The sequence below is a fragment of the Lichenostomus cassidix genome, chromosome 2, assembly GCF_008360975.1.
Source record: "Lichenostomus cassidix isolate B80296 chromosome 2, HeHo_3.0, whole genome shotgun sequence".
In the NCBI taxonomy this organism is placed as follows: domain Eukaryota; kingdom Metazoa; phylum Chordata; class Aves; order Passeriformes; family Meliphagidae; genus Lichenostomus; species Lichenostomus cassidix.
In genome coordinates this window covers 116,858,737-117,117,927 of record NC_139482.1, presented here as the reverse complement: position 1 = coordinate 117,117,927, position 259,191 = coordinate 116,858,737, and the positions used below count along the sequence as shown (strand labels likewise).

The 259,191-nt window shown below is 38.6% G+C and overlaps 4 protein-coding genes, 2 long non-coding RNA genes and 8 other non-coding genes across 19 annotated transcripts in view; 9 read left to right on the top strand and 5 right to left on the bottom strand.

The window, feature by feature from the left end:
- The window catches only part of DNAJC5B (DnaJ heat shock protein family (Hsp40) member C5 beta), a 37,506-nt gene extending 30,230 nt beyond the window's left edge, over window positions 1-7,276 (bottom strand). The window contains exon 1 of the mRNA XM_085052940.1: window positions 7,153-7,276. Coding sequence (XP_084909066.1) covers window positions 7,153-7,259 — 107 coding nt within the window. The 5' untranslated portion in view covers window positions 7,260-7,276. The remainder of the gene's footprint in view (window positions 1-7,152) is intronic.
- On the top strand, window positions 361-449 carry TRNAY-GUA (transfer RNA tyrosine (anticodon GUA)). Its single transcript is given in 2 exon segments — window positions 361-397; window positions 414-449. It is a non-coding gene; the product is annotated as a tRNA-Tyr (tRNA).
- TRNAA-AGC (transfer RNA alanine (anticodon AGC)) lies at window positions 766-838 on the top strand. Its single transcript has one exon. It is a non-coding gene; the product is annotated as a tRNA-Ala (tRNA).
- Window positions 1,548-1,636, top strand: TRNAY-GUA (transfer RNA tyrosine (anticodon GUA)). The gene is given in 2 exon segments: window positions 1,548-1,584; window positions 1,601-1,636. It is a non-coding gene; the product is annotated as a tRNA-Tyr (tRNA).
- TRNAY-GUA (transfer RNA tyrosine (anticodon GUA)) lies at window positions 2,749-2,837 on the top strand. Its single transcript is given in 2 exon segments — window positions 2,749-2,785; window positions 2,802-2,837. It is a non-coding gene; the product is annotated as a tRNA-Tyr (tRNA).
- On the top strand, window positions 3,154-3,226 carry TRNAA-AGC (transfer RNA alanine (anticodon AGC)). The gene has a single exon. It is a non-coding gene; the product is annotated as a tRNA-Ala (tRNA).
- On the top strand, window positions 3,936-4,024 carry TRNAY-GUA (transfer RNA tyrosine (anticodon GUA)). The gene is given in 2 exon segments: window positions 3,936-3,972; window positions 3,989-4,024. It is a non-coding gene; the product is annotated as a tRNA-Tyr (tRNA).
- On the top strand, window positions 4,342-4,414 carry TRNAA-AGC (transfer RNA alanine (anticodon AGC)). The gene has a single exon. It is a non-coding gene; the product is annotated as a tRNA-Ala (tRNA).
- An 11,551-nt stretch (window positions 7,277-18,827) lies between the features above and the next one.
- LOC146442061 (uncharacterized) lies at window positions 18,828-29,080 on the bottom strand. The gene is made up of 5 exons (XR_014850133.1): window positions 27,966-29,080; window positions 26,986-27,101; window positions 21,474-21,519; window positions 20,653-20,736; window positions 18,828-19,144 (listed from the first exon to the last, which is right to left on the bottom strand). It is a non-coding gene; the product is annotated as an uncharacterized LOC146442061 (long non-coding RNA).
- On the top strand, window positions 29,069-105,591 carry PDE7A (phosphodiesterase 7A). 2 transcript variants are annotated; one of them, XM_085052938.1, is made up of 14 exons: window positions 29,069-29,524; window positions 69,482-69,542; window positions 76,158-76,190; window positions 76,677-76,760; window positions 89,377-89,528; window positions 91,119-91,182; window positions 93,439-93,534; window positions 96,536-96,636; window positions 98,828-98,959; window positions 99,279-99,370; window positions 99,987-100,131; window positions 100,976-101,072; window positions 102,075-102,155; window positions 103,470-105,591. In XM_085052938.1, exons 1-14 carry the CDS (start codon window positions 29,387-29,389, stop codon window positions 103,679-103,681), a joined length of 1,488 nt encoding a protein of 495 aa, XP_084909064.1. In that variant the 5' UTR covers window positions 29,069-29,386; the 3' UTR covers window positions 103,682-105,591. The 2 variants fall into 2 exon arrangements, with proteins under 2 accessions (XP_084909064.1, XP_084909065.1); XM_085052939.1 differs by lacking the exon at window positions 76,158-76,190.
- On the bottom strand, window positions 65,684-72,789 carry LOC146442060 (uncharacterized). The gene is made up of 2 exons (XR_014850134.1): window positions 72,660-72,789; window positions 65,684-65,877 (listed from the first exon to the last, which is right to left on the bottom strand). It is a non-coding gene; the product is annotated as an uncharacterized LOC146442060 (long non-coding RNA).
- Window positions 105,592-107,263: 1,672 nt separating the features above from the next.
- MTFR1 (mitochondrial fission regulator 1) lies at window positions 107,264-131,589 on the bottom strand. Of its 3 annotated transcripts, none has more exons than XM_085052936.1 (8): window positions 131,450-131,589; window positions 124,923-125,065; window positions 121,561-121,659; window positions 116,156-116,274; window positions 112,786-113,027; window positions 110,767-111,019; window positions 110,491-110,659; window positions 107,264-108,909 (listed from the first exon to the last, which is right to left on the bottom strand). In XM_085052936.1, exons 2-8 carry the CDS (start codon window positions 124,986-124,988, stop codon window positions 108,850-108,852), a joined length of 1,008 nt encoding a protein of 335 aa, XP_084909062.1. In that variant the 5' UTR covers window positions 124,989-125,065; window positions 131,450-131,589; the 3' UTR covers window positions 107,264-108,849. The 3 variants fall into 3 exon arrangements, with proteins under 3 accessions (XP_084909062.1, XP_084909061.1, XP_084909060.1); XM_085052935.1 differs by having other exon boundaries at window positions 131,421-131,562; XM_085052934.1 differs by having other exon boundaries at window positions 131,359-131,527.
- TRNAV-AAC (transfer RNA valine (anticodon AAC)) lies at window positions 118,954-119,026 on the bottom strand. Its single transcript has one exon. It is a non-coding gene; the product is annotated as a tRNA-Val (tRNA).
- Window positions 131,590-132,955: 1,366 nt separating the features above from the next.
- On the top strand, window positions 132,956-167,246 carry ARMC1 (armadillo repeat containing 1). 3 transcript variants are annotated; one of them, XM_085052932.1, is made up of 8 exons: window positions 132,956-133,154; window positions 134,091-134,173; window positions 135,682-135,882; window positions 139,934-140,025; window positions 160,649-160,838; window positions 164,166-164,282; window positions 164,367-164,441; window positions 164,975-167,246. In XM_085052932.1, exons 3-8 carry the CDS (start codon window positions 135,691-135,693, stop codon window positions 165,164-165,166), a joined length of 858 nt encoding a protein of 285 aa, XP_084909058.1. In that variant the 5' UTR covers window positions 132,956-133,154; window positions 134,091-134,173; window positions 135,682-135,690; the 3' UTR covers window positions 165,167-167,246. The 3 variants fall into 3 exon arrangements, with proteins under 3 accessions (XP_084909058.1, XP_084909057.1, XP_084909059.1); XM_085052931.1 differs by lacking the exon at window positions 134,091-134,173; XM_085052933.1 differs by lacking the exons at window positions 132,956-133,154; window positions 134,091-134,173 and adding an exon at window positions 136,150-136,175 and having other exon boundaries at window positions 135,687-135,882.
- Window positions 167,247-259,191: the final 91,945 nt, after the last annotated feature.

Below are 259,191 nucleotides of genomic sequence, written 5' to 3'. Positions count from 1 at the left end.
CTGAAGGCCTACACATGACCTTCTAGCTTCCAGGATGTTACTGAGTAAAGGAATGGCTATATTTTTGTCCAATTCTTGACCAGAAGGCAAAAGAGTGAAAGGGAATCAAGAGAATGCAGCAGGATATACAAGCTCCATGTGACCATGAGGAGAGTCCTTCTGTAGATTATACCATCCAGGGAGCTTGTGGGTTTTGCGTGATTTGACAGGCTAACGGGTTGAGAATGGTGTTGTAATGTTGGAGGTGAGGCTGTTTGAAGCAGGATGTGGTAACAGAGGCATGATGGTGAACTTTGGCTTGGGAAAAAAGGTGCTGTCTGAGTGAGTGGTGGGCGAGGTCCTGGGCATGTTCCCATGCTTCCTTTGATAGCTCAGCTGGTAGAGCGGAGGACTGTAGGCTCCCTTGCATGGCCATCCTTAGGTCGCTGGTTCAACTCCGGCTCGAAGGAGTGATCTTTTGGCTCTGGGCCAGATCCTCTGGCACCACTGCCTTTTGGCCCTGCAAGGGGTCTCCCATTCAAAGGGCTGTCTAATCATGCATTCTTGTTTAATTTTGGGCAGATGACCAGGCAAGACATTTTTTGGTGAACCCTTGGGCAGGGGATGGTGATTCTGACCCCTGGGGTTGTTTGCAATCACCTCCAGCAGCAAAGGGAGTGGGTGAGTTGGTGGTGGTTTGCGAGCAAAACCAATGTGAGACCCAGGTTTTGGGTGCAGGTCTGGGTGCCTGGGAGATGAGAGGACCTCAGGTAGAGGCTGCAGGGTGGGGAATTAGCTCAAGTGGTAGAGCGCTCGCTTAGCATGTGAGAGGTAGCGGGATCGATGCCCGCATTCTCCAATGCTTTTCGTTCCTCCTTGCCTGGACAAAGGGCCCTTTCGTGGGGATCCCTCTGTCCTCTGGGGACTCTGGGCAGGTTTATGGTGTGCCCTGGATTTATAGGGGAGGATGACATCAAGTGTTGTAGCAAGAGTACTATGGGCAGCTTGACAGAAGAATTGATCTCCTCCCTCTTTGCTTGACTGTGCTCAAATATCAAACCCAGTACCAAAAAGGTCATCAATGAAATGGAGTAACTGCACTGGAATGCCTCCAAGAAACTCAAGTAACAATGGATTTCTTTTCAAGAATGGGCTGAGGAGACTGGGTACGTTCAGTTCGGAGAAAGAGAGGTTCAGAGAACTTGTTGCAGTGCTTAGGCTTAGGTTACAGAAGAGCAGAATGGGTGTCATTTTGTTTTGTCTTATGCTTGAGCAGAATGCAAAAGACAGCACAGTGAAGGGGAATCAAGGGAAAATGCAGAAGGACATGGGTAAGTTCTGTGGCTATGAGGAGAGTCCATCTTAAGGAAATGACATCCAAGGAGCTCATGGAGCATTTCTGTGGTTTTCATGGCTGATGGGCTAAAGGAGCAAGGAGCTGTAATGTTGGAGCTGAGACTGTTTGAAGCAGGATGTGGTAATAGAGGCATGATGGTGAACTTTGGCTGGGGCAAAAAGGCGCTGTCTGAGTGAGTGGTGGGCGAGGTCCTGGGCATGTTCCCATGCTTCCTTCGATAGCTCAGCTGGTAGAGCGGAGGACTGTAGGCTCCCTTGCATGGCCATCCTTAGGTCGCTGGTTCAACTCCGGCTCGAAGGAGTGATCTTTTGGCTCTGTGCCAGATCCTGTGGCACCACTGTCTTTTCATCCTGCAAGGGGTCTCCCATTCAAAGGGCTGTCTAATCATGCATTCTTGTTCAATTTTGGGCAGATGACCAGGCAAGACGTTTTTTGGTGAACCCTTGGGCAGGGGATGGTGATTCTGACCCCTGGGGTTGTTCGCAGTCACCTCCAGCAGCAAAGGAAGTGGGTGAGTCGGTGGTGGTTTGAGAGCAAAACCAATGTGAGACCCAGGTTTTGGGTGCAGGGAATCCCAGGTCAGGTGTGGGTGCCTGGGAGAGGAGAGGACCTCAAGTAGAGGCTGCAGGGTGGGGAATTAGCTCAAGTGGTAGAGTGCTCGCTTAGCATGTGAGAGGTAGCGGGATCGATGCCTGCATTCTCCAATGCTTTTCATTCTTCCTTGCCTGGACACAGGGGTCTTTGCCAGGGGTGTGTCCTCTCTTATGTTGTGGGTGCTCACAGTATACCAAGAATACAGCTGGCAGGAGAACATCCAGGTTTGGTCTAAGATTAGCAAGGGCAGTTTAGCAGAGGATATGTCTGGATTTCCATTACAGATGTCAAATATCTCAAGTACTGTGTCCAGTTTTGAGATCACCTATACCAATGGAGCAACTCTAGTTAAGTACAGCCAAGACATTCAGTGATTGGAGACATTCCTCTGTATGCAGCGTCAAGGAAAACGGGAATGTTCAGCCTGGATATAGAGAGGTTCTGAAGGCCTACACATGACCTTCTAGCTTCCAGGATGTTACTAAGTAGAGGAATGGCTATATTTTTGTCCAATTCTTGACCAGAAGGCAAAAGAGTGAAAGGGAATCAAGAGAATGCAGCAGGATATACAAGCTCCATGTGACCATGAGTAGAGTCCTTCTGTAGATTATACCATCCAGGGAGCTTGTGGAGTGTATCTGCTTGTGGGTTTTGCGTGATTTGACAGGCTAACGGGTTGAGAATGGTGTTGTAATGTTGGAGGTGAGGCTGTTTGAAGCAGGATGTGGTAATAGAGGCATGATGGTGAACTTTGGCTTGGGAAAAAAGGTGCTGTCTGAGTGAGTGGTGGGCGAGGTCCTGGGCATGTTCCCATGCTTCCTTCGATAGCTCAGCTGGTAGAGCGGAGGACTGTAGGCTCCCTTGCATGGCCATCCTTAGGTCGCTGGTTCAACTCCAGCTCGAAGGAGTGATCTTTTGGCTCTGGGCCAGATCCTGTGGCACCACTGCCTTTTCGTCCTGCAAGGGGTCTCCCATTCAAAGGGCTGTCTTATCATGCGTTCTTGTTCAATTTTGGGCAGATGACCAGGCAAGACCTTTTTTGGTGAACCCTTGGGCAGGGGATGGTGATTCTGACCCCTGGGGTTGTTCGCAGTCACCTCCAGCAGCAAAGGGAGTGGGTGAGTTGGTGGTGGTTTGCGAGCAAAACCAATGTGAGACCCAGGTTTTGGGTGCAGGTCTGGGTGCCTGGGAGAGGAGAGGACCTCAGGTAGAGGCTGCAGGGTGGGGAATTAGCTCAAGTGGTAGAGCGCTCGCTTAGCATGTGAGAGGTAGCGGGATCGATGCCCGCATTCTCCAATGATTTTCGTTCCTCCTTGCCTGGACAAAGGGCCCTTTCGTGGGGATCCCTCTGTCCTCTGGGGACTCTGGGCAGGTTTATGGTGTGCCCTGGATTTATAGGGGAGGATGACATCAAGTGTTGTAGCAAGAGTACTATGGGCAGCTTGACAGAAGAATTGATCTCCTCCCTCTTTGCTTGACTGTGCTCAAATATCAAACCCAGTACCAAAAAGGACATCAATGAAATGGAGTAACTGCACTGGAGTGCCTCCAAGAAACTCAAGTAACAATGGATTTCTTTTCAAGAATGGGCTGAGGAGACTGGGTACGTTCAGTTCGGAGAAAGAGAGGTTCAGAGAACTTGTTGCAGTGCTTAGGCTTAGGTTACAGAAGAGCAGAATGGGTGTCATTTTGTTTTGTCTTATGCTTGAGCAGAATGCAAAAGACAGCACAGTGAAGGGGAATCAAGGGAAAATGCAGAAGGACATGGGTAAGTTCTGTGGCTATGAGGAGAGTCCATCTTAAGGAAATGACATCCAAGGAGCTCATGGAGCATTTCTGTGGTTTTCATGGCTGATGGGCTAAAGGAGCAAGGAGCTGCAATGTTGGAGCTGAGGCTGTTTGAAGCAGGATGTGGCAATAGAGGCATGATGGTGAACTTTGGCTGGGGCAAAAAGGTGCTGTCTGAGTGAGTGGTGGGCGAGGTCCTGGGCATGTTCCCATGCTTCCTTCGATAGCTCAGCTGGTAGAGCGGAGGACTGTAGGCTCCCTTGCATGGCCATCCTTAGGTCGCTGGTTCAACTCCGGCTCGAAGGAGTGATCTTTTGGCTGTGAGCCAGATCCTGCACTGCCTTTTCATCCTTTTGGTCCTGCCCAGGGGTCTCCCCATGATGATCTACCCAGTCATTACCTCTTGTCTGAGTTCAGGAATACAATTTCTACAGCAGTTTTGAGTGAACCGTGGGCAGGGGATGGTGGTTCTGACCCCTGGGGTTGTTCATAGTCACCTCCAGCAGCAAAGGAAGTGGGTTAGTTGGTGTTGGTTTGCGAGCAAAACCAATGTGAGACCCAGGTTTTGGGTGCAGGTCTGGGTGCCTGGGAGAGGAGAGGACCTCAGGTAGAGGCTGCAGGGTGGGGAATTAGCTCAAGTGGTAGAGCGCTCGCTTAGCATGTGAGAGGTAGCGGGATCGATGCCCGCATTCTCCAATGCTTTTCATTCCGTTTTCTGGACCATAGGTGCTGTGTCCTCTTGTGTCTGTGGGGAGCCTTGGGTGGACCCAAAGGCTGTATCAGGAGTGGCATAAGCCATTGGCGTAGGCATGGGTAAGGCATTATCCCTCCTTGCTCAGTAGTAATTAAATGGCATTAAGAGATCTTCACACATTTTCTAATAAAATTCTTAATCACAAATGTAGCCCATCACAGAGGTGTGGACCTGCTGGAGCAAGTCCAGAGGAGGGACATCATGATGATTAGCAGGATGGAACTCCTCTCTTATGAGGAAAGGCCAGAAGACTTGGGAATATCCAGAGTAGAAAAGAGAAAGCTTTAGTGTGACATAATTGGAGCCTTCCAGTGCTTAGAGAGGGCCTACAAGAAAGCTAGAAAGATAGAACAGGGTTTTTGACATGAGCATGTAGTGATAGGACAAGGGTCAATGGCTTTAATTTGAAAGAGACAAAGCTTAGATTAGATATTAGGAAGAAATTTTTAACTGTGAGGGTGGTGAGGCACTGGAACTGGTTGCCCAGAGACGCTGGGAATGACCTGCCCCTGGAAGTGTTCAAGGCCAGATTGGATGAGGCTTTGAGCAACCTAGCCTAGTTTGATCAACCCAGGTCTCTAGTTCCAGAGAGTTGGAGCTAGATGATCTTTGAGGTCCCTTCCAACACAAACCGCTTTATGATTCTATAATTTTCTTTTAAGTAGTCTATCAAACAGGACCATTTGAAACTTCTGAAGAAAACAAGATATCCAGTAGCTCTCTGCATATTACTTCACTGTCAGGAAAGAATAAGTCAAAGTACAGTTTAATTTATTACGCCAAAGAAAAGGTTCAAAAATTACTTTTGTATTATATTGAAGATAAACAGATCTCCTTTGAAATTCTGCTTATTAGAAGCCCATTAGCTTTACTCCTGATAAATTAGATTGTGCCAAACTCCAAATAAAATCACAGAGAGTCATGTCTGTCATGTTTATTAAAAAGCAAATTTTGCCCTGGGCTGTGGTAGTATGATTAACAGTGACTTAATTAATAATGGCAGGAAGCTCAGAATCAGGTATGGCTGGTTTTATACCTTGTACTAAAGAATACCATTCTAGCAGCAGATTTTTGGATTAGCATAAATTAAAATATAATTAAAGCAAATATATGAGACTGACTCATCATTTTATCTTGCAAATATTTACAGCTACTCCATTAAAAGTCAATCCCTCTGACATTTCCACTTTAGTCAGAAGAAGCCTTTTTTTTTCCTCTAATTACTAATAAAGATGGAGGAAGCACCACTGTCAGTTTTGCCATAGATCACTGTGTAAATCATCCATATTCATGCTCAGCATTAAATAAAGTTAATTTCATTCTACATTCTCCATGACAACTCTCTCCTTTGGGGATTTCCAGAAAATTAAATGTAAAAGCAACAGGAAAACATGAAGTTTGAAACAGAAGATGATTTCTACACCCAGGCTATACTACAGGGACACAGAAGGTGCAAGTCATAAGTGAATTTGATACCCATGGTAAGCTTTTTTCCCAGTGGTGTAATTATGCAAGACAACAGAGCCATGGGATGTCAACAATTCTCCTTCCATTGTGTGAAGAGTTTGGACATTCACTACTTCTGCCTCCATTGAACATATGCCTTTAGGAACAGAAAGCAGGAGAAATGCAATTTGTTCAAAAACATGGAGGGCAGAGTCCCACCAAAATTCAGGCTAAACAATGATGCAAGTAGATTCATTTCATAAACCATTTTTTAGTTCAAATATATTCTTACATTTGATAGGAAAAGTAAGCTGTGTTAAAGTTTGCCTGGTAATAATAGTGCAACGAACAACTCCCAGAATGATGCTGTAATAAAAATTTTACAATATTTATTAAACCTGCAAGTACATGTCTGACATATTTCAGTGTCAAGAACATCTACTTTACTCATGACATTTAAAGTTCTTTCTCTTTCAACAGCAGCTGAACAAATTTAAGGGCAAAATTACCCATAACATCTTCTGCTATTACTTCTAGACCTTGTTACATTTCAACAATAAAATATTTGCCACCATTTTGATAACTTGTGTTTGACTCAAACTTGTCTTAATGTTCTCTCTTCTTTTTCAATAGAGAAACAACCATTTTCTGTGCCAGTATTTTTCAGTACTTGGTTACACTCACAGTTAAATACATGTACCTCTTTTTTCAGCTCAAATAATTTTCAGATTCCAAGCACTGCTTTTGGTTATGCCTGCCTTCATAAAGTGAGCAACCCACTCACACCTAGCAATTTTCTCCTTCAAGGATGTTACATACTATAATCAAATAATCTATCAGTCTTCTTTTTCTTTTCTGACCAGATAAACTGATTAGACTCTTTATGTCTCTAGTTCTCAAATTGTCATTATAGCACTTTGCACTGGCGTTACTTTTCAACGCTAACACAAGAACTGGGTGCAGTATTCAAATAGCCCATGTTGGTTTATCCCAACAGTCTGGCCTCTCATTCACTTAGATTAAAAATTTCAGATGAATCAGGGATTGCTTGTGGGATGAAATCAGTAGATTCACATTGCACCACCTCTGATTCTTTTCAGGCTCACAGATTAAAAAAAAGAAAGGATTGTGACAATGAATGTCTACAGTGCAGGGAAATCAAAAGGTTTTACCATCATAATCATGCCAAACAAATAAGCATTTTTAGACCTGTTGCAAAGCACTCTTTACATACCTGTAGGACTTCTTAATCTCATCATGTGTTGCTCCTTTCTCTAGTGCCAGGATTTCATATAATGCTTCGCCTGATGTTGACAAAGCACGTTGCCTTTGTTCAGCCATAATAGCAGTGCATTACCAAAGCTGCTAACGTAGAACACAATTTTAAATACCGGGGATTGTAAGTATTTATGGATAGTACTTCTTACTGTTCATTTTAATAGATTTTAATCAGGCAGCAAAAAATTAAAAATATGTGAAAGTGAATCTAGAATAAAATCACCTCTATATTATCCTCTGTCTATGAACATATTTTACAATTGAGAAAAAATGAGAAACTGGAAAAGCAAAAACCAAGGAACAGAAGCTTTTGTGTTAGGTAGCACTGTTCATGTTAAAAGCTTGATGTTGCTGTCACTGAAATGAATCGCTAAATTTGCTACTGCATTAATACCCAAACATTATATTTCCACTAATTTTATTTGTGTTTGTTTACATCTGCTTTTTCTAAGTCTTGGGAGAATACCTCTACTATTTGTCAAGGCTATTGACTTCTTACAGTGGGGTAAGAGCTTTGTACCTCTGAGTATTACTTATGGCAAAAAAGTGGAGAATTTTTGCATTCTCAGCACAAGGGTTAAGGTTCAGCCCAACCAATTTTAGGTGCCTAAGGTGATTAAATTTGACACTGAATCAAACTAGACTCCCTATATTGTCAACAGACATGCAGACTCAGAGGACAACTGGACAAACACTTTCTCCCTATTATCTCTACAGTGTGCTCAGGGTGACTGCAGCTTGAGTATTGTGTACAGTTCTGGGCCCTTCAATTCAGGAACGACATAGTGGTGCTGAAGCAAGTCCAGAGAAGAGCAACAGAGCTGGTGAAGAGTCTGGAGCTCAAGTCTGATGAGGGGCAGCTGAGGGAGCTGGAGTTGTTTACCCTGGACAAAAAGAGGCTTAGGGGTGACCTGATCACTCTCTACAACTCCCTGAAAAGGAGGCTGTCGCCAGGTGGGGGTCAGCTTCTTCTCCCAGGCAACTAGTGACAGGACAAGAGGACATAGTCTTAAGGCATACCAGGGGAAGTCTAAGTTGGACATTAGGAAGAATTTCTTCTCAGAAAGGGGGATTAGATATTGGAATGGGAGCTGGTGGACTCACCGTCCCTGGAGGAGTTTAAGGAAGGATTAAACATGGCACTTTGTGCCATGGTTTAGATGACATGGTGGTGTTCTATCATAGGGTGCACTTGATTATCTCAGAGATTTTTCCAACCTGATTGATTTAGTGACTTCCAGCTCATGACCCTGAGAACTGGTGGAGTGAATCTGGACCTTGGTGATGAAAGTAGATACCAAGAATTGACCTCTGTATTATGAAAGTAACTTCATTGAAAAATTCTGCATGGGAAATACTGACATCTATCAGGGTCTTATCTTATTTGAGATACAAGACTTTGGACTGAATTCATGAGCTTCTGATAAATTTAATATGGTACCCTTACAGTATAGTGCAAGCATAGGCTGACATATTTAGTCGTCTTCAGATCTAACATTTGCTCTTCCCTTCATCACAGAAGAGAAGCAGACAAACCAGTGACTCTCCATCAAATGGCTTGACTACCTCCCTAAAGTGCACAGTTCATCCTTTTGGATTTGAAGAACCAAACACTTTTAAACCAGACCTAGCTCATGCTAGGCAATAACACAAAGAAACTCATACAGCAGAAACTCTTTCTAGCAGCTTTCCAGTACATAGAGAGGGCCTATAAGAGAGCTGGAGAGGGACCTTTTACAGGTGCATGTAGTAATATGCCAAGTGGAAATGGCTTTAAACTGAGAGACCAAAGTTAGATTAGATATTAGGAAGAAATTCTTTACTGTGAGGGTGTTGAGGCACTGGAACAGGCTGCCCAGAGAAGCTGTGGCTGCCCCATCTCTGGAGGTGCTCAAGGCCAGGCTGGATGAGGCTCTGAGCAGCCTGGTCTAGTGGAAAGCGTCCCTGCCCAGGGTAGGGGGCTGGAACTAGATGATCTTTAAGGTCGCTTCCAACTCAAACTATATAATGATTCTATGTAATCCATAATTTAAAACACAAGATAAATATACCTCTGGTTAATAAGAGAAAGCTGCAGCTCACTAATGGCAGACTTGCCACAACAAAACTCTCACCACAACTTTCTTTGAATGTTGCATCCCTCTCCAAATGTTGAAAAGTGATCACAGAAAAAGCCTAAAAGTGAGCTGTAATCCTAACCATAAGAAAAATTTCTGTAAACCTGTTTTGTTAGGTAAGGCTACCCTCTCCTCTATTGCACCCTTCTTGTTGCTGAGCTAGAAACACTATCATGCCATTATTCATATATTATTTACTAAGCCACATTTTTGTTCAGAACCAGACATGTAACACCTTTAAGTTTTCCAGAATTATTCAATATGAAAAAGAAAATCAAATACCATGTAAGTACACAGTGAAATATAATCCATGCAGTAATTCTGGCATATAGTATTTACTTTGCTGTTTTTCTGATCAGCTAACTCACAATTTAGGGTCCTGTGATCTGCTGAAAAAAACCTCCTTTCTACTTCAATTAAATCCTTCAATTAAATGTACTGAACTTTTGGTTTTAAGTTAACAATTAAGAGTGAATTTGCATGTGAATATCTAGATAGTACTTTACCACCTGCAGTAGTTACCATGATTTTGTTAATGATGGTATGCCTAGAGCATATTTAGCATAATCCTGGGGTCTATTCTGACCACACTGGAATCATGCAAGGCAAATCGAGCCTGTTAATGCACAAGATAATGGTAGTAATTACATGAAGTCACAGATATACAGCATTTGTTAAAATATCTGTTACACAATGACGATCAGCTACATGGCAGCCCTGAAGCATAAATCAAAATTAAAATTATGATGGATTTAATTCTGAAGAACTACAAAGTAATGTAATTTGTACTTTCTCATAAAATAATTTTAATGACCTAGTCAGCTATGGAAATTTAAACTCACTTGCCTATTCAGTCTTCCAGTGATTAATCAACTTTAAGGTCTAGCTCTTCAAAATTATTTCTTACTTATTTAAAGCAGTCCTGTGAAATACTAAAAGTGCAGTGAGACAATTCTTTTCTAGATAAAGTTCAACTCTTCTTATTAAGGAAGATGTAACAGTCACAATTTTAGTACTAGATACATTCCTGATGGATGACATTACATTAGAATCTTATTTTCAAGCTATGTATTTTTGTTCCAGTAGAACAAAGTCAAGAAAATGTTGTTTTCTTCCTTGAATGACAATGAAATTATTAAAAGAAAATCCAAATTCTGGAAACAATTCCATGACTCCTAAGAGGATGGGACCCTGGTTAACTTCAGCTTTTTCTGCACCAATTTTATACTATCCAGCATTAAGCATCATATACAGGGGTTGCAATAATATGCCTTTTTTTTCCTTTAAATACCCATAGTTCATTTGGATTAGTGCTGAAAAATAAGACAAAGTTATTCAAAGAACATACCTGCTTGAAAAGTGATGGAACACAGTCTGGCATGTACAAACTCACAACATTATGAGTTCAATATCTTGATGTCTTTGTGCCAATATCATCCACAAGGAAAGAAGCAAGTGCCACCAGAAGCCTCCTTCCACAGAAAGCAGCTGCTGCTTTTCATCCTTCACAATCAGGGTTAAAGAGGTCAGTGGAGTCTGATTACTTCTATTGTTGTCCAGTATCCAATTGGTTATCTCGCAGGAAGATCTATGAAAGAGCAAATAAAATTTTCATGAGTTTAAAAGCTGATATATCCAAGAGTTAATGACACTGAAAAATTTGGGACAACTGTGTATTTAGTTAGTTGTTCTTCTGTGCTTTAGTCTTGATGGGGTCTTGAGTTTGTCTTTTTTTTCCCATGCAAATATATTATTTTTTTTTAAATATACTAGAGTCTTGCTCTAAATTTCACTTCTTAAGACCAACTGTGGCTTAGGTTTACTACATAATCTCTTCCAGAACAGGATTAATTTAAGAACTCTCTTTAGGACTTCTCCTGACTTCTTGTAAATTTTTATATAAAAACAGAAGATGCAGGATAACTTCTCTTATTCTGCTGAAGTTTATCCTCTAACTTACACCATGAAAACCTAGAGAGGCATTCCTTTCCATTTGAAATGGAGGAGACTGTAAATGCTAGAGACCTAAAAAAACCCCATTTTTCTTGGTATGTCATCCTTGGAACCAAATAGTTCATCTTTTGTACTCAAAAAGTTCCTAAATCACCCAATTCCAAACTATATATTTTGTAGTATGTTGACCTTGGCTGGCTGCCAGACTGCTACCCAGCTCACATTATCCACCATCCCCACTTTGTCAGAATGGGAAGATAGGATTAGCTGAACAGCTCATAAATCAAGATAAAGATGGTGTGATCCCTTATCCATTGCTGTCATGGGCAAAACAGATTTAACTTGGGGAAAACTAATTTAATTTATAGCTAATTAAAATAGATTTGGGTTGTAAGAAACCAAGACAAAAATTAAAACAACACCTTCCCCTCACCACCCTGTTTTCAGGCTCAAATTCACTCCTTCATTAACATCCATGAGCAGAGCCACGAGGATGGGAATGGTGGTATGCTTGTATATATAATAAATTTATGTTATGGTAAAACATATAATAAAGTATGTTCATGATTACATCTATAAAAGGATATTTATGATTATATAAAGTATAATTATGACCATAGAAAAACACTATTTATGAAAAACAAAACAACATGAGAGCTGATAAAAAATTGTTAAGTGGATGCTTTTTAATGTGAAACATATAATTTTAACATTTCCCTTGTTCTTAGGTATATTATTGATTTCGAACATTCCCTCAAATTTCAGCTTTGTATGGGGACAAGGCAAGGCACATTTCAATCTGAAATGTGAGTGGTTTTCATAGTTATGAGAAGTCAAAATAGCATAGTCAAAGTATCTTTCCCAGGACAATAACGACAGAGTAGGTCTATTACATTGCATAAACACAATAAATCAGATTATTCAATCAGCATGCTTGATCTCTGCCTTTGAAATGACTTCATCATTTTTGCAATACAAACCAAAACGAAATGTACTGTTTTTAATGTTGATAAGAATCTAAGGGGGAAAACAGAAACAGGCAGACAATAAAGTCACTTCCAGGTTATCCAAATCCCTTTTATTTCTATTCATCCCATTACAAGCGCAAGATCCCTGCTCTGCGTTTCTGGCGCACCGCGGGACTTGCAGTTCTGTGGGGATACAGCTCCCTCTAGCGTGCAGAGCCGGCATCGCTCCGCAACCTGCCCTTCTTAGAAGCACTCCTTACTTCTTCGAAGGAAACGAACACAAACCCAGCAAATCTAGTGGGTTTTTTCCCCTCTTGGGGTTCTGTATCCTCCACGAATTTTAAAGAATCTTTAAAAGACTCAACCACTGCTGAATTGTCATAACTCTTTTGTCAGATCAGCCACGCAATTTAGAAAAATAGTCAGATATAAGTTAATATCTGTTCACCCATCTCATTGTTTTTTTTGTATTGTAACACTAACAGTGTACCACAACATCACTGTGGCAAGCAATGCAAAACCAAAAGACAGTCCTAGTCCCCAAGGCCCTTCTATCTAAAAAGTCTGACGTGCACTTTACATTTCATTTATACATAGCATGTATTTCAAAACAGACAAATCAGAACACGCCTGGAAATTCAAAGCTGAATATCAGACTATAAAAAAATTTGAAACATGGCCCAGACAGAACAGGAGTTCTGGGGTTGCTTCAGAAGCCTCCAGTTACACATAACCAGAGCTAAGGACTGAAGAACTCTGAGTCACTCCAGTCCTTCCTCCTACCACTCCCTCCTTTTCCGGGCTCACAGTGAGTTCAAGATCTTAAAGCCTGGAGCTGAGAGATATACATGCATAAAGGTACTGGCATCACTGCCTAAGAGTGGTGTGAATTTTAACTTCCAAGGCAAGGAATGACAATTTTTAAAAGCTGAATTATATTCTTACTTTGTTGAATCTGGTAGGTTTAATACAGACAACATCAAAGCATGCAGGAGATACAAGTGATTAGATAGAGCATTCCTGACCTCTATGGAGAACCTACAGCTTTTGACTCTCTTCCAGTTGTAGTAGGGAAGGAAAATCTCAGATTTTGCTTTGAGGAACTTGGGGATTGAAATAAATTGTCTTGCTGCCATGTGACAGGAAAGCCAGCAGGTTGAGATGATCCTTACTATCTACTCAGCACTAGTAAGGTCCTATCTGGAGTGCTGGGTCCAGACAAGGGCCTCCAAGTACAAATGAGACATGGACATACTGAAGAGAGTCCAAAAAAGGGCCATAAGGATGATGGACAGACTGGAGCATCTGTCCTACAAGAAAAGGCTGACAGAGCTGGAACTGTCCAGAATGGAGAAGGCTTAGTGGGGGGAACTCATCAATGTATACAAATATCTGAAGGGAGAGTGCAAGGAGGACAGAGCGAGGCTCTTTTCAGTGGTGCCCAGTGCCAGGATCACAGGCAATGGGCCCAGACTCCAAACTCCCAAATGTGGGAGTTTCCCTCTGAACATCAGGACACACTTCTTCACTGTGAGGGTGACTGAGCACTAGCACAAGTTTCCCAGGGAGGTTTGGGGTTTTCATCCTTGGAGTAACTCAAAAGCCATCTGGACATGGTTCTGGGCAACTGGCTCTAGGTGTCCCTGCTTGCTTTTCCTGAAACCTCCCTCTTATAATTACTATTATCCCTAATTTCTGTGCCTTGTTCTGCAAAAAGGTGGTAAGACCATCCACAGGACCATTCCATGTTGGAATTTATATTGGTGACTGACCAGACATGACAAGAGAAAGAAGGCAGGTGAGGATATTGGAAGAAGAGCTCTTGCCAACTGATGACTTTTCACAGGTGAATGAATGCCAGTCTGGAAAAAAAAAGACCCAACACAAGTAAAGCATGAGAATACAAGTAAAGTATGGTAGGCTGATGAAATAATATGTGAATGGAGAAAGGGTGTATACAGGGGTAGTGTGTTCTGCTTTTTCACTCTTTGGGCAGGATCTTTCTTTTGTTTTATGTTTTAATATTATGCTATGGTGATGTCAATAGTGCTAACACCCAGCTAAGCAAGCTAATCAAAGGGCAAAAGACTGAGCAAGTGAAGAAGAATGCCTCTTCCAAGATGTGCTGGGCCTCTGGCTAAGGCATGAGAATTGATTTTTGTTAAGAAGAGAAGAGCATTTCTGAATCACTATGTCCCAAAATGTTCTTCTTGTAATTTCTTTTGAGCCAGTCCTGTTTCACATGCTCCTGGACATCTAATGCCCTGTCTGAACTGTACTGCACACTGTCTGTTAGATATTCAAACACTCTCCTAAAGAAAAGAGCCTTGGTTTAACATCCCTTCTTCAGAGAGAAAGGCTTTTTACATCTCAGTCAAGCCTAACAATTCTACAGCAAGAAATCACATTCTTCTTGCCACATTTCTCTGTTACAGAATAGTTACTGTCATTATGGCTCCAAAAGCAATAACAGAATTCATTTAAATAATATGATTGCATTGCATCCATTTTTAAATACATGTAACTATATTGGAAGGAAGGTATTCCATCTGGTAACCCATCTGCAACTCCATCTATACAAGTAAGTATTCATAAGAGAACATTCATATATTTGAATTCTCTGAACATATTGTGACCTTCTGTTACTATTCACATAGAATATCTCAATTTAAATATATCTTGGGTTTTTAATATCTTTAACTGAAGTACTGAAAAAAGTAGCAAACTCAAGAAGCAGGAGCCTTAAATGAACAGTCAGTTGCATATTTAAATTGCTCATGCCTTTACATGGTCAGTTTGACACAAAGAAGCAATCCAGACCTCTAACTTGGTAGTTCATTCCGGTAAATCCAATTCAAAGCCTTGGCAGACTACCTAAGTGACATGCATGTTATGAACACTTTTTCCCCTACAATTTAAATTAGAGACCCCCAACTTGATATTTTAACTAATAGTAATATACTTAACTTTTCCAACAAGTTACTCAGGGAACACCACAAATTTTATTTTCATCTGTGGTTTGTGAGAAAGTTCCGCTTATCCTCCCTAATTTAAAGTTATGGAGGTAGCCTTAACTACGATGTAAATCACAATAATATATCTAACTTGAAATTAAATTACTTTCTGAAAAGCAAAGGCTAGGGAGTTTATTTAGCTTTGACAACTCAGAGGTGAGTTTTCTTGGACTTCAAGTAAAAGAGTTCCCTAATTATTTATTTAGGCAGTGTCTCGGTAATTTACTTTGCAAGCAGCTGTAGTGCTTTAAGGCAGTATTCTACCACTCCTTATAGTAAATTTACAAACCCACAGTTCTGGTTATTCATTTTAGCATGGCCTAATCAGCTACAGCTAAGAATCAGGAAGATTAGCTTGAACAGTATAAATAAGTGCTCTGACCTATTTCTCAAGCTATTTTACCAGAAACAGATTAGGAAAAAGCAGGACCACATCTTCTCAGTACTTGCTCTTTGGGAATTAACAGTCTTTTCGCCAGCACCAAACAGTTCTCTCCACTTGTTCTTCCTTCACATAGTTTTTGTAATTCACCCTCTGACATCTCCTGCAGTCTTTGTCTATGCAAGCTCTTTCTTGAAATCCCCACATAGTCCTCAGTTCTCTGCACCTACCCCTCAACTATTCTCTGCAAAATTCCTACAAGCTGGCTCCTTACCTACATAGTTCCCAGGGGGGAGGGGATGCAGCAGGGGAGATAGCAGTCAGTAGCCATTTCTTTTAAAAGCTTAATTAATCCCCACATCGGATTTATTGCCCTGTCTTAGAAATGCTCACTTAATTGATGGCTGAGAACAGTAAATTCTTTCTAAAGTGCTGGTGAGTAACTATCTTATCTAGAACCAGAAAGGAATGTCTGTTCAGTGGTTGAGTTACAAGTCAAAGAATTAAAGCAAAATGCAATCCCAGTAGAGGAATTACAGATTAACGTATGAGAGGATAGAAGTCTAAGGTATTTTTCTTTCCTGAATATTACTTACTGTCAGAAAGTAAAAATTCCAAAAATTTTATTTCATTAGCATAAATATTTCACCAATAAAGTAAATAAGCAAAACCATAAACATGAATGCTATTATGCACATAGCCACTGGGAATATTTCGCAATGATTCAGAAGACTAACATTTCAGTAAATTAGTAGCTTCATTGTTAACCATTTATCACAGCTGTTCCTAAGGGCTTTTTTCCTCACATTGTTATGACAAGACCTTTCAGCTGGAAAATAGTCAGAGCTGAAACTCAGAGTCTGAACCCATGGGCTCTCAGTTGGCTCAAGTTAATCTTAGGGCTGCCAGCAAAGGAGAAGTCCAAACTTTCACTGACTTTGTTTCTTACTATTTTTTTTTCTCAGTTTTCAGTAAAATCAACTTTCTAGTCTGACTCACTCCATGACTGGCATCATTACTAGAGCTGATGCAATGGAAGTGGTAACATCACACATTTTCAGCAGCTGTAAAGCCTTACATTATTTTCAGCTCACCATAGAACTGCACCTTAAAAAGTATTTAGGGGCCAGAACACCATGCATGAAGCACAAGTAAATTCTGTGGAAAAAAGTATGAATAATGAGAATTAAGATTCCTCTGGACTAGTCTGTGCCTAAAGGATAGGCCAATGTTTAACTACGTGTTAAACACATTGGAGGCCTCTGCTGCCAGCTTTACACTGCCATGGGTACGTGACACGAGGTACTGTTCCTGTTGAAATGCTCTTGGCCAATTTAATTTGTTCCAACAAAACTTTGGCAGGTTACCTTTGCCCCAGCAGGATTAGAGCTGCAACAGGTATCGGTTGCCCACACGGCCCTAACCCTCTGTGGTTCCGGCACAGTGCGTTTCCTCTGCAACCAGGATAAAAGCAGACAGGCGGCATAAAATCCTCACCAAACGCTCTGCTAATTTGACAAAAATGTAATCATGTGCCCACACCTGATCCAGATCAAATTTGTACTGCTGGGTGATGTGGCATGGCCCAGAGCCAGCGGTAATGATTGTGGAACCACAGCAGTCGGCTAAGGCTTCTCGTGCAGATGAATTACCCGTACGGGAGACTGCAAACACAGTGTGGCCTATCGCTGTGGAAACAGCCTGTGCAGCTCCCCGAACATGCCCCGATCCGCACAAAAGAGACATAGCATAACCCCTTGCCAAACCACCTTTCTTTCTACCCTCAGAGGCAGGGTGCTGGGTTAGCCTCTGACTGAGGGCATTAAGCAGGGGAGGAGGGGGGAAAAAAAGGAAATTACATGTCTGAGGTTTTTCTTTCAGGCAAGTCTCTTATAAAAATAAAGGAGTGTACAAATGTCTTTGTTTCCTTGCCAACTTTTATAAGAACTAATTAAGAGCAAGGAGAGCTTCATTTTCCTGTTTATTTCATAGAGAGAACAGCTAATGAATTTAACCTATTGATGATTTTGCAGCTGCCTGCTCTAATTTGCTTATGATTGGGAAACAAAAAGTTAGTGTAACAGCAGTGAGCTGCCAAAGCCGCAGAGCGGTCACTGGTGCGTGACCACTGATCCAGCTGCGTGATCAAATTTCAATTAGGCAGCTGTGACAACAGAGCGTGGGCTGTCCTTCCGAGCAAGAAAACAGTATTAAAATTATGGCCACTGCTTAGTACTTGCTTATTTTCAAGTTGGCTGATTTGCCCATAATAAGGTCAATATAACCATAAAGGTAGAGAGTGCTGGCATTTATTCTCTGCTCAAGAACATCTTGCACTTTTCAATTTTATGATTTATCTATTGATTGCAATAGAAAATTCAGGCAACAAAATGCAGCAGTAATTGCTATCAATAAACGAGGAATTACGCTTTATCTGAAAAAAATTTTCAGAGGGAAATATTCACAGGCCTTAACATAACTTGTACTTCTTAGTTCAGACAAATGGATTACAAGACATTTATTACATCAGGGAGTCCTATGGACTTTATGGAAATCACACAGAATTCAACAAGGATTTTTATGATTCCTATAAACTCCACAAAAAAATTTTTAATGTCCTTTTGTTTCTGAAGGTGAGATCCCAGCCCTCCATGAATCAGTGACAGAACTCACAATTGAGATTGGCAGAAAATGAGCACCCAATAAGTTGCAACTCTTATTTATAAAATTTTCCATAAATTACAGTACATGACTGGGGAACCTTATGGGTTTTACTCACATTAAATTTTATAGTGTGGGGATTTTTTTTTCCAAAAGTGGGGGGGAGGATTATTCACTTCAGGGGAAGTGAGTTACTCTATTTTCTTGCTCTCCTTAAAAAAAAAACCAAAAACAACAAAACAAACAAAAAAAACCCCAAAAAAACCCCCACCTCTTCAAACTTTTACATGTTTTTAAAAATATTATTTCAAAACAATATGTAAATATTAGCCAGGGATTCCCAAACTCTGGTATCCTAACAGCAGACTACTTCAGCTACTTAAGAAGGCATGGGATGGGAACTACTGCTGCCCTGCTGCACCACCACTCCCCAGCCAAGGTTAACCCTGCATCAGCTTCTGCATGAAGCTTTGTACAATTCTAACAACTGGAAATTAGACTATCAAATAACAGCTAACTCTCCAGATTTCCACCATTTCTTTTATTCCAAAATCACAAATATGAAGATGTGAAGCTTTTCCTGGGAAGCAGGGCAAAAGCCCTTAGTGCAAGTAGAAATTGCCCACCAGAAACCCTCTGGCTGGAATGCAGCAATATTAAAAACTTCTAGGGTGTGCATGGAGTCTATGCCATAGAAAGAGGAAATGGGTTGCTGCAGAATGCGTGTCAAATCCGAGCAGAACAGGATCCATATTATGTATTTCCTGGTAACTGTCAGTCTATGCTGCTACTGCTGGTTCACATAGCAATCTCCTTTTCTGGTGCCAGGCAATAGCAGATTTCACCAATTTTCCTATTTTATTTGAAAGTCACATGAAATTTAAATGAACGTAGTGTTACAAATTGCATACAAAACAATGTTTGTTCCTGCATTTGATAAGCAGCAATTATAAATAAGTTTGCATGATGAACATTTGTTTATTTTTTTCCAAATAGTGTTTAGAAAGATGTTTCATCAATTGTTTCCACAAATGGACATCCATGCATACAGACATGATAAAATGACAAGAAAACAAAAATATAACTGAAAATGGAATTATAAAGCAATTTATGCTTTGAATTTATATGCTGCTTGGGAGCATAGCTCCACACTGTACATTTTTTTCTGCATCTTGCAATAAACCGGGCACTTGTAATGCGAATGGTATTGACTTGCAGTGTAGTATTATTAATTCTGACTTCTAACAAATTAAAGTAAATTCTCTCACTACCTGGGAATTGATTATCTTGGCTACAGATGCAATGACATGTCATTTGCTTTCAGATCATCTATTTCAAGATGACAGTAAGATAAGCAATCTTTCACCAAATTAAGCTTCTGGGACCTGTTCTCAATTCTTTGTGGTCTGCAGTAGTGCCAGCATTTTTTTAGAGGTTTTACACTCTTTCTGTCTTTTTAGACAGGGCTTTCTACTTACTTTGTGTAGTCAGAAGTCGGGCATGTAAGTAAAACCTCCTGCATAGAACTAAGTAGACATCATGGTTTTTCCTGTTTTTAGGTATTCTATAAAACACGCTGCCTTGCAGGTTTAGAAAAATTGGCAGACTGGTACATTTATTCATTTTAGTATGAAATTTCTTACTAAAGAATTATATTAACAAACATTCAGAGTCCAAGGTAAGACAAAACATTATAAAAGCTGCTTATTTTCTTAGGCCTATACTTGTATAAAAGCAGTCTACAAATTCCTAGCCATGTAATTTAATCTAGAAAACTGCTGACATGATATTGATTTATGTAGATTTAACTGATGTTCTGACATGACTAGAGGGTGCTCTCCATAATCCCAGCTCAGCAAAGCATGTAAGAACATGCATAAAATTAAGTATATGCTTTGTACCACTAAGACTTTATGCCAATTAACCCACATTTTCACCACAATTTCTGCTATGTCTGTCTTGTATCATAAATATATTACATAAATATCCCACATGTTATATATTCCATATATACATTACATATTACTCTTATCTTACAAATTTCAATGTTACTTGTAAATTCCAGCGCATATATTTCTGTGAGATTTTAAAACTAAATTTTCTAAGATGAACCACCTTTTGAATTATATAGTATCTGAGTAACTCCTTACATAATGCTGATTTACACCATGTAGGTGAGTTTTTATGATACAGATGATGTGGTCGAATGTGGGCTGACTCCAAATGGGGCACTCCCATTGCCAATTACATACCTGCACCTTGTACCAATTGTGCAGTTTGGCTGGTCCCACGTCTTTTGAGGGGAGAGGAGCTAAAAGTCATTTTTTGCCAGTTTAACTCTGAAAAACTCTCTTGGCTTACCCTAAAGGTGAGCATCAGTACTGGTAGGAGCAACCAGCCAGAAGAAGTGAGATGGAATGGCATGGCTTCTCTGCACAGCAGGATCTAGTTTAGCACAATGTGTATTAGTAAAATGTGTATTTTAAAACCACATTTCCAGTGTGCTCCACACCATTATGGGGCTCAGCCTCTGTGTTTCAGTGCACTACTCCCCCCTTCCCCACCCCCGACCCCCGTTCAGCTTTTAAAACATGAGACTTGTCTCTGATTAAATGCAAAGCTGCTTTTAAGGAATTGATCAAAAATGTTCTCCTAGTACTCAGACTGCCTTTTATCTGAACATGAAGGTTTATCAGAGCTAATCCTTTTAGTATGCACTTGTCTTACAAGAACAATTTTCTTTCATTTGGTCAAGACAATGGAGTTCAGGAATTTCTGTAAACTAACCCTCCCATCACACTGTTGCATTTTTGTTGACATATTGGCAATATTCCTTCCAGTTTTAGTTGCATTAAGCACATAGAAATTTAGTGAGTTGTAATGTGACAGGATGCCAGTTACCTTTCCACAATTGTTAAAAACAAAAGGTCCAGCAAAGAATAAACTAAAAAAAGCACAGCTAGTCTCTTATAAGTAATGAAATCTTCTTGCTGCATTTGCTCAGGTAGTTAATGGGAAGACTGGCAGAATGACACATGTTTTTCCAGACTTGCAGGAGAAGTCATGCTAACCCTGACACATTCTTTCCTTCACAAAGAAATGTCAGGATGCTACATGGTGGAAAAACAAGAGTAGCTGCAAATATTTAATCCTCACACTTCTATTCATCTGAAAGGGATTACCTTCTACTGCTGTAGGTTCTGCTAGAAGAGCAGTCCCACTAATAAGCTGAAAAGGAAGCACAAAAAGATGAAAATCCTGATTAATTTCTGAAGCAAGCTCAAATTTAATGGAGAAACTGAGGTAGTATGCTTGAGTATTTTTTGAAAAGCCAGAAAAATAACTGCTTGGAATATAATGACATAGTTTTATTTGAATACTAATTAGTATGCAGTTTTACTACTAATGTGATCCTCTGAATGAGATTGTTAATTCTAATAGTAGTTAATATTTATTTCAACTTAACTCTTTTGTGAGGGAATAATTGCACAGAATAGCCCTTCAATAAAAATAAAACTGAATAGTAAAAAAGCCAAAAAGCAAGAGGAATGTAGGTGTAAGAGAAAGACTGTTGGCTCCTGCATGTAGTCATCCAAATTATCAGATGTGCAAATGCTGCAAGTTACTCCAATTCCCATTTCTGATTTGCTTCATACACCAAAGGGTGACTGTTGCTAGTGTTCTTTTGTCGCCAGAAAATTTTCATTAATTTTAGCATATATAAAAGAGCAACTAGTCTACATTTTCATACAAATAACCTTCTGCAGCAAGAAAGTGTGCTCATCTTTAATATAACCAGACATAAATTAAAATGTTCTTTGTCTGAAGAAATTCTAGTGTTATTGCCAGCACTGGTCTTATAAAAACCAGGACTAGTTAAAGCTCATGCTTGAATTATTTATTTTTTAAATAGGAATTGCATTAGCTACTTCTCCTCTGGGCTCATTTCACTACAGGACCTTCTGCAGAATTAATTCAGTGGAAAGCCCCTTCTGCTTTAGAAGAAGGCAGGACCCCAAGAAAGGTCTGATTTTTGACATTTAAACAGCAAAGTGCTTTCCTTTGATTTTTGACAACACAGTGAGATTAATAAAACACTGTTGCTTCAGTCTAGTTGGTAAGCAGCAACTTAAGCTCATCATTTCACTTCTGTCAGTATTTGATAGTCTCAGTCTTACTATTACAAGAAATATTTAGTATATATCATTAAGCCAGTAAAGGATCAGATGTAACATCAGGAATCTTTTGAACCTAAACACGACTTTCAAATCCAAACCGAACTCTAATCCTTAATTATGGAGAAATTTTTAAAAAATAAAAGTCAAAATTGCTTTAGAAAATCCTTGCAAAGACTGTGCTAAAAATTACAACTTCATGTAAAGAAATTCAGAAAGGATGTGCAAGTTTAATGAGGTACCGGGGCAGCATATAAAACACACAAAAAAGCTACCAAACCAAATTAAAATAAACCACTAGATTTTCTAAAGATAGAATGGGTGATTGATGCTCTGCAGTTTATCGTGGAGGCTACTGGGGACTGTACACTGAATGGCATGCTAAGAAATGATTCAGCTGGTGAATGTGCAATGAATTTGTTACATCTGTTCATAGGGGTCCAAACCCACCTCCACTACCAACATAAAAAGCTGTGAATTTTCAGCTTCTAATAACACCATTAAACTTGTAAGCTGCACCTCAGAAACTGCACCTGGGGTTCTCATATCCTCCCACTCTGATATTAAAAATATTCTGCTCATCAGCTGTTATTATTCATGTAAAAATGACACAAAGAGCAGCTTTCTCCACAGGCTTATGCTGACACCAACGCCCTTAGTCATTTTAGCTGTAGTATGAGGATTTTTGTCCAGGTAACTATAATCACTGAAAAACCAGAACATCAGTGGCTGAGACCATTTAAGCTGCGTGCACTCTAGCAAAAGCTTTTTAGAAGTGAATTTAGAAAGAATTATTCCCAATAATATCTTCAGTGGAGTTAGAAAATGCTGGCTTTGAACCCATATTAAACTTGTGACAGTAGCTGACACAGCTGTAGCTGTGTTTGGAACTGACTTTTGTTAGCCTGCTTCCACACTCAGTCCTGTTCCTGGAGGCTATAACTTGTCAGTAAAACTCCAATCTTAAATTAAGCATAGAGGATGATTCTTAGGGCTGGAAGCAAATTAAAACTTGAAATCCTCTGGGATCACTCTTTAACTTTCTGCTCCAGCTTGCTGGTTTTGGCATAGAACTGGTACATGTCTATTAGCCACTGTCAGCTTAGTGAAACTGAAGTTTTTACAAATATGGAAAATATTCTGAACAGTTTTCAATATAATATTCAGAATACCAGAAACTGAAGCAAAAGCAAACAAGCCATCTGCCCAGACAAGTCAAACCGACTTTATCTGCCTCTTCAGCAGAGTGACAAAACCTGTAGCTAATGGGAACAGGGCACACGTGACTTAGCTTGTCTTTGTTGGCATCGTCCTTCTCCATGGGCCACCCTGACACTACCATAAACACCAGCACATATCCCACCTCATCTGATTGACTTCACAGACACAAACTGAAGCACACTTAAATTAGGAGGAAGGTTGCACCGTGTTCCTTCCTTTCAGTGAAGAGAAAGGCAACTTCAAAGAACAACTTGAAGGGCCTGCTGTCTTTCCCTTAATTATTGACTATGAAATTAGCCTTAGGCAACTACTCCCCAGGTTAAGCCTCTAAAGTTAGGAAGGATGAACCTGGGCCATAGACTAGATAAAGCTACTGCAGTATGGGTGCAAAAAATGACTGTAAACCATTCCCACAGGCGTTAGCATGAGTTGACAGAATATACTAAATACCACACTTCAGACCTCTTCCAGGTCTTAGACTAACTCATTCATGGAATTTTTACTGCTGAGCTGTTTTGAGAGCATGGTTATTAAAATTGCAGATGACAGTGAGCCAGGAAAGTCTAAAAATATATTGAAGGACAAGACTAGTATCCAATCTTGACCAACTAAAAAAATGGGTTGAGGAAATCACAATCCACTCAGGTAAAGGCAAGTGCAAATTATCTCACTCAGGAAGGATGAACACACCGAGGGGATGATGCAAAGTTCTGTAGAAAATATGCAGCGTGCAGGGGATGTCAAACTAAAGACGAGATGAGAAAGTTGTATTGCCACAACAATTCAAACAAGTTTGATGTAGACCCAGGGCAAGGGAGAGGGAAGGGACATGCCAAATAGGGAGAGAAGCTCCACTGAGCTGCCAGATGACTGAAATTCCTATGGGCATATACAGTATTCACTCAGACAGTAACTCTGGGTAGAAAACAGAGTATCTGGTTATGTGCCAAAGAAATGCCAAAAACAATGTCTAAAAATGCTGTTACTGGGGATGCAACAAATGAAGAGACTTTTTACTTGTCTACAGAAATAACCCTGACTGTTATACCACATAACTTCTTCAGGTGAGGAGAAAAGCTAAAGCCTCTTGGGCTTGTTTTGATCATGTACCTGTACAAATAAAAATTTCCTCTGCTCTCAGGGTGTTTTCAAAGTACAAGCACATTATGCCTTTGAGGATCCTTATTTTCCACTTTGAACAAAGAACATGGGAAAAGCATCCTCTTCTGTTCAGACTGTTCAGTTTTGCCAGGGTTAGCTGGCTGTGCCCCAGAGAGGCACTCTGTGTCATGCAGTTAACCCAGCAGAACATCTTGCTGGAGGACCTGTGTGATTTCACCCTCTTTTCACAGTAACCAGGAAACTAAACTAACTCAGATTTTGTGATCTTCCATCTCTCCAGTTTCATGAGTGCTGTTCTTTGGGATTAGTCTATCCATCAGTAATGCTTCCTCCTTGCTACACAGCACCCTGAAAATAATAATGATGTGTAAAAGACATTCACTGCAAATATGAAAAGAAACACTGAAACATTATTAACACTTCCTAAATTCAAATATTCTAATTAAGTCTCTATTAATAGCTGTATCTGCCATGATAAAGAATTCACAATACACAGGGCCTACATGGCTGAACTATGGCACTTTATGATAATCTATTATGCATTTAAGACAGCACCATGGTACTCCAAGAACTCCATGGTTGAAATTTAATTCAAACAAAATGCTCTGAATAAACACTTTGGTGTTGTTATACCTCTATGACAAAAATCAATACAATCCTCTTTCCTTTTCTACAAGCATGTGGCAAGCAAAGACAGAAGAAAGAATTGGCAGGATATAACCCACAGAATATGCATTTTTTTGCAACAAATGTATTTAGGCTGAAAATATGTGACTTAGCCCATAATTTTAAGACTTTGTCTATCATCCTGAGGTAAGATTGGAGGTTGGAACCAGATGATATTTAAGGTCCCTTCCCACTGAAACCATTCTTTAATTCTCTAAGAGTCTTCCTTGTAAATTCACTCAAGAGATCAAGATCAGGCTAATATTAATAACTTCTGTATTTATTAAAAAAATAGCAATTTGTGTCCTGAGAGCAGCACACTTATGGAAACAGTTATTGCCTAGAAAATCTATGCTTACTTCGTAATAATGTATTTCATTTTCCTTAGAGGTGTTTACGCAATGTTAATTAGAGATCAAAGATAATCTGAGGGACAACACTGGTTATGTTATTTAAGGCTATACTGGCTCAGACTGAAAATTAAAGTGTCCTTAAAGAACTAATTTCAAGTAATTAGATGGAAAGTACACAGAGCTGATAGGAACTTAATCAATATCAATTGATTAAATATATAATAAAGATATCAATAATCTTCACATATAGTTTGACCATATAGGATTGAAATATACACTACTAATATTGTGAAAGTAAGAACATGCTTTTTTTTCCCCCTAGAAAACATGACACACTTTTAATGAATTGAATTTTAGGTTTACTAGAATAAAAATCCATCCTACCTGAGTGCAGAAAACTAATTCATTATTAGCAGAAAAGAACCAAAAGTAATTTTTAAAAATTTTTGGGAGAGGGAAATCCTGACACCAGAGAAGCTGGTGGAGTTCTATCAGTAACTTAAAGGCACTGCTGATTTAATGTAAACAGGCCAAATGTGAGTAAACTGTCAAAGAATGCAGAAGAAAAGCTGAAATGTCTTAATTACTGGGGAAAAAAGGCTGAGTATGTTATTTTACTTTGAACTACCATGTGCTTATTATATCTTGAATTATTGCATGCATACATTATAAAATCATACTGAGAATGCTTGTGAGATTTTTATTTAAAAAAAAGAAAGGGAAAAACAGCTGAAGAAGACACAGCAGTTGATCCAGTGTCCTCTTTCATGTGTCCTTAGGTTCTTTTGGCTATGCATGAGACAAAGTAGGATTACAGTTCTGCAAAAGAATGAGGTGCATTTGTTAACTTCACACCTCAGGGTGAAATGGCCATCAGTCCACATCTGTAAAACTTCTTGCTTCTACAACTAGTTCAAACAGATGAAAATCCTCCATACAAATCACCTATTCTTTCCAAATGGGTTCCTCCAAAGCTGTGTCATTGTCTATAAATAACCACCATCATGTGAAATCTAAACCTTTCTGCCAGTAAGCAAGCACTTAGAAGAACAATGTATTATGCAAAATTAAATCATATGAATCATTTTGCAAAATCTGATTTTTAAGTGGGTACAGGCACTTCATATATTATTCAAAGAGCAGAAACGTTCCCTTACCTATCACGCTATATTTAGGATTTTTCTTTATGATGGAGAAATAAAAGAGATGAAAGGATGGGGGAAAAAAAAAAGCAGCTGCAGATAGATGCAAAGGGAGGCTTGGAGGCTTTGTCCTGAAAAACAAAACAAAACAAAAGTGCAAAAAAACCAGCAAAGTTTACTTCCAAATGTCCCAGCTAATGTGATGTACATTGGTATGGACTAGATCATGTAATGAATTACTCCTTTTCTCCCTTGAAGTCCAGTTCCTGGAATTGTGTGTTTTACCAGGAACCTAATATTTTACTCTAACAAAAATTACATAGTTTTTCTTGTCTTGCAAAAAACCACCTCTCCACAGTCTAAAAATGAACCACAAGGGCTCAAATGCAAATATAAACTCCCCAGTGTATTGCATTTGATGGATAATGCATATTGAAACAAAACTGTCTTTCCGTGTTTGATTTTCAAGCAGCTGCCCACGTTGGGTGTTCAAGGCCAGGCTGCACTGAGTGGTGCCCAGCCTGCCACAGGAGCAGCCAGAGAAGCTGGATTTGGCCCTGGTGACACCATGGCCCTGGTGACACCATGGCCCCGGTGACACCATGGCCCCCTCAGTGTCACTCCCCCAGCCCTCAGGGCACAGCCTGTGGGGACGGGGAAGGGGGAAAGAGGGGAGGGGGAACTGAGGGCTGAGGGACACAGAATCATAGAATATCCTAAGCTGGAAAGGATCATCATAGTCCAACTCTTGTACCTGCGCAGGACCACCCCAAGAGTCACCATGTAGCTGACAGTGTTGGGAAAACACTTCATGAGCTCTGTCATGCTGGTGCTGTGACCACTTCCCTGGGGAGCCCGTTCCAGTGCCCAACCATCTTCTGGGTGAAGAACTTTTTCCCAATATCTGACCGAAACCCCTCCTGACACAAGCTCACGCCATTCCTTCGAGGATGGCATGTTATGACACAGGGGTACTGAGTCAAACCCCCACTTACTGCCTTTCTGGCCAGGGGGTTCCAGAGCCCCTTGAGTCTCACCCAAGCAGTGCTGCACCTTGGGTTCTGCGTCCAGTTTTGGGCCTCTCAGTGCAGGACGAACACTGAGGTGCTGGAGCAAGTCCAGAGATGGGCAACAGAGCTGGCGAAGAGTCTACAGCACAAATATTACGAGGAGAAGTTGAGGGAGCTGAGGGTGCTTAGCCTCCTGGGAGAAAAGGTGGCTCAGGGGTGACCTTACAGCTCTCTACAGCTCGTCAAAAGAGGCTGTAGCCAGCTGGGAGTTGGTTTCTTCTCCCAGACAACCAGAGACAGGATAAGAGGACATAGTCTTAAGCTGCACCAGAGGAGGTTCAAGTTGGACATTAGGAAGAATTTCTTCACAGAAAGGGTGATTAGATATTGGAATGGGCTGCCCAGGAAGGTGGCGAAGTCACCGTCGTTGGAATTGTTTAAGAAAGGCTAGACGTGGCACTTTGCGCCATTGTCTAGTTGACATGGTGGTGTTCTGTCACAGATTGGACCCGATGATCTCTCAGGCCTCTTCCAGCCTTATCGGTTCCATGATTCCGCAAGTCTGGAGCGAGCGGAGGGAGGCAGGGAGGGAAGGCGGTGCCGCCCCCGGCCCCTGCCAAGGCGCGAGGGGGAGGGGCGCATGCGCGCGGGCCCGCCGAGCCGCCCCTGCCTGGTGCGCGCGGACGGGGAGAGTGTGGGCAGCGGTGACGTGATGACGCCGCTCTGCGCGTGTCGCCAGCCGCGCGACCCACGCACGGTCCGCCGGGCTCGTGCCTGCTCCTCCAGCCGGGCCGCCGCGCGCGGGCGGGGCGGAGGCGCCATCCCTCCTCCTCCTCCTTCCTCCTCCTCCTCTCCGTTCTTCTCCTCCTCCTCCTTCTCCTCCTTCCCCTCCTCCCCGGGTCCCCTCTCCGACGGCCCGGCCCCTTCCCCTCGGCAGAGCGGCGCCTCCTCCTCCTCCTCCCGCTCCCGGCTGTGCCGGACAATAGGAGCGAGCGCGGCGCGTGTCTCCCCCAGCGTGGCCCCCGGCCCTCCATGCGCGGCGCCGGGCAGCGGGGCTGACAGCGGCTCCCGCCAGCGGCAGCGCGCCTGAGGGAGGCAGCGGCGGCGGCCGCGGGCTGCGGGCCGGGACTCGCCGCCCCGGGCGCTGACAGAGCCGTCCCGCTCCGCCGCCTCCCCCTCGCTCCCGCCGGCGGCTCCCGCCGGGCTTTGGCGGCGGCGAAGCACAAAGGCGCGGGGCCCGGCGCGGCCCGGCCCGGCCCCCCGGGGGGCGCGGGGGCGGCGAGGAGGCGCCGGGCCCCCGCGGGGCTTCGCCGCCGGTCCTTCCCCGCTGCGGCGAGCCCTGCGCGGGCAGGTGCGGCGGGCGAGGCCGCTGCCCCGCGGCGGGCCGGCGCACCGAGGCTTCGTCAATGGAAGTATGTTACCAGCTGCCCGTGCTGCCGCTGGACAGGCCGGTGCCGCAGCACGTCCTCAGCCGCAGAGGGGCCATCAGCTTCAGCTCCAGCTCCGCGCTCTTCGGCTGCCCCAACCCCCGGCAGCTCTCGCAGGTAGGCACAGCCGCCGGGCCCGCCGCCCTTGCCCGCCTGCCCCCCAATACCAGCGGCGGTGGTGAGAAAATAAAGCGTTTAATATTTTTATGACTAGCTATTGCCGAGGTTATCTATTTAGCATCGCTTGCGATGCGAGCGGTGAACTCCTTGGGGGTTATTTCCGCAGCCAGTGGATTGTTTCTCCTGTGATTTTTAAGCTCGGGCTGTTTTTTAGGTTTTTTATTAGCTTGGGCTTTCTTTGAAGGGTCCAGATTTCCTACGGGGTTGCTAAAAGCTGCAGCGACTTTACTGAAATGGTGAACATGCGCTGCAGTGTTTTATTTGGGATGCTCTGCTTTTTCTCCCTCCAACTATTCAGAGTTGGCAATCTGTCTAGAAGGAGACAAAGATCCTTGGCTTTTGCGTTTCCACGGTATTGTTCCCAGCCCATATTACATCAGTCACAGTGTGAACTGTACTGTGTTTTGTTTCATCTGATCGTGTTGGAAATACTGTGAAAAAGGTCATTATAACTATCAGGACAAAAGGCAGGTTTTTCTTGTGAACACTGCCCTAAATTTCTGGATGTGCGTTAGTAAGGTTTCCCAGCACCCAGTGATAAAATTATATTCTGGCGGAAGTCTCTGGAGAAAATCTGGAATTATGGTGGAAAGCATATGTTTTGGTGGGGAGTCAGCCCGTTTTGGCTTCGAGGGATTTCCTATGTCGAGATTGAAAGGTCTATGTAAGTGCTGTGAAGTATGTTGTCCTTACAGAAGATACTGTCTTTGCTCTTTGTATGTGTAATGGTAATTTTTTGTTCTGTACATTTTTGATGTGTCTTATTTAAGTTATTCTACTTTTTTCATGAATTGCTGTGCTTCACATACATCTATGTAGAAAGTACAGAGCTGCCAGTCGCTTTTGGCTTTGTCTCCTGTTTGGTAGCAGCGAAGCTCTGTGTGTATGTGTGTGAGCATTAGGTACATGTATGTTTGGACAGGAAGAATCAACAAAATACTGTGTTAATGACCAGAAATTTGAATGCACGTGGAAATGATTATTAGCCAGCAAATGAAGAGGAACATATGTTGATAGTGCTTCCTTCCCTGAGAATGAATAATTGACAAAAACTTCGGTTTTATGACAAATTATTTTCCATGTATCAACTGGGTTAGGCTCTTTTCCATTTGTACTGCTTGAGCTGAGCAGAACTTGGTGATGGTGAATTTTCCATATGTATAAGCAGTCTTGAAAATCCAACCTAATGTAGCAGGCTTTGTTCTGTGCAGATAAGAGTCTCCCTTGTTTGAAACATTCATGGTTTTCTGAAAAGGAATAGGCAAAAAGGTCAAGGTGATATATTGTATTCCTTTCTGTTTCTCCAGAATAGATGATGCATGAAGTGTATACAAGCTTAGCAAATTAAATATGGTATTGACATTTAAAATGGGTTTCCCCCCCCCAGCTTTCAGACTTCTCAATGGAATCTTAGTTTTCTGACCAATATGCTGCAGGTATATTAGAGAGTTCCAGGAAGAGGTGCTTGAATAACTTGTGAAATGGGGAAACTATGTGTGCTTGATGAAGTAGTATTTTGTTTGTGTAAACCAAGTAAGTAAGTTTATGCATTAATAAAAAGGAATTAGGATATTTAAATGGGGAAGCCTTTGCTGCAATCAGACATCAGAGTGGAGTACAGCTTTACCTTTTTTTTTTTCCCTTTCCCTGAAGTCTCCTGCAAACAATAGGATGTGAATGTCTACCACACCTGCAGTTGCAGGCTGATGTATGGCCTGAGGAGCATCACCAGTGAGATTAATGATTCTATGTAACATCTGAACTTAACTTCACCTTACAAGTCTCTTGTAAGACTTGGAGTATTCCAGTTCCATTGCTGTTCAGAGAGATCTGAGCTCTCATTTGTTTGTCATTTTCAGTCTTCTGCTCCTGCTAGCTTGGAGCACTAGGAGTAAAACAAGATGTGTACTCAAGAAACGGGTATGTAGAGCCAGCATTTTACAGCTAATACACATTTAGCAGATTTTCTTGAAAAATGTAAGGTCTTGAAAATTATATTCCCACTTAGAGCTTAAAAGTGAAATGATTGAGTCATGTTTTAGGCTCATCCTTCCAGCAAGAAGTTATTTTACATAGGAAACACATGTGACATTAATTGTGACAGTCCTAAGTAGGAAAATACTTATCTCTTACTATATTAAATAAAATTTCAGTTTTGTTAAGGTTTTAACTACATGGGTTCAAAATGGCCTGTATGTTGCTTTTTTAAAGCTTAAATAAACTGGTGCTGGAAATGACCTCGAGAATTCTGGTCTACTCCTCTCAGCCCCAGGAAGGATAAAGTGTACTTACACTGTTATTGGCAGATGTTTGTCTAATCTGTTTGCTTAATCTATTTTTTAAGATACAGTCTTATGAGATGAGGTGGGTTGACATAACTCATTATTGCTGAAGGTTAAAAGCCCTGACATTGAGCACGTGTTATTATTGCTTCCTCTATGCCATCTCTGATGTTTGTCAGATGTTTGCTCATTCAGTTCACTTTAACAGCAGAAAACTAACACAAGCAGGAAACTCGGTAGCTTCCTGCCATCACTTAGAATAAAAAAGGCTTAGTGAAGTTTGTCAGAACTGATTTAAAGGAAAAGATGGTACCACTAGGCTTTTGAAATTCATAAAAGCCTTAAATAACAGAAATTACGCAATCTCACTAGTCAACTGTTCTTAATAGTGCTTAACTGTTCTTGTCATGAGAGTTTTTTCTTAATATTGAAATTAAGTCTTCCTTGTGGTGATTTGCACCTTTTACTATACCAAATAAATGTAGAGAAAGGCTTATTCCTTTTTCCTTGCAATTGTCTTTTATGTATGAATTATTTCCCTATGGTCTTCATTAATTTCAAAGTTTTTACAAATATAATAAAGGTGACATCTGGAGGTTATTTGTGATATTTATTGTTCAAGTCCAGTCAAGTGAAAAGCCGCTATTGTATGGTTTAAACAAATGTTTGAGTTAATAATTATCTTTAAATATTAAATATTTTTAACTGCTACTGTTAAAAGCTGCTTTTAAGGGCATTTGAATGTGTCAGTATTGAAATGACCAAGACATTTCACATTGATGAGATTTGAATTTAGGTTCACTGTGAGATCAGGCAGACGTTAAGTAGTACCTTGGATCGTACATTCAGGGTGTTCATTCCAAATATTATGAAATTATGTTGTTGAAATTAAAGCTGAGCTTTTAGAGAACAATATTTTATATATTGCCTCATCTAGTTTTTAACTTATGTTGTTAATAGTAGTAAAAAGTTTCTAGAACTGTACTTATTTAGTGTAAAAATTCTTAGTCTGCATTTTTATGAATAAGGGTTTATAATGGGAGGCACTTCACAAACATAGCTGCGAGCTACTTTTAGACTGTCCTGCATTGCACTCCCCCTCTCCCTATGTTGAATTGACATAAACATATCAGAAATGAGTAAGAAAACTTTGGCCTAACCTGCTATTTTTGACTCATTTCCATCCCTCTACTTTGTAACTGGTTCTGCAGTCTCTTCAGTTCCTCCAAAAATGGCATCAGTAGCAGTGTCTGAATAGAAATAAAGATCTAGCTTTAGCCTTTCTGTCTTTAAATGATTGAAATTGATGATGATAAAGAAAGATGTCTCCTAATGAGGAAATTGCATGAAGAGGGAATGGAGCAAATAATAGAAGACTCCATTTGAATCTCAGAAATGTAGGCACTGTCTCCACATGAAATACCAAGTACTACTCTGTATCAGGCAGTACCATGCCCTGCTACCTGGTATTTGATAATCATGATCATTCTTTGCATCTTCATTCCATGCATTGAGCAATATAGTGTCATATTTGGTGACTCTCATGGGCTGTACACCTGAACAGTAGACTGTAGATCATGCACATGGAATCCTAGATTTGACTTAGGGGATGAAGTGGGGGAACAAGTCACGAAGAGCAGTTGGAAATACTCTGCGTTGGTTGATTCTTCAGTGAAATGTGTATGCTTCCTCTTCCCCAACATTAGCAAAGTGCTTATGCCACCTTTTGCTGTGTATTTCTTCTTGTCACTGTCACTTGATATGATGCAAACATGTTTTGCTCTGCATGTAGCATGGTAAGTTAAAAGACACAGTTCAGAGGTGTATTTATATGGTCTGAACATAGACATTTATCTATGGGCAACATGAGTCTTTAATCCCATGGTTGCACCTTTTTGCTGAGAGAAGTGTTGGCATGACCTATTTTTCCCTTGCAGCTGCTCATTTCTACTCTTGCATCTTCCTCTTAGTTGTGTCAATTTTTTTTTTTTTTGATCAGGTTATTTTTCAGCCTTGGTGACTCATAGTACAGTTTCATAAAGGATTGTGACTGTTAGTAAGGAGGAAGCAGCACACTGCAATGCTAGACCACAAGTAACGAGCAGTGGGGAAGCAGAAGGAATGCCTTATGTTGGCTGTACTATTGAATGCAAAACCTTGCCCTAAACCCCTTTCTTTTCTTCTCCACTGTTTTTCATAACTTTTCTTCTATTCCTTTTGAATCCTCTTCAAAAATCAATGCTTCTCAATTGCTGGCTCTTTCATTATATTTCTCCTGCCATTTCCTGTATCTCTACTGTATGAACAATTAATGAGTTAAAATAATTAAATAATTTTCATGTTGTGATTCCTAGCCTCTGGAATTAATTCTGTGTTGCTGCTATGCTTGCCATTCCCTTCATCTTGTATTTATTGTGTCTGGTTGCTGAGATTGCATCTATTCATATGAGGGAGAGACTGACGCTGACTATGCACAGCACAGACAAGTTCTGATTGAGGCTTTCATGCACTACAGTAATTTATGTGGCAGTTCATTTTTAAAATGCCCTGAGTTTTATGACCAATTAACTTTTTCATATGTTCTAGTGTAAAGCAGCATTGGTACTTTCATTCTGCAAAAGGTCACAGCAGCTTATTTCATGGCCTATAATTGTCTATATAAGATCTAAACAGAGTAATAGTTTAAAGTCTCCATTAATTAGATTGTCTTAAATCACCAAAAGTCAATTCTTCTTTGTCCAGGTTGTGTAATAGTATGTTTTGTGCTTTGTATGAACCTCAATTTTCAGATGCTATCTTTAAAGAGAAATCTATTTGAAAAGAGAGATAATAGCTATGTACCCAAGTTGTGAAATACTGAATTTTAACCATAAAACAATTTTACAAGAAGTCAGCATTAGTATATGAATATTCAATATTCTATATGAACTAATTATGTAGTAATAGCAAGCAAATACAGGTTGTTGGAATTCAGAGTGTTTCCTATGGGATGTCTGTTTCAGCAGCTTTTCTGGAAAGAACTCGTATTTGCTAGGTAAGTCTGTTTTTCTAGGTTGCTTGAGAAAAGCAACAATATCCAAACTGGGTTAATTTGAGAATATGTGGTAATAAGCTCAGTTCTGAGTTTATAAAATATCATAAAAATAATGTAATTTTTCTGACACGTCTGTTCTGCAGTTCTGGCATGTGGAAAACAAGGCTGAGGACATCTGCATTTTGAATCTTTATTTCTTCAGTTCTTCTATTTTCTGCAAAGCCTACAGTGGAAGAAAAAACATGCTTGTAATAGAACTGTGATTTGTTAGAGCAGTTCTCTATCATATCAATGACCATTGGCTTCTTCTTTTTTTGTTTCCTGTGTCACACGGTATCTGCAACTTTCCACTGGTTTTCTGCTAATATTGTAGATTTCTCCATCTACTCAGGAATTTTCTTGCATTGAAGATCTCAGGTTCATGACTGCATTTCCCAGTCATGCCATGTTATGGCTCACATATCTGAAACACCTTTTGGATTGGACTAAACATGCTGTATTCGCCTTTGTTACACATTCACTGAATCTGCATGGGAATAATGAGTAATTTGACAGCTCAGATTAGTTTGGTGGTTTGCTTTTTTTTTTTTTTTTTTTAGTGTTTCTCCCAGAAGTGTGAAACTAAAGTAACTTGGTTGTCCTTTACTGTGTAAATTTTTGTTAACACTCTCAGCACTTTCTACGTGTGAATTTATACAGTTGTGTGTCTAAGATGCAAATTCATGTATCTTATGATTGAAGGAATGTAGTGTATTCTATTAGAATATCTTTTCTTTGTAAGTGAAGGCATGAAGATGGACATGCTAAAAACTTTAATCTTAATCTTGGTATTCATACTACATAAAGCAGTTACTGCAAATAGTCCTTTGTGTGCATTCACAGCTGAATGAAATGTTCAATTCTGCTTGAGAGAAGTTTTTTGTATAAGCAAATACGAATACATGGTGTGGGCATGCACATGCATGTAGGGTCTCTCAAAAAGCGTGTGTCTGGGACCAAGAATTGAACACAGACCTCTCAAATTCTCATTCAGAGTTATGCACAGAATCTTCACAGGAAACCTTGAAAGAGTTTGAGTTTCATTAGATTTGAAATTTTCTTCAGTTTCTTCTGATTATGTCATTAACAAGTAACTGCAGTGTAAATAAGCACCCTGTGTAATCCACCCAGGCAGCTTGCCAAAGACAAAATATCTTATTATAAAAATGCAGTTCTGGGAAACTAGATTTAGGGGTTAGTTGGAGAGTTGTTTATTTGTGTGTTTGCATCCTGGGTGTATTGTAAGGAATTTGTAGCCACATATTTTGTTTTCTTTCTGGTTGAAAATAAATTTGTGGCTGTTATCTCTCCTTCCCCGCCCTCCTCCCTTCCATACCCTGAGAATTTTTTACTTCTGTTACAGCAGCCTGACTCCTGTTTTCCTCCCACTTCCCCCCCTGTTTGTACACCTTTGATATGGCAATCTGATTTATTATCTTCCTGACCACACTCCCACAGTCATTATAATTAGAGATCCTGGAGTCTGCTTTTCATTGCAAGATAGAAGGTGAATTCTTTTCTCAGCTTGTAGCTGAAGTTGTGAAGAAGCCAAGTTTTGCAGCAGGCCTTCCTCCTCTGCATGCGTGAGCACCAGAAAGAGTATGCAGCAATGAGAATAGTAAAGAAAGGTCTATATTAGCAGAATATTTTACTATTTCTTCCTCTCCTTTCTGCCAGATGAAATATGTGGCAAGAAAGACACTGTTTCCTTTACCAGTCATCAGGATTTTTTTCCTACTTCTCCCCTCATGACAGACATAGCTGGAGGCTACTCTGTCTAGTAGAACTGGATATGTAATACATATGAAATACAACCTATTGCCCCCTTTTGGGCAAGGGGTCAGTTCTGTCCCAAGGTGTAAAAGAACCCAAAGGTAAATACACAGAAACATATTCCAAGGCTGTGAGGGAAAAAGTTGCAGTGGGAACCTTGAGATTTCAGTAGGTGGATCAGCTTTGGTACAGAAAAGAGTTAGCAACTTTGTGTGAAGTTTCTGTCTGATGTGATGGTTCCTCATTGTCTTAAAAATGGAGGTGCATACGGTGTTGGAATGGTGGTGAGCAAGTGATTTCTTGAGGGACTAAGTTATGCATCTAGACCAGAAAAAGTTAACACTCCTACAAAAATTACTTTGAATAGCATAGTCTGGTAGTGGAGGAACCGTAGCTGTCATGGCAGGAGTGGCACTGGCCTGTGCTGTTTCTTGCTTTGTATTTGTAGGTAATACACTCAGTGTATTGATGTTGCAGTTGATGGCATGCTGAGGAGGAGGTTTCAGGTTTACTCAGGCATGAACTTGCACTTCCATTTTCATAAACTTTCCAGTAAAGTTCACGTGCCATGATAATCTCCTGAAATGTGTATGCGTGGCAGGGGCATGCGTCTTATAAGTAGTGCCCTGTCTTCTCTTTTGCAATGGTAAAGTCCCATAACCAGTTTTCAAAAAGCCTGGGATACTTAAATTTTTGTGATTATTACCTGTGCAGTTTTAGACTTTAGATTTCAGCAACTGCAATAATTGAGCTTTTTCTGGTATTAGGCAAAGAAAAAAATCTCTAGTTTTTTATAGCTGCAAACATGGTGTGATACTGCTAAATAATAAATGTCTATGTATGGAAGTAAAGGTGAGTTTTCTGTGGTGCTCTTGTTTGTCGTGAGAGATCTAGACTACATTCATTATGGACTTCTGCCATTTCTTATGTTGTGAAGTCTGAGCTGGATTTCTTTGAGCATGGTGATAATAGCAATTTCTGCACTTTCCACTGAATTTAAACAATGTATATAAAAAGCTTTTCCTAATTTGTTTTCATTTGAACAAAATAAACTGATTGCATTTTTGTCCAGATAAAACATCTAGTATTTAGCTCACAAATTGACAGAGGTAATACAGTAAAATTGTATTGCCTGAATTAAAAGCAAAAAGTAATCTTGAAATTTTAGCCTTGAGAAGCTCACAATGTCCCAAATATTTAAAAAAAATTGTTGTCCCCTCTGTTTTTTCCTTGTCTTTTCAAAAAGGACAGTGATTGTCCTCTGCCTCTAATCCTTCTGCTTATATCACTTCAGATTATTGCAAGAATTTTGCAACCTACCATAAATGAAGTCTAGAAGTCAAACCTGTCAAATTGCAGGTACTAAATTCCTGAAGTTTTGCTTGCGGGGAATGTGTTGGGCTTGTACTTTGTGGTCTTTATTCACTTTCAGGCTCTTTTAAGGAGGAGAAAGGCTTCATCTCCATAAGGGTGTTGAATGGTTGAAGCTATGGTTACCTTCTGTTTTTCTTTTTCTTGTGATATTATGATGTTATTTTTGCTGTGCCCTTCCATCTTAAGTTGAGGCCTTGAAGGGATGTTTTTTGTTTTAATAAACGGTCCTTGGTTAAAATTCTCCACCTATTACTTTTTGATACAATAGACTGTAAGTGAAATAATTGGCTGTGCGCTACAAGGCTAATCCATTTTCATGAGCTTTTCAGGAAAGATGATTTGAGAGGATTAGATAAGGACCTATTATTCATGATTGACTAAATAAATAGGAAAACCAATTAAGACTAATGAAGTTTAAGACCTTTTTCTTCATTCTTAATATTGTATATGTATGAGAACATAGGAAAGAAGTTACATGCTGAAAAATCTGATTGTATTGGAAGCAATTTGTGAGTCAGGAGATCAAATTTTTCTCTTATGCTGAGTGTGGGTGGCAAAGGGTCTGGTTTGGGTGGGAGAAGACAAAGGTTGATAAAGCTAAAAAATACATCTTAAGCTTGTTTCTTAGTGTAATAATACATGTTACAGAAGGTTTTTGTTTCTGACGGTCCTGAAATTAAGATTGTTAAAGTTAAATACAGTGTTTCTTGTGTTTAATGTGTCATGAAAAATAGGAGGGCAGTTTTTTTAATTCTGCCTTGACACGTTGTAATGCTGCGCTTGGTGCTTGGAGAGGCTTTGCGGTTGATGATTATTCTTGAGAGGAGCCATAGTTTTTATTACTAATATTATTTTAAATGGAAATTCTTTTTTAGGTAAGAGCTTTATTTAATGTCTTCAAAGTCATGGTTCCGAGGTGCTTTTGGTGTTAAATGTAAGCAGTATTGCTTGCACAGTAATTGCTTTTAGCTGCCTATTTTTACTCCTCCTCTAGTGCTGACAGTTGCACTCCTCTGACCCTGTGGAAAGCTGGTTTGCTGAGCTGCAGCAGCAGAAAGCCCTTTAATTTTTGTAGCAGTAATTTTTCTGCTCATTTGTCTCTCCCTGGTTTTCATGCCAGATCTGAGGAGTGTTGGTGCAAGAGAAGGAGCAGAGACATGCAGGCAGAGGCCACACAGTGTATGGCAACACTGACTCAAGTTGTTTCCATTGCATTTGGAGGAATGTCCAGAACAGCTGACAGCTGTGTGGAATTATTTCACTTTCTCCCCAAAGGAGAGTGGGCTGATTAATTCCCTGTTGTTATTCAAATTAAGTAATGCACTGTATTTAGGTATTTAGTATTTCTGAAGAAGCCTTGTGCACCATGTGTCTTTTATATCTTATTTTCACACAGCTTCAAAATCTGTAATTTTGTCTTTGTTAGGTGAATCCATGGTTCTGTGTGTTTGAGGTATTAGATAGACCTGACTTGATAGAATATTTTAAAAGGACTGTAGATAACCTTGAATAAATGCTTGATAAAGTACATTAAATCAGAAGAATCTATATTCTTTTTTTAGCTGTAAAACGTCTAATTTCAAAATTTGAGTTATTAGACTTCAAAATATGAAAATTTTTGGTTTTCTTGCCTGTAGGAGTAGTGTATTTAGAAATGTACAAATGAAAGGTTATTTTCATTTGAAACTGAAAGTGTCCTGCATATTTTTAATGAAAAGTAGCTATGTTTGCTACAGTTTATAAATGAAGTGTGTGAGAACATGAGGTTCAATCCTGTCATTTGTCTTTGGAGAATTGTTTAGCATACTTAAAAGGCTTGCTAGTATGTGTTTGTTTGTGGGAGTGAGCGTGTGTATATATATATGTGTATATAAATACATTCCTATGAAAATAAGTATATAGATATGTATAAAAATGTGGTAACTGAATAAGGATATGGTGGGTGCTGCATAGATTCAGAAAAGTGAAAAAAATAGTATTCATTATATCATTTGCTACCTCCTGTGTCCATCAAGTCACAGGACAAAATAGTATCCTAAAGATAACAACTTTGGGAATATTTGTTGCCTTCACTTGATCTTTCAAAGTAAGAAATTTTTTCTTTTTAGAGATTGCTAGCCTTTTATCATTTATGGTGAGGTTTTAGAAGCTTTTGGTCAGAATGACACATTGATTTTAGAGTTAGAAGTGCTTCTGGATGATACCAGGTAACTGCTGGGATCCTTCTTTTTAGTCTTTTTGGTTTTCCTGTTTCCAGGTTACTTGTTGTTAGATAACTCCTTCAAACGTTGTATAGCTTGCCCGGAAGCATGTCTTAGGCCAAGGTCAGTCATACCATAAGAGCTGTTTTTTATGTTACTGAGTTGCCAAGTCAAACAGATTTGGATTGACTGTGTACATGTGTGCGCAGTTGTTCAGCCATCCATTTCTGCTGAATTTAGTAGAGCACACAGTATGCTGATTATGTTGATTGGCAGAATTATTTTGAATCCTGTCCTGAAGTGCATTCAGTCCTGTGGAGGTATTTGTGTGTGGGTCCATTAGGGGCCTGTGTGGAACCCAACCCCTGGCCTAGAGTAGCGCCTTGAGTGAGTTAGGATGTCTTATGCTGTCTGCCCAGAGCAGCATCAGGAGAGCATTCCTGGGAACTGTCAACATACAGGAGATAAAACAGGCCATACTGCTGATATATTTGCTGGATCATGACAGAAGAGAAGAAGCTGTAGCAGTAAATGTATTGGCTTCCATTTCATGTATGCTGGCATTTGAGAAGAGAATGGGTCAGCAGTAGATGATGGCTCTGCAGTTGAAGTAAAACTTGAGGATGGAAAAGGTGATGTGCATAGCTGTCCTCTCTTAGTAGCTCTTCATCTTTGCCTTAGAAAGTACCACCTAAAGGTCTTGCCTGAAATCTCCTTTGTAGTACTTGTGAGAGCAAAGAATGTGGACTGAAAAAAGGCAGTATGAGAGATGTGCCACCAGTGTCTTTTGGCATTTGTTTCCCTTGGGAGAAGGTGAAAATCAGATAATGGTGTGACATGCATGATAGCAGAATATTACCTCTGCATTTCATGAGATTGTTGTGGAAACAATATGGTTTTGTTGAATGCACATATTGATCCACATTTGTTTCATCTGTTGTATTCTCTCACCTCTACTGCCTGCTTTGTAGCATTGCTTTCTTCACGTTCCTACATGGTGACTTAAGCCCAGACCCAGCCACTCAAAAACTTTCTGTGAAAGTTTTGGATATCTTTATGAGGCCCAGTGCTTCACTTCACTCTGAAAGTACCAATAAAAATGTTTAGTAAATAAAGGAAATGGATCTATTGCAAAAGTATAGCTTATTTGTTAGAGTAATATGTCGTAAGATTTTAAGCAGGTCTCTGCTCTTTAGGACTTCCACTGATTAATGCTTTGGGAAACAGGAGGAAGCAGCTCTTGTCAGGAAGAGAAAGCTGTGAACTTCTAAGTCTTCCATGGATGCCTAGGTGTGTGTGTGTGCGCTGTCGTGTAGTGGTGGTGTGTGCTTTCATCCCCGCTGCTGTGTATTGTGACCCAGTATGCTTTGCTGGTGGGTATGGGCTGTGCCACTATTCTCTGCAGGGAATGAAGAAAAGACTGCTGCAGAGAGTATGGCAGCGCCTACACAATACAGAGAGGCCTCCAGTGAGGCAATAGTTGCTGAGTTACGGTTTCCAACATTGAGCTTGCTTGTCAATTGCTTCTTCAGTGCCTCTGTATCAATTTTCTCATCTTTGTTGAAACTGTATAGTAGCCTCTAGCACTTTCAGAGCAGTGTGACAGATCTTATTCTTCCAGTGGTCTCTTAAGCCTCTCTTGGGGGCCTCACAAAGATGTGAACTGCTTCATGTGCGTCTGGTCTGTGTTACCGTCTCATAGGTGCTGGTATTATCTGTGCCTCCAGTTTGGGCTCCCCGTGCTGATGTTTTGCCTTGAATTCCAGCAGATCTAAGACTGCTGCCTGCATGCAGCTGGGATAAAGGGGCTGCATTTGAGGTGTGCCTAGCACATAATTCACCAGCAGCTTCAGCAGTCCTGCTTCTGGTTGGCGGGCTGACCTCGGGTGGGTGCAGGTGTGAGAACTGAGCTCCAAGTATGGAGTGACAGCCTTCTTCAGAGTGTGGTTGTTAAAGTGCTTAGTAATTTGGGAGGACAGGTAGTTTTTACTTAGGGTTGAAGTGACTTGAAAAAGCAAGTGCACAGAATAAGAGAGAATCCTGGTTCTGGAAGTGGGCCTCATTCTACTGAATGTTCAGATGGAGACTCTGGTTACAGTTTTCAGTTTCTGTATTTCTTCTGAAACCATCCTTTTCCTTTGGCTGCTGTGAGTCTTCTCAACATGGAAGTGAACCAGTAGAGAATACAGGCCTGAAATAGCTTATACAGAGAGACCATGAAAATATGATTTTGTCCTTAGTCCACAGTTTAGTGCTTGGAAAGGGCTTGGTAAAAGCACCCGGGCTATGATAAACTGAAATAATTCGAAGTCAGGTTTCATCTTTGACCTGGCAAAACTTGGTTATATGCAAAAAGGGAATTATTATCATATCATGGCATTGCAGTACTTTTTCGATACCTTCTTTTTTTTATGTATTCAATCACAGGCATCCTGCAGGTTTTTACTGTTTTATCAGTCCTTGGTCCTACATTTTCTGTTTCAGGAAAACAGAACATATTAATGAAAATTCATTGGTGCATTCAGAATGTAATGTTTGGGTTCAACAAAGATGGGAGATCTGCAGTTTGCAGGGCAGATTAAATGCTTTTGTAGTTAAAATAGATAATTAGTGAAGTGATTATGTTCTTTAGTTTTCTAGTGTGCAGGTCTAAATCCTATGTATCTAAACACTTTTTCAGTTTGCATTTCTGAACTAGCTAGTTACATTTACATGGCTGAAATATGCATGGGTTGCCTGCATTTTAAATCTTTCTTAGTACTGTATGAAAAATAATGCTACAATAAAATTAGAAGTCAAAATACTGTTAAACCTCAGCTCTAGGGCTGCAAAATAGTTCAAGGACTGTAGGTGAGATAAGGGACTTAAGTCTTCTCTGCCCTAACATCAGTGACCTCTCGTGTCCTGTGTGATCTGGTTGAGAGGCACTGCTGAAATGCCATCTCCTTCAGCATCTCTGTTCCCATCTGAGCTCTGCAGACACACAGAAATGCATCTTTTCACTTAGCTGGTTTTAGTATCTTTCCTGTTTTATAAGTTTCCTTTCCAAGTCTTAATGGCTCCCCTGTAGACTCTTTTGTCTGCCGTAGAAAATGACAGTTCTGCTCCTAGGCTTTTGAGGGGAAGAGGGACTCATGCTTAGGGAAGAAGGGTCTGGTTAGTCTGTAATCCTTGATGCTGCTGTTTGAGATTGAAAAGGGTTGAGAATGAAAACAAATATTTTGGGGTCTGATCATGCAAGTGGGAGCCCAGAACCAGTAATACAGAATTACTGGTGCAGATACTGTAATAGGCATTAATGCTGGCCTCTTTGGTGTTGCTGTCACTTTTAACTGCAGTGTATTGCTTTTTCACTGAATGAAATTAATGTGTTTATGCTTACTTGTGAAAAATTGCTCTGTTAGATAAAGACATGTCTTTGAGGATACCTTTTTATGCTGTATCTCCAACACTTATTTAAGCCTCCAGCAGCAATCATGGTTTGCTCTGATTATGGGGTATGTTTTTTGCTACAGAGAGCAATGAGATGTCTCTTTCTGCTTTAGACTAAAAAGCATCTCTGGTTTTAAAAGAAAATGTTTTTTTAGTATTCCATAGACATTAAAATACTGTTGCATGATAAACATGGCATGATAAACAACTGCATTTATCTTTCATGAATGTTCACCTTCCTGAGTATATTTCAAGTATTTAAGTATCAACATATTGTTTTACTTTTTAGTAAGCATTTTGAGGAAAGGACTGCCAAGCTGCTTGTTTTTAAAGTTCTTGAGCAGTGTTTGAGTGAAACTAGCTAGTGGACAGATGCATAAGGTCTGTGCTTGGTAATGCTGAGTCTTAATGACGCTGTGTGAAAACTCCAATAATTTGTACTTCGTACAAAATGAAGTACATAAAGTTAGCATATCTTACTTTCTAGTCTAAGAATGCTGGTCTGTTTTTTTTCTTTTGACTTCACAACTTCAACTAGAATTTATCAAGCATCATGTGGCATTTATAAGTGTGAGCTGTGCTTTTTAAAATAAAAAACACAGAGGTAAATTATTTCAACAGCAGTACGAAGGGGAAAAATCCCTGAATGTGTAAAACTAGTAGGAAGGGCAGGCAAACATCATAGGTGAGTGTGTAATATAAAAGAAAAAAAATATTGGAGGGAAAGAGGATGTTCATGGGTAGATGTTTTACACGTTTGAGATAGGAGTTCCTGTATAGTATTTAAGAACTGTGCTTTCTTTGCTCTTGTCCTTTGATTCATTGTAAGGATACAAAAGCTGGCCCAAGTGCAGGTCTCTGGTTTCTGTTGGCAGTGGTAAAGGCACAGAATAGGTTATTTATTCGTTCTCCCTGTCAGGCACACACTTCAACAAAAAATAAAGACACTTAAAAATGTTATATGTGGATGGACAAGTTTTGGAATGAAGAAGTTTTGGAATTAAGAGTTTTCAGGTTTGCTACTTTAAATTGTCCTACAGTCATACATCAAATTATGGCAAAAAGGTGCCTTCTTAAAGATGATTAAGGAGTTTTAAGTATTCCAAGAGCAGGTCTTGAGGCCATGGGGCACAAATTAATTCTAATTAGCCCATGGTGGAATGTGTCATTGAGGTTTTAAAAACCTGTTCTATATGGTAGATATCCCAGCATGTTTTTCGAGGTGTTTCGCCATGTTAAAATCCACACAACACCACCTGGAGGGTTCTTCTTTAAATTGCCAGTCTGCTTTGTGATGTGTATCTCCAAATCCAGCTGACAACTCAAAGTGTCTGAACATCTGCAGCGACCACATTACATAAATGTGCTGGCACCATTGTCAGTTCCTCCCACGCATTGAAATGAAGCTGGTATGGATGTACTGTATCTTTTTAATCAGCTTTGTCCAGCCATCTAGGTGATTTGTCTTTGGAAATGATGTCAGTTACTTAAGAATTTGCGGTACCTCGTGTATAGGCAAGGAAAGTGCGGTTGTAAGAAACTGAGCAGGAAGAATGAAAGATGAATAAGCTGGTGATTAAAGTCTCTTCTGGAAGATGAGACCTACAGGATATTTTCAGTATTGTATCTCTTTCTGAAAACTGTTTTCAGGGTATGCAGATAAGTGGGGGGAAAAAAAGTATTTTTCTGAAGTGAACTTGTAGGTTGTTTTTTGTTTTTGTTTTGGGTTTGTTTTTTTTTAATGATATCTCTTATTTATTTGGAGAAGTGAAGTAACTGATTTTATGGGTGGCACTATCTCTGTTGGTGTTCTCTGGAATATAAGTATGGCTGTGCAGTCAAAGTTTACAGAGTGGAATTCTGGAAATTGTATCTGGACTGACAAATGTAACAACTCCAGTTGCAGCTTGAATATTTTGTTGCTAAGAGTTTCCAAGGTCTCATAAACTAGTTAAATTCATTCCTTAGAAGTTAACTCCTTATACCTGTTATATAATATGATGAATTCATTATATTTGCAGATAATAATGATTTAAATAATTGGATTAAAAATTGCTTTGTGCGTCAGGACAAATAAAAATTATTTTTATGTCCTGTTGCTTTCATTCAAATACAATAGGTGAAGCATCATAATTGCAGCTATTGGAATTTACTTTTTTTTTCCCTAGGCTTTTATTCATATTAGTGGAGGTCATAATTTTTATCCAGTCCCTCTATTTTTAGCTTTCATTTCAAACTTGCATACATTCAGTAACTTAGTACTTCAGATAAAATTCTCAGTATTTCTGTAACAATTTAACTTTTGCTATTTTTTTTCTGTTAGTGAAAAAAGTGAAAGTCTTACTTCAGTGCCTTTCAATTACAAACATTTATAGATGTTGTGTCATAAAACTGATGGGTGATTATTATGTTTTCGAGTGTTTTGTGCTTTTTAAAATAGGTTTTTATCTTAGCCTTTACATTATGGCCAAGTATATTATTCTGATAGGATTTTGGCATAGGTTGGGGCTATTCCTGAAAGCAGTCCCTTGATAGGAGATTTCTAAGAGAGTTTGAGGATCTGCACTCTTGGGGTGGCTGGGAGATGGAAAGAGCCTCACCAGTTAATGCCTGACTACATTTTTTCTGTACTGTAATGAAAAACGTCTTGTGGGTATTAATGATGTTAGTTCCATCAGCACACAGAGTGTTCTTTTGCCAGCACAATGAAGAATTTAATGTAAAGTCATCACACACCTTCAGAATCTGACAGCCTTGATATCTTGGAGGCCTTCATTGTGTCATATGAGTTCAGTTGTGGGCTGTTGATAGTTGCAGAAATCTAGACAGCAGTGTGAGAAAAAAAAAATGGATGTCTTACTTGAGCAGGGTTTTATCGATTTAAATGGCACCTGTATCAAGATAATGAAGATAGTTTTGTCAGTTTTAGTTAAAGATTAAACTGTCCTTATTGGTACTGAATTATCCTTTTATATCAACACATGTAATGGCCATGTTACTTCACTGGTAATAATTACAGAATCGATTTGCCTTTTTAGAGGTATTATAGTTCCTGGCTATTTGCAAAGCTCAAGATACAAATCTGTGTAATGCTTGACATTATGCATTGATTTTAGTTATTTATTTTTTCTCTTCATCTGATGATTCTTTGATCCTCTACTATTGGATACCTTTTGGTAGCTTGCCTGTCTGTTTTGACCATAGGTACAAAAAAGTGTCCTAGAAAGCAGGATTATCTTCCTCCCAGCTGTTCACCCGTGTGTCCTCCAATCCCCCTTAATTCTTTCAGGAGCATGTATTAACATTAAATATGCCAAGTTATTAGCAGGACTGTTTTCAGTTCAAGGGACGTTACCGGTGTGATGTTGATTTGGTCTGATGGAGTTTGACACCACCTGCGTTTTGGAAAGAGTAGATCTCTTACCTACATTGAAATGATGCATGTGCATATCAAGGTAATGAGTCACCTGGTATTCTCTATTGGAGAGAGAGGTTTGGAATCCAAGCAGCCTCCTGCACATATGTAGCAGGCTTTGACATGCACAGATTTAGCACATACATGGAGGCAGTTCACATGTTCATAAGCTCCGAGAGTGTTCTAGAATTTGTGGTATCGAATGATCTCAGTGCCCAGAACTTGCTAATGTGCCCTACATGATGCCAAGTTGCTCTTTGAATGATTTCCATATATCTGGCACTTCAGATTGAAAAATATAGGAAAATTGTATGATTACTTTTTAAAAACTTTGCCTAAACTGGTGTGTCCTTGCCATATGCATGCCAAAATGGAAACTGTCAGTCAGAGGTGAAAAGACTCTGTTTATTGCTTGTTGAGGGAGGCAAGAGTATGCCTGACTTCTCTTCTGGTTCCCTGTTTGTGTGAACTGTGAAGCAGGGCCCAGGTTTCCTCTGGATTAAGCAGGTGGTGGTGATGCTTTGCTCTCACCTGTGGGTAGTTAATTGTCATGATGAAAAGTCCATGAATGTTATCTTCCCCTTTCTTAAAGTGCACATTGTTGACTTTTATAGATTTAGGAATTCAGCCACTTCTCCCATCTCCTTTGAAGAGTTGAGTTACTCTTCTGGCTTTGCAGAATGCAAAGGAGAAGCTCATATGCCTCACTACAAAGGAGAAGTATTTCAGGAGAAGCTCTTACGCCTCACTACAAGCCAGAGGTGGGCTTCCCCAGCCTCAGTGATGACGCAAATCCGAATATTCTTCCAGAAATATGATATTTCTGGCTCAGAGATTTGTTCAGATCTCCCTTACCTCCCATTTTTTTCTGTCTTAAGAGCAAACAAAAAAAAGTAATGCTGATGCTAAGCTTTCTCTTCTATTTTCACTCTTATCTACAGTGTAGCAAGGGGGATTTCTGTTCAGTTGTTCATTGGGTTTGTTATGTTTCACTCTTTATGTTGGAAATAATAAAAGTACTGGCAGTTATGGAAATCACCACTCTTTCAGTTTTAAAGGGAGATTCTCAAACTGTGGCACATGATTTATATGTAGTTGTTAGGAGAAAAAAATAGCAAAATAATCCATCAGGAGAGTTTGTCAGAATATATTTTATGGTACAAAATGTCTAGGAAAAATTAAAGCAAAATAAATAAGTATGCTGTGATATTTGTTTGGAGAATAAAAGTTAAATTCCTATTTTGAGGGGTTTGTGATATAATTTAATTTATAGGGTGGAAGAGGTTGGGTGTTGCTAAGCTAATTTGATCTGTAGAATTCCATTTTATATAGAATGATTTCCGTGAAAATATTGTGAGAATTTCCAGTAATCTCATCTGCCAGTGGAAGGCAGCTTATTGTCCATTCATGTGGTTTTGTGGTAGATATTGTTGTGACCTTATAGCTTTGCATTCAGAGACATTTTTTGGATTCTAGTTGTCTTTTTTTTTTCCTACAAAAAAAAAGAGTATTAATATGAAAAAGTGCTGTTTCATGCAAACGGAAGTTTATCCTGTGCATTTCACAGATGTATGCTGTTTTTCAAACAGTATTTTTCTATAATACAATAACATATGTGCATTTCTAACCCTTGAAGTTACAATTTTGATTTCAAAGCTGTGTTTTTTGTGGTTTTCCGACATTACTTGCAAAAAATAATTTTTTTTTTTTTTTTACTCCAGTTCCTCATTTCAGGAGCCTTGCATTTGTATGAGCTTGTCCCACTCCTCCACAACATGTCTGGATTCAGGAAGAGGTGGAATAATATATATTGCCTTAGGACAAGCCATACTTCAGTGGAAGGCTGAAAGGTGTGCAGCTGAAGGCAGTGAGCCTCCTGTACCCCGTGCCCATGGTATGGGGGAGGCTGGAGCCACAGAAGGAGTTCAATTTATTAGTCATACTTCTACTTCTCCGATGTTGAGTGTTACATTGAAACCTATTTTGCAAAATTTGGGAATAAAAACATCCAGCAATGTCCATGCATTGACATGCAAGTCAGTGCCAGCCCTGGCTGTTGTACCCCATGCAGCATTGTAATCTCTCAGTTCAAGGTGGGCTGGAAGTACTTGCTTAAAATAGTCTTGTACCATTAACCACAAACCATAACCTGAATATGAAAGGCATCAGTTTTTCAGATAAACTGCCCTATACCTGTGGATTTTTAGAACATCAAGCAATTATTTTTATTGAAAAAGGAAACTTAAGTATTTAGTCTAATTTCAATTATTATAAAGGAGGAGGCTCTCAAACACTCTCCAGTGCTCTTGTGGCTAACCTGTTCAAAGCTTTGTACAGTGTTAAATTTTCAGGATCAATGGCATTTTGGCATGAACTGTGTACTTGAAAACTTACTCTCATCATTAAGGACAGATTGCTTTATGGCTAACACCCTGTCCACGCCTAGCCCTGATTACTACACCACGTACAACCCTAGTAGGCATTGTGTGCCTAGAGGAAACAGCTTCAGACAACTAATAAACTCACAGTTTTAAAGATTTTTATTGAACTTCTGGCTTTGTTGATAATAGAAACAGCCAATCCGGTGTTGAAAGTTCAGTTGTTCATGAAAAGGTGTAAGTGTCAGGTCTAGAAGGATAAAAATGTATCAGTTTGCAGAACTATCTTTTTTTTTTTTTTTTTTTTGCATTGTACTACTTTCTGTAAAAAGTTCATACTCAATGGTTAAGAATGATTACTTTAAATTTGTATACTCAGCTTATATGCTGAGTGTATTTGTATATCTTTATATAAAGATTTATTTCTCTATTGCTCAAGATACATTTTGAATTTGTTAACTTTTGAAACAGATTTTTGTTTTCTGTAATTAGAAATTATGAGTTATGTATGAAGTTTATATCTTAAAACAGCAGAAGTGGTCTCTGAGGTGAGTGTGGAGTTTCTAATTTCTTTCTTAAGTTATGTGGATAAAGTATGTTCTGACCAAAGTTTCATAGTTTGGTTGTTGGTTTGTTGTTTTCTGTGTTTTTCTGTTTTGTTTTTTTTCAATTGCAGTAAAACAAAAAAGGTGTGAAGTAAGTTTTCTTTCCTTATGGATGTAACTCTAAAGACAAGCACAGCATTTAGGAAATATGCATTTGGGTTGCCTCTGCAATCCATGTTAACGTCCTTACATCAATGCATTGTGAGATTTTAATTTTTTTAATGTTTTGCAGGAAATCCCTGCCTCCTCTATCGCTCAAAATGTACTTGCTTTTATTGTGAGAAGCATTTTAATCATACCTTGGGTTTTTGTCTGAGAAGAATGAAGGACTGTGTGTATTTAAAAGGCATTTCAAAGTTAAATGCCACTCTGGAGAAAAAGATAATTCTCATGCTTCCATCTTGCAATTGCTTATTAGTGTGGACTTGTATATCAAGCTTTTCCTAGATCATGACTGTATGCTTCTCCTTTGTTAAATACTCAATGTGAGATCTTGCAGCATGATTTGCCTTTCCTGCCCTCTTCTTCTCCTCTACCCTCTCTCAAAAGAGGGAGATGCTTAGGCTGGGGAGCTATGCTTATGTGAAGACCATAGTTATTAGAAAAAAAAAATTGAAGAATACAATTCTAGAATCTTGAATTGTGTGTCCAGAAGTACTGATGTTCGGGCTCTGATCTTGATCCTGGGCTAGAATATGAGGATGAATACTTATCATAGAATCATAGAATGGTTTGAGTTGGAAGGGACCTTAAAGATCATCAAACTCCATCCCTCCTGCCATGGGCAGGGATGCCTTTCACTAGACCAGGTTGCTCAAAGCCCCATCTAACCTGGCCTTGAACACTTCCAGGAATGGGGTATCCCACAAATTCTCTGGAAAACAATTTATGTAATGCTCTGGTAGTGTTTATGAATGCTTTAGAGAAGCCACTGAGAAAAGTAATTCTGCCTTTGGAGTTTGTGGTCTTTGCAGTATATGAAGCCTATTGCCATTTCAGACCTTCCACTTTTTAAGTAAAGGATTATGACTTAGTTGTGGGAGCAACAACTTATGTGCATAAGTTGACTTGGGAGCTCTGTGAAAAACAAGAATGGAATCTTACTCTTGGTGTATTAAAAAAGAGAGAATGTATACTGTAGGAGAATTACTAGTACTCTTCTTTTTTTTAATTTTTTTTTTTGAGAGTGAATTTAAAATTAAGGGCATCCTAGGTATGGGTTAGAATAAACTATTTTGGCTAATGATTTGTTGCTGTGTATACCTTTCAATGCCAGATATTTTGCAGAATGTTTGTAATTGCTTGTTTAAAAGGACATGTCTGAAACCTCCTTGAAAGAAATAAAAACTACTTAATAGAAAAACTTGTATATCTCAAAGAAAAATAAAAAGTTCAGTGTTGAAAATGAATTGATTATTTTCAGAATTTGGGAAGTTTTTGCTCTTCATTGTTTGGAAAGTAAATGAAAGACCAAGAGTTGGGCTTTTCACTGGTGATTACAAGGAGAAGTTCTCTGGTATGGTATTCGGTAAGACTTCACCTAGGCTAATGGGTTAGCCACAGTGTGTGCTACCTTTCTTTTCCTGTTCTCCTACACTATTTGGTGGAATATGATGCAAAAGGGGACAGTAAAACGAGAGTGAGTTGTTTGATCGCACATAGAAAATTTCAGTTAGGGGCATGAGGACAATTTGTAATTTTGTGTGAGAAGCAGTAAGGAAGACATTGGGGCAATTTTGGTGGAGGTAGGCTGCTTTATAGTATGGGAAGCAAGGTTCTGTTGTGTGTGTCTCAGGTTGGCTCCCCATGGAACCTCCAAAAACCCAGGAATCTTGAACTACAGTCTGGGTTGAATTTCTCTATATATTTTAAGCTATGTGTTTGGGAGTAGTCTTTGCACTTCCAGTACTGTTCCCTTCAGGAGCAGTGACATCCATATTCCGTAACAACTTCTAAAGCAAAGAATATTTTTAATGTTTTCTACTGTTCTTTTGTTCTGCGTGATCATCTCTGTTTCCATGAGTCTTAAAATTGTGTCAGGATGAGAAAGGCTTTAATTATATTGAGGTCTTGTGTCTGTCATCCATCATATTTGGAGAACTGGCAGTAGATCCTCCTCTCCCCTGGAGAATGGGGTGAGTGGTGCTGTGTGCCTTTTGGTCTGTGAACTCCCAGCTCTGACATAATAATGAGAATCCTGGAATTTTGCTACAGTCTACACGTTTCTCTCCTCTTCCTCTTCCCCTTCCCCTTCCCCTTCCCCTTCCTCTTCCCCTTCCCCTTCCTCTTCCCCTTCCTCTTCCTCTTCCTCTTCCTCTTCCTCTTCCTCTTCCTCTTCCTCTTCCTCTTCCTCTTCCTCTTCCTCTTCCTTTTTTCCAAATGTGTTTCAGGGGTTGCTTATCTAGCTTAATTGTTTTGTCCTTCTGCTCCTTTCCAAAAGTTCCTCTGTAAAATTAGTTCACTGTATTAATAAGGTAATTATGATCCAATATACCAGATTTCCAGATATACTTTACTGCCGAAGTCATATAACATTAATGAAATTAATTGTGTCTTGATATTTTTAGTTTGTCGTGCAGACAGCACAAGTTTAGTCCTGGAGATAATCCTGTGGCAAGCTGAAATGGCTTCCTGCAGAATAACAGGATGATTAGTGATGCCATATTTGAAGACAAAATTGGGATCTGGTATTAAAAATGTGTGTGATTTCTATGTACCCGAAATATATACTGAGCTATTGTTCATGATTCTTGGTTAAGATGTAGGGTTTTATAAGTAGCTTGTGTGCAAACAGAGAATACAGCAAGCGGACAAAACCGCAGACTTCACATAACAAATTCAACCAAAGTAGCTAACTGTTGCCTTAATTAGATACAGCTTCAAAGTATATGCTAAGATTTTTCCACTACAGCTTTTTATCACTTCCACAAGTTCAGTATGCCCTATACAGATGCTTAATTTGTATGCTGGGCCCTGTGATAAAGCTATTTCTGTCGATGAGATTCCAAAATTGTAGGCACTGATGTCAATGCAGATAAGGTTAGCCTAATTTGGTCAAGAGAGGGCTATGCCATGCAAAATCTTCTTTACATGGGCACATAAAGGCCAGTGCCAAGACTGACAGGTGTCCAGTGGGTGGCAAGGAGCTTCAGAGATAAACATTCTTGTTGGTACTGCTACAATTCTCGCTTCTTTAAGAAACAATATAATAATTGTGTGGCTTTTTCAGCATCCCTGCGGGATAACTAAGTAAAATGGAAATGGAATGTAATTTTACAAATGTAAATGTTTTAAATCCTATTGAAATAACTTCTGTGCAAAATTCTTAATTCAATTTCTGTTTAAAGACTTGAATAAAAGTAGCATCTTGTTACCTTCAAAATGACATATTAAAATCAGAGGTGTACTGCTGTGAAATCCCTGTAAGAAAAATTACTTGAAAGTGGTTTTTAATTGTAGGAGGTCTTGGAATATTGTTAATGTGATAAAGTGCACACTCAGGTTGAATAATGAGGAGTGTGTACAAGGATATAGTACTTTAGAGAAGGCTGTAGAAGGATAGTCATTGTAGTTGAAGAAGTCCCTATGTTTTCTCCTCTAAGTTTCCATCTTTTTTTCTATGTCAATGTGTCAGCGGTGAAGTGTATAAAAATGTATTAATCTATTAATAGAACACTTTATTTGTATGCCTGTTTCTATACCTCCTGCCATGCCTCCCCCAACAGGATTGCAAAATCAGATGGCGTGTTTGCCAGGGAACTTTTTTGTATTAGTTTTGAGCTTATAATTCTTCTGTTCCTTTGTCAGCTACCTCTTTCTTAGTAATGACGTCTTAGTAGAAAAGTCAAACCAAACAAAAACAGATCTTTTTTCTTTATATCTGAGAAAATATATCTTACACTGACATCTCTGTAATTGAAGGCTGAGCCTTTTCAGTATATTTCAGTCTCAAACACAGTAGTCTTTCTCAGTTCAACACCTGCAGACATAAGGCACAACACTACTGAAAAGCTCTCTCTGTTTCAGGGTCAGCTTTATCTGTAGTGGGTGAGATGCTAAAATGAGTAGATTTGGGTTTTGATGGGGAAGCTGCTTGGATTCATGGATTGCTGGCACCCGTAGGCTGACAGAAGATTAACGCAAGGCAATAACTACACGTTTTACAGCTGTGTAAATGCCTATAAAACATAAGGTCTGCACAAAAATACCTTTATTAAACTTCATTACCAAGTTTTTAGAGCATGAGAAATTTGCGTCTGCTACAGGTCAGGGAAAGAGAATTTAGAAGTATATAAAAAAGAGTTGTATTGCTAGCTCAATAAAATGAAAGGTGGGAAGCTGGCAATAAAATATTATGGTCTGGAAAGTGAGGGAAGGTGTTGAAATGGTAGGTGTGTGGCATGGGGTTTTCAGCTTACTGTCTCGTTAGAGCTTCTCCAAGTTTGTGGAGTTCAACTGAAATTGGTCTGCCTATCCAGTTCAGCAGTTGAAATTGGTCAGTTTATCATTAATTGGAAGACTAAAAGCATTTTTGCGTATGGTGGGTAAGCAAATTCTGAAATAAGTGGTTAGCACAGATACTTCTCCAGATTTTCTCTACCAAGAACATTGTAGCAGAAACTGTAACTGGAATGGTTTGGGTTTGTGTATGGTGTGTGTATGGGGTTTTGTTGTGTTGTTGTTGTTGTTTGGTTTTTGTCTGTTTGGTTGGCTTTTTATTTTTTGCTAGTTTGTTTGGATTTTCTTTAAGCTTGGAATGTTAGGGGGGTTTTTTGGGTGAAAGAAGTTCAATGTTTCTACTTCAACAAAAAAGAATTAATCTTTTTTGTATTCCATATACTATGATACTATGTGTTGCTACTTAGTTTTGTGCTTTGCCTTTTTGTGAATTCCTTGGGCATGGCCAATGTGATCTTTCTTTGATACCCTTTATTCTTCATAAATTCTGTGATGACTTTAGTTAATTATTCTTTTCACTTGCTATTATATTTTAAATAAAATACAATATTGATTTGTGAATTTGACAGCGAATAGTATAACCAGTTTCAGAGTTTGTCCTGTGTAGTTCTTCAGTTACTTTGATGGAAATAGTCACAAAATAAGAGAATGAAAGCCAGACTTCATTTATTTGAGATGTTCTGTTGCTATGTCTGCTTGATTTGTGAATGTGAAACTTCCAGCTTTCCCCTTGAAATTTAATCTTTTTTGACAACATAATATTTTTGTGTGATGGCTAGCAAGGAACAAGAAACAAACATGATTTTATTACTGCCTTTTAAATATTTAACATACTTTTGGAGCTTTAGCATATGCCCATGTGCCTAGGGAACTGTTGAAATGTGTTAGGTTTTGTTTTGTTTCTTTTTCCCTGTGGGAATTGTTAATTTTTTTAAAATAAGATTTGAAAATTGAAAATCTTTGCATATAGTATAGGGAAGCTGTGTTGCCTGGGGAGTCTCAATATGTGTGAGTATTTTAATTTTGTGTAAACTTTTCTTTAAATGCTTCCTACAAAGTGAATTGAAGTGTGTGTGAAGGGTTAAAAGTAGCTTTTAGCAGTGCTGGATTAGGAAAAACTTGCTAGACAAGAATCAGGCAGGAAGATATTACTTAGGCTTAGAGAGAGGTGAGCCCTCATAGCTATGGGAGTACCCATCACTTAGTCAAAGTTACCATAAATTTTGTTTATTTCCTTTTCCTTTTCATGTGTGAATGAGAGAGAAGTGCAGGGAGCAGGTGAAAGGGAGCATTTCACACTGTGCCCTGCCCCTGTGCCTTTTAGCCTTCATTCACTGCACTGCATTGCTCTCTTCTCTGAGTTCCTAAGCTGGACAGACACATCTGTAGAAATTCATACATAGAGGTGCTTTGAGTGCTTCCTGTGCTTCCCCTCTCCACACACACACACACGTCTGGAAGCTCTGAAGCTGCATGGGTGAGCTAGTAGTGTTCACATAAGCACAAAAGTTGTTGGGAAAGCTTCTCTCCAAGGAAAAAAGCTTAAACCTTGAATTTAGAAGACAGACTTGTTGTGTTCTTTGTGTCTTCTATTGATAATTTGTGAAGAATTATAAGATACAACTTCTGTGACTTTAAGTTCTGTAATTTTCTTTTCTGGTTGTTATGTGTTGACAGTTTCACAGTGTCTTTCTGTGAGATTGTAAACTCAATGTTTTTTATTTAGATTCCCACTTAAATATAACACAGTAAGATGGCATTTCACTGTTCAAATGATGTGCTTTAGAAATAGAAAGTAATTTTTTTATTATAAAGTCTAAAACATTGGTAGCTTTTCCTGTCATATGTTACTGTTCAACTGTTTCCACGTACGTACCCAGATTATTTGCAATATGTGAAGTATGTGAGAATTGAAATTACTGGTTATTTGCTTCCAGTATAGCATTCAGTCTTGGCTGAAGGTTTATTTAATAGTGAAACACAGTAACTCAGATCAGCTAAAAATCAACGTCTTGCATCTCATCTTCAGAACAGTCTACATTTACTGAGTGGATTGCAGTCTTGAGGCCCTGATGGACCTTTGTCTTGTAACAATGGTACAATTGTTTAACTCTTCAAACTCATAGATGTTGGCCCAGTTTCTTGCTGTGCAACAGACCCTTTGTGAATGAGCAGATGACAGAACCTGCAAACAGGTGTGGGCAGATACAGGCTGCTGTAGACCAGTCCTTGAGCATCTGTACAACTGCTAATATGGTTCTGTGTCCAAGGTGATAAGACTCACTACATCGATTCGTTTAAAAAAGGAATATTTCCTAAAAATCAAATGACGACTATATGTGTGTCAACTGTTGTCTTAATTTTTTTTGTTTGTTTGTTTGTTTCTATAAAGAGGCTTTGATAAAAGTGGAGTCTAACTTCTTTCCAGAATCTCTTCTCTGGAAAGAAGCAGAAATCTTAGTTCTCTGAATTTAAACAAAAGCCTAAAATGCCATAGTAAATAAGTCCTCTGGAAATGGGTATCTGAATAAAATAGAGAAAGAATGCTGTATTGTAGAATTTAAGTTATATCTTCTGGTGATTTGTTTTACCTAAAATAGTAAATTCCAGAGTTTCTACATTTAAATGATCTAAATTGGATCACTTGTCACTGAGCCAGTTTATACCCTATAACACTTTTTCTTATGAAAACATATCTAGCTAAAGAGCTGAAGTTCATGATATGACAGAGGCACAGAGAGTGTTCTAATTTGTATTGCAAAAGAATAATTTTAAAAATAAGTGCTCTGTTTCAAGGTGTTTAATCTATGCAAGGAAATTAAAAATGTGTTCTCATCCACCCCTCAAGTGTGATATGTATGTTTTTGCCTTTTTCAGTTACATGTCCATTTCTGTTAACCTGCAAAATTGTTATGTTGAGCAAATAAGAGAAGAGGTTTAAAACAGTCATCAGAAAAATGCAATGTGTAATAATGTGCTTTTTGGACAAAAATTTATGGGATTTTTTAAAATAAAATATAAACTACTTCTTACCACTTTTAGAAATAAAGGATACATACCATGATCCTAATAGCTTTCTATTGCTTTGTTACAGTAGCAATAGAAAACTCACAGAATGGGTGATGGTACAGAAATGCAAGTTGTTGACTTCATTCTTTGGGATTGTATCTTTTCTAAGGGGGGTTGCTTTCTTATTCTATCTTACTGAGGACTGAAATGGAAGATTTCTAAAATTGAAAAGTGGTCTTTAAGGGTGTAATTTCTGCCTTCTGGATCTGTAGCTGTCCTTGACTTTCAGAGTTCAAGTTTTGGAGTTTTCAGCCCTTGGTTTAAGATCAACCAGCCTTTTGGTTTAGTTGCAATTAATTAGGTAGCTGCAATGATGATTTATGCATGGTTGTGGTCATGAAGGTGAATTTTGCTAACTTTCTTAAATTTTCATGTTTACTTATTGCTTGCTAGCAGATACATAGCTTTGTCGATGAGTCACTGTCCCTGGAGTTATTTAAAAGACATGTAGATGTGGCATTTAGGGACATGGTTTAGTGGTGAACTCGGCAGTGCTGAGTTAACGGTTGGACTTGATGATCTTAAAGGTCTTTTCCAACCTAAATGATTCCATGGTTTCGTTAATAAACAGCTAGAACATTTGGAATCTTGTACCTAGTTGCAACTTAGGCTAACATAGCTAATCTTTTAAATAAGAAGCTGAATTGAAAGTAAAATGCTTAGATAACATTTTAAATTAAGGCATGAATAGAAGTAGCATTGGTAAAAGTTGACCATTGAGTATACATTGTGAAATTCTAGAAGGTCTGCTCTCAGTGTCTAAAAGTAATGGTGCAATTTATTCTTTTTTTCCCTTGAGTGCAGGGTTTAGTGGTTGGGTTGGGCTGCAGCAGTAACTACCCACACTTGTTACAAGAATACTCATAGATTACCATTTAATTATTCTTTTTTAGTGAAGTCTGCTGGAGAGAGAGATCACAGGATATATAATGAGACAGGGAGAAAAGCAAAGAAAATATGGAAATAAGTTGTGGTTTATTTCACTATGTGCTGATGAATTTGTAAATGACAGGCTTAATTCCTCTGCTGTCAGTACATGCTGTTAATATAAATACAGCAAAGTTTCCTGTCTGGTTCACAGCAAGTAATAGGTCAGTCAGGAGTGTATCCTAGAAATCAGTGTGCCACAAGCCTCTGTTCTGGAAGGGGGTGTTTGAAGGGCAAAGGAGACTCCATGGAGATTTCTTTTCTGGGCCAGGTGTACAAGTGCATGCACATGAAATCAGGTCATTCTGGCAAGTAGGACTGATTAGCAACAGACCTCCAACTTTAGCATAAAAATTCAGGTGGTGATGGAGATCTGTGAAGCCCTGCTGTATTTAAAACGGAGCATCATTTGAGACCCAGCAGTGTCTCTGAAATGTGGTGCTCTTGCTTCAACTCTGGATTTCCTGTAGGTGTTACTGAATTTTTTTTTTTTTTGGCGGGGGGGAGTGGAGCATTTAAAGACACTTCTGCACAGACATTAGTTACTAAGCTTTGTAAGGCAACCCTGAGTCATTCTTCAGGGCTGATGAACTTCAGTAAAATTAAAAAAAAAAAATAGAAAAAGGTTGGAAGAGATGGGTATTTAGAAATATACAAGTAAAATTGGGATCCTGTACTTAGTACTCCAAATAACAGAGTACGTAACAGGAAATAATGGGGTTCCACATGGACCCTTGCAGATTTCTGGGAGTGTACGTGGAAATAACTGGAGCCTTACAAATCACCGTGGCATATTAAAGGGGGAGCTACTTTGAATGGGTAGGAGCTAGTCCCATGTGACGCCTGTTTCCCAATGAGAGCAAACTGATATCTTTAGCAAATTCCTTTGTGGAATACTTGTAACAACTGTTCCAAGACCCCAAGTGCTTTCTGCTGTATTGATGATGAATGCTCCTCTTATCAGGAATTGCACAGAAAGGTTTGTTCAGTAAATGTGAAAATTGTAGCAAAACATGCCTGACTGCTTTCATGCATCTACAATGCAGGATATCATCATGTCTACATTGAAGTCATTGGGGTATTTGTATTTGGAAACGGTAAGAGACAGCAATTACACTTGTACATGAGAGCTGATGGTAAGGAGAGAGGTATAGGTAATGACTTGTATGCTATATTTGAGTGTTAAGTATTGTAAATCTTGCCTTATCAAACATGGTGTCTCTTCAGATATTGAGAAGATGGATTTTAGAAAAACTGAAAAGGAATCTGGTAGAAAGCAGTGAAGAAAAAGAGAAAAAAGAAAATGAAACAGCATTAGCAACTCCCTCATTTTTTTTTTTTAATCCAGTGCAATGTATGATAGCTATTCTTTCTGGTGTGCTTCTTAGTTTCAAGATGAAGCTGAGACTGATGGTGATGTCCACAGCTCAAGAGTCACTGCACTCCCAGAACTGAGGCGGTATAACAGGTAGTATGTTAACACAGAGGGAATTTAGTATTACATCATTTTTATGTAGCCTTCTACCTAAGGGTTTACCATACTTACTAATGATCTTGAATAATTTCTTCCACTTATTTGTAAAATACAATTTCTTTCACTTTCACCTTGAAATTGTTAATGGGGTTTTTCAAAGCAGTACTTTCTTCAAAAGAAGCATTTTAGTTTCTGTGTTGATTTATTAAACTTCTCATACAAACCAGTGTACTTTCTGGTCTTACTCTGTCTCCAAATTCATAGTCATATTGCCAAAACAATCTTTCCATTTCCAAGCCATAATTAAAACAAATAATGGTCTAGTGGTGCTTAACACATGGGGTAATATTTTTGTTTCTGTGTTCATGTATTAAACTTATGCATGAGACAGTTCTAGGAAATCTTTCAGTAAGAGGAGGCTTCTTATTTAAACCACTTAATGGTGGAAGACAAAAGAGGAAAGGGTGATTACTTTGTATATCTCTGTTTAATAAGATGATGTATTTCTGAAGTTGGTGGAAGGAAAGCCTGCTCCATGTGCCTGGGATAAGACCATGCACACACTCCAAGAACACCTTCATGTGTTTTGAGACAGGGAAACAGCAAACTTGTCTGGGATTGATAATAGTGATGATGGAGAGAAATGCTTGACATTTCAAAGAGTATAAGGCTGTTTATGCTGGAGTTTTATTCGGAAGAAAGTTCACTCTTGAAGCAAATTACCCCACTGTTCCTGTTTGTTTTGCTCATCTTGTTGTTCTCCAGAGTGGTTTTGGTATGTGCTAACCAGGCTTCCTCCAAAAGAAACTGAATAATTTCAGTCATTTTGTGCACCAATGTGCCCTAATCCTCACTAAGGCTGTGGAGGTTTGATCAGTTACTGAGTCATTTTTTGGCAGCTTTGAACCTCCTGTGGTAGGGTCTGGTTCTCCTGTGGTAGGGTAGGAAGTTGGAGTAAATATGGCCTACAATAAAATTAAAAAAAAAAAAACAACTAAAACTCCTGGGCATCACATAATATGGGTGAAAAGATCTGAGCAGCAACTATGTTTTGATCTGTTTCAGTTGTGCCAAAATGTAAATGCAAAGATAGCCTGATGCCATTTATTGTGGGTTTGTTTTTTTAAAGTAACATCAGACTGGTGATGATTAACTGTCAGTTAATCAGTGTTTTAACCTTGTCAATGGTTTGGAGGTGGTAATGTTTTTAAATCTATCTCTGTGACAGTTTGTATTTTGGGTAGAACTTGACAGGCCTTTAGATAAGTGCTGCATTCATTAAGTGAGGTACCAAAAGGTCCGTTCTGAATGTTCTTGCCTATGGTTTTGATCTGAGTGGTTTTCAGGGGCATGGGGACAGGGCAGAAGATACATGTTTGGAATGTAGGGTGCTGTAGGGATTCACAGGTTGTGCCGAGACCATGATTATAGCTTAAAAGACAGCGTAAATATTTGAATCATGATATAAAATAACAAAGAGCCCTATCCCCCTTAACAAATATTTTCCTTAATTCAGTAAAAATCCACTGTGGTATGTGTTCTCTTTTCTTGTGGACAGGAGGACATTAGTTTCTTAGTGTTAAAACTACTTCTTTGGTGATCTGTGCTAAATGTTGTATTTTGTGCACATATTGAAATTTGAAATTGATCTTTTTGGCAAAAAAAAAAGGAAAGAAAATGATGGGAAGGGCAGATTCTTCATATAATTTTCAGTTATTCAGCTTCATCCTTTTAAACTCCTCGTTATACCACACTGTTCCTTCCCCCCCCACTGTATGTCTTTTTTTCCCAAAGTATTTGAGATTTCCTTGTATTTCTAAAATGAAACATTTTTGTCAGCTTAAAGTGGCAAAAATTATAATGAATCTCAAAGCTGCACCAAGTGTTTAGGACCAGTTGGCTGCACAATCATTATTCTTGGAGGAAGTTAGTCTTCTTTCTAACCCTGGGAAGTGCTAGGGAGACTGTAGCCAGGTTCAACCCTTGGAGCAATAAATGAAGGCCACATACCATTTTAGGCATGAGTGTGAGTGGCTAGAAAGACAGTATGGTGTTTATTGGGAAAAGAAGTTAGACAACGACAATTGGTTTAAACAGTTGCACATATTCAGTGCATTAGTTTTCATCACCATTATTTACAGCAGGTTGCTATAAAAGCAATTTTGAAATGTGTTTTGAAGTTCAGTTCATAGCAGTTCTCCAGGTGGCAGAGATAAAAGGAACTTGTGAATATCACAAGTGGTGGAATCTGCTGGAAACAGGCTCTTCATAACATTTGAAGGCAAGGCAGTATCCTGAATTAGCTCCGGTGTTTTGACTACTAGAGTTTGATCCTGTTGTCTGGCACACTTTGCTGTATTTAAATATGATGAAAGGATGTAATCATGGTTTTACATTTCCTTTAACATTTCTGTGGGATTTAGTAAGGTTTTACTAATTGCCATGTCCTCTGGTTGTAAAACTTTCTTGTTGAGTCCAGCGTTGGCAGCGAGAGGAGTGGGGCAGAGCACATTGCAGGGGCTGTCAGGTGACAGCTGCTGCCTGCCTTGTGCCTCGCTGCTGTGCCCTGCTGCTTTCAGCACTGGCCGCCATCGGGGGGAGATTATGCTGCAGGTATTCGGGGTGATCCAATGGGAATTGCATTGATCTGGTGTTTAACTCTGATCCTTATCAAATGGATTACTTCTAAGGTAGGCCCTTTTTTATTTTGTTTTGACTAACTGGGTTTATAAATAGTCGGAGAGAAAACAAGTTATTAAGAACTTCACGAGTGCTTATTTTTCCTTTTAAAATCTAATCTGTTTTGGAAACACGTTGTTCACAATTTCAGATTGTGTTTCCTAAGTGTTCATACATGATTTTGTAGCTGTTGACTTTTGCTTGCCTTGAAGTGGGAAGGAGTGTAGTTGTAGCAGTGCCAGTTAGGAGACGGGGAATAAAAGGATCTGAAATGGCTTCTGAATGGCAGGAGTTTGCTTACCTCTGCTACTAACAGATCTTAAATTTTATAGCACTTTAAAGCTTTTGTGAAAATAAGGAAAAACAATTTTAAACACAGTGAGAATAATACAAATTAGTGTATTTTGCTTCCTGGACAGGATATCCTTTTTGTATTGTTGATTTCAGAGTTGCGGGAGTGGAAATACCAGTTTTGTTTGCTTATGTGAAATATCTGCTTCGCTTACTTTGTATCCTTTCCATTTGAGATCCCTGTGTTTGGAAAAATGCATGCTAGTGTTAGGATTAGGAGTTCTTACTCTCTCATTCCAAAGAATGTAAGTATCCCCATAATGGATATTTGTGCTAGTAAATATAGGTGAGAGTGATGCCTGGATATGAGACTAGGCTCTTCTCATCATGCATAATCTGGAATTAATTCCAAAAGAAGGAATAAATTTAAGTGTAGGATTATGAAGGAGAGCCAGAATCACTGGAGAAAATGAGGGAAACTGAAAAAAAAAATTCCTGCATTTAATAAAAATTGTTATTATTGATACACGCTTCTAAATTTTTTGTACAATTACCAGGGGAATCAGAACAAGCATGCATTTGAGTTTGTTGTGAAAACAAGTTTTGCTAGGCATCCATGCCTGTACTCTTCAGTCATTGCCAGTAACATGTTTCTAAATTTATTAAAAGCAAAAATGGTCAGGATTAGTTGTTAGCACTTGTGGTGACTTTTGTCACATCAAGAAAAAGACCGGGATACCCAGTGGATGTTCACTTGTGACTGGAGGCAGATTCTAAATGCCAGTTTTACAACCTGTGTACTAGACCAATACATCAGCAGCATTTTACTGGCATATTGTCGAACTGCGGGCTTTCTGGAACTTGACATAAAAAGCTTGTTGAAGGATTATGTCTAAGCCAGTTTGATCAGAGATTGTTTTAAGGTGGGGAAAAATAGGAATTCCAGGTAGCTGACATAATACAGTTAGGCATAAAATCCCCTGCTGTTTATGATTATATTTTTATGTGTGTTAATGGTAGTTTCTTTTAAAAATTAAAATGTTTGTGTTAATCCAGTTACCTATCTTGCTGTTGCCGTTGAGTCTTACTGCTATTTTGATTTAGTTTCTAAAGGCGATACCCCTGTGTGTTACTGTCCTCACTTAAGCCAGTTGCTTATGCTTTTTTCCAACTATTCTTTCTTTCTGATCAGTTGTCAAACTTTCTGTTTTTTATATTTTTGTTAAATCTTGATTTTTTTTTCATGTTGATAAAGCTTTGCTAAGTCTTATGCCATGTGTTATACATCTGAGATATATAAGAAAATAGCTTACAGATGCTTGTTAGATACATGTATCACTAACATCGATAACTATCATTCAAACAATAGCTAAGTTTAAAAATGGTTTCCATGTGTCTTGGGAGATGATTATGTGAAATCACTTTATATAGAAAAAAAATTAAAATTATCACATTTGGATATTAGAAGAAAGTGTGTGGTTCTCATTGCTGATTAAATTTCAAAAAGGCAATATTAACTATATTTTCTTACTGCTGGTTTGATAAACTTTCAAAGTACTGCTTCGAACTCCAGTGAAATATTTAAGTAATAGTAGTACGACCATTTTGCAGTGGCTTATCTGAGTTCAGTATCAATTTAAGTGCTGTTAAAGAACATTTTTCAGTGATACAGTGAGTTAAAAACTTGGTGGTGCCTTTTGGAAAATGGTGGATCTTATGTTAGCATGGAACTTTTAATTACTCAAAATAGGTCTAAGAATTATGATACATGACACTCTTCCTTTTGAGATCTAATACTATTTGGAGAAATAAGGTCTTAACTAGTTTATCATTCTTGAGACATCTAGTTCATAAACTGTCTTATGATGTTAAATGCTTTCCAAGTGTGTATATTTGAGGCAGCATAACCAGTACATTTCAGTTGCCACGATATAACAACTTCTCCACACGTGTTTTCAGAGCAGTTGAGACTGATGCTCTGGTAGCTGAGCAAAGAGCTTGGACTGAAAAGTCAAGTAGGTAAAAATGCCTGCCTGGCTGTGTTGGTCTCTGTCCTCTGTCTTTTCTTTCCCAGCTTCTGAATAAACAACTGAGTAGCAAAATGAGAGTTGTGAAGTCCATCTAAAAGCATGGATGGTTCTTTCTGATGGATGTCACTGAATTTTGAAAGCAAACAGTTCTAGTAGGTTTTGTTACAGAATGAGAGACCAGCAGTTGTGTTTCGCAGTCCAAAAGCTGGCCCTTGCCAAAAAGAAGTGCCTGACAGTAATGCTGGTGCTCTGCTCTCAACGAGATTGGGAAGTTCATGTGATAAAACTGATACATCAATGGAAACATTTCTGTTTGACACAAACAGCAGCAGGTGCTCCGTTTCCAAGTGGTACATGCAAATGCTTGTACTCCCAAGCATCACTGAAGCGGTTTCCCTTTGAAGAGCTATCTGTGCTATTTTGGCACGTTGTTGCCATTGCATGGCCTTTAATAACTTTCTGTACTCTGTGAAAAGATGTTCAGGGAGATCTGACTGAAATCTAAGTTCTGGTAGATATTCCCTTTGCATATTTTTGCAGAATCCTTGTATCAGTGCTGTTTTTAGAGGATTAATGGATCTTCCAATTTAGTGTGAACTTCTTCCATTCACTTTCCACAAATATGTCACAAAAGAGAGGAAAAATAGAAACTTCTTTACTGTATTGCCCTTTGGAAGAATAAATGATACTCTTGTGTGAGACTGAAGTTTAAGGTGAGGCTTTCAAAGTGGAAGTCCAGTATAAACAATCCTTCCCAGTCATCTTTCTGACATCCATCTTCACTGCTGAAGAAAAATGGCCCATCCAGTTCAGATGGCTGTGCTCCTGCCTGGAAAGGAATGGAGCAGTTGAGAACCTCACTTAATTTGAGGAATTTGTTGAATCATTTGGCATCCAGCAGACATTCCCACCAACCTAATTGTCCTTGTGCTTGAAAAGGGAACCTGCCTAAACACAAACACATTAGGGCTGTCTTGTCTTTGAGCACTAGTAATTCTGTCTGCTTGCTGGAGTAGTGCTTATTTGTTTGATATTTGTACAGAGGGTCGGAATTGTTATTAGCAGGTACAAATCTTCAGGTAGACCAAAGAAGTGGCAGAGATTTAGAAATAAAATTTTATGCTAAATGATTTTAAAATATTGACAATAACATGACATTTTGAAGTGCCAGAAGTCAGTCTTAATCCACAAAGATTTCTGATCCAAGGTGTCTGTAGGGTGATTCAGTGTATGCTATGGTCATCTCAACTGTGTAAGTAAGGTATATTTTTAGGGTAAGTATAGTCTTGATGTCTTGTTGTAGGCTACAGATAATGGGCCTTTGATTAGCAATGAGGAAGGTGGCATTTTTTGTCATCAGCAAGGATAAAATCTTGCTGATTAAGTGATTTGAACTGTTGAGTGCTTTACAGTAACTTCAGTTCTTTGAGACACATTTGCCTTCCTGCTTACGAATTTGCTGCCCGTGTCAGTTCATATCTCAGTAGAAGCTGAAGCATTAAAACTGGTCTTTCTGTTCACTGGGGTTAGGTAGTGGAATCTGGGCAGTTCATCTTAAAGGAACATGGGGTACATTAAATTACTTCTTTCTGCATTTTTCTAGAGTAGTGTAGGGGGTAATTTAACAAATGCACTGACAGTGTTATTTGAAGTGGAAAAATAGGTGATACACCACAACCTGCAGTAAATAGCATGCTGCCTATTTGCAGGGTAAGCCAACAAAGCAATCCATGTCTGGACGAGTGCAATATTATTTATTTACTTATGACAAGTTGCTAACAAACCTCTGTACCATTAGCACCACAGTGCTCCCAGCTATCTGTACCTCACTTACTTGCCTGGTCTGAAGATTAAAGGTCAGACCACTCAGCACCCACCAACATCTGTCTGTTGGTAGAACTTGCTAATAAGTGTTTTTCTCTTATCTATTTTATTTAACAAATTTCAATGAATGAAGTATGTTTAAGACCTCAGTCCTTGTAGCAAAATTAGCTGAAATTGTCCTACTTTTTGTGAATTATTGCTAATGAAGTTTCTACAATAAATTGTCTCTATTTTTCCCTAGAAAATCAAACTTTCAAAGGTAATTTTAACAGATTTAATTGTTCAAAGGTTTCTGCAAGACCTTTGACTCCTTGCAGAGCAAAATCAGTTGTTTCTATAAACAACTACTTTGTTTTTAAAAATGTGCTTGTGTTTGATATAACACATGGATGTACTACTTTATATATACTGCTTTATCTAACAAATAGTACTTTATTTCAGGGAACAAGTAATATTTTAAAATAAACATATCAAAAGAGTTTATTTTTCAGTAAATTTTTGTATATTGTTTTCTTTCTTAGGGACTAATGCACTGGTTGTACATGGGTCTTGTAGCTGCATGTGTGCTTAGGTTTCTCCTGTATTAGATTACAGAACTGTACTGGACATGTCCAGAAATCTGTGATAGACAGGTGCAAATTGTAAGTTAGCACTAAATTACATCACTGATTGTGCCTAGTCAGTGATATGAAATGTTCCAGGCTACAGAAAATATATTCAGCTGAGATTTTTCTGAAACTCAAAGGCAGATTTAATGAAAATAAATGAAAATGTTAGTGAGAAATCAGCATCAGTTTCTGGCTGATGAGTTGTATTTCTACCTTTCCCATTGGGACAGGCACACTGCTATGAGAAATGCTGTACAAACATATATTGAGGAATTATTTGCATAGTTTATGATCTTCCAAGGAAATACAGAACAAAAGCTCAGACAACATAAAAGTTCTGTACAAGGAGCTCTTCCTTGTAGTCTTTACAGCAGCTGTTGTTATTGGACCCCATTTGGAGCTAGGTCTTTGGTCACATCTGTAATTTAACATTAGGCTTACTTTTGGAAAAAACTTCTACAACTTTAGGTGTAATGTTTTCTTATTTTGTTTTAGCATGAAAAATATTTTTAAAAAGTGTAATTTATGAGTCTGGAGTCTTAGCACATCACTTGTACCAGTCACAGTGATAGAAGTTATTCCTCTCTAGTCCTTTAAGTTCATTCAGTTTGTTGTATAGATAGATGCATATCAGCAGTTCTGTCTTTTTGCCCTTCCACGTAATTTTTCTTTCCTTCATTTTCTTTCTTTTAAAATTCTTTTCAATAGCCAACATTATTTTTTTCTGTCCTGTTTCCTAACAGTTTGGTTTCTTATCTTTTGAACTTGCACATTTTCAGGCTGTTGTGTGTCTGTGAGGCAGTGGTGTTCATGCTGCACAAATGAAAAAATGGGTGATTGTTCTCGCCAAGGTTGGCTTTTATGTGAAATTCTCAAAGGCATATGATGACGCTTTGTGGCATTGAGGATTTCACTGTCCTCAGTGTAAGAAAGAAGTGTGGTGTACAGGGAAAGGTCATAGGAGTTTCTACTGTGCACCTCCCCCCCCCAGAAAACCCCTAATTTCCTTAAAGAATAAATGTTCTGAACTATCAAAACAGAGGTGTAATTGTGCAGGTGATCCTCTAATCCTAGGGTTAACAAGTAACATTAATGAAGGTCTTAGGAAGGGGCAGAAGCTGGTCAAAGATACAGTAAAGCCAGGATGTGAGGCTGGCTGGGTTGAGCCATGCTTTGCAAACTGTGTGATGCCAGTGTTGTGTAGCAGTGAGAACATTCCTCCAGTTTTCAGCTGTTAGAGGACCTGTTCACCACCTTGTGGGAAACTCACTGGATAGTAACTATCTCAGTAGTGGAATATGTATGCATCATGTGTCTCATGTAGGTAAGAAATACAGCTTATGTAGTAGTATTTCAATGTTGTGCGTGGACAACTCGATGACTCTTCTGAACCTTTATCATCAAATATTAAATACTACTTGTTGGCTTTCTCTAAAATACCTTTGTGTATAATATCTTACCTCAGTGATACCTTACTTTGCCTACAGAAAATGCTGTGTAGAATGGAAGTAGCATGTGGCATCCTTGGGCTGCAGTAGTGGTGTCATTTCAGTTCTTTTATTTCTTTTACCTTTGGAAGATGGAAATACCCCATATGTAAAAGTGTAAATACATAAACCGGGAACTGCAAGTATTTGTTTCGAGTATGGTGTTCTAGAAAGCCATGAGAAGCACTTTTTTGTGTCTGTGTTATCTCGTTCTGTGTCTTTTTTTGTTGTGAGTGACTGAGGAACATTGAAAAGAAATATATAGGGGTATTTTTTCCCACACTCTGATCCTGTTTTTCATAATTTTTCCACTACCAATTCCTGTCCTTCCTTTGTCCCCTCTTAAAACAAAATCAGTAGGTGTATATACTTGAAAGATGCATTATGCATGAAAGGCACAAAATTTCTAAAATTAGTTTTAAGAGTTAAAATGGAAATGGTTTATTAATACTTTTTTTTCATTTCGATTTTAAAATTATTCAGTTCTAACTTAAAATACACTCTTTTTTTCCAGAGGCGTGGAGCAATTTCCTATGACAGCTCTGACCAGACTGCGTTGTACATTCGTATGCTAGGTAAGCATACCAGTTTCTATATTGCAAGTTCCAACATTTATGATTGATTTAAATAATAACTTTCTTATATCTCTGTTGAATTCATAAACTTCTCATTCTCTTTCTCCTGGATAATCTTTTGTTTAGAATCTCTGGAAGATTTTGTGTTCTTTTGTGTTGACTTGGGTTTTTTGGTTGTTTGCCTTTTTTCTTTTCTTTTTTTCTGAGTTAGACATTGTGTAGGATGTCTTACTCCTATATTAAAAAAAAGGAAAACTTCTTATAATTAACCTAATGTGTTTGGTAGAGTAAAGTTTTTAAGTGACTCATGATCTTTCTTTCTGTGTTGGAATTTGCCACCTCTGCGTGGTATCCTTCTAGTTAAAACTGTAGCTTAGCAAACACTTGTTTGAGAGTAACCACACACTTAAAAACTTCAATACTGAGGCTATGAAATGCAGAAGGTGTTCTTGAAATAATGATATGATTTTAAACAGTATTTTTCTCATTAATCCTAGAAGGTGACTTGAGAAGGGAATGGACATGTGACAGGGGCAAGTAGTTCAGTGAATTTACTGAGGAGTGCTTCAAGAGTAGCAAGCAGATAAAGGGTAAAGCTGAATTCAAAGGAAAGAATGGTATTGGGAGGGGAAAGCATCCAGGAGAGACCCTCTGTGAGAGTGAGTGCACAGAAGGAGTTGAGGTCACTTGTTGAGAGGAGAAAGATGCAAAGCTCTTGCAGATCTGGCTGCTAGATTCAATATTTCCCGCACCTCTTCTGGAGGCTGCTGGTGGTGCAGATGGCATGGGGACTGTGTATGTGCACTAAGTCTGTTTCACTGCTAAACGATGCCACTTAATTTAAGCCATCTTGAGCTACGAGTTTGTGTTGAAATGGACTATGAATGCTTGCATGATGTCTCGCACAGCTCAGCGAACACCAACAGCTACTCATTACAAATTCTTAACCATCTCCAACTAAATCAGCCAGAACATGTCTTTTTATGCCCTGAGTCTTTTCAGTTTAGTCGTATGTGTTAAAGTCCCCAGAAATTCATAACTGCATTGTCTATGAATTTAAAGTTGCAAGCTATATGCATGTGTGTATATGAATTTATAGTCCTAACTTACATATGCAGGAATATATGGTCATACATACATATAAATCAAATTTTGACTTAGCAACTTCATTTTTTTTTTTCAATTATTTTGACTTTTTATATTTGTGGAGTTGTTAATACTGGAGCACTGACTGTCTACTGAAGGAGGTTTTTATCAGAGAATTTAATTACTTTGGGGATTTCCTAAGAGGAGAACAGAAGATGCTGGCTTCTAAATGTTTATTGAAAAAGCTGCTGGGGTTTTTTTGTTGTTGGAAATAGGTTTATTTTGTTTTTAAAAGTTAAAATGAAGTGGTTAGGCCCATCATTTCTGCAGAAGGATTTGTGATAATGCTCAAGTAATTCTAGACGGAAGCAAAGCATGACTTCCTGTAGTTTTTGGTATATACATCTGAATGGAGAGAAAAATCTAATTTATCTTGAGAATCTTCCATTATTCTCATAGGTAGAACTGGAAAATATTCAGAACATGATGTTAAGCAAATTAATTTTTCACTTGTTCTCTCATTGGAATTAATTATTACATGATGAGATTGGTGCTTGTTATGAATAGCATAACTCTTGCTGGCATAATTTATTCGTGCTGTTCTGCTATGGAGAAGCAGTAAATCTTCTAACTTAGGTGGGGGAGGAGGGTACCAACAAGCAAACAGAAAATTGCTCACGGGATGTTTGAATCATTATGTGATGAATTTGTATTATTTTCTCACTCAATAGAGATCATGTGGTTTTCCCAAATGTTATGCACACTATGCTGTACAAGTTAGTGACTATTTTCATATTTATTACTTTTGTACTTGTAAATGGACTGTAAAAAAGACCAGCCTGAAAGCTGAACAGTTGGAATCATCGGTATGTAGAAACATTCATATCGGAGCAGATTCAAGGGTTAATATATTCCATTAGAATTTTTTGCAAGAAATGTGAAGTATTGTATTTTCTTCAGTATTGTGAGAATTTTGTTTTTTATTTATCTTAGTACTCTTGAGCAGAATAAGCTATAAGGAATCCTCAGCTGTAGCTTAATGGTAAGTTAGGCACAGTCATGAGAGGATTTGCCATTTACTTGGTTGGTTTTATTCAATACAGACTGTATCTACTAATAAAATGGACCTTGAGAAGGTCTTTATCTTAGCAGACCAAAAATGTAAGGCTAGGGGTTATCTACAATAACTCCTTACGCCTTTGTTTAGTTGTGCTGGCCGTAAAGTTGCTTCATTCAGGCTGTTCCAATGGTAATCCAATGGAAATTCATTTACACCGACTAAATAGGAATTCATGTGGTTTAGCAATGTGTTCAAGTTCAATTTAAAAGATCATATTTTAGGGGTATGCAAAATAAAAAACTAACTCCTGACTGCCTTCATCAGTGTGTCGATATAAACAAGCAGTGTTGACTCATCTGTCATACCCCATTCCCAAAATATACACTAAGCCACTCCCAAGTGGCTTATTTACTATTTTGAAATATAGATACAGATGCAGCATTGTAGAATTTTTCTTTTAAGACCTTGGTGTACTAATACATCTGCATCACCTCAGCCACTTTTTGCTGCAACTATGAGGAATTCTCAAAATACCTTGTAAGTGCTTCTGTGTAATCTTGATACTTTCTTGATTTTCCTCTTATTTGCTTTTCTGGTTTCTTTCTCTTGTTGTTTTATATTGACTGAAAGTTCTTCTACTGTGCATGGGGTAGAAAGTGTGGGGCACTGACTGCTTGTATTGGTGAGCATGCACCTCTCAACTACCACTGGAGCATTTTTACCCTCCTTTAGAGGTCTTGATCTCTTCAAATAGGCATAATTAGAGGGAAGCTACTGTGTAATGCAGGTGCACGCTCTTTTCTGGTAGTGGTATTTATATTGTATTCTGTTTGCTTTAATTCTGGCACATTCAGCTGACCTGTCATCTGTTTCTCCAACAAATTTAATAGGAATTTTAATCTGTGAAGTTAGTAATTCTGTCTGAAAATCCTACTCTTCACAACTTCATGGCTTTGATTTGAGTGCTTTACCTTGAGGTGGCTGCCGTAATTTCTGCTCCCAGCTGTCCTCCATGATCTCTGAGGTTCCTGCCCCTGCTCCGGATGGCCTCAGCTCTCCAAGCAGCTGCTGCATTGTTACTGTGCCACACTGCAGCGTTAGGTTAGCACCAAGTATGTGCTGTGTAACCCTAACGCCCAGGGATGTCAGCTGTGGCATTTCAGCTGCCTCGTAAGTATCGGAGCTGTCCTTGTGTGAGCAGGAATCTGAGAGAGGGGCAGGAACTAAACAATCTGTTTCAAGGTAAGTTTTGTTACAGCCCGAATTTATTTTCAGTTTTCAGTTGTAGCTGCAAACCTCCTTCTTACATTCCTTCTTTCTTGATTTATTTAGTCTTCAATTATATTTCTGCCAGTATGATCTTTGCCTTAAAAATGCAAGCAATCCTGATCATGTAGGACTATTCTGGAAAAAAGTGTAGCTAGATACTCAGCCGTCAGATATCGTATCATTTTTGTGCACAAAATAAGACTTTTAAAAGAAGGCTTCACAGTTTTTAAATCTTTCTCTTGATTCTTTGGAATCACCAAAACCCTCAAAGAGGGAATAAATTGTTCCTGGAAGTCCAGTATCATTAAGATGCTGGACTTGAATGTGTTCCTTTAAGGTAACACAGGAGTCTTTCCCATGTGGCTAAAAATGGCTAAAGAAGAGACACTTCAGATAAAAACTGTCAGTCAGCTTGCTGCCACTTCTGTGCCTTCCCCCATGGAAATTCACCTATAAATCACTGTGTGATCACTGTGTGATCTGATGGTTTGAAAAGATTTTGTAAGCATTTTGATGTTTGTAGAAGTCTAAATAAGTGAAAATTATTCATAAGTTCTTTTGATTTAGGTGTTGGATTTTTATTTGTCTTTCAGCTACCATAATAATGATTGGCTCTGAGGTTGGACTTCTGTTGCTGTTTGAAGGAATTATGTAACAGTGTCCTTTTGTTTGATAAAAGTAATCTCAAATCTGAGATATCTTGTGCCTTTTTGTAAAGTTCCCTGTGAAGATAAACATGTCTCTTCCTTAAAATTGAATTCTGCATAATTTCAGCGTCACAGGGTTGCAAAACACTTGTGCAGGATTTCCCAAGCAAATTGATGTGAACATGTTATGTTGTGCGAAAGTACAGTGAAGTGGGTGCATTTGGGATCCATTAATCTTCTGTAGATTACATTAGCCAAAGAGTGAATGCATAACAATGATCCAGTATTTCTGGATGTTTTGGAACTAACTATACATATGCACTGGAGATTAGTTTCAGTGTGCTAATAGCCCATTGCTTCATAATGTGCAGCCAGTTATTCCTTTTTCTGCTTCTGTATATTTAGAAACTTCACATAGATGTATGGTATCATCATATTCCATTTGTACCAATATTTTTCAAGCACATTTATTGTCTGAAATCTTGAAAAATGAAGCAGTTCTGTACCATGATAATGGAGACAGCTCTTCTGCCTTTGTTCTGGCACGAGAGAATTTTCTATTTTGTTTGCGGTAATAAATTCCAGTCCTGTAGAAGGGATATATTTTTCCAGAATAAATACAATTGTATTCTAAAAAATGAATCCATTGTTGAGATATTAGTTTTTTTAAAAATAGCTTCTTCTGCCATGATTAGGGAGAGAGAATTTTGTTTAATAACTGTGTAATGAAAATATTTAGCTTTCCTTGCAGGGAATTTCTCATGTTATATGTATGCAAGTAAATACACTCATTTTAGCTTTGTCTTATTACAGTTGCTTTTTCCTTAGTTTTTAATGTGCATTTTTAGTATACAATACCTTCTTTGGCTAAATATTTCTGTAAATAGATGTTCTAATAATTCCTGTTTAAAGCAATGTAGTTAGTTGCACTTCTTCATTTCACTTACAGACAGTTTTTCTTGTTTTCCTCCCTAAAATCCACAACATCACAGGCATTTCAAGGCTAACAGGGATAGTATAATTCTGTCCATGCTGTTAGACAAGGGTACTAATAAATGAAAAAGAACAAAGCAGAGAGAGTTTTTCTGGACATCATTTATCAGATGAACCTGCTTATTTTGTTATTTGCAGGATTCCATGTTGGTCTTCAGGTATTTTTCTGTGAACTTTTCCTATTTTTGACACTTGGAACAAATTGTTGGCCAAAACCTAGTTATACATGGGCTTAAACTATTTTTTAATTCATAATGTGTTTTATAAATTCTAAAGGTAAAGAACTGCATTGAAAACTAAAAATAAATCACAAAAGCTGTATCACCTTTTCTGTAAAAAATGAGCTCCACTAAAAAACCTCTTTTATTTTTCTTTTAATTTAGCTGGTGAACTCATTCACACAGCTGTAGCTATGCCTGATTACCCAGATAAATATGAGTGAAAGGTAATGAAAGTTGAATTTTCCTCCCTGTAAACTGTTATTCTCATATACAGCTACTAATACATTCGCCTCCTCTCTTTCAAAGTTTCCTCTCTTTTTCATTTTTATTAATTTATTTTTTAAAATAAAATTCACTAGTTGCTTGTGCCTAACAGAAGAGTTCTACAATTTGCTGCCTCTGTATTGCCTGGAAGGAGACAAGTCTCTTGCACTCTGCTCAAATGAATGCTTGAAGCCTTTTTAAGGAATCTATTGTAAGTGGTCTGAAAAATAATACTTGCAGATAGTAATTGGGTTGCTTTCCCTTGCAGCTCAGCTAAGGTTTTCAGTTTAAAAAAAGAAAAGGATTAGTAACTGAAAGGCACACGTATTTAGTATGTTTTTACTGATATGTAAACTTTAGGGGAGCCCTAGCCTATCTACCCTTTTGTGGTCTTTCCAGCATGCCTCACAAGATAACGTTCATGTAAAGTGCGTCACTGTAGATGTGTCAGTGTTTATAGATATGTATCTCTAGAAAGATACCTCTTAAGTATTAAAACCATATTACTTTTGTAATGTATGAGTCAGTATCTGTAGCTATTTTCTGACAAGTTGCCTGCTTCAACATTACAGATTAGCAGGTTGGAAAAGAAAGAAAGGAAAAAAATGCTCTCAAGATGTCTATGACTTGATGAAAATTAAATAGCTATATTTTTATTTGGTTCTTATAAACTCATAGTTCTTTCTGTTAATTATTTTGGTTTCATATGAAAAGCACTGTATTTGAAGTGAGGAGAAAATGACACTTGAAGGATATTCATAATTAGAAAACACAACATTTGTACATCTTAAATTAATCTTTGTTAGGGTTTGAGGAGGGAAACACTCTTGCATTTGATCCTCGAAGATTTCTCCAAATTTGTAATTGCAAAAGGTTTTTAAGTGGAAGCTTTTAATCCAGGTGAACTGCTTATATTAATATCTACAAATATCTAACAAAAGAATACTGATCAGCTTTCAGTTGGTAAAATGCATAAGTAGAAGTCAACTAGCATGCTAAAAGACTCAGGTTGAAGCTAATTACAGTGCAAAATAGTTTGATAAAATTTTAATACTGAGTTTTGGTATTTTAATAGGCTCTTGTGTAATATTCAAACAGCTGAGCACAAGTAAGTAAATGCTAGTGGGAAAATATTATATAATATAAAACTATATTGTAACTAGCTTATTTGCTAAAAGCTACCATTTCTAGAAGTTGAATCTTTTTTGTATGTTACAAAATGTTACCGTTGTATGTGTGTTATCGAGGAACAAATCAACTTTAAATGTTCTTGTTTTCTGTCATATTAAGGTGCATTTCTACCATACTGGTGTAGCAAGCTCTAATTTCATCTGAATGCTTATCACATGCTTCTGGCAACGTATGCTTAGGCAGGAGAGATTTTGACAAGAAAGCATGTGATTGCATGTTTAACAAGTCTTCAAACTTTGTTTTGAATTTCACCTTTAAAACAAAAAGCATTGAAGTAGGCCTATTGTTTGAATTACTCTCCTCCATTAAGTACATGAATCTTTACCCCTCCAGGCTATGTTCATTTGCATTTTATCTCTGCCACTCTTCCACACTTTTATTTCACTCTTGACCCTGTTTCTAGGAGATGTGCGAGTAAGAAGTCGGGCAGGATTTGAAACAGAGAGAAGAGGTTCTCATCCATACATTGATTTCCGTATTTTTCACTGTAAGTATTTAAAAGCAGATAAATGACAAATAAACAAAGGCTTCCATCAATTTTAACTACTGAGCCTCCAAAATAAAGTTAGCAGCTCTTATAGCAAGACCATTTTTAAAATACCTCTTAGGAAAAATCTTTCATTCTAGCTCATTACCAAAAATAGAAGTGGAAAATCTTCACTGCTAAATATTTTTTTAAAATTATAATTTTAAACTCATTGGATTTAGACCTGAATCCGTATGGAAATGAAGACTTATCTTCTAAACAGCTACTGATGTGTGTGCTGTGTGCTTACTTGGCAGACACAATCAGTTGAGGAGAATACTTTTCTGTTTTTATAAAGCAGTAGAAAGGCCCTGTCCAGGCTGATGCTTCAACAGAATTACAGTAATATCAATATTCTTGACCTCATCATAATGAATTAATATCACATCTATGTGGCTAGCACAGGTCTTTCCCATGAGAACTTTCTCCTGTGTTTTATAAACAAAGATAAAGTTTGGATGTTATTAAAACAGTGTCTCGAGATTTGGACAGTTCAGGCCTGGCCAATCAGGCCTAGGGGGAGGTTTCTGACTGACCAATCTGGGTGACCTCTGAAAAGTCTATATAACGTGGAATCAAAATAATAAATCTCTCTTTTCTTGCCACACTGAGAACCTGGGACTTTTTCTCTGCTAGCGGCTCAATAGCGACACATCTACTCAAATGTGTAGCTAGGACTTAAATTTTTGGACACAGACAAATCTTAAATAAAGGTTTAACTGTTAGGAGAAAACAGCAGCCTAAATTTTTTTGATTATGTGTATGAGGAATCTTTTTTTTTCAGAAGTGTTACAAGAAGAATATTTTTGTAGAGAAAAAAATAAAATTATCCATCTATATTGTTATAACTAAATTTGTCAGTAGTTGTGGTAATATGAAGTTTCAGTAACCACCAAACCACTATGCAGCAAAAGTGCACGGGATTTAAGTGTTAACTGAATTATGCCAATAATGAATGTGTTAAGTGTCATAAAGGCTCTATACCAATATTGTATCAGCACAATTCCAAATATTCTAAATGCAATGGAGAGGTTAGTAAGGTGATTTCATGGGAACAAGTGTGGTTGTTGTAATTACCTTATTAATAAAAATGAGTGGCAGAAACGTGTCTTATGCTCTGATCTTAACCGAAGTTATTCCTTTTAAAAGTAGATCATATCTAAAACTCTTAAACTCTTGGTTTTGTTCAAAAGTTTCATAAAAATAGGTGAGAAAACAAAGTTTGAAGAGTGTGCTGTGTAGATTTTTTTCAATAAAGAGGATAAGAGTTTAATCTCAAGTCCTAAATTCTCTGTAGAAATAGCATGCAATTTAAGAAGTACCTAACTCTGTCTTTTTGTGTATATGTATATGTGGCATTTCATGCTGATATGGGAAAATACTAACAGAAGTATTAAAAGAACTTCCTGTTAAAAGGCAGTCAACGTATGATATTGCTGTTGTCAAATTAACTATTTTCTGTGGTCCTCATCACGCTGTTTCTTTCCATCCTGATGATTGTGCATCAGGGAGATCATGACTAATCAGGAAAAGGACTTTGATACCCTTTCTCCTTGCCCCTACTTGTTCAGACACAGCCACCAGCTTTCAGCAACATCACCTGTGGTGTCTGATGACAGCAAAAAATGTTGCTAGGAGGCCCAAAACATTCTTTGGCTTTAACTTCCCTCTCAAGTCAGCTGCTGTGGCAGTTTTCAGAGTGGCCATATTGTAGTCAGATTCTTTGCTCTTCAGGATTGTAGCTTGTCAAAGGGTTGCTTCAGGCTCCTGCTACATTGTGGAGCTTCTTTCCAAGTCAGGAATTCAGTGCCATCTCTCACCATATCAGTATGTTATCTAATAATTTACAGAGATGTGGGATTCTTTTTTATCAGTAAAATGTTTTCTTTCTCTCTGCAATGCTAATTTAGTCCTGATCAGTGTTTCCTTGATTGTTTTAAGCAAAATTCATTTAGTAATGCACTATGAGACTGCAAGTAGAGAGAAGTGCCAGGAATCAGACTTGCCCTAATTTTTAGGATATTCTCCCTGCCCTCTCCTGGTAACTCCAGAAGGAGTTGATTTTGCCACATAGAGCTAAATGACTGTAAAAATATTCACCTATATGAGCAATAGTATGTGAGAGGAGTCAGTTAGCTCTTCTTTTCTTGAGGCAAATACTGAACTGAAAAGGGTCTCTTCTGCAGCTGAAGCAGACTAAACCATCTGAACGTTGCTATTTTTTTTTCTCCCCATCACAGCTGTATCCTAAACATCAGTAATGCATGGACATGCTTCCTTCATCGTGTTTGTACAGTTTCACTGAAACTTTCTTCTCCTATCCACTAGCTTTATTCTGTGGTTCTAAATATTTTGCAGTGATCATTGCTTATGTGTTTTGCAGATGACTTATATAGTGGCTGTCAGTCACAGTGCTGAAGCTTTATTGCTGTTTTGTGTTTTGCTTAGCTAACTTTGGTTGTTCACTGTTGTTTTCTTTTTCTGTCTATGATGTTTTGAGAAGAAGTTGAATGTCTTTCAGGAGGTTTAACTAATGGCATGCTGACCAGACTCTTTTCTAATACATTCTTGGTAGGCTTTTAACCCATTATTTTACAGGTAGGTTGGAAGAGTACTGAATTTTAAATGTGTTACTTTGCTTCATAACACCATTTAAGCTTGCAACTTCAACTAGTATTGGAGAAGTAAAGTTCGTGAGCACTTACTTCTAAAGATCACTTCTGTATCTTCCTAGGCATTATAAATAAGCTCAGCATCTTTACATCATTACAATTCTGTAATTGACACATGAATACTCAAATTTCTAACCTGTCTAGAAATATTCTCAACAGTAACCTCTAGGAAACTTGATTTTAGGAAGATGTTTGGAAAAATGTTGTTAGAGACAGTGGAATGGGAGTTATATCTGAGGATTATTAAATGCAGGATTTGACAGCGATCGAGCTAACTTTGTTGGATGGTAGTTTTCCTTCTACGGTATCTGTTATTCCAGAAGTCACCTTTTTATAGGTAATTGCAGGAACTACAAAGAGGAATAGTTTAAGAAACAAATTTTTATTTCAACAAGACTGCTTCCTGGTGAGTGGGGACAATCAGGATTGTATTCTTATTGGTTGGCAATTGTTTAATGCTGAATCAGCATTAGTAGTTTTTCTGTTACTGTGTTCTGTTGGTTATGCCTGTGTGGGACCATGGGCATAAACTCAAGATAGCATCTCAAATCCATAATTTCTAGAAAGGAGAGAGCAGCCACACAACTTGCTCTGAATTCACTGTTGCACAGTCAGATGCATACGCTGTAATGTTTTGTTGAATTGGCTGTAGAACACTGGATCTACTTTTCACTCCATGGAAAACAAGAAGAAAGTTTTACAATTTACTGTGAGAATGCAGCATGTACTGTTCGGTTTTCAGGGAACTTATTGAAAAAGTGATTGCAGTGGTTATAATCTGTCTTACTGTGTTCTGGTTTGCATGCTTACTTTAAAGTTTTCTTTATATTCTTCAAGACATCATAGACAGTAATTCAGTCTTAAGTGTTGTCAGAATATTTTGATAAAAACTAATATTAAACAAAACCTTTGGTAGAAGAATTGATAAATGACAGGATAAAAATACTCCATTTTTTCAGAAACAGTAAACTAGCAATAAAGTTTTAGATTTTATTTTTTTACTATTGAGAGGTTGTCAATAATGTCTTTTTATATACGTGTTTCTGTATATACATACACACACACACACAAATACACTTAAGAAATTTTGATTGAGGTGTTTCTAGCATGCACAAATAAAGGGATTTATAATGTGCCCTAACCACTCACTTTCACCTGAAAAAAAATCGAAAGCAGTGATATGTGTAGTACGTTATAGTGAGGAAGTGAAGCCAAAATGAATAAAGATCAAGTGAATAATTAAGATAACAGAAAAAATGTTGAGAAGTGTCTTATGCAGATAAAGCTGAAATTAACTGTTTTGAGCTTCCCTTTTAGAAAAGGGGTTTTGGATATAGTCTGGAAGAACTGTAGAAAAATAGAATAGTTTGGTTCTGCAGAGAAGAAACATGTTTTTTCTTCTTGCTTTTCCTGTTGTTCCTGGCCCAGAATAAGTGAGATCTTGTCAAAAGGTTTTTAGAATTCTCTTGTGCCAGTCTCATCTGAGCATACTTCTATGGGGAGATAATGATGTTGACAACACATAGGGCTTGTGTTTTATAGATAACTGAACCTATCACATCAATGAGTTAAAATAGCTTAGAAAGAAGAAGAGGGTTTGAGTTAATCTGTATATGATTGGTAACATTCAAGAATGGCTCAGTTTTGAAGAAGATAATTGCTTGCATGCAGTATAATGCTTCATGTAGGAGAGAAAACAATACGGTGGAAACTTAAGATTTCATTGAGATTTAGATGTCTCCTCTAAGATGGAGCCTTTTTAGGGGGAAATGGAAAGAAAGGAAGAGATATTTTTATAGGTGATGATACTCTCTTTCTTGAGAGTAAAAATATGTGATGAAGTTCCAGAGTGTACCTTTATTATACAACCTTCAGACTGTTTACTTGGAAATTACAGTTTGTGGAACATATATGCTGCTCTGAGATCTGTCAAATATGTCAACATATACCGTTTGCAATAATGTTTTTAACTTCACGGTTCTTAACTCACAAATCATTGGAAAAGGTTTACCTTGAACAGTGAATTTAGATTTCCCTTGGCTGAGGGCCAGAATTCAAAGAAGAGTGAAAATCCTTGTGTAGCAGCAGTTAATGATGCTTTCAATATACTATCTAGAGATTGAGATAAAATAAGCATAGTCCAGATGAATTTCAGTGCCCTTTTTTGTTTCGAGAAAATAGAGGAATTACTGGTTTGATTATTTTTAACAGTAATTGTCTGTCTTGTTCAGCAGTCTGCTGTGAAGAAGGGTGAGTTTCACAATGAACAAAGTCATGCAAGATGATTTCTGTGTGGCCACAGCTTGCAGTATTTATTTCCCTTTGAAAATGCCATCACTGAGGAGCAAAAAGCTTGTGCTTGACAGATTTCTTCAAAAGCTGCCTTTCTGTGAATGATGCAATTCTGAAATTGTCTTCTAATTATTCACAATCCAGATTATTCAAATAAATTGTGAGAGAAATTTTGACTTTGATTTAGTTTGGAGAATGCAGTCACACAAGGGGAAATCACAGAAAATGCTCTAAATACAGCTGTATTGGCCAAATGAAAAGAATGAACTTGAAGTGAGCTTGGTTAAGGAGGATTTGGGCATAAAAACTGCCAGTTGAGAATACAGAGCAGGTTTGGTTTCTTCTTTAGCTATTCTAGATGTTTATTTTACCTACAGTTTCTTCTTTCCAAGCTGCTGTAAGGTAGCCTGTGTGCTCTGGAGTCTTGCACAGGTATAGCCCACTCTGTGTTTCATCGCTGGCATAAATTTGACCATAGAAAAAGACAGAGACACACTGTATTTTTTCTTCTTTTCTCTTGAACCTCTCTAATGTGTTCCTTCTCCATGTACCTTATTTTGAAAGGCTTTTTTTTTCTTTTTTTTTTTTTTTTTTTATGCTGGACAACTTGGTAGAAAACACATAAGATTTCTTTTGTTTTCATTTCTACTTGCAGTTTAACTTTCTGTATTAAGAGTTACATAGATTGGCAAAGGAAATTCTTTTTCTGTTACCACAATGTGTTACTTTTCAATTCTTCTTATATTTCTGGTGATGAAAAATAGACAAAAAAGAAGAGTTGAGGTTCTGTCATTCCTTTACTGTAGAACTGAAGGTTTCCAGGACACCAAAGAAAGGTGGGTTTTTCTGGAAAGACAGCAAGAAGATGATTTGGCGGCGGTCTGGAATATATTATCCTTTTGAGAAAAGAGTTGAGCCATTCATTATGTGTCATGTTCTTCAGGATCATCAGTGTCTTGATGAACACAGCATAACCCATTTTGTAAAGGCTATGTTTGTATATATTTTGTATATTTGTGTTCTGATGACATTCCTCTAAATATTTAGCTTCAGTGAGGTTTCTTAGTTCACAGTATGCTGTTGTGAGCTGTATATTTGCATTGCCCATACCTAAACTGGTATGGAAAGACTGCATTGTATGTGGTTTCCTAGTCCTGAGATTATTGCAAAATGTTACTCATTCCAGCACAGGAACGGCATTGTTTAATTTACTTAATTTTGTATCTTTCCTGAGGTATTTACAGAAATACTGGGATGAGCCAAATTCAAAAGAGAGAGATTAGTAAAGTCCTGTAGATACCTTTTAATGGTGTTTTCTTTACACTTTTACTGCTGTGTGATGGCTTAGAGTGCCATTGGAGAATTGGCACTTATTTCATACTGAAATAGTTTAATCCCTGCACTTTGAATGATTTCTCTCAAATTAGCTCTGCTTTGACCAGGGAATTGACTAAAGGTCTTTCAGAAGTCTCTTCTGTCCCTTCCCAGCTAAATTATCCTACAATTCTGTGCCTCTATACTTTGCTAAAGCAGTAAAAATTTTTGTTCTGTAAGATCCTTCAGGAAAGAAGTTATCTTTGGTGGTGGTCATGCCTAGCACTTCCCCTCCATCAGGGATAATTTGTTAATAGCGTTGTGGTACTACTAGAGTTTCTTGAAAGTTAATTTTTTTTTTTCTGATTCCACTTAGTCAGAAGACATTTGCACAGCCATGTGTATTTCAATAATCCTTAATCCACGGCATATTTTCCAATGATCCTTATTTGGAAAAGGTTTATGAATGTATATATATACAGTTATATATTATACATTTAAACCAAAACAGTCTGGCTTAATATTTTTAAGCAGAAGAAGGAGTGTAGTGCCTTACAATGATGCTAAACAGGGCTTCTAGGTGGTTCTAAGGAAGACAGAAAGTATAAGGCAATTTAGACCTCAGTAGTCTAAATTAGTCTTTTTATGTAACTTTAAAATCCTTCCTAATGAAGAAATGGTTTATATAATACTTGAATACTAAATGTGATATTTTAAAATGCGGATCATGGGTGGTAAACTTACAGGAGAGTTAAACAACAGGACTTAATGTTATAAAAAATGTTCATGGATCTGATATAGTGCATTTCTTAATGGTTTAATGGGAATAGATGTGAAATTAGAATGCTTATGGGTCCCTCTAGTGGTGTGAAATGCTAGATAATACTTTCAAATTACTCATAAATTGAAAATTACTTGTATCCTGGAAAAATGCATCTTTAGAAAGGTGCATCCTTATAAAGGTGGTTATAATTGGCATGTGAAATGGAATATTTCTCTCAAATAAATATTTACAAGTAGTGGAAAATATCAGATTATATGTCAGGTTTAATGATAGTATCTGCTATGTAAAAATGCTAAATATGCAGTTCGGTTAATATGGGAAAATCGTCAGAGATTACTTCCATTAAAAGGAGATAATTCCTTCACATTTTTGGGGGAAAAGCCTCCTCTGGTGGGCCTGTGCATCTCAAAGTTCAGGTTTTACATTCAAACATAAGAAAGATCCATTGTCTCAAGTATTTTTTTTAAGGATTTTTTTTTTTACTGGCAGTGATACCCAAGATCCTCAGTTATGCTCTCTCTCTTGTTAATAGCAAAACTCAGTGCTTTTTATCATGGATAATTTCCTATTTGCCTTTTGGGCTGTAGCAAGAAAGAAATGGAGGTAGAGTTCTTACTCTAGCTAGCCTTGTTTTGACCAGATTCCTGTCAGAGGATATGAGTCTTTATCTTTTGCATTATAAGAAGATTGAAGTATGTTGCTAGGATTTAAGGTTTCCATTAATAATTAAAGAAATCATAATTGTCATTCTTCCTTTTGTGGACTGTCCTTGCTATACAAAAATTTTGAGAGTAAATCCATCAGTATATTATGATTTTATAAGGGTTTATCACTTGTCTTTACTTACTTTGTATTTTTATATTGGCATGAGAAAAATAAATATTTAATATCCCTGTGAAATGTGCTAAAACATTTTTTTAGGTTTTCATGAAGTTAAAAGATTGGGAGTGGGAAGAGAGATTAAAATTAGTGTCTTGGAATACAGATGAAATCTGTTGCATGAAGGCAACTTGTGTTATTTTATTGCTGTATATGCCTCACATTAGCAAAATAACTGATATTAGTAACCAGAATTAGTTATTTTTCTTTATTTTAGAGAGAAGAATATTTTCTTACACCAGCATCTTGCTTAAGATACTTAGAAACAAGAATATAACCATGTTAATCAAACAAACAAAAAGCCCCAGAACCTTGGATTGATACTTTGCATGATAACTCTAATTTACAAAGGAACAGGAAGAAGAATGTCACAGGACAGCTGCTGTTGAGTTGCACAAAGGCCTACAGTTCGCCTTCTGGTTCTTCACATCAGAAGCACTTCCCAATGCTGTAGCTTCCTTCTTAACATGCCTGTCAACCCAGCTTTGCTTTCTTTCTCTTCCAGTTCACAAGGCTGTAAATGTCATATTTATTTTATCATTCTCATTTGTCTATTATACTGTCCTTGGAGCAAATGGTCAGTATTGGATATTAGAAAGGCATTAAGCACGTTGAAGGTTCCAGATGGAAGAAAAGAAGTTTGGGCTGGGAGATGTTCTTGCAGCATGCTTATTCAGGAGCAAAAGCAGTACTCCATCTTTCCATGATTACTGAACCCTGATTTGGTAGGGTCTCTGAAGTTAGCATCTCATTTCATGACTCATGATAGAAGAGGGGAGACTGTCATTCTCATATTAATCATACATCTAAAGGGAATGAATGTGCCAAGAGGGAAATGCCAAGTTTCCATTCCACAGCTGTATCATTCATTCTGCCATTCGTTTCCATGAACTGGTCTTAGCGGGTCTGCCAGGACCACAAAGCACTTGGGTTTTAGATCCTTAATTTATCTGTGAGGAAAGGGCAGGTTCAGTAGCTATCAGTGTTCTGCCGCAGAAGAATATATATTCCCCTCACCCCCTTCCTTGAAAGCCAGCTATTTTCTGTTTCAGCCTTTGCATTAAATTAATAACCTGTCAAACCTCCACATCTGATTTGTCTATTCTGAATTGTCCTGGGGTAAATGTTTAGCTGTTAGAGAAATTTACTTTTTGGGTTGGTGTAGTCCCCCGAATCAGGTGCTCTGGAGCTGCAGAGGGAAGGCAAGGCTCCAGATCTCTTTTTTCATTTGTGAGTTACTCTGATAATTTCAGATCTAAAGGATAAGACATTTATTTAGTTAAGGTGTTATTACCTAGGTTGGGCTATCCATATGCAATAACTAATAGCTGAAAGGGAAGTACAAAGCCCAGCCCTTGGGGCAGAACAGCCCCAGGCACGAGCTCAGGCTGAGGGCAACCAGCTGGAAAAGGAACTGGGCCTTCTGGTGGGCACCAAGTTAAACATGAGCCAGCCATATCCCCTTTCTGCAAAGAAAGCAAATGGTATCCTGGGCTGCAGTAGGAGGAGTGTTGCCAGCAGGTTGAGGGAGGTGCTTCTGCTCCCATATGCAGCACTGGAGACGCCTCGCCTGGAGTCCTGCTCTGGGCTCCCCAGTAAAAGAGAGACATGGATACAGCAAAGAGAGTCCAGCAAAGCGTGAGGAAGATTAAGAGGCTGATGAAAAAAGGCTGAGAAAGCTAGGACTGTTCAACCTAGAGAAGGCTCAAAGGGAAACTTCTCCATGTGTACAAAAACCTGACGAGAAGGTGCAAAGAGGACAGAGCCAGGCTCCTTTCAGTGGTGCCAGTGACAGGATTAGAGGCAATAGGCACAAACTGAAACATGGGAGGTTCCTTCTGAACATCAGGAAACACTTTTTCACTGGGAGGGTGGATGACCAAGTGTTGGCAGAGTTGTGGAAGTTGGGGAGTCTCCATCCTTGGAGATATGCAGAAGCCTCTGGGACATGATTCTGGACAATGTGGTCTAGGTTGGCTCTGCTTGAGCAGAGGAGTTTGACCAGATGAACCCCATCTGGTCTTTTCCTACCTCACCTGTTTTGTGGTTCTGTAATAAGCAGTATTGCTGCTAGGAAAGCTGAAATAATGTAGGCCTTGTTTGTTTTTTTTTTAAACAGGGGGTAGAAAAAGTGGGATTAATGTGTAATAGTAGTGGTTAACGAGCTCTACAAATTGGTGGTAATTTAGAGAGTTCAAGCATATTTGTAAGATGAATAAGTGTCAATAGTGTATTGTGAAAAGTAATGATGGTTTAGCTTCACAGAAAACAAAGTAACTAATTTGCCTATCTGTGTCATCATAAAAAAAATCCTGAAGCAAGAACATGTGCAACCCCTCCTAAATGACTTACAGATAGGAGTATAGGTTGAACACAGGGCTATACTATGAAATTTTTGCATTTCTGTGTTCTGTTGTGTGCTTTGCTGCCAGAATCTGCTGTTTTACTTGTAGTACCTACATCATATTGTTCTGTCCAAGATTAATGGGTGGTACCTGTGACAGTGAAACTTAATTTGTAGCATGACAACAAAAGAGGTTTTTATTAACTATAAATCTGGAGAAGAGTACTTGAGAACAAGAAAATTATATATACTTCCAGAAAAGTGCCCATTTTTTCCTACTTTAAATATTTTGTTTTATTGAGATTCAGTGAAGTTCCTGGTTTTTGTGTGTGACTTTGTGGATATTTTAGATCATTTTATGACCTAAATATAACCATTTTGTATTATTTTTTTCAACCTAATAGTGTCAGGTTTGAAATATGGATCCTAAGGGATTGCATCAAGATTGAGGGGGAGCAACTTCTTGTCTGTAGCATATACTGCATTAGTAGCAGCAGCTGTATTGCTCCCTGCTTCTCTGTTTTGTGGGCTGGCAGTGCTCAGACTGTAACCTCATGGTAACAAATGTGCTTTGAAATATTGGTAGAGTAATGCAGCATGACAGAATCTATTTATTTGCCTGCTGTACACGAATGTTGCTTTATAAGCAACCTTTATAATATGTAGTACATCTGTTTACTTAACTGAGATGTATTACAGGTACCAGTGTCTTCAGAGGAAGAGCCCTTGGCCTTGAGAATGATAGCTTGAAGAAGGATACTTCATGTGAAGATATCTGTGTTAGCCCTGAGCTTCAGTGTCTTGAAGTGTTTCAGGCCTGTCTGAAAGAATATTCACTTGTGTCAGTTTAATCTCTGTTAACACAGGCGGTTGTTAGGGAATGGCGCTGCGTTTGATTAGATGCTGTATGATCATGCCACTGTCAGCTCTATTTAGAGGTATTTTATTAGTGTGGTTTGGGAATTCATATATTAATTTATATAGTAATATATTAATGAGCTAGCATAGAACACAAAGTAAATTTTAACTTCTGCAGGGAAAAGAATTTAAATGGATAAAGATTTATCTTACATAGAATTAAGCTGCTGTCACTAGAAATCGTTGAGGCTTTTAGTTGAGATTGTCAATAAGGCCACACCCTCCCCTGTACAGCATTTTAGACTGACTTCTAAAACAAAAGTCAAAATTCCTTGCTTCACAAACTTCAACTATGCCTTGTTCCTGGAAGGACATGAGATCTGAGCTACAGAGTTGGGATCATGTTGGTTTTGATGATCTGCAATTTTGAAAAAGAACATGTTGGCATTGACTTCCCTACTTAATACCTCTTTTTTTAATTTTATTTTTTAAAAGCATGAGTCATTTCAGACAGGATGGGTGAATATCAAGTCTATTGACTTTCTTTTGGTTATTTAAAACTGCAGTTGGGGGCACTGTTGAAAAGAAAGTAAAGGCCAAGTTTGGCCTAATGTATTTCAAAATGAGAATATCTGGCTTGTTGCAAAGGAACTGTAGCTATGTGTAGCTTGATGCTGGGTTTGCTAAAACACCTTAGGTATTTCAAGTGGAATTGGACATAAACTAGTGTCAGTTGCATGTATAAATCAGTTAACCTAATAAAAGTAAAGCAAAATATTTGGATTAATCTTTGAAAAGAGGCTGAAATAATTTTCTGTTTTATTTTCACTGTAATGGGAAACAGAATTACATATACTATGAATATAAACATCATACTTGTTTGGCAGAAGAGTGTATTTATTTGCAAAAGCACTAAAATTACTTCAGTGTGTTTAAAACTTCGGCACAGTAGAGTTAAGAGATTTTCTGAGCTCTAAACTGTGTAAAAGTAATTTGTATTTGCTCAAAGCCTGGTTGTATCTCCTGTATCAACGCACAGTTTCTGATACTCTCTTGCTGGTGTACATGTCATGTTAGGTGATTTGTTAGGGACATGGCTTGGATGTGCATACATGAGAGCAGTTTTCCAAAGATAATTTGTTTGCTGTTTGTGCTTTTAAACAATATCCATAATATTTTTGTCCTTTCAATAAGAGTTCCTTAAAAAGATAAGTTGCAGCTATGATTTAAGTATTTGTTTTTCTTCACAGGATGCTTGCACAGATTGTTTTTTCTAATCCATCGCTCTGTATTTATTATTCATAAAAATATCTGTATTTGTGCTGAAATGTTTGATACTCAAAAAAATTGCATTCTTTATACCAAACTTCCCTGAGCACTTGTCTTTTTGATAAACGTTTTTAGAGAGAGTGTTTATTTTCTTGTTTTTTGTAGCAAATTCTGAAATCGAGGTCTCTGTGTCTGCGAGAAATGTGAGAAGGTTGCTTAGTTTCCAGCGATATCTGAGATCTTCCCGTTTTTTCCGTGGTATCACTGTTCCAAATTCTTCAAACATTTTAGATGATGATTATAATGGACAAGCAAAGGTTGGTTGCTTGATTTTTAGTTTTTTTTAAATGCTTGCTATCATATATGACTATATTGCATGCTAAAAGTGCAACCAAATACAAATTGTAAGCATGGTTTTTTATGTATGCATGTATGTGTGTGTGCGTATATATGTATGTATATATGTATGTATGTATGTATATGTATATATTGTAATGAAATCCAGACAAAATTACATGGTTTGTAGCAAACCCTTCTACTGCCCACAGGTTTACTCGGATGATGTTTTTGTGTCTAGTACTTTTTTTGTTTGTTTTTGGTTTGGTTTTTTTAAAATTTTTTTAATAACTGGTGAATTAATGATGCCCTTGAATAACTGAAGAAAAAAAATGAAGAAAGGAAAATGTATCTGTATTTAAGAAATGTAATGGAGCAATTTGGACAACTCTTCCCTTTCATTTTTGGGCTAACCTCACTAGTGCAGAACTGGCAGAGTGACTGCCTAAACTCAACAAAGTGCAGTAAATGGATTTCTCAGGACATGCTTATGCCAAACGGACTTTTTCTTTGGTTGGCAATTCTAGAAAAGAAGAGTATAGCTGTAATATGCTTGTGCAGCACTAAAGCAGGGAAAGCAGACACTGAGAAGAGAGGTGGTGCTAAGGGAGCAGCTACCTGGATGAAAGGCTGCAGAACTGAGCAGGCAAAGATATTCAGGTTATTCAAGATCCCAAAGACATGTAGTGCTTTTCTGTCATCTTGACACAGAAAAAGAGTATACTTATGATACAGTGGTTGTGTCCATGCCAAATATGATCAGGCTGTGGTATAGGAAGAAATCTGTTAACCTGGATGATGGATCTTAAAAATGTACATGTAATTGAATTGTAAAAAGATATTGTTAGTAATTGTTTCTTCTGAAAGCAGAGTTTTAGCAGCTGGTAGAGAAAAGCTCTACCAATCCAATGAGAATAGGAGAAGGCAGGAATATGTTGTAAAATGTGCTGGACAGGTATTTCTAATACAGGTAGGGGAGGCAGAGATTGGGACTGCTCAACTCTGGTGGGACCTCATGTGCTGTTTGCTGTTCTTGCTCATCTCTGTTGCAGATAAAACAGTTCACATGGAGCAGCTGAGATAAGACATGCTAGTTCAGTGAGGTGAAAAGTCAAAAGCCAGGTTCTTAAATGAAAATGCTCATATAATGGCTCAAATATCTAGTGAATCATCTAGATACTGTTCTGTAAGCAGGGGAAAGAGAGAAAAAAAGGTAAAAGACTACACAGAGATTAATTTGCTAATCTGAATGCACTGTCATTCTGCCATGCTATTTCTGATTTGAACCTAATTGTTTTAAATTGCTTTTTGAGAAATTGACTAAAGGTTGAAAGGAAAATCTCCAACCAATTCTGTTGGAGATGTTTGGTTTTTTCCTTCTTTTTTTTTTTTAATTCGTAATGTGTAATGTTTTTCAGTTATCAGACAAATTTAATTATTCTTTTACTATTTTTTTCTATGTAAAAATTCTAAGGACTTGATCTGTTTCTGAAATCTTAAATGCTGCTCTGAGCTACAGGAAGATAGGCGTCTACTGATTAAAAAATGACAGCTTTTGTGTTTTCTTTCAGTGTATGCTGGAGAAGGTTGGAAATTGGAATTTTGATATTTTTCTTTTTGATAGATTGACAAATGGTGAGTTTACTTTTTGTATTTCATTTGTGTTTTGTCTTCTAACATAACTGTTGTACTTACGTTGCAGTATATGATTGCTTGTTCACTGAAAAGCACAAATTTCATCAGGTAGTACTTTTTGATTTAGTAGTCTTTAAGTCCTAGTTTGCCTGGTCACTCCATTAAAATAATGACACTGTCAGTGCTGATAATAATCATTGGTTTGTAGAAGAGACCCTTTATGTACTTTGTAGGTTGCGGTTCTCTCTTAGTAATTGGTAGTAGCAATTTGATACAAATTAACAAATAATTTTACGAACTTGGACTTTTTTTTCAATTATGGGATGCTAGTAATTTTTATGGTTGTGTCCAAAAGGTAATTTATATTGAACAAGTATTTTTCTCACAAATTTAATGTTAGATAGAATAGTTCTATGACTTTATAGTGCACTAAGAGGCATGTTGGTGTCAATGTGTTATAATTATGACATAGATACCAATATGTCTTCAATACCTGGAGAACTGGGAGTTGAGCAGAGGGAAGCTGCTGTAGACATAGCTTGCACAACATAGAAAAAGGAAAACATTGTGATGACTTTTGTGTGCCCATTACAAATAGCAGTAGGGACTACAGAAGTACTTGGTTTAAAAAACAAACCCTAAGTATTGTTCATGTACAGACAGAGAAGATATCTGTAAATGTGCTGGGAAGGAGGAGAGAGGGCTGCTGGTGAAGTTTTGCACTATAATCTCAGCAATGGCAGGTGGGTTTTGAACAGAATGGAAGGGAGAGATGAACAAGTCCAACATCACAGTGACATTTGTTCCAGTGTGAGAAGAGAATTGAGGGCAGCTCTTGCAAGTTTTGCAGCAGTCATGTGGAGTAGGAAGCAGAGCTGCAGTTAGGATGTTTAAAGTTGCCAGAACAAGAAATCAAGTTCAAAAAGGAAAATGTGACGCCAAAAGGTCCTTTTCTCTCCTTTTTTATTGAAGGAATACTTGGCTTAAGCAAGTGTAAAAGTAGTGGTCTCACAGTTACATTTAATACAGAACATGGGGAGAAAAAATGAAAATATCAAGGACTTGTAAAAACAGAATGTTTATATAGATAATGATAAACTTTACATATCTGAATTAGAAAAAGCAATGTGTAGAAGTTAACATGTAAGTATAGCTTCTTTTGGATTAGTTTATCAAATGGGAGAAATCTGAAGTCATCCTTCTTATAAGAGCCTCTGTACCTTTTATATTTGCTTTTTTCCAAATACATTCAAGGTACTACCAGGAGAGCTTCTTGTGGAAGCCTTATGATACCAGCATCCATTTTGCATACTAATTAAATCATTTTCGGAGGACATTTTGATCAGGAACCCTCATTATTGAAAGTTGTAAGGGCAGAATGCTGTGTATAAAACTCTTCTGGATGAACTGCCATGGAAGAACCTCTATGAAAGGATTTTGCCAGTAAAAGTTGTTCCAAGAACTGTGTATTTCATTGTGAGGAGTTGGCATGTATATGAGAATGCATTCATTCTAGCCTAGTAATAAACTAGATTTAGAAGAAATTTTTGTCTTTTTGTACATCTGTCTGTGGTAGGTTCTGTAATGTTCAGCGAAGATTGTCAGCCATGACATATTGTTTACAGAGCAAATAATGGGCAAGCTATTTCAAATAAACACTGTGGGCTGTTTCTCTGTCTCTTAGGTTTAGTTATTTTACCACTGCAAAAGATTATAATAAAGCTATGAGTAGGTGAAATATATTATAAGCATGTAACAGTATATATTTTTTGTAGAGTATTGGGTGAGATAAGGAGGTGTCCAGCAAAATAAATTATGAAAATGAAAGTATATTTGCGATGTGTGCTAATCAATACTGTTGGCTAGCTTTTCTCTTTGCCTGATTATATTTGTATTTTGTACTCTGTATGTGTGTTTGTGATATGTTGCATAAATACAATTATAAAGTTGAATATCATGATAATGGGTATGCTTGTTTAATCGGGTTGGTTTTTTCATGTTCAGTAACATTTTCTTCCTATCAGTTGCCATTGGATAGTTGGTGAATGCATTAAAATTAGGCAAAACCACTGGTGATTATTAGAGACAGCTAATGGAAACTTGTAATGCAGTAAGATTTAAATGTTTATCATGAATTGGTGTAGAGAAATTTGCTTGTATAATTTTTGTGACCAAGTTGTTGGAAATAATATATTTCTTATGGAAATGATTGATTTCATGGCTTCAAATGAATTAGTATTTTCATCTTATTTTTAGGAAACAGTCTAGTCAGCTTAACCTTTCATCTGTTTAATCTACATGGACTAATTGAACACTTCCAATTAGATACGATGAAACTTCGTAGATTTTTGGGTAAATACAGCTTTTTATTTTGATGGATATTGCTGTTTATCTGCATTTTTATACCTTAACCAAAGTCCTGATTGTAATTTAGCAATAAGGTTTGAAGGGTACTGATGCAGTCTACATTGTGCAGTGATTTAAATTACATTAATTGAGATGATCTCTCAAAGTTTTTGAGTATAGAATTTTCCATGTTAAATCCAAACAAGTATTAACAAGTTTAATAGTTTCATAGCTGATGCTGTATTCTATTTATTAAACCTATTTAATATCTATTAAACAATCAGGAATATATGTGACACTTGTATTGGGGAGGGCTAGACTGCTCCTTTCTTTGTTCTGATTTTCAATTCTGTATTGATCTTTACTTTTCCAATTATATAGTTCCCTAACTGTATGGAATATGTCAACATGGCCATACTTTCTGATGCCAATTCGGTGTTATCTCTGGGTTGTTCAAATTCTCCTACAAGTAAGCACTGTACTGTGGACATAGTTTCTCCCTAGACAGAGTACAGGACGATTTTAGTTGAATGTTTGGCCTGTGTCAGTGGAATGCTTCTATGGAAAGAATTGTAAATACAATGTAGAATATTCAAGCCAAGTGGTACATTGACTTGACAGAGTTGTCTGCATCCCAATACCATAGACAGGTGCTGATATGAGACCTCCTTCCTTTGGCTCTTCTGTGACAGTATCTTTAATTTTGTGAAGTGGGATGGTTTTTTTTAACTGAGCAGGAGAAACAAGTGTCTGGTGCCTTTTAGCAGGCATTCACAATTTCAGAGAAAACAATTCTGTGGTTACAAGGCTTGTCACTTAACAGGGGAGAAATCACATTTTGGAAGGCCTTACTCCCCTTTGAAATAAGAGAATGTTTTTGTTTTCATAATTTAGTTTGCTTTTAGCGTAAAAAATCAGTTCTGTCTTGCATTTCATGCTGCTTTAAAGTGGACTCAATTTTCTCCAGTTTCAGAAATGTTAATCAGATTACCTTAGTGACTTATAGTTGGAATGTGAGGAAAATGATTATGGAAATCAGGTTTTAGGCTACTTAAATTCTAGATGAATGTGGTTTGTCTTTCTCATCTGGTTAGTTGAGATTAGGCAAATGATAATAATTGAAATGAAAGACCAGTTAGAAATTACTGGATTAGTTAACTGGTTATCAAAAGACGAGAGTTTTAACTACATATGACTACTGAAAGTCATAATCCACTAAAATGAGATTAGACTTTGAAGAAGACAAAATTTATTCTAAATTTGAAATTCACCACCTCTCCCTTTTTGTTAATGCCTTCTGCTTAATATCAGTAAAAGCTCTGTCTTAGTCTATTGTAAAATCAAAGACCCTTTCTTTTAAATACAGCTCCCTGGAATGAACACAGTTCATTCTTTTCTTTTGCAACCTCTTATGCTCTAATCCATAGGAATCTGAAGATCAAATTCCAGAAGACTAGGACAGCTCAAATGGTGCAGAGCCACATAAAATTCACTTTATTTGAGAATTTACTGGAATCTTTTTAAGTAGAGAAATCTGATTTTAGTTACCGTAGGATCTAAAGATTTTTTTTGTGTATGTGTGTGTGTGTATACACACATACACACAGAATCTTTCAGTGGTTTCCATTGGCTGCTTGGAGATCTGGCTCTTCTTACTGTGTTGTTCCAGACCTGAAGAGGGGGAGAGACAATGCAAAGTACTACATTCCTGAAAACAGGGTTGTTGTGCTATTCTAGCTCTGGCAAACTGTGGTCAAAATGTTGACCTAGGTTCGCTTTATTAAAATAAGTAAGTTAGGAAATTTGTAGAGTTCAGGTAGCTGGATCAGCCTGTGAAGCCACAAAAAAATTAGGAAGAAAGCCAGGGATATATGCATTCATGCACTTGATGTGAAGAATAGGTGGGAAGAGAGTTCTCCTGCAGGTTAATAGACCCCAAAGATATTTATATTGATTTTCATTGTTTTTCATATGAGCTGTCAGCTATGCATTGACTACTATTGAAATTACATGGTGGTGACAGTATTTTGACTTTCCATGAGCCACAGCTCATCACAAATACCCCATTAGTAATGTTGTAACATTACAGTCACAATTACATGGATCCTTCGGGCTTGTAAACTGAGTAAAAAAGTAGCATGTGGACATGTTTGTTTGAGGGGACTGACAGACTGTAGTCAGACAGGAAAATGTTCTTTTGAGGTTTGCTTGGAAGAACTATCGTGTTGTGTCAGGCAAAACTTCAGAATATAGTTTGATTGCTCTGCTTCAGATCTTCTTCTGCTCTATCCTTTTTAACATTAGAGTTTTTTCATTCCCTGTACTTGAGCTAATGTTGATGCCCTTTGAAGAATTCAACCTATAATGTTCAAAACCAGCTAGGAAGATGGAGGAAAGAGGAGGAAAGCAAAGAAGAAGTTAAACAGGGAGTATTGAATCTAGGTGTAGTTAGTCATACCATGATCTAAATGAGACTCTTTTCTAAATTGCATATTGGCTTAAGTTTGCCTGAGTACAAGTATGAGAAGATGCCTAAAAATATGTAGAGGTGGTTTGCCATGACAGGAAAGCAGTGCCTTATTCCTCTAAAATCCTGTCTGTTTTCAAGCCATGATGTGAAGTCATCCTGATGGTTTGGTAAATAGCGTAATTTTCATTTTGTATTCAGTGTTGCCTCACCGTTCAGACAGACTGGGTTGTCAAAGACAGCCTTCCTTGGGAAGTTCTCAGATTACCTCAGATTATATATTGATTTCAAGTTGTTTAATTTTTGCTCTGAGATGACTTTACATGTAGTTGATTTCCTTCAGCAAACTCAAAAAAAGTTTCTTCACATAAAAATCTTACAGCTGCATTGTGGTTCAGCTGACAGTTTATTAACTGTGATGTTTTTATGTGTATGTAACTTGTGATATTACATATTTCTGTGCTCAATAGTGGCATATAAAATGGTCCTTGAAAAACTTGCAATTTTATTTAAATTTGGATATTTGTTATTTTCCTGCAGTTATGGTTCAAGAAGATTATCACAGTCAAAATCCTTATCATAATGCAGTTCATGCTGCTGATGTGACTCAGGCCATGCACTGTTACTTAAAAGAGCCCAAGGTAAGGGAGCATTCTCACTTTTACATCACACATACATATACACACACACATTTATATTTGTATATGAATAGATTGTGTGCACACATGACAGAATCGTCTAGGTTGGAAAAGACCTCTGAGATTGAGTCCAGCCTGTGACCAAACACCACCATGCCAGCTAGACCATGGCAAAGTGCCACATCCAGTCTTTTCTTAAACGCCTCCAGGGACAGTGACTCCACCACCACCCTGGGCAGCCCATTCCAATGTCTAATCACTCTTTCCGTGGAGAAATTCCTCCTAATGTCCAATCTAAACCTGCCCTGGCACAGCTTGAGACTGTGTCCTCTGTGTTGTCACTGGTTGCCTGGGTGAAGAAGCCAAACCCCACCTGGCTACAGCCTATTTTCAGGCAGTTGTAGAGAGCAATGAGGTGATTTATCTATATATATACATACCTGCCCACATGTATGTGTATCTGCACATACCCTTTTGATTAAAAGTAAAGAAACCTAAGAACCCAACAAGCAACACATTTGAACTCTGTTACTCTCCCTGTTGTTGAGGCTGTGGGTTCACACTTAGCTGTATGCTTTTCTTTTTTCCCCCCTTCTGAGCTGACATTGTCTTTTGTGTGACTTCCTGTTGAACAGGAGCAGGGAATTAAAGTTGCAGCTGTTTAAGGTAGTGCTATGCCCCAAGATATTTATATAGAATTGCAGTGTGAGTCAGAGCTGGCAATAATAAACCTGTGTATTTGTCATCTGGGGTGGGTTTTCTTTTCCTCCAGAAGTTACCATTACCTTTGCTCATTTTTGATGTTACTGAATAGTTTTCTTCTACAAGAGGCAGTTTGTAGCAATACATCAGGAATTCTCTTTGGCCTTTCTCTTTAAGAAAGGGCAGAGTGACAGACCTTAAGGAGCTGAACTAGTTGAGTGTTTGTTCCTTACTACCTATACTGCTGTTGGGCTGCTGTAAGTGATGTCTCAGACAATTTCAGGGCTAAGTCCTGGCCTGTATTCAATTAAGAACTGTAGTGCTCTGTAGCTAGGTGAGAAGTTATCTACCTTGATGCAGATTATCACCAATCTGGTATTCCCTTGAACAGCATAGCTTCTTTTTCTGCTTCTGAAGTAAAACCAAGTAAGTTTTGGCTTTTTCAGAGGCTCTTTGCCCACTCCTCCCACTCAGTTTCTCAATACTGCTCTCAGGCCAATTGGTGCAGTGAGCCAGATCAGAGCTTATACATGATGAGCTTTTTTTATGGAATTCAGTTTGGGAGCTCTGAGCATTTTTTATTTAATACTCGTGATGAAAGTTTTGTAATGCTTCAGATACAAGTATAGATTTCGTATTTTTAGAAACATATCCAGCAATAGTTCAGTGTACTGAGCAACAGCTCTGTTGCACCAAAGCACGTTATAAACATGTGAGGCGTGATGGATGGCAAATACAACAGGGAACATAAACTTCTGCCCTTGCAGGGTGTTTGCTGCATTTCACCTTTATATGGGCAGAACTGTCCTCTCTGTTTTAGTGCAAACTAGACTTTATTACTGAGTTTAACTCTCAAACCTCTCAGCCACAAATAGGAACAGCTATGAACAGTGAAAGTAAGTCCATGTAGATGCATGCTGAGTTAATTGACATGCATATTGAAATATTTATTTGTGGCAGATTTTCCTCCTTTGGTTCTGTTCCTGGTACACCTTGAAGTACAATTTTGCATAAGAGTAGAAAACAATTATAAATAGTTCTAAGTCTTCAAGAGCATTAGTTTCTTCCTCTTAGGAGGAAAGGTTTTCATGCTTTTTAAAATATAGTATGAATTTAAAGCAGAATTGACACATACGAATGGACTTGGTAAATGAGAGGCAGAGCTAATTTTAAGAATTTGCTGCTCTTATGGGGTCTTGTTAGGAATAGTGCTTCATTAACAGACACAAAGTACGATTTTGTGTGCTGGCATTTTTTAAGAGTGAACTTTCCCATTCAGAAAGAATAATGCTTAAACCTGTTGAATGCTGTCGAAATTTTGTAGCTTTTGGGGGACAAATACTGCAAAGTCAGTGGAATGTTAGTTTTACATCTGCAAAATTTTCTCCAAATTTCTATTGGCTATTAATTATTAAAAACCAAAAATGCAGTATTTATGCACTTTTTCTAGGGACATATTGCATTACTAACATTTGTTGGTTTTGCCTTGCAGCTTTCCAAATCTTTAACTCCATGGGATGTTCTGCTCAGTTTAATAGCAGCGGCCACACATGATTTGGATCACCCAGGTGTTAACCAACCTTTCCTAATTAAAACAAACCATTATTTAGCGACTTTATATAAGGTAAGGACAAAATCAGTGGTTTTGTTACAGCCAGATTTGGAGGAGTATAGGAAAGGAGTATAAATTGTGATGTGTTTAACTAGTGGTAAGATTGAATTCAGACATTATTTCCATGTCACTGGAATAAAAAAAAGTGCAAATTAACAAAGTATTCAGGATTTGTGAGTTTTAACCTCCTTGGAAAAAAAAAAAAGGAAGACAATACAACACCAACCCCAAAACACAGCCAAACTGTCTGGTGCTGCTCTTGCTTTATAATAGCTGTTCATTTTAAGAAAAAAGCATTGATTGATATGTGTTATTCCCTTGTAATTCACAGAATACCTCAGTATTAGAGAACCATCACTGGAGATCGGCAGTGGGGTTGCTGAGAGAATCTGGTTTATTTGCACATATGTCATTAGAAAACAGGTATGTTTATACTAATAGTATAGATTGGTTGGAGATGAAAGCAATCTCTCACTTAGCTAAGACAGCCTTGCAGAACAAGATAAGCTATTGCATGGCAGCTCTGAATACAAAATGTAGAGATCTATTTTAAGGATTCCTGGATACTGCGCTGGTAGAGTAGAGCAGTTCATGGTGCAACGTGATATTCGGAAAATAACATTTATTGCAAGCACATTGAAGAAGTGTATTCATGTAGTCAAGCACCTGCTCAGATTAAACTTGGCAGTCTTTTCTCATTCTGCCACCACAACCGTAGTTTAAAATAGACCATCTTCACCTACGCTTAACAAGAAATAATTTTGAGACAATTAGTTTGTGCATTTTTAAGAAAAAAAGGGACAGGGAGGAAAAAAAGCTAAAAACTGTTTTAGTCTTCCTGAAAGCTACCAATGAAACATTCTTGTATTTCTGTGACTGTTGCAAGAATTTTTCAGTAAAAGAAAACAAAAAGTTCAGTGAAAGTGCTTATTATAAAGCTTGTTATTTGTATAATAATAAATATGATACAAAGACATGTAAATCTCTAGTGATGACTGTTCTTAACTGATACACTTTTGCTTGGTGTCACTAATTTCAGGCAGCTGATGGAGAGCCAGATAGGTGATCTCATTCTTGCCACAGACATCAGTCAACAAAATGAGTACCTGTCCATGTTTCGATCCCACTTGGATAGAGGAGACCTATGTTTAGAAAACGCAAACCATCGTCACTTCATTTTACAGGTGATCCTGCTGGTCATACTTCAGAAAACAGCATTTTAGTGTAAAAACTAACTTACTTAAAAATACTAAATATTACTTCTGCCAGGCTTTCTCCTCCTTTCGAAATGGAGCAGAACTATCTTACAGACTTTCTGCTTCATTACAGAAGGGTTGTTCACTTCAATTCCCACCCCCAGCATTTCTCCCAAGTGATGGTGTATGTTGATAAGTCTGATAACTTAGAGCTGCTGAAGTGAGGTGTTTCCAAGACAGGTTTAGCTCTTCTAATGACTCCATTGCAGCCTCAGAACTGTGAAATGCTTTGTCAGAATATATTTTGGAAAAGGAAGGCACTGCTTTGTGAATCAGCTTGCAGCTGTGCTAGTGAGCTTTAGCAAACTTTAAAAACAAAAGCCTTGAGAATCTTTTTAGGTTTATGGGCATTTTCTTACTAGGCTCATATTGTGGGCTGTAAGAGAAAGTGGACAAACAGATGAGAAGTTCTGTTTTGTGCAAACCATTGCTAAAAATAGGAGCTTCAGAGCCAGAAATGGAAAATACTGCTTGCTTGCTTTGATGTTTCTTTTTCTGAATTTATTTTTGGCTCCTGTACCAGTGAGTGTACTAAATATAGTGTCCCTGAAATACTTTCAGTTGACTGAATTTCCATATTACTCAGGAAACATCATGAGATCTCACAGTTCCCTGAATGTTTTTTAAATATTACAGAACATAACTTTGCAACACAAATGGTAGGTAGGTTTGTTATTCACAAAACCTAAAATAATCTGCTGTCAGGAGTTAAATAATTACAGGCACTTGTGTTGAAACAAAGGTGATCTAACCCTGTGTGTTAACTTGTTAGATGGCTTTGAAGTGTGCAGATATTTGTAACCCCTGTCGGACGTGGGAGCTGAGCAAGCAGTGGAGTGAAAAAGTAACAGAGGAGTTCTTCCATCAAGGCAAGTAAGAGTAGAAATATCTGTTAGTATGTATTGTATTTAGTGTGGACAGAATGTCCATGGGCCTTAGTCCATTTAAATTTAGGACTAATAGAGATGTACAGTGCAGGATGGGATTTTTTTTACTTTCACAGGTTGTATTTTCTGCAAAAGGTCAGAGTTACTAAAACTCAGCGAGAATCTGCTTAGAATGTGAACCTAGAATGGCTGGTGCAATACATCCTTCAGAGGAAAGAGGCTTCAGATTAATAATTATGGCCACTTTAAAACTGGCCTAGTGGTTTCAATAAATTATGACATATGTTCATCATATGTCTTCAATATTTAAACTTCAGCTGTGAGGCCTGTTGGTAAGCAGGTAAGAGCCAGGGAGATTTTTATTTACCGTGCAGTTTAGACTACTTATGAAAGCAGTTAATAAAGCCTTTAATTGACAAATGGAGTGAATTTTCTCCATTATTATTAAATTGTTTTAATAATAAAATTAAGGCTAGTTGGCGGACTTGAGAGCTGCTAATTTGCACGTGAATGTGATAAACGGGGAACAGACTGCTTTGTTTAGTGCTAATCATGTGAGACTTAATCTTAGATAAAGGTGATGGGGAAGCAGAAACACAATTTGTCTTTAGCGTGAAATTTCTGAAGGCTAAGCTCTCCTCTTCTGCATTGATGAGCAGGGATTAATTTGTCATTTCTGTGACAGTGTAGGAGGTTTTGCGAGAAAGACAATGTTAGTCCTTCACGAAGCCTGTGGTTCTATGGGGTTTCTGTAATTACTGTTTGATGAAAAATACCAAGTATTTAAATATAGTAGTTGTAAGTACTGTTAGTGTCACTGAGAGATCTGTTTGGTTTTTTGGGAGATGGGAAGAGGAGTAAATACTTTCCATTAGCTGTGAGGTACTATCCTTGTTAGCCAATGTGCACAGCTCACTTCTGTTAGTATTTGATTTGGTTGGGGCTTGATGATTTAATGGTTGCATTATACTTTTGTTTCTTTAGGTGATATCGAAAAAAAATATCACTTGGGTGTGAGTCCACTTTGCGACCGACAGACAGAAACTATTGCCAACATCCAGATAGGTAAGTGCAACTCAGTTTATTTCAGTAGATTCCTTTCAGAATTTGAAAAAAGCACCCTTTGGATACACTTCCTAGAGGCTGAACTTGCTCTGTGTGTGTATGTGGCAGTACTTTATTATAAAGCAATTTTATTTTTATTTGCTATGTAACATTTCTTGAATTGTTGATGAGCAGTACTGCACTGACAGTCCTGGAGCCCCTCTGTTTCCTCACAGAGCAGGTACAGCATGGGAGGCACCTGTCTGACATCTCCCACACTGCTGCCCAGAACTTTCCTCATCTGAAGTGGCTATTTTGGGAAGAGGAAGGTCCCTTCCCCTTGCCAGGTGGTCTCGGGTGCCTTTTGCAGTGAGCTTGCCACAACTGGGCTCCAGCATGCTGGGTTTTTTTTGGAATGTCAGCACTGCCTTTAAATTTAGCCTTTAAGGAGGGTGGTGGGCAGAGGTGTGATGGAGAATCGTGGATAGCCTTTACATTAATAGTTCTTGCTAACGTGACTTGGATTTAAATAGTAAAATGTCTTTTTATGGTTATTTTTAATAAAAATTGCTTATGTAGGTAAAGTGGGACTCAGTTAAAAACATAGTAAAGAATTAACTACAAGCACAGTATGAATTAATGCTTTAGATTGACACAAAAGCTGATGTGTTCAGTCAGCTGCACTGTTTTAATTTAGAATGCTAGGAAATCATATATTTCTTTAATTGAAAGATTCAATTTTGACCATCTTACCATTGAATTTTTGTTTCATGGAAATAGACACTACAAAAAAATGACCATTGCACACACACACACAAGTTCATCAATGTGCTGTTTTGTGGCCTTGTTTAAAAAATGTCTAAAATTTGTATTTTAAAGCATTTTTAGTCATCTTAATATTGTGAAAATAATATATTCTTTCTTCCTCCCTGTGTAGTATAGTTCAGACTCTCTATGGGGTAATTAATTGTAAACTCTTTTAGAAATTTAGGTTTTCTAAATTGTGTGACTTAGTTGCTGATGTTTAGATTTTTCTCCCCCTCCATATTGTCTAGTATTTTTCTTTATTTGGTCATTGCTGTGAAAGAAGGGTTATTTTGTAACGCAGTGTGTTGCTGTTCTTCTGATTGATCAGTAAAATCTTTCACATTTTGAGAGATATTTTTGTAAAGATGCCCTAAATATCTAAATGAATATTTAAATGCATGCTAGAGAACAGTAGTTTGACACGTTTATTTTTTCCCACTAAATTCTATTTAAAATATCTGGTTTATTTCCCTTTTCCTCTGTATTGTTCTTTTTATTTCATTTGGCTCTCTTTTCTTGTTTTGAAAGGTTTTATGACTTACTTAGTGGAACCACTGTTTGGGGAATGGGCCCGGTTTTCCAACACCAGGCTGTCACAGACAATGCTTGGCCACCTGGGACTGAACAAGGCAAGCTGGAAGGGAGTGCAGAGGGAACAGTCTGGCAGCGGTGACGATGTTGACCCCACTTTTGAGGAAATGGACTCAGACATTTTACCTCAGGAGCCTCGATTGTCCTGACCTCAATCTCCATGACAAAACTGCCTCTTCCCTCAGTATCTGCACGGTTGGATTAAAGGAGACACATGCCAGCCCAAGGTTTTGGTAAAACGGTAAAATGATGCCAGCATTATTTATTTCCAAGTTTTCCTTTGACACAGACCATTTGACCCAGAATTTTTTTAAGCCGCCAGATCTGAACATAGAGCAATATGCACCCGCCTCAGTTGGTTGTCGTTTGGAACCTCGAATATGCAAAGCACAGCAGTGACTGAGCCTTGGAGCAACGGGACAAAAGCTTCATTGTGCCACGTGGCTTTGGCTTTCTCGTGATATTTGGAATACGGTCTTCAAATCTAAGACTTGACATGGATTGTTCCACTCCCTTGGAATTTAGCAAGACTTGCATAAATGTGTTCAAAGCATACCTTCCACTCAGTCCCTGTTTTAATACGGAAATGTGAAGTGCCCATCCTCTGCTGCCTCTGGCAAGACTTGATGTTTACAAATGTACTCTGAAACTGTCGGTTCTAGACTTAACCTTTGCGCATGGCTGTGAAGGAACCACTAACTTGGGTTTTTTGCTTTTTTAAAAGAAAAAGATCAAATCTGAGACTGCAGCTCTTGTTTCTTTGGATGCCAGAAAAGCCTCCCATTTGCCATAATTTTGTTTGTGCACTGGGAACTGAGCATTCATCATAGGGCACAGCCAAGCTTTACTCCAGTGCTATATGGGAATGCAATTTTTTAACGGCGAAAAAACACTTCTGAATCTGGGAAGGGGTGGGGTGGGGGGGAAGCGTCCGAACTGCATTGCGATTCTGCAGTGGGAACATCGCATGTTGTTCTCACTATTGTACACTTGAACTGCACATGCAAGAAAAAGGTGGAATGTCTAAACACCATAATCAGCTCAGGGTATTTGCCAATCTGAAATAAAGTGGGATGGGAAGCGTGTCCTTCAGAACAAGGGTACAAATGCCCCTTTCGCTGCAGCGTGTGTGTATGTGTGGGTGTGTGAGTACGTTTGGGACGGGGGAGGGCGGGAGGGCTCGGGGAAGGGTTTGAACGGCAACATTTTTTCTTTTTGTTTGTTTTTTTTAATTTATTCTTTTAGAATGTGACAATTTAATGAACAGCCACACTGGGGAGGAAACTGTAACAAATTGCTACAGATGCCTTAAACTATGCACAAAGCTAAGTGACCAAATTTGTTTTTGATTTGAAAAAAGAAAAAAAAAAAAAGTGCATTGTTTACGTATTCCTCCCTCTACTGAAACATTACCCACTGATGGGGTTTTTGATGGGAAAAGGAGAAAATGTTTTTTAGGACAAAATTAAAGGACTAATTTTAAACTTAAAACATTCCATTTTTGTAATTTGTTTTACATTGTTTTAAGTACAGTAAGCACAACTGTAATCTAGTTTGAGAAACTGGTGCTTTCTTTTAGTTCATTTGTATTTCCCTGTTATTATTGTAAAAGACTGTTTATTAATTCTGTTTACAGTTTGTTGCAACAGCCATTTTTGGAAGAGAGCTTCAGCGTAAAGCCATTTGTAAAGGCTTTGCCATATTCATTTTAATATGTGCCTGTTGCTGTTAACTTTTAATTAATAAAACAAAATCTTTTCACATTATGCTCCTGTACATTTAAGTTATGACTGAGTCCAGTGTTGTGGAAAGGTAGCCAAGGTTGCAGTTAGCTTCCACTGTAAAACTAAGCCAACTTTTGGATTTGAAAATACTAGTCCTCTTATGCCAAAATTTATTGCCTCTTGGAGCTTGGCCTCTTACTGTTTGAAAAGCAAATCCTGACTTACCTGATTGTTTCCCTTCTAAAACTGTTTATTATTCTTTCATGTTCCCTGAAGTAGTATCATTAATCTCAAAGTGGCCATGTTTAAAGAAATAAATTTCTAATGAAACCATTCTTTTGAGCCTGCGTGAACTTCCTTCCTTCGCTGTCAGTGCAAGTTCTTGTCTGACTCCAACAGAGAAGGGACAATGAGCTTTGGTTGCAGCTTGCAGGAACAGAAGAGCCTTTTTTAACAGGTTGCCTTTGAAAGTGTGTTTAAAGCTGGGAGAACACAGAGGTAAGGACTGTGAGTAACTTACTGCAGAGAAACTTACTGCAGAGAAACATTTAACTGGGTTAAATGTGGAAAAGTACTGATTCCTCTTGGAACTTTTTGAATGAAACATGCCAAGCCTGCAGCTATTTTCAAAATGACCACTAAAATCAGTTATCTGATGATACCTTCTGTGACACGTTTGGAAAAAATGAACTTGGTTTAGAGAGCATCAACTGCATTCTAAGTTTTGCTACTTGTTACAGGCATATTTTAATACGTTATTATAATGAAAATTAAGAATAATGGTTTTACAAATAGGTTTAAAGAAGTATTTCAGTATCATATTTATAAAGAGCCTGTGATTTTTACCAAACATTGTGCAAATTTGTTGTCCTCTGCCTGACAGGACCCTGAACAGCTTGTCAAAGTATAAAACATAAGTAGTTTTGTTCTAAGCCTTTTGTTCTTCCTGGAAAGGGGTGTCTGTCTTTTCCTACCAGACTGGATTTAGAAAGACTGGTTCTAATCCCACCTCCTCATGTCCATGGAAGCATCTGTTATTGGACTGAAGTAAAAAAGAAAAAATAATGCCTTTTCTTGACCATGCTGTCTAGAAGTACCTTCCACAAATCTACACCAAACTTCAACATTCCTGCAGTTTAAGCATTTCACTTGCTGTGAGAGCTGAGAAGCCCACATGTGCCAGGCACAGAACCTAAGCACCATGGCCACTAACAGCCCATGGAGCCCAGAACCATGCTAGGAAAGGGGGCCAGGCTCCCCCCCAGCTGGTCCAATTCACAGATCTGCTCCCAGCACTGTTCTGTACACAGACACATACAAACAAGCCTCAGGGTATGTCTAAGGGCTCTGCCCAGCCTCCGTGGATAGCCTTACTTTGAGCACTTGAGGTGTTTTTCCAGAGGGAGTGGCATTGTGTGTTATTTCAACTAAAAAGATAAAAATTGAGGTACAGTATAAAGTAAGTTATTTGATGGCGACTTAATGATTTTATTTTCTTGCACAGATGACATTTCTTCTGCAGTAATTTTACATCACCATTAAAGCTCACCCCATTTCTGGTGCTGGATACCCCAGTTTAGACAGGCAGTGTCTGGTGTGGGCGTTTCTTGTGCTTTAGCCTGGTTTAATAGGTCAAGAGCTATCCTGAATTTTACAAGTTAATGATTTAACTGGACTGCCAGAGGAACTGAGTATCCCTGGGCATGGAGAGGCTGTTGAACAAGTACCTTCCTGCTATCTTTGTGGTGAGGCATAAACTTCTCATTGGTTCCTGAGAACTGTTTTTGTTTGTTTGTTTAACCAGCATTCAACTGAATTAACAGTGGAAGGATGTTCTTCAACCAACCCTACTGTTATTCCAGCTGCCCAGCAAGGTGAGCAAACCAGCCCTGGAGGAGATGCAAGGAAATTGTCACTACACTGATTTAAAGTCCATGTAACGGAATGTAAACTTACCTTATTGTGGCTGCTATCATTGGTAGAGTACCACAAATCAAATATGCCATGTTTATTTTATCTGCTTTTAATTTTATATTGTGGCAATAGAGCATAAAATACAAAACTTAAAACCATAATTAACTTTCACAAAGGTGTTTTAAAGGCACTTAAAAAAGAACTCAAGGATTGAATGACCCATCAGTAGGACTGATGGCAGAGCGCTTTGGAAGGAAGTTACATTGTGTACGTATTAATACCACGTCAAGTTCCACACCAGAAAACAAAGCTCCTCCATGTACAATCTACATTCCAGTTATAAGCAGCAAAGCTTCTCCATCTTCAGTAACCTTGTCAGAGCCATTCAGCTGTCTTTACTAAAGAAGTTCTGCTTTTTTCTTTTCCTAGAAAACAGAAGCTCCCAGAGGCAGTTGTACTTGTCCCAGTAGCCAGGATCAGCTTAGAGCACCAAAAATACCCAGGCTCAGCTTTTTCAATGCTCATCCATGGCGAGAGCAAACCATGGCTTTGTTTCAGTGTGCAGCTAAACTGCAGCTCCTGGTTCCTGAACATCTTTTTTCACCCTGACTTGTACTTTTAGCTTGAGCCTTTCTACACGTGTGGCTGGAGATGAGCTCAGGTGGTTGGTACAGGTCTGTCAGGAAACAGCTGCTGCATGAAGGCCCCAGAAAGGCTTCTCCTGGAAAACAGGTTGTGGGCAACAGCTTAGCCCATCTCTTCCCTGCAAATGGGGCCACGAGGGCTTGTACAAGCCTTATCTGCCAGAAACATACCCAGGGAGCCACACAGCAGGGGAGAAGGTGTCCATGAGCATCTCTTGGAGCAGCAGAGATGAGTTGCTTTTGGCTACTTGCACCCCACAGTACTTTGTATCTTTGTTTTCCTACCTACACCACTTTATGCTAATTAACACATACTCTTATTATTTTACTCTGCTGCTATCTACTGTTTCAAATTCCCTCTACTACCTATTCACAGAGGCTCCCACAGCATGATTTTACACTTTATAATGGCCACAGGATGATGCAAGCAGGTTTTACTCTCTTACCCTTGCAAGCTCAGGTGAAACAACCAAAAAACTCTGCACAAAAATGTGCTACTATGTAAAATTAGCTGACTGCTGCAGCAGGTTCAAGTTTTCACTTTTTTTCAGTAAGAAGCAGAGTGCCTCCAGGTTTTCTTTGGGCTAAAAATTTGCTACAGTTAAGTTTAAAAGAAAGACTTCAACATGAAGATTTCAGTATCAAATTACACATGGTAGTGCAAATTATAGGTAAAGCTCACATAAAACTGGTATTAAGTTAACGGTGTATCACCATCATTAATAACATGTACACAAATTTTTAAGGTGGTCAGTTATGCACAAAGAATGTTATATATATAACTTAGTGTTAATAAACTTAATCCATCACATAAATCTGAGTGGAAAGCCAGGCTTGAATACAAAATTAATACCTGAGTATAATGGTCCAATTTATTCCCCCTGAAAAATCACGTACATACATGTTTAGTGCCTCATTTCTACATTTCACATTGGGTCTTTCTGTGCTGTAAGAAAGAGACCTCTCAGTACTAGTGCTATTTGCAACGCAAAATATTTTATACAAAGCAGCTTGACAGTCTTTTGCATAATAATTTTAAGATTTTTCAATTAAAGTCTTCATTTTTCCTGTAGACTTCAGCATGTGTGGTCCAAACTGGAAAGAAAATCAGAAACACGTTCAGATTGCTTTCAACATAACTCTTGTTGAACTACTATCTCTCTAAGCAGTAAAAGCAGAACTTGGGCAGAGATAATTTCCTTTGTCACCCTGCTTCTCTGCATGTGGATTTCACAAAATAAAGAGAAACTTGTGTTAGCAACAGCTGAAACCACTCGGGGAGGGAGCTAAGGAGCTGCTGGAGCAGGACTGAGACAGTTCACTTTACCACAGTAAAATAAGGAGATAGATGCTGTTATCTTTACGTGTTGACAACCAACTGCTCAAGCAGCAGTTTAACAGTACTTCTGTTCTTACTCTACCCTGCATATCTGTGCAAGTCCTTTTCAAAACTGTCATGCAAAGATACCAGAACAAAGTTAGAACTGATAAGTAATTGATGGGCAGATTTTATTAGCTTATTATGGATCAACAGTCTATAACTTAACAAAAACCTTCAATTTTCTTAACTCTTGAGGACTTAATGATCCTTAACCTCAAAAGGTGGACTGTAAATTTCAGAACTGGAAAGTCATGAAAAACCCTGTGTGAATAAAACATTGCCAACTAGTATTATTTTCCTTAATGCACCAGAGATGTTGAGGAAAATCTGATTGATTTTTGGGAAACATCCAACCTTTTAGTTGAGAAGAACACCCTGAACATTACAGAAATATACCATTAGAGGCCAAAATTAGCTGAAGTACTCAAAAGTCCTGAGATTTGTGGCTTGTGAATGTTAGGTTCCTTAACTCCTAATTCAAAGTGTAGCCAGCTTCTGATGTTTTATGTGCATTTCTTCAATTGTATGAACAAAAACTCCTCTTTACTCTCCTTCTCTGGTTCCATAGCAAAAGGCTTCAAGGATTGCTTACAAACAACACTGATCTATACCAGGCTGGTTTCTAAGTAAGTGTACATAGCTAGAGACTTGTATCTTGAATGTTCACTGCTTAAAAACCAAACCAATTTCAAATCGATCTGAAATAAACTAGAAGCAATTAATAACTTATGCCATGGTGTGGACTTTAAATATAATTTCATTTTAACATTCTCACACTATAAAGAAACTGCTTTTATATATACAGCATTTCCAATTATTAGAAGAAACCCCCTATACCAATAACCAAGATCCAGCAGGCATTCTGAACAATTTGTTTTCTGAATTCCTAGGAATGTCTGATATGCTTCAGGACCTTGCTTCAAAGTTTCACCTGCACCATCTGCATGGTTAAGGGTGGTAGTAACAGGCAAACTCAGTTCAGACTGGATTCAACATGAGCCCTTAGCAATGGTGTTTTCTGAGTATCAGATGCTTGTGGCAACAGAAAACATTTTTTCTTAGAAAAATACCAAAACTGTAACAGGACTTTTTAAACCTAGGGTCAAGACAGTACACAAGACTTGACACTAAAAACTTAGGATTGCCAAAAGTCCTGGCCTATCAGCAGTATTTCACTGTTCTTTGTGGAGAGGGTTGCTAACGTGTAAGTATTTACATTTATTGGCAGGAGGACATTCATTGGTTTGCACAACTATAATTTAGTCCAAGGGTGTGTTCAGAATCACAATACTCACCAGCACTACGTCAGCCTGTGTCTTTGTTTCAGTCTTTGGAATCACTTTTTCTGTTTCACCTTGGCTATCATTTCGGTATCGGTAAGCAAATTTCTTTTTGAGAGCTTCTGCTATTAATGTTGCAGGATCTGCAGGGTCACACACTTTAGATTTTGTATCTTCTGAGGATCTAGAAAAGAAAATGGCATCAGCCTCTATGTCACCCTGAAATAGTTTTGAGTCATAAAAACAAATCATTAATGCCAATCTTGCTACATTGATATTTGTATTTATTACCTTTTCACTGCACGTAGTTTCACGCTGTTCATGTCTTTGAGGATTTCTAGCATGTTTGGTACTTCAGGCTTCTTTGGCCCATTTTCCACCACATTCTGGCCAGCATTCATTCTTTTGTTTTTCCTCTCTTTAATGAGATCAATCGCAGATTTACTCTGCTGCAGACTCAAGGGAGGGGGTGGTGGCAGAGGAGGAGGAGGTGGTGGTGGAGGTGGAACAGGGACAGCAGCTGAAGCAACTGGACTTGACCCAACTACGAATGAAACATGCATTACATGTCAGTTGACCTGTAACTTCCATTCACATGTCACAAATGCTCAGGTAAGAATATCACTGTAGTAACTTCAATTGCCTCTCCTCTGTCACCTTTAGATTGCCACGTAACGTCTTCATTCCTAAACCAGACTAAGCAGACTTAGCTAAAAAGCCACATAAAAACCTTTCCTGAAAAGTGAGAAGCATCCTTTGACATTTCAGGTCTAATTCTAGGTGCATTTGTGTCTTTACTGCAACAGGATGGACACCACATTTTTCAGTTATATTCTGCCCCTAATGTTACCAGTACTTCACTTTCTTCTCAGAGGCAGGTACAGAGCAGAAAGTCACAATCTGCCACAGGAGCATTGTTTCTTCCTACTTATCATCACAAATAAGAAATTACCATAAAGGATTTTAAAATTTAAATTTCAGAGCTCAAACAGTGCTTAAATTGAAGTTTATTCCAGCTGTCTGAGGCTGAAGATTTTCAGGGCAGCTACTCATCTGTCTGAACACAGAGATTCTCACAATAATCTTGATTTCAAATTCCACATACACTTTAGGTAAAAATTTGTGTTATAAATATAATAGCAGTAGTAAACTGCCAAATAAATGAAGAAACCTCTGATCAATTTAAAAAAATTTAAACCTTTAAAAAAAAAGAGAAAAATCAGATCAAACCAGACTTTTGAGGCTTGGAGTATAAAGTGTGTAAAGGCATTTATAGGGATAATATAGAGGAATCTGCTCCGTGTACCTGTGGGCAAACACACAGCGTCATTACCACATTCTACCAGAAGAGGGAGGTAAAGATGATAAAATAAAAGTTTAATTTCCCTGATAAATAGAGGTAAAGGGAGAAAATTAAAAATAAGTTAGTAGTTATTCCACATGCCCCCCCCCCCCAATTACAATTCAAGAATGAAACCAGGTGATCCTTAAGACTATTTCATAGTTTTGAATATGAGCAGTTCAGGAAAAACAAACTGCTAAACAAGCATCTGAAAAATCAGAATATGATTTTATATATTGTTACACAAACATAGGCAAAGCTGTACTTGTTAAGTGACCTTAGGAAAGAGTGACAACTGAATGCCTGTCATCTGCAGTTGACAAGGGCTATCTCCTGCTAATCTCTGAAGACTTAAAACTGAAAGGAGTCAGAGGTGAGGAAAGAGGAGAAAGAAATTGAGGAGAAGAATTATTCTGTTTACTACCAGACAGAGTGCACCACTTTTGGTTCCATATGGACAACGTGTCTGGTCCCAGAGATGATTGCAGTAAACAATTAATTGCCTTTTCTGTTACTTGAGATGCATATTACATATTCCAAAAGCATAATTAGCATCTTGTATGAATACTTAATGATACCAGAGAGCCTATTTCCTTACTGAATTGAAAGACTTCAATGCTAGTAATTAAGTTACATTCTTTTAGTCTGGTTTAAACCATCATGTTTATCTTGAGCTTTGCTCTGAAAGCTGTTTAATACTTCTTTACTCATTCACAGATTCAGAACTCTGGCAGATTTACAGACAAACATGAAGACTTTAAGAATACTCAAAAATACAGAAAATCTGGCAAGTCACTTGTCTTCAAGACCTATACTGTACCCCTTGGTTTGTGTGCCAAACTAACCAAAACAATATGGTGAAGTGCTTGGTGTTGCAGTATCTCACAAAAAAGAATTAGCACAGTATTAATTATAAAAGGGACACATTCATTAACTAATTTTTGCTGAGAGTACAGCAAATTTAATACCTGTTGTCAAGTTTTGCTGTTCTTGCAAGGTTACAATTTTGGCTATTTGTGCTCTTAAGGAAGCCAGTTCATTTTCTAGAGCACTGATCTTCTGCATTGCTTCTTCATTTGCCATCACTGCACTCCTGGGCATCGGTTCCTCTTCCGATGGGCTTTGCAAGGACATCTGTCTGCGTGGGGACATCCTGGGATGATGTGATTCGCCTGAAAGAGGCTGGGTTGTTTTTGACCAAACTTCTGATCTGTAACAAAAATATTACAACATATTTTAAAGGCTTTAAAATAGATAAAAACTAAAGCAACGTTACCTACAAACCAGGGGTACAAGTTGAAGACCTGAGCTCAAAACTGTCTTTATACAAATCACTTCCATCGAGACATTAAATAGCTCAAAGTAAGGAAGAACTTCACATCCTTTCTGTTTGCATCACAAACTGTGTTTCTTCTCTTCCCCCAGACAGCGTTTTGTAGAATCCTGGATTTCAGAAGAAAAAGAGGAATACATTCCCCCTTATCCCAATCTATTTCTCTGCCTCAAACCTATCACATATTTTATTTGAATTAAGATTTAATTTTTCTTCCATTAAATGTTACCATTTTTCCCCTATGGGCTGCAAATAGCCATTTGCAGTTGATTCCTTTGAAGAAGGAAGAGTTTCTTAGTTCCACAAGATTTTTTGTACTTTTTGGACTTCTGAAGGCACAATCCCCAATTTTAGCAACATTGGGAAAAATGGAGTACATGAAACAGCTTAGTGATGCAGAGACTGCTGTCAATAAATAGGAAAGCATCTTAGATCTAGTTTTCTAACACAACAATTAGAACTATAGAGAAGAAAACTTCATACAGTTTTAAAGAGTCCATGACCTTTCCTCCACTTCTCACAAGAAAATGTAACTCTGTTGCCTTCCCTTAATATCCATCAAAGCTCAAGCCATGTTAACCACTGAGGCATTATTGAGCATCTTCTCAAACAAGTCAGATAAACCCTCACAAATACACCAACATTTTAAAACTGTTTATCTCAAGTATCTGAACAACCTGATTGAGGTAAAAATGTCCCTGATCCTTGCAGGGGCTTGGAATAGATGGCTTTTAAAGATCCCTTCCAATGCAAGCTATTTTATGACTCTGTAAGTAGAATTGATAAGAACAGATGACAACAGATTATCATAAACATTAAAATGCAAAATATGACACATACTTAACCCCTGAATCCTCCTTAACATCAATCCCAAAACTTCTCAGGCATGCCAGGATTCCATTGTTTATTTAAACATGAGAGTGAGAACAGGCACTGGTAAAGGGACATTTTGAAATGGGTAGAATGGCTCCAGATGCAGCCCAAGTGCCCCCTCACACTGGAAGCATGGATTAAGCTACTGTGAGTGCTCATCATGTTAGATCTGCAGTTGTGCTACACCTAAAGCAAGAGCCAAGATTTAAGGCTAGAACAAGCCTGTGCTCTGACCACCTCAAACCAGGATTAGATATACATTTAAGAGTTCCATGACACTGACAAAAACCATCAGCATAACTTGCAGAAATTTGATCAAGGAGAATTGAATATTATCAACGATGATAAAATTTAGCTGGTGTTATCTAGACAAGAACAGAGAGCAACCAAAGCTGAGAACTAGATACCTCCTACAGCAGCCACCTCCCTGCTTGCTTTAAATATGGTGGGAGGTGCCAGTGGCCACCTCACTCCTAGAAACCTACCTTCTGTACTCTGTGAATACAGTTTTATAGAGGAAGCAACTAAGTAACAAAGGGTATTTTCTGCTCAGAGCAGTTTTAAGGAGATGTCTTGATTGGAATCTAACACTGTGGAAAAATATTATGCCTGAGTTGTCACTAGTGCTCTGACTAGGGGTAGAAGAAAAATGATTTGTCATTTAGTTGCTTCCTCTATAAAACTGTATTCACAGAAAAAAAACTATGCCTGCAAGACTGTTTACTGAATTATACAGTGAATAAATATTTAACAGTAACACCTATGTGATCCTGTCGAAACAGAGAATTTCAAATGCCTTGGAAAACACCTAATGCATACCAGCTCCTTTACTAATACTGTGCACATATGTAATAAACAGTGCACACTGAAATACTCATATTTGCTAAGTAATTCACTTACCATGCTCCCTCATAAATTGTTTGCCTTAAGGTCACTATGTATCTGCAGATTATTTTAGTCCCATCCCACATCCATCTGTCCCCACTCCCCCCTTCCCATGCAGACGTTTCAGCAAATATGCAGTCCTACATCTTTTGTAATAGGTTCTTTGAAGCACCAAAGAGCCATTCTCCCTGTTGTCTCCATTAAACATAATAGCTTTACAGTTCAATCCTTAAACAAAATGCTTCTGTGCAAACAAAAGTAGTATTGGGCAGTTAATTTCCTTCGCATCAAATAGGATTTAGGAATAATGTTTCCCAAACAAGTGTTGATTTCTGTGACTCCCCTGTGAGTTTGTGAAATTAATGTGGCATTGCCAGAATGTTTGTTATGCAAAGCTTCACTGTAGCAAGTCATGATGGAGGGCATCTAGGTCATTACTAACCTATTTTATGTTTTCAAATTAAGTAGAGTATCCTCCTGTAATCTCTGAAGCCAACAATCTGTGCCCTTCTCTGAAAGATTAGTTTGTTTAGAAGAAAAATCTCCTCTGCACTACAGAACTGCATTTTTGTTTCTGGATAGTCTGAGTAGGATGGAACAGAGAACTTCACCCCTTCAGCCAACCTGTTTCATGTAGTGAGTGCTGTGTGGAACCCTTGGTCCAACACAACAGTACCTATCCCATCATTCTGGACACAGGTGCTCACACGCTTCCCTGCCAGCTTTTGTTATGAAGATTAAAGATGAAACACAAACCACAATTTTTAAATTGTATTTAGCAGACTGCAGAGCCTTAACCAGAAAGGTGAAAAACAACATGCCAATTACTGGATTGCCAGAATGACCATTGCTGCTAATGAGGAAGCTGTACAGTTCACTGCCCCATGGTAATGACAATCTCAGGAGAAGTGGCGAATCACTGTTAGCAATTGTGCCATAGCACAGCAGACATTTTTATTACTTGAAGCTATTATGTGCTGTTCTTTGCAACACATGAATAAATAAAATCCAGAGTCTTCCTTGTGTACAGCCAATCTCCTGTATGTTTTCAAACCAGCCTTGCTTTCATAATCCTAGTATGCTAACCTCTACTACTTCTTTTCCAGACCCTACCTCTGTCTCTTCTCCCAGCATTCAGCATTCAAGTGCTCTCTGTTAACTGTAATGCACAGTAAATTCTCACTGGAGAGAAGTGAGGTTTCTTCCTCTCAGTTCAGAAGTTCAGAAAGAAGTTTTCAGAAACATACCTGAGCCTTGTAGAGACTTCACCTTCTTCTTCAGCAATCCACCCCACATCTGCAAAGGAGGCCACTGCCTCCTCTCTGAGTTGAGCAGGACTGTTTCCTTCCGTGACATGAGAAATTAGCTAAATTTTAAAGACAAGATTGAAGGTTTTAGAGTCAATATTCCCAACCCAACTCACATTTATGCTACCCAATGCTTCTACTGAGGCTACATGTAACTATTAACACATACATGCACAAAACGCATCTGTAGACTTGAAACACGTGTTTCTGTTCTGTGCTCAGCCCAGAACCATTTCACTGATTTCAAACTATTACATCCATTCTGCTGAACACTTTGCAGAAGTTCATGGCTAACTACATACACTATCACATGATGCTAATGAACACTAAAAATTCAATGCAAGTTGTTACCTCAAAGACAAACATCAACATTCTCACATAGTTTGCTGTATTAACTCAAATAGTATGTTTTTAAATTATATTCATGACCAGTAGTTAAAAAAGACATTAAAGCTGCCAGTGCTTCTGAAGTATTTTGCTCTGATTTAGGACTATTTTTAAAGTGAAATTCTGCCAAAGTTTCCCCTTCCCTACAACTTCCATAATATTAGTACATAATATTAGTACAAGTATGTACTTTGCACAGGGGGAAAAGAAAAGCAAACAAGCAAAGCAGCCCCAAAACCAGGCAAAAAGCCAATCCTACCAGCTCAGTAATCACAAAGACTTTGAGTGAGAGGTAGGGTGCAATCATAACATTATACACTATGTGCTAACAATCTTATTTAAAACATGCCAAACAAATGGACCATTTTCCAGCATGGTTCTGGCCATTAGCTTTACAGCTGTTTGAAGCTAAAGGTGAGCACGGCTCCAGAGATTGGAATCTTTCTTCAATTTCCAGTTGTGACCTGAATGGTGATTTGAAAAATTGTTTGGACCATCAATACTTGCTCCACAAGCACAACTCAACAAAATGGGTTTAAAATTATTTTGAAATACTGGCTGCTTCCCCAGGTCAGATGGGGTCATGTGCTCAGTCACTGGACTCCTGAGCAGCCTGAGCTCAGTATCTCAACAAATAAAAGCTACTGAAACAACTTTCAGTAATTTGATCTCCTCAACCTTTCACCTTGAGTCACCTATTGCAGACGCAACTGTGCCCCCTCTTTTACTTGTATTCCACAGACTTACAGAATTGTTAAGGCTGGAAAAGCCCTCTAAGATCATCGAATGCAGCTGTTAATCCAACATGACAAACAAATCCACAGCCAAATCTGCACGAGTCATTGCAGCTGTTTAAGTGCTGCCTGTGGCCAGCAGTGCCCAAGAAGCTGGGAATACTGACAAAGATGGTGGCAGAAGGTGTCAGTCTGTGAGGACAGCCTGCATCTGGCCCATTGGCACTTAGGTCAGTTTTCAAGGCACCCCCACTTTGTAAGAGCAAACAACTATGAAATGTTAGCATTAATCTGAATTTGTAGCAGACCTAGCACAGTAGGACTGCAGTCTGGATGAGGTGAAGCCATTTCAGAAGAACATCCACACATTTTAGTTGTAGCCTCTGATACACAAGTCTCAGGAAGAGAGAAGTGTGTTTGGGGCTGGTTTTGCCCCCCAGGAGTTGTTGCAAACAGCCTTAGAAATTGAGATTAGTTGCCTTCACCTCACACTCTCACAACTTGTAGGAAAGTCTTTATCACAGCTCCCAGGAGTGTGTACTGGCACCATCAGATCATTTGGAAACAACAGGGTTTTTTCCAGGTAGCATCAGCACAGATGGTAATATGTTTATCACATTAACAGTTGTGCCTAATACCATTACAGTCCACCTCTCTTTAAAGCAGTCTAGAGAATACTATATTGCATGTTAGGACTTTTGCTGTTTGAGGTTTCCTTGGCACTTTTCTTTTTAAAAATGAATAGAAATTTTCAGGACCACAGCAGTTGTATTAATGTTACTGGCAATTTAAAAAATGTGTAATACATAAGCCACTTCTTGTAGGCGATACAGATTTTCCCGGCAGTAATATTACCATTAAAAGACTGAAGCCACTTTCAAATAAAAGCACTACACATACTTGAATCAAAAATAATTTACTAAATCAACAGTAAGGAATATATTTACCACTGCCAGGATTCCTGCATCATGAGATAAATAACTTCTAATCCAAGATTTAGTAGTAAGCCCTCTGTGATATTGTGATACAAGTTTCTTCTTACTTTTTATTCATATTTATATGTAAACAGAATCTGCTTGTTACCCCATATACAGATGTTTCTTTTCTCTATCCCTAAAAACAACAAAGCCTTCCACAGCAGTGGAATTTGAATCAAGTTAATGCAAGATTTTTACTTTAATTTAAAGGTGAAAAGCCAACACCCATCTCTTAAAACCTTCCTCTGCCTATAAACACCTCTGTGACTACCCTATTTCTCCAGTCAATCCTAGCTGAAGAGAACCTGAACAACTGCTCTGCCAGCACCTAAAATGAAGAACAGAGTGCTGAAAACAGAAGCCGAGTTATACTGGATCGCAGGAATTGAATGAATCACTGCCATAGCCTGCTTTGCTTTCTCTGGAAATTATGTAGCTGCTTCCCCCACTTCTTCCTTCACAGGCTTTTTGCCTATCTCTGTGTGCAGGTATGCTGCACACAGAGACACGCCTGTGGCCTGCAGACCCATCGTGGATTTCTGAAGACTACACAGACTGTACTGCTTTGGCACCTCGAGTTGCAAGGGACACCCAAAGAATCATCGAGTCCGACTCCCGAAGAAAAAATCAGCCTCGCCAGTGTTTCCGCCCGGTTTCGAACCGGGGACCTTTCGCGTGTTAGGCGAACGTGATAACCACTACACTACGGAAACGCTGCTTTGCTCTGAGGCAGGGCAGGATCCCTGCTCTTTTGTTTGCGCCACAAAGTGGAAACTAGAACAGATATTTTTATACAATTGAGGACAGAATAAAAGCCTCATGTTTCAACTTACTAATACAGTTACGTATTAAACATTTGGAAATACTTCAAGTAAGACAAACTTGCTATGATTTTTCAAATTAGCCCAGTAAATTCACGTTTGTCACATGCACGCCAATTTATTAGGAAAGTTCTACTGAGTTATCAGATATCCATCAGACAGCCAGGAGAAGCATGGGACTAAAACTGAGATGTGGTAGCTGAAGGAAGCTATCTTGAGGGACACTACTGCAGGTTTGGTTGAATCCACCTAGGCTATACTGGCAAGTTAATTTTATTTGTTCCTAAAGACTACAAATAAATCTAATAAATATGACATGCAAAAGATCTATATGAACTCTTTTCATTTGTTCATGCCATGTAGAGTACATAAGGCATATACACGCTGCCACCTCCTACTGAAGATGTAAGCAGCATTTTAGCATTTAGTAGTTAATTTAAATTTTGACTATGGCAAGATCCACAGAGACAGACACAACAGTCAGCAGACCTCAAACATCAAGATGTTAGGCTACTATTCTTTTTTACAGACTAGCTGAACAAAAGCATGCTAGAAGATAAGTATGAATGTTACAGAGATATTCTTTCAACATGTCTCATTAATTTACCAAAAGGAAAATGAAAATAAAAGTGGAAAGTCTGCTCCTCTGGGGTTAGAAACACTGATTACATACATGCACCCTCAGATGATGCAAGTAAGATTTGATCTGCTTTTTTAAATAAAGTGACTTACAGCAAGGTTCAGTTCATGGTCCTTTCATAATAGAGCTAAAGCTGGCAAGAAAGAAAGAGGGAGAGACAGCTATAGGAAAGTGTCAGTTGTAACAGCACGGAAACAATCGAGATCAGTATTGAACTTCACTACAGGATCTTAATGCTGAGATAAAGACACAAAAAACAGATGTTAGCATCACACTTAACATGTTCAGCAGTTTATATATTAAAATAGTTTAGAGTCTGCACAAACCACATAAATTTTAATGTGTTTCAAGGCTCAAATTTTGAAATTCCTATTCCTAATTAAATTAACTCTCACAACTGTACTTCTGTTTTTAGGATCCTTTCCTTTCTTCTAATAGGAGGTGATTGTTTATACTTAGTGTACACACAAAGCTGACTGAATATCTCTTTAAGAGGAATAAAAGGCAAACATTTTATTTATTTAAACCAAATTCAGACCAAAACTTATTTACGTATTTATTTATTCATTTTATTAAACACTAAAAATAATCAGGAACAGATTCCCCAGGTATACCTTACAGTTCCTTGGAAGAACATAAATCAGAAATGTCTTCTTTTATGTACCATATAAACAGAAGTCAGTACTTGGCTAACTATCTGCAAACAAGCATCATCTTTCCTTGTATAGTTTTTTACAGCACAGAAAATCAGACACATTATAAGGTATCACACTACCTTTCAAATCTGAGGCACAGGGAGCCTTACTGCTGGCAAAAAACCTACTAATTATATATCCAAGTTTAAATCCACCATGCCATTGGTTGTCCTCACCTGCACAAAACCCTGCCTCCCTTTATTTTTTAATTTCAGCCAGCCACTAGGAATGGGAGATGGCTGCTCCCAGGTTTCTCAATGTAGTTTTTTAAGAGAGGCAAAATGTTAGCATGGCTTTTACTATCATGCCAACAAGGCCTCTATGGTAATCTGAACTATCTGGTTTTACTACTGCAATTTCATGTCTAAATATTGTTTATACATTTCATTTAGGATAAAGAAATTAATTTAAACATTGAAAAATTTAATAGTGTGGAAATGACTTTACCTTAGGGTGGTAGCTGATTCCCTCCGTTCATCTGTACGCTCTCTTGCCCTTGCTCAGCCCACAAAACATTCCTCTCTCAGCTTGAATTTCAAACACTAAACTTCCCCAATTCTATACCTGCCCCCTACCCCTAACACCAGAGTTGAAGAGATTATGTGTAACAGCATCCACTTTCCCATCTGTTCCTGAAAGATTCATAATAGAAAGCATGGGTTTTCTCTTCCTTAAGCTTTTACATTTGCTCTTTACCCTCCCCTTTCACCTACACAGAGTTAGCCTTGTATTTTAAACAAAAGCAAACAGGGTACACATGTCATCTTGTTACTAATTTTTTAATTTCTGATAAAGTTGTTTATTTTCCCAAGTATTTTTAACACTGTTAATATTTACATGCCTCTTAAGCCCAGCTTGTAACTACTGTTTATAGTAATAAATTTCAATGATTTTTCTCTTTTATGAATATACTTTTTTCCAATTTTCCTATTTGGAAAAAATCTGAGCTGGAAGCAGAAAGAACTTAAGTAGGCTAATTCTCCTATGTCTAGTTTATCATATTCTGCTTTCACAAACCTTCTAGTCATGAGCAAATTCTTTATCAGTATTTATCAGTGAAACACTAACTCTAAACTGTTGAGAATACCTACCTGAAAGTGAACTCTTGGACACTGTATAAGAGAGAGATTAGTACCAATTTTTCTTACAATACTTCGAGATGAACCATAAGGCTTGCTTGACCAAAGCACCTGGATGGGAAGAATAAAGAAACCAGCTGTTAGGGAACTGATTTTTGTTTCATATTGTAATAACTCTCCCTTATTCTTCCATACTGTGCTTGTGCTAAATGTATTTGGTCATTTTTTTCATGCTAGAGTAGAATATAATGTTTATACACTGAATTCTGTCTCAGTGAACTCCTTACATTCTGTACCTGAATTGGCACAAATACATTATACATCATCATTACAATATAGCTATGGCTGCTTAAGGTCAAGACAGCCTTTGCATTACATTTAAATTCAAAGCAATAAATCAGGTAATGTAGAAGAATTCAAGAGCTGAAAGTATCTTCAAAAACACAATGTTCCAATTCTCAAGACAATAAAGAACCTGCATTCAGTAAGACACCTCGTTTTACAGGGTTTCAAGAAAAGCCCCTCAATCATTAAAAATCCATGAAGTCATATAATTCTTAATTTCTCAAAGTATCTTTTTTCTTTTTTAATTAAGAGCTCTTCTAAAACAGGAATACTGTCTACCATGCTTAATAAAAATAAGTATCAGCTACAATAAATATGACAATGTAATTGTGAAATTAAAGAGCAAAGGAAAGTAAAAAGGAAAAAAAGAGATGAAATTTTTGTAAGAAAGGAACTTTGTTCCCTGCCCCAAAAAAATAGATTCACCTAGAAAAAACTGACCATAAAAGCTGAACACACGTGGCTTCATTAGAACTGTTTCTCCTGCAATTTAGACTTCCTCTACGTTGTTTCAACAGGGATTAAATTTGCTTTTTTTGTTGTATTTAATATTTACCACAGCCTTATGAAATGAAATAAAATGGGAGTTTAATCCTAGGAGAATAGTACAAAACGTGCCAGAACAAAAGCAAAAGCCCCAGAGAGAAGTAGGAAAGATTTCAGCACAGGGAAAGGCAACAAAAACAATGCAAACAAGAAAAAGAATGAGAAGACTCTAACAAAGGATACATTGTTAGCAAACAATTAGAACACTGTATGGTAATTTTAAAAACTTGGCCAGTGTTTAATTATAGCTGTAAATATGAATTTACTAGTCAGACCTTAGTTTTTAAAGGATCACAGCTTCAAGCAAACTTGACATCCTGTTAGAAGGTTGCCCAACAAAGAAAACAGAAAAAATCCAGGCTATTTTGGCATGGCAATATTGCCTGTTTGATAACTGCAGTGGTGCTGTGGGAGTTTCATAACACACAGCTGAACATTTTGATATACTAAGCAAAGATCACTACTCTTAGATGTTGAAGGTTCTATTAGAAAGGAAAGTTTATGTTCCATGGTATTGATCTCCAGATTATCTCACAAACTTCACACAACATTTTGCCTATTTCTAATTTCTATCCTTCCTTCCTCTGGCTTTACTGGAATGAAAAAAATTTGACAAAATAAATGTGCACTGCATATATGCTACATAACATCCTCATATCAGAGCTGCAACTTTGCCATGAATCCACTCAGATCTTTTTCCATTCCATAAAAAATTCATTCTCTTGCTTAATATGCTGCTAAGCTGAACACAAATTTTTCAATGCAGAGTAGTCTATTGATGCTGCATTTTGGTTGCCTCAACAAAGACCTCACATTTGTGCCTATCACCTTACTGGTTGTTTACTGTTGTGTCTGAGCAAACAGCAGGTAGGTCAGTGGCCTTCAAGAAAAAGTCACTGACAAACAACAGTAATATAGTCTCATTATTCACAGCTGATTCTGGTGTTTAAAGCAGAACTGTTGGTGAGAGACTGAAAGTGATATGGCATTGGAACAAATAATACCAGTCAAAGAAAGGCTTAATTAGTTGCAGAAGTACTTCCACAACAGCAAGAGAGTCTAGACTATATGTTCTATTACCAACATAAGTGCAATGCATTTTAAACAAGCAGCAAAACTTGTTTAGATGTTGCTCAGACCACAGACAAGTTGTTGACTAGAACCCAGATACTCAAAAATGTTTGGTTTCCAAATGCCCTTGGGGCTCCTCAGCAACAGTGGCTTAGTGCACCAAAACTCTCAATGACTCAGTTTTGGTAATTCAAGATATGCTGGACAATATTTTCAGAAAACTGTATGCAAACTGTGCCACAAGGGATGCGAGTAAAGTCAGTTCTCTGCTCAGCTGAGCTGATGTCTCAGCCCTGCTCTAACCAAGTTCACACAACTTCTTGTTCACTTGAAGCACTGGCAGAGCAAGTCTGCAAAATGCTACTTAGTCATACACTCCTATTGCATCAGCATTTTGCTGTTGTGCAGAACAGCTAACATTTGGAAACGTAACTGCATTATCACAAGCTTGATACAAATAGAGGGGGTGGGAACTGATTAAAAACTTGTTCCTCTCTCTATTTAGGCTGAAATTTCTGAATTACCACAATGTGGTAATGCAACATATTATTATAATTTGAATTTTCAAAGTTACATGGAATCTCAGATCAAAGTTGAAATAAAATTCTAAAATACAGATTCTTGTTGACAATTTTAATTTAAAATCTATAAACATTTTGCTCTCCACAGATTTCCAAGACTGATAAAAGACAGTACAATACTACTGACTAAATACTGTAGCTGTTAAGGATTTCCCCATTCTTAAAACATTAAAATATTTCAAAAATTTATAGGGATTACTGTACTGAGGTCAACATTTATACTCAAAATAGCTTCCTAAAGGTCGCAGTGACAAAGCACTTGATGTGTAGCAGCTCTCTGCCTCTCTCTGCTAAGCATTCAAACAAAACTCTCTATATAGTCTCCTCCAAGAGGAGAGCTATGCAGACTTATTCCTCTGTTTACTCAGTAAAGAACACAGCTGTATTGCTCTCATGTATTGTAACACCTCTAGAAGGGTTAACTATAGCACAGAAGAGGTAAATATAGCACAATTTTAATAATCTCAGTTTCATGGGGCTTTTTGTATCTCCAAGGTAAGAACACGAAATAAGATGATTTTTTAATCACTGTTAAAAGTAAGATTAAATTCTCCTTCAGCTTCAAAACACACAAGGAAGTCCAGCATGAAAAGCAGTGTTTACAAAGTAAACAGTTATTAGAACCAGAAGGAATTGCATAGTACTTTTAACACATTTATTACTCAATATTTCAGTGTCCAAGTCATAAACTTCATACCTTTTCAGCAATGCAGAATCATCCCAGTATTAAGTATACTTCAAGTGTTCTGCTAGATAAGCACTAACTAAAATACGTGAAGTGCTTTCTATACCTTATTTTCTGAAAACATAAAGGAAATTTGAAACACTTACTGATTCCATGTTCACTCCAATTTGTTCAAAAGCCTTCCTAATTAAGCGCTTCAGCCAGCAAATCATCTGGACTGGAAAAGGCCTTTTCGAACTTGGATTTAAGCCCTCCAGACCTACAAGGCTGCCAAGGTTCCATAGTAGTTCTGAAATGAGACACATAAGAATTTCAGATGCATGTTGTGAAACATATACAGAAGTAAACTGCTACATGTATTCCTAAAAATACAAGATTTAGATAAAAGACATACTAGTTGATACCAATTCCTCATACTGCAAAGCAATGACATTCAGAAGGCATCTACTTAATTCAGGTAGCAAAGACTTTTTAGGAGCGTTATTTTTGTAGAATCATAGAAAAGTTTGAGTTTGAAGGGACCCTAAAAATCATCTGGTTCCAACCCCCCTGCCATGTGCAGGGACATCTTCCAGTAGACCAGGCTGCACAGGGCCCCATTCAGGTTGTCCATGAAAACTTCCAGGGTTGGGGCATCCACAATTTCTCTGGGCAGCCTGTTTCAGTGCATCAGCATCCTCATGGTGGTACATATCTAATCCAAACCTATCCTCTCTCAGTTTAAAGCCAGTGCCCCTTGTCCTATCACCACATGCCCTTGTAAAAAGTCCCTCTCCAGCTCTCTTGTAGACCCCTCCAGGGACTGGAAAGAAATCCAAGCCACTGTAAAGTTAACAATTAAAAAGTTGTGGAAATGACTGCTCACTTGAGCTTGGACAGATGATGGCATTCAACAACTCTACGTGAGCATCAAGACCTATGGAACACCTGCAGATGGGGATTAGCACTAAGATTGAAGTGCCATACTCATATCTAAAAGTCATTTCTATGCAGGAACAGACTGCAGAAAACTGATCACCTCTCTTGATTCACATTCTCTGACAGCTTTGTTGTTCCCTCCTTTTTCCTACAACTGTGAAGAGAAAGGAAACATGGAAAAATGACTAATGCAAAAAAAAATACAGGAAATACTGTACATGTGGGACCTGAAAATATTCAAGCAGCTGTTAAAGTTAGACAGATTTCAAATTTTGTCTATTTATATACACTTCCATTCAATTAAATCAAGTTGGTTTTATTGCTCCTCTAGTGAAAATAGTATAGTTTTTCTTAACTGTGTTCTACACCAGCCATAACTTGGATGCCACTGAGAAGTGTATTCCATGAAAACCAGGAAAGAAAGACATAGATTTAGGTTTCGGTTTGCTTCCTGTATCAGGCTGGAAACAACACTCCGTTAAACCACCCTGAGCAACATATTTCTAGCATGAACAACAGTGTTGCTGAAGCCACTCTATATACAGACAGGGATGACTAAAGCAATGTAACAGCAAGGAACCAGTATTCAGGAAGTCTGAAAGTCAAGAGATGGAAAAGCTATGCTGTTTGGAAGTGCTCACAAGCCCTACAGTTAAACCACCATTGTTTCCATTACAAATTTTTTTTCAACGGTCCACAGCTCCTTAGTAATAACCTACTTCTTGTGGAAACTTGGCAGAAACAGGACAATTCTGCAGTTATCTTTTTTTAGACAGGCTTAAAAAAATAGTTGATATTAGTTTCTCATCATCACAGGATTTTCTTTGGTCTATGACTAAACTTGGAAGAAACTACTAATCTACACCATGAGGTTAGAATGGAAATTTGCAACTGTTATAAGAAAAACAATAGGGAAGAATAATGGGCTAGTTACCAAACAGCCATGAATATGAGCTAAAGTCATTCACGGTAAATAAATAAGTCACAGACTTCTTTATGGAAAGCAGGAGAGATCTATTAGGGAAGCATTACCATCTACTCCATCTATTATTCCTTTAGGCATCTGTTATTCTTCCCTTACACAACCTACTGTATGGACTGTATGGATTTTTTATCTCATTGCACCTGCTGTGTTCTTTAAACAGGAAGAACACAAGTCTTTCTACATGCCCCACATTGGATTTGGCATCATATCTGGCACTGTAGACATGCAGTGGCATAAAAGAAAGAAGAGTGCTCCTTTAAAAGGGGAAACCTGTTCCAAAGGTGTGATTACATGTGATATACTCCACCTCATTCCAAAGTTCAGACTTGTTCAACATGCAGTGTGGAAATCAAAGGAAGAAAAACGAAAGCTGTTTCAAGACAAATCCAAACAGAAGAGAAAAAAAGGTAGAGTATTGCTGAGCAACTGCAAAACCAGGGCTGGCTGAGAAAGGCAGGTGATAGGAGTAAAAGGAATGACTGTATCCCAATACATTGGTCTTTCAGACAGGTCGTAAGTTTAAAAGAAGTTAGAGTCATGTTTTCTTTCAGGCAGAGAAGAAAATGTATAATTTTGTTTCTTATCAACTGTGAGGCCTGAGTCTTTAAAAAAACACAGAGAATTTGGACAGAAGTGAAAAAAGAGTATTAGAACTTCCTCTGAGGCAATCAGAGCAGGTCTAGAAAGTTTCCATGAATTTAAGAAATTTAAAGGCAAACAGGTAAAAGAATAACACAAAACCTGACAAGATAACCAATTAAAGGCACAAAACTAGATGTAGACAAAAAGTAGCACAATATGAGTATGACAGAATAGTACAAATATGAAGCAGTAAGCTAAAAAAGGCAAGGTACAAAATGGGTTCTATCTTATAGGCATAAAAACGTCCTAAATGTATTAGCAGTAAGACACAAGAGACAACCACAAGAGAAGAGGAAACAAAGCAATGGGTGATATGGATAGTCAGTATGTATTCAATGTTTTCACTTCATAATGATAGATAAGACAGACAGGTATTAGAATGGATTAGAGGCAATGCGAAAAAGTTATAAGCATCCAGGACAACAGTATCTAGTGAATTTCACCTTGCAAAGTTCACAAACTTTCTAAGGCGACTTCTGAAATACTGGTGATTAATTTCAGAAACTTGTTCAATAGGATTCAAAAGACCCAGGAATAAAAGAAAGAGCATGATGACACAAAGCATTGGGAATAGTCCAAAACACTTACCCTGCCCTAAAACATTAAGGCAACCTTTTATAATTCCATGTTCCAAGACTCTGATGACTGAACACAAAAGAGCACTCATTTAACAAAACAACTACTTCAGTAAAATATTTACAGTTCACATTGTTTCCTCTGTCACCTAAATATTTAAAGGACCTGAGACTGGGATCATCAACGCCTTGCTCTTGTCAATGACCTGTCTGCTTTTGCAGAAGAAAGTGACTGAAATCAGTCTGTAAGAGTGCAGGGTACCACCCAGTTCCTGAATTAGTTTCCTTAGTTTATAGCACTGAGGAAAACCACGTTTGAACAATCTCCAGCTAATCTGTTATCTAAAAGGAAAACGCCTCTAAGTATATCAGATTGATATTTTTATATGATTATAAGTTTTACAGAATTACCCCCAGGCAAACTTCATACTTATTTCTTTCAGACTATGTTGCACTATACCTTTCTTCACAAAACTCAGCTATTTCACAATTGGTTGATATGCCAAGAACAGACAGAGTTCATTCCAAAAGAAACTGCTGGACAGCAAGAATGAAAGCATTAGCAGATTCTTCTCTCATGCTCTGTATACACGTCAATTTCAGAAGCAGGAGTTAAATGTTTATTGCTTTTCGTAAGCAGAATACTACCTCTTTTAAAATACTCATCTTTGTGGTATTTATCCTCCGTCTTTTTGGTGTCACCTACAGTAAAAATAGTTTAATTCCCCCAAAATTTCCACAACTCAATTACTACAATGAAGAACCCTGAGTGACAGTAATATTGCTAAAAAAGTGGTCCTTTTGCACTGCCTCAGCAAAACTTTTTTTACAAGGATAAGTAGCAGTCACAGACAAGATACAAAGAGGTCCAAAGAGCAGTAGCATAAAGAATTACATTTCACTGCATAAAGCATGAAGGGATTGGAATTTCACAGGTTCATTGCAATGAAACCCAGAAATTAGCAATGCTGAAAAACTTTCTTACTGATATGGAAATATGGAGGAATTTCTTGGTTTAGAAATGAGGAGGTCTACATTTCCAAGCCTCCTTGAGCTCGTTAGCCCCTACTTTTCTCAACCACTTCTGCAGGCTCCATTCAATACTACCATATCAAATACCAAGTCTACAAAGCTGAGAGATAATACCACTTATAAATTACAAATAGTTCATTAAATAAATATAAAGGCTCTGGAGTCTCTACACATAAGGCATAATATCCAGTTAATATGAAGAGAAGCCCTTTGCCCGGCTTTCTAATGAGTCCTACACACAAAAGATTAAAAGAGAGAAATCAGATGCAACTGCTTTCAAATTGAAATTCTTCTATGTGTTTTTTTCCAATGTTGTATTTATACAAGTCCCTTTCAAAGCATGAATTCTTGTTCTTAAAAAGAAATATGATATTCATATTTTTCTTACTGAAGAAGGTTTTTCTCATTCACTTACAAAGTGGATGAGAGAAAAAAGTTCTCTTATTCACTGAAAATGAGAATCTATGCAACAAAGTTCCACATAGACATAAAAGAGAGTAACTTAATGGGATTGATAGAGCAGATTAGCCTTAAAAAAGAATAAACAAAGGCATGAAATCTGAAAAATGAAAGGTCTAGCCTCCAAATTGAAAAGGTAAAGCATAAAGAAGTATAAAATTTTCAAAGAAGCATAAGTTCAAAGGAATACTAACCACATAAAAAAACCCAAATGCAAAAAGACCAGGCTCCTCCACATTTTAGCAAGAACTAGGGCATGCATTTCTTCTCAGTCTTTTAGACTGACGTATGACCGAAGTTCATCTAATAAAATTATATCCACAAAGAAACATTATTTAAAAAGTTATAAAGGAAGATAATGCAAAAAAGCCCATTATCACAACACCCAAATGGGCAGGAAGGATCTTCTGATGAAGGAACAGACTCTGTCCCAAAGTGACACAGACCAGCTATACGTAAAGTAAGTATGCACATAGCAGAGCTCACATAGCCAGAAACAGAGATCTGTTTTTTGGTGTGGAAGCTACAAATAATGAAGCATCCTGGTACTTACAGAAACACCTGTTTGGAAAGACATGAAGACAGAGATAAAAGTCAGGGAATACTACAGGGAAAATCTAAGCTAGTACTGGTATGAAATTTAAAGCAGGAATTGAAAATCATACACATGTGCAAAAGAAGTTGCTAAAGCTTTCTTAAAAATATAGCCCCATCATATCTACCTGAACGTGCAAAACCCTATTAATCAGATTTCATTCATGTTATCCTATCTTGCCAACTAGGGACAGAGAAAAAAAAATACCCATGTTTCAGCACTAGTTTAATCAAAAGCCTTTGCTCAGCAATGATTATACCTGCACAGTGCACTATGATACCACTGAGAGGTAAGTGAAACCCTTCAACATCTATAAACCACAAGGTATTACATGATACAGACACAACCAAACACCTACACTTCCCTGTCAGACAGACAGACCTCCCCACCAGCTGCTGTGAATGCCAGTCTTAGCACTACCACTTTGAAAAACAGCAGGTAAGTCTTACTAACAAAACGGTGTGTTGTCTGAAAAAGCACTTAAAAAGTCCAATTTTTCTGGCAGATATCTCTCTGTGTAAAAATGTCCAGTCCCTAGACACAGCAACCATATTTTAACTAGTGACCCCCAAGAAGCACATTATTTGGATTCAGCAACAACCAACCAGACCTTTTAGAGCTGACGTGCAGATAACTCAGCTGCCTTTTTTATCACCTGGGTAAAAGTCAGTGGGGATCATAAGACATAATTCCTATTCGTTTAATCTTTGTAAGTCTTGCCCTCACAAGACTGCAGAGCTCTCTGAGGACAGCATGTAAATATTAATGAAGTACTGCTGAAGCTGCCAGGCAGAGATCAATGCACTACGATTGATTTCAGCATTCAAACTCTACTCACCCTCAATATTTGGAATTTCAACAGTTCGTTAAACAAAATGAAAACACGCACCAAGCAAGTTATTTATTTATGATCACTACAGAAAAACCTGAGCACGGCAGCAGTATCACTAAAGGTGCACAAAGGAAGCAGCATAGATTTACAGAAAAGAGAAATGGTAGCACCTTAAGACTAATTTTTCATCTTATACGCCAACTCTGTATTTGAAAACCTCCTTAAAAAACTTCCCTCAAACTCCTCCATATTATCTCCAGATGATCTTTTATTTACACTGTTTCCCGTGACCTGTCACCCTCCCATCGCAGCAGTTCCCCAGCAAGAACAAAAGCTTCGGCCCAGCACGCCGAGGCGCTTCCACGGTCCCGGCCGGTACCTGCCCTGCCCGGCAAAGGCCCGGGAAATGGGACGGCCCTGCCCGGGGAGAGCGGGGCCGCCCCGAGAGGCCTGTACCCGCTTTCAGCAAAGCTTCCCCTCCCGCACCGCCCCCCGCCCGGGATCGGCCGCGCCAAGAAGGGCTGCCCAGGGGGTAGGAGCTGACCCGGGGAAGGGGAGAACTGCGGGCGGCCACCGCCGCCCCGGCCTCGCCTCGCCTCGCCTCACCCGCCGCCGCCGCCGCCGCGCTGCCTCACCCGCTGCTCGCGCGGCCGCTCGCGACCCTCTCCCGGCAGCCAATCCGCGGCCGGCTCGGCACGGCCCCAGCCAATCGCAGGCGCGGCGGCGGGCGCGGGAGGCGGGACACGGCGCGCGCTGCGGGGGTGAGGCGATACCCGGCAGGCGCCGAGCCGGCAGGGGGCGGGGAGGGGTGGGGCAGTCCCCCGCCCCACCCCTCGCTCGCGCACGGGTCATGTGACCGGGACACTCCAATAGGGCGGGGCGCCGGGAGGGCAGCCGGGGAGGGGCAGCCTTGGTCCCGGCGGCGGTCTGTGTGCCTCAGCCTCAGCCTCAGCCTCAGCCTCAGCCTCAGCCTCAGCCACAGCCACAGCCTCGGGGGGGGGTCGGTCTCATCTCGCAGGCGACTAGGGAAGGGGACAGAGGACACCGCTTCAGGCTGTGCCACGGGTGGTTTAGGTTGAACATCAGGAGGGTGTTCACAGAAAGGGTGGTTAAACTTTGGAATGGGCTGCCCGGGAAGGTGCTGGAGTCACTGTCCTTGGCGGTGTTTCAGGAAATACCGGATGTGGCACTCCTTGCCGTGCTCTCGTTGACGCGGTGGTGTTCCCTCATAGGTTGGATTCCGTGATCTCAGGGGTCTTCTCCAGGCTCACTGATGCCGTGATTCTGAGGCGGTGCGGAACAGCAGCGGGCCTCCGTTGTCACCGCCGGGCCAGCGGTGCCGTGTCCGCCTGGAGCAGCGCCTGAGTGCTGGCTGGGGCTGTTCTGGACTCCCCCGCAGCCCCGAGAGTGGCTGCCGGCGCTGCTCGGCGGCTCCCTGGGCTGCAGGTGTCGGCTGTGTCCCATTAAAACGGTGTGGAAAGGACGGGCAGGACCGCTGTGGGGAGCGGGAGGAAGGCGGGAGCTCCGAGGGGCTAAGGGAGAGAGGGGAACTCAGGTCGAGTTTCTTCGTGCTGAATTAAGGATTACTTAGAAGGTGTTTTCAGCTTTCGAAACGTTACTGAAAACTTTACTCAAGCATTTCAAAATAAGGTGCAAAGGTGACGTGTAGTGGAGTAACGTGGAAACGGAAAACCTTTGCAACTCGGAGAGGGTGGGGACCCAAACCTTCCTAAAGGATCAAGATGTTGGACCTGGTGCTATTAGAGGGTTTTTTTCAGCCCTAACGATGCTTCAATTGTATATTAACCAAATTTAATTGTCGGTGTCTCACGGAGTGGGGAATACGCACTTGGGGTTTCAAAACATGGGATAGGCACTGTCTGTCCATACAGCATCAGGTGTGATCCACACTATATTGTTTTATAGTACACGTTACACTTTATTTGAGCAGTAAATTCAACTTTTGGCGGTGACCGTCTATGGAGGAGGAAAAAAAAGTCCAAAATAAATGGAGCTGCGCGCGGCTGTGTGTTTCTGAACTACAGCCCCCGGACTACACCTCCCGGCGTGCACCGCGCCCCTCCCAGGAACAAAGCGCTCCGCGACTGGCGGAGAGGCGCGCGCGGAATGGGCCAATCGGCCAGCGCGGTGTTCGGCAGTGCCGGGTCAGGGCGGGCTGCGGTGGGTGGTGCGGCCGCTCTTCTCCCGGTGGTCATTCCGTCGCTCTTCCCGAGCCTATTCCTGTGCTGCTCCTACCGTTCTTCGCAGGCCGCGCCGCCCCGCGGGACATGGGGGCAAGGGGCTGAGCTGTTAGCCCGCCCAGGGACGTCTTTTGCGACGGTACGGCCCTGCCGGGGAGGGGAACAGGCCGCGTCGGGAAGGGCCGTGAGGGGGCGGCGTGTGCGGCCGAGGCCCCCTTGCTTCCAAACACATCCCGGAGCTCATCTTGTCCGGTGGCTGAGGGGTTGAGTCGCCGCGGGCCCTGGGAGCTGAGCCCCGGGACCTGATCCCAGCCGACCTGAGGCCTTGGCTGCCTGGGGAGAGCTGGCTGAGGGGCTATGGAGGTTCTTCTCCAGGACCGCCCCGGCGAGGGCACAGAGCAGAGGGGGAGAGCGGCAGAGAGGTAGAGCTGCGGTGCCTGGTTTAGGCTTTGATCTCAAAGCTGCGAAAAGGAGAGAGGAGCCGGCACCTGGCCCACTGCTCTGCCAGACTCCTAAATTCTAGATAACTTACTATAACTTTTATGATCACCTTATGTTTCTAGTTAAAAATCTCCGGGAAGGAGGCGGGGGCAGGAGTTTTCATGGAATTGGTTGTTGCAGGTCATGCAGAAGGTGAGGATTTCAGGTGTCCCCACAGTTGTGGCTGTGAAGAGATGGAGAAGGGTCTGGAGATAACACAGAATCACGTAATGGTTTGTGCTGGAAGGGACTTTAAATATCACGGAGTTCCAACACCCTGCCTTGGCTAGGGGTACGTTCCACTAGACCAGGTTACTCAGAGCTGCATCCAGCCTGGCCTTGAGCACTGCCAGAGATGGGACGTCCACAACTTCTCTGGGCAACCTACTCCAGTGCCTCACCACCCTTATAGCAGTTTCTTCCAATATCTAATCCAACCCCCTCCCCCCTTTCAGTTTAAAGCCATTGTCCCTTGTTTTATCACTTTATGCTTTTGTAAAATGTCCCTCTCCATCTTTCTTGTGGCTCCCTTCAGATGAGTGTGGCCTAATGGGAAGGGGTAACGCTTGGTTTCATGGTTTTGTTTCTTTTCCAGAGGAATAGAAGGAAAAAGGCAAAAGGTGATCAGGATGGAAAGTGTTGTAGCAATGATCTGGTGCTTGGGACACAGACCTGGAAGTCAGAGACTTTGATTAGCATCAGCTCCACAGCTAATTTGATTTTTAAATTTTGAATAAGTTCCTTTGTGAACTATGGGAAGTAGTTAGTAATACTCAACAGGGTATTGGTTTGGATTTGTTTGGTTGGTGGTTTTGTTTGCTGAGGGTTTTTTTTTTTTGTTTGTTTGTTTGTTTTTCTCAATGTAGAGCTTTTCCTTTGGAAACACAAACTTGTTTATTGGTTGAGCTCCTGTATCTCCTAGTTGATATCTTTTTGATTTCTGATAGTCAAGAAAAATAGTCTGGAGACCAATTGTTGGTGTGTACTTTTCATACTACCACTCTTTCCTGAAGTAAGAAGCATTACTTTAGAGGTTAATAGCATTTTTTGTGTGTGAAAATATCAGAAAATATCATAATTGAAATGCATGTTTAAAATGCATAATTGAAATGCATGTTTATGGCTCATAGTTTTTGATGAGTGTGATAAATTTGTGTTCCTCAGAGGCCGACCTTCAGTGAGGAAAGACGATATAATCTTAGGAAATGATGTTAAAAGAATGTGACCACTTAAAATTTTATTTGGGGTAAAATGAGTGATTTAACAAATTAACAATATGTATTCATTCCCGCTTTTGTGCTGTAAGTTACTTGGCTGAGTTGGTACTAGCAATAACCAGGACTATAGTTAGTGTTTAGTAGTTTGAGAGGCACAAAGAAACTATTTTTTTGTACCAAGATTTTAGCGTTTTCTCTGAGTAAACCTATGCTTTTGTTGCCTGTTAAGTAGTTATTATTAAACAACTCTGGAATCTGATACTCTGAAGCTAGCACGTGTCTCCTTTGAAATTGATCTGGTGGCTTGGACTTCGACTAGAGCAAGGCGTGACCTGCTTGCTCTCCTTTTATTGAAGGATACTAGTGAAAAGGAGAAAAAAACCAACTCAAACCCAGCCTCTGAGGCCCTTTCTGCCTTTGAATGTATGGCATTGCACCAGTTATTTGATATACAAATGAAGAATAAAGCTTAATGTTTGCTGTTCTTGGTGCACTGTTAATGTTTTGTTGACTTTTGTGGTTAATATTTCTGTAAAATTTTTTGATTGTCAAAGGTGCTCTGAATATACTTTGATTTTACATGTTTACACAGAGGGATGTTTATAGACTTCTGGGGTGTCTTGTAAGAAAATTGGATTTATTAAAAACATTCGTCACTAGTGTAAAGAAAACTGACACACAATACTGCCATTAAGGTTGGCTGGTCTGAAATTATATATAGGAAACGAATAAAAATCTTATTAACCACATGTACCTGTTCTCTGCATAGGAAGTTCAGATTTCCATTTTATAAATTTCAAGACTCACATCCTTATCAATTCCATTCACTTTCCATGAATTCTAGTCCTTGGGTTTTTTACACCTTTTTGTTTAGAACAAATCAGTGCCTTGTGCTTTTTCTTGTCTGTGTTTTAATTAATGGTAAATGTTGTGGTAGCAGTAATAAATAAATATATATTTTTTCACCAGGCATTTTGAATGAATGGTGCAGAAAAGATGAATTCTGCTATGAGTGAGGAACCTGATGCACTATCTGTGGTTAACCAACTCCGAGACCTAGCAGCTGATCCATTGAACAGGCGAGCCATTGTTCAGGATCAAGGATGCCTGCCAGGTCTTATTCTGTTTTTGGACCATCCCAACCCTCCAGTTGTTCATTCAGCTTTACTAGTAAGTATTCAGGAGACAAATTTCTATGTTGGTAGGGCATTTTTAAACCTTGTTAAATAAGTTGTTTAAACAAGCAGTTTACAAACAAAGCTGTTTAAACAATTTGTTTAAACAAGTAAAAATGTGAAAAATAATGCCTTCTTTTATGTTATGTTGATATTCATTACCTGTGTTTTGTAAAAAAACCATGTATTTCAAAAATGATACATTGTTACAGGGGATTTTTTTTAAGGTATTAATTTACTTTGCATTTTTTCCCTAATACAGCTATTTCACTTTTTGTGTGGAGGGAGGTAAGGATCCTTAAATCTCTTTCTTAAGATGAAGTCACAGAGCTTGGTAAATATGGACAGTGATTTGATATTCATATTGTAAAAACCAAAATCCAATCATAGCATAACTCAGGTGAGAAGCAACCTCCTGAGGTGATGCAGTCCAATCCCATGCCCAAATTAAGTGCATTCAGATCACAGCTTGTGGATGTGTCCACTTGATCTTGAACACCTTGAAGGATGAAGATTCCATAACCTCTCTGGCACACTGTTCCAGCATTTTACTGCTCTCATGGGATTAAAAACAAAATCTTCTCAAAACCAAGGGAAGCAGCCAATCCAAAATCTATCAGTATCGAATACAACTTCTTCCGTCTTATGTCCATTTTTCACATTTTAAATCATAAATGCTGAAGTCCAAATTTCTTACCCTGAATTGGAATATTAACTTAAAAAGATGTATTTCTTGCTTAGAAATGGGAGAAATGAAAGTCTAAATTTAGTTATTTCAAGACTTGAATTACACTTCTAAGATTTTTTATATCACTGAGATCTATCTGTACCATAATTCTGTGTTTTTCATTTGTGTTGCTTTCATAGTGGATATTAATGGACTTCTTGGAATCACTTTAGTGATTCTAATTTCTTCTGGGTTTGGAGAGGGAGGTCCATTAATCCAGGAAACCTGTGTCCTGCTAATTGTCTTTTTGGTTAGCCTTGCCATAGCATTTGGCAGACTATATTGTTCTTCAGTAGGAGAGCTTTGAGTTGAGTTTACTGTTCTTGGGAATATGTTGCATTGCTTTTCTTTCTAGTGTAGTTTCCTTAGGTTGTGATCTTAAAAGAAGATCTTGTTTGGATGTCCCACACTTTTTTAAATTCCTTTGGTGTGTTGTGCTGTGTATTCTTATTGCCTGCGTGAGATTCAGTCTCTGATCACGTTACAAAAAATAGTTCTACGTAAAAAGGACTGTCTTTGTCAAGAGTGATGAGGACTAATGCAGTTGGCAGTGTGTTTCCTCAGCCCTGATAGTACTCAAGTAGTGTTGAAAGGAAATCCCCTTGGGTGAGGAGGGGAGGCAAGCAGATGGGTTGTTCCATGTAGTGATAACCTACAGTTGGAGTGGCTTAAGAATCAGGATTTAGAGGAGACCAAGACCCTGACTGCAATGAGAAGTGGATCAGTTTACTGTGAAAACATGTTCTGGTCTGTTATTCAGACTCCATGTGTTTGTGAGTTCTTGAACTGCTTAGGTTCTGAAGGTTTAAATATCTTTGCTAACAAATTTTTAGACTTCATGTTTCATATTTTTCCATTCTGAAAAGTCTTTTTGTAGTTATCCTGTTGGTCAAAAAGTGCTTCCATTTGAATGGGAATCATTAAATGTAATGATCTTCCATTAATGTGTACCTAATAAAAGGATGTGCAGCACTGACTTTTAATTTCTTCTTCTGCTACTTGGTGATTCCTGTACCTGAAATTATAATAATCTATATAAATCATAATAGTCCCCTATTTGACTTCTTTGATGTGTTGTAGAATTTTTCAGGGAGGGTAAGTTTCGCCTTGGTCTTTTTTTTTCTATCTGATGAAGAAGATACATATATTCTATATATTTCTGTTTGCAGTTTTCTCTAGTCTTTATTTCAGGACTAGGACTATTTCACCTTCATGCTAAAAGTTTTGAATTATTTAGATTTAAAAAGTTGGAAGAAACGCAGACAATACTATGTAGTTTTTTTTCCCACTTAAATTTGGACTAAAATTTTATAAATTAAGATCCTGAAGTTAAGGAACTGCCTTAAAATTTTACATAAAATACATTAAAGATATCTTTTTATTAAGATTGACAGCAGTGTGTTTTGTGTTAAAGTATGCAGGTAGTCCTATTGATTATGAAGAACTTTCTTGCGAGCCTTAAAGCTAACATAGATAAGTGTTTAGCTGAACAGAGGTTGAGCTAAATTTCATAACAGTAACCTTCCCTGTGCTTTCAGTATACTGGATTTAATAAGTGTAAATGATTTCACTTCTTTGAAGGTTCAGACCTTTGTATCTCCCATGGGAGGCAGAAGGAATGGGAACTTCCTAGTGTTGAAAAGTTGGGTTAATTAAGTTGGCCTCATGACTTTGCTCATATTTTAGTGGAAGTTGCATTTGTGTGGTAAGAGTACATAAGAAGTGGAAAAGAGACTGCCTGAGTTGTGACTCAAAACATTAGTTGTTAAGAGAATGTTTTTTTTTCTTGTCCAGCTGAATTGCACCCTTACTAAATTGCCAGAACACAGAGGAATAAAAATGAGAAACTTGTTGCTCCAGTAAGGATACATTTCATAGCATGCAAGTTAGTTGAGGGCCATCATTCAGGTATCTCTGCATAGTTGAAAAGTGAGATAATAAATGGATACAACATTATAAACTGCAGCTATTGATACTGGTCCACATCCGGAAATAACAAAAATCACATCTAAAGTTCTTATCATGCCAGGCAGCAGCCAGAGTTTCTTAAAAGGCAATAAAATGGTGTTTTATTAAATGGAATTTTACCTAGTATGTGCTGAAGATGACTTGGAAAAAACAAACCCCAATGATTAGCCCTCTATTTTTGAAGGGATTAAGGAGCATGTTATTTATAAAGCAGTTACTGAGCAGTGTAGCTGCTACATGACTATATATAAAGAATTGGTGCACTTCTAAACCTTGCTGTGACAAACACATTTTATAAATCACTGTATTTGTGTATTGCAGGATTTTTCAAGTGCAGTTCTTGTACCTACATCAGTAAAACACCTTTGAAGGCTCCTTCTAAGAAAACTTTCTCAGCACAAACAATATAGAGATGTCTCACGAAAAGAAGGCCTGACATTTTAATTGAAGACTATTATGTTAGGGGGATCAGATGTGTATACAGTTGCTGACTGGGGTCAACAGTGTGAAATTGCAAAGAATCTACCTTGAAAGTCAAATAAACAAGACCATGGGCAACAAATAAATGTAAATTTCCAGTTTAGGCCACAGTAAGCTAAGAAGCTTGCTGCTGCTTGTGTTCTTGTTCCTGCCTGGAGTGATGGATATTGCAGTTAGTCTTCAAAAACTTATGCCTGTGGTAGACCTCTTTCTGTGGACAGTAGGAACTTGGTGGTGTTGAGGTTTCTAGTACTGAGGGAGCCCACAGTATTGATGGAAGTTATACTGGAAGCATCATGTATAAAAATTGCTTTAGATCTCAGGTCTCATAAATGTTTATTGGAAGACACTTTTGGAAGTCATTCACTTCAGTTTCCTGTTTGAATTGGGACTGTCACCAACACTTAATCAGGTCAGTTGTAGCTTTGTCTCGTTCATTCTGCAGTTCCACTAGGTCATCTGTTCCAGTGTTGTACTACCTTCAGAGAAAAAAAGCTTTTTGTATTACCTGATTTGAACTACCCAGGCTACAGTTTGTGGCTGCTCCCCCTTGTCTGCTGCTGTAAAGTTGGGCTTGACTATCTTTGTAAAGGCTTCTTGTGTAGCTGTAGACAGCTGTTAGATTGTCCCCTCGGCTCTCAGCTGGTATAAGCAAGCCCAGTCTCTCAGCCTTTTCTCATAGATTAGATATTCTGTGCTTTTCATGTATTTATAAGAATAGAATAATTTTTTGGTGTTCACAGTAGGTGATAAAACTCTTTCTCTTCCTGCTAGAGCTGCCTCTGTGACTGTTTTGCAGGTGTGCACTAACAGAAATGATTGATAATGTACTGGATGCATTGCTGATCTGCTGTGGTCCTCTTTCTTTTAGGCTCTACGCTATTTGGCTGAGTGCCGTGTCAACAGAGAAAAGATGAAAAGTGAATTGGGTATGATGCTCAGCTTACAGAATGTAATACAAAAGTAAGTTTAATATGGGCAGTTGAATCTGAAGAGGGTAAACCTATCATTGTGATATAAAGTAAAAACTTTGACTGAATTTGTATACTGAGTTTCTAATATTTCCTTGTTGAAATTATGTGGCTGCAAGCAATCAATGATTTTCCTTTTACAGTATTTCAAAGTAGTCAGACCACAACCTACATGAAATATTAGTTTGCAGGTCATTAGCCAAACAGCAGTTTTCTTTGTCTTGTTACAAGATAACTAATTTTGTCCCTTTCCTTTACATTCTCTTATAATCCTTCTCATCGTTGTATAAGGTTGCCTTGTAGTAGTGCATTTAAAGAAATTGCTTGGCATCTGCCATATTAGTCTTTGAATCCTACCTTTGGGTAGGGAATTTGTTTTAGTGTATTTTTGGAAGTAAGTATCTGCAGTTCTGTGTTGAGAAAACATCTTGCAGATGGAGTAGAAGTTAATGATGTTTGTTTCTGATGTCTTTGTACAGTGTGTCAGAGGGATTACATCTGTTAAAATTTGTGACTGTTGGATTTTGTCAAGATTTCTAACTGTTGAGTCTTGGATGTTGGAAGTTGTCTGTGTGTATGCACACTGGAGATAATGCACGTGTGCACTTAATAGAAATTAGTGTGATGAACTAAGGTGAATCACTATTCAAAAAAAACCAACCCAACAGCCTCCTTCAAAGATTAGTCTGTCATAGCAAAAATTAACTTGCCATCAAACTATCTGAAGGTGATTATTTTGCATGCAGTTTGGTAGTGCTCTGTTAAAGCTCTGGACTTTGCAGATGTGAGGAACTGTTCCATGGGGGAGGAGAAAAGTCATGTTGCTGCATTGAGATGTCTCAGATGACTGTTCAAAATAATTATTTAGAGAAGGATAAAACACAAGTGAAATTGTGTATTAAATATTCAACTTGAAAGCTTTTGAATTTTTAATATGTTAGTTGATCCTCTGTCACTTGTGCTCTGAAATTACAAGTTTCTTTTAGAAAACACTCAAGCCTAAACTTTGCTAATTCCTTCATCTCATAGCCTTTCCAGTTCTTGCCAGTGTGTCTTATTATCATAGAATCTTAAGGGGTTGGAAGGGACCTTAAGGATCATCTAGTCTCTATCCACTAGATCAGGTTGCTCAAGGCCTTATCCAACCTGGCTTTGAACACTGCCAGGGCTGGGGCACCCACAAGCTCCCCGGGCAACCTATTCCAGTGCCTAACCACCCTCATAGTAAAGAATTGCTCCCTAATATCTATCCTCCTTCAATTTGTACCCATTGCTCCTTTTCCTATTGCTACAGTTCCTGAAGAAGAATCCGTCTCTGGTTTCCCTGTAGGCCCTTTCAGATCCCGAAATGTTGCAATGAGGCCTTCATGCAACCTGCTCTTCTCCAGGCTGAACAGCCCCAACTTCCTCAGCCTTTGTAAGGGAGGTGCTGCAGTCCTCTGTATCAACTTCATAGCCCTCCTCTGGACTTGCCCCAGCATTTCTGTGTCCTTCATATGTTGGGGGCACCAGAACTGTGCTTGTTTTTGTGAGTGGGGTCTTACAAGAGCAGAGTAAAAGGGGAGAATGACCTCTTTTGACCTGCTGGCCATGATCCTTTTGATGCAGTCCAGGATTTGGGATTATTATTGGGTGTTACAGGATTGTTGTTGTATTTCCCTTTGTCTGACACTACTTATCTATACGTGTGAACCTGAAGGAGGGAAAACTATGGTCTGTACAGAAGTTCTGTGTAATCTAGGAAATTCTACTACTGTTTACCTTTAAGTACTTCATTAATTGTGCTGAAGCTTGAGATGATTATGTATTGGCATGGGATTCAGCATTATGTCTGAACATCATCTTATGATTCACCAGTTAGCAAAACACAAGGATTTAAATCATGTCTTAAAAAGAAAAATGAACTAAATTGCTAAAATTCAGAAGAGAAGATGTGTTGATTTTTTTTTTTTGAATGATATAATAATTACAACTTTTGAAGTGATAGGTGTTTTAATATGATGTATGGAAAGAAAAATGGAATTAAGTTTTACAATATTCACCTTTTCTAAAAAATAAGCATAATTAAGGTGAAATATACAGAAGTCTTTGCTTGCTACTTTTATAATAGCAGTAAGACCTAAACATTTAGATAATAACAGAAGCGTGTTTCAAAAGAACTTACTTGTAGTGTAGATTGTGTGTCTATTTAAGTGCAGAGTCATCCTGAAGAAGTTGTTGAGAGGGGAATGGTAATTCATTATAAGATTCTGTAGCTTGCAAATATTACTTGCGAAACATTAAAGAATTTTATGGAAATCTCTTCAACAACTTATTTTTCTAGGTTTCAATTTCAAGAGCCAAAAGAGCAAAGTTCAGATATGTGCAGAAAATGAGAAATAGGCCAATGAAAACTGGAAGTCTTGTAGGTGTTTCTTTTTTTCTCCTAGAAAACTCTTTGGCAACAGTAAGAACATACGTTTGATTTGTATGCTTGTAACATTTGGAAAGTGTGATATCATGAAAATTTAAATACATAGCATCTTCAACCACAAGACTTTGTCATGTGCTTGTCAGGATTTTAGGTTTTAATCTTGACAGGAAATGCTGAAATTAAATTTTGTACTGCCTGCATAAATATGGAGAAAGATGGTAGAAAAGTGCAGAGAAGATAAATGTAGAATTATTTCTGTCACAAAACCCAATGACTTTGGGTTGTGTGTTTTTTGTTAAAAAGTCTGTAGGGGAGAAAAAAAGGTCTCTACTGTCTTAGATTTGTTTTACAAAATGCAGGTTCTTGCTTTTGACTGGTTTCAGTTCACCAAAGACACTGTAGTCTGTTGAACTGAAACAAACATTAATAGATGCTTTGATCTTAATGACTTCATGTTCTCGTTACCAAGTACTTTCCAGAATCTCTGTGTTTAACTCACTGCTCTGTCTAAAATATTTTTATTATTTTCAAAATTTAATTTGGGATTTAATTTTTTTTTTGGTAATGTGTTACAAAAATGCAAAAAAATCATACAAAAAAGATGGGAACTTCTGTCAGAATTCAGCTTTTCCAGTTATTGTTTCTTTCTTTTAAGCGAGATGGAGCCCCAGCATCTTCTGGACCAGAAGTTGTAGCCCCTGGCTTTTTGCTCTTGACAGATTAAGCACATCCTGTCATCTGAATATTTCCTTTTCATCGAGGGTTTTTCAACTCTCATTGTCCACTCCATTTTCTCACTTTGCTAAATAAAAATCATAAAGTGGCTTTCCCTGTTCAGTACTGATTTAAGACAAATTGTATTCTGCCACTGATAAAGCTGTGGTATCTTTTCTCAAGCAGTGAAATGGAGCACAGAGGCAAATCACAAAATGAATAATATTTGTCACATTTCAAACTTATTATGTTCAGCAGTCCTGAACTGACACTGTGCTAGGAGGTTGAGGTTTTTTAGAATTCCAGTTCTCTTTTGCTTTCAGTTATGCAAATCCTGAAATTTGAGGGCTTTTCTTATCATGTGTCTTTTTATAAGCCTTGAAGATCTCTGTGTTTGAGACCTCAAGTTCAGATATGGAATTTCTTCTCATAACCTACATACAGCTAATGAGTCTAAGAGGTCTTTAAGTGGTCAATGCCATCAACTGGAAAGTAATTTGGATTGGTTTTCTTGATGACTTTTTGTAGTGGTACATGGGAGCCTCAGGCACAAGCCCCAGCTCTTTTGTTGCAAGTAATACTCAACCAATGGAAAAAGAATATACCACTTACTCAATATCATGGTGGTAAAGTACTGTTTCTTTCATGAAGACTACTGAGGATGAGAGTTGAAATTGAGTGCCACCAGTTTATCCAGTCATAAAATCATAAAATGGCCTGGATTGGAAGGGACCTTGAAGATCATCTACTTCCAACTGCCCTGCTGTGGGTAGGGACACCTTCCTCTAGACCAGGTTTCTCAGAGCTGGATCCAACCTGGCCTTGAACACTTCTAGGGATGGGGCATCCACAGCTTCTCTGGGTGACCTGTTCTGTTGTCCCACCACCCTCACAGTAAAGAATTTCTTCCTGTGCTAGGGATCTCAGTTATGAGCAGTAAATTGCACTGCATCATGAAGAATGGGTGGGAAATATTTGAGACATCCAAGTCTGACAGTTCTTTGAGGTACCTTCATGTCTCCTTCCATGGCTTATCAGTCCTCCAGTATTATCTGATCAACTTTTTGGTATTTTGCCTGTAATAAGTGTTAAAGATCAGTTGTGAAAATCATGTTGCTGCTCAAAACTGATGTCTGCCTGACTCCTTAGTTGATACTACACTTCACTCAAGGAACAAAGGGTAGGTGTCAGGTTCACTGTGACTGATTTTCAAGATGTATGAACACTAGATTTTGCTCACAGAAGAATAACAAATTTTAAGTGTAGATCCTGGAAGTTATAGGTTCTAGAGGAGATGTACGAAATGTCAGCTCTGAGGAGTGCAGAATAAAAATTTGAAGGCAGTGAGATATATTTAGGATTTTTTTTTCTGACTGAACTTGATTTGGAGCACATGACTTTCTAAGCTTCTTCATATGAAAGGCTTTATATATTTTCACATTTTTAGGACATATGAAAAGCTGTTTTAACTTTCATGGAATACTTCAAAACATTTTTCAAGTATGAAAATTTCTGATTCCCTGTTCTTTACCTGTTGTTTTTTTCCTTAGTGAGGGAGATTTTTTTTTCTTTTGTTTATCTACATCTGCTTATTTTTAGGTGTAACTTGATGCATTTTTCCATCTTATGAGCTAGGAGTAAGCAACTGTGTGTGTTGGAGAGGTATCAGACCTTTAAAATCTCTACCTGCAGGTTTCCAAACTTCTCTGTTTTTTTAATGGCTGATACTGCTTTATGGCTATTTCAAAAATGTTACACTCCCTTGTCAGGTGACTAAGTACCAGAAAGTGTATGTGAAGAAGTGTTTGCATGGATAGGTAAAAAAGAGAGGAGAGATTTAAGTTCTTTAGATAATGGTGTTTCGTTGTATTCCAGCAGTCATCAGCAGTTATTTAATACTGAAAACTGATTTAGTTGCTGGCTTTATGAATTGTATAGAGGACTTAATGTGTCCATATGGACTTTCTAAAATGTTATTAGCAGCTTCTAGAATTAAAATTAATTATGATTTATTGCCTACAAGGAAATACACTAATTTGGGTTCAGAGTGAAAGTGTCTTTTGATGGACAATAAAGGTCAAAGTTCATAATTTTTCATAGTCTTTATGAGCAGCATGATGGTACTGTTTAAATATAACTAGTAGGTATTTAAAAAAAAACCACTGATGAAGAGTAAATATACTAAATAGCTCTTATTATAGAACGGCAAATTACTGAGAGTAAAATTCCAATTACTTAGCTAAAAGAGCTTTTCAAGATAGTCTTCCTTTGCCAGGTTGTCAGATTTAACAAGCTGAACTAAATCCAGTGCATTAATCAGCTCTTCCAATTTATTACTTGCCTAAGAAGATTAGGGCAATTAATATGTGTTTAATTAGAGTCCCTTGCAGATCTGGTAAAATACATGCAGTCTATAATTGCTGACTTCTAACTCAATTTTAATTTTTGGTAGTCTTAATTACCTGCACTTTTTGAAAATTTAATTATTCATTGAAACCAGCAAAGTTTAAATTTATGACGTCTGGCCGAAAAGAAAAAAGCCAAAGCCAAGTCTTTTAGACGGTATTTGTTGAAATTAAAATAGTAGGGATATAGCCTCACAATAGTTTTATCATTCTTTATTGTATGACATACTATTTTTTCTTCTTTGTGAAAAAGGATGAATGGTTGGGAAAAGACAGGGCAAAGGCCATATATTAATTAGCAAGTGGGCAAAGTATGTATTTAAAGGGATATCTGATGATTAAAGGGATGTTGCCATATAACTAGCTTCAAGATAATACTTAGTGAGAAATTACAGCTAAAAAACTCTGTAAACATTTTGCATTTAATGCATTTATGTTATTAATCAGAATACTTAAATTATGATCTGCAAAGCTTTTTATAGGCTGTATTGATTTTATTTCTCTCTGCCTGGATCACTTAGTAATACTGGTTTTGTAATCCTTGTCATGTGGGGTTTTTTTTAACATATCAAAATTGAGAAATAGTTGAGATTGGGTAATGGGAAGCATGATTATTTTTGAAGTCTGCAGTACTTGTGATTCTGCACTGTGAAGTTGTGTTTTTGGAGAAAAATATGATTATCGTGGGTCTTAGATTTTCATGTGAGCAGTAGGTTCCAAAAACTTTGGGTTTAGTCATTATTTCCAAACTGTAGTGTATCATTTGGAGGAAGAGTAGTACACTCATCTCTCTATTCCATGTTAACTTTCCTGGCTTTTCCTTTCCTGTTATTTTCCCAATAAAATGACACCCTTACTTGCTGATGCATCTCTGGGCTGTGGGGCTCCAGTGTATTTATTGCTGAAGCAATGTGCATGTTAATAGTAGAGGATCACAGCGGGGAGAAGCCTGCAGGCTGTTCTGGTCAGCATTGTCAAGCAAAGTAGCTTAATATCCCCCTCTCTCCTAGATACTCCGAGTTTCTTTAAACAATGTATTTATTGTATATTTTCTAAATGTTACAAGTTTTGGAAATAGGTTGTTTCTTGAAGTTATTTTTGAGAAAGCATCCTTTGCCCATAATCCCCTCAAAACAGAACAATGGAATATTACAAAATGTAAGAGACATCAGTATGTCCTCTTTAAAAATACCACATTATTTGTTGTAAATAACTGAAAGCTCCTTTTGTCTGTCAAAGGCTCTCTGGTGTTTGAAGGAGGTTGGGTCTGGGGGGGGAGGGTTTGATGTGGTGAGCTACCTCCGTTAGTTAGGCATGTTCTCAGTACAAGTTCTTGGTCTTTTTGTTTGTGGATCATCATAAACTAACAAAAGTTCAGACTGGTTCAGCAGACTTTGGTTCCTCTAGTGTATTTTAGTGCTAGGAAGTGTAGGAATTGATGATCTCACCACAGAGGTGCAAGCACAGGGACAAATGATGACAAAACACAAAAAGCATTTGTTAAAATCCTAGTGTTATAATATTGGTGTTAAAGTAGACTTAAGTCATGATGTAATAGGCTTTCTGGAGTAATCTTATGGCTGGTGTGAGGTAAGAAAATAACGTTTAAAGTCTTGGAAAGATGGATGTAATTTGTAAGACTAGTCCATGACTGGATCACCAGCAATTCAAATGCAACTAGTAATTTAGTTGTTTATTTAGAGGTTGAAATACCACTGTGAGTTTATATTTTGCATGGGTTAATAGAAATGAGCAGTCATGTAAATAACTGTTCTAGAGGTTTGTTGTGAGAAGTACAATTTAAGATAAGCTTACTGTTTGTGTGTGCAGAATTGGTCACAAGAAAATTCAAAGCATGACCAAAGGGAAAGGCCTGCTCTATGCCCTACAAGATGTACTTTTGATGTTAGTGGGGTTTTTTTTGAGTTTTTTGTTTATCTCAGGATCTCTCTGTAGTCAGAGACATTACATAGTCATCATTTCTATTTGCATGCAACTTGCTGAGTGAGCTCTGTATGATCAGTACTGTTTCTGTACTCACAGTTTAGGTGTTAGTTAATCTCTAGTTTTGGATTTTGCATGTTCATGTTACTATTTTTTTCATTCTGTCGTGTGTGTGTAATTCCTATTACATTTTTTTTGACTGCAGTCAGAAATACAGTTTAGTTTTGTTCTTTGTTCTCCAAGCTACTGCTTTTACATCACAATGTTCTACTTGGTGTCCAGTATTTCTATCAGGACTGTTGGTTGTGCAGTTTACACTGCCTGATGTCTGTCTCAATTTAATCCAGGAACTGTGCTACCATGGACAGTTTAGAGTACCACTATAGTACATATTGGTTCAATAGACCAGCTTTTACTGTGCTACGTCCAAGCATTTGCACACTCCATGAAACAGCAGAACTTTTGTTACTCGTTTCTGTGCGGCACTTGCAGTTAATGCAAAACTTTCTCTGGTGCAACAGTGGTCACATTTCAACAGTTTCTTTTGCCTCTTTTCTTTGATGTAAATATTCCATTTCCTTGGCATTTTGAGAATTTCATGTTAACTAATTGACAAATAGAGAGGTAACAAAGTAAGCAGTTATTAATGGAGTGTTTTTATGTAGTGTAAGATTTAAAGAGTACCTGCAAGTTCTTCAAAATCACGGCCTTTGACTGGTTTACGATGACTGGCTTAAGAATATGATAACAAGCAATGATAGTTACCTATCTACTGAAGTGCCTAAGTTCTACTGTGGCGATTTATGTACAATAGTGGAAAGCCACATTACCAGAGCATAGGTTCCTAAACCTGGAAGAGAATTTTCAGTACCTGTTACGGAGTAAATAGGCATTTTTCTGGTGTTGCTTTTCTGACGCAGGGAGGGCTACAATCCTAATTGCTTTGAGTGCTGCTCTCTGTTTAAATGGGGAAAAAAATCAGGTAGGAAGTTAAAAATGAGCTAGTTGCTTTTCACTGTAGGCAAGAAATACTGTGATGAATATTGCAGAATTAAAAAAAATAGAGAACTTTGAAACACAGAAAAAAGGTTATAAAGTATAAAATAACTTTATAAAAACACATCTGTTTAAAAGTCTTTTGTGCTCAATGTCTTAACCAGTTTCTTCTTTATTTAAAAATTGGCTGAAACAGGAAGTTAAATATTTTAGAAGGTCATACAAGCTTAAGATGTTTTTACTTCCTATTTTTTTGCAGACTTTATATTAAAACAAATAGGGAACTCTGAAAAATTATTATAAAAGAAAAGAAGTGGTTTACATAGTGAAGCCAATATTATGATATGTTAAGACATAGTAGAATCCGAGTTGGTATTTAAATAACTGCTGACTGTAGGATAGGAAACAAATACTGAAGTGCTGAACTTAGTGCCTCATGATGCACCTGACATGGTGTGCCAAAAGGCAACTTCTTTTCTTTTTGTGGTGCAATTCTGTCCCAATGTGGAAGGGTAGAGATTTAAGTGCACTGGCAGAAGCGTGAGGATTAGTAATGGCAGCCCAGGATGCCTTTAATGCACGATAAACCTTGTCATCAGCTGGTGTTGAAAGCATTTCAGGAATACAGTGACCTTCTCTGGTTACTATTGAGTTTACAAGAGAAAGTGCTGAGGTAGGTTCTTCAATATGCTGACTTTTACTGATGCTTACTGAAATGAAGATCTAAAAAGGTTTAAGATACTTTGGAATAAAAGTAACAAATTGTGTGGTGAATTATTTAATACTAGTGCAGGTGTGGATTGATAGTATTGTAGGCTGGAGTCATTTACTTATGAAAGTGGAGTTGATATATGCTTAACACTGTGAGGTTTCTCATCTTCCCCTGCCAGTGTCAAATGTCTATATTTGGTTTTCATTGACCTTGTCTACAGGTGGTATTTGTCCCTGGCTTTTGACCTTCACAGTAAGCATCTCAAAAAGTAGCAGATTTTTTTTCTAATAAACCATAAATGGAATACCCTTTTATTATTTTTTTTCTTGAGTGCTACTTGATCAATAAACATTGTAAGTTCTAATCACACATTAGCACTTTACTTGGTGTCACATGGGTATTACAGGCAATAAATGCTACAAAGGGAAATGCCTGAAGAAATACTAATAATGATGAAACAATCTTCATTAGTAGTTTCTGGATGGAGCTGTAATTTCAGAAGAAACTGAACTTTTTTCTGGACAAATTAATGTAAAAGTATGTTATGCTCAATTAGATGTATTTCTATCCAGGAATATGTTTTGATACTTTGTTGTTTTGCAGCACCTGCTACAATATCTTTCAGCAGGACTTCCATTGAATTTTGCAGTTGAAAGTCCTATCTAATAACTTGAAACAAATGAAAATGGTTAGCACATGATGTATTTATACAGTACATCAAGTTCCCACAACATTCTTTTTAAACCTTGTTGTATGCTTCAACCTATTTTGCATGGGGACTGCAGTCCCTTTGAGTAGAAGTGAAGCTGCTAATAGCAGTTTGCTTAAAGAAGAAAGTTAATTCCTTGCTAATAAGTAGTTTAAGAGTAGCAAAACAAGATATTTCAGTAGTTACCTACTTTGAGTCTCTGCTGAATTGATATTAACTATATTAGCAAATTAATCAAATACAAAGCTTAGACATAGCTACGTCTGCATAGATGAAGCCTGCTTTTTTTTTTTCTGGGACAGGTTGCTGCTGTAGTTTAATTCTTACTATTCATACAGGCTTTGTTTAAGGAAGCCTGTATCTGTAAGCTTTGAAACCCCCTCCCCTTTTTTTTTTAACTTTCTCCAGTAAATTTCAGGGAAATAATCAGATGAACCTTACTTTTAAAAACTAAAATAAATGGTGGGGATTTTAAGATAAATGGATTTTCCAGATAATTATAGACTATAATCAACTATTATTATATAATATACTTAGTGCTGTTAGCGTGCTGATAACACAGAAAACTGGTATTTGGGTTCCCTCAAGATGTTTCTAAAATGCTTCTGTGCTGAGCCTGATTTCGGCACTACCAGTGCTTCTACCTCATCACTACAGCATCGTTCCCAGGAAGAACTTGGTTTTTAATGCCAACATTTTATATCTTTCCTTGTAAAGGAAGAGGCAGTTGTTCCCCTTAAGATTTTTTTTTTTTAACCCTGATGCAATTTGTAGAAATCATATAATAAACATGATTTCTGCCATCCATGAAATTATTACTGTTCATTAGCAGGCAAGATGTGGGAATTAGCTACTGTGAAATTCAGCATGGAGTTTGTCTGTTCTGTGGACTCTTGTCTAGGAAATGCTACTATGGAGCCTTTTGAGTTTAGTTGAGTAATGGGCCCTCCTTTTTTTTAAATTTGTAATGTAGAGTATGTCCATATGGTAGATACCAAGCTGTGGGAGATCAAAAGTTGATTTTCCATTTAGTGTATAAATAGCAAGAGTTAAACATAATTGGATGAATAGCTGGGTTGAGCATATGGCATATGTTCAAATCTGTTATCCCATTCTTGAAAGTTCATTCTCTTCTTGAGATCAGAGGACAATGGAATGAGTCAGGAAAATGTTCTAAGTACGGGTAATTAATCAATTTGCTAAATATTTAAATTATATCACAGTTGCTGGTTTTACAGCCGTTAATGGGATTGTACTGTGCTTTTACTCTTATTTACAACTCTAATATTTAGGCTTTTTTGTTTATTTTCAACAATCTTCAGAATATCCTAGGATTTACATGGGGTTTCTGTACATTTTCAGGGTTAGTAGGTATATGATGTAAATTGAGCTGGAAGTGACAGTAGGAAATCCAATCCTCATTCCTAATTTCAGTGGGGTATGTCTTGTTAAGTACAAACCTTAAGACATCAGGTTTCCATGTTCATTACAAGCTTTCTAGTTTAGTGTCTGCTGGTCAGATTGTCACAGCTAGTAGCTTGAGTGGAATCTGGAAGGCTTGCCAAGTGACAGGCATCTTGCAGTTCTAGAGAGCATTCTAGGAAAATCTGTCTGACCTTGCCTTGTTTCCATGGTACAACAGCCTTGGAGCACGTGGTTGGTAACATTGGAGTGTAGTCACATAGCACGTCTGTACTCAGGCTGTGCATAGGTTCATTGAGCAGTCCACCTGCTTGGTTTTGGTGTTTGGAGATCCATAGTGCTGCTGCTTATTCTGTCACTTAAAGCTTGCCCAGTCCTACAGGTTCTCTTGTTCTTCCTGCTGTACACCTACAAATTGTTTTTCCTGTTGTTAATCCATTACTATGCTTAATATGTGGTTACTGACCAGCGTAAGGATCTTGCTGTCTGTATTCTTTAGGATTTTGGCTTCTTTCTTTTCAGAAAGCAGGTGGTAATCCTTTTGTCAGCTGCTCTGTAATATTGTCTGGTCTTTGCTGTGCTTTGGGGCTAGAGGGAACTGAGGTGTAGCATGGTAATAGCACCATACTGGGACTCTGAGAAGGTGTGTACTGAAATAATGCTGCTCGTCAAGTTGTTTTCAAATAACGTTGAATTCAAAAAACATTTCAAATAACGTTTTCAAATAACTGTTGCCTGGAATGAGTCAGGAGAGCAGTCATGTGTTCATGAGTGAGCCCACTGTATGCACTAAAAGCTTACAAGAAAGAGCAGCATTCTTGAAGATAAGAAAGAATCTTGCCCTGGCACTGGAGCAGAACAGGCAGAAAAGCAGCTAGATCAGATAACTGTCTTGAAACAGATTGCTTTTTCTCTAATACTGTACTCTTTCTTTAGGCTTGTCATTCATGCTCAAAGTTTTCATAAAAACCATGTCAATCACTGTGTCTCACTTCTAAAATCAAAGATTAGTGATTTCCTGTCGCTGTTGAGCCGCTAGGAGAGAAAAGGACCCAAGTTCTCAGTGTGGCAAGAAGGAGAGTGTTTATTATTTTGATTTCAATATATATATAGACTTTTCAGAGGTCGCCCAGATTGGTCAGCCAGAAACCTCCCCCTAGGCCTGATTGGCCAGGCCTGAACTGTCCAAATCTCGAGACACTGTTTGAAAAACATCCAAACTTTATCTTTGTTTATAAAACACAGCGGAATGTTCTCACGAGAAAGACCTGTGCTAGCCACAATTTCCCACCCCCCCTTTTAGAGAATGTAGCAACTCTTTGCAGCTTACTGCTCCCTTTAGTTGCTGGAAACAATTTCTGTATTTAAGTATAGGAAGAAAGGGCTCCGAAGGAAATTGTTCACCTGGAAATGAGTACATTAGTGGTCTTCATGCATAGTTGATCTGAATATATGTTGATTAGCCATTTGTTACCCATAACTAAATGATAAATATATATAAATATACATAAATTGTCCAACAATGTATTTAGATAGAAATTTATGGATTGATATGAATTCTTACTTGTGCTTTTTGTGTCATATAGGCTACTACATTAATTGCAGTGAATGAGGTTTATTACAGAAATAAAGAGATGATTGAAGATATCACTACTTAAGATCCTAGGAAAAAAATTAGCTCTGCCTTATACAGACAGTACTTGCATGTATGGAAAGGATTGGGATCAAATGAAAATAACTCCTATGTGATAAGTTTTCTCAAACTTTTTGTAAGGGTGCTTGTGTCACTCTGTAAATCGAGTCTCTCAAACTAGTATTTTGAAGGAAAAATTACGCATTCAGCCCTTCATTGCGTTCACAGATTTAGGATTCTTCTGTGACTCTAAGTTAAGTCAGAGAGTTTTTTTCTCTTTAAACTTATGAGTAGGTTATTTAGGATGGGATTCAGTTGAGGTCTTGCCATATATCAGAGCCTTAACTTGGATAATGAAGACATTTTTCTTCTTCAAACACTTCATACTTGTCAGACTTGAATTGTGTAGTGGATTCTTTTTAAAGATCTGTGCTTTACGGTACTACTTTCTGAGATGTCAATACCGGAAATTGTGCCTGAGCTAACTTAAAAATGTTATGATCTGTTTCCTTAGTTTTTTGTTTAGAGTTTCTTTCCTTCACCACTGTTAGCTGCTTTTTATTTTGCTTTTACAGACCTGCTCTTTTCTTTGTAATGTAATGGTGTGCTGAAAATGTGCTATTCTTTTGTATCATTTTCCTCGCTCAGATCTTAATACTGTTCTGGGGCGTGAGTTCTGTCATAGAGTCTACCTCTGGTTGCCTTCTTCTCACAGAGGTTTCTTGGTTTAGAGAAATGAGCTGTAGCTCTTCTCCATGTATCCTGAGAGTCATAAAATATCCTGAGTTGCAAGGACCCACAAGAGCCATTGAGTCCAGCTCCTAGAACTGCACAGGAGAGCCCCACAGGCCAGCCTTGAGTTGTAAGTGATGCCCTATTTTAAAGCTAGAAGTTGAGAATGGTTGCTCTGTCTGTCTTTGGTTCTCTTGCTTCTGAGCATCCCTGGGGAAAAAAGGTCCATCTGTACAAGGCTCAGATTGGTCCATGGATTACAAATTGAGTACTCTTGAACTACATCAGATTCAGAGAGTAAAAATGTAAACTGCTAAGGGAGCTTATATACCCTGACATTTTGATCTGTGTTGTGAAGTTACTTGAGAGTAAAATATTTCTAAAGCTTGCCTGTGTGATCTCATTCTTTTTATACTATATTTACCAAATACAATTATTATGCTAAGCAGAATTACAAAGAGAGTGTATATTTTAAGTGAGAAAACTGGGAGCAGTGTTTGCCTAAAGTCAATGTCATATTTGAACCAATCAACTATTGGATTTTTAAGTTTTGTATTAGAAGTTTCTAAATTATTATAAGGTGTAATAATCTCAATAGTTTTTCCGTGATGCCTGTGTGTAATAAGATCTTGCTATAAGCTAAGGTGGAGCAGGTTGTCTAGGGAAGTTGTGGATGTGCCATGCCTGGAGGTGTTCAAGGCCAGTTGGATGCAGCTCTGAGCAACCTGATGTAGTTGAAGGTGTCACTGTCCACAGCAGGGGGTTAGAACTAGATGATCTTCAATGTCCTTTTCAAGCCTTAACCATTCAAGGATGATTCTGTGAAGGTGAAAACATCTGAAATACATATTGACAAGGTTTAATACTTTGAGAATGATGCCTTCCTTTTTGCATCTAGTCTTGCCTTTAGTTCATAGTGCCTTAAGATAAAACAATTTAGGAACTGTAAATCTAAATATGGCAGTGAACTGTAAATCTAAATATGGGAGCAGGAGATTTCTGAAATCAGGTTTTCAAATCATCAGATGCGTTAGAGTTATGTAAGCTGTTGTGCAGAATGCTTTGGGGAGACAATGTGTAAGGCAAATAGTTGGCAGAAAAATTAAATAAATTTTTGCTTTACTTACAGCAAAGCCTATCTTCTAAAATATTCTTATCCTGAAAAATTAGAGATCCACAATTAGAGGTAAAAATGGATGTGCTCCATGTGTATTACTGTTTGAACTCACTTAATGACTTTTCAAAATGTGTTCAGACCCACAGTGTGATTTAGATTAGAAAGGACCTCTGCAGGTCATCTGGTCCAGCTCCTCTGTACCCAGACAAAGACACCTAAACCACATTGCCCAGAACCATGTCCAGGCAGCTTTTGAATATCTCCAAGGATGGAGACTCTGCAAGCTGTCTGGACAGTTTCTGCCAGTGCTCAGTCACCTTCATGGTGAAAAATGAAAAATGTTTTCTGGTTTTTCAGTTTGTGCTCGGTGCTTCTGGTCCTGGCACTGGGAACCGCTGAAGAGAGCCTGCCTTTGTCCTCTTTGCCCCCTCCCTTCAGGTATTTATATAGAATGATAAGCTCCCCCCTGAGCCTTCTCTAGAGTCAACAGTCCCAGCTCTCTCTCACCCTTCTCTCATCAGCCCCGTAATCATCTTCCCAACCTTTTGCTGCACTCTGCAGCATGTTCATACATCTTGTGTACTGGGTAGTCCAGACCTGGACACAGGAATCTTCTTTGCTGCAAGGGCACATTGGTGGCTAATGTTGATCTTTGTGTCCAACAGGTTCGTTGCAAAGCTGCTTTCCACCTGATCATTCTGGGATTGTGCTTGATTTGAGCTGGTGCCTGGGCCTGTTCCTCCCCAGGCGTGGAAGTTTGCACTTGCTCTTTTTGAACTTAATGACGTGCCTGTCAGCCCATTTCTCCAGCCTGTCAAGGTCTCTCTCATAGCTGTCTAATGTTATCTGTCACTCCTTCCTGTTTGTGTCATCTGCAGAATTGCTGAGGGTCCATTGTGCCCCAGATCATTAATGAAGATAATGAACAGAATGGGACCAGGTGTTGATCTCCATGTACACTGCTAGATACTGACCTCCAGCTGGATTTCATGGCCTTGATCACCACTTTCTGGGCCTGGCTGTCTAGCCAGTTTTCAGTCCACATTGCTATCTGTTCAGCCAGTCCATCCTTCATCAGTTTCTCTGTGGGGATTGTATAAGAGACAATGTCAAAAGACAGTACCCATTTGCTCTCCCATCCCAGTGAAGCCAGTCATCTCATTATATATTGTTCCTGGGGTGTTCAGGCATGACATTCTTGCTGTGAATCTGGACTCAGCCTTCCTGGGCACCTTCAGATTTGTTCCATCACCTTCCCAGGGGTTCAGAGATTATCAGAGCCTTGAAATTTCGTGAATGGACAATTAACTTTGTCATCTTACTGAGGGTAGTGGACAAATTGAGCAAGTACATCCAAAAGCAGAATTATTACAGAAGTGAAGCATTTGAAATTAAATGACATAAATCTCCTTTTGATAGTCTGGGAGGCAATTGAGTCTTGGGTAAAGAAAAATCCCCTCTTTTATTTGGAAACCTCTTGTGTCAAGGTTATAAACTCAGTAGAAACACGCTAATGAAATGCTGTTTTAGTGTGTTTGTTATGTGTTTGGCTAATGTGTCTTTACAGCACAATGGGTGCCACTAATGAAAGGCCCATAATAGTTCCTGTGCTCCTGCACAGGGTCTGCTCTGCTTTCAGCAGGGATATGGTTGCATGTGTCCTCTGATGCAGGAGTTTGTATGTAATGTACATGTATGCACATCTTTATTTTAAAGAGGATGCATAAAATAATATAGCTTAGAAGAGGATAAGATTATCTTTTATACACCACCCCATGTAGATATTTATAAACTTATTTATGTCTTGCCTTTCTCTAAAAGGGGAAAATCCACTGTATTAGTCTTTCTCAGTCTTTGTGCTACTTCTAAAAGAAGAAACTAATTCTCTGTTACCTTTGCATCAGATGAAGCTGTGCTAGGAAGGCTGTCAGGCCCTTCTATTACCCTTTATGATGCTGTCTGTATACTTAAGTCATGAGCTGGTTGTACAGCTGTACTGCTGTACACTGCTTACACTTACATTCTTCCCAAGCATCCGTACTCTGCCCACATCACACATGCCTTTGGACATGTAGCCATTAGTTTTTGTATCCTTTAAGGTTAGCTAAAAGTTAAAAAATGCCTTGTTATGCTAATAAAACCTCTGTGGCACTTGGACCATGTTTACAAAGTTATTTTTAATTGTGTAGAAAATGAGAACTATTTCTTGAATCCTCTTCTGACAGATACAGCACATGCCACTTGGATTCTATGTTCATATTACTTATACAGCCAGTCTTGGGTGAACATGATGGAAGGACAGGCAGCAATCTAGGATGACAGAAATTCAGGAAGACAGTGAAAACGAAAGGTTTGGGTTTCTGACAGGCATCTTCTGAATCTTGCTGAAGTAATGCAAGACATTACCGCCTCTGAAAGAGATGGTAACCAACCCTTGCCAACTGTTACTCTGCTCTAAGTAGATGCTGCCATTTCCCTAGCAGGGTAGCAGAACACTAGTCAGAATCACAGAACAGCCCAGGTTGGAAGGGATCTCAAAAGGTCATCTGGTCCAGCCTTTCCTGGGAAAGGGAACGTAGTTGAGACTGTCCTGCCCTGTCCAGCTGTATCTTGAAAGACTCCTGCAGTGGGGGCTGTACCATGTCCCTGGTGAGGCTGCTGCAGTGATTGCTTGGGATTGTTCTCAAAGAAGCTCTAGCTGCATAGTGACTTTATGGTATGTACCTGCACCTTCAGTGGTGACTGACATGCTGTACTAGAGTGGGAGTGGGAGAGATTAAGTGTTTCCCTGTCGTGCTCTGATGGTGGTGGGAGGCTGGGTCAGACAGCTGGTGGCACTGGTATGTGAACACACAGATACACAGGTGCTGGGACACACAGGTGCTGGGAGGGCCTGTGTCAGTGCCCTCAGAACTCTTCTCACAAAGATTTTTCATTTTAGGCAACGAAACCACAGCCTATGAGTTATCCTTGTTTTTTTTGTTTTGTTTTTTTTTAATTCCCCTGTTCTATGGTTTAATTTTACATGCAGTTTTGTCATATTTGTTTTTATTAGCAATATAGTATAAAAAGAAACAGAATCAGCATTGAACATCACCTTGGTTTTGCAATAAAGAGATTTTATTGTACTTGCTTCCAGATAGTAAGTTGTTTTTTCTCAAAGAGCACAGAATCATAGAGTTTGGGTTGGAAAGGATCTTTAAAGATTCTCTAGTCCAATGCCTCTGCAATGAGCAGGAACATCTGCAACTAAATCATCCAATTTGACATTAAATGGTTCCAGGGATGGGGCATCTACTGTTACTATAAGCAATCTGTGCCAATGTTTCACCACCCTCATCATAAAAAATTTCCTTTTATCTAATCTGATACTAATATATAAAGGTTTCTATTATTTGTGCAGCTTTTGTAGAAGTTGCCTTAATGAAAGAATAACATGTTGCTGAAAACTTGTATTCACTCATTTTACCAGTACACTTATAATTTTAGAAGGTTTTGTCAGAATTTTGACTATCTTGGTTTAACTGACTTGCTGCAAGTGTAGTATTTTATTTCTACAGTATAAAACTGGTGTATACGTTTACTTGGGATTGTTTTGCAATTGGATATTTCTATGTGGCAGCCATTGTTCTTGCCCCTGTAGTATAGTGTCTGAGTTTCTTGCTGCTTTTCATTACACAGTCAGTTGCTTATTACAGATTCTCTTTATACAAGATTTAAGTCTTGCATTTCGATATTTTTTTTTTCTTTTTTAAAATTTTTTGGTTTTTTTTTTTTTTTTTTTTAGGTAGTAGGGGTAACTTAGTGGTAGATAGTAGTAATCCTCTTTTTGGAAAAATACAGGAAACTATCTGAGTCTCTTGTTTGAGTGTGTGTGCATATGTGTCTGTATACACATAAAGTTTACCAGTATAGACTTGATTTAGTAAGATCTTGGAATAAATGCATCAAATAAGACCTGATTTACTTTTGTGTTTTAAAATCAACAGGTTGTTTCAGTAGTACAGTTAATAGCAGGTCATTAGTTTTCCACAGCTATGCCAACTGTAATGTTGGGAGAATAAAACACATCTGAAAATTGCTGTTGATTTTTTGCTTTTAGGCACTTGAATGTTTTATATTTGCTGACATACTGACAACTTTAAATTCTCTTTCTTTTGTGTATGTATGTATATGCCTATATATATATATTATTGCAAATATTAAGGATACTTTATTTCTCATTTGTCTTTCTGACTTTTTTTTTTTTAACTCTGTGATGCAAAAGTACAATTGTTTTGAAACAAACCCCTTACCAACAGCATAGTGGGTGCTGTAGGTGGAATAATGACATTTTTAATAGTTTGCTTAGTGAACTGTATTTAAACTTACCAAAAAATAAAATTTCTCTATTGTAAATCACTGGATATGGACAGGAGTGTTGTTGTTGAAAGAAATTGGCAAATCTAGTAGGTGGTTAATTTCTTAGTCTCTTGATAAGATGTCACTTTAGCAAAAGCTGATTTATTAGTACCTCAAGACATCCACTTGTGTGGCTTTGTCATCAGTTCTATCACTTTCTGTTGTCTAATAAATTATGGAAGGATGAAGTTGAAATCTTTGTGAGCTCCTAGCACATGTTTCTATGAATTAACATAAGTGATTTTTCAGTATAGGAAAGTAGAACATAAGCGTGTTTTTAAAACTGATTGTATGTTGGAATGCTTTCCCTTTTTAGTCCTTGGTTATTTGCTTATTACAATTTTTTTCTTTTTTTTCTTCTCCTATTTTTTTTTCCCTTTGAATGTTGTTAAGCTACCGAATTATCACAAGAACTGACATTTTCCTTTCCAAATTGGTTCTGTTCAAAGCAAGGTGCAGATAAGTAAAGAAAAAAAGGCTAGCTGAGACCCCCACAAGCCGAGAACTCCTAACATGCTTGCTTTAGTGTTCTCTCTTGTCCATATGGTAGGATGGAAAATGTGTTTAATGTCTGGTAATTAAGGAAGTCAAATGGAAAAAAAAATAAATCTAAAGGTACTTGTTACTTACTTAGTGTTTGCTAAACAAAGCAGCAAAGCTGTCATTCATCATTTTAAGATTAATTGCAAGTTGATGCAGTAATAGTTTTGCTTCTACGCAAAGCTTTAAATCACTGGCATAATTAAAACAGGGCTGAATTTAGACAACAGATTTATATTAGTACCTTATTAAAATTAGTTTTAATTAATCATAAGAATTTAATGTATGTTGAATCTATTATCTACTCTTTTTTTATCTAAAAAAATGCTGTCATATAATTCATACTATAAAGTTTAGTTTAATCAGGAATAACCTTTGGATTCTTCAAGAAAATTTCTGTTTCTGCTGTGCTGTTGATGCTTAGTAACTTTGGAGAAGAAAACATTTGGAAAGATTCCAGTTCTGCAGAGAAATTATTTTTATTCTGTAGCAAGGAAAATGGGAAACAAAACATGTCACAAGGCAATTGGAGCAGTTTTGTTATAGAAGAAATAAAGCTCAACACAAAGTAACCCTGGAGCACTGGCCATCTACTACCATGTTTGGTTTGTAGTTGTCAAACTGATGTAAACTATTTTCATGTAGTTTGAGAACAGACTTGTTTATAATGATTGTGGAACCAACAAATTGACATCAAAACTGGAGTCAGGAAAAGAAAATAGTTTTACCTGATTTCTGCTCTTCCTAATTAATATTTTTGTCATGTCTTGACTGTACCACATGGAGTATTCCAGTTGCAAGGATGTAATCACTAGCTCTTTGGAGTACTAATGTGAAAACAAATACTTGGAAATCTTAGTCCCTTTTTGTCTTTAAGGACCACTACACCAGGAGAGACTAAACTTCTGGCTTCTGAAGTCTATGATATCCTTCAGTCTTCCAACATGTCAGACATGGACAATGTGAATGAGATGAATTATCGTCGGCGGAAAGCACAGTTTTTCCTCGGCAGCACAAATAAGCGTGCCAAGACAGTGGTTTTGCATATAGATGGCCTTGATGATTCGGTAAGGAAACCTACAGAGTTTGGGTAAATAAGGCATGCTGAGATGTATTTTAACCACAGAAACCCATCCAAGCTACTTGTGTGACATCATCAATAGTCAGCAATTTCTGAGAATTGTATTTTGAATCATGAGATAGGTATAAAATCATACATAAATTAAGCTTACTCAGAATATCTAAAGATATTTTTAGGCAGTTTTCTTGATGGTTTTTTAATTACTCTAAAAAACTGTTCTGTTTCCACCTCTCTTAATTTTCTTTCCTTTTTTATGAAAAAATAGAATAAACAAGGAGTCTTCAGCATTTTTCACTTAAGGCTGTCTTGTGCTTGTAAAAGTGTGTTAATCTAAAAAAAGTTTCCTTTTAGTTATGAGATATCTTAGACTCCTAACTAGGGGATTGTTAATTATTCTTAATTTAGAAATGCTGTATTTTCTTCGAATTGGTTTTGCTACATCTTTTCATTGTCTGTGAGATCTTTTCTACTGTAGTGACCAGAATGGCATTTGAATTAATGAGGTCTCACTGAGTCTTTATGTAATGTCAGAATAAGTTCTACAGATTTATCTACCATACCCCTGTAGATAACACCCCAGGGCCATGTTTGCCTTTTTACGGCTGCCAAACAGCATGTAGGCTGTTTAAGCACGTTATCCACAAGTGCCCTCCGGACTCTGTATCTTTCAGTTTTGTACCCATTTTAAATGATCAAACCTGATCCTTTGCTTTGTTGCTTTACATTTTGCCAAGTAAGCATGTCCACAGGCCCAGTTTACCAACAGCATACCCACTGTTCTGTTTTCATAAGACCATAGTTAATTCCTTTAGAAATAACATGCTGCTCTAGCTCACTTTATACAAATACTTTTTACAGTTTTGTCCTTCCAGCAGTTGCTCTATCTAGAAAGGCAGTGCTTTGTCAACACCATTGGCTTTTGTACTCTGTGAAGTTTTTAAATTTGGTCCAATAGGTTGTTGTTTTTAAGCTTGTAGTTGATTTGTTTGTTCACAGGTATCTCCAAGCAAGAAATTTCATCCACTTCTACTTTGTGAGTTTAGCTATTTTGACTGTAATCCAATTCTATCTTAAAAGTGTGTCTGTTTTCTTCAACAAATGGAACTTAGTGATATTTGTGGAGTTTTCTCTCTGCAATGCTAAGGCAAAGGTATTATGAAAAAGCATAGAGTATTTATTAGAGATACTCATCTCTAGAGAGCAAGACTGCAGGTAGGTCACACCGGCATGTTTTCCTAGCTCGTCGTTAAAGGAAAATCTGGCTGTGCAGAGGCTGAGATAGCTATGTGCATAGCTCTGTATTTCATCAGATGATCAGAGAACTGTTAGTGATACTTGAGGTGCTCACCAGAAGGTAAACATCCCTGTAATGCTGTTTTGAATGTTATAAGCTGGGACTTGGAGGGTGATAAAGCTCGTGAGCAACAAAAGCCATTTAGTTTCATTCAATAGTTTATTCCTTAAGTAGCAGAGAATATTAGTTTGCACGTATGAGTTTGAAAAGGCACAGTGAGTAAACACAGAGCTTTAGACATGGTGTTCTCAGTCATTTACATTTGTAAATGGAAGATGCTGTTAGGAATGATTGCAGATCCTGCTAATGCTTGTGGATTTCAAAACCTCAGATAGTAGATATTGATTGTTTTAGGAAGAGAGGGGAAAGGTCGTTTGTTGTTTAATGGGTCAGGTGTTTTAATTTTAATATCTAATTATCAAATTTGGTCATAAAGGTAAAAAACAAGGCAGTAAGTCAGGAGTTTTTGGCATGCCCCTCAGTCAGTTTTCTAGTCTGTACATTTTAGTAGTATTTGTGAGGGGCATGGTAATCAGGGTTTGATGTGCAAGGAAATAACCTAAATTTTGCCTGTGCCCATGCTTCAGCTTTGGGAGTACCATGCAGAAAGATGTTTAGTTGTGTATTGCTGGGGTTTGTGGCGATCTGCCAGTCAAATGCCTTTTGCAAAGTATGTCTGTGCACCAAGCTGGTGGCTGCCAGCTTTTTAAGGAGTTTATGTGGACCTTAGTAAGTTTTGTCTTTTAAGAAATGATTCAGCATTTATCTGATCACTGAAAGCCTCATTTCAAATTAAACTGAGGATCCTGTGATTCACCTGAGATCATAAAAGGCTGAATTCTGTTGGAGAATTGCTATGCAATCATGTAGAAATTTATTTGTTTAGGCTAAGAAGCTATGAATGTATTGCTTCCTGTGTCCAGGAGTAGGTTTCAGCTTTCATTTGTGTAAGGCAGGCTATCATCTTTGCATCAAATATTTCCTTTGTGTAGTAAAGGTAGCCTATCTGACAAAGCTATTTTTTGTAAAACACAGAAATGTTAACTATTTATGTACATAAACTTACACAAATGAATTGTTTCAATATATATGCTAAACTGCTAAAAAAAACCCCAAACTGCTTCAGTTGATTCTTCCAGAGATTAAAAGAATTTAATTTGCTTGTTGTGCACACAGCGAATACTGACCAGTGATTATTTGGTAACTAATGTAAATATGCTTTGAAAGAATTAATTATTTAAAACCTTGCAGGAAGAAAAAAGTATATCTTTATTTTAAACCTGTGTAAAGGCTGTCAGTTTATTTCTGATACAGTCCATCTTTTTTTATCCCCTTCTGTGCTAGCAGTCCCTCCAAGTATACTTTAATTCTTTTTGTGACAACCATCTTGTGCAAATATTAAAAGGAAAAAAATAATAGAACATTCTAAGGTAATGCAGCGGATGCAACTAGTACAGGTCAATGTAATGTTACAGCACAGTAGGTGATGTCACTTGCTTTAAACATAACATTCTCTGAGTTATCAACCAAATCTTTTCCCTTTAAAATAAGAACTAATTGTATGCTGTACCACGATGTCTGTGAGCTGCCACAGATGAAGCAGCTGAAAGATACAGCAGCTGCTTTGATGCATTCAGTCAGTATGTAGCCAAGGTGTCTGATAAATAGCAACTTAAACACTAACTACTCATCAATGAGCACTTCAGTCAATCAGAACTTAACCAGAGGGGACTGTTTAGCTGATCATACAGAGAAAAACATTCTTTGCTTTTCAGCACTTTTCTCTAATTATTTACAGTTGATTCCATCCTTCTTTGACTTCTAAAGTGTAAGCAATTTTTTTTTTGTGGCAAGAGAGTCTAATATTTGTGCAGTAAAATGTAAGTCTTAGTTTTTCTATTGCAAAAGTGTGGTTGAGTAACCATGCGCTTTGAGACATACAGGAATACCTTAACAAGTAATTGTGAGCATTTTCATATGGAATGTTTTTTAGTTGTGGGACTTCTGTTTGTTTTTCAGTCTCGAAGGAATCTTTGTGAAGAAGCCTTGTTGAAAATTAAAGGTGTTATTAGTTTCACTTTTCAAATGGCAGTTCAAAGGTGTGTGGTCCGAATTCGCTCAGATTTAAAAGCAGAGGTAAGTGCTTGGTAACCCTCCAGATCCTTTCATTATTGCATTCTGTTGCACTGAGCATTTGCTTTTTTTTCTATGTACTTGTAGGCATTGGCAACGGCAATAGCATCAACCAAAGTTATGAAGGCACAGCAAGTTGTGAAAAGTGAAAGTGGTGAGGAGGTAGGATCTGTATCTTTCTAAATACCAATTGTTACAGCTCAGCTGTATCTTTAATACCAGCACCTCTGTGCCCGTAACATCTGATCATAGGCAAAATTTAAGTGTGAGTGCTACACATCCAGTACAACGGGAATCAAAGGTCAGGATATGAATCCGTAGAACAGTTTTACAGAAATTATTGTTCAGAAGAAGCCCAAAAATACCGTCAATGATTCTCTCTATAATCATATGAAAAAGGTCGCAATGAACCTGGTGGGGTTTTATGTATGGAGTGCTGATATGCTTTTGTTTCATGACTACACTAAAAGATTGTCTGTATTTATTTGATACTTTCTCTTCCCTATTAAGCCGAAGCCTTTCTTGTGTATCTTCTAAGCATAGTAGGCTCTGTTTATGTTCTTGCTGTATTGGGTGATGGGGAGGAGTCTCACAATGTGCATGCCTGTCACCTTGAACATGTATATATTATAACTTCGATTCATTCTTTTAACTTAGAACATTTGACACAGTTTTAATGTGTTGTGTTTTACCAGATGCTAGTTCCGTTCCAAGATACGCCAGTGGAAGTAGAGCAGAACACAGACCTACCTGAGTATTTGCCAGAAGATGAAAGCCCTACGAAGGAGCAGGACAAAGCAGTGTCTCGTGTTGGGTCACACCCAGAAGGTGCAGCCAGCTGGCTCAGCACAGCAGCAAACTTTCTATCAAGATCTTTCTACTGGTGACTTGTATTTGGTGTTAAAAGACTGTGTGAATGAACCAACAAGGGGGCCAGTTTTCCATTGGTGTGGTGAACTGCCAAGTGCAATTTGCAATAAATCATCACGAAAATTTTAGATTAAGCAAATGTATGCTGCATTTTACATTTTATTGGACATTTAGCCTGGTAGGGCAGGGGTCAAAGGACAGAGGCCTCCAATCAAATTGTTCTTTCATTAGTTTTTCATGTAGATTTTATTGCTTCACTTTTTAAAAATGGGTCCACTGTTATATACCAAATGTTTATGCTGTACGTATAGAGCTTTAAGTTAAGTTTGATTTCACATGAAACACATGTATGGAGAACCCATTCAACTCAAGTCTCAGGGCCTCTGTGAAAGAAAATTCTTAATAGCTCCAGTTGTACATTAAATGAAATGCCCTTTTCATTTCTACATCCCTTTGGACTAACATTTTTTCAATTTTCTAGATTTTGACTCCAGAGAAAAATAGTCTGCCTCTTTTTTTTTGCCTTTGTTTTTCCCAGCCATGTTCACAGCATGAGCACAAGGATCCCCTTTTGCTATTAAACTAGAATCACTATGGACGTGAAATGTATAACCCTTTTATGTATATTGATTTTTTTTTTCCCAGCCTGCCCTTGACCGTTGGAGTGCTTAAGATAAGGAAAAAGGGACTGAATAAACACAAATATGTATACATACATTGTACAGTAAATAAACTAGAACATATTTGTAATGATGGGTGTGACTGACTGATATATATATACATACATATATATATATAACTAATACCACTGACTGCTGTTTAGGCTAGCTGGGAAGACTAGCAGAAAAAGCTGTGGTCTAATGTAGTGATGACCCATTGCAGCTCTGCCTGCAGAGAGTAGAGGAATGTAGACTATATTTGATTAAGAAATGGTGTTTACTGTTAGGAAATATTTAATGGTAACTAAAACTTGAAGTATAAAGCAGGACAGAATGCCTCTTTTGCCACAGTGCCACACTCGTAAATTTTGACTTTAACTTTTTTTTTTGGTTTGTTTGTTTTGCCCTAACAATTCTGATAGGCGATTACTGTTTCTTCATAATGTCTTTCATGAGATTCCCATGAAAGTACATCAGCTTGGCTTGAAAACATATGCAAACAATCGGCTTTGCCCTGTAACTTACAGACAGTTATAAGTTTAAAGATGTCTTAGTAATTCCTGTGAGCAGAAGTGAAAATAAAAGCAAAACTTCTGTAGGTAGAGAATAACATATATCTGAGCTGTTAGTAAACACTGTGCATGAGAGGATTCAATACACAGTGCTTGAAAACTGCAGTGCCCCTGCTTTGTTGCACCAGAGAAATACAGCTGAGAACTTTGAAACATGTTATAAACATTGTTATACAGTGCTTTTTTGTGGTAATGTATTTGCTATAATATGAATCATATTTACCACTTGGAGACTCAGAAAAGAAATTTTAATGTATCAGAATTATTCCCCTGTGCCCCTATGCACAAGGAATAAATAAAAAAACCCACAGGATGTCATAATACTACAGAAATGCTGAGGGTATGATAATGTAAAATAATAATAATGCAGGTCAGAGTTCACCCACCCAGGTTAATTGTCATTCTAGAAAAAAAAAAAAAAACAATCTTGTTGGCAGACTAGATGTCTCATGTTTTTTTAATATATCTAGTTTATTTTTGATTCAGGTTACACGCACAGATTGAAAATACAGGCTTTTCAGGGCATGTATTGCTTTAAATATGTAATACTACTCATATTGCTGTCTAGAATGTTACAGTACCAAATGTGTTTGAAAAGTCCTCTGTTCTATAGCCATGAATGCAGAGTTTTGTTTTTCTGCATTAACATCTGTTTGCATTTGCATTACTGCACTTCTATTACTAAAAGACTACACCCTTTGGATATTAATGGTTCAATACCAGTAGGTATTACAGTTTGTTTGTGCATTCGGTCTGTAGGTGTGCTTTTATGACAGTATTGCAGCTCTTGTAGAACAGTTTAAGGCATCTGTAAAAGTTTTTGAAATACATTGTAAAATAATAAAGGATAATATAACTAAACAAAACATGACTGGTGCCTTTTTAAATGTCTAAAGAAAACCTGGTGCCTTCTTAAATGTTCTGACATTCTTTCAAGCTGCTTGTTGTTTTAGAAGTGTATTTATTCATCTTTAATTTAGCAGGGAGGAATGCAAATGTCCACTCATAGTGAGTCCTTTGCTATATATCACAGCAGGGCTTTTGTATATGTGTAGATCATGCTTACATTTAAAAGTTTTTGTAAAAAGTGGATAAGCAGAAGATACTTGAGGATATTATCACAAATTCATTCTTAGGGTTTTTTGGATGTTAGCTTTTTTTTTTAATAACTGATGCTATGTAGCTCATATTTCATTAGGGAAATTAAGAAGAATCAACACTCCTCAAGAAATTCCTTTGAAAAAAGTGGGAGGGTGGGGGGGAAAGAGTCATAGCACAGACTCATTAATTTTATGCTTGTATGTTTTCGGAGGTCAGATGAAGAATAACAAAACCCTTTTGCTCTGACCTAAGGATATGACAAAAAAAATTACTGCACAGTTAGAGGCTTCTGAAAAGAAGCTGAACTGGAAGACAGGGCACTGTATTGCATTGCAAGGTTGCAAAGTACACTGTATTGCATTGCAAGGTTGCAAAGTACTCAATTGCCAAGGAAGTTACCACTTACATCATGGTGGAAGCTCCTGAATTGTCCTAGGGTTATAGCTGTGTACAACATAATGGAATAATCACTACCATGTTTCCTCATAATAAGAGTCAATGCTGATGGGATAGGTAGAGGCAAAATTGAGGCTCATAGCTGTGCCTCTGTAAGCAGCTGTCAAAGCACTGTATGCATTCTTCAGTACAGTGAAATACATTATACTCTGGCTTTCCCACTCCTAATCACCTATGGCTTATTCTGTACAAAAATAGCTGATGTGGCTGAGTTTTGCCACAGGCCGTGTAAGCTGCTGAGGGGAGTACTGTGTGGGGCTAATTTGGAAGAAAACATTGAATAGCTAGGCAGATGCAAACTGGCAGGTGTGAAGTACTCTTGTAACTGCCTGCAACATAAAATAAAATGTGGGCACGCCTTTTTGCCTGTGCCAACGTTCTAGCTGTCAACTAGCAGAGTTTAAAAACACACCTAATAAAAATTAGCAGCAGCATTCCTTCCTGTATTCCTTTGGCAGAAGGCTGGATCATAGAGACTTTCCTGTTTCTTTGTATATACCTAATTATTCTGACTTCCTAAAATGTTAGCAACACTGTCTGTTAAAATTAAGGGTTGAAAACAAAGATAGAGTTGAGAATAACCTATCAACCCATCTCTGATGCTGATTGTAATTCTTCAGGAAAAGTTGAAAGCACATGATTTGGCAAAAGGGTGTGACTGGAGGGGTCACTGGAGACTTCTTCAGTGAGGTACAGCATCTAATTAGCCCCAGGGGTGACTGCCTGTTGAGATTCCTGCTCTAAAGCTTAGTATAAAGCTGTTAGAAAAAGAAGTTGTCCTATTTGTAGTTTATACAGGGCAGGCAATGGTCTTTGTTTAGCCTGTGTTGCAGGTTTTGAATAGGGTTAAAAAACCTGATTTAAATTTGCAGTACTTTGCATATATATAGATTAACACATGGAGAGCAAGGTCTACCTCTGTAAGCTGACGCATGTGCCACATCAGAATTTACATAATTTTAAAGTTTCTTCATGTTACTGTTCATTTATGTGCATGTTACACTATGCTTGTTAGTGACTGCAAGAGTTAGAGCATCCTCTGTGGAATAAATTAAGATCCCTTAAAGCAGTTAAAGTCTCAAGATACAAACACATCTCAGAGGAGATGCACACTGTTAACAGATTTTTGTGCCAGTTGTCATGGTAGAAGTTGTTTATTATGTTAGGATTTGAAGGCTGCTATCTGGATCAAGTTCCCAGCAGCTCTCTCCGTGGCTACCAAGCTACAGAACTTGGTAGCTAAATAATTTCTGCAGTGTTTTAATACTTGCCCAGTGGCTACAGTTCAGTTTGATTAGCCAGTGGTGCTTGGTAGTCTGACCAGTATTTCTAAGGAGCAGAAAAAAATCGCAAATGGAACCAAACTTCTTATGCCAAAAGCACTTCTGTGCCAGCAGTGTATGGCAATATGTCTGACTGGCATAACAAAGGTCTTTTAAGTAGCAGGTATAAAAATCTGAATACCACAAACCCACCATATGACAGGACTGTTGCTTTCATTTCCTAGCAGAGCACTTAGTTAAGTTTAAATACTGAAAGTAAGAGGGTACTATTTGAGGTAATACTTTGCTGTTCCAGACCTCTTCTTTTTGAGGTCCTTCAGGGACATGGTGTGTTAACCCACTGGTGCAAGGAATTGCTGTATCAGCTTCTCCATGGGAGCTGCCCCTGTGGATGTCTGCTGGTGAAAGGGGAAGGTGAGATCCCACGTGAGCCCAGAGTGATCCAGCAGGGAGCAGCTGGCACACTGTTCACACCTTAGATCCCGCAGACATGTGAACATACGTAATACAAGGTGTTTAAAAAGGGGTTTTTCTACTGGCCTCGTTTTACAGACTGCACAACCGAGTCTGTTTACTCAAATTGCTCAGGAATCCTGGGAAGTGCAAAATTTTGTGAGCTGTCTCTGATTCTTAGTTCATGCGTCATAAATAAACTAAAATGCTTTCCGTTTTGAGAGGTACCTTGGCACTGTCAACTTCTCTGACCTGAAGTAGGACAGTCAAACCTGTAATAAGCAACTTTCCTGATTGAGTTCTACATTGGCTGTGTCACATTGTTGAAAGGCATGGTCAAAAGCCAATTTTCATCTCAAAACAGCCTTTATTGATTTATTGACATTTTATGTAGCAAAGAACTTTTGGTAACAAATACCCTTTCAAATTGTTAAAAAAGAAGAACAAACCTGCTATCTTTGCATATGTTACATTTCAAAATCTTTGCAAAAACGTGATCTATTTCAGCAGTGCTACCTGCATAAAGTGCCCAAGGCATCTACTGCCTTCACTGGAGTTAAACACTGTCCTGACCATGCTATTTGTGCTTTTTCCAGCAATTAATGTTATTAGTGGGTTTTGATCTTTAACATTTCTCTAAGGTGTGGTCTCCTTTCTAGATTCCCCATATACACAATATTATATATCTTATATAAATGTGATGTTTCCTTTTAATTACTTGTCAAGAGCATGTTTTGGTTAAATTCCCTTTCTGTCCCTGTCTATAGCACAGGTGGAAACTGATAGCACACCATGTCTTTTTTGTGGTGTGACGTTTTGGCCATGCTTCCTTCACTGGGCAAGTATGCATGGTGCATTGTTTTGTATTTAACTTTAAAGGGTAGGTAGATGATCCAGCACAAGCACTCCTGGTTTTGGGAAGGCTGGGGGAGAGCGGAATGAAGCTGGAAGGCAATTCACAGAGAAAGAGGCTTTCCATCTATGAAAGGCTGCTCTTCCTGGCCAGAGGAACAGCACTAATTTAGCATTACATGAGACTGTCCAAAGGTGAGGATTTAATTTTTATTACTGCAAGACTAATTTTTTTTCTGAATAAAAACTTAAACTGCCCCAACAGATTTTTGATTATAAATCCCTATATTATTCATATGGAAGTCCCACATTCAATATTGGCAATGACATTCAGGTTCATAATCTGGGTATAAAACTAGAAGCTTATACATTGTCCTTGGATTTCATGGCTTTACCTCCTTTGCTACAACAAATATATGCTGTAATGTTTTAGCAAATAACCATTATTGTTTATACACTGTAATTCAGTGGGATGTAGTAAATGGCATATTTTAAGGAGTCTATTTCTTTGCATATAAAATACCTGTAAAGCTTACTGAAGGTGAAGAGTGGCTACTACTTAGCTCTCAATTGTTGGCTACATTACTGAAACAATGAAGATATATCATGCGCTATAATAGGGAAATAGCAGCCATTTAACATAGTTGAGCATTAACTCTGTCATTTAGGCTGCTGAAGCAATCTATTGTTATAGTCAATGTAGCTGGTTTTGTTTCCATATGTGAAGATGATCTGGTGTATAAAATGCATTGCTGTTTGTAACAGTAAATTACTACATGTGCTGGAAGGATACTCCTGCTGTTTAAATGAAGTTATATCTGAACCTTTCAACAGACTAAGCAAATATAAAATAAATAATGACTGGTCTTGAAGCCTTTTATACTGTAATAGCTTCAGCAATGAAAATTCTCTGTGCCATTCTGCAAAATTTTGTTCTAAGAAATAAAAGTAAATAGTGTTTTTGTATATGTCTTCACTGTGAAAACAGCTTCTTGAAACAATTTCACAGTGCTTATTATTGAATAGGTGTGTGTTACCCACTTCAAAGCTAGGAACCTGTAAATGAAAGCTGGCAATGGCTAGTTCTTCACCTGGGATGTCTCAGAATTCCTGCCCTCTCTAATATTATGTTTGCAGTTAATATTTGTGTGACTGGCCAAAGAAGTTGAGAATGTCATATTGTGCCATTTTCCTTTTTCTTCAGCCTTCCTCACACACCACCCCCAGTATAATGAACCTGACACAGGTAAAGCTAAATAATCAGTTGCAATTCAATAAATCAAGGGTCTACAAATTATGAAAAGGAAATGGTATTTATTAGGGTAAAGCACAAAAAAGAGCTTTAGAATGTTTAAAAATTGTAATATGTCTAAATTTTAAAAAAGTGCTTTTTTGAGACACTGTTCATAATATACAAAGTGATACATAGGGAAGCATGATGCTGACCTTTCTGTAGAATGGATGGACATCTGGTTAGCTACAGTGACAGTTACACCTGACTGTTATTTGTGAAGACCCTGAATGTGTAAACGTTCCATGCATTATTTAAATCATTAGAGTAGGAAGAAGGGAAGGAGAAAACCTAATGCCACAAAATGAAGGGAAAGCATGAATGTAGCCCAGCCCTCCCTGGTCCTTTTCCATCCCTTGCCCCAACACCATCACCACAAGACTGCAGCAGGCTCTGTGAACAGAGATGTGGGGAGGAGCAGACTCTTTGCTCATAGAAGACTGGGGCTAAGTAGAAAGAGGTGTCGTTCCCATTATCTCTGTGGTACTTCAGTATTCCAGTAATGGTAGATCATAAAGACCCAAATCCTGAAAATGAGCTGCTGTCTTTAGAAACCCCTCTTTGGCCAGCAAAACATTACCACTCTAGGAACAGTGTTTCTTCTGCAAGATCAATGTTATGCTATTCTGGCTAACAGCAGTGCAGTTGTCTGTGTATCTGGCTTTTTGGACAGTCAGCCACCGTTGGGGAAGAGAGAGGGTGTGGTCTTTAAATAAATTCTCCTTTTGGAGAGCTGTAAGGATACTTAAGTCTAGCCTTCCCCTGTGTGCCTGCCTCTAAAGAGATGTGTATTTAAATGCCATTCCTTCCTTCAGAATGGGAGCACCCAAACCCCAAAACGCCCCACTGAATCCTGAGCCCTGAGCCAGCTCTCAGCTGCTGTGTGATGGGTTTAGGGTCATCTAAATGGACAATAGCAGGTACTCAGCAAACTTTCAATATCTGGTCTCAATGACTACAGCCCATCTCGAGTACCCACCTACTCCTAGACTGAAACGGCAGCTGGCATCAGCTACTCAACCAATCCAATTTACTTTCAATCACACCATTACTACAACCTCCCTCCTCCATCTGTGTAAACATATGTCTTTGTTAAACACCACCATTTGTACAGGATAAAAATTGTCAATGCTGACAAAAATGCCCCCACATAATGCTGTTGTGATTGCAATGTTGTCCTTAAGCTGATTTTAAAGAAGTCTGTGAGCTGATCAACATCTTCCACTGCAATTAGTGGGAAACTTTCTTTGATAGGAATAAATAATGTAAAAATGTTTTTATTTAATCCATGAGAAATGTGGTCTCACTTTTCTAAAACAAAGCTCTTATAAGCCATTTATTATCAGTAGTGGTGTGCAGTGCCACAGTAATACCCCAAAGCAATGGCTGTTCCATGAGTAGTCTTTTCTAATAATAATGTCTTGGCAGGAACATATTTCCTTCATACTTTTCTGAGGCTGGCCCTTAAATCTGGCAGGCAAAAGTTACAAATCTGAAGAGTTACTGGTGATTGCTCCTTGCATCAGCTTTTAAGAAATGACCAGTACTGGCCTCTGTAAAGGACTTTTCCCTTTTTCCTATAGCAGAGTGCAGTATAACTAGGACTATCCTACCATGTAACTGAATTCCAGCATAACCAAGGGCCTCCACCCTCTAAACCTGAGCATTACAAAAGAATATAAAGTGGATGAAGGTATCTGTTTACACAAAAGGCAAAACTAAGAACCAGATCTGTCTCCTGCCAAGGGGAGAGCTGTTTAGCAAGCTGGTCACTCAACTAAATTGTGCAGTGCTTCTTGCTGGGCCATCCTGCAAAATGCTGGCTTGATCAGCATGAAACCGGGAAATTGGTTTGGGTTCTGTGACCTGAGCTTCTCACTCTTCAGGACCTTCACTCCTGACACTTAAAATTAACAGTCCCATTCATAGAAAAAAATAAATTCAAGGATGTCGGGACTTCTAGACTTGGTCCAGCATCTGTCAGCACAGAGTGTGAGATCCTTAAGCAAGTAAGTATTTTTCTTTTGTACAAACCTGCTTCTTTTAGTGCACACTTTGTTCCTTGCTTTTGCTCTTATTACAATACTCCTGTTGTCATCATCATTGTAGTCTTTCATCCATTCAGTCCTTATAATACTAAATACGGAAATGTAGTTCCCACAAGAAACTGGACTTATATTCCCTGAGGATTCAAACTCAGTAATTTTGTTTCTTGATTGTTTTCTCCTGCTGTTTGGGTATGCTAGAGTGCAGTTCCAAGCTTTTTTCCCATTGTCTCTGCAGCTGTGAGGATTAGGGATGCTTGTTTTTTTAATGAAAATTGAGACTTTGTAGTATTGTTTTCCTTACAAATTAGGGCTTTGCATCAAAAAACAAACCAAATAAAAAAGATTAAAACAGTTTTCCACCCTTCTTCTTACTTTGCTAATTCCTCACTGACCTCAGCTTCATTTTGCTGTTTTATGCAGCATTTTCCTGTTTCCTTGGCTTGATGGTTTTGAAGCATTCCGAGTCTTCTGGATAGTTTGTATTTTTCTTTGTTTTCTTTTGCCTTCTTTGCTTGCCATAACTCTGCATCTCACTTTTCTACCAGGCAAAGCAGGATAACAGTGCAGGGAGTTTCTGCTCATTTGGGATCAGGTAAAGTGAAGTGTTTGATTCAAGTCAGAGGGACTTGACAAAGCAGCACCGGATGTAAGAGCTGAGTTGCAAGGGGGCTGGTAGTAAATCTCACCCCACACATATTATAAAATCACAGAAATTGTCTCTGAGATGTGAAGATCATGAAGAGAAGCTGTATCACCTCCCCTCCTGGATGATTCTTGTATAAATGAAAATGTGGGGTAGCAGAAAGCTCCTCTATTGTGTGTTTGAAGGTATTGGTCTCTCCTCCTGCCAGGGGTTTGGGTGGCTGCTAGGGCAACCCACCTGTGCTGACAGAAAGGACTCCTGGAGTTCTACAACCCCCAGTTCAGGAATTCATGGTAGTTGCTGATCTGGCCTTATTCTCCAAGCTGCTGCTTAGTGTTTGATGGTTGTAAATGATATGAAGGTTCTAAAGAAGCACTTTTTTTAAGGGCAACTCTGATGCAAAGGGAAAACTGTCCCCACCTCCTCCTCTGCCAGCCTTTGGACCTGCAGTGCTGGCTTGGCTGATGCTTCATCTCCATCTCATTGACCATGCTAAACCTCCTGCATGAAGGGTCAATGGGAAGGAGGGACTGGCTGACTCCCCATGTAAAACAGATGCTTGCAGAAACATCTAAAGCTAATTCAGCTTTTGGAGTCCTAAAGTCCTAAAAGGACTGCATGGCCATGCTGGTCTCTCACTGCATGGGAAGAGACTCTAGGAAGAGACTCCACTTGTATTGCATCACAGGTGTTTGCACCTCTTTCAGCTGCTGCTTCCTGTGCCCATTCCCATTAGGTTTACTTGGATCTGTGACAAACACCAGAGTTGTGTCCCAGGCCTCAGCAATGCCACTGAGGGCTATTCCTCTTGGCTGACAGCCAATACTGTCCACACTGAGATGTTCTGTCATCCTGTTGAAACCCCTTCTGCACATTAGGCATGATGGAAAGCTAATTAGTCACAGAATCACAGGTTGGAAAAGACCTCTGAGATCACTGAGTCCAACCTGTGATGGAACACCACCATGTCAGCTAGACCACGGCAAAGTCCAGTCTTTCCTCAAACACCTTCAGGGGCAGTGACACCACCACCTCTCTGGGCAGCCCATGCCAATATCTAATCAGCTTTTCTGTGAAGAATTTCTTCCTAATGTCTAACCAGAAGCTCCCTGTATGCAATCTAGGACTGTGTTCTCTCATGCTCTAACAGCCTGCGAGAAGAGGCTGAACCCCCCATGGCTCCAACCTCCTTCCAGGGACTTGTAGAGCGTGATCAGGTCACCCCTGAGATTCCTTTTCTCCTGGCTAAGCACTCCCAGCTCCCTCAGCCGCTCCTCATCGGACTTGTGCTGCAGACCCTTGCCCAGCCCCGTTGCCGTTCTGTGAGCCGCTGCGGGGCCCCGGTGTCGTCCCTGCATTGCGGTCCGTCGGTGTCGCACCTGTTGCGGGGCTGCGGCGCTGCCGGGCGCTGCCGGGCGCGGCGGGTGCGCGGCGGGGCGGCAGCACTAGATGGCAGCATGGACGTGCCGATGGCCGGGAGGCGGCAGGGAGCCGGGAATGAGGGAACCAGGGAACCAGGGAGGAGGGAGGGAAGGAGACAGGGAGCGAGAGAGCGGGGAGCCCGCCGGGGGATGCTGGCACCGCAGCCTTTTGCGCCTTCCCGGCTGGGGTGCGATGTCTCCCCATCTTTGACTCCTTTCTTTCTCTTTTCTATTTTTGTTTCTTTTAATACATTTTTTTTCACTCTTCTGCCGAACTTTGTGTGGTTTTCATAGGCGAAGCATTACACTTTCTTTGTTCTCACATGGATCTCACTCTTCCGTTTCTTCAATTTTTTTTTTTCCTTTTTAGAAAAACTCCTGGAAGTGAGTTTTTGTCTCGAACTGAAGACCACCGTTAATTTTTTACAATTAATTTATTCATAACTGCATATAAAGTGCTACAGACGATCTTAATGACCCATGAAATGGAGTGGATAGTAGATTTTGTGTCTGTGTGTAAATATCTCTAAATTTATGCTCTGTGTGCCACCTGCTTGAGTGTCAGAAGTCCTGAGTTGGTATATCTGACCTGAAACCTCTAAGTTTCTTCTTTAGAAAGTGATGTCCTTCCACTCAGTTTGGTTTAGCTTCTAAAAAAATAGAGGAATTAACTATGAAATTAGAGGAAACTAGTGCCACTGTTACTGAGGCAATCAATACAGAAGGGGCATTTTAATTTAGAACCCAGAAGATCTTTTTTCACAATGCCCTGTACGCACTTTGTTCCAAAAGACAGCAAGAAGAAACAAATATTTTTCCTGTTGTAGGTCCTATTTAAAATGGGTTACTGGAAGATCAGTTGATATGTGTAGGAGACAATTAGTGTGTATTAGTTCAAAGGGCTCTTCTTGTTACCTGAACATTTCTCAATAGACAACAGTCTGTTTATAGACTTCCTCCTGCCACCCCCAGTGCATATTGATTACCATACCCTATGTAATATATAAAAGTCAAATTTCATAAACTTGCTCCAGGTGTAAAGGCTTTGAAATTCTAGCAGTGTGTAATACACAGGACACATGACCACAGTTATTTCCTTCATGGGATATTTCTAACACAGGCCATCTTGGTCTGTGGCCACAGCTGCTGACCAAAAAGAACAGCCTACAGAAATTTCAGGAACAGCTTTGTGTTATGGTCCTATCTGACCTTGTGTCAGACTCATTGACCCTGGCTGTAAGTGCAACTGGAGATGTTGGTGTAAAGTCTACTGATGTTTGTGTCATGATTAAATTCCCTTCTCATGTCCCTAGGATATTTCCCTGAAAAGAGTCTGATGTATTACTAGAATGGGCTGCTCAAAACTAGGACTCCCATCACCGAAATAAAAGATAGGTATAGAATAATGCCATTTAAAAGTGGTCGATGCTACCAGTATTCCATAGAGAGGGAAGAAATAAATGAAAGTTGTGGGTGTTACTGACTGTGCTACCAAATATTTTCATACCAATTAAAATGTAGTGCCACTAGAGATGTTTTCATCATAATATGAGACAGAAGTACAAATACTGACTCAGAGAATGACAGTGGGGAAATAAGCTTGTACCACAACAGATGTATAACAGGAGAGAGGCACGTATAGCAAGTGATTCAGAAAAAAAAAGGCATAGGACTGCTTGTTATGGAAATGACAAAAGTTGAGGTTTCTGTTGTGGGGAGAGAAAAGAGAACTTCTCCTGACAGTCAGTCAGAAATGAGAATTGACTCTTGGCCTTTAGAAATGTTCCAAGTGGCAAGGACTCATGACAAGCCTAGATGGTTGTGATTCCATGACTTAGGATGAATTCAAAACTTGAAGTTTTTTACCTTTTCATAGTAAGTCAAACCTAGTTGTTATATGAAAACCTCCCAATTTACCATTGGGTATTTTGTCCAAAATGAGATTTGGAGTTTGAAGCTCAAGACTTGGAAAGTCTCCTGTGACTTTTGTTCATACAGTATGGATGTAAACAAAAGGAAATTTGAGAGGTCTGAATTCAATTTGGCTTCAATTGGACATGTTTCCAAGGTGCACTCATGGAGGAAAAAATATGTTCATGTCAGCCTCTATGTTGTCCTCCTCACAGCGTACATTTAACAGTTCAGTGCACAAGGACTATTAGTTCTTTGTTTTTGCCTATTGCTGTCTTACTAGTAAGATGAAGAAGCAACAGTGGGAACTGGAAACAGGAACAAGCTATTGAACAGAGGCATTTAGTGAATCCAGAAGCAAAATGAGCATGCTTTCATTAATATTTTAGTGAAACTGGATTCTTTCCCCAATTCAAATAATGCTATAAAATTTCACAGATCCAACATCTGCTGGATCTTCATTAGTTTAAGTTTTATTGTTAGATTTAATGGAATTTTAGCAGCAACACTTAAAACTGAAGTAAAGAGGGTGCTTTTTCTACAAATACCTTTGTGCAATAGAAACTTGGGCCTGTTTCCTGATGATTTTTGTGGTACTACTTTAGGATTAACTCTTGTTGCTTCTTGTTTCTCCAGGTAGAAAAGGTCTTTGTTGTGGGCAGTAATTTTTGGTGGGTGATCCCAGGGCTATGTTCCCTGCTGTACCTCTGTGACTTGGGGAAGTCATCCAATGTTTCACCCTTCATTTCTAACCTGGGCGAATGAAGGCATTAGGTTTTTGCCCTGGATGTGGTAGTTAGTGACAGTGTTCCAGACTGGATGCAGCTGCAGTGGGAGTTGTATGCTCTGAACTGAGCATACAACTGAGCTACACACACCAAACAGGGAAACACATTAGTTGGGGGGCAAAGCCCCTTTCAGCAGTGATCCCATTAAGACCACACATACCAAGTGAGCACATACTTGTACAGCTATGCAGAATCAGTATCAATTCCTCAGACTTGTGTCTGAGCACTTATTAAAGGTTAATCTACAACTTTTTTTTTGTTTGTCCCTCAAATCCCTGCTAATTGGATCAGACCAGCCTTAATCTTCTTTCCAATTGACCCTAGAGATGATTAGACACACTAGATACATCTAGACACTAATCTTTTTAACAGACTGCAACACCAGCGACCTCCATAGAAAGTATCCCTCCCTTTATTACTCTAAATGGCCATTTAGTGTCTAGCAGGGACAAGCAAGTGATGGTCTTTGCACTGAGGAGCACAAATTCCACTGGTGTGACTGAGTACCCTTCATGTTGTGAGCAGAGGAAAGGGAGGATGATCACACAACACTTCAGTCTGACGTGTAACACCCTCTCCTGCCTTTTTTTTCACTCATGTCTTCCTAGCCTTAAAAATTTCAGAAAAAGGGTTTTTAAGGAAGTTTCGTGAGTTAAGGTAAAACAGGTGGGCTGAGAGCTGGAGACCCAGACCAAATCAAGGTGTCATGGGAAGGCAGGGAGAAAGGGAGACAAATAGCTACCCCTGGCTTGCTGAAGGAGGCAAAATCAGGGGATCAGGTTACCTCAAATAGTGTTAAAGATGTCAGGATGATGTGACATATCTGTCAAATCCCAGCATTATTAAGTTCAGGAATGTTAGATTAACTTAATATACAGTCAGCTGCAACTTGGAATAAGGGGGGGTCATTAGTTGCTGTCAAGTCTCTCTAGACATGCTTAATTTCACTATAAGAATCAACCATTTTGTCATGGTTTCCTCTTACTTAGAATAGCCTTTGAGGTTCAAGGGTGCTACCTATGGAGTATCAAAGTAAATACATGGAAAAGAACATCAAACACTGCCAAAAATAGGGGCAGGAAGTTCAGCCTTTTGGAGCTGTGCAGTAGTGGTATATAAAGAAATGTCAGAAAGGACAAAAGGTGGTGCTTTAATGCATCTCTGTTCTGTGCACCACAATCTGACTGCATATCTGCAACCAGTAAAATATACAAACACCTTGAAATTATGCAGAATCAAAAGAAACTTAAACCGACTTTTGCACCTGGGAGATGAGGAGGTGCCTGAAATGGAGGATTGGGATATTACAATACAATTATTAGTCCTTTTGCTAACTTTGTGCCTGGATGAAAGAGATTCTCAGAATACTAGAGTCTCATTAACTGCTTGCTGATAAGCTGTCTGACTGCTTGCTTCTCATTCGGCTGGGAGACAATTTGTTTCCTACTGCTTGGCTTCAAATGCTGAACAGTTGAGCTTATTAATTTTTATCAATACACCACCAGTGGCCTGAAGACCCTTTCTCTCAATTCCTTCTCTTTTTAGAGTCTTGACAAATGCTGCTGCTCTGGCTTGCACAGCTGTACCCCTCAGGATCAGAGGTCTTGGGCTCACATAGGGACAGGATTTTAGGAAACACAGAAAGCGACGCTGGGCTGTCAGTAGGTGGTGTGCCAGCATGGACTTGAGTGAGGCATAACACAAGTGAAACCTTTTATGCAAAGTACAGAGTTGAAGTGATCATGCCTATGAGGCCATGGAGATTCTTCATTATCCTTTGGAAAAACATAAGTAGAACCAATGTTCTGGTTGACAAGCTAGACATGGAAGAAAGCTGTATGCATGTGCATGTGTAGTTCCTAGTGCAGTAATCCAGACCTGATCTGCACAGTAAAGGCTTTCATGCAGCTCACACAGATCTCATAGCCATGCCTCTAATAGGTAGAGTGTTGGACCACTTGGTTGAAGAGTCCTGTGTATGTGTCATAATCACATAAGTTAAATTCAGCTTGCTGCTTGTAGAGCTGTCAGCCTGAATGCTCTTGAAATTAAGCTTTCACAGTTTGCCATCTGGGTCCTGTATGAAGGCAAAAATGTTTCCCATCTCTAGTACCATGTATTAAGAGACAAAAATTGAAGTTTTCTATACACCTGCCAAGCCCACATCTTGGTACCAATTATGGTTGAGAGTTTTCTTGGAAAAACATCCATATTACAGAAATGAGTCTTTTTGATAGTGCACTGGATGCATTTAGTTTAGAAGTTTATGTTATACATGACTGAAATTGCACGCTTGCCTTCATAACCATAGTCAAGTCTTGATCTCTTTACTCGGTTCTCATTCAGGCAAGAATCCCACTCATCTAAGCGGTCTGAAGTGGCTGGTACCTGTCCTAGTCAGCCCTGGTGAGGCCACATCTGGAGTGCTGTGTCCAGTTCTGGGCTCCTCAATGCAAGAGAAACATGGAGCTTCTGGAGCAGGTCCAGTGAAGGGCTACAAAGATGAATAAGGGTCTGGAGCATCTCCTTTGTGAGGAAAGGCTGAGGGAGCTGGGCCTGAGCAGCCTCAGGAAGAGACAGCTGAGAGGGGACCTTATCAATGTGCACAAGTGTCTGAATGAGGGATGTCAAGAGGATGGATCCAGGCTCTGCTTGGGGTGCCAAGCAATAGGACAGGAGGCAATGGACAGAAACTGATGCACAGGAAGTTCCACTGGAATATGAGGAACCTCTTTACTGTGTGGGTGACTGTGCACTGGAACAGATTGCCCAGAGGGGTATGTTCCTCTCTGCAGATATTCAAGAACCATCTGGACATAATCCTGTGCCATGTGCTCTGGGATGACCCTGCTTGAGCAGGGAGGTTGGACCAGATGACCCCATGTGGTCCCTTCCAACCTGACCCATTTTGTGGTTTTGTGATTCAGTCTTTAACTCTCCAACATTAGGATACATTTGTTGTTGAGACTTAATTCAGGATGGCTTGGCCCATAGTGGGGATCTTAAGAAATATGAAAGGTGAATTTTATGAATTTTTGATAAGAGTGGCTTGCATCTGCTGAAATAATAGCATTATTTAAGACATGAGATGATTGGCAAGAGTTTTGTTCAAATTATAAGTGTTTTTCTGCATGTCTCCATTTCTATCTACAAGGGAATTAATTCATAGTCCTGTGTTTGTTTTGATTGTGTGACCAACTCCAACTTGAGATTGCAGGGAGCTAAGGTCTCTTCATAAGGAGGTGGCTGCAATGGAGCATGGCACAGCACCATGCAATCCTTTTGATAATTGTGTGCCTAGATGGAAGAAATTTTCATAATATTAGTGTTTCATTAATATGATTACATAGGTAGCCAGATAGGAGCATGAATGTAGTTATTGAGGAGCCTTGATGCAACGCATTTCTGTTTCTAATTTAGTCACATTGATTTAGCTCAGAAGGGTGAGATGAACTGTGTGCCTTGCTTCACTCCAAGTTATCCTAGTCCCTTCATGCAGAGCTTGCAAGCTGGAAGTCCCATAGCCTTGGTACAGGCAGATGGCAACCAGATAAATGAATGGATGGTTGATGACATCAAATTCCTGATTTTGGTTGTCTTATGGCTGTGATGCTTTTGTAGAAGTTACTTTTCTGAGTGCCAGTAGACAGTGCTGACACTTCTCTCTTTCTCTAACAGTGGTGCCATGTCCCCTGCATGACATCAGGGCCCTTCTAAAGGCTCATATCCCTCTGTTTCAAGTGTCTAAAGATACTGAAACTGTGGTGGTTGCTGGGCTGTTGTGCACTTTATGATTATGTATAGGAGATATTTTGATAATTCTGCAAGAGACCTCTCATTTTTAGTTAGTGAGTTTGTTTTATTGTAGGGGTTTTTTGTTTGTTTGTTTGTCTTTTTTAATTAAAACTTGATATTGTATACCTGAACCATAGCCCTAATAAAACAATTGGTAATATCAGCAACTGCAGTTTCATGAGAAGAGCTGCAGCTCTAGAGGTCTCTAACACATCAGTGATGGTTCTTACAGATATATTTGCATCTGGGGGAGCTGCATAAGTATTTAGTTGCACATTGGTGTCTTTGTTGGTGACAGCATATTAGTAAACACTTGCCTGTTTTATTAACAGAATCCTGTTTTAAATGTAAAAGGGAGAAAAAGCAACCAAGGCTTATGCGCTTAAACTTTCTGTGCTTAGCTGCAAAGAAACATATAATCGGAAAGAGGAATCAGCTTGTGAATGAGTCCTTAATTTAAAAATAAGGCAACATCATTGCATAATTATATTTTTAATTATTTGACTAATTATTGACTAATTGACTATAATACGTGAAGACAGTGCTAACAAATCATGGCTTTGGGAAATGTTTACTTTCAGGATCAGTGTAACACATATTTGCACAAACAGTAATGCCAAATTGAAACATCTAGACTGCCTCAAAGCTGGATGTGGTTGATGAAAATAGGATGTGAATCTCAGCTGGTTTCTTTAATTCTTTCTTCTGCAGCAAATTCTTAAAATCAAAGTGTAAAGATTGGGAGAAATAACAATTTTGATTTTCAAATAAGTATGCTTTTTTCAGAAATTTTTAGGGTATTTTTTCCACACCCATTTCTGTATTTTTTTCTAGCATCCTTTGTGTAGATGATCTAAAACACTGTAACACTATACTCTATTTCTTTTCTCTAGTGGAATATATCACTGGGGTTATTATCACAACTATTTTGCTACGTTCAATGAAATTAACATTGATTCCATTTGTTGAATTCATATGGAGACTGCAACTGCACTCTGCCTTATTACCAAAGGAGTACAGTTTGCCCTTCAATAATTCTCTAAACTCTCAAATGCCTGGGAAATAATATGCTGGAGTGTCACCGAACTGTGACTGAAGCACCATTTGTGCGAAGTGTGACAGTGCACGAATGATATTCCACAATAGAAGTTCAAATGACATTAATCTTCCACAGGGAAGATGCCTCAAATACAAAATAAAGACACTGTGACTCCACATTATTTCTGAGTGGCTCCTCTGTATCTGTCCTTTGCAAATGTGTGCATCAGTTATTCTGTTACATACTTAAACATAACCAATGAGAAACTAAAAAAAAATGTAATAAATTCTATTATTTCTGCAACTGCATTAATGAAAACTTTACATTTACATTTGCTGTAGAGAAATCCTGTTGGCAGTGGTATCATTAAGAATGTAATGGAAGCGTAATCCACTCATTTTCAGTCCTTGTGGAAGATGGTGTATAACTCATTTTGGGGTTTGGTTTCCTTCTACCATCTTGAATTACAGCCATTCCTCAGAAGAAAACAGCACAGGTTTTGATCACTTGTTTCCTCATTTTGTAAGATCCCAGTACAAGGAAGAGAAAACTGTGCTATCTAAATGGACATTTAAATTTACATGGAGAATTAAGTTGTATGAGTCTTGGAAATCGAATTAATAACCTTTGAGGGCTTGTGAAGTTTGGTGGTAGGAATATGGGATTGGGAGATTGCTTATTCCACTTTCAACCCCTTCTCTTTTACGTATTTGGTTTTTTTCCCTTGGCCACGTCCTCTCACATTTTACTTCCTTGTGTGGTGAACTGGAGGTAGGAAGAGCATTGCCCCTGGCATCACACGAGTATTTGAGAATCCGTTACTCAATACCTGCACAATTTTTATAGTAAAATTTCATGAAGACTGTTTTTCAGTGTCCAATCTTGACTTGAAGAACTAAATTAGTGTGGAAAATGTATACCAGTGAGCTTGTGATCCTGCAGCATAAATATCAGCCCATTGTTTCCTTCCCTGATTTCCATCATTTGTTTAGCTGCATAACATTGAACATTCCATACTCCTTTGGAAGCCAAGACCCCATCTAAACTCATCAATGTCTTCAGAAGCCAGAATTCACTTTTTGTGGCAGTGATTTTGCTGGAAACAGGGAGAATAAATCCAGGTCCTGGCAAGAGCACATGCTGTTTGGTCCAGCAGTCCCTTGCTCAGTTGCTCAGTGCCTGAACAGGGAAACAGTCCCTAGGGACCAGTGGAATCCCATCCTCATCTAGGACTAAAAATTGATTTACTTTTTCATTTATCAGCAAGGAAATTGTTTTTTCGGGCTGTGATGAAGCAACCTTCTGACATCATGTCAGAGATTAATTGCAAAAGACCAGAAGGGACTGCTATGTTCATCTAATCTGCCTTCTTGCATAACATAGACCTTTGGACTTGCGCTAAATAACTCACACTTGAAGGCCAGTGTATCCCTAAGGAAAACAGCCAGTCATGATTTTATTGCCAGAGCCCACTGCAACTCTTAGCACATTTTCCATTGAAGCTCTCTGTTAACTATTTTGTGGTCTTTTCAATGTGTGATATGTTAATTTAATTTTTTAAAAAATCTTTTTAATCAAGAACTAATCAAGGAACTTCCTCTATGCCATCCATGAGGAGAAAACTCTCTCAAGGTCATCTGCTTCCTGCTCCAAGAGGCTTGGTATTTTTCTTTTCAATTGATGAGGACCATTGAGGTTCAGTAACTATGAGTCAACCTCTTTCACTTCGTCTGGATGGTGCAGGCAGGTTCCCTGTCTGTTCTCTGGTGCTGTGAGTCCTGCACATAAGTGTGTAGTGGGACAAAAGGACACAGTTTTAAGAAAGGGAAAATTCTCTTCTAGTATGTAACCTGTACAGACAGGTACTCCCAGAGCAATGGGATTTTGATGGGGTTGGTGCCCTCAGTCTGAAGTAGCGTTCAGATTTTAAGTCTCCTCTTCCTGGGAGTTGTGCAAAGGTGAGTAATCACTGTGGCTGCTTGATCTGCCAGAAAAATGCCTGAACTTGAGTTCTCTCTCAGTAGGCAGTGGTGTGAAACTGCACCCAGCTCCAGTGCAGACCTGCTAAGAACCAGGGTTTCCTACCAGCTGGAGGTAGGAAGTTACATGTTCAGGAAACCTAGAGGACCAAGGGGAGAAAAGGATATTTGATGTCCTGAATCAGATTCCCCACAGACCAGCTGAGGAGCCTTTGCTCCCGAGTTATCAGGCTGGGACAAGGCATTTGATTTTCAGGTGTTGCAACCCTCAATATTAAGTATCTAAAGTAGGTCGTCACAATATAGTCCATGTCTTCATGGACTCCAGTGATGCTGTAGTGGTGCTGCAGTAATAGTTGTGAGATGTCTGCTGGTGCAGGATGGTTCTGGGGGCCAGATGAAGGAAATCATGGAGCATAAAGAAAAGCAAGAGGATGTAAGTGTAATGGCCAGGCGTGCCTGTGCATCTGCTCTTCATGCAGCTGAGTCACTGCTCCTTTTAGAGCTTCTGCTTACCTGTGAGCCCCATTTTGTGGTGGTGAATCCTCCACTTATTTATGGGTAAGGACAATCTCTGCCCACACTCTATAGTCAGCTGTATTTGCTGCAACAAAGATTAATAAGCTACCGGGTGATGAGTAAATATTTAACAACATTTTTCTTTGCTTTGCTTTACATGTAAAATAAATATATTTGCAGAATATTCATTTTCCCGAGGTCTGGCAGCTTCCTAGAGTCTTTCACTTTTGACTTTCAGCAGATATGTTCATATGCTGTATCTAAAAGGATGGTGATGCAATCTTTATGTTTTGCACATAGCAAACATTATGTTTCATCCTCCTTTGAGAAAATCCCTTTCTGAGGTTTAAACTAAATGTGTTTCATCTTCATATTCAGTATGGCTCCACTTATGCTGCATCTTCCAAATTATTCTAACCCTTGTGTGCCTTTTTTTAGTAGGATTTTTCAAGGATTTTCAAGTTACATTTTGTTCATAGAAAAATTTGCTGATGAAAGAAAAGGGATTCCTTTTAGGGATTGAAATATTGATACTTTTATCTTAATCCTTATATTTTTGTCTAATGCTGAATTCTTTGTTCTCTAGGTGAACTATGGTTCTTCTGTCTTCAGGATGAAGAACATCAAACAAGCTATTCTGAATGTGGCTTGAAAAAGGCCTTGTAAGAGATATTTGTTTCACCTTTTGTGGAAATTATTGCCCAGAACTGTATTTGGTCTTGCCACTGGTAACTGGACTTTAACCTTCAGCTGGTATATTTGTTGTTTTTCTTCTTTTGAGACTTCTTCAGCTGAATGGCCTTGGTGGGCTGGTGGCAATCTACTGATTCCCCAGTGCTGGATGGTATTTGCTGAGATTGCAGGTATCTATGACCCTAACTGGGCCACAAGTTTAAGATTATGTCCATTGTATCTTTGTTAACAACCTCACTTTCATAAAAAGCCATTTGAAAGTGTGGCATCCATCTAATGATAACAAATAGGATACCAATAAATCATATTTTGTGCTTGACCTGCACTAGCAACATGACTTCTGTGGAAGACATGCTTCTTATTTTTCAGAAAGAAAACAATAGTTTTGGGAGCTTGATGATTTACACTTAAATACCATTTTTATTTGATAATCACAGTCTTTCTTAACTCTGTCATAAACAGGTGGAAGCAACCAATGTCCCCTGTATTTAATAGTATGGTGTGACTAGTTTGTAAGTGCTACTCAGCTGCACTGTAACTTTTTTTACATGGCAGAGTCATTCCTCTTAAGTTCTGCCATTCTTTTCAGTTACTTCTAGTTCTTTGTTTTTTAAATCCTTCAATTACCCTATGTAATCTTCTCAGGGTCACCTCACTAGGGAAGGAGTGGATGTGTGTCCTTTTTTGTCCTTTCCCTCTCCTCACAATGTACTCAGTAAATATGATATTTTTATTTTATTTTATTTTCCAAGGGGAACAAAGAAAAATGATTGGTGCTTCAGGTCTCTTGGAAAGAAAGCAAAACATCACAGAACACTTCTTTGCACTAATTCAGGAGGAGAACAAAGCCTTTGAACAAAAGACTTAAATTCCATCTGTCATTTCCACCCACTACTAAATCTACCAAGACAGAACATTTATCTGACTGAGCTGAATGCAACAATATCTAACCAGTGGTGCCAGTGGTCACTGCAGAGCACAGACCTGGCTTTTTAGCTTTTTGAAACTGTGAATACAGATTTAAGGGCAGCAGAAGCGGCATGAAGCCATGAATGTTTTATTGGGGAGCTCCAGATCATGTCTAAACAGGTGAGTCCAGTGTTGTCATTTAAAAGATTAACGTCCTATCTCTACAACAGCAATTACGACAGGAACTGCCTTATTAGGTAAAGCATATTAGATAAATTGGAACTCTATTGATAAATTCATTCAGTAAAGCTGACCTCATGGCTCCCAGCCTACATGAAAAAATCTGTAGTCTTTGTCCTTTCATGAATAGGGATTTTCAGGCTAATGAAGAATTAGTGAGTGTCCATGTGACTTAAAGAGCATATTAAGAATGTGTCTGTTTTGCAAATGTCTAACCTTGCCGTGCACCCTACAGTCTTTGGGGTCTCACTTCAACAGTCAAGCTCAATAAGACATAGAACATGTTGCTTCCCTTTCCTAGGAGGAATTTGCCAAGTAATCATTCCTCTGAGGCAGCTTCTTCTAAGGGTCTTATATTCTTTCTAAGCTTCGATTTCAGCTTCCTAACACCCTGATATGTAGAGCAGGTACAGCATTTCTTCACTAAGAGAGAAAATTGAGAGGAAGGGTTGCTCATATCCAAGTTTTCAAAAGCAGTGGTGCATTTTCATGAGTTCTTTGATCTACTTGAGTCTCCTCACAACCAGTGCTCAGGGAAGCATGACTTGGCTGTACCTCCAGTTAAAATATTAGAGTTACAGTAGTGGTGAGTTTTGCTAGAAGTGAAAACCAAACCCAATGCTACCTGACTGGAGTTTCTGCTGTGACTATAGTACTGTGACTGCAGTAATCTTGTTACCCTGTTTAGCACCTTGGGCTGCCAGCATCCCAAATACAGTTACTGAAGTTTTGCATATAACCAAGGAAGGGTTTGGAGTACCTTCACAAATGTTGTTCTTTCTCTCAGGAAACACCCCATAGGTCTGTGGTTTATGGTTTGAAGCTATACTCCTAGTATCTTGCTGGATTTGTGCTAGCATATATGCCTTTTATAGGGCAGTGAACTGAAAAACTAGAGACATAACAAGTTATAGACCAGTCAAGCACCAGGCATCTCCCTATAACTAATTCGTGAGGTGTGAGCATTGCTGTTTGTGTAGGGAGATGTGTGACAGCCTCCATGTACCATGTGTCTAGTCAAACCTGTCCATGGTTGGTTTGTCTGGATATCAGAACATCTGAAAGTGTTTCCTGGTATTCAGTCCCATTGCATGAATATCTCTCTCTGCCTCATTGACCCTATCTCTTTTCAAACCACATCTTAAAACATATCTTTCCTCCTTTGCCTATGTCTCTTAATTTTTCTTTCCCTCGGTCGTTGGCCTTACAATTGAATGGTTTAATTTATTCACCGTGCAATATCTTTATGATGCTGTTTTCTGTAATTTATACCAGATACAAGAGAGTGGACAGTGTTATTTAATTCCATAAGGGACTTTAGGATGACATTTCTACAAAAGGTACTTATGAAATAAAGTCATGAGTCTGCAAAAGACTTACTCATGCAAATAGTTACATTAAAATTGATGGTGCTGCCTGTGTGAAGGAGTTGTTTCCAGGCTGGACCCTAATGTTTTGTACCTGGATACCTAAGCATCCAAAATGGATTGTCTTCTGAAAGTCCTCATGGAAAGTTAAATTTTCTGACAGCTGGTTGATTTACATCTCTGGGAAGGTTCTATTTTATGGTCACATTGGGCAATTTTTAGCCCAGGCGACTCTGGGTGTTCTGGGGAGGTGTGTAGTGTGGAAGTTGGTCACTGCACAGACAGCTGCCTTCAGGAGGCAAACCAGAGCATGAGCACTTGAAGTCTGCTTTTCCCCATGTACTTTATAGGCAGATTCTCCTGATGTCTGGTATGTTTTCTGGAGGCTTACTGTGTCTTGGGAGGTCTGCCTTAGCTTGGGAGAATTTTTCTGTTATGTCATAATAAAAAAACCCCACATGCTTTAAATTTATGTTAGAGCCAATGTTTTTGACATTTATGGTTATTTTGTTTAATATTTCTTTCTTTCTTTTTTTTTTTTTTGTGAGTGGCTTTATATCCTATTAAGTGTCAAGTATGTATATAGCAGACAAGAATTACAGGAAAAAAATTTACTCAGAATTAAATAGGAATAGAATACTCCAAGACTCTGGTTATTTTCTGAGTGTCCTTTCGATGTTAGACCAATCTCAGCTGCGTTAAAATATTCTGTGCTGGCATGTTACTTCCCTCAGAATATCTCCAGTTCACTAGGCTCGAATTATGACATGTATCCCTGAATATGAAAGCTTTTGGCTGAGCCTGAATAAGCTTTCTGGTAAGACAGATGTTCACTCTTTGGATATGTAATAGAAAACCCATCCAGTGTCTCATCAGTACAAAACTGATGATGTGATCCAAGTTCAGGTGCTTTGTCTCCTAGAGAAACTTTTATATCTATTACCTGGAAAATGGCATGATGATTTCAAATTGGATTCTAGACACTGATGGAGGCTGAACCCTTATTCCCTGACAACAACAAGTCTTTCAATTTATTATCTCTTTGTTGGTGGTGAGGGGGGCAGAAAAGCAAAAGGAAGAAGGAAACCCATCAGTTGTACTTTTTTCCTTTTTTATACCTTTCTTTTTCTTAATGTTTCCCTTGTCCTAAAGCAGACACCTGTTTTTTCACTCTGTTGCATGATGGAGGAGCAACTCCATGCAAGTCCCAAAGCAGCTCCTTTTCCTGACCCTTGCTTTTATGTATCTGTTGTCTCACAGGTGACTTTCACTCTCTTAGAACATCTTCTTAATCACAGTGATTGTGCTAGCTAAAATCCATCAGGGATGGAAAGGTAAGAAGAAAAATGTATCAGCTCAGAATAATAGATCAGGTACTGCACAGACTTCCCATTTCCCCGACCAATGAGCCAGATATTTTGCGAACCAGGTTTTGGGGATGGCATCAAGTAATCCATTCAGTTGCTGGGCTGTTGTCTGAAATTATTTTTTCCCTTCTAGCTTCCTATTTTAAGATAACTGTGAAGAATAGAATTCTTTACATTTTGAAGTAAAAATATTGAACAAAATATGATTTTCTGAGGTTTAAGGAATCTTACAAGGTCCCTTAAAAAACGAGACCTCTCCTTCAGCAAGCAACAGTGACACTGTAGCACTTGAAGGATGCTTTAGATGGGTGGACATTTTTGTAGCCTACTTTAGTCCTTGCACAAGGATTATATCCAGCCATGACATATAGGTGTTCTTTAGATAACTTTTCATGAATTCTGCTTTCATAATGACTTGGCTATGGAAGGTGGTGGAAAGGCCAATTTTGAACAATCTAGGTACATGTCAGGTATTTTGGAAGTGGTATATTTTGCCCTCTGGAAAAAAAAAACCCTCTGTTTTGTGCATCTTCAACACAATCTCATTCAGCTATTCCTTAAAACAGTTCACTGAGGCAAGAAAAATATTTCAATTAGGACATAAAAATTACAGTAATGGAACAGGGTCTTGTTTATGGTAAATACAGTATTTTCTTCTACATTCAAACTTGGTTTCAGGGGATAAAGAGATTGGCTGGAATGTAAACTCGTAATTTGATTTAAACAATGAGGCATTCAAATGCACAAAGGGGGCATGAAGCAGCTCTTCTGTGCTGAGGCAGACAAGAAGACAGCCCATGACAGAAAAAGGTGTCCTGGCCCCTTGTGCAGGGAAGTGTGTGCCCTGGCAGTGTGGATGCTGAGCAGTGTGGGTTTGGGAAGAGTGCAGCTACGTGACTTGTTGTAAATGAGTGCTAATAAGACCAATATACCACATGTTACCCATGCCATTGTACTACTGTCTGCCGTTCCGAGGAGAAAAGCAAAGTGGAAGAGAACAAAAGGATGGGAGGGACAGGGAGAAGAAAAGAGGATTGCTGCTGTAATCAGCATTCCACTCAGCTGTGAATTTTAACAGTTTCTCTGTAGTTCAGATTGTTATTTTGTCCACTAGGTACCTGTACAAGATAATGATGATGGCTGACAGAATATTGCAGAACAGCCGAATTCTCATGAACTTTGCAAACAGGTCTCTTGTACAATATACTTCAACCTATATGATCACAGCTTAGTCATATTGCTACGTTGTTTTTGATGCTACATTTAATTTTATGAATAAACTGGTTTCTAAATTGCTAACCAGTTGTCTGATTAGGTGCTACAGATACAATTTAATCTAAGTGCTCGAGTAAAGTGTAACTGCTGCTTTTATGATATTATCAAAACCTTTGTCATGTCTGTCTAACTGGCATTTGTAAAGCCTATGGTCATATGATAAAATTCCTCTAGAAATCACTAAAGAAAAGTATGGGGATTTGTGAGTAAAACCAACTGTTATATTTAGTTTGTTGTAAATAGTACATGCTATCCTATGACTTCATAGTTGGTTGAATTTCAGTACAGAATGTGGCAAAAGTATAGGAATAGATCACATATTTTTCATTCTTTCTCTTCAAATATCTACTCTTGCTTCTCTGAAAAATCAAGAGTATATTTTTTCAAGGTTTATTTTTCAGCCCCCAGGAAATGCTTATTTTAGTATTTGTGGGGTACAATCTGAAAACATAGGACTTAGCTTGCATTCAAAATGAGTTTCTGCAACAAATTTAGATGCTGATTTGCTAGAGATCTGCAATTTGTTCCATGAAAGCAAACATTATGACCACGAGTCATGCCTGTAAAGGCAAAGCTGATCACCTGATAACATGCTGAAATACTTGCAGCTGGTGAAGTAGGTCTTGCCCTCCCCATTTTGTCAGTAGAGACACAGAAAAATGAAGTTGCAGCAGGCACTGGAATGTGAACAAAGCACTGCAACACAATGATGATGAGCAGGTCCTGACACCGGCCAGTTTAGGTGCCTGTGATGTGAATTACTTACAGTTAAATAACAATTAAATTACAATTAAAGAGAGAGAAGGACCACAGAGGACCATTCTGACTCAGCCCTGCGAAACCTGGTAGAACAAAAACTTCCTGGTCTCATACACTGTTGGCAGCTTTTTAATGGTTTAGAGTTAAGGAACATTAGAACACGACACAAGAACAAAACAATAGCCATACACTATAATAAGTACTACAGGCTGGCCAGGGAGGATACAGCCTTGATGGATGTTGGACAGCATTGCAGGAGGGCAGCTGCTCCCCATTATGTGGAGTGTGTTGTGAACCAGCAAGAGTTAATGTGAAGGACATCCCCTCCACTGTCCTGTGTTAAATCTGTGCCTACCAGCTATTTAATTTCTCAGTTTATCAGATGTACCTTTGGTCTTGCATGCTCAAGGTCAAAATATTATCAAACCATGGTAGTGAACAATGTGTGTTAGCTTGTACTGTTTTTTTCTTGCAGGGGTATTTCCTTTTTTCACTGCATAAATGGTTAAACATGGTATTTTGCCTACTTATGACTAGAGCTTTTGTACTTGCTTTCTGTGGTTACCTGAGTTATTTTCCATCTGTTTCCTCACATCACTTTCAACTGGCTTAAACCTACTGCCTGATTGTGGCACCTTCCACGATGCACTGTAATTAACCACAGGCAACTATTCAACATATTAGACATGAAGGCAACATAGCGTGGTTTTTTTTCTGGCTTCATGACATGTGAAGGCCAAAAGAACAGCTTTATTCTCTCCAAAGCTTCTCTACCTTTCTTTGCTGTGTGATCAGAATATTTTTAGATGGCCTTCAAGTATACAGATATACCTAGGACACCTTGCAATAATATTGCTTTAGCCCCATAAACACCCCCTCCACACAGAAAAAAGGGGAATGTTGGTAACTGTTTAATATGTAGCAGAAGAAATTAAATGCCTCTGACAGTAATTGCCTGAAGAAAATTCAGAAGATGAGATGGCAACAACACAGCAGACACAAAATAACTACATTAAGAACACAATAGCCATATGTCAACATTATATTAAGAAAACAATGCTTAAAATGGTCAGGTCAGATGCTCTGCCAAGAGCCTGACACGTTGCTGCCAAACTAGTTTTGTCAGAGAAAGTAGTGTATGGAAAAGATGCAAAAGCCATCTACCCCCTCCAGACCCTATGATTTGAAGTCTCTGTGGGTCAAACAGAAATTGATAACTGCAATTGACAAGGAGTATTAATGGGGGAAGGAAATGTAAGAAATGAAAGCAAATTCTGTTTTTTCATTGCTCAGTCTGTTTAGAAGTAATGATTCTAATAAAATGAGATGTAGTTGGTTAACAAGTAATTTTTTCCCCATGGAAGTCTTGACCCTTAAAACATTTGTATTACATGATGATCTCCTCCTGTCTACAACTACCATGAGAAATAAACTGGTAGTTCACATTAAAAATCGAGCTCGTATTTTATTTTGCCTTTCTGACAAGTCTCAGTTTGCTGATATCTAAGGAGGGGGTTCAGTTTCAAACCTCCTTACCTTTCAATTAAATATGGTGAATTGCCCTGCTCAGTAAAAAACACTGATCTCTAGAAAGTGTGAATAAAGAGGTCATTGCATTGATATAATTTTTAGAAAAAAGACATAGACTCATTTCTGATAACATTGGGTGTTATATATATTAGTTAAGCCCTCTAAAATTTTGGTATATTTGATAAATTTTTTTCTATCTGTACCCAACAAGTGTATTCTTCTTGTAAAGATTCAGTCTGAATATTGGGAAACACGTTTTGACCGTGAGGATGACCTAGCACTGGCTGCCCTGGAGGGTTGTGGGTTTTCCATCTTTGAGGACATTAAAATGCTGTTTGGATGTGATCCTGCACAACCAGCTTTGGGTGGTCCTGCTTGAGCAGGGCCATTGAACCAGGTGATGTCCAGAGATCCCTTCCAGCCTTAGCTGTTCTGTGGTTCTGTGAAGAGATGACTGGTGCAAAGGGCCTATTAATGATCCTCACTTTTTTGTGGGGGGAGCTTCTGGTACCTGTCTGGACTTCCATGTCATCTGTATTATTTTGATAAGGACAGATAAATATGCAGCCTGCTGTAAGCTGCCACAGTTACATAGTTTAGCCTGTTTATTCTAGCTGAAAACCAGGGAAAAAAACCAACCAACCCAGCAAACAACCTCAATGAGTACAAGGTATCCGGGCACAGATTTAACCACATCTACTTTAGGTCTTTTAAAGGTAAAACTGTCAGCAAAATATCACACCACAAACTGACACAGTTACACCAGTGTGAATTTTTATATGTAGGCCAACTCTTGCTCTACTATATGTAAAATGAATCACAGGCTGCAGTCCAATTCCCTTAACAAAAAATAATTGGCAGAAACATCTGCTGCCAGATTTGGCAGTGCAGAAGCCGTACAGGCATGCAGGCTGATTTAGTCCTCTTTTCAGAGGCATTTCTTCAGGACGAAGTTACTCTATGTGAGTGAGGCATCATTAGGATTTTGCCCTGTTGTTGCCCATTTATTTAAGCTATTTAACTCTGTGTACACTTGACCACTCTCATGGGGGCTATATACCTTGATGCTGGATATTATCCTGGGTATTATCCTGGATATTAGTCCATGAAGAGCTCAGTAGCATGAGTGATATTCCTAGACTGCCCCATCTTCTTTCCAGGTGCCGCAGCAATGGTACCACCTGGACTCTCAGCATCTACATCTTGGTGCGGATGCATTGAATACATGTATAAACATGAGCTCTGCCCACCATACAACACAAAACCTGCATAATTTGGAACATTGTGTTCTTTTTTCCTTTACTGTCTGTTGTCAAAGGTGTTTCCTCCCTATCAACTTTTTTTTTTGTTACATGCAACACCCAGGATTGTAGCTTTTTGCACACTCCCCCAAATAAAAAAATGAAATTACTGCCTAATTAACTGACTATAAGAGCTGAGAAAACCAGAAGATTCATTAGAATTCAAAGCTTGGCATTATTGCAATGTATGCAAAACCATTTCTGTCATTGGTTAAATTATCACTTACTCAATTTCATCTATCTTATTAAAAGCTACATTGGAACAGCCTGTTGCTTAAATGAACATACCTCCCCATGAATATGTTGTTTTGATTCCATGATTCTTTTTTTATTAAATCTGTTTATGAGCTGAAGGAAGTGAAAGACAAGTGGAAAAAATTAGCAGCTGATATCCCTGGTTCTGACTAGATGCTGCTACGTGTTTAATATTTAGTTGATTTTAGATTTACAAATAATCTTGATATGTATGCAGTACTGAAATGGTAAATATTCCTTTGCTGTGTATGTCTCAATAAAAATGACAGTGAATATAATGTTTAAGGGTCGCTGGTTTTTAAAAAGGTTTTCTTGTCTTTGAAATACACATAACCAAATACTATTTGGTTTAATAAAGTCTCACTGCAATTAGTGATACATGCTTAAAGGAAGTCAAAGTGTTCAAATTCAAGCCATGTTAAGGCTTTCTTATGTTTAAAATCCATCCATTAGATTAGGTGGAAGGGTCATAAAGCATTCTGTGAAATCAGGCGCTGATATATCAGTCTTGAAGGGTGTTAATTTGGTTCTCCAGTTCTGATTTGTTTGGAAGAACATATTAATTGCTTGTTAGACAGAATTAAGCCATTTTCTGCTAAAAAAGAAAAACGGAATTACTGAGAATATGAAGCTGGATCTTTGCAGAGCATTTTCATTCTGATTACAGCAGCTTGCTTTGCAAAAGGCGGAACAGGAAGATTCTGTCTTTTTGGATCTTTGAACAGCTCTGAGAAACAAAGGCTGATAGTGCTGAGAGCTGAGAAAGAGGGAGAATTTTATCTCTGCCAAAACAAACAAAAAAAATTCTTAAGGTCATAATATTATGTGGTCTGCCTCAGCATCTTTCCTGGCTCACAACTCAAGCAGTCAGGAAAATGATTGCAGAAAAGCTCTTTCACTTGAAAGCAAAAGTGCTTGGTTCTATTGCAGTCACAGATTGTACCTGTGGCCTGATCCTGTCTCTCTTGAGCCAGGGCAGAGTCCCATTAAAATTAGTGGAAACCAGCTTGGGCATTGGGATATACAAGGATTATAGTGTCCTTAGTCAAGACCAAGGTCATAACCACCAGAAATCCAGGCAGAGAGGTCTCTTAAAAATGATATTCTGACACGACAGTGTTCAGTTTAGAATACCTTCAAGCAGGTGCATCGGTGCATGTTCTGTGTGTGGCATGACTGTAGAGGACATGCTGCCTGGACAGGCAACAAAGTGAAGGGTAAATGTTCTCATGCTCTTATAATTTTCTTCTTTTAAGAAAAAATTATGTTACTAAATTAATTTTCTAGATATGGAATTCATGCAAAACCACATAGAACATAACAAACTCATATTTCCACAGTGGGATGGTAAATATTAATTTTAAAATGTCAGGGAAAGGCTGTCCCTGTGCTACATTGCCTGCTGAATTCTCATGAGGGCTACCCTTTCTGTCATGTATTAAGCTGATCATTGCATAAGATCTGTATGGAGGACCAACCTATTCACATGAGCCCATGCTCATCCCTTGCTGTGTGAGCACAGAAGTTCCCAGAGTGATCAGTGCAGTGAGGGACAGAAAGCTTGACAGGAATCCTTAGGGAGTAGGATACTTCTCTGAGGAGAACCACATGTACATGAGAAGTGGCCTTGATTATTTCTGACAATAGCAGCTGATTTCTAGTGTGTTGTGTCAATAATATCTTGATCTGTTTAACAATAGGTTGACGAAAAGAAAGCAATTTTATATATCTACCTGAAAATCTACCAAATACCTAGCTGTTTCTGGGTCTTGAATGAACTATGAGACCCAAATTTTGCCATTTCACATTTTGCAAGGTTTTTTATTTGTTTCTGTGTAGGGTGATTCTTCTATGTAGGTTTTAATTTTTCTTTTTTTTTGTTTGAATCTCCAGCTTCTTACAACATGTTGTATTTAAAGCTGAAAGGATGCTTATCAGCTATTCATGATCTTTTCAGTTTGCACTTGTGCTCTCAAATGGGTGTGAAGGATATATGTGGGAACCCTTTTGATTCAGTATTTGTATTCAATAGATTTTACAGAGTTTAAATATCCCTTCCTAAACTGAAGTACATGTGCATAGATACAAAACTTACTTATTGCAGTGGTCTTGCCATATCTTGGCTCTCTGCCTTGATTGCTTCAATTCTTATAATTTCAGCAAAGAGCAATAATTGATGTTTTAGAAAAACTGATGCAAGGCTTTCTTTGTGTAATTTCCTTTTGCATGCCTTAAAACCAGGGATCTGAACCTTGTGCTTTGTTGCTAACAAGGGTATACTTTTCTCCTTTTTTCTTTGCTCTTTAGCAGCCTACCAGACCTCTTGTTTTGTCTGCCTGGTGTATTTCTGCCTTATCCTCATCCCTGAGCTGTCAGTCAGGAGCTCTCACCCAAGCCTGATATTGTCACTGCCAGTTGCTTGATCTTGGCTATGAGTCCATGCAAAAAACCAGAAAAAACCCCACCCAAACCCATTTATCCCCTTTATTAGGTCTCATCTCACCCTTAGGTAAGATAATGATAAGTATTCTGGGGGATGGGGAGGGGCTTTTTTAAAGGCATTTGAGATATTAGGGCTTTAGGAATGATGTGTGTTGGCCATAAAGCCTAGCTACTAACTTACATCATCAGGTTTAAATTAAAGTGGTTGGCTCTAGCACAAATACTGGAATTTCTCCATTGAAGGCGATAAAATAACGTTTGTTTTTTTCTGAATTTGTAACTTTGTTTGTGAAATAAAGGTCATCCAATTTTTCAGATTCAGTTGTCTAAACTTGTTTTGTCCATCTGTTTTTGTCCTGGCAGGCAAACCAGTAAATCCTTCATGTAAGTGCTGTTTCATTGTTCTTCCAGAACAGTGAGGATGAGCACTCAAGAATATTATTGGTCTCTAAATAAAACAGAATTATTCTAATTTCCTTCATTTTTTCTAAAGAGGAAAATACCTACTAGCAAGACATTGTTTTGAAGTCCATAGCAAAACAGTTATACTATATTTGTTAGTAATCAAGATAAAATATCACTTCATTTTTAAAATGACATCTAAGATATAAGGAAACAACAGGGATGTAAATAACTGAAAATATTTTAACATCAATGTTTGTTTTTATATATTTTTTTAAAAATTTCTGAAGGACTTGTTCATAGCCATCTTCAGATTTGGCCACAATTTAGTGAGCATGTATTTCAGCACTTTGCAATAAAGTAATTTGCTTAAGTTTTAATGAATTTATAAAATAGATATGAATTATAAATACTGTATACTTTTAACACCATAAAAACCTAATAGTCCTTGCTACTGTCACTGCAATGGGTAGGTGAAAATAGTGTAAAATTTATGAAGTGTCTGTTGATTCAATTTTTTGGAGCCAGATTCTGATCTATATTTAGATTTGCTAAATTACAGAAAAGTATCAGTGAAATATGACTGTCAGAGGCTTACTTGCTGCTTCAGAGAAAGCTGAAAACAGGAATCCTTAAATTGTTAGAAACTAATGACAGAGTCAGTGTGGGTTAGCACTGAACAAAGACAGAAATAAGGCAGAATCAAATGCTTCAGGAACGTTGCTGTTTTCTGGCAGTAATGCCTTTTTCACCTTTGATGGGGAGGGATGGCAACCCTGTTGTCACACGAAGTTGTCACCACAGGACCAGCGAATATGACTTTCAAGCAGCATGGCTAGGCTGGGGTTTTACCTGAGGTGGTGCATGAAGATGATGATGATAGGCAAAAATAGTTCAGCAGGGCATGGCAGAGCTGCCACAGAGGACTTAACCTTCACCTGGCAGCAGCCCTGCTGCACTGCGGAGTTTCAGCTCGTGCCGTGGCACAAGGCACAGCAGAGCCTGACTGCAGTCAGTATTGTCAATTCCTTCAGAGAAATGCTACTTGGCTTGATAAAGTATTGCTCCTTTTTAAGGAAATAATTGTATGGTTGAATAACTGGTGTGCCATATCAGCATTTGGAGCGCTGTGAAGGAAGCTGCTCTCCAGAAACCAGTCAACTAAGAGCTAAAAAGGGTACATAAAAAAACATAGTATTCGGGTGAAATTGAGGTAAAGACAAGCAAAAGACAAGTTAATGCATCCAAATTATTTGTGTAATGCAGCAGCAACAATTTAACATAATTTCCACAGGAGAAAACATGGCCTGCAAATTTTCCTTTTCCATGTCAATTAGCTTTCCTCATGCTTCATCAAATGCCTTTAGCAGCACCTAGAATTATTGTGATAATGGAAGTTTAACTTGGCAAGAAGCAGAGGAACTCAGTCAATGCCAGAATAATGAAACAAACCCTTCACACTGACAAGAGACAAAACACCCATCTCTCTCTCTGACTCATCTGTCTGTGCCACCTAAGGTTTCATGCCCCCCTCATGCAGCACAGTGGTAAATTTGAAGTGGTCAGTAGGCTTTTTACAGGCCACACTCGCCTGAACAGACTGTCCTGCAGTCAGACTTAGTTAATCTAGTCTGGATTCTTTACTATGTGGACGCTGCTACCATATATCCAGTTTTCCTTGAAAATTATTTATTTGTTGGTTTGGCAGGAAAAGAACACTTTGCCATTTGCTCAGCGTTTTGGGCTGTCTTTAGGCCTCAAGGCCTCAAGTAGGCCTCAAGTTCCAGGATATATTGGTGTGCCTGTATTTGCATAGCAGGTTTGTTAAGATCCATATGCCTCATCTGCATTATAGAAGAATCAGGAGCAGAAATATAGCAGCCCTAGATTCAGACACTGGTTCACACACTGTTAGTATTCCATTGCTGCTCTAAGTGGAAAAACATCAATGTATGCTGCTCCTAGGATTACCTTCAGACAGCGGTCATAACAAAAATTTGCCTAGGTAAATCTTTTGGCTTTGTCGTATTCAGGTCTTTCTATGCCCATGGATTGTTGCACACCAGGATGAGTTTGAAGGATATTCCAATGGCAAGAATCACCCCCTCCCCCATCCAAAAATGAATCAAAAGTGATACTGCCTCTCGTTTTGCCTGTAATGGAACACTTTCCTCTGCCTTCATCTTGTAAGTACTTTGAATTGAATCCTCAGCTGGTGCAAATTGTCTCTGCTCCACAGAAGAGTGGCATTTCTGTGTCCCAGTGCTCCTGGGGATGTCAATGGGGGCTCTTCGTACTGAGCATTCACAAATGCAAACCTGTGGCAAATGAGCCTGACTTGAATGTGTTTGTGAGCATAGATTGATCCTGCCATGAAGCAGAGAACAAATTTTATTTGAACTCTGTCCCCCTTGTAACTTTTTCTTTGCAATCCTCAATATGTTTTTGCATTTAGGGACTGCAGAGACCTTCTGTAGCTGTGCTAACACATGCCAGTTCCCCTGGGTTAGACTAAAAAGCTGTTTAGCCTGGTAAAACTCCTCACAGCTGTTAACCAAAGATTGTGTTGGATGAGGGGCATGCCCCATATGTCAGAGGGTGCAGAGTTCACATGTTGATAGGGTTTCACATTTTAATTTTGCTTTCTAAACCCACAAATAATGAAGACTGAACTGAAAGCCTCCTATGGCAGAATGATAGCAAATAAAGCAAAATGATTGATCTGAATTTGATAATGTATTGTTTTGCCTACCTAAGCCAGGAGCACATAAGTATTCACCAAAGAAATGAATGACCTGCCTTATCTTTTGCATTTTAAAGCCATTTTGGCCACAGTTCTGCAAAGACAAGTACTTGCTCAGCTTTTAATATGAGGGCTGTAATTAAAAGTAGCTTTGTCTGCTCCTGAACAAAACTGGTTACACACACTTGGATATGAACACACAACTGAACACACCATCGAGTTTCAACACCTCTACAAGCAATGACCCATCCTCTGCATATTGTAATAGATAATAGATATTGTAATATTTTAATAGATAGTGTGTGAGATCTCTAGTTGCCCGCCTGCTTATGAAGTAAAATGTATTGTTAAAACTGTTTTCATAAAATTGAGTTGCATTATGCTTTTCTCCAACTTTGATTGCATGGTTTTACAAAAATTTAAACATCTTTTTCCGGGATGACAATATATGTTATAAATGTTTATGATTAAATTGAAGATATTTTCTCCCCTTTTTGGGACAGTTCCTTTTTCCAAGTAATTCAGAAGGTTACTTACTATAGAATGACAACAGCAAATCTGAACTACTGATTTATACCAACCCAAGTGTTTTTTAATTTTTAAGAGGAAACATATTGTTCAGGGCAAAAGAAAATTATGACTATATCTGTGTAGCAGTATATGAGTTAATTCAGACTGACTTGGAAATGAGAACTTCCTTGTGTGAAAGAGTAAGGCAAGAGAAAGCCTAAAGCTCTCCATAAAGTAGACAGCAGCTGTACTTAACAAGCCCTTTTCAAAAGCCAGTGGCTTCTCTCTCCAGTGTGGCGGTTTAACAGCAAAGTGACAACACAGGTAGGTGTACTATTGCGTTAAGTTTGAAACAAAAGTGTGAACACACCCAGTATATTGGAATCAAATATTCTGAAAGTTTCACACAGGTTTTGCTGGAACATGTCAGGCTCTCCACAGTATGTAAACACCAACAGAGGGGTTGATTTTAAACTTGCCAAACTTCCAGCCAAGTGTGGGTTTTCTGAGGAAAGTCACATATGTCATTACCCTATGCTGACTTACAGCTTGGGACACTTCTCTCAGTTCCACTGAAAAATGTGAGTGGTGGAGTCACTCCACTGGTCAGGGTTCCGAGCAAGTTTTCAACATTAGTCTTTTAGATTTAGTATTGTAAAATTATGTGCAATATTTAAAATGATGTAAGTGACTGTAAATTCAGCAAAGTGTTATACATTCTTTTTCTTAATCCCCTTAAACTTCACCATGAATGGTAGCGGTGGCTGCACAAGGAAGAGTGATTAAAAATGAATTAGACAGAAGGGGGAAAATGGTCATTTGTTCTTCCCTAACTTTCTTTTCAAGCCTAAGAAGACTTATTTGCATAGTTTAATTTAATTTATGTATCTAACTGTGGTCTTTAGATACAGTCATCTAAATGAATCCTATGAGTGAAAATAAGAGGTTTTATTTCCATTTTCATTTTCCTAAAACCAAAATTATGTCCAATAAAAAGGAAACAAGATTTTAAATATTTAGGAGTTTAGTTTAGACTGACTATACACACAAAGTTTATAGGCCAAAGTTTTCAAATATTATGCTTAATTTTACATTCCAGATTTGTCTCTTCCATAAAAAAACCACAGTGGCTTTTGGCATTTGTGGGACATACAGGCACTCTGTGGTTTTACGTCAAACCAAGTGTGAGTCTGGTCACTTAATTATTTCTGAGTTTTGCTTTAAATGGCCAATATTATACCCCTAAACATTCCTGCTGAGAACATTATTCCAGAGCACCTAGCTTTTGGGGTTTAATGACTCCCTAAAGCCTGCAGCTCTTCCCTGGATGCTGAAAGTGATCTCCTTCCTGGCATAGCCAGCAGAGCTGCTCCATTCCCAGCCCATACCTTGGCACAACACAGATCCAGCAAGAATTTTTTTGGCACTGCTTGGCTCCTTCTCTGTGATAACAGCAGGTGCCTACTGAAATGCTGTGAGGCTCCTTCACACAGGGCTTAACCCCCTTTTTTGGATGGAGGCTGTAAGATTAATATAGGCTTGGGAGCCTAACATGGGCTTGGATGCCTGCCACCAGCAACTGCATTTGGAAATTTTTGTCCAGCTTTTATCAGGTCATTCTTGGATTGCAGATTTTTGCTTCTGCTTTTAAAATGAGTTCTTATGTCTGTGTGATACATGAGCTACAAAAGCTTTCTCTAAATCTGTTTTTTTACTTCTATGTGTTGCATAAACTACAGGATATTTAACATATCAAATTCACCAAAGGTAGAAGAGGTTGGAATTTAAGTAAGCTGTGTTGCATTCCCTACATGGACATGAGGTTACCAGTGCACAAGTAAAGAGTGCTCTTGCTGCAGTACACTGCATCCTCAACATTTTAGCATGGCAAGAATGGAAGATACAATACAAGAATGAAGATACAAGTACAGGAGAGCAAAGGGGGAAGGAAAAACATTTTCCCTGGGTTACAATAGGGAACAAATTGATGGCTTAAAGCTCAATTATGATACCTAGGAAGTATTGAATTCTTACCTTGAATCTAAGGCTATAGCTTTTGACAGGTTGCTGAGAGGCAGATTTTAAAAAATTCCTCCAGTTTTTTTTCTTAATTATTGTTGGATTATTTAGATAACTAAATGCACCTATGAGCTGAGATGGCAAATGCTGATGCACTGTATTTGGTGGCTGCAATGTTACACTGCAGCTCATCGTCAGGATTCAGATGGAAGTCAAGTTCCGTTCTAAGGAGTATTGTGAAGAATCTGATATGCTTTTTTTCTTAAAAAATAAAAGGTTGAGTCTGTACACATTCTAAAGTTGATGAAGAACTTTATTTTAGGGCAAATCTCTTGGTGCTGCCATTAAAGATAACTAAAACTCTGATGTTATAATCTAGAGCACTCTTTAGACTGCAATACAAAGGACCTGGCTCTGAAGGTAAAGAAACAAGCTGAAATATTACTAAGGCAACATAACATGTAGTAAACAAGAAGTAATAACAACTACAAGATTTTAACAACATGCTAACATATGCTGAAATCCCTGGAAAATATAAGGAGCCTGATCTGAATCAGATCGGTAAACAACATTGTTTCACTTTAGTGGGTGTTGTGGTATTTGACCCAAGATGATTCTGAGAATTCTAGAACTGATTGCCTGGAAATGTCATGAGGATCTAATTAAGTAATTATATCTGTTGTGTAACTTTCTCACAGTCAGGTGTTCTGTTAAATAAAAAACACCACTTACACACCAAAAGATGCTAGAAATACAGGTGGTTTTGATATTTTTAGCATATTTTCCTAGGAATTTTTATTCACAATAATGTGGAATTCAAAACTATCTTAAAGAAGACACTGTATGAAGTCTGTAATCTTGTGTGTTTGCATGATTGTTTTTGAAAAGCTTCTCACTGACCTGAAGAATGGCAACATTAGTGCTTCTTTTTTATTGCATTGCATTTTTAATTTCTTACTGACACACATGCAAGAATTATAGCTTTTCAAGAGATAGAAAGATTTTTATCACACCTATCTAGATAGACTGATAATAAGGAGGTGATAGTAGTTTTAACTTGGTTTTGAAAAGGAGTTTGACAGTCATTTAGGAAAACATTTGTCTTAAAGGGAATAAAAATGGTTATAAAATAAATTAAATAAGGGGCATAGAAGGCATTAACAGGTTGTAGAGTGGGAGTGGGAGAGCTCCATTGCCTGGGTTCCCTCTTACACTTTTCTAATTAATTGGTAATTCTTCTAATTTTTAAAAGTTTCTTTTACAATAAAATTTTGGAGTAATTTGAAGGAAATTTTGTGCCTTCCCACTCATTCTCCAAAAGAAGCCACCTGTTGCAGCCAGCATACTCCTGATTTTGGTTCAGTTGCTCCCTGGTCCTTAGCTGTGATGGAGAAAAACACAGAGATTGTATTCGAGGTAGAGAAAAAGCTGCAAATGTCCAGAAAATTCCAGCCTGGGTTTGAGATGCTTTTAGATTCACCTGGCTGAGCTGTGCCTTGTTTTATGCTGAATGTCTTCACTTGTGATTGACGTGTGACAGGCACAGCCATCGTGAAGCTCATGTTAAAGGCCATGCAAAATGCAGTGACTTAAAAAAGCTATTTTCTGAAGTCTTGCAGTTGAAGAGGGGAGGAGGCTGATGATGCTTGCCATTTTAAACAAGTTACCCATGAGTGATTTGGAGACTTTAGCTTCAAGTCACCCATTGGCCAGCCCTTGCAGAGCAGGAGACATCATGACCCTCAGGCAATAAAGCAAACTTTGCTGCCTATGTAAGTGCCTTGGGCTGATGATCTTCAGTGCCAACCTACCTTACCTTTTTTGGGCACGTGGCCCAGCTCCCTTACTCCATAGTTACATACCACGAGCACTGATTGCCAGAGCAGTCCCTCAGAGGTGTGAAAGACAAAGAGAGACTTAGATGGGTCATGAGATACCAGAAAGCATCTTCTACTTTGTTTAGGGCTGAGTGGATTTATTTTCTCCTTCGAGTCAATCTCAAAGATTCCAACAGCCATGAGGACCAGCCTTGATCCTGCTAAGCCTTTCTTGAAAGAGGAATCTTAATTCATACACGTGCCAGTGACTTTGATGGAACTGCTCACATGTGTAAGAGTCTGTAGGATCATCAACCCTTAACTAACAAGGGAGTTATGTAAAACTGCATGGCATCTGTAAATAAACACAACACTACAGACCCTGGTGTGCTGCTCTGCTCCTTTTTGGACACACAATCCTATCTTTGCTGAGGCAAAGTCTTCCCTGCTCTCTTCGCATCACACAGATGGGATCAAAAAGCTGAAGAAGTGCGTTTTCATGACGGGAGTCCATCACAGGAGCATTGCTATTAGTCTTTGCTAGCCATCAATGTCTGGAAATTTCACAGTCAAGTTGCTAGTGATTGTATTGAAAGGGTTTGTGTGTGGGTGGCTGAAAATATGGTGCCTGGCCCCTGGTGCCAAACTCTCAGGCAATATCAGCTGTCTTTACACAAGTGATGAGGCAGAATATGTTACTTTAAGTTTAATATTCAGAACTTCGTCTCTCTTGCTGTCAAAAAAACTATACATGTGGAGGAGATTGCTGAATACAGAAAGTGCATAATTAAATACCTCAGCACAGAAGAAGACATCATGTAGTTTTCATGGGGAAAGGTGGTGTGAAGTAGTTTTTTTGCTGTTTACACTTATATTTGTCCCTTCAAGTTATTATTTTATTTAATATACCTGCAATTTCTTTATGTAACAGTAGTACCTTAGTTTTAGATTCTCTGCATATGTAGTTGACTTCCCAGTGTTTTATCTTGTGTACACAGATAGCCAGAAACTTGGCTGCGCCCCTCACCCTTAATAGAAAGTTTCTTATTTGTTTTTAACTCATTTTATAACATACCATTACTAAAAAGCATGGGAGAAATAAAATTGCTGAATTCTATCTCTGGTTTTGCTGACTCTTCTTTTTCTATTATGAAGTTAAATCATTTGTAGCTTAAACACTGAGAAAAATAGGAATGGGTTTGAAAAGGGGAAAGGAAACTAAAAAAAAGGAATTCCTGAAGAGAGAGAGTCATCTCACATTTTGTAGTTTTCTTTTCCTTTATAATGCTTGTAGAAGCTGGCAATACCCTCCAACCCTCCAAAGGACATTCAACATATGCTTGGCAGGACAAGGTCTTTTGGGCCACCATTTATGCTTAGATGTAAGAAAGAAGTAAAATGGCGATTTTTGGAATCAAAGGATCATCAGAGGTGGAAGAGACCTTTAAGATAACCAAGTTCAACCACCAACCCAGCAGTGTCATTTGTAGCCCTACACCACTAAACCTTCTCCCAGATCAAAGCACTGTCTTCAGGGATGGCAGCTCCAGCACCTCCCTGGGCAGCCTATTCTGATGCCTGACATCAGAACAGCGAGAATGTTTTTCTTATATCCCATCTTAATCTCCCTTGCCTCAGCATTAGGCCATTTCCTCATGACCTCTCACTGCAGGCACAGTAGAAGGGACCAGCCTCCACCTCACCACAGCCTCAGGTCCCCACTGAGCCTCCTTTTCTTGACAATAAACAAACCCAGCTCTCTCAGCTGTTCCTCATAAGACATGATGTGTTCTACCAGTGAATGTCCATTTTTTAATTTTTAAAATTTTTAAATTTTTTATTAATTTTTATTTGAGACTACTCCACTCCCCTTTCTCTCCAACATGCTTGTTTCCATACCCATGCTTTGCAATAATGGCCACTAAGCTGCTTAGACAAAAAAACCCAGGCATATTTGCTTAACTATTTTAAGGATTTTTTGTGAAGAGACAGAAAAAAAATCACTACAAGCCACAGATCTGTCCCTTCAAGATTTAGTGTTAGCCTTCAAAAATGTTTAGTAGTGGGTTGTTTGGAAAAAGGATAATATAGATGTATTTAAAGATAAACTGTTCTTTATTTCTCTCTGCAGCAAACCATATTGCTGATTAACCACTGCTTTCATAAACTACAAGTGGGCCATTTAAGCTGTTTCACTGCTGGTTAATGTACTGTATTGTGCTCCCTCTTTCTACACTACCTCGCTAGTGTTTTGTTTTTATTAGAAATTCACCTATCCTTGTCTACCGAGGAGAAAAGAAATTATGCTACAGAGCCCTACAGCCCATAAAATGGCAGAGATTCCTAAATAAGAGTGGCCTGAAACTGAAACCTCTGTCTGCCTGCACTGTAATGAAATGCATGACTACAAGAGATAATAATAATTGCAGCAATAGCTCGTTACAGCTCCCAGATGATTTGGTGCTGTCAGGAGTGCACTGTCCTCTGACATCCCAGGAGGCTAACAGCATCACTGACTGCAAGCCCTGATTGGTGTAGTGAAATATTGCTGGCAAAAATTAAAAGGTCTTGGTGTCAAAATAATTCATGATATGCATATCTTCCATTCTGATGAAATGGCTGATATCCGGATTAGCAAGATAATAAAACTGATCAGGCTACAGTTAAACAATTTAAGCTGGAGAGCTGTTCATTTTGTAGGTGTCACTTGTCAGATCAAGGGGTCAGAGCAGGATGAAAGGCTCTCCCCAGTAACCTTCTGATGATTTGGATCTGGAATGTTCTTCATGATTTGTCCAAAGTTTTCATCACTGTGCTGCCGGGTAGCATTACCACGGCAGGCTCTGTTCTGACATTCAAATCCCAGGAATGACAGGTTATTAGGAGAAGAGAACTGGCTGTACATACATTAAGCCCCATATCTTTGACCTGTAATTTGAACTGATAGTGATATTGTAATTGAGTGGGTAAAAAAAGGAATTTTTTATTAAAACACAGGAAGATGAAGAAAACGTTTCTTTTCAGGTGATTTATGAGTTCATAAAATAAGCTTTTTTGATGATGGTTTATTTTATGGCTCTTGAAATGCTGAGCTGTGTGCTTACTATTTATTTTATGGAACAGTTATTTAAAATATCATGGCTTCCCATATATTTCCAGCCTCTTCGTCAGTACTGAGGCTCGTGCAGATGGAGACATACCCATTTCATATGGGAGTTCATGTATTTGAATAGTTCAGGGATTATCCCAATGAAATGGACCCAGGAAAATATTGCACCCAGTTAATGCTCATTGCTTCAGAGATCCCTAATGTCCTTTCTTGACACCTTATTGCAGGACATTATCATACAATGGATCTTCAGTCATATGGTGATAGGGAGTGGGGCAGAGCAGGGCTATCAGGGTAATTGACTCCTGTGCGTGGCAGTGTTACACACTTGAGTAACTAATTTAATGGAATGTGTTTTCATGTTCTCCCACACAGCCCTGCCCCAGCTTAATTCTCCTCTTGGGATGCCAGCAACTTGGGACAGGTGAAGAGTGGCACTAAGGATCTTGATTTCCCAAAAATGGGACCACAGCTTCTGTGGTAAATCTGCTGCCAGTGAAACAACTGCCTCTGAGCTCAGTAAATTAATTGGAGTTACCAGGAGTTTCCTGCTCCTGATGAAACCGGACCTCCAGTGCTTGTATGACATTTTTTGTTGTTGCTGATTGTTATTTTTTGTGACTGTTGGGTTTTGTTACACAGTACAGAGGTAATGGTTTGGCATGGGTGAAGCACTTAAATGGTCCATCAATAGCAGGAATTGGGCTGGACGTCTGCAGAATTCTGCATCTGTGTGAGAAACACCACTCCCTTGAAACTTGAATGAGTGGTGTGCTATTTCAGCATGAGCTGGTCCTCACATTGGTTCAGGCAAAGGCTTTATTTTTTTTTTTTCCTGGGAAAATGCAGAGAGGAAGAAAGTGCTGGCTCTAAACAAGCCAGCTGGATTCTTAAAAGCCAGTCACAGAGGACACTGATGGTTTGTTGGTGCCATTTTTTGCTTCTGAACTGTTCCTAGAGGTGCAGTGAAATGAGGATCAAAAATCACTGTCAACAAGTTTTTTTTATTTCCATTTTACTATGGCACAATCTTTATCTAAATGCTTGGTCACATCTTGAATGTTAATAGACTATATGTGATAGAGTATACTTGATTGCTGTGGGTTTCTTCTCTGTTAATTTTCACAAGCAAGATTACTGATCCCTGAGAAGCTCTGGGTTCACTGCATTTACATGACAGCTCCTTCTTCAAAAACAGTACCAAGTCTGGCATTCACATACCAATCTTATTTTAAGTCAGACGCCAAGTCCTGCAGTCAGTATTTTGGTCAGAGAATCATTCTCCTGACTTTGTTTAATATTCAGATATTTGAGTAGATTCAAAAGAAAGCATTTCACAAAAGACTCTTACTTAATTAGCCCCCCCCAAGCATAACTACCTCTTCTTTTGCTTGTAACTACATCAGGGTTGTCAAGTGAATATTGATGCTTATATGATTAAAGAATTGATCCTTAAAGCATAATAACGTGATAGTAATATTTGCATAATTGTATTAAAAAAAGTTTCCAGAATGTAAATTTTATGGCCTATCTTTCAGAGGGATTTGTATATGCTTGCCCTTACAGTTGGGTCAAGTACAACAGAAATTTGTGAGCTTACCCTTAGGAATAAAGTTAAATAAGTAAGCATATATTTTCAGGGCTAAACCTATAGATTCTCCCTAATGCAATCTCCCCAGGCTACAGTGAATGACATAATGGTCTTAAGCCATAAACTGTATTGTAGTTTTGGTAGGACATAGAGTTTAGACCTTGTAAGTAGTTTTGCTTTGCTCTGTGCCATTAAGATATATGCACAGTTTGCTTTTATGGTGTTTGCTGTCATTTAATTACCGATGCATTAAGATGATCTTCCCAATTCAATTAAGTTAAAATTAATGATTATCTTGGTGGTTTTTTCTTTTCAAGTCAACTGAAGATTTTGGGATATTGCCTTCTCCATGCACCAAGTATACTCACCATCTGAACTGAAGGACTTTGTGCTTGAGAACAGTTTGATGGACTGCCAGATGTAGCCTTTCTTTACTTTTTAGTTAAAAATTGGAACTCATGGGAATTAGTGCAGAGTTTGGTTCCTGACATGTAAACTAGAATAGTTTTGGAAGGTGTTTAATGAAGCTTGAGGCCAATTTCATCTGCTTTTTCTCTTATGTGCAGAAAATGACCTTTGGATAGGTCATCATTGGTAGTCCATCTATTTTTGTGGGAGGTTTTCATGGAGAAAGTCAGAGTTAACTATTTTGAGTGTCATTCTAAGTGTGGTATTAAAGCAGTATCAGGCTTTTTTTCCTCTTAGCTTTTCTCCCTGTGTGGACATGGAGAACTCAATTTTTTTCTTTTATGTATTTCTTTATGCATTATTTTCTTTACATTTATTTATGTTTAAAAAGATATGTTAAGACAAATTCTGATTTTTTTATTTTTATGAGTATAGCCTAGTGGCTGGCTTTCCATAGCTTTAAACATAATCAATAAAAGACAAATTGCATTTGAAGAAAGGCTGTCAAAAATCTTTGAATTTTTACAATAATCAGTGGGATATTTTCCTCTTAGCTTATCACAGATTTTCACAGAAGTTTGAGTGCATTCCTTATGGAAGCCAGGGGAAAGAAGAGGTTATAAAAGACATGGAAAATGTCTTTTATAAATGTCTTTTAAAATGTCTTTTATAAAATAAAAATTTTAAAAATGGAATTTTTAAAATACACTACAGGCTGGATTTAAACTCTTGGATTCTGATTAAATCCAAAGAGCTTGATTTCAATAAGCACAGGTTTAATTCAAATTTATTTCTTATACCCAGTATGTAAACATAGGTATCAATGTAGTTCACAAATAGCAGACAGTGAATTTTATATGCAATATATATATTTTGATAATAGATGTTTATATTTTATTTAATTTGCTATGCAATTCAACCAGCTTGTAATGAAGACAAATAATTTTTGTTGCCCTTCCATTATCTTTTCTATGTCACAGGCATGTATTTGAGTCTTCACATAACAACAATAAAGATGCAAGAGGATATGAAAAATGGAGGGAGATCAGTTGATTACACACATAAAAAGCTACGAATTTATTGTTTCTACATCAGCTGTACATTTTGGAGGTACCTAAGAAATGACTCGGTAGCTTAGCTTATTTGATTCCCTTATAGGTTTTATGTCTTTACCCGGTTTTAATTTTTTCATTAGAATATAATAATAGCCACAGGAAAAAATGATTTGGTCTGTGATCTATTTCATTATGTTCTCATCATAAGGAGAGAATCTGAAGTGGGGGAGCATCACTAATTTTTTTGGCACAGTAATTTATTCTACAGTATTTAAATGTTGTAATTTTCACACTGAGGCACATGCTGCCACATCTATCGTCCCCTGGACTAGTCTCTGTCTTGCTCTTTCCTTTTCATCTGTTTTGTTTTTGCATTTTTTTTCATAAATTCGACAGATGGCCTCTTGATGAATCCTTGATAATACTGTCATGTAAAGCAGCTAAGACTAGAAATCATCTCACAACAATTTTTCATTGCAAAGAGAAAATTGAAGGCAGACAAACATCGCTAAGTCCATAACAACAGCAACAAAATATCCACTTCATGTAAATAAAGAGGACAAGCTTCCTTATAATACTCAAACACTAATGCCAGTATCCTTTAAAGCCTCTGGATTTTTTTATGCTACATTTAATTTATCTTTCAAGCCTTGGGTTTGTTTAGTATTTTTTTGGTTTCATATTCAGAAAAATTTTCTCGGCTCTTAATGTTCTCTCTCCTCCTTAGTCCCCCTCCTTTTAGGTCTTTATAATTGTGGATCAGGTGAAGTTTGCTTCCCCTCATTTCAAGGTCATGCACCACTAGGACCATTTTCCTGACTCAGAGGGCACGTAATTTCACAGCCGTGTACTCCTCATTAATCCACCCTGAGTGGGTGCTCAGGAAGTTCCAGATCACAGATTTGTTTTTGTCTTGTTCTCTGACTCAGTGCTTCACAAAAGGATTAGATTAACCCCTTTTGATTGTATTTATATCTTACTGCATCATGATAGAAATAAAGTGATTTCTTCTTCTCCCTGCATAACCTTCCCACCCCTTCCACCTTTGCACTGGGGACCAACAGCATTTCTTTTCCAATAGTGTTCAGTTAAAGTGAAGCTTGTGGCAGACAGAGAGAATTTTTTTTTCTCTTTGCTCTCTTAATGCAGCTTTAATGCATGAATTTATTTCTTCCCATTTGCAGAGACCTGTTTATTAACTTTGAGTGGTTTTGTTTAACTGGAAAGTGCTTCAGTCCCCTGGTTCTTAACCTGGTCTCATCTGGACCTGAATTGCCCTGGATCCAAACAAAGAAGAAAACCAAAAAAAGACAGCACAGTGACTACTGGAGAGGATGCATTCTTTCCCCCTTGATACTGTGCCCCAACCAGCTGCTTCAGCCAGACCCCTTCACCTGGGAGCTCTTTTCTGCCTCTATTTGTTGGCAAAGTTCTCCTGGGGACCTGCTGCTTGAAGGGATCCCCACCCACTGCCCCAGGTGGGGACTGACCCCCAGGTGGAGTCTGTGTTCACTGATGTGCCCTCAGGACTGGGGACCCTGGTGTGCTGGAGGGCTCTGGAAGGTCATGAATTCCTGTACCACGCTTGGGCTGTAGCAAAATGCAAAGCATGTGGGAGCTGTGAAACATCTTTTTAAATGGAGCTGATCTGCTGCATGTAACATCTTAGGGGAGCAAGGTTTGGTGTTCAGAGCAAGCCATTGGGACACCTGAGCTGGCACAAAAAGTGTAATTAAGTAATATTGGTCCTGCTTTCCTGTGCCTCTAGTAGGAGAAGAAAATTCTAAGCTGTATAAAACCATTTTTTAATTCTTCAGGTAGGATTTGATTTGATATAAAAACGGCCTGCAGGGTATGTGGGAAAAACAGCCTGCAGCTGTATGTGGAGAAGCTCACAACCTTAACTATTTGAACTATCCACTTTTTGTAATGGGAGTTTAGGTCAGTGCTGCACATGTAAACACCTAACTTCAGGTGGCTCAGTGTGAATAGGAGGCTTAGCATCCTTGTACTGGACCTGTCTTAAAGACATTACCATAGTAATACATAGACTTAATTTGTGACGTCTCTCATTATTATGAATAACTGTGTTTCCTATGGAGATGGCAATCAGAAAATCTCTAACTCCAGACATTGGTCAAAATTGAAGTGGCTAGTGGTCCCAGGTGCACTAAGACTATCACTGAAATGGAGTAGATACAAACTGCGTGTTGGGGATAAGGAGATGCTGACAATTGCCACGGGAATTATTGCAGATGGAAGATGGCAGAAGAAGGAGGAAGAAAATGGTTGGCCAGCTTAGAGGAATAGAGAATTGAAAGACAATGCAGAAAAGGAGACAGGGAGACAATACTGAAATTAATTCGCATTCATTAGTCAGACAAACCATACTGAGCAGGTAAGCTAAACTTGAAGGTTAATGGGCTTTACCCATCAGATAACTGGTGAGGCCTGCTATGTGCAGGTTCCTAATAGGCCACAGCTAGGCCACACTGGAAAAAGATGTGGTTTTTTGTTCCTGGTTTTCTGTTAGCCAGAAGGGAACTACTTATTACATCCTGAGTGTGTAATCACTCATTATTTCATATTGAAACCTACAAAACAGGGCGGAAAAATGCACAGTCAAAAATGTAGAAAGTTCTCAGAATGCCTCCCTGCTTTGTCTCCTTCTGTTCTTCCTAGTGGCTTAATTAATTAATGCATTTTTGGCCATGGCAATACAAGTAAGACATAATAAACTGAAGCAAATTCTGCAGATGGCTGTTGGGGTGGTCAGGGGCTGGAGCACCTGTCCTGTGAAGAGGGGCTGAGGGGACTGGGCTCAATCACCCTGGAGAGGACATGGCTTCTGGGGGACCTATCAAAAATGTACCAGAAACAATGAGGAGCTTATCAAAAAGATGGAGCCAGGAATTTAAAGAAATATGTGGCGAAAGGACAAGAGACATTGTAGGGACAGAAACTAAAACAAGGAGAATTGTATCCCAGTAGATACAAGGAAAAACTGTTTCACCGTGAGAACAGTGAAGCCACAGAAGAGGGTGCACTACCTACTCACTTAGATGTTTACAGAATTTGTCAGGATAAAGCTTTGAGCAACATCACCTGATCTCATAGCTGTGCCTGCTTTAAGAAGGATGACCTTTCAAGTTGTTTTGCCCTCTGATTCACACATGATAGACAGGAATCCCATGCAATTCTGATCTCCCTAAATCAGTGGACAGAAGCTTTCTCTTTCTGCAACTCTGAGTCCAAGGTGATAGATGGTACAATCCCAGCTGGACCTTCTTTTTACTTTTTACCTTTGGCATCATCTGAAGGATGATGGTGAAGGAACCACAGCAGAGTTTGTCTCTGTGGGCTGTGGCCAAACTGTTTGAACTTTTGGAGGGTCCTACCCCCAAAAGGGAAACACTCCCAAATATTGCAAGCTGCTCTACACAGAGAGTACAAAGAAGCTTTATATGGATATAAAGCTATGGAAATTTTGGAGTACTTTTTAATGGCTTCTCTGGGTTTTGTCAAGAGAAGAGGGAAAGTCTCAGATGAGAATGAGAGGAAGACTTGCTCCCATCTGGGACCTCTCTCATGCTGAGCACCATTCACTCTGGTGCAGATGGCTGTTGACTTCTTTCCATGAAGAAGGATAATTTTGGACTACCTGTGGAGTATGGAAGCTTATAGAAAATTAACAACATAGAGTCACTTGTTTTGCATGGGAGGAGACACTACACTGCAGTTACTCTGCAGCTGAGCTGACTGCAGTACACAAATCCTAGCTAGATTTAAACTGGCTTGCCTGGATTCTCCTGGTGGCATAAAAGGGAGCTCTATGCAGGCTGCAAAGCCCTTCTGAGGAGCTCAGCAAAAACTGGGACAGTGAGTTCCACCAATATCTGTGCAACAAGAGCTATCACCCTCAGGATTCATACAGTAAACACAGTTCTCTTTGCCCAAACTGCAACAAATACAGTATAACTATACCTTTGAAATAGGTATACCTATAGATACTGTTTATTTTAAAATGATTATTGAAAGGGTTCCCTTTGTTATAGGAATGTTCTTTTCTCTTTGCTTATCCATCCTGATCCAAAGCCCCATGTTCATTCTTTGGAATCAGAGAGAGAAAACCTTGACAAGAACATGTCATCCAGTATTTAAATGACTTAATGAGAAAAAGGAGAAGAGCAGAGAAGAGCAGAGCTGTATGAAGTAACCAGCCCTCTGTTCCATAAGGCAGCTGCTCTGAAATTCATTTGGAGAGACTGAAATTTGTATTGTTGATTACACTGACACTTCTGGGTGCTTTTAGTGCTAAAACATTTAATAGATTTTTCCCTATGAAAAAGATTTTCCTTTTCCAAAGGTATGAAATACCAGAAACTGTAGGTAGATAGTGCCCTGTAGAGGGTCATATCTGTGACTCAGGAGTTTTTTTCTTTAGCCAATATGCCAATATTTTAGAGGTAAGAGGAAGGTACAAGATCTTTTACGGAAGTCTTTCTATTACATTGGCCCCATCACCAAAGGCAAAAAAGATTTGCAGAAGTGTTGGTGTGAAGGAACAAAACAAGAAAAAATCCAAAGTGATTGTTTCCACAGTAAATATGGTCATCATTAACCATAGTTTCTCTGAGTTTCACAAAGCATAAACTTGCAGCAGATAAGACTTATACTGGACAAAGCAATGTGCAAAAAGAGAGCCAAACTCAGAGTCTGGCACCACATTCAAGCAAAGAACCTAAAATCAAACCTGGAATTCCTGCTCCTTGCTCACTTGCCACCCATATATACAGTGCCCTTAACAATCTGCTGTATCGTCTGATCATATGGCTTAAGATTTCTAATATAGTAATTTTCTGTTAGACTAGATCTGGATTCAGATCTCTGGTCCAAACCAAGCAGAGTGATCTGTGCCAGCTCAGGGGAGTGCTTGCACCAATACTCTGAGAGACCTAGGGTGTAAGAGGTGCATTAACAGTCATTCAGGGTGCTGATACTTGTGAATTCCCTTCACAAATACCAAATTCTTCTCCTACCTTGCAAGGGGGACATGGCCATCTCTCACAGAGTTCTGGATTCACACTAAGACATATAGGATAATATTACAGTGTCTAAGTCTCCTTCAGTGAAGTTGGTCCATGAATGAAAAATAATTCCAGCCATTCTTCCTTGGTCAGCAAAAATGGGATTAAAGACAAAGCTGTAGTTACCACCTAGCTGAAGTTGGGAGGTTAGTAACTGGGTAAGCATAGTAAGCTTGTTGATAACTGGGGTTCAAAAACAGAGCCAGAATGGATATGTGTGGTGTGGATTTTGTAAATGGTACAGGTATATAGAAGACCACTGAGTGTGAATAGAATATATCCATACCACTGGATATGTTCTTGTACATATACCTTCTTACACATCTGGTATATTCTTTAAAGTTCTTGTACATTAATTAATATAATTGAGCTTTAGAGATATTTTTTATAGTATGATATGGTCAAATACTAGATAATCCGAGAAAACAGTAATCAGTCAGAGAGCTGCCATCTCACAAAAACTGATAATGAAAATGCAAGAAGAAAGTCCTTCATCCAGGGGTGAAGAGGTCTCTGCTTGATCTCTTGCTGTGCAGGGCAACAGGGAGCTTGGCAGAGGGTGATATTGGTTGGCAGAACTCAGTTAGCTTGAAGGAAGGGAGGTGGGAGATGGGAGAATCTTGTGACTCAGCCTGTTGACGTGAGTGGCTTTAGGCTCCTGTCTTGTGATGCACCTGAGAGCTGTGAGTAGCCTGATACAACATCAGCATTTGCTTCTTGTTAGTCACCTTTTTTATGAGGCCTCAATATAGAGGAGAAATAAAAGAACACCGTGCTCCCAAATGTAATTTTTGTTATTAGTTGTCATGGCCAAATTTCCTGCATGTAGAAAGATGAAATTTGTTTGTATTTTCTTCCTCGTTGACATTCTGATTTCACTGTGGTATTTGTTCATGCAAGCATATTCTTTATATGGGATTTCCTCACAGGCTTTTATGTTACAAACAGGAATGAATAGACATCATCATAGGCATTGGTTGCACTTTAGGAAAAAAAAATCCATTTTTGGAAAAATCTTTCTCTCCATTGAACAGACGCAAAGTAGGTAGCATTGCTTGAAGTGGCTGGGGAGGTGAATTGGATGTCTGCTCTGCAGGGTCTCCAGGGATCACACTCTGCTGTGGGAATGAGTGAGCTGCAGGTGTTGCTGCTGTGCAAATCTCAGCCACGACTTGGATCTAGGGCTTCTTCAGCAGTGCTCAGAGCTCACTCAGTGTGTGCATAGAGTAGAATGCTCCTGGACCCTGCTCTGTGGCCACAGCCATACACCATGGGTGGCACAGTAGCCTTCTGGAACCCTGAAAAGTTCTTTTTCTTCCTCTTTTTTTTTTTTTTTGAGCACTTAAGCCCAACTGCTAATGGAATTTCATGATTTTAAATAATTTACATTTCCATCTGGTTTGAAAAACACCAGGTGGAGATTGCAGATTAGGATGAGTCTAAGTGGAAGGAAATGTTTGTTTAAAATATTAAAGCTAAAACCAAACATTTATGTAAACCACATTTTTGCTGTCCATTGTGTTGTGTTCTTCCCTATCATCATTTTAAATTTTGCTTTTAATTAGATGTTTTGCACATGTTGCTTATCATTATGACTGGGGGAGAGGAAGGCAGAGTTGGGTGCAGGAGTGGGGGAGAGTCCATACCAAAGGGTGAAGGAGTCAGGGATTGAAGAATTCTCCAGTGTAAGCTTTTGATCATTGCATCTCTTCCTTTATGCTTTTCTAAAAACCCTGCTAACTTGCTTACTTGAAGGTGGAAATAAATTTGAGCCTAAATAAAACAGGTTACACAAGGGTGATTTTAAGGGAAAACATGAAAGTTCCAAAGACTGATGAGAGTTTTGTTAGGGTAAAGACTGATGGTTTACTGGTGCACAGTCCTAACCACCCACAAGGACAAGAGCTTTCCTTCTCTCCCACTTGCCAGCTGGCAAGATTTTATTTAAAATGGGGGATACTACATATGAGATGTGCTTTGTAAAACTGCTTCTAATACTGGAAGCTTAGCTGCCAGTTCCTGGATGCACTTTCCCAAGTACAGCAAGAAACCATGAACTCATAGCACGGAGTTCTGGTAAAAGCACCTTTTCCTCTGTACTTTGAAATAGTTCATTTTATGAAGCCACATCTGATATTCACCTTCTCCCATAGCTAAAATCCTTGTATTTCAGTTTTCTGCAAATGGGATGTTTTTAATTTTGTACTAATGCACTAGAAGCTGTAGAGATGTTCTGGTTGGCACGTGCCTTAGCATGATATGATTCAAAATCACACCTATATTGTAGTGACAATATGAAAGGCTAAAGCTTACCTTTGCTGAACAACACTCCAGATACCAATCAGTGAAAAGCACGAGTAACACAGAGTTAAGATTGCATAAGGAAAGCTGTATTTAAATCAAATAAACAAAATTCAGACCAATGTTGTTCATACTTACAAATTCTTGATTCAGTGGTGCCAAAGGCTCAGAAAGAACTGCTTCTACCAGCCTGTAATCTGATTTACTTACCATGAGTAAAACAACTATTCCAGTTGCTCCAACCTCTATCCAGAGATGGTAATACTGCTTTTTACTCTGTGAAGATAGCTCACATCTTCACCGTTCAGAGTTCTGTTAGGACATGAAAACTGTTTGCTACTTTGATGAGATATGAAAAAAAAAAATAGAAACAGAACATTTACTTTTTGTCTGTGTACTGTGAACCCTAGTTCCCCAAGACATTGCCAGAGAGGTGAAGAGTGAAGCAGACGCTGAAAATTACATTATCCCTTGGTAGATCCCAAGTGTGTTGTGGTAGCTCTAAGCTGAACTGTGATCCAAAAGACTAATATATGTTTTTTATTGTACATGAAATGCCAGAATTCTTTTTGTGAGAATTTGTCTCCTGAACCAATTAGTCTGAAAGTCTCATGAACAATTAATTTGTTTATACGAGGATAGCTGAATACTAGAGTAGACCAAAATTGTCTGCAGAAAATGTACGTGGATTTACCAAAGGAGAAGATGCATGGCATAAGCTGAGTTTAATTTTGGTAAGTTTGTTACAGAGCAAGCTGACAGGCAGTGGATGTAATTTATTTAGACTGAAAGATTTACTGTTTGGAGAAGATTTGCTTTGTATGAGAAAAACTGTCAGATGCTGCTCATCAAGGTTCAATAAAATAATTTGGTAGGTGAAAGATGAGGAGGTTATTAGTTATTTTTCACATCATAAGGTAATTACAAAGGGGTGTATTTTTAGAAATTTATGTTGAGTAGCTCTCTATATTGGTGGTTCCAAAGGAATATTGGTGAAAATTTGCCAGTTACAACAAAGTGAAAGATTTTACTAATACCAGAAGGAGAAGGAGATTATACTTAAGATGGAGCAAGAGTTTTAAGTGGCTTTGGTCATTTAATATACTGTAATGCTGGAAACAAAATGAGGATTGATATTTTCAGGGGTCAATATGTGCCAATCACAAATCAGGAAAAGAAACTGATTTTTGGAAGAATCAAGAAAAGCTAGCAGTCGAGCCTTGAAAGACAGGTGAAAACCCACACCTGTAGATAAGCTAGGGGGGGGTTCTTTTTGTCCTGAAGTGCTATTTGGATACTAATAATAATTTGGATAACCCTGATGTTATCGTCAGGGCTAGATTCTCTTTTAATCATTTAGCTATCTGACCCAAGGACTTTGCCTCTTTACTGTGAGGGGTTATGAGAGTTCCCTGTAAAGATGTGAGTTTTTCTCCCACATCCATTATTTTTATAAACAGCTTTTGCCATACTTCATTAATAGTAATCGCCTGCGCAGTCTTTGCAATTGGAGACATAGTTGAGAGCTCTTCATCTGTACACATGAAAGAACTTGCATTTTGTTGATTTGCATCTTGAGTTTCTGCAATATTGGTATGTGCAGTAGGTGACTTTAAATGACTTTCTTCTTGTTTCCATCCCATTTGGGAAAAAATAGTAATCTCAGAAAAATACCCTCTAAACAATATCATTAAAGGTAAATAAACTAATAACACATAGATTTTAGTGTTTGCTGGTTTGTGTCAGTGTCTGGTAATACAATGAATAATTCATATCAAACTAGTAGAATGTAACATTTACATAAAATAATACTTTGCAAATTTATGGTAAGTACTAATTACTTGCCTTATTTGCCATGACTATGATATTAAATATTCATAAAAATGTGATTATTTCTTTGATTTGGCAGGCATTTAGATTTCTCTACAGCTTTTCACACTGCTAATTTTAATCCAGTAAATTATCTGGAAGAAAACAGTATGCAGCCGAAAAACTATTCAAAATTCACTCCAACATTGAGCACATTATGGACGTAATGATCCATTACAACCAAACTTCAAGAAGATCATGCAAGAAAACTGAGAATTAAACAAAGAAATATGGAGACTATCATCATTATTTATCAGATATATTTATTAGTAGTTTAGAATTTTATATACATCAAGAAACTTTTAAATAATTGGATCCACTTTTATACATTTTATTTTTGTGAAGTTAGGTTTTCTAAAATTCCTCCTGTGTTAAATCTGTTGTCCATCTTTATTTTTTGTTTTATTTATATTTTAATATAAAACAGTCCTCATTAGAGGAACTGAATTCTGTCCTTTGAATAAAACAGACATATACTTATTTTTTACTGTCACATAGAAAACAATATCCAGTATTAAAATCGCTTTGCACTTAAGTGTATGCATGAATATGTATATGTCTGTGTGTGTGTCTGTGTATACATTGATTCCAAGGCTTCAAAGCTGCTTGCATAATTAAATCTTAATATCTGTCTGTGATTGTTTTGTACCTGTTCCTGTCTCTCTAACTGTGTAACGTGTATGCATCTAAATCTATGACATCTTTTAACTAATAAGAATAAAGTATCAAGGTTGTGTACTATATGTATATTATATATATGACCCACATCAGAAGGAAGTAACAGGAATCAGAAATGCTTGTCCTTATACTCCCATACTTATATTATTTTTCTGCATCATTTGCATCCTTTACTGTTGTTTCTAGCAGCAGAGGAACAAACAGTCAACAGAAATGAGTTAATACAGCCATCATCAGAAAGCAGCAGTAGTAAAACAAAAAAAAACCAAACCCAGGAAAGCTAAAAGTATGATGATTTCTATAACAGAACAGAAAATAATTTATGCAATATGTGTAATATGTAGCAGTAGCTGTAGAATTATCTTTGCAACTTTTATAATCATCAAAGCCCATCCTTGTTTCCTGTTTAGTTTTTAGCTTTAGAGATTTTGTACCAAACAAGGTGCATTGTCAGCACACCTAGTCTCAGCTACCTGTGCTCTCAGCCACTCAGTGTCTTGTTACCCAGGGACAGCCCCAAGGAGGAGGTCTCAGGGAGGTGTGCATCCATCCCTGAACACCTGCTCAATTAAAACTTTGTTACTTATCAAGCTTCACTAAGATATGTGTGAAACTTTCAAAGATACGCAAATGTTTAAAACCCTTTGATTAAAAGTTAAACTGATGACTGATAACTTGCAAACAGCACCACTAACCATATGTAAAAATACAGAGTTCCTGTATCACTGCTTAAAATAAACATTTGGAAAAGGTTTTGAAATATCAATCTGCTTCTTTGCTGTACAAATAAGGAATGTGAAATGAAATGCAGCTCTGTTAAGTCTAAACAAAAGAAAACAAATGTTGTCTTTGGTCTTAAACAGCTCGGTCCTGCGTAAGACTTGCAGGATGACAGCAAGCCATGCAGGTTACTGGAACAAAATTTGGGTTCCAGACATATGATAGCATATCTTGCTCAGCAATACCCCGAGCATAGGATATATCACTTGAGCACGTTGGCATTGCAATCTCTTGGGACATTTTCCCCTGTGACAGAGGGTGGGGCAGAGCTGGGGCATGTTGCATTTTCCTTGAACTGATGCAAAGTGCCCACAGGAAAATCCATTGCTCCTAATTCCAGCTGTACCCAGGGTCATGGCTTGGTAGTGCTCCCCAGAACAGCTCTCTTCTCTATTCCTATGGCTTCGTGCTGCCTCTTTCTCTACGAGAGGAATTTAAAGGGCAGGAGTTTCTGATGAAATTTCTGCCTAGCAAACCACTTGGTGTTTGAGACATCATGTGTAGAGATTACTTTATTTCGTGGCTAAATCAGTCAAATATTAAATAGATAAAATTAACCTAAAAAAAAGATTCATGTTAAAAAATCAGCATTGTGGTGTCCAGGAGGGGAAAGAATGTGCAGTTCAAGGGACCTATTCTGCATTTATTCTGCTGCCAGTTCAGCCAGTTCAGGGTCCTATGTGCTCGTCTGAGTGGAGTTCTTGCCCTTAAATAAATGTGAGGCATAGTAGACTTAATTTCCTTTTGTTGAAGGAAAAATCCTTCTGAAAGCTTGGTGGTTTTATATATAAAAAGACAGGTAGCTTTTATATATACAAATGCTAGCACCTTGTCACCTGTGAATTCACTGTGTAATTAAACTTCTTCTGAAGCTGTACACTTACTGACATATCTTTTGTAAGTGAAATGAAATCCTTTGTTTTTACATGTTTTGACAATGTGAAGTGGGGGCAAGTGAAGCAGAGTCTTAAAATCCCCTGTGCATCTCTAATGGAGCCTCTTCTGGTTGCTTTGTACTAGTCTCAGGGGTGAAAACAGAGTTCATTAAAAAAAACATTTCCCTTATGTCAAGATGAGAGACTATTGATTTGTGTTTGTATTCTCCAAGAAAAATCACTGATCCCTTCAAACGGGAGAAAAACTTTTGCCTTGCAATCCTGTGAGCTGTGTAAAGGGGCTGCATGCTCAAAGTCAAAGGGAAGCCAGAGGAAAATGGCATGCAGGAGGTCAAAGCAGTTCACATAGCTCATCGACAGCTGTTTGCACCATATGACAGATCTAAAGGCAACTTCAGAGCTGTCTGTACAATATGTGGAGCTTACCAGAGATATAGAAGCGGCTGCTTTAATGTCATTTTCCATAAAAAAAGTTGGTAAATTTGGCACTGTGTTTTATGGACTGCAGTACCAACTGTAGCCTTAATTCATGATCTTGACTAACCTGATCTCTGTCTATGACAAGGTGCCCCATTTTGTGACTGAGGGAAAGGCTGTAGACGTTTTCTACCTAGACTTCATTAAAGCCTTTGACATAATTTTGCACAACATTTTTCTGGAGAAACTGGCTGATCATGGCTTTGTATGGGTGCACTTTGGATGGGTGCACAGTAAAGACTTGCTGGATGGCCAGATCAGAGAGTGGTGGTGAATGGAGTTATATTCAGTTGCTGGTTGGTCACAAATGGTGTTCTCCAGGGCTCAGCAACAGGGCCAGTTCTGTTTAGAATCTTTAGTTCTCTTGTCATGGGTAGCAGGTGATAGAACAAGAGGAAATGGCCTCAAGTTGAACCAGGAGAAGTTTAGACTGGATATTAGGAAAAATTTCTTCATGGAAACAGTGTCAGTCATTGGAACAGGCTGCCCAGGGAAGTGGTTGAGTCACCATCCCCAGAGTTTTTTCAAAGAAATGTAGATGTGGCACTTAGGGACATGATTAAGTGGTAGACTTGGTTGGCAGTGTTACTTTAACAGCTGGACTCAGTGATCTAAGAGGTCTTCCCGAACCTTTTATATGATTTTGTGATTAATCCTGACAAAAAGAGGAAAGGAAGAATTGGAACTGGATGTTCTCTGAGAGTACAACTCCTGGAATCACTGTTGTGCTGCTCAGCACTAAACCTGTATCTTATCCTGTTTTTTTTTTTTTTTTTCTTATATTGGAAACACAGGAATTAAAAAGAAATTTCATATGTTATTTCCCTCACTTGCATTTCTCTAAAGGCCACTTGGGGTCAGCTGGCTGGAGTCATGCAAGAAACAGGTCTGATTGCATCCTACAGTTAGTTGGTAAGTGTGTGATAAGGTAGGTGAAAAAACAAAACAAAACTATGTCCATTAACCACTAAGTGTGAGTTGTAGATGTTGCAATGTCACAATATAACAAAATTATTAAAATATTTTCACTTGATGTGATTCTATAGAATTGCTGTCTATTTTTCATCACTTTATCATGGAGGACAATAAGACTGATAGAGGGAAAAAAATGGATAAGGAGAACTTTGAGAACTTTTTCTAATAAATTCTATCTATGAATGCTGAAATACAGGTTGGTTAAAACTTTTCATTATTGACAAACAAAAGCAGAACATTCCAGTCATGACTAAAGGTCATTCTGCGCCAAGGTATAAAGCTACTTTTCATTGCCTAAATTGAATAATTAATCCCTGATCCTGGAAACTTTTTTAACATTTAGTTGTCGCTGTTGAGCCACTAGCAGAGAAAAGAACCCAGTTATCAGTGGCAAGAAGGAAAAAGAGAGTTTATTGTTTTGATTTCAATATATATATAGTTTTTTCAGAGATCGCCCAGATTGGTCAGCCTGAGACCTCCCCCTAGGCCTGATTGGCCAGGCCTGAGCTGTCCAAATCTTGGGACACTGTTTTAAAAAACATCCAAACTTTATCTTTGTTTATGAAACACAAAAAGAATTCTCATGGGAAAGACCTGTGGTAGCCACATTTAGTGATCCAAATAACATCACCATTATGTTCAGAGCCACCCAAGTTCATCAGGTTTCCTTAGCATGAGGATCTTAATACCTAAGATCCTGACCTGCATAAACTCCCTTGCTCTTTCTGGAGACTGATACTTTTATGCATGGTTTGTGAGGTGGATAGCTCATGCAATTCTGAGATGAAATACTTGGTATAAATAGTTAATTTATTTCAACGTGCATTGCCACTACATCTCAAGACACATACCAGAGCCCATCTTGTGCTGTCCTGCTGGAAAGACAATCTGCCACAAGTCTGGACTTTAAGGGATCATTTTGAGAAGTGTTGGAATTGCTATATGCAGAAATAGATGTGTTGCAAACTTCAATCACTGTAGGAAACCTGCTAGAAAATGTGGCTGCTCAGTTAATGAATCTGGAGAGTCAGATGGGCATAGTGAAAGAAGATTGGAATGCATAGAAATGGAATTTTCACCTGAGAAGCTCAGCATGATATTTTCCAAGGTTCATGAAACATTATTTACATGTCTTACTCTTAGGTTTTGCCCCCATCTCTTCAATTGAGATATCTTCTTCATCTAGAGAGACAGGGTGAAATCAAGGGAGTATAGCACTAATTCTTTCTTAGCAATGGTTTTAGAAGAAAAGATGGAAATTGCAGGAACTTCCATCATAGAAATAATTCCTCAGAGTCATTATTTTACGAATTAGTAAAGAAAAAGCTTTCAAAATTGCAGTGGGTGCCTATGTCTAGGTTGACCAGAACTGTCCTTACTATGCAAACTCTCTTTTACTCATGAGATGAGCATCTGAGAAGATGGAGATGGGACTTGCCAGCTCCAGCAACCAGGCCCAGCAGATACACACAATTTTCCTCTATACCCTGAAGTCTTCTGCTGGTGAAAATCCTCTGTAGCTATAGAGTGGTTGAAATTCACCCTGGGGGGTTGTGCTGGTAGTCTGTGGCTTTAGGAGATGTAAGAGTAGTTATTATTGCACCACTCAGAAGGAGCTCCTCTAAAAAGAAGCATGGAGCATCATTTTCAGAGACAGAAAAATAATGTCTTACTGTAATTTCTGGCATTGCTTAGTAGAAGATGTATTGCTGAGGGAGATTTCTGCCATATTAAATACATTTTAAAAGACAATTAGCTGAGAGGGACTTAAAACAAGTATTTATTTGATATTCTTTATGATGAAAACCAGGACACTGGTGCAAAGGTGCAAGTCAGAGTCTTTATCCATATAGATTCCTTTAAGAGCAATAAATACAGAGAGCATAGATTATAGAACAACAAGAGGAACACTCTTTTATGTGTACATCTAACAACTAAACACAGTGAAAATGGATTATGAACATATCTATTTATAAGTCAATATAATTGTAATTCAGACTATTTAACAGCCTGTAGGTAAGAAAAACCTTTATTGCCTGAGAGAAAAAGATGCAGAGACATCATGTAACATTTAGGTAAATACAAACTTAGAGGTCACTTGTATATATTTTGCTTATATGAGTAGAACAAAATTGAGATTAGATCCCTCAAAACACTGAAATTAAGAACATTAAATTAGTGATACACAAAGGATTAAATATGTTGCGTGAGGGGACATAATCCCATGTATTGAAAAAAGTAAAAGGGAGTGGAACATTATATGTATATATGAAGATTCTTTCTTACCTTATTTTGGTACCCTGGTAGGTGTAAGATTGCATTAGGAAATGCTGCACAGCAATTGCAACTGATATTTTTTCCTAGTTTCTGTTAGAAAAGCTCTGGTATACTCAGTTGTCTATTTTTTCCTGGATGTTATATGGAAAAGATATTTATATTGTAAGCCATTTGAATGACTGGAGGACTCTGATGATAAAGACATAGAGTACATATTCTGCGGCGGAGGTCTTTTTACTGCAGAATTGATGGCTGATTACAAAGCAGCCTGAAGATCTAATTACAATTGGCAACCAGGAGATGAGGGAAGACTGCAGACAATTTTCCTCTATTTTTATACACAGTCCTTGTGGCATTCACATTGCTTTCAATAAGTGTGCTTCTGGCAAAAACTGTCAATGATGGTAATCGTCTGGATGACTGGCTTCGGAGAGGCTGCAAGCCTGACCTTTGCTACTGCAATCATCACCGTCATCAGCGTGGGGATGCACGCCGCCCCAAAGCCAGAACAAATGCTGTAACTAGACAGTAATTGCAGATTGTTAATGATGATGTTATTGATGATGCTTTTTTTTTTGTCTGTGTTAATTGAAAATACATTATTCTGGGCTAAGGTCTATGTTGGTGAATGATTAACACTAAAACGAGGAGGAAATGTGTGGAAGTAAGGAAGCCAAACATTTCGTGTTTACTATTCTTCTACATCTACCTCATCCAGTACCTAATCAAAGCACGTAACACCCTTCTGTTTGAAAAGGTGGGCATAAAATTCAAAGTTTGATTTAAAATTAGTTAAAATCCCAGAGACAAACTGCACTCTGAAGCCTAGGGCACTATCCAGTAAGTACTATTTCAGCTGTGTAATAATTAGAGTTCACCAGTGATGGAATTCTCAGATGCTGAATAGGGCCAAAACACCAGTTTAGGTACTTGCAAATGTTCTCTGTGTAGCTGGAGTGAGAGCACAGACCAAGGATATAAAGGATTCTCTAGAAATTCTGGGGTCTAGAATTCTCTGCCAAAGCTGTAATAATCTCAGATTGGATACCTAATTTGCCTAATGATCATGAAAGATCCTATCCTATCTCATGTTTTCAATTTGTATGAAAGTTTAAAATTTACATAATAGACTTTATCTTCTGGATAGATATGACTAGACATCATGAAACTTAGTGTAAAACTAACACTTCTGTGTTTCTTTAATCTTGTTCTTTCTGAAAATTTGAAAACACAAAGGAAAAATGGGTTGTACTGTTCAGCACTTCTCTGGAGGAATTTCACAACTGCTGGACCTGAATACTGAGCAAAGTGGTTTACAGAAACCAGAAATTCCCATGGAAACAGAAGTTTTGAGCCTTGAGTGAAGAATTGTTCCCCATGGTAGAAAAATGAGTGTCTGGAAGATTCATCTGGCACATGGGATTTTCTTTCCCTCTTCTCTGAGTGCAAAAAAGTTTGCTGAACTTCATACCCAAATGTCATGGCAGGGTGTTTGACTTCTTGCTTCTAGCTTTTGATTTGTCTGCCTGATCTTGGTTGCATTAGCACTAAGCCAAACACATGCACATTTTTCTGTTACACTATATCATGGGTGTAGACACCAAGCACACGCAGTGTCAACTCTATAGACTTGTCTGTGACAAAGTGTGTGGTAATTGCTCATGCATATTTCCTTAAAGAGATATCTCCTAAAAAATAAATCTGAATAAATCAATAGGTCTCTTCCAAAAGTTGCGCTGAAGGTTGATAGAATGTAATTGGAAATTACATTTCTGCTATAAAGTGATATTTATTAAAACCTCATTGTTAGTGTTGTTAAGGGACCAGCCAGAACAGTCTCATTGAAAGGGAGATCTGGCTCCAAGGAAGTTTCTAGAAGTTAGGGATATTCTTCAGAAACTTGCAGATACATTGTTGCTCTCACTAACGGCAAGATGAAGTGAGTAGAGCACACATGTGGCTGAAAGTGGTAGCCTGTGGAGAAATGTGCCTCCAGTGTGCTCGTGATTTAGTTTAGCTCTGAGATTTTGTGATCTCTTACAAGGGAAAGACTTTATCATCTAGCCATGTCTCAGCAACCCTTACAAAACAGTCGATTTCATTTCTTTTCTGTGAGCCTAAGTCCCCACTGTGTGAAAAATGCTGATAAAATGATGATGGCTCGGCCGGTGAGACCTGGAAACCCAAAGATGCCAGTGGATGTGATGAAGGACATACAAACACTTTCCCTGGAGCCTCTTTCCAGAAATACACTGAATTGTTTCGGTAAAGATTACCACTGTCACTCATGTTGTATTCTTTAGGATAAATTAAGTGCTATCACTAATGCAGTGTCTTTCAAGAGAAGTAAATTTGCATTAAAATAATTGGGCCAAATTAGTTTCTCCTTTAACTCTACTGCCCTGTTCAGCTGGCATCAGATTTGAGTTTGCTCCAATTTCTTTAAATCTTGAACCTGTTTAAAGAAATTCAATTATATGCAAATCCACCCTGGCAGCACCAATGTGTATTTTGTCTCAATACAAGTAGGAGGATGATTATTCCTTCTTTGATATTTTAGGGCCTTGTGGGCCTATCAAAATAGCTACTAAAAATTCCTTCTGCCTTATGTAATCTTCTGAAGTGAAATTAAAGGCATGTGGTCATATATATCCATAGGCAGTCTCTTGGCCAGGCCTGTGCAGGTAAGTCTGTGATGGGAGGTCATCTTTGCATGGAAGGTAAGAACAGGAATAGCAACAACATAAAAACGTAAAAGGCTACTGTCTCTCACCTTGTAAATATATTCATGTTACTAACTTACTGCCAAGTCACATAGAGCCTGATTTTCTACAGAAAACAATGACACATGGTGAGCACTCTTCCCCAGCATAAACTGCATCCTCAGAATTAGAGCTTAACTTCACATTCTAAACTGATGTAGCACTTTCCTCTTCTCTGTGGCAATTGTTTTATTACAGCAACACTCAATAACTTATGGTGCTGAAACATCTTCTTTTGCCAGCAGTTCCCAAAGCCCTTTCCTAACGTAACACAGGGGTAAGTGGAAGTCAGGCATTACAATTTTGTGTATGTCCTTAAAAGCCTTGACTTGCACTTGCCACATAGCAGAGTCCAGAATTCAGCATTCATTCACTCTTCTTACTACAGAAAATCTGAATTATTGCAGAACACCTCACCTACCTCTTGAAATGATGGTTTGTAAATGCCTTCTGTTGGGGCCACTACTTAAAATGGAATAAGACCCCATAAAATATTCCATACACATCCTATGTTAATGAGGCCTTAAAACTTATGAGTTCAGGAAAAAAGCAAGGTGCTGCACTAAGTTAGACCATTGATTAAATTAAGCCATGAAATTACTGCCTATTATGAGAAATGCATGCTCACTTTACTGTTATCTCTGTTCCTCTCTTCCTCTGTGTTTGTGTATTACACCTGTGTGTTGTCTGGTCATAAATCTGGATTGTAAAATCTCAGTGGAGGAATCTGTCTTTATTATGGTATGTGTGCACAGCCCCTGACATAGTGACAGTCCTGTTCTTGACAAGCATCTCTTTGCTCAAAGGTGATGTTGACTATGAGATGTACCTCTCAGAAATTACTTTACACCACCACAAAGCTCTCCTGCCCTTCTCATTCAAATGCTAAACTGCATTTGCTGTTGGAAGTTGCTCACCCCTCTCGCCCCAGAACCTTCAAACTATCTGGTTGATCACACAGGAATCATCCTGTTGTTCTGCCAATTGTAGTCCCACCAGGGCTAATAAGTGATACTTCAGGAGATGGCAAATACCTTCTGCTGTGCAGAGAGATGGTTATGCTGTGCTGTACATGGGAAATACTTCTTTTCTATGGCATGCCAATGATATTTCAGAGACACTGAAATAGTAATAAGGCTCTTTTTTGTTTGTTTTTTAGGAGAGCGTGTTTATATGAGCACAAAAGAGAGGTGTAAAATGTACAGCCAGGTCCTTCCTGCAGTCTTGCCCAAGGGGTGTTAGGAACAGAAGTGTGTTCCTCACATTTTGCTTTATGGTGAGGTTTATTCTTTGCAATGTTTTTGAATATTCAGCCAACACTTCAGTGCTCCCTACCTTCCTCTGGGTGTTTGGGAAGGCAGGCTCGTCACAAGCAGCTGTTCGTTGTGGTGCCGCCAAGGTCCTTCGCTGCATTTCCAGTGCTGGAATTCAGTGCTACCAATAATTTATGTATGTATATCTTCACAAATGTCAAAAATAAACCCTTAAAAACTGAACCTGCCCTCTGAAGGTTTAAATATTTCAAAATAGCATTTCAATGACTTTCTGTTGTACTAAATTCCTTAGTATTTTTTTAAAGTGAGGGTTTAGTCAATGGGCATAAGCATTTGAAAAATAATCAGTCATATGAGTTTTGGTGGGACTAAAGAAAAGAATTTTTGGCAACAGAAAAAAAATATTTTCTACAGAGCATTTAAGTAAAATAGAATGTTTAAACACAAAAACCAGCAGTGGGTCCCCAGCCAAGCAACGTACTGCTCTGAGGGAGAACTATAATTAAAAAAAAAAGGTGCTAAATTATTTCCCAACACAATTTGTGAATAAGTAGGAAGAGCCTAGCTTTCAGATGATTCAGCTCTGTCTTCAGATGATATAAATTCACAGACTTATCTAATAATTGCTTTTGAAGGTGGCTACTGTTTTTATTTCTTTTGTCATGTGCTAGAAGATGTGCAAGTGATGTAAGAAAGATGCAATACTTTGGTTTCCCAGCTTGGCTAATTTCTGGATTGAAACTTTTGCTTCTTTTCATAAAAGGCCTTTATTTGATTTTAAAAATATTTCCACTGAAGTGTTTAGCATGAGGCTAGCTTTCATCTAAAAAGCCATATTCAAATGCCTTGTTAAGGGCTGAGTTAAGAGTCCAGCTGGGACTGACAGCCAGGTCTGGTGTCACCCTGGTGCAGTGCTGTGATTCACAGTGCACACTTTGCTTTTGGGTATTTCAGTAGCTGTTGGGTATTTGCCTTCCCAGAGCTGATGGGGAAACTCTGTGCCTTGAGGAGCTGGTCAGAAAGGGACAGGGAGCAACGAGTGCTGGTGGCCATTGGGCAACCTGGGGTTGTGTGGGGGTGCCAACCACCTGCCAGAGCTGGAATACAGAGGGATTTCCTCATCAGCCTCTGTGCCCAGTCCTGTGGTCCTCACCGTGCTGTGTGGCATCGTCTGGGAAGCCACCCATAAAATATCTGCCTGATTTTCTTCAATAAGCATGAGCTAGAGGTTAATAATGTGGGGATGTTTGATTCCCTGCTGTTTTAAATAATTTCATGGGGAACCTAATATGATAGGATACCAGTTAAAAAGGTTATTATCCTCATCAAACTACAGCACTTCTTTCCTATTATTTTCCACCAGTTTCTTGGCCTTACTCATCCTCTCTTTACATGTACTGCAAATGAGTCTTTGAAAGGACAGTCTGTGGTGTGGTGGAGGCAGAAAGCCCCATACCCAGCTGCTGTCCAGTCAGCATTCCTCGGGATGTCAGTGTCCTCTCCTCACCCTGCTGGAAGGCTGGCAGCATCCCGACTGTGCTTGAGGATGCTCTCACCCTTGCTCTCTGAAAGGCTTGGCTGGCAACTCATCAGCTTGAGATCAGTTCTACCTTTACCTTTAGTTCGTTACCTTTAGTTTAGGTAGTTCTACCTAAAACATGGAATGGTGGTCCACCACACCTCTTAGATAATCTGCTACCCTTATGTCTTTCCTTTGTTTCTTCTCTTTTAAAATCACACAGTGTTTTGTTTTGGTTTTTTTCCAGACCATTTAGGTGATGTAGCACCCTTGTTTATATATTTTTCTCCTTCTCTCCTTAAACTAAGTTTCTGCTAATTTCTCTTTGGCACATTATTTTTATTCTTAGCCCTTTTCTGTCTCTTCCCTTTCCTTTCTGTCCTCTTGTGGCCTCTGGCTCATCTTACACCTTTCTCCACCTAAAAAAAAGAGATTTTGTAGCCTGCTTGGCTTTGCAATACAGGTCTTGGGAATGTTTTATTGTGGTTGATAATAGGTGACTGTGTTTAAAACGGTGCTTGCAAGGGGCTGCAGTGCCTTGGTGTAGGAGGTTGGCCAAGGAAAAACCAGTTTTTTTTGCTAAAACCACTGACTGCAATTAACAACTTCTTAGTGAAGAAATTTTTCTATATATCTCCCTACACATTTTAAGGAATTCCCTCAAGTTCCTTTTTTTTAGTGACAAAGGGGTAGTGGGGAAGACTATTAAAACAGGAAAAGATTGAAAAAATGTTTTTCAAATACAGTAAAAATATTTTACAATTATTTTATAAAATGAAAAATGGTGTTTTTCACAGCAGCAGAGGAAAAATTATTTTGAAGTCTTGAAATAGAAATTGCCCTTTTTGCTATAGTAACCATGTGTTAGAGTTCTAAGTTGCTGGTAATACTCAAGACAATGCTGTGATTAAATGTTAAAGCAAATAAAATAAAGTTCTCTGAATGTGAGAAATGTGATCCAAAGCCTGGCATCACAATATTTCATAGACATGGAGCCCTTGAGGTAAGTCCCTGATTATAGTACTTCATTTTAAGAGATGTTGCTTACATTGACCCAAACAAAGCCAGAGACGGATAATGGTTTCAGTTTAGTAGAATCCCACTAACTGGATTTGAAGAGATGTATGTATTTCTGGATTATGCCTCTTTGAGCTCTGGGTGAGCATTCAGTTTATCAAAACCTGTGGTTTAAATGCATCCTTACAAATTTTGAAGATTTGCTGAGATTTTCTCATTCAAACTGAAATGTATTTTAATTTTTTTTTCCAACCAGCTTAAGCAAACATAAGAGGTAAAATTTATAAATATAATATTCACCAAAAAAAATTCAAATGCTTTAGGGAGACACATTATTTTCAAACCTATTTGTCCCTTTCTGTTTTCCATTTATGAAGCTGAATATGCTGCATTTGAAGCACACAGGGTCTCTGTGATCTGCGTGTGAGCCTGAAATCTGGTTACAATTAAATGGCTTAAAGTTATTATGAGCTTCTAGCTGGAGGGGGACGGGTAGGAGTGGGGCCAATATAAACAGTCATTCCCAAGTGATATTAGTGGTAGGAAAGTGGGTGAAACTCCCCCAGAATATTCTGCCTAAAGGCACTTATGTACAGAACATCACATGCATTATTCGGCAGCTCCCCCAGTAAAGTTTGAATTCACACTTGCAGGTTTCACTGGTTCTCAGGCACATTATTACCTATGAACCATATTTTAAAATGCATTCTGAGATTTGAGCTAATAATGTGAATGACATTCAGTGAGATTGCCAAATGCTAGTAATTTACTTTCATTTTCACATTAATGTGGGCCCACCTGTGATGAATTGGAAACTAAATAAGCACATCAGTTTTAATTAGATATTTCAGTGGCTGGATCTAGTTAAACAGCAGCATTCATTCTTATCTATTAAACACTCAAAGAGACTTCTGCATTCTTCACAGTAAGTTTTCTCTCCTTCCAACTCACCTTCTTTTCATTGCTGTCCTCTCTTATGGAATATTTTAGAGGAGATGATCTAAGCAGGTGGCATCCTACTGACTTAATAATACAGTTATCAGAGAATTGGCTGATGTAAATGCTTTTCCAAATTATACAGAAATTATGAAGGCTCTCAGTATTGTTTTATTTTGTGATGAAAACATAACAAAAGCCCAAGAAACTGGAATAAGTTCACAGTTTGGATTTAACAAAATGGAAATGACTTTCTACTGACAGTCATGGACTTCTACCAGTGCACCTTTGGATTGCGGTTTCAGTTAACTGGTGACAATCTGGGTACCAGCTGGAGCAATTTCCAGTCCTGTGGGGGCAGCGAGCTGCAAGAGGGATGGAACTATTCAGTGTTGTTTTGGAAGGAGTCAGGCCAGCAGCCTAGGAAAGGTTTTTTTCCTCCTGGCCTGGGTTCTGATGGCAAAAACTGCCTTGTGCCTCAGTTTCCCCACCAATGAGTCACCAGTAAGGCTGAAAGGCAGCTTTAATATGCTGAATTATCAGTGTTTTTACTGAGTCTAGCAGCAAGCTGTTGTTGTTTCCTGTTTCAGTTGCCAGTCATTTGCTGAAGTAATAATGCTTCAGTCTGAGGAACTTGTATCTCTTTGATGCTCAAGTGAATGCAGGGCTTTTTCTCTGTCTTTATTCCACCTTTTCTCCAAGAGTTTTGCAGTATGACCCTCATTTCCTAGGAAATTTTCAATAGAAACTTGAGATCCAGGCTGCTGCTGTATTGAACAAGCCCATTTCAAGGCAGCTTTGTAAGAGAGAAAGGGCACCAGGTTGAATCTTAATTTATTTTTCATTCTTCTGTAACATCTTAACATATTGAATGCTGACTTAAAAAAAAAATTCAATGCAATTACTTTTCTCTTTGCAAATAAAACTAATTTAGGTAAATACTTTTAGAGATATTAATTAATGATTAACAGACGTAGCATACGTAGGTGTAACCTAACAGGAATAAATTTTGAACTAGACCCTTTATTGTGCCTCTAATTTTCTACTCACTGTTCGTTTAAGGGGTGAGATGCTTGGAACACCTTTTAGGAGAGCAGCTGATATTGGTAAAGCTGAAGTTTCACCTTACAACTAGGTGTTTTTACTTCCTCTGGCTCTAGTTTTCTGATTTGTATTCCGAAGAAAGGGCAAACCAGTTCATAAATACAGAGGATACAGTGCTGGTGAAACACAGCTTTATTTGGAGCCAGAAAATGTGTGAAAATCTTGACAAATATTTGTCCAAGTCCTGCTTTGTTGCACTGACATTTCAGTCCACTAGTTAAGAAATATTTTTGGGCACATTTTATGAGTAACTGCATTATTCAGAAACAATGCAAGAAAGAGCAGGGAGAACCTGAAGCTAAATTCACATCCAATTCAGATTTTGGACAGTTTCATTTAAAAATTAGCATAATCTTATCCAAGAGTATTTAGCATAAAGCTCAAGACTAATGGTCTAGAGCTGACCGTGCTCTCTGAGCATAACCCACAATGTTATCTTAACACATACCCAGGCTATAGGGGTCTAAAAGATGGTGTGTGAGATTCCCAGGAGAAGATCCTCCCAGGCTTTCCTTCCCCAAACCATCTCTGAAAGGGGAAAGCAGTTCTCTAAATAATCCTAACCTGCTGAAAATAAAATTGGGCTGACAGCTTCACAAACCCAAGTGTATTGCTTTAAGCACATTCCAAAGCATTTAAACAGACAAACATATTCTGATGAAAATGTTTTGTGTAGTAGCTTTAAAGAAAAAGAAAAGATGCACTAAATGAACACAAATATATAGTGAGGAAAATAGAATTTAGCACACCTGGTTTTGGACAGCCTCCCTGCTCCTAGATCTGCAGAGATTCATAATAAAGCCTGGCTGAAACTGAATTTAAGGTCTGTAGGTTAGGGAGATTTAGTACTATGCTGATGTATCTTTTTCTGGCATGAGTAGTCATTGTCTTCAGATAGCCCTTTTCATACTTAAAACACATGAGTTAAAAAAAAAAAACCCACTTGACTATGTCCTAGTCTTGCAAAGCACTGTACATAGCAATACATACCAGTTGATAGATTAATCATCCTGCAAGTCAACCCCTTTAATCTGGGATAGTGCACAGAAACTGTGCAATGAGAAAGAAAGGGTGGTCCAGGAGCAGCAGCATAGCAAAAGGGGTCTGAGCTGACTGTGCACGCCAGCAGCTGCCCATTCACAGGTCCTAAACCCACAGCCATCCAGCAGAAGTCAGTGAGATGTCACAGCTCTCTCCCTTTTTCTGAAATTGGGGGTGGAAGGATAATGCTTAGTTGTCTAAAATAGAGAATATAATCAAAGCTAAATCTAGAAAGTACCTTGAATCCTGTGTAGAGCTACTTAATGGAACTGATGAAGAATAAGGAACAAGCATGTGCAAGTGCTCTGTAAATAATAAGGCATCCAAGGGTATTTTATGACTCAGATGAAATGCTGTTCAGAAAGGCATTTCCAGGAACTTGTTCAAAATGTGTGTGAGAGAGAAAAATGGGTTAAATTTTCTAGGCAGATATTGACTCATCATATCATAACAAAACCTGCTAGAGCTGGTTAATGATGTGTCTGATACTTCAGCAAGTGACATAATGTTGAAATTTGGAATCAAAGCTGTCAGGAAATTGCTCCTTGCTCAAACACACCATATTCATGATGAAAACCTGTTGTAATCTCCCTCTCCTGAGCTGTTATGCTAAAGGGGCAAGAGGGAGTATTGCCTGGTGACATTTCTTTCTGATCCTTCTTGAAGTGCTGCAGCTTTCAGAGAAGTTTCTAGGCATGGTTTCCTCTGATGACTGCTAATATGATACGGCAGTCCTTCAAAGGAGCAGAATGCATAGGACTGCAGCTTTGGGGCTTATTTATGCAATCAGCAAATATGACTTTTTTTTTCCCCTCCCAGCTAAATAGCTCAACATGCAAGTATTAAACTGAAGGGCACAGTCCTTTCAACACTGTACTGCCATTTTTTCCCTCTTTTTAAGCTGGCAGCCATGCTCCCTGAACTTGTGATTCTCTCAGCTTTCTGCTTGGAGGTAGAGTGGGATAATGTCAGGGAAGAATCCATTCTGGTTTCTCTTCCCAATGATAAAATTGTAAATGCTTTATTGTGTATTAGTGTCTGTTAGTCAGCTCTACCAATTAACTTATGCAATAGGAGTGTGGTGGAAAAAAGTCATGTGCCTAGTGCAATTAGTTTAGGAAGAAATGTGCTAAAATCTTTAATGCTATTTGCATGAGCAAGTTGCTAAATTCTGTCTGCCTGTGATGTAAATAGAGGGAGATGGAAGTTTTATCTTTGAGACTGACTCCCTTATCTTCTTCTTTAGATCAGCAAAGCTGTCTGCCTTTTATTTTTCTTTTATGTTTTGTTCCAAGATTAACTTAATCATTTAACACAGCTGGTAAATGGATAGCATATGGGGTGGAATCCACCCTCTCAACTTCAAGGGCTGAATTTGGGGTACTGGTACATATATGACGGGAAATTAAGGTGAATGAGTTTGTCCCTGCCTGTATTCCACTAATGGAAATTGCTTTGGCTTAATCAAGGATGTCTGGTCCACCATGAATCAGTTCCTGAGCTGCCCCTCCTGGCTGGGTTTGGGGTGCAGTGTCCTCAGGTAGCACAGCACGATGGGCATGGGGCACCTGCACGTGTGAGCAGTCAAGGCTCTAAAGCCCTGGGTAACTACTGTCATAATTAAACATAAGTCTGACAATGTTTGGGTTTTGGGAAGGTCTAGGTGGAGCTCAGGTGGAATGACTGCTTAAGCCTGGGTCATGGTGGGATACTTGGGTTTTGGTCATGTATGGGATTAGATTCAAGTGCCCAAGGATTCTCAGGGTCTGCATTGAACTGCCTGATCTAGGAAAAAACATCTAGAAATTAGGGCATATTGCTCCAGCTTGATCCCTGCAACACACATGAAAGGTCTATGATGAAAATATCTTTTTAGATTAAAACAGCCTTTGGGTTCACAGAAAAGTCTTAAAATCATACTCCCAGGGAAATCACTGTAGTGGTTTGTCTGAACTTGGAGGTAGGCATCCTCAGACCCCTGAACCAGACAAAAAAGGCAGCAAAGACCCAAAGCTGGGGGCTGGGCTCCAGGATAGACGTGGCCAGAGTCCTCATGCGTCCATTCTCTGTGTGGTGCTTGGTTCAGGGGTCAGCATTCTCATAAGCAGTGCTGTGCAGTCCCATGGCATTGCCCAGTGAGCGTGGGACTGGATCCTGCTTTCCTACAACCACCACCAGCTCAGACCAGGCACTGCCTACCTCAGGCCATCTCACTGGTACCAGTGAGTACCAAGGCTGGGTTTAAAATGCCACATTCACTTCTTCCAGCTCTGAATGTCTCTAATCCATACATGTATTGTGAATTAATACTTTTTTTTTGGAAGAAGAAAACAGTACTATGTCTGCAACATTTATTTATAGTAGTTGACGAGTGGTACTTTGGGGACTTACCTTTTTTAAAATCAGCTATTGAGGGAACAAATCCTCTATCAAAACTGTGAAACAGCTTCATGGTTCTTTTACAAACATTTTGGTGGCACTACAACTCTTGCTATACCCCCTTCTGCCTAGGCCAAACCATTTATTTCTTTCTTTAGTAAGATTTGCATTTTGGGGAAGCACTGCTAGCAGGGAGAGTTTTCTGAATCTGTAATTTTGAGAGATCTGTTTTCAGTCCAGCACTTGATGCCCCACTTCAGGAAAGGGGACTGATTTTGACCTTCCCATTCTTCAATGTTTCCTGCTTGCAGCTTGAGGTATTTTTTTCCTGGGGCTATTGCCTCTTGTGATTCTCTCTCTGTGCTGACATTTGGCTGTTCCACCTAAGCCGTTGACTATGGGCTGCTGTTGACAGAGGCTTTGGTCTCTTTTTTCCCCCAAAGATGAATTATCTGTCAGATCAGCTTACTGAAATCACTTGCCCTGCTGCTATGGAATGTTTAGATCTGATGCAAAGCTGGGAGAGAGGAAGAGAAGAAGAGGTCAGGATAACTGTATAAGCAGGGCTACCGCTTTCAAAGATAGGCTCCCTGTACCTCTGAAAAGGAAAAATGTTAAACTGGCACTTGATTACCTCTTCTTGCAGTCTAGGAATTTAGATGGAGGGCTCTCAGTCTCTCAGCCATCCTCATGGTGGTGCCCAGCCCACAGGACAGATGGCTTGGCTGTGCCAGCCCTGGCATCTCTGGAAAGCCTGGTGCTGAGATTGGTTTTCCTTGATACATCCTGCTGCCATTTGTGGTGTTCCAGCAGCTGCTCTGGGAACAGCCCAGCCTTCTGGTTAGCACTGGTGTGGCAGAAAAAATAGGGTCATTTGTAAACCCTATTGTTGCCCCAGAGTCCTGGCGCTGGTGGGGAGGCAAACTGTAGCCCCTGGGGCAAATCCCTATGGCTCTGGGGAACAGCATTCCCTCTCATTGCACAGTGCTGCCCGCGCCACCAGGTGTACAGATGCAATGTGAGATTTTTTGCCAGGAGAGATGCTGATCTACTGGTGTGGTCCTCAATGAAGGCTTGAGGAAGCCAGGAGTAGCGCACTGGTGAGAGGCTGTGCCTGAGAGAATAGATTGCAGGGCTACTTAATTCAATAAATGCCTCACTGAGATCCTTAGAGCAGCTTCAGATCTATAAAGCCACTTCAGTGAGTTCATATCCTGAATAAATATTATGCAGTTAGCTTCTCCCCTGTGTATTAAAGTACAACAGTGTGATGCCATGTTGACAGGGAACAACATGGGATGTAACACAGGAGGGTTAAACAGATTTCAAACGAGACCAGAAAGATTACCCCTTTTTTTTCAAGTCAGTTACCTAGGTATTTTCAGATTCCTGTGTTTGAGGGTAAAAAGCCTCCTGCTAAGGAGATGTATGTTATTTTCTGGCCATCTTAAACGTCAAAATGAATTTTACTTTGAAGTGTTTCCTATAAAAAATAAATGCCTGTTCTCTCAGCAGAAGTATATCATATTTTAGTGCACGTTGCTCTCAGGTTTTCAATTAGAAGTTTGAATCACATTCCTGATTAGTAACAAGCAATCAATCATAATTAATTAGTTAAAATGTTCAACCGTTAAAATCATTACCATTAATTAAAATAATTATCTCTATTTTGGCTGCACTTCATTGCCATTTCAGGGAAATGTGTTGCTTAACTCTACCTTTAGCACTCAGTGTGGGATTGTGGTGACTAAAACATGCATGAAGGGTGGGGGCATGACTTTCAAAAATCTGGGCTTTGTAGTATAGTTGTAGTTAGCTTTAAACAGATGCAAGCATATCAATCATTTATGTTTTTAGTAAAGATATTTCTCCTTAATTATATATCTAATATCTGCAGAGATACAGTGTCAGCAGAGTTCTTTTCTAAGGAATTTGTTCCTCATACCTATGTACTTCATTTCTCCATAAATAAAAAACAAAATTGATGGGTTTTATGCAGTATCATATAGGATGTGTTCATTCATGGGTAAAGACTCCTTTTGTCAAGCTATATGCTGATGAAAGTAAACTTAGGTCAGACATTGCAGGAAAGGAAAGGTTCTGCTTCTCCTGAACAACTATGTTTGACTCATATTTGTTCAGGAGGGAAAGGATAAAGATACATCTAAGAGAAGGACTTAAGAATCATTGCAGTGAGTACAAAGTGCTTTGTCACTACAGGAGTTCCACAGTTTCATGAAAGACATTTGTATCCCCAAAGGAATGAAATGATTCTGTCTCTCAAAGAGAAAGATATAGACAAATTTTGGAAATAAAGCGTGAATTTGTCTAGGTTCCTGGACCCTAGTTAACCTAACTTAAAAGGTTATCAATAAAGGGAATGCATGCCACTAGGAAAGACTTTTTTCTGAAATGTGCAACATGAGAAGCAAGATATGCAGGAAGATAAAAGCCATCAAAAGCAGGCCTTTCAGAATTTGTGAAGGTAAAGACAAACATTTCCAGTTGAAGTGTAGGCAGATTAAATATAAGGTATTTCCTGCTTCTAATCCCCCACCATTTCTTTACCTGTCTCTTAAATGGTTGTTTGAAAAAGTGTTTTCCATTTTGAATGTTATGAAAAATGGTTGAGTAGAGAGTTATTTCACTGCAGCTGGATATAAGCAATGCATTTGTCACTCCGGGTAAGGTGGATCTCTAAACTACAGTGTCTTTCAATTACAGACAACACTGCAGTCCCCTTGGATGCCCCCTGCTCCCCAGCAGTCACTGCAGTGTCATGGACACTACTGTGGGAGCTGGAGGTCCAGTGCAAGGGGCAAGGGGAGCTCAGAGGTCAGCAGAGGAGGAAGCATCTTCTTTAAAACTACTTATTGTGGTTGTAAAGTGATTGCAAGGATTTCTGCTACTGCACAGTGTGCTTAAACTTTGAGCAGCCCAGGACGACTTCTTCTGCCTTAGGTATCCTTGAATTTTTTGAGTATAATGTTGGTTCTGGAGGTCATTTAGTTTAACTATCCTGTACAAGTATGGTCAGTGCAAGTTGTTCAGGACTCTGTCCAGTTGTTTTTTACTTAAAGAATGGAGACTGCTGAGGATCTGTGGCAACTTGTGCCAGTGCTTGACTACTCTGACAGTGAAAAAATAAATTCATGTGTTTAAACAGAATTTACTGCATTTCAATCTGTGTTCATTGCCTCTTGTTCTGCCATTGGAAATCTCTAAGACGTGTCTGGCTATGCTGCCTTTACCCCCTCCCATCAGATTATTATTCCTCCTCTTATTTCTCCATGCTTCAGTTGGTAAAGATTTCCTGTACTTATAAAAATGGTCAGCACACACTTGGGTCACTTTGGTCTGAAATATGGCCTTAATTTCCTGGAACTGTGACTTGGATAGCTGTTCATTGTGAGACCCCTCTTGCCCACCTGGGACCTTCTGCTGTGTAGCTATTTTTTTAATAGGTATAATATCACCTTACAGGTTTGACACTCCACTATGACAGCCACAAATCTGCCCTTTGAAAAATCCTTTTTATATGGAAGGTGGATGATGTCTACCTAAGACACATGAATTGGAATAAGGACACTTGAGTTCTGCTCTCTGTCACAAATTTTTTGTATGACCTGAGATGTCTCATTAACAGCTGACCAAAAGCCTGTTGGGAGTCTTTTCATTTGTCTTAATGGGCTTTGAATTAGGTGCTTAACTTTCTCAGACTCACTGACCAATTTATATAAAGGAGATGGTGTTATTTGCCTATCTCGTTCGGCTGTCACAAAGTGAAATACACTACTACAAAGGATTTTGGGATCACTGAGTAGAGAGCTCTATTCAAGTGAGAAGTATTATATAAACCTTTAGAAGCAGTAATAAAAGTGCTAGCATTTCCTTGAAAAACTGTGATTTCTTTTCACCTTTATATTTCTAGAAAGGCTTGTCATTTCATGTTTCTCCAAGGAATACAGCATCCTCTGAAGCATGCAGGGTCCAGCCTAGCATCATATCTCAGTGTACTGTTCCAGAGGACAGTGTGAAGGAAGAGGCTGCTTTCACTGTGCTGTATTTAAAATTTTGCGAATTTAAACTTGTAGACATTAGTGTAGCAGGGGAGCCTCATAATGTGCTATGGGAACATGATGTGATGTTACAAAGGGCATAGAGAGAAGTTTCATACTTATTCTGTGTTATTTTGTATGAGTGATCAAATAAACAGGAGCTTCTGAATAGTTACAGAGTTTAGCAGATGCAACACTTTCAGATAATCAGAGAAAAGAAATGGAATAGTTCTATTTCTACATCCTAGATATGATATAGAAAAGCATTCATGTTAACATGCCATTGTAAATTAGGTTGTAAATGCAATGGATTTCACACCCATGCTTTTGTCTTTCTCTCTTTTTTTTCTTTGTGTGTTTGTAATAAGATAACTTGGTTTAAAAAAATCATAAACATCTTTTGTGCATTTGCCACTGATTCTGTCTGCGGCTAGATGCAATTATAAAAGGCAACTAAATATTTTCATGCATATTCTCTCTGGCCATGTATACCTCCTCTAGGCACAAGTCTGGCATAATTTTTAAATACCAACCAAATGCTAATCGATATTCAGGTATTTACTTTTATTTCTAGAACAGGTAAATTTGAAGTAAATCTCTACACCATGTCAAGTTCAGCCATTGTCTCATCATTTGCATTTGCTCTGACTTCCAGAAACAGTGATTCCAGGCTTCAGAGGGGAAAAGAAGGGCCAAGAAGATTGTGGCATCTTTTTGTAGTGAAGCAGTCATTGATACCTGTTTCCAGTCCAGAGCAGGACTAAAACTTGCATCAGAGTCCAGAACATCAGATTTTGTCCTGTTTTGATTCTGTAAGAGCTTAATAATTTGAACAAAAGTGGCAAAACAAGAAACCTCATTAGACATTGCTTCTGTACAAAGGAGGAAAAAAGATTGATTCACCGTGGCTTTTACTGAAATAACTCTCTCTAAATCTTCGTGATTCTTAATATTTTTCTTAAGGCCATTGCTGTGTTCCCTTGCTGGCCTGTGCGCTTCAGTATCTTAAATGCTAGCATTATAAATGATGTCATAGTCAAAAAAGTATTATGGGTTTAAATTTTGCTTGAAGGACCTGATATGTTGTCAGTCATAAAGAAAGCTACTTGGAGATCGTAAGAACTTGCTAATCAGATTGTTAATTGAGTAAATGAGCTTCACATAATACAAAGGCAAACTGAGAAGGTGACAATGATAGCCAGACTTCATCTGTTGAGTTGGAATTAACGGCGAACGAAATCAAGATCCCTTTGTGGTTGATTCTTGTACAGCTGCAGCCAACTATAAAAGACCCATCAAAGAAATCAACTCATTAGTTGGTAATTTTGTACAACTTCAAAAAGAAATTCTTAACCTCTCCTCAGCCTTTCTCCAACATCCCCTTAAAAGCTGTGTTAAAAAGCCAAAAACCCTCCATTATTTGCTTCATCAACTCAAAGAAACAGCCTGCAGGAACATAGCATAAACTGAAGCTTTTAAAAACAGATCTATCCATAGGTAGAACAGTCAAAGCACAAATATATTGTGACATGCAAAATCTCCCCCAGTCACCCATGTCACACAGTGTCAATAGCCTGTCTGCTTCACAGGAAAACTAACCCCAGATTTAAATAATTTTAATATTGTAACAAAAACTGACAAAAACCAGTGAAATCATAAATAAAGCTGCCACTGTGTCCTTATTGCACTGTCATTTTGTCTATAACTCTCCCCACTGGGGGAAGTTGCCAAACCAAGGGTGAATTAAAGATTTCATCTCTATAAAGTTGGAAAATAATGTGTTTTCAGGGCAAGCCTTCATAAAATTTGAACAGTTTGTTCCCTTGTCTCATTGTCACTGCAACATTTAACTTATCTCAGTGGGTCTGCTCTGATAAAGAATTGTAAGCCTGGACATTTAGCTTGTATTTGTAAAGTTTGATTATATAAGATGATATGCAACACTGAAAAGGTACTTTATTACACTGGCAAAAATGCCTGTTAAAGCTCTTAAAACTTCTATCTTGTAGGCTTTTAAATAATCTAAAAAATGATTAAGTATGTGAGTGAGAGATTAGCTCTGAGGAAACCTTATTTTTGGATTGTCTCATGTGAATTAAGTGTGATTATACAGATATATTAAGAGAAATTTGCTAATGAAATGTCTATTTTTTCTGTTTTCAGACTCTGTATTTTAAGTTTTGCATATTTTAAGTTTTTGCTGCATTAGGACACATAACATCTTAGAGAAAATAGTAGTTGCATAAAATTTAATGGTAGGGAAATATCCCAAAGTTGTTATTTTATTCAGCAGTAAAATATGTATTGAAGCGTATACAGCAATTTAAAAATACTTTTTTTCACTTTATTTAACTCCTTTTCCACTGTTGCAATTTGCCTTCGAAACAGGTATTTTGCAGTAGGTGCTAGAATGTTTGTGAATGGATTTAAAAACTCAGAAATGCTCTTGGCTAAAATCGGCAGTAGTTGGAAAAATGTTTGTAAAAGAACGACATTGATGCTTTTTCTGCGACTAACTGTGGCTTATATCAATGTGTCTGCTGAATGGAGTGGACAAGGGGACTTGTTGGCATGCCTGAAATTTTTGAAATAAAATGTTTCAGGTTTATCTTCAAGGACCAGCCTTGATACTGAAGTCAAGGAACTCTTGAGTTTCATGAAGTCTCTCTGAGCTGCCCGCCTGTTTCCCAGCACTCTCATGTTGGAGAGCTCTTGGGGAGCTGCGTGTGATGCTTTTGTCTGGAGGACTTGTTCTGCCATTTCACTAGCCCTGGTTCCTTGGCAAACACAAAGGAGAAGTGGCAATACTGAGAGACAAGTGGAAAGTAATTCAAATGGAAGGAAAATAGGTGGGTGGGTGGGTGGGTGCATGTTGGTGCGAGAGGAACATTTTGTACCGCAATGTGTTTCTTCCTGCTGGATTCACAGTCCCTGAATGAGTCTCCTATAATTAACACATTGCTATTACCAATAAATGCTATGAAGCAGGACTGGGGAGAATTGGCAAAGTTGCTGCTGCTCACAGAAAGGCCTCCCCAATCAAAACAGGCTCCCGCCACGCTAAGGAGACTGTGGGGAGCTCAGAAAAAAGATGCCAGGAGTTGGTATTCCGGGTGTGAGCCATTCCATCCTGCAGCCCTGTCGTTTCAGCTGGCTCCCGTTCAACCCACGTTGGCATGTGCTGTCTCTTAGCAACTGCCAGACGGATGGTCCCGGCTGGCCACTGGCAATGTGCCCATCGGCCACCCAGCTTCGGTGCCGGTGGTGCTGGTGCAGCCCTGCCTGCCTTCCGCAACTCCTGGAAATTACCTGTTGGAAATGACCTCTCTTTTCCAGGGAAAGAGGATTTGTTAGCTTGGACTGGCGAGTCTGACCTGTTCATGGCAGCAGACAGACCCTGGCCATGGCTGGGAAGGTGTAGCTCTAGAGATGACCTGACATCTTTCATAACTCAGCTGGCTGCTCCTACCTGATGAAGAATCTCACCTGAGCCTTACAGCAGCTTAGTGCATGAGCTAATGCACATCAATGCATTGTTTGCACGTGTTAAACAAGAGCATTTATAAATGTTACACACAGTATTAGAAATATTCACAAAATATTTTGCTTTTAAGTTTCGTTAATTGTTTGAAGTTTTTGGTTTGGTTTTGGTTTTCAGGACTTTTTTTCAGTCGTACGGTTTTTTCAATCCTTTACAGTTTCTCCCTTTACAGTTACTTTATGAGCTACAGTGCTATGTGAGGTGGTTTTTTTGAAACTAACTTTCTTAGTTTCTCCCCAAAGTCTTAATTTTTAAAAAGTTAGGTTCAGTTTCACAGCCCCTCGTGTGAGTTGCTAAATCTCAAAGCAGTGTTCTCAAATGGTAGGGTTGGCCCTAGCCTTTTTCTGGACTTAATCCTCACTGTGCTACTCAGCATCAGCTATCAAAAATGAATGCAGTCATACTTATGTAAATGTATTTCTCTAGTTTAACTTTTCAACTTTGAGTAGTTTTTTATAATTGCAATGATGGAACAATTTAGATATATCCTATTTTGCTGTGCAATGTCTTAGACATTGAGTGCTTTCACACATAGCATACAAAATGTCATTTTAGTAGTGAGACCAATAATAAAAACAACATTTTTTTGGTTCTAGAAAGTGCAAGTCCTTGGGGAAATAAATTTCTTTGCATCATGCTGTGACTCAATTCTAAAAAAATAATCTAGAAAGTCTATAGTCCCTAAGGAGTGCCTCTAAGCATCTGTTTTGGTCTACAATGTCTGTATTATTTCAAGTTCCTGAATGAGGAAAAATTATTATTGAGATCATTGCAATGATCTAGAATTGACTCTTTGGGCTGTAGTTTCCCCTAAGTCATGCTGATTACCATACCATCTTCCTGAAAACACAAATAAGAATATTTTCTGGCATCAGTCAACAAAACCTCATTTCTGCTCCCACTGGACCTCTTTACATTTTGATGTAGAAGTTGAAAAGGCTCCCAAAAGCTCTTAGGCTCTTTTCTGCCCATTGGTGGAAGCTAAATCACTTAACTCGCTGTTACCAATTTTGAAAAAAGATTAGTGATTTTTCTTATCTCAATTCCTTGTGGAAGATGGGGAGTATTTAACAGCACTTGCTATGGCAAGCAGAGGTGAGATAGGTGCAGGCTCCTTACACAGGAGACAGGACTGAAGAATTCTGTTTATATCAGGGAAGGGGAAAAAAGAAGCCAGTAACTTATAAAGCCTTCAGTGAGTCACCAAGGTTTTCCTTTATGGGCAGGATAAAGTGAACAGCTGTTCTACTACGTTCCATTTGCTTGAGTCAACAGGCCCATTCTAATAGTTTGTTGATTATCTTACATTTTGTCAATATTGTAGTATGATTTCAGTGTTTGTTTTATCGTTATTCAGATTGACAATGTTTTATTTTGTGAGCTATGATGAAATAGCACATAGGGTACAATGGTAAGAATGATTTATCTTGAATTCCATTTTTAGCAGATTGTTTTGCTGTAGCTACCACCTTGTACGATCTATTTAATGATTTTTTAATGCTTTTCTCTTTTAACCCCCAATCAAAACAATGTTTTTCTTGGCAGTTGGTGATTTAAGCCATTGTCCCTTTCACACATTGTTGGCGTTTCTTCTTAAGGAGCAAACCATATTGTCTCTCTCCTCTTGAGAGGGCTCCCTCCTGTGCCCTAAGTATTATGTTTGCAGTATCCTCACGTGGAAGTGATGATGTGACTTCTCTGGGCTGCAGCTGTTGCTCTGCTTTATTCTTGAAGATGCTAGAGAAGAAATGAGTGGTGACATCCAAGTATGGAGGATCACCATCACACCCAGATTCTACACTGGAGGCTCAAGGCAGAGTGGTGTCTATCCTTGACATCTCCAATGGGCAAAGCATAGCACTAGTTTTGTTATTCTTGGCTAATTATGATCTCTTTTGCAACATATGTCAATTTAACTGCTATGGGGACATGAAGTGCTTAATGAATTCTAGAAGACCAGCTATGAAGTACCTGGCAGAAATCTGAGAGGCTGCATTGTACGAACATGCAAGGGGGCATGTGGTGCAAAAATAACTTCCCCAAAACTGAGTTTGGGTTTTAATGCTACCAATGGAAATCCAAGCTGTGGTACAGAAAACAGAAATACAGGGCCCCCAAACAAATAATTAGTAAGATTCTGGATCTGAATTTTGCCATATTATATATTCAGCCCTGGCTTACTTCATTCTAACTCCTCCCTGTAGACACACTCTATTGGAAACATATGAAAAAGTTCCAAACACAAATGCGATGTCCCTAATAAATAAATGATTATGCTGGGAGCTGCAAGAATATTTTTCTGTTTTCTTTCAGCTAGTATTTTGCAAGTGTTAGCGATTTTCAAAACAGTTCAGAATTCCCATACCCATCTGTGGTGATTTCCCTCAGACACCCATAAACCCACTTTCTGAAATTTCTTATGTATTTTTAAATGTGCTAGTAGAAATATTCAATTCATTTGATTTACCATCCTCTGTTGTCAAACCATTTTTAAACTTCAGCAGAGAATGCACTAGCATTAATAGTCATGTACCTTGCTCTGCTATTTCAAATTGCCCACTTTATTTATCTAAGATATTCCAGTATCTTCTATCACTCTAGTCATTAGCAAATTTATGTTGCTCTCTCTCACCTTTTGCATGCTTGCCAGGGCAGAATATGTAATAACAGTCTGTAATTAAATCTTCCTCAACTTACTTTATCACTGTACATCTCTATACATTTTCTTCTTTCCACTGTCCATCAGATGATGGAACTGACAGAATGGAAAGCTACTGCTTGAGCTACACAAATACCTACATGCAAATTAATCTTAAATTAATCTGGACCCCCCCCATTAAATTAATATTTAATGAAGCTATCAAATTTTAGGATGTTAAACCTCATTTAGCTGAGATTTGAATAGGGATATTGATGTCTAGGTTTTGCAGTGATAGTAAGTTTGATTAGGAAATGAAAAGTTTTTAGCTTAAAGTAGAATAACAAAAAATTTGTGTGTTATGGCGAACCATTAATAAATAGCACTGACAGTGGCATCAAGCTTTTCATCTTCGCTGTGGTAAAAAAAATTCAAAACACGATCAGTTTCCTCCACTTCTGTTTTTTTTCTTTAAGCCTAAGTCAAAGTAGGTTTTTCTCTTCCATGCTTGGTCTCACAAGAATCCTTAGTAGAATCCTGAAGTGTTAGTAAAATAGTGTAACTTTCTACAGGAACAAAATATGTGACTGATAAAAGTAAAATACATCTAAAATTTTGCAGCAATATGTGATTAGAGCCCAGCTATAGCTTCTGGCTAATGTGTAAAATGAAAGTGAATGTCTTCATTCACATATTATCTACAAGATTACAGGGAATATGACAAAGAAAAGTGGGAATTCCCCCCCTAATTTTTAATACTTGCACTTTAAGAGAATGGTATACGTGGGTAAGGTTTTTTACCTCTTATTTTTTGTAAGAATTTTTCATGATGGAAAGTGTATGCAGTTGAATGAAAATTTCTTCACTATCTAATATTGTATAAAGAAATTTCATTTAGACTTCCTTCTGGTATGCTATGAGCACGTGACTGACTCTCTTTGTGGACTGTTTCATGCTTAGAAAACTCCTTTGGAACTTCATAAAAAGGTATAACTAAAATGTAGTCTCAATAAAAATCCTATTCACTTCCTTATCAGATACAAGAAATACAAACCGGAAAAATTGCTAATTAAAAAAAAAAAATCTGCAATAGGGATTTTGGGGATTTGCATGCAAGCAAATTAGTTAAAAAGGCAACCTTACAGTATAGATTAATCATAAGTCTCATTTTACTTTCGGTTTTTACAGTCTTTCCCTATTTCTCTCTTCCTCTGTTGAGGCTCTCTGGCTTTCTAATTTTACATATGAATTTGAAAGCTCCTCTTACTCTTCCTAGACTTTGGGGAACCATGTATCAAACCTCAAGCCATTTTTAAAAAAAACATTATTTTTTTAATCAGGTGGAGCCAGTGAGGCTAAGGTTGTGGGATGAGCTCCACAGCATTTTATATTTCAAAAATCTGCTTGAGGGCTACAAAAATCCCTCTAAACCCCCAAACTCTTCAAAGAGGTAAGAGAACCCTCTGGTCTGTCCTTGTTCTTGGATAACTGTGAGAGATGAATTAGAGAAAGTGGTTATCAGCTGGACTCTGAGGCCACTGATCCACTGGCAAAGGGGATTCATGGCTGACTGAATGGAGACTGCAGCAATCTTCACACACATTCTTTAGGCAAGTGGTTTCACAAAATCATAGGAAAGTTTGGGCTGAAAGGGACATTAAAGTTCATCTAGCTCCAGCCCCCTGCTATGGGCAAGGACATCTTCCACTAGATCAGGTTACTCAAAGCCCCATTAGCCTGGCTTTGAACATTACCAGAAAAGGAGCATCCACAGATTCCCTGGGCAAGCTGTTCCAGGGCCTCTCCACCCCCACAGTAAACAATTTCATCCTAGTATTTAACCTAAACCTTCCCTCTTTCATTTTAAGACCATTAGCCCTTGTCCTATCACTCTATTCCCTTGTCAGAGGTCCCTCTCCAGCTCTCTTGTAGCCCCCTTTCAGTACTGGAAGTTGCCCGAAGGTCTCCCTAGACCCTTCTCTTCTCCAGGCTGAACAACCCCAGCTTTCTCAACCTGCCTTCACAGGAGAGGTATTCTGACCCTGTGATAATTTTTGGCCTTCTCTGGACCCACTTGAGCATTTCTTCCCTGTTCTGGGGACCCCAGAGCTGGACACAAGTACTCCACGTGGGGTCTGACAAGAGCAGAGTAGAGGGGGAGAATCACCTCCCTTGACCTGCTGCTTTGGATGCAGCCCAGGGTAAAGCTGGCAAAGATCCCCTGTCACACCTTGCAGCTTTCTCTACAATTTTTTTCCAGTCTTCCCCTTTCTTGTTTCATCCACAAATGGCTGGTGCAGAAGAGCAAAGACTCTACAGTTGGACATAGTTCAGAGCTAGCAGTTGCTGCCTGGCTTCACCTCTGTGTTTATTGATGGGAGGCTATGGACAATTTTCATGAATGTTTTGTGTTTCTCATCTTAGCCAGGATGCTTTGGTCACTTCCAGTCATTTTACAGCCAACACACCAAAATATAATGGATTAATCTTTGACCCCTGAAAACATGTGAATCCCCACTGTATTCAAGAAAATCCAAATGATTTGTGATCTTGGCTATTGTTAGAGGAAACAAATGATTGCATGATGTTTCCTGTTCTTGGCGATACCAAAAGAAACTCCATCAAATACCATTTATGATAAATTTTAAAGTCTGCTAGTTTCAATCTGGTAAATCATTCCAACCATTTATTTTTTTCTAGTAAACTGAAGAGAAAAGGTGAGAGGGGATATCTTTGGAAAGCTTCCAGGAATTAAATTAGAGTCCACTATATTGTGTATTTGTGATCCATTAGCAACTTCAATGGAAACATGAAGGAAACTAATACCTGAAATTGTTAACCTGCTTGAAAGTACAGAGAGCTGGAGTGCCTTGTTACATACTGAGTTAAGTGCATTGATATGGGAGATTTTGCCTTGTAGTATCATGTGGTTATTTCACCAGAGAGCACCAGTTTTCCTTGCCTTGTTTGTAGAGTTGAACCTGTGCAGGTATGTGTGCACTCTTAATAAATTTCCTACGCAGCTCATTTGAGCAATATCGATGAATCATTGAGAGTGACAAGTATAATACTGAAATAAACTTCCCATTGGAGCCAGGGAAAATTGTACTGGAGACACAAAACAGCTACATAGGGAAGTGTATTTTCAACAGCAGCAAGTTACAGCTATGCTCAACAGATTCAAGTAGAGTGAGAGGTGGTGTTAAAAGATGTGGTGGTCCCTTATCTTTAACATACTATTACTAAATCTCTGTCTCTCTTTGCCTTGCACACATTCCAGATAGAGATATTTCCCTGTTTAAAGATTTCAGCAAATAAAATTAAACCCAGAAATACACAGTGCTTAGGGAGCAAATGGATGGTGGGCAATAGAAAGGCCACTATCCTGAGTGTATCTGTTTATTCAGCAGCCTGATTTCTGCAGCCTATTGGGTAAATGCTTGTGGCCAGCTGAACATTTCCAAGCTTGACATTTCCATGGTGCTGCAGATATGTGCAGCATTTCACAAGTGATGCCAATGGAGCAGCAGTGTCACATACATTGTGTGCCCCTCTATTTTTTATTTAGTTTAAATCTCTATATGCATATGCAAGGTGGATCCATCTACGTCTCCCTTGAACACCATTGCCTTGAACATTTTCCACATGTGGAAAATAAGACATTGAATCACCTTGTCACTGCACAGATCTGAAGCAATATCACACTGAGTAATCACGTTCTGTGATATCTTGTCCCACTCTGTGGTCTTTGTTTTGCAGGTTCATTGCTGTAAAGTGGCATTTTAGGATGGTTTTGTAAGTGACCACTTTGTCCATCTTCTTAGGAACGGCAGAGAAGCGTAGTGGGAAAAAAAGACTGTTAAAAGGGTGAAGATATACATTATAATACATGAATAGCATGGTAAGAAAGTGATATCCAGGAACTCAGACAAGGTGCTTAGAACAGGGATTGGTTTTTAAAAGTCTTCCACTGCAAAGGAAAGAATAGCAAATGTGGTTTTCCAGTGCAACGGAATTAGTGTTAGATTTGTGTTTGTGATAGTAAAGTCTGCTCTAACTAACTGAGGTCTGTCCCACTCTTGTTTTGTGAAGGGGCATTGATTTTCCTCCTTTTAAGTACTGCTTTATGATGGAAAAATGCTAAGTATAGTACTGCAGGTAAAAGAGATCAGAGCAGCAAACCTGACTGTGAAAAACCTTTTTATAACTAGGCAAACAAAAACAAAATTGCTGCAACAATTGTTACAGAATTGCTAAAATTAAGTAAAAATAATGGCAGAATACAAGGAAATAGGAAGGGTTTAAGGCAGCTTGCAGCTCCCAGTGCTGCGTTTCCAGCACAGCACTAAATGGAAGTGCAAGTTTGAGGACCATTGAACAGAGTTTCTATCCCTAATGAATCACAATTACAGTAACACCTGGATTAATAAATTTGCGTTGATCCACTAGGGAAATTCACCTTGTTTAATAGCCCTCAAATTTCTAAATAAAGTTGTTTATCTGTGGCAGGATGAACTACTTTGTCCCAGGTTGGGCTGCAGAGCTTGTAGAAAGATTTCTTCAAGACCATTTGAAGGACTTTTCAGTAACACTATGGAGTACAGTGCTGCCCCTTCATAGGCTGGTCATGTTTTCATAGCTCTGCCTTTCCATTAACTGCAAGTTATCTTGTTAGGTTTACAGCATGATTCACACATAGAAAGTTTGAGATTTTGGACCAGCTTTCACCTCAGAAAATATTTGACATAAAGAAGTGTGAGAGTTACAGATGCTGAGGGATTACCAAATACCTGATTTATGCCTCATAAAAGGCAATGCCTGAATCAGATGCTTAGAGAGGTTTTGATGATACAAATGTGTTGTTTCAATATTTGTCCATCTTATGCAGTTTTGTGCCTGATTGGTCACCTTAGTGTAGTTATATACTCCCTGTTGCCAGACAGGATGATTTCACACTCACATGTAAAACTGGGTAAATTTACCTGACTTCTGCCACTTTGCCAAAGCTTCATAATCCTCTCTTGCTTCTTTTCAATATTCAGCCAGATACTATTACATCTTTCATAATTCATTCTTGAAATGCAGTTTTAAATCCTTTGGAAACAGAAGTCTGGAGCTAAATTTTCCCTGCTTCTTCCAGTTTGGAGACCAGAAATTAACTCTAGTAGGAGACTAAGAAACAGCACACATAGAGCATGTGACATCCAGCATCTGCTGTGATCTGTGTTGGAGGGTGGAGAGGTTGCAGACACAGAGACTGTACATCATCCTGCTCAGCCCTGTGCATCAGGCAGTGAGAGAGGTGGGGAACAGCATCACTGTCACCTTTGTCTCCATCCTGTCATCTGGTGCCTATTTTACTGGCCTGCCACCATCTCAAAACTGTGTAAACAATAAAACCATTTTTATATATGCAGGCAAGGATATGCAAATGACAATACAAAAATCCCCACAACAAAGTGTAAAAGCTGAGCCTGGCTGTGTGAAAGAGTCTTCTGAACTGCATTTGAAACTGTCAACACGGGATACCTGATGACCTACACAAGTTGCAGGAACCGCCCTAAAGAGTTCATCAGCTCATTCCTGAAAATTATAAATCAATGAAATGTATTTTTATGATTACTGCTGAAATTCCATTTTTCCACCTTTTCTACCCCTTTCAGATATATCTGGTTCTGAGTAGGTTCAAATCTCTTGTATTTTGGTTAAAATAATACCCACCTAACATTATTTATGCAGTAAATTATCTGCTTATTCTGCACAAATAAGACATATTAAGAATAAACAGGCTCTGTGTCAGTGATAAATGGCACTCTACAGGATCTGGGAACATGTATCATTGGGGTTTGTTGATTATTCAAGTGACATACAGTAGTGAGAGTGATTAACGCTGTACTGCTCAAATTCATCAGTGAATAAAAGCATTACATTACTGTGGTTCATCCTGAAACAAGCTACTAAATCAGGCTCCTCTAAGACGGCGAACATTCCCTTTTCTTAAGTACTAAATAAACCTTGCATCCGTAGGTTAGAAGAAATTGGACAGATGAAGAAATCAGGACCAGTGTTATCTCTGCAATTTTGAAAGGCTTTTAAAGAAAATCTCTAAAAGTGACTGAGTTTTATGGCTGACTTTTAGCATCAAAGGAGTGATGCTGTATGTATTTTTTGAGAAAACATTGTAAAATTGTATTTGTTGAGGACATTCTTTGATAGCTTTTAATAATCAGAAAATAGATAGAGAGGGATGTAGAAAGGTACAGGAAAATAATGCCTGTTGTTTTTCAGTGGAAACACAAAACAAATGGAATCTTAGCAAATGTTAGAAAATACGTGCAGCATATGCATGAGGGGAATAGCCTAATTATTTTCTACTTCTATGCTGGTGAAAAATCAGCAGGAACATAGCTGGCTGAGCTGGACTGGTGGAAGTGCTGTCCAGCAGCAACATCTGCAAAAAGGTCAATAGCAATTAAGCAATTTAATTCATTTGAAGGTTCAGCTCTTTTCCTAAATGCAGTGAAATATATATTTAGACATAAATAAAATATCTTTATTTTTAGCTGGTCTTATCACTTGGAACTTGAATGCTTGGAGTTGGTAACAGTGGGAGATAATCTGTGTTATGAAGGTGCACACGTGTGCTCATGCACTCATGAAAGCTTTCATGTGGATGATAGTGATGTGATCCATGCAGGCTAGACATCTCATTCACCATATACTAACCCAAATTCTGGTTCCTTCAGCAGTTGGTCTGAAAGGGTTGACAGGGGAATGTTTTTCCTTGAAGCTGGCTGTATGCACTGTAAAACTGTACTGAAGCTCAGAGAGGGAAATAGTGGTGGGATTTTGGATGGATTTAAGGCTTATCACTCTCTGAACTTCCAAAGTGAAAAAATGGTCTTGGTTCTGTGTTTTAGAAAGGCAGGAAATCTGCTTTCCAAACATAAAGGGTTTGTGCATAGGTTGTTTTGGGAGAGCTCAGGAGAGCGACTGTCACTTTCCTGATGTTTTAAAGAAGGCATCTGAGACCATCCCAAAAATTTCCTAAGTATATATACTTTTCCCTCCCTAGGAAAGAGGAGAATCTGACATATTTTACAGACACACATGTATACGCTGCTAATGAAAAACTTCAGAACTAATAAAATCCTTCAGAACCAGCTTTTCTGTGGCATGTTGACATCTACTGAATGCGAGACAATGATGCTATGAAAATTTCATTGACACACATTTGGGCTGACCTACATATAATCTTTGTGCCTTTCTTGCAGACAAATGAACTTCCTAACAAATATATCACATCAGCTAATCTGTTGCTAGAAAGCGTGAGCAATGGCAGGAAACTTGTAAGTATATCTCACTAGAGACCCAACTTGCAATGGGTGAAAAAGTAATCCTTTTCCAAAACTTATCAGATATATGTTATTTTTTTCTACCTCAGAAAAACAAACTATTTAAAAAATGCATAACTTTGATTTATAAACTCACCTCAGCCCTATATTTGCCAAGTAGTGAGGAAAATAAGGGATGTCTTCATCTTCATTTGAAAGACTGAGGGGACATACAACAGTCTTCAAGCTGTTGCAGGGCTACAAGACAAGCTGCAGAATGAATAAATCTTTCTAACAAGAGGAATGGATAAGCATGGTATGGTTTACATATGGGAAATGTGGTAGCTCCAGTTCTGGAGGATTTTAAGACACACAGGTCTGGGAAGTGGTTTTCCATTGTGCTGATCTTGCCTTTATGCATGCAGTGAGGTATGACAGATACCTGAGTTTCAGCATCTCTACTCAGACCAAGCAGCCTTGAAATCCCAAGCACAACCTGGAATTGCCAGCTGCAGCACAGTTCCTGTGCAGGACTTAGGGATTCAGGTCCAGCACCAGGAACACTTCCCAAATCCACATGTCCATCCCCCTGCACACTCTGAAACACCACAGGGATATACAAGCAGTATTTAAAGCGTAAACATGGTTTGTCAGGCACAGGGGAGGCCTGAACACAGGTTTCCCACTTCCCAGGTGATTAGTCTAATCACCAGAATAGACAAATAGCTGCCTTCTCTATGATTTATATAGTTATTCACACAAAACAGCTCAATTAAGGGTTACTACCCCATTACAACAAGCAGTTAGGACACTAACTCAGTCAAATGAATTTCCTAAGCATTCAGGGATTTGTACTGAAAAGAAAAGCTGCCCTGAACCCGAGTAACCACACTGACAAAGCTATTTTAATGCAAAAATTGAGAAGAACATTGGTGTCAACAACTTGAAAAATTCTCACTATTTTATTTCTTTGAAAAAGGGTCTGTCCGCATTCCGTACATCTAATTTCTATGTTGATTAGCTCCTATCCATTTGCTACTGTTATATTTCCATCTCTCCAGAAGGCAAGCTGACAAGGTTTTCCCCTTCTGGTAAATAATGATCACCTCCCAACCGTTATGACATAGACTGTAACTCCACATTTGGAATGGAAGGAGCCCTGCTTACCAAACTGATAGCCACTTGTTACAGGGAAACAGATTTTGAAATGAAATCTTTGCACCTATCTTTCATATTTTGAGTGGAAGAAAAACCTCTATTAAGCAACCCCCCACAAAGAAAATAAGGTTTTTGGGCCATTATCAGAATTTCTGGTATCTTTTCAGGCTTGCAATTTGTTTGATTTTGTCTTTAGGACAGTACAGGTTTGATTTATAAATACCCCTGCCCTTATGCTTATTCCTTTTTTCTTTTCTTTCCCTGATAATTTTCACATATACCACTTAGATCACTATTGGCAGAAAAATATACAGTAGTTCTCTTTTCCAAGGTCTGAATCTCATCCTTATCCAGTGCTGGCATCTCTCTGACTTGCAAAAAAAAAAAAATCTGCTTCTGTTGCTCTTCCTTGGTTGGACATTATACAAATTTTATCAGGCTCCTAGTTTTGCCCAGATTATATTTGTCTGGTTCCACCACCAAGAACCTGACCTAAACCATCAGGTAATTTTGCCCACCTATGCCTGTTAAAAGAGCTTGGGATCTGGCTTTGGCTGTGTCCATAGAAAATTTCCATTCCATTCAGTGGCAGCTGGATGAGCCCATTAGTTTTGCAATCAAGGAAGGACTTTAAAGAATGATATCTCTTCCTAAATACCTTGGAGATATTTGGAAAATAATTGTGGGGACTATTTTTATTAGGATAGCTGAGATGTAAGTTAGGTTAGAGGCAGTCCAGTTAGCATTGGGACTAGCCAAAAATTGTGGTCTAAATGCAAAGATGCAGCTCTAGCTTGCTGTTAATTCATCTACCAAAGAGTTATGACATAACAAGTTGCTCCTAGAAGCAGCCTGTCCAAATGCATACGATGCTGCAGGCTCTCTCATCTGCACAAACACAAGGAAAGGAATGAAGCCCTAGGAAATAAGGAAATAGCTACTAAATGGTGACCTGTTGTCCCACTGCAGACTGTGCTCACCACAGGAGGCTGAGTGAGGCTGAGAGCTAACCTGAGACCCACCAGAGAGGGTCTTTCCTCCTGTAGCTGCTCTATGATGTACGGAGAGTAAATTACTTTGTTGCTGAGCCTAAAAGTTTTCAAAGCACTTTTTTTTCCCTTTTTTCATTTTTTTTCTCCCTTCATGACAGACTGAAGAACTCATTGGTGCTGTAATGAAAGGCAGACTGCGTTCCCTGTCATGTCAAGAGCGCTGCATCGGGAAAGTCGACATGATTTCATGGCTAATGATTCACTCGCTAATATCAATGTGGGCTGCAGTGAGGATAACCAAGTTGAGCTGTCTTAGATCAAATGATTCAATTAGGCCAGCTGTCCCT

Excerpts from the sequence above, each read along its gene's own strand:
- PDE7A (XM_085052938.1), top strand. The coding sequence starts at position 29,387 with ATGGAAGTATGTTACCAGCTGCCCGTGCTGCCGCTGGACAGGCCGGTG. Across the intron at positions 69,543-76,157 it reads GTTGTACATTCGTATGCTAG|GCTCTTGTGTAATATTCAAA; the intron begins GTAAGCATACCA and ends GTATTTTAATAG. Across the intron at positions 101,073-102,074 it reads AGAGGAGTTCTTCCATCAAG|GTGATATCGAAAAAAAATAT; the intron begins GCAAGTAAGAGT and ends TTGTTTCTTTAG.
- MTFR1 (XM_085052936.1), bottom strand. The coding sequence starts at position 124,988 with ATGATTTGCTGGCTGAAGCGCTTAATTAGGAAGGCTTTTGAACAAATT. Across the intron at positions 121,660-124,922 it reads TTGGAGTGAACATGGAATCA|GTGCTTTGGTCAAGCAAGCC; the intron begins GTAAGTGTTTCA and ends CTTCCCATCCAG. Across the intron at positions 108,910-110,490 it reads CACAGGCTGACGTAGTGCTG|TTTGGACCACACATGCTGAA; the intron begins GTGAGTATTGTG and ends TTTTCTTTCCAG.
- ARMC1 (XM_085052931.1), top strand. The coding sequence starts at position 135,691 with ATGAATGGTGCAGAAAAGATGAATTCTGCTATGAGTGAGGAACCTGAT. Across the intron at positions 135,883-139,933 it reads TTGTTCATTCAGCTTTACTA|GCTCTACGCTATTTGGCTGA; the intron begins GTAAGTATTCAG and ends TCTTTCTTTTAG. Across the intron at positions 160,839-164,165 it reads TAGATGGCCTTGATGATTCG|TCTCGAAGGAATCTTTGTGA; the intron begins GTAAGGAAACCT and ends TTTGTTTTTCAG.